This window comes from Tursiops truncatus, chromosome 18, assembly GCF_011762595.2.
Source record: "Tursiops truncatus isolate mTurTru1 chromosome 18, mTurTru1.mat.Y, whole genome shotgun sequence".
Classification (NCBI taxonomy): Eukaryota; Metazoa; Chordata; class Mammalia; order Artiodactyla; family Delphinidae; genus Tursiops; species Tursiops truncatus.
The window spans coordinates 4,146,505-4,353,814 of record NC_047051.1 but is presented as its reverse complement, the minus strand read 5'-3'; the positions used below and the strand labels follow the sequence as shown (position 1 = coordinate 4,353,814).

The 207,310-nt window shown below is 42.9% G+C and overlaps 1 protein-coding gene across 11 annotated transcripts; it reads right to left on the bottom strand.

Annotated features, from left to right (window-relative positions):
- Positions 1 to 82,094: 82,094 nt before the first annotated feature.
- CDK8 (cyclin dependent kinase 8) lies at positions 82,095 to 202,907 on the bottom strand. Of its 11 annotated transcripts, none has more exons than XM_019936865.3 (14): positions 202,765 to 202,899; positions 150,783 to 150,858; positions 139,375 to 139,485; positions 135,943 to 136,083; positions 117,682 to 117,739; positions 115,219 to 115,350; positions 108,458 to 108,586; positions 105,964 to 106,033; positions 105,084 to 105,156; positions 102,401 to 102,498; positions 101,707 to 101,785; positions 101,425 to 101,583; positions 83,651 to 83,745; positions 82,096 to 82,855 (listed from the first exon to the last, which is right to left on the bottom strand). In XM_019936865.3, exons 1-14 carry the CDS (start codon positions 202,890 to 202,892, stop codon positions 82,792 to 82,794), a joined length of 1,413 nt encoding a protein of 470 aa, XP_019792424.2. In that variant the 5' UTR covers positions 202,893 to 202,899; the 3' UTR covers positions 82,096 to 82,791. The 11 variants fall into 11 exon arrangements, with proteins under 11 accessions (XP_073651086.1, XP_019792424.2, XP_019792425.2 ...); XM_019936866.3 differs by having other exon boundaries at positions 108,458 to 108,571; XM_019936864.3 differs by lacking the exon at positions 202,765 to 202,899 and adding an exon at positions 161,976 to 163,016 and having other exon boundaries at positions 108,458 to 108,601.
- Positions 202,908 to 207,310: the final 4,403 nt, after the last annotated feature.

Sequence of the window (207,310 nt, the reverse complement as noted above, 5' to 3'; positions counted from 1 at the left end):
ATTACTAAATGAGAGAAGCCAGGCTACATACTATGTGATTCCAACTATATGACATTCTGGAAAAGGCAAAACTATGGAGACAGTAAAAAACAGATCAGTGGCTGCCAGGGGTTAGGAGGAGGGAGGAACGTACAGGCAGAACACAGAGGATTTTTAGGGCAGTGAGACTGCTGTGTATGATATTATAGTGGTGGACTCCTCATTATACGTATGTCAAAATCCATAGACTGTACAACCCAATGTATAACACAAAATGGGACCTTCATGTAAACTATGGACTTTAATTAATAAAAATGCATCAGTCTTGGTTCATTCATTGCAACCACACTAAAAGAAGATGTTAATGATAGTAGAAACTGTGTGAGGGGCTAGAGGGGTAGCGGGTGGGTATATGGAAGTCTATGTACTATCTGCCCAATTTTTCTGCTAATCTAATCTAAAACTCTACTAAAAAATAAAGTCTGTTAATCATTTTTTTAAAATGGGAATCATAGTTACCGTAATAATGTCAACACACTGAGGTTACCATTATAAAGAGAAAAAATTTGCTTTGGAGGTGTCACCTTTGTTTTATTTACGGACCTTGAATGCATTCACAGACAAGTTCTATTGCCCTTCAACTACGGCTAAATCTTAAAAAATTCTTCACATATACTTTTTTTTCAGTTTTAGTTCTGGGTAAAAGATTTACCAATTGTCTGCACATTGCCCCTTTTTTTTCCTCAATCTTTATCAGTCTCTGTCTCCCTCCCTGTCTCCCACTGCCACTTTATCTCTGTCTGTCTACCTCTCTGCACACAAGCAGTTTTTTGTTACTCAACCACTGAAGGTGAATTGCAGACACCCAGACACCGTACCCTAAATATTTCAGCATGTATCTGCAAAACAAAAATGTCTTATTCTATAATAACAGACAAGCAGAGCCTACGAAATGGGATCACAGAGACTAGGTATCTCTAACTTCTCAAGACTTCATTACTCCCTTTTTTTTCCCCTGTAAGTATTTGTCCAACCTGATATATAGGTGCCTTTATCCCCAGGAACTGATATGCTGAAGCAGGAAAATTAAATTTGGGAGCATGGGAGGTGATGATAACGCATCGCGCTAAAGAGAATTCTGGTGATGTGAAGCGATCAGTCATTTCGTGTTCCGTGAAATGATGTGTGTGAAGCACGTGGTGCAGCCGGTCCTGACCCGCCAGTGAGCTGAATGCACGCTGTCCCGTGTTATTATAACAACTGAACAAGCTCTCGAGCATGTTCCTAATGAGATCCTCACAGCTATATATTTTTAAACCTTTTGAAATGTGCCATCTTTGTTCCACTTCCCTCTTGCCTGGTCAAAATCTTGGATAAATTCCCAAAGTTAAAATGTAGGCAGCTTTAGTGTCATCTTTACTTCAAATCAGATGAATCTGGGAGTGATGACACGGTGACTTTTTCAAGACGCTTTATAAATGAGATACGTACTCAGTGAGTTACTTAAGTTCTCTTTTGTCATTACGAAGTCTTTAGTGGAAAAACAATTGTCATTCTTTTTACTTAATAGCATGTCATCTTACGTAAAAATTACAAACTGTTTTGCATTAGGAAGTGAATTCAGTATCACTTCAGGGGAAGCGAAAGAACAAGAGTGGTTACTAATTAAAAGAACATAATTAGAATACGTAAGAAATCAAATTATAAGAGCACAATAATTGTCGGCATTTTTGACATGTTCATCTGTACTTGTTCTTAGAATGAAGTGAAATAATGGCTATAAATACCTCAGTTCTCAGGAGTTAATTGAGCTCCACACATAAATCTTTATAAACACACTTCACTTATTTAGCTTTCTTTTGAAGGATAGTATCTATTTTTATCTTGACACTAGAGTGAGATAAATACACATGTCTACATACCCACATCTCACAAGAATAAAATCTACCCCAGAAAAATGAGGAGCTTTACCTTCAATCGGAATATTAGCCCAATTATCTCATGAGAGCAGGGCAGTATATTGATATTAACCTTATTTTCAAGTGAGGAAAATTATGGGCAGGTGAAAAGAATTCACACATATTCACAATTCATAATTTGCAGTATGATGCGCTTGCTCTACTTAACATTCATAACATCTATTCATGGAATTACGCTTGCTCTATTTAACATTCATAACATCTACTCAGTACATGGAATTACGCCCATTTTACAGATGGGGCACAGAGAAATTACGTTATTTAACCAGGGTCACTCGAGAGTCGGTGATATTTTTGTGGAAAAGCTATTTTTCCAAGGAACCAGGACAGCTGTGAAAATGGCCACATGTACACACTCTTCTGCAACCACAGCTGGTACGTCCCTTGTCTGTTCCCTGCCCTCCTTGCCTAGTGCCACTACCCAAGCTGAGGTCACTGCCACTGCCTTCTGTGCTGTAGAATATTTCTAACACATGTACCCTGGCTTTATTCCTCTTCAGCCTGTCTTCACATTATTTTATGGGTGATTTTTAAAATTCATATAGATCTGATTGCACCTCTCTGCTGCTCAAAAACCTTCAGAGGCTCCTACCGTCTACAAGATAAGTCAAATCATTTTCCAGCTCCAACCAGTTTCCCTAAAGCATCCTGAACTACTAGCATTCTCCCCATGTGCCTGGGCTGTCGGAATACCTGTGGTGCCCTTCCCTTCTGCACCTGGGAAGCCCACCTTTCACAAGGCAGCTCAAACGGCACCCTCTCTGGAGCCTTCTTGCATCTATCCACGTCTGCCTCTGCACTCACATTGTACCCCTCCACCTGCCTTTCCTCCCACAATTATTTCACTGTCCCCCACCAAACAGGGAGTCCCTATAGGGCAGAGGCTATTTCTTATCCATCTTGAATTCCCAGCCCCTACGGCATGCTAGGCATATAACTAATATTTGTTGAATGGATTTCATGATAGCAGAGGAATAACTAATGTCCGAGCCATCCAAACAGCACTTAAAGACAGAGGGCTCCAAGACATCAGTCTTACAAATTTCCATGGTGAGCGCATGGGAAACAGGCTTCCATCCCCCGCGAAGGCCATGAAGCTGATCACGGCAGCAACAGGAAGAGGGAAGGTGTCTGGGTGGTGGGCAGCCTGGCAGCGCAGGCCTGTGTGTCCTGCCTCCTCCACACTGCCCCAGCCCCGCGACACTGGTCAGCTTCTCCTGACCCTCATCCGATAGCCTCACAGTCTGACCTCGCTGCAGGGAAAGCATCTGGATCTGAAGTTACCTGGCTGCCAAGTGCGTTACAGCAAGATAAGCATGGGCCATAATTAGACGCCATTTATTGTCTGCTCACTCTGGGCCCCAGAACCTTGGGAGGCAGGGGGGGATGGGCTGCAGACAGCGTGAGCTCTTGAATGAACCCCTCAGGATCTGCACTCCACACCCCTGTTCACTTAGGACAGTAACTTAGTGTCTCTGAGCCCCCAGTTACCTCAGATAAAATGAGCATAAAAGTGGTTGTACCATGGCCAGTGTTCAGGGAATGTTAATTATTCCTCGTCTCTGCCCTCTCCCTGTCCAGACAGCACTTATTTACCAGCTCTATTCCCTGCTCCACCTGAAGGAAATCTGGTTTAAGTCAGTATTTGACAAACAATGCAGAGGGTTACCTGGAAATGACTGAACCAAAGATATGACGCGGACTCAAGTTCACAAGACGTATTTATTTATTTATAAAATAAATTTATTTATTTATTTTTGTCTGCGTTGGGTGTTCGTTGCTGCGCGCGGGCTTCCTCTAGTTGCGGCGAGCGGGGCCTACTCTTCGTTGCGGTGCACGGGCTTCTCATTGCGATGGCTTCTCTTGTTGCGGAGCACGGGCTCTAGGCACGCGGGCTTCAGTAGTTGTGGCGCACGGGCTGAGTTGCTCCGTGGCATGTGGGATCTTCCCGGACCAGGGCTCGAACCCGTGTCCCCTGAATTGGCAGGCGGACTCTCAACCACTGCGCCACCAGGGAAGCCCACGAGACGTATTTAAACAGATAGTAAATTGGGTATAGGATGAGCCTATGTATTGCAATAATGAATTAAAAAAAAATCAAACCCTGTAAACGGATGTCGCTGAGGGCAATGACCCTGTGCTGGTCCCGTTGGAGCCCACAGAGAATGTGTTCATTCCTATCTGGGAGTGATGTTGCTTTTAGATCCACATGTACATTATTTTCATATTATTACAAAAATTGAAGAGCACTTGCTCGGAATTCGGTTATTAAACTACAGAGTCTTCATTTTGCTGCTTGGGTTATTACTGTTCCTAATTTGCTCCTGAAACAAGTATACAGCTGTCTCTTGCACTGCAGACTGCAGAGTGCCCCGCTACAGCTGCTGGGCTGGCTTTGGTCTCGTGTGTGGTGAGGTCGAGTTAGAGAAGCCACCAGGGCTCTGACGGAAGAAAACGGCTCCCAGGTGGATGCTACCTGAGGAACGTGCCTTTGTTATCAGACGTTCCCCTTGACCACTGGGGCCTAGGAGTTTTGCTAGTTAACCATTCCAAACCCATTTATATGTGGGTTATTATGCAATGGCTTTTCCTATAAAAATTAAAGAGCTTAACAGATTTGGGTGCTTTTTACATTTTACTTTTTTCTTAGAAAAGCCCTTGAAGATAAGATATTTGATAGATAAGGCATCTAAGGCTCAAGGAAGTTAAATAACTTGCCTGGGGTCATCGAGGATTTTTATTTTAATAAATCCCAGAATATTTCCTAATTGCCTTAGCTCCCAGTCTGAGTCATTTTGGGTGGAAAGGGCTGTTGGACTCCTCTTTGCGATTCCCCATGTCAGGTCCACTAGCCCTCACTACCCATAAGTGATAGTCAAGTGTTCTTACTTACTACAAAGCGCTAATTATATTCAACAAACTTTTCTAAAAGGAGACAGGTTGCAAGGTGTTCTGGAGGGCGACAAGCCAAGTATCATGTTTCTTCCTGCCACCAAGGAGCATCCCTCCAGCTTGGAAGGGGAAACCCAGGAATGTTATCAAATGCAAACGTTGTAAGTCAAGGAAGAAAGGTAGTAGGTTCTAGGAGAGAAGTCAATTATAAATTAAATTCCATTGGAACATCATGAAGGGGGGAAATAGATCTATCCGAGTGGAAGCATGGAAGAGATAACCTTCAAGTTGAACCTTCAAGGGTAGATGTCATTTTGACAAGCCGACATGTTGGAGAAGGACGCCCCGGTGTGGGAAATGGCAGAGTTGGGGAGAAATGGGAGAAAGTGGTGGAGAAGCTGGAGGAAGAGATTAGGACTTAACTCTGTAGGGTCATGAATGTCTTGCTAAGAAATTCAGACATTATTGCATAGATGGTGAGGACCCACCAGAGGCAGTTCATCCATCCAACCACGCGTGTGAGCGAGCAAATTGGCCCAGCGCTGCAGGAAGGAGTTGAAAGGATGAGCACCTGTGCTTTGGTAGGGCTCCTGCCCTGCCCGGACGGGAGGTGGGTTGGAGAGGAAGGACCCGAGGTGAGGAGGTGAGTTATTAAGTTCTCACAGTTAGTGACAGGTAACGAGGGTCCAAACTGGGAAAGCAGCAGAGAGAGCAAAGAGAAAACGTGGGTGTGGGGCATGGGACAGGGGTCCAGCCCCAGGATTTGGTCCTGGACTGGAAGGAAGAGGAGAGGAGGTTAAAATGTCAGAGATGGGCTTCCCTGGTGGCGCAGTGGTTGAGAGTCCGCCTGCCGATGCAGGGGACACGGGTTCGTGCCCCGATCTGGGAAGATCCCACATGCCACGGAGCGGCTGGGCCCGTGAGCCATGGCTGCTGGGCCTGCGCGTCCGGAGCCTGTGCTCCGCAATGGGAGAGGCCGCAGCAGTGAGAGGCCCGCGTACCGCAAAAAAAAAAAAAGACATTTCCCACTCACTTGCCAGTGGACACCAGGAGAAGAGGTCAGGCTCAGCCAGGCTGGGGATACCAGCAGTGCCTGGTGTCTGTCTGTAATTCCAGTTTTGTTTTGTTTTGTTTGAAAGAGAGAGAAGCTTCAGGCAGGTGCCACAAAACATGGCTCCAGACACCAGGACTGAGGACCTGAAACCATCAAGTCTCTGGGACCTGGCAGCCCTGTTTAGTGCTGCCCTGGCTTCTTACCTGGAGTCCACACACTGCCTCTCTTCCTTGCCCTAGAGTCGGGTCTTTAGAGCTGAAATTTAACACAGCATGAATCTATTCCTGTCCCCATCTCAGCGCCCCCCATGCAACAGTGACAGTTCTCTTCATATGATTCACAATGAAGTCATCATCTCTTTGAATGGTCCCTATTGTATTTCTTCAATTATAACTGAAAGCTAAAGGCTTTCTGAATCAATAAATGATCCATCTTCATTCCCAGTAACTTTACCCATTTGACCTACATAGTTTCCCAGTTTCCCATGTTTGTTTTCAAACTAAGCAGACAGCCATCCACCCACCCACCCACCCATCCATCCATCCATCCATCCATCCACCCACCCACCCATCCATCTATCCACCCATCCATCCACCCACCCATCCATCCATCCATCCATCCATCCATCCACCCACCCACCCATCCATCTATCCACCCACCCACCCACCCACCCATCCATCCATCCACCCACCCACCCACCCACCCATCCATCCACCCACCCACCCATCCATCCATCCATCCATCCACCCACCCACCCATCCATCCACCCACCCATCCATCCATCCATCCATCCACCCACCCTCCCACCCACCCACCCATCCATCCACCCACCCACCCACCCATCCATCCATGCTTTAACCCCTCCCACACACGCAGAGGGGTCCCAAGAGCCCAGGGGAAAGGCAGGAATGCTTCCAGAAAAACAAAGACCCTGGGTCAAAGCCAGGACAGACACCTTCCCATCACCTCCACATCACCCCAGCGTCCTGCTGCCCAGAGGTGACCCCAAGAGGTGGGGCTCAGGCTTCAACACAGGAATCCACGGGCCGTGACATCCCAAAGCCCTGTGCTACCTTCCTTCATGTCTTCATTTTCTTCACCTGCTTTACAGGCTCACACCTTCTAGCCCAACTCAGAAATTATTTCTCCTGTTAAACCCATACGCTCCTCATGCATAGACACCGTTTCTGTTCCCTCCAGACATTGAAGAAATGTCGCAAGGCAACCAACCTATAAGCATTTGTTGAGCACCTATTCTATGCCCAGGGCAACAACAGCCCTTGCTGGTCAGTTTTCAGTGGGCTTTGGGCAGGAGGTGGTGCGGAGGGCCAGTTAACCCAGACGAAACGTGCTCGTTGTGTGGCCTCGAACCCTCATGCTCACGTCAGTGTGTGCGGTTAACACACAACCTTGGGCAAAGAGGTACCCGCCTTGCCGACCACTTCTCACTGGCAGGTTTTGCTTTTCGTTTTTTTTGAAGTTTGTTTTATTAAAGTACAGTTGATTTACAATGTTGTGTTAGTTTTCGCTGTGCAGCAAAGTGATTCAGTCATACATTCTTTTTCATATTCTTTTCCAATATGGTTTATCACAGGATATTGAATGTAGTTCCCTGTGCTATACAGTAGGACCTTGTTGTGTTTCCATTCTATATATAATAGTTTGCATCTGCTAATCCCAACCTCCCACTCCTTCCCTCCCCTCCCCACCCTCACCCACGGCAACCACAGGTCTGTTCTCTCTGTCTGTGAGCCTGTTTCTGTTTCATAGATAGGTTCATTTGTGTCATATTTTAGCTTCCACATATAAGTGATATCATATGATATTTGTCTTTCTCTTTCTGACATACTTCACTTAGTATGATAATCTCTATATCCATCCATATTGCTGCAAATGGCATGATTTCATTCCTTTTATGGCTGAGTAGTATTCCTTTGTATATATTTACCACATCTTCTTTATCCACTCATCTGTTGATGGACACTTAGGTTGCTTCCATGTCTTGGCTGTTGTGAATAGCGCTGCTATGACCATAGGGGTGCATGTATCTTTTCAAATGATAGTTTTGTCTGGGTATATGCCCAGGAGTGGGATTGCTGGGTCATATGGTAGCTCTCATTTTTTGAGGAACCTCCATACTGTTCTCCATAGTGGCTGCACCCATTTTCATTCCCACCAACTCACTGGCAGGTTTTGATGCTGTCCTACAATTAAGGTCCTGCGGCTCCCCGGCAAATGGGACACAAAAACGTTTGAGAAGGAAGTACGGTCTAGATGGAGAACAACAAACGACTTACAGTTTATTTGCCGAGAAGTGCAGGAGGGAAGCGTCAAACACAACTCTAGCAAGTCTAGCATTTTTCTTCTCCAAATATAATGCAGCTGACTGCGCAGCCCCACCTAAACAGCCCACTTCCTCGCGCTAACATGGGCCGAGAATGACAGGCCACCACTGCTCAGCACCGACATGCCATCCCAAACATTTGCAAGTTTGTGGCCAGACACTTGTTTACTCAGTCAACCTGCAATCTTATCTGCAACCGACCTTGCAGAGAGCGAAGATCTTAATGGTGGAACTCTTTGAAACGGCCAGGCTTTACACGTGACCAACGATCAGATTTTGAATGTGCAATTAATCTTCCTTACAGGTGTGAAGCAACAAGTGAAGGACAGTTGCCTCAAAGCACTAAACCTCCGCGTTTCACAGGTGCCCAGCTGGGAGATTTCAGGTAGCATTTTTGTAGGGCCAATTGGTTGTCTTCAAAACGTGCGACTCAACTCAGACAATTCATGTGTACTACAGCCTGGCAGCCGTGGCACAGTTTCCCGGCATATGGTTCCAAAAAGGAATAAAACAAGTGCCCAACTGACTGGCAGAAGGCAGGCACATTCAGAGTACCTGGTGTAGAGTGACAGACGGATGCAGGGGAAGGTTCGGCCACTCCTGGTTGGAGGCTCGGAAGAGGAAATCTTGAGTAAAAGACGTGGCGTCTGAGATGGAGTTGAAAGGCTAGATGGGGGACTTCCCTGGTGGTCCAGTGGTTAGGACTCCGTGCTTCCACTGCAGGGGGCGAGGGTTCAATCCCTGGTCAGGGAACTAAGATCCTGCCTGCGCGTAGAGCGGCCAGAAATGAAATAAAATAAATCGCTTTAAAAAAAATAAAGAAAAGAAAGGCTAGGTGGGACTTCGGAGATATCAAAAGGAGGAACCTGAAGGGTGTTAGAGGGCCAGGTGGGTCCTCAACCCAGCCCTGCCCGCCTTCTTTCCCTAGGAGCTAACTGATTGCATACTTATCGTGTACCAGACACCATTTGAAGTACTTATTACATAATATGATCCAGTTAATCCTCAAAATATTCCTCTGAGATTATCCATAAAATGATCTTACCCCATTTTTCTTATCAGAAAAACCAGGCACAGAGAGGCACGGCATTCTACCTTGTTCTCATTGCCCAGCAAGGCTTGACAACTAGTCCCTCTAGGGCTGTAGGACCACAGATCCCTGGCTGGGTGCCGGCTCTGATCTGTGGACTTCCTGTCTATTGGAACCTGAACATTTCCACACACCCCCCATCACGGGACCCCTCCAAACCTTGCCCTGGGTTTCAGTGTGTTTGCTCACATGGCTTCAGACACCGTGTTCTGCCTGCCAGATGGGCTGTCCTTCCCACACCTGTACCTTACCTGGGCCTGTCCCACCCAGGGCCTCCGTACGGCAGGAGTCAAGCAGGCTCCCCGCATCACGTCCAAGGACACTGCGGGAAAAACAGCAAGCTGGGCAGTGAGAGGAAGACAGGCAGGCCACTGGGTGGAGGTGGGCTCAGCCAGGATGTCCAGGGTCTCAAAGAAGAGGACGAGGAACCGGCCAACTCAGAAGTCAATGGAGAGCCATAGGAGGTCCTAGAGCATCACTACAAAGGTTCATCTGGAAGCAGTATGGAGGACGGATGCAGGGGCAGAGGATCAAGCAGTGCTTAATTCTGGCTTCTCTGACATCCCCTGGGAAGCTTCTGGTTTGCCCATCTCCAGAGACTCTAGTGTAACTGGTCTAAGAAAGATATTTTTTAAATACCGTGAGGGTTTTCATTGGGAATGGGGAGTCTTAAAGAAAGAACATATCCCCAAAACACAGCTGAGTGGTCTACTCATTTTTTTTTAAATGCAGTCAGCAGAACGCTATCTCCAGGATCCAGTTCCTCCTTGGGTTTCTGGTTCCTGCTCTCTCTTCTGCGTTTGTTCCTGAACCTGGCACCCACCCTCATCCTCTGCCACCTTCATCCCTACTCACCAGTTCCCGCTCACCTGACTCTCGGTTGGTCACCCCACCTCTTGGTAATTAGCCCTGGCTACGCTTCCAAACTCTGCATTTGCCGCCGGAGTTGTTTTGACATCTACCGTCGTCTTCCCTGCGAGCCCACACCCCCAGCCTGAGTGGAGCGGAGAGCGGGGGAGGGATGTGAGAGGCATCGCGAAAGGAAGCACGCAGGTCTCGCAGCTGATTAAAGTTGACAGCCTACCACTGAAGAAAGAAGAGCGAGACTTCACTGAACAGCCACGAATGCCTGCAGCGTATTAACATTTCCTGAGAACACAGAGTGCGAAGTCCGTAGGAGGAAAAACATCTCCTCGCCTGCACGTCCTGGGCTGTAGGAGGGTTTGCGTTTCTGGCAACAACACGATGGTGGTGGTGAATGATTGGAGGGGGGTGAATTGACAGGTGTGGAGAGCAGAGCAGGAGCCCATCAGGAGGAAAAGATAAGAGAAGATTAGTAAACCCACGGCGGCTGGATTAGAAACACGCAGGAGGTCCGGCTCCTGAGAAGCCAGAGCGAGGCCAAGGCTCGGCGTGAAGGAGAGTTCCGGGCTTTGACTTGAGCCGTGATTTGAGTAGAATGAGTATCTGATAAGGATTTTCCCTCCTGGTATAAAATGAAATGATTAAGAGGCGTGGAGGCTTAATGTTTAGATTTCCTCTGTGAGTCTGATGCTTCAGATGGGCTCAGTTTGGAATTGGCACATAAGACAAGGACGTTCTGGTCTGATGGGAACAGAGCTGTGCATTCATGGGTGGAGAACCCCTAGTCCGCTCTGAGATGTTCCGGGGAGTCCACAGGCCCACACAGCCCCCGTCCAGAGACCTCAGCCTGAAACCCAACAGTCTGTATTCATTTCCTTATGTGCCTTCCCCTTAGGTTCTCTTTTTAAAATTCACTCTCATTTAGAGACAACACGTTAATCACATTTGCACCAAGGTGTGAATGATTTCTCAGATCTCCTTTCCTGATGACAGAATGTTGAGTAAAGGGTGAAATCACCAGAAACTTGGGTTACAAATCAGAAGGAAGGAGAGGGAGGGAGGAAGAGGAGAGAGAGCTATTTGTATAGATGTTCAGAGCAGCATTATTCACGGTAGCCAAAAGGTGGAAGGAACCCAAGTTTCCTTTGGGGGATGAACAGATAAACAAAATGTGGTCCTTCCATACAGTAGAATATTATTCAGCCTTTAAAAGGAAGGATATCCTGACACACGTTACATCATGGATAAACCTTGAGGACATCGTGCTAAGTGAAACAAGCCATCCACAAAAAGACAAATACTGCATGATGCCACTTATGTGAGATACCGAGAGCAATCATAGAGACAGAAAGTAGGATGGTGGTTGCCAGGGGCTGGGGGAGGGGGGTGGGGGAGGTCAGTGTTCCATGGATATGGAGTTTCAGTTTTGCAAGATGGAAAAAGTTCTGGAGACTGGTTTCACAACAATGTGAATATGCTTAACACTATGGAACTATTCACTTTAAAATGGTTAAGAAGGGAAATTTGATGTTATGGGTTTTTTTTTTTTTTAAATTCAGGGTAGTGAAAGACAAAAATAAATTTTGCCTATTTTGAAATTCTGCACAGAGCAGGCCCTGAATGGAAATTTTTTTGTTTTATTTGGGTTTATTTTTGGTCTCGTTCTCTTTTTAAGCGACAGAAGGGAGAGATGCATCGTCCTTACTGCTTTTGTGCCTGGAGCTCCCACCTCGGAATCCTCGTTGGCAGGTGTTACGGTCTGTTTCACCATCGTTGTCAAGTTCAGTTCCTACAGACTGAAGACCTCCTACGGCGTCCGTGCTCCAGGCAGCTTCTCTCTTGTGAGTCCTCACAGCGGTCCTAAGGAGGCAGGGACCACTACTGTACAGCTGGAGAAACTGAGGTCCCTAATCCTCCAGGGTCCAAGAGCTGGTGTGCCGAACTCGTTTTGGAGAGGTTTTTGCCTTTGTTTTTTGGCCCTAATCAGTGTTTGTATTCCCCACACCTTCTTTACACACCTCTGAAGATGACAGAAAACCTGGAAGTGGAAAATAGGAGCCTTCATAGATCTCCTTGAGAACAAGCGGGAGACGCAGCGTGAGCGGAGGAGCGCAGCTCAGTGACGCCCGCCGTGAGCACGCCGCCCAGCCTGCATCCTAGGGCTGCACGTCCACACCATGCGTCCAGTCAAAGTCCAGAACAGGCACACGCCCCTCAGTGTGAAGACACGTACCTGCAAAGTTAGCAAATGTCCTTGAGATCTTGTGACATAGCCTGCGGGCTGGGAGCCAAGGACTCCTGAGCTGGTGGTCTTCCCTCTTCCTTTGCCTTCAACAAACAGCCGTGTTTCCCTGTGTTTACACTTCAGCACCCGAGGGTAGAGAGGGCTCCTCCCCTCTCCCCGCTCCCCTCCATCCTGCTTTCACTCCTATCCCAGCCAGACCTTCCACCGGTTCTCTCTGGACTTAGGTCAGAGGCCAAACGCTGCCCCACAAGGCTCTTTCGAGGCGGCCCCGCCCCCTTCCAGCCTCCTTGCTCTCGGCTGACCCACACGTGGCCAGATCCACACTTGTTAAGTTGCTTGTAGTTCCCTGAACACATCACTTTGTCATATCTTTTACATGGTAATAATTGTCTCTACTTACCGAGTGTGTTAAAGGCTTCACATATGTTATCTCCTTTCATTTGTAGAGCGATGCTGCAAGGTCAGTATTATTGACCCCGTTTTACAGATGCGGAAACTGAGGCTCGGAACTATTCGGCAGTTTGCCCACGATCACAGGGTTTGTAAGCGGCAGCAAGAAGTTGAAACAGGGGACTTCCCTGGTGGTCCAGTGGGTAAGACTCCACACTCCCAATGCAGGGGGCCTGGGTTCTATCCCTGGTCGGGGAACTAGCTTCTCACATGCATGCTGCAACTAAGAGTTTGCAAGCCTCTACAAGGACCCCGCAACTAGGACCCGGCGCAGCCAAAATACATAAATAAATAAATATTTTTTTTAAAAAAGAATTTGAAACAGGCCTGCCTGACTCCAAAGCCAGTGCTCTCAAACATGGCCAAGTGTGCTTCTCAAAATGCTACAAATCCTTCTTCAAACCCTCCTTGAATCCCTGCCCTCCCCGCTTGCAGGCGCGTTCTGTGGCGGATCCTTCCTGCCTTCCTGGTTAACGCCTGTGTACTGAGCGCCTGCCGTGGGCCAGGCCTGCGCGGTGTGCGGGACAGCGGTAAGTAACTGTCAGTCCCTCGAGGGCAGCGCCTGGGCTGTGTTTTGTTGCTTGCCCTCATTTTGCACAGTTCCCCGGTTGTTGAATAGATCGACCTGATTGTCAGCCTGGAGGCCATTGGTTAAGAGTATTTTACTCATGGAGTAAACCAGCTTTGTAAGTTTACTCAGGGGGGTTCTTCTTCTCTCCAAATCCTTCGGGACCCCCGCCCCCACACACACACAACAGGGCTGTCCAGAATTAGGCTCAGGGCAGCAGGTCATGGACCCATTTCCCCCGCCCCCAAGGTGTGTGGTCATCATAATCCCTAACTAATCATTTCCTTTAATAGATCCTTTCAAAATGATATCAGTCCAAAAACAATCTGGCTGCCAGATGACTTCTAAGAAATATTCTGCTCAAACTTGCCATGAACCGATTGCCTGGGCACGGGTGACAAAGAGAGAAAGCCAGGTGCTCTCTCCTCCAGAGGCCATCAGTGCCAGCAAAGCACAGGACACGTGGCGACTGGCTTGTCCTCGAGCCCTGCCAGGGCGCTCAAGGTGCTGGCTGTAAGAGCAGGTGTATCCACCATGGGCGCCCGCCCATGCTCTGTTGACTCATTCCCACGTCCGTGAAGGGATCCAGTCTCCTGTCCTGACCTCCGGAGAGCGGCCAGGTCACCCATCCAGAGTCCCGCATCTCATCCATCTGGTCAAAGGAACGAGATGCCCGGTGCCAAGGATTCTGCCCTGGATGGTAGCCAGAGGGAAGCTGCGTGAACTCTTTTCGGCCATGAAAGTACCATTTACCGGATTATAGAATGTTCAGAGCACCTGAGTCGTGGAATTACATCCCGGGAGTCCGTGGTTCCACTACAACATGTGAGAAAGGAATCAACCAGCACACAGAAGCCCTGGCTGTCTATTCTGTGCCCGGGGAATCATGTCTGCTTTGCGAAACCCTGCAAACCAGGGCATTTTATCATGTTTTATGAAAATCCAGTCTCCTGATACCCTGTTAACAGGTCACCCGTGGTAGGTGCCACCTGTCTACCTCTCGCCTAACTTGAGTCGTCAGTGTGGAACACTAAACAGCATTTGGGAAAAAGTGCTTAGACACTGGCAGAGGCCTCCTTACGTAGATACAACCTCAGGACTGAGATTCTTTCTTTCTTTCTTTCCTTCTTCTTTCTTCCTTCCTTCCTTCCTCCCTTTCTTTCTTTCTTCCTTTTTTCCCTCCTTCCATCCTTCCTTCCTTTCTCTCTCTGTCCCTCCCTCACTTTCTTTCTTTCTTTCTTCCAGGAAACACTCCGGAGGGCACATCAATTAGTCATGTAAGCCCAGAGCTTTCACGCCATTTTCCTTCCATTGAGACATGTTGAATTTATGAAGCTGGGCTTACAGAGTAAATATTTCCAACATCTCATGGGAAGCTCTTTTTTTTTTTTTTTTTTTTTTTTTTGCGGTACACAGGCCTCTTAGAGTTGTGGCCTCTCACATTGCGGAGTACAGGCTCCGGACGCGCAGGCTCAGCGGCCATGGCTCACGGGCCCAGCCGCTCCGCGGCATGTGGGATCCTCCCAGACCGGGGCACGAACCCGCGTCCCCTGCATCGGCAGGCGGACTCCCAACCACTGCGCCACCAGGGAAGCCCCTCTTTTTTTTTTTTTTTGCCATTTTGTATTGTCTAAACTCTAGATATTTCAGGTGTTTCTTTAAAAAAAGACAATATTAAAACTTGTATTCTCACTGAGTTTCAGTCAATAATTTTTCTTCTGGAAAAATGTTCCGTAATATGGCAGGAATAAATTGTGGTTATTTCTGAAGAAAGGAAAAGGGAAGCAGGTTCAGGGGTGATAACAAATGGGATTCTACTCTTTTTCTAACTGTTGAATGCTTTCTAAAGAAGTATATACTCACGCACTACCAACATAGCTACAAATTAAAATTTAAGTAAATATAAACAATAATGTGTTACATTTAGGTCTTTAATCCATTTGGAGTTTATTTTTGTGTATGGTGTTAGGGAGTGCCCTGATTTCATTCTTTTACATGTGACTGTCCAGTTTTCCCAGCACCACTTATTGAAGAGACTGTCTTTCCTCCGTTGTATGTTCTTGCCTCCTTTGTTGTAAATTAGGTGCCCATATGTGGGTGGGTTTATCTCTGGGCGTTCTATCCTGTACCATTGATCTATATTTCTGTTTTTGTGCCAGTATCATACTGTCTTGATTACTGTAGCTTTGTGGTGTAGCTTGAAGTCGGGAAGCCTGATTCCTCCAACTCCTTTTTTCTTTCTCAAGATTGCTTTGGCTATTCAGGGTCTTTCATGTTTCCATACGAATTATAAAATTTTTTGGTCTAATTCTGTGAAGAATGCCAGTGGTAGTTTGATAGGGATTGCATTGAATCTGTAGATTGCTTTGGGTAGTAGAGTCATTTTCACAGTATTGATTCTTCCAATCTAAGAACATGGTATATCTCTCCATCTGTTTATGCCATCTTTGATTTCTTTCATCAGTGTTTTATAGTTTTCTGAGTACACACCTTTCGCCTCCTTAGGCAGGTTTATTCCTAGGTATTTTATGCTTTTTGTTGCAATGGTAAATGGGAGTGTTTCCTTAATTTCTCTTTCTGATTTTTCATCGCTAGTGTATAGGAATGCCAGAGATTTCTGTGCATTAATTTTGTATCCTGCAACCTTACCAAATTCATTGATTAGTTCTAGTAGTTTTCTGGTGGCATCTTTAGGATTTTCTATGTACAGTATCATGTCATCTGCAAACAGTGACAGTTTTACTTCTTCTTTTCCAATTTGTATTCCTTTTATTTCTTTTTCTTCTCTGATTGCCATGACTAGGACTTCCAAAACTATGTTGAATAAGAGTGGTGAGAGTGGACATCCTTGTCTTGTTCCTGACCTTAGTGGAAATGCTTTCAGTTTTTCACCACTGAGAACGATGTTGGCTGTGGGTTTGCCTATATGGCCTTTATTATGTTGAGGTAGGTTCCCTCTATGCCCATTTTCTGGAGAGTTTTTATCATAAATGGGTGTTGAATTTTGTCAAAAGTTTTTCTGCATCTACTGAGATTATCATATGGTTTTTATTCCTTAATTTGTTAATGTGGTGTATCACATTGTTTGATTTGCATATACTGAAGAATCCTTGCATCCCTGGGATAAATCCCACTTGATCATGGTGTATGATCCTTTTCCTGTGTTGTTGGATTCTGTTTGCTAGTATTTTGTTCAAGATTTTCACCTCTATTTTCATCAGTGATATTGGTCTATAATTTTCTTTTTTTGTGATATCTTTTTCTGGTTTTGGTATCAGGGTGATGGTGGCTTTGCAGAATGAATTTGGGAGTGTTTCTCCCTCTGCAGTGTTTTGGAAGAGTTTGAGAAGGATGGGTGTTAGCTCTTCTCTAAATGTTCGACAGAATTCACCTGTGAAGCCATCTGGTCCTGGACTTCTGTTTGTTGGAAGATTTTTAATTACGATTTCAATTTCATTACTTGTGATACGTCTGTTTATATTTTCTATTTCTTTCTGGTTCAGTCTTGGAAAATTGTACCTCTCCAAGAATTTGTCCATTTCTTCGTGGTTGTCAATTTTATTGTCATATAGTTGTTTGTAGTAGTCTCTTAAAATCCTTTGTATTTCTGCAGTGTCAGTTGTGGTTTCTACTTTTCCATTTCTAATTTTATTGATTTGAGTCCTCTCCCTTTTTTTCTTGATGAGTCTGGCTAAGGGTTTATCAATTTTGTTTATCTTCTCATAGAACCAGCTTTTAGCTTTATTGATCTTTGCTATTGTTTTCTTTTCTTCTATTTCATTTATTTCTGCTCTGGTTTTTATGATTTCTTTCCTTCTAATGACTTGGGGTTTTCTTTGTTCTTCTTTCTCTAGCTGTATAAGTTCAGGGTTAGATTGTTTATTTGAGATTTTTCTTGTTTCTTGAGGTGAGATTGAATTGCTATAAACTTCCCTCTTACATGTAAGACCAGACACTATAAACCTCTTACAGGAAAACATAGGAAAAACACTCTTTGACATAAACCACAGCAAGATCTTTTTGGACCCACCTCTTAGAGTAATGGAAATAAAAACAAAAATAAACAAATGGGACTTAATTAAACTTAAAAGCTTTTGAACAGCAAAGGAAACCATAAACAAGACAAAAAGACAACCCTCAGAATGGGAGAAAATATTTGCAAATGAAACAACAGACAAAGGATTAATCTCCAAAATATACAAACAGCTCATGCAGCTCAATATCAAAAAAACAAACAACCCAATGCAAAAATGGGCGGAAGACCTAAATAGAAGGTCTGTATGTTTTTCACCACGGAAGACATACAGATGGCCAAGAGTCCATGGAAAGATGCTCAACATCACTAATTATTAGAGAAATGCAAGTCAAAACTACAATGAGGTATCACCTCATGCCGGTCAGAATGGCCATCATCAAAAAATCTACAAACAATAAATGCTGGAGAGGGTGTGGAGAAAAGGGAACCCTCCTGCACTGTTGGTCAGAATGTAAATTGATACAGCCGCTATGGAGGACAATATGGAGGTTCCTTAAAAAACTACAAGTAGAACTGCCATATGACCCAGCAATCCCACTACTGGGCATATACCCTGAGAAAACCATAATTCAAAAAGAGTCATGTACCACAATGGTCATTGCAGCTCTATTTACAATAGCCAGGACATGGAAGCAACCTAAGTGTCCATCGACAGATGAATGGGTAAAGAAGATGTGGTACATATATACAATGGAATATTACTCAGTCATAAAAAGAAACAAAACTGAGTTATTTGTAGTGAGGTGGATGGACCTAGAGCCTGTCATACAGAGTGAAGTAAGTCAGAAAGAGAAAAACAAATACCATATGCTAACACATATATATGGAATCTAAGAAAAAAAATGGTTCTGACAAACCTAGTTGCAGGGCAGGAATAAAGATGTAGACGTACAGAATGGACTTAAGGACACGGGGTGGGAGGGGGAAGCTGGGGCGAAGTGAGCGAATGGCACTGACATATATACGCTACCAAATGTAAAATAGCTAGCTAGTGGGAAGCAGCTGCATAGCACAGGGAGATCAGCTCGGTGACCACCTAGAGGGGTGGGACAGGGAGGAGATATGGGCACATATGTATGCATATGGCTGATTCACTTTAGTGTACAACAGAAACTAACACAGTACTATGAACCAATTATACTCTGATGAAGATCTATTAAAAAAATAATAATGTGAAAAATGTAACTGATTTGGAGGTTGACATCGTTTCCCCCAACACAGTTAAACTAACGCCGTCCCGGGTCCTTGCTGCCTTCTGAGGAACGTATTCAGTCTGTACCAGCTGCCCCGTGCTGCTACCTGGCCAGGCCTGCGGACAGCACCCTGAGTGCTGGGCACCTCTGTCTCCTGGCAGTAGTTTCTGCCACAACCTTCAGGGTGACGCTGGCTCTTCCCAGGGGGCTGCTTCCAACATTCCCAGAACTGCAAACTCTTTAGGAGTCGAAATAGCTTCCTGTTCCGTTCAGGCCTCCCAGCCCTAGGTCCTTTCTTTTTGTGCATAAATTGGGGAAATATTCCTCTCCCTAAGGCCCATCTTAGCCCTTGGGGCTGGGATGAGCACCGCGTACGAGGTTTTCTGCTTCTTTTCCTTGGCGTGACTTGAGAATTTACCTCGTTCGTTGTTTGCTCCAAGCACCTTCAGAATTCTCCCTTTGAAGACCTTCTTCCCCTTGCAAATCATTCAAGAAGATGATTTGGGGGAAAAAAATGAATTCTCCCTGTCTCCATATGCAAATAGCTTAGATTCAGTCATATGTTTACTTTATACGTGCATGTAAGAAAATATATATGTGTGTATTTGAAAGCGTGAAACCATATTTATATATATGCAGATGTGTGTGAACACACAATTCAAACAGAGATTCAGGCAACCACTAAGAGCAGTGCCCAGCTCATAATCTGACAACTTGTTGCCTTTAGAATTTTATTTTCTTGCAGTCCAGTACATCCTTATTAAGGTAGTTCTAGCTTATAATTAATTGTCAGTGGGACACACTATTTCAGTATGTTTGGAAAGATCTCCTTAGGCCTTTAAATATTACTTAAAAAAACCCCAAAACCTGGGACTTCCCTGGTGGCGCAGTGGTTAAGAACCTACCTGCCAATGCAGGGGACGCGGGTTTGAGCCCTCGCCCAGGAAGATCCCATATGCCGCGGAGCAACTAAGCCTGTGCACCACAACTACTGAGTCTGTGCTCTAGAGCCCGAAAACCACAACTACTGAGCCCGCGTGCCACAACTACTGAAGCCTGCGCACCTAGAGCCCAGTGCACCACAGCGAAGAGTAGCCCCTGCTCACCACAACTAGAGAAAGCTTGCACGCAGCAATGAAGACCCAACACAGCCAAAAATAAAGTAATTAATTAATTTTTAAAAACCCCATAACCTTGCAAATGTCATAACGGAGTAAAAAGATTTCAAAATACCAGAGGTTTATTATTCATGCTATTTTACAAGTTACATTATACATTAGGGTTATGTGTAAGGCAAATGATAAGAAATGATGGTACAAAATTAGGTAACTAGCCATGATTCACAGAGAAAAGTATGGGAGGGTGCTCATCTCATGTTTTCAACATTCCTGTATCCACTACAGCTTTTTTTTTGAAATGACATGGATATTACTGCTTATACAGTAAATATATATCCCTTTATAGAAACATATCTATGTGCATAAATGAGAGAAGCAATGAAAATATTCTAAAATAAAGGAACTTATTTGATTTCTTAGAGAACTCATTAAGTTAATCTCACTTTGTTCTGAGGGTGGCTAAGCTTGGAAAATCAGGTCCAAGAACATCTGCTTCACAGAGGAAGAATCTGTAATTCGAGGCAAAAGAATACAAAAAGGAGACAAAATGTCTACAGCTCATCTGGCTGGAACACGCAGGCGTTTCTGGTTTGTAGGGGAAAGGAGTGTGTGTGCACATCTACCTGCATCTTTGATTTGCAGAGGTTTGGTTCCCGGCATAACCCAGACACCCAGCAGTAGGAGATGGCATGCTTAATTACTTAAGAGACCCAGAGAATAACAGCAAATCTTTATTAATGGAGGCCTTTTGGGCTTCCTGCGCTCCTTCCTTCGATAAGCTGATTACTGCATTATTGGTACCGGTCTTGTCAGGACCATGGACAGCTCCATCACAGCAGGGAGCCTCATCGCAGCCTCCTTCTACTGCTAGAATTTTAGAGGAAAATAGACCTGAAAGGTTAACTGTTTTTACACCTCACTGTACAGATGCCCAAACGGATGCTCATAAAAGTTAAATGACGTGTTCAAGGCACATGTTTAAATCCAAAAGGCAGTCTCTCCCCCGACATAGCATAACTTAGGGAAGGGATCACTTAGAGTAAGTGGGTTTAAATCCACATTCTGCGGAATTCGGGCTTCAGTTTCTTCATTCTGTAAAATGGGTGTAAGGATGCCTTCCATGCAGTGTAGTGAGGATCAGAGGTGACGCCTGTAACGTGCTGAGCTCAACTTGACAAAAAGTAAGGCCTCCATAAACAGTAGCCAGGGATAAAATCAACACAACCCACGCACCACACTGAGAAAAGAGGAAGTGCAAGATACCACCCAAGGTGCGGTTGGCACCCCAAAACGAGTAAGACTGGATTCCAGAGAGCCCAGATTTCTACCTGACTTACCCTAAGCCGTATGCTTGTCCTTTAAGGCAAAGAGTTTCAAAGATGACCACACTTCCTCTTTCTTCCTCAGGTCATAGGTTTAAGGAATAACAAAAACATATGTACATAACTGAGTAGTTTGAAGCCGGATTTAGCAACCTTAGCAAACTGGGACCTGCTGTTTAAGGTCGAAACCTGTGTTATAGCCTTCTGTACTGTGTGCTCCCCATCAGTCTCTCCCGCTCGCTTAGACGGCACTAACGTCATTAATATCCGTCCTCACTTTGTCTGCACCCACCTCCTCCATCCATATCCTTTGAGTGGGGTGTTTGCTGAGCAGCTGCTCTGTGCCAAGTACCAAGTGAGAAGGCAGGCAGAGCTCCTGGCTTCATGAAGCAACCATCCGAGGCAGGAGACCAACATTCAATAGGCTGTTACCATAAAGCAGTAGTGTTATCACCTGTAAGCTTCCCCCGTTTCAAAGAAGTGAAAATATTGGGTTTGGCCAAGAAGTTCGTTCGGATTTTTCTATAACATTGTATGGAAAAACCCAAGTGAACTTTTTGGCCAACCCAATAGCTCTTTCTTATACAGGACTCTCATCCAAACTGAAGAAAAGTGACAGAAGAAGTCACCTCTACGTTATAATAGTTGTCATGTCTACAATGGACACACATGGCAAAACCCAGCATTTCAAATCTCATAAAATGAAATATATGAATTTTTTTTAGTGCTGTCAACGTTTTCCTTCACTGGAGAAAAACATCCGAATGGGGTCTTTTTAATGTATCTAACAAAAAAAGGAACATCTTCTAGAAGTACATTAAAATATACATCACAAAGCCCTACCCCGGGCCAACAATCGAACGCACACAAAGGATTAAAATTCAGATTATTGGGGCTTCCCTGGTGGCGCAGTGGTTGAGAGTCCGCCTGCCGATTTAGGGGACACGGGTTCGTGCCCCGGTCCGGGAAGATCCCACATGCCGCGGAGCGGCTGGGCCTGTGGGCCATGGCCGCTGAGCCTGCGCGTCCGGAGCCTGTGCTCCGCAACGGGAGAGGCCACAACAGTGAGAGGCCCGCGTACCGCAAAAAAAAAAAAAAAATTCAGATTATTGGCAGTCCAGTCTGGAGTGAGTGTTTTTGATTTTATATGATTAATGTGAATGATGAATATGTACTTTGTACATGGCTTTTCTATTTTTGAACCATGTTACTTGATTTGTTGTGTAAATTTCACATCTAAGGCTTATTGTACAGAGCATAGCCAATACTAATAAGGATTTGTGTGTAAATTTTCATCCTCAAAGTACTCTGTAAGCATTAATTGATACATTCAGCCCCTTGTTGAAAGAGATGTGCTTTGTAGCCCTATTTTTAGAGGCTCAGGACACCGTACACTTCACCACAAAGCGCTAAGGGAATTAGTGATGGAATGCGATTATCTCAGCGTTTAAAATCCTCAGTGTGTGTGTGTGTGTGTGTGTGTGTGTGTGTGTGTGTGTCTAACTATGTCCTCCCTCGCTCTCTTTAACTTTATTTCTTTTCTTTTTTTCCCATTTTTTTCTCGCCAATCTTAGAGCTCAGCAGTTTGAAAACAAGTTATGGTAGGAAGAAATCAGCAGAAGAAAAAGAAGGGAAATGGAAAAGAAAAATTATTTAGTTTATAAGTAACTCATACTAACTTGTATAATACCTAACATTCCTTCCCATGATTTACTACTGTTTGATTTAAAATGGTAACAGCTATCCTGCATGGCACGACTTATATACCAGGCATTGTGTCAGGCACAAAGGATAAAGTTTTTTTTTTTTTTTTTTAATGGAAGAGACAGGCCCTTGCTTTCAAGGGATGTATGGCATACTGGGAAGACAACCTCGGGAATGGGTAACTGATGTCCTGTAGTGAATGATATGATAGTTGTACTCACAGCGTGTAAAGCCAGCATATAGAAGAAGCATTTGATCTCGTCTGAATCAGTCATGGGAGAATTCCTAGAGGAGCTGAAATCTGGGCAAGGTCTTATGAGATGAATAAGAGCTATCAGGGTGAAGTGGGGAGAGGCATGCCAGGCCAGGAGTGCAGTGTGCTGTGTGTGCGTGTGATGGGCAGGGGTGCCTGGGGGCAGAGGCAGGTAGAAGCGGTAGCAAAATGTTTCTCTCTGTTACAGCACGATGATCAATGCAAAGAGTAATAGGACTTACATCTGGAATATAGACAGAAGCCATCTGTAACTAATGGGAAGCCAGTGTTTCCCTCTGCTGGCTCTGCTTCACCTGCACTGTGCACATTTTATGGAAGGAAGCTGCATTCCTGAATATAGTTTTCATAAAATTTGTGTCTCTCATTTGAGCCTCCAGTGGCACCGGCAGCTACAGTTTCTCAGGACGCCAAATGAGATAAAGACTTTTCTGTTCCGTCATTCATTCTACAAATACTGGAGTCAAGTGCTGCACTGGGTGATAGGGAGTGAACACTAACGAGGTCACACTACATCCAGGGAGCCCGTGATCCGGTGAGGGGAGGGGGGAGGTGAGAATACCAACGTTTCTCAAACTCCGAGATACAAACCGATAGACAGTAGGGGTTTCTTTTTCCTGAGGCCTCTCTCGTTGGGGTGTAGATGGCCACCTCCTCTCTGTCCTCACGTGGCCTTTTCTCTGTGCACGTGTGTGTCTGGTGTCTCTTCCTCTTCTTATAAGGACACCAGTCATATCAGATTAAGGCCCACCCAGTGGCCTCATTTTAATCACCTCTCTCTGCAAATACAGTCACATTCTGAGGTCCTGGGGGTTAGGACTTCAGCATATGAATTTGGGGGACACACTTCAGCCTCTAACACTAATAAAACTTTATTCCCGTATTTGTGCTGCATTGTCATCAACACAACTAACTCAGCCTCAAAAAAAAAAAAATTAGTAGAGCTACCAGGAAATCTTCTTTTCTAGTCACTCAGAAGCCGCTGACAAATATGTTGAGAAAACAATTGCCTTTATCCGGCTCCTGCACTTCCCCACCCGCTCGTACACACACATCCAGGAGATCAAGTCTGGCTTACCTCCTTAAACATCTTTGGAACTTCTCCCCTCTTCTGCCGCTGCCTTCATTCAGAACTTCATCATTTCTTTCCTGAATAACAGCACCCTCACCAGTCTCCCTGATGAGGGCGTGATTTCCTGAAATACCCATCCCACCTTGCCGCTCTCCTGCCCACATTCCTTCAGCCGTGCCCCCGTTGACTTCCAGGATTCAGTCCAAACCCTCCAGCATGGTTTAAAAGGAGGGCAACCAAACCAAGGATGTCAAGCGCTGGTGAGGGCGCAGAGCCACCGGAACTCTCGTACGTGGCTGGCAGGAACGCAGGATGGCAAGCCGCCTTGGGAAGACAGTTTGGGAGATCCTTACAAACTAAACACACACTTTGCCCTATGAGCCAGCAATCCCACACCTAGATAATGACCCCAGAAAAACTAAAACCTACATCCACACAAACACCTGCATAAAAATGCTTAGAGTGGGCTCAGTCATGATTACCAGAACCTGAAACAACCCAAATGTCTCTTAACTGGGGAATGGATAAACAAAGTGTAGGGCATCTATGAAACAGAACACTCTTCAGCGGGAAAAAGAAACCACTCCTAAAAAAAGAAAGAAAGAAAGAAAGAAACCGCTCCTGCTACACGCACCAACATGTATGAATCTTGTACGAACTATGCTAAGATGTCATGTTGAAGTCAGTCAGTTATGACAGTCCTACAAGACTAATAGACTTAGTTAATACATTTTTTTAGATATCTATTCCGTTAAGTGTAAAAACTTTCAAAATGTCTAGTCATTTTGGCGGAATATGTTTCTAAGCTGTATGTATAAATGCACTACAATGAGCGTATTTTATCCCCTTGTTGACTCCATCAGGCCCTGCCCATCTTAGTTTCATATCAGGTCGGAATGGGGCACGGCCAGGCTCTCACAGACTTGAGAATACAGGGCTCTCTGCCTTTCCCCCAGCTGGTCCCAGGATGCTGTGCTTGGTGAGGACTTTCATTGCTTTTAGGGTTTGGTTTGGTTTTGTCTTTTTCTCCTCCTACTCTGTCAGGCTGTGATTTCCTTCCATTATTCATGTTCTTGCCTCTAGAAGTCTTCTGCATTCTTCTCTTTTTTTTTTTGCGGTACGCAGGCCTCTCACTGTTGTGGCCCCTCCCGTTGCGGAGCACAGGCTCCAGACACGCAGGCTCAGCGGCCATGGCTCACGGGCCCAGCCGCTCCGCGGCATGTGGGATCTTCCCAGACCGGGGCACGAACCCGTGTCCCCTGCATCGGCAGGCGGACTCTCAACCACTGCGCCACCAGGGAAGCCCTGCCTTCTTCTTAAAGGTGCTTCTCACTGGCTGTGAGTTGAACACCAAATAACCAAGTCTGTTGGAATTCTATCTAAAAACTCATGGATTTTTGTCACAAATTGTGTGACATCTCTTTTAACTTTTCAGAGATGCTCTAACTTCCTTCCTAGATCTTAGTGGTGTCACAGATGCTTGAGATGGCTGCCAGATAAATGAGATGTTTTTTAGCCAAGATGATGGCTAGTCCTTCACAGGTGTCACTAGTTGTTTCCCAGGGCTCCAGAGTGTGAGGTTCATTTATACCTTTCAGCTGTGTTCTGTCCACCTTATCAGAGAGCCCTGGGGTCTTTCACATGTGCTGTCTGTTCCATGGAGCTGCTGTCAGGAACGCTACCCTTTTTGCCTTCCCAGACTGGCATTCTGCTGACTTTGTAACTCTCATAGAAGACAGATGCAATTAATCTTCCTACATCTCTATCAAGATCCAGAAAGATACCCTAATTTGTCAGAATTCATTCAGAACCATCACAAAAATCAGGGCCCACAGACAGGCAAGGCAATTTTTTAAACGTCAGAACAAAAATTGTCTTGAGGACCAAAATTGAAGTTGAGCAAATTGGCCCGTGAGACCAACACTGGTTCTGATTTCACTGTGGCTCCCATGAGGGCTGGGGCCGTGCTGGTACCTGAGGGGAAAATGTCGAACCCTCTGTGCTTTAGTTTAAATGAAGTGATGAACCCCTCTGAGCAGAGCTGCATTAGGTACCCTGAGGAGTTGCTGACCTCGCTGACTTTATAGATTGCTAAGCACAGTCACAGTGGATCGGGGAGGGCAGGAGGAAGTGGACAGATCATCCTTTCAGCCACGTCCACTGCTACCGAACCACAAATCCTTCTACTCTCCATGTCTCTCCAAGGGTATTTTCAACCTGGCATCCTTACTCTGTTAGCAGATGTAGGGAAAAGATACGTTTCTGGTTTATTTTATGCATCCATTATGGCCCAGATAAGCCAATTAACCATTCAAGGCGGGATTTGTACTCAAAAACACAGGCACCAAATGGCAGAGAAAGCCAACGATCGACGCCCGGCCACGTTCCCACCATCCGCTAGTAACCCATGTAGGCGCCAGTCGCAGTGCCCTTGTGGAACGCTGATCCACAGGCCTGCCTGCCGTTGGGATGAACAAGATGGGGCTCTGTGACCGGGGGACCATCAAAGAGCCTTCCTAGGGTTTCAGGGTCCTTAGAAACGATGTGCGGAGGTTATACTGTTGAGAAGTCTGTTTTTCATCAATATGTATTCCATAAATAGTAAGCACCTTCTATGTGCAGCGCACTGAGCTGAGCACCAAGGGAGAAGCTAATAAGGCGAGTCAGACAGGAGCCCTGTCCCCAGAGAGCTGCCGTTCAGAGTTTAGCGGGGACAGAGAATCGTACAGAAGTGCTTAGACCACAAGATAGAAAGTGGTGGGTGTCGTGGTGGATTCAAGATGGCCAACAATTCCTCTCCAGTGGAGGTGGGGTTGTGTTCTCCTGCCCTTGAACCCAATTGGCCCTGTGGCTTGCCTGGACCAATTTCACAGGTGACAATGACACCATGTGACTTCTGAGCTGGCCCTCAAGAGATCTGCACCTTCTGCCTTTGCTGCGTGAAGTGCTCCCTCTTAAAAGTCAATATGGTAGGGCTTCCCTGGTGGCGCAGTGGTTGAGAGTCCGCCTGCCGATGCAGGGGACGCAGGTTCGTGCCCCGGTCCGGGAAGATTCCACATGCCACGGAGCGGCTGGGCCCGTGAGCCACGGCCGCTGAGCCTGTGCGTCCAGAGTCTGTGCTCCGCAACGGGAGAGGCCACAGCAGTGAGAGGCCCACGTACGGCAAAAAAAAAAAAAAAGTCAATATGGTAGTTTGACATCCCTGAGACCGCCATGCTGTGAGGAAGCCCAAATTCGCCACGTGGAGGCAGGGCCCGTGGAGGAGGCTGCTCCCAGCCTCATTTATAGCAAATACACACTGATGTGTATAGATGTCAAGGGGCCAAATATATGACACTGACTCTCAAATACTTCAGAGAAAGTCATCTCTAGCTCCTATTACATATGATATGACAGAATAGAATGCAATATAATATATGTATATTAGAGAATGTGCAAATAATAAGCAAATAGAGCAACACATTAGCAACAGGTGAATCTGGGAGATATGGGGATTCTGAGAACTATTCTTTTCTTTTTCTTTTCTTTTTTTTTTGGGCCACGCTGCGCAGCTTGGGGAATCTCAGTTCCCTGATCAGTGCCCTGAATTGGTGCCCTTGGCAGTGAAAGTGCAGAGTCCTAACCCCTGGACCGCCAGGGAATTCCCTCTGAGTACTATTCTTATCCTTGCAACTTTTCTGTGTATTTGAAATTACGTGATTTCAGATTAAAAGTTACTAAAGAATAAATCCTGGCATGGACGTATTTTTCCTTGTGGATACACAGTTCTATTTACACAGTGTTGACTCATGAATGACAGTGGCCCAGAGAAGCCACTCAGCCTTGCTGGGCTGCTGGGTTTCCGCTAACGAGAAGGAAGCCCCCGCGTTCAGTCAAGCCCTCTGGGTGACCCAGCATAAAAGCTGACACCTCCCCGGCGGTCCACGTGGGTTGGGACGCAAGTGCGGGTGTTGTGTTTCGTGTATGTTTGCCTTGGCTCCAACAGGGCAGGGACTAGGCCGCTGGCATTCATTCGTGTAAGCAAGCATTCATTTACTCACATATGCATTTAATTTAATCTAACGCTTATGGGACGCCTACTCTGATCATCAACCTGGCTTTCCTCTCTCATATGAGCTAGAATAAGTTCACACCTAACGTGTTTACTCAAATGCTAAGTGCCATGCCCTAACGCGGGCTGGCGCGGTGGCCTCTGGGGGAGAGGCTGAGGGCGTTCCAGATGCCATCAGATTTTGCCTGGGCCACGGGTGTGAAAACAAAGCCCAGCTCTCCCTCTTCAGATTCAGGAACACTGGCCTCATTTCTCTTGGCACCTCCTATGGTAGAGCCACTCAGTCCTGCTGACTTAAGGGGAACCCCGCCCTTATCTTCATGGCTCTCAAGCATTCAATGCTGAGCTGACGTTGGAAGCCGCCATGTGCCCTGTGCTGTATCTTAATTCCTGGTTAGGAAGGGGTGGTATCATAGAATTTTTATTCGATGACTTCTGTAGTTCCCATTTCATGTAATTTTCACAGGAAGAAGGCTCACGTGAGCGCCCTGGTCCTGATCTGCGCTTCACTCTACGACCTCCTGAATCTCGGATTTCTCAGCCTGTTTCCTCCGCAGCAGGGGCTTGTCTGGTGCAATCAGAGGCGACCTTAATTGGAATCTAGATCTAACATCTCCCTCCGGTTAGTTTCAGAAAAACACGGCTCTGAGGAACCTGCAGGCTGCTGGGCGGTGGTGAGGAGAGGAAAGATGACACTCACGTGACGGAAGGAGGCTCAGAGTTAGGGGTCCCTATGCTTCCGAGTGGTCCCCGTGTTCAAGCACCTCTGGCAGGAGAGAATTAGCTTGGGGACCTCCCCTCCTGTGCTCGTCCCTTCCTGGCCCTCTCCTCCCGCCTCTGACCCTGTAGGTTTGGTCCAGGGGGGAACAGGACAGGCGGAGAAAAGGAAGAAAGAGCAGATTGGGGATGCGGTGGCTGCAGAGGAGGGAAACGCTCACCTCTCCCTCCCCCAGTCCAGCCTGTAGCTGAAAAACAGCTCCTGTTGCTTTAACTTAACTCTAACCTCCCCGGCTGGGGGTGGAGAAGCCTTCTGCACAGCAAACCTGCTTTTAGCATTTGCCATTCCAAGCTGAGAGGGGAATTACGTGAGGAAAGCACTCTTATTTCTTCTCTCCCATCCTGGAGGAGAGTCTCTTGCAAGTAAATAAGAAAACTGTTTAAAAAACAACAAAAAGCCCTTCAACAGACTGTACTCCTAGACGTATGCCCTAAGAAATTCTGTAAAATAAAGCTGACCTGAGGGGGTCATACAATGAATCAGAAATATTGCCAAACAGGAAAACGGATGGAACAGAATATTGAAAATATTACCTGCCTATAAACCTCTGCTCGTGGAACACAAGCCACCTGGGATATACCAGCTGGTAAGCTACAAGCCAGCTTCCAACAAGCACACCTACTGTCATCTACATTTTAATTATCACATTTTTATGAGGCTGTTACATCTTAATGAAATACAAATTTGTTCACCCAAAATTCTCTTTGCCATATGGCTCAATAATTGGGCCTGTCTCGTAAGCTTCACGGGGTCAGGGAGGAGAATAATGATGCTTCAGGATAACACAATCTTCCAGAAGAGTGCTGTCCCAGCCGTAACCCAGAGATGCTGTCCAGTCCACCTCGGGAGCCCGCCTTGAGGGCTTAAAATGCCATTTGAAAAATCTCTCTTCAGAAGAGATCTCCACTGTTGCTCTCAAAATGTGCAAGGGATATGAATTGACTTAAAAGTGGACAGAAAATACAGAAATCACCCTCACATCTGGCAGGGAAGGGCCTCGTCTGAGGTTTTCCCATTCCTGACAAAGGAACATTTTATTTTGTCAGAGTAGAAAACGGTTTAGCTTTCTGCTGAAATGGCGTGTTCTGTGGGGAGATAAAGGCTCCTTCTACCTTGCAAGGAGGAGAAAGCTTTCTAATAAATCCAGCTCTCCTTCCTTTCATTTAGAAATTCTCTCCTGGAACTATAATCAATATCCTGGGATAAACCATAATGGAAAAGAATATTAAAACAAGAATGGATGTATATGTATAACTGAGCCACTTTGCTGTACAGCAGAAATTAACACGACATTGGAAATCGACTCGACTCCAATAAAATGTTTAAAAATCTCTCCTGGTGACCCTCAGTCTGAAGGCCCGAGGGGTGAGTGGAAGCGCACAGCCTCAGGGGTTCTCCATGGCTCTCACATTTCTTCTGTCCTGATCTTGTGCTGCCCCAACGCAGACAAGGGATGAAGAGGCCTCACCGTTTGCACAGGAAGGACAGCTGTTCTTTCCCTGTGTTAACAGGAACCGAAAGGCCACATGCAGAGCTGGGGTGTATCAGGGCTCAAAACCAAGCACAGGACAAACGGCAAGGACCTCTCTCTGATTTAGCCCAGAATCGGGCTGGAACCGCTCGCCATTCTCGCTGTCACCCCAAATTGGTCCCAATGGCTGGAAAAGGGTTTAATCCAGAGGCCAAGGGCCAAAGTGGGTGGTGGGTTGCAGTGAGCGTGTTGGCCAAGGATTAAGGAGGTGGAAGGCAAGAAGGTACAGCCAAGCTGATCCTAACTCTGGCTGCGGCAAGGTGACCCCGGGATGCAGGGTTGTGCCCCAGGCAGGGGCTGCCAACGGGAGCAAGTGCGATGCTCCCGCAGGCCTGGCCAGGCAGAGACTCCAAGGGCCGCCTCTCCTTCCCTGAGCTTTGTGTAGTGCTTCCTGGGATGGTGACGATCACGATCGTCATCAAAGGCATCCTCATCATTCGGTCAACGTTGCAGTCACGTCACACACACATCACATCAGCGTGAGGTAGCCTGGGTGGCTGGTCACGACCAATTCAGAGACAGAGAAACCAAAGCTCAGTAAGGGTCAATGACTTTTCCCAACCTCGCAGCAATACACTCAGGATCTGCGTTATTCAGAGTACGTGACTCCGAATCCTATGTTCATTTCAACACCAAGTTTTCTTCCTTAAATCACTCCAAACGAAACAAAACAAGAAAACCCTAATATGAGAAAAGAGGGCTGGCATTTCAGGAACGTCTAGTCATCGTGCTGAGTCACGTGTCTGGCCAGTCAAGGGCACGATTTTCGAACTAAGGTCATATATCTCAAAGCTTTCTGTTTAGAGTTTTGCGGTACGCGGGCCTCTCACTGTTGTGGCCCCTCCCGTTGCAGAGCACAGGCTCCGGACGCACAGGCTCAGCGGCCCTGGCTCACGGGCCCAGCCGCTCCGCGGCATGTGGGATCTTCCCGGACCGGGTCACGAACCCGTGTCTCCTGCATCGGCAGGCGGACTCTCAACCACTGCGCCACCAGGGAAGCCATGTTTAGACTTTTTTATTTGACAAGTTCAATGTTGCCTGGAAACAGAGAACAGAAGAAATGAAAAACCAATATCACCTCTTTTTTTAATCCCAATATGTAATTCAATTTATTACTCAGATGGGAATTCTGATGTTAAAAGTCTATTTTTATATAGCTTTCAGAAAGGCAGCCTCCCTTCACTTTAATAAAATTTATCTGAAATGACTCTGTAAATCTACAAGCGCCTCTGAAATCTCATTGATGGCAACAAAGCTTTCTATTAATCGGACAACGCTGTGTCCTGTGGGGAAGGGAATATTACATGGAATACTTAACCCTCAAGCTGCTTATCGTCTAGTGGGGACTGGGGGGATAATCACCATTTCACACGTGGATGAGTGAAATCCAGGAAGGCCAGGGGCCGTGAGGAGGTGAACAGGGCGCACACATCAGCCCCCGGAGGCTGGTGGGTGGGAGAGGACCGAGGACTTTGCAGGCCTGGGGAAAGCATAAGCGCACAGGCACGGGCGCACTGGCGGGGAGGGGTCTGAGGACAGTGTTCTGACAGGCTGGAGGAAAGTAGAAAACTCACATGGACAGTTTGGCCAGGACACGTTCTGACACGTCAGACGACGCAACAGGGCTTTACCTTACACACAGTGCAGGGCCCTGGAAAGCTTTGGAGCAGGGATGCTAACTGGTCTCGTGGTTCCTACTGCGGTGAACCTGGATGAAGAGAGCCTTTAGGAGGTTGTTGGATCAGAAGTCAGAGAGGAAAACGATGGAGCTTCTCCAGACATGTTTCTGCCTTTTTAAACACTCCTCAGCCCTTTCCTGCCTCTCCGTCTTTAACTTCAAGGACCATCCGTCCGTCCATCCATTCGTCCACTTAGCCTGTCAACGACTCAATGTTTACTGTGTCCCACAAGAGCAGGAACCATCCTCGCCTGCTTGAGGACAACTGATGGATTGAAGTTTCCTTGAAGGCATCAGTTTCTAGCCCAGAATACCTGGGAACTCTCGAATCAAATTTTCATGACGCTGATGAACTTTCAGTTCCTCCTTGAAGACTTCCTATGAGCACCCAATGTCAGCTAATGAATCAGAAATTGGCCTAGAAACAGAAATTTTTAGAACTGGAAGGAACCTTAAAGATCATCTCTTTTTACAGAAAAGGGAGCAGAAACCTCCAAAACGAAGATGCTTTTCCAAGGGCCGCCAGCTGTTGGGTGGTGGTCCGGGGCGGGCACTGCGAGATGGCCAAGTCCTTCCCACCTCCTTAACTCCTTGGCGTTATTTATGTCTGATTTCCAAATAGTGCTAGTCGGTTGTAATAATAGAGATTTTCTGCCCCACTGCAATCTGGCTGACCTTCCGGCAGTTCTCTTTTGCCAGATGCCGGGTAAAGTCTGAAGGGAAATTAACAATGACGTTGATTTTTTTTTTTTAAAGGTTAAAACCTTGATTTTAGTTTTCAGATCACTGCCATTTTATTTCAGCTTTGAAGTTTTTCCGGAATTTCCAGATTTTTCTTATATAGGAACATACACCACTTTCAAAACTACCCAAGCAACCAGGAAGTAGTTAGAATTAACCTATATAATAACTAACAGGAATGTTATGTGATGCTCAATTCAAGATATCTTCAAAGATGAGTACAGACTATTTCCGAACAAGGATTTTTTTTCCCGTCTTCTCTGTAATTTAAGGTTGCATGGTTCAATAGTAAACAGCTCCCAGCTGCAAAAAGGAAGTTGGAGACAGACTATAATTTCACATCAAACACAATTCCAAAGAGGTCTGTAATTTGTGATAACGGTATTGTTACTCTGACTGTTTCCTTATATACCGCCTTCCCTTTAACACAAACCTTTACAAAGGATGCCATGTTTCGAAGCATTAGCATCTCCTGTGAAAGAACCCAAGAATTTTAAATGTGCCCACAAGCCCTCAGTCTCGCCATTTGGGTCAAGTGCCTAAGCCCAGCAGATAGACCCTATTTCCAGAAGCTTCTGGGACAGCCTTAAATTAAGCTGAGGTGAAAAGGACATGTCTTTGGTGGTCTTTTGTTATAAACAGATCTGGTCGTATAATCATTCCTATGTTTCCTCAGAGTACAATTCAACTGTGTACACAGAGTCGTGGTCTGAAAGCTATCAGGGCATAGAACTTGGCGTTTAAAAAATACCCAAATGAGGCAATTTTATGGCCTAGGGTTTCTAATAGAAAACACACCGAGAGCTAAGGAGGTTTCAAAATGTCCCCTTCCTCTTCAAATTCCAGGGTAATGCTCTCCAAAAGCCTCCGGAGATGGTTTGGAATAAATGCCATGAATTGCAAAGCCAGGGCAATCAGATGCTGATGATGTGGAAAAACTCGCTTTAGCAGGACTGGACTACAGGAGGTCTGCGGCCTTTCCCGGGTCAGCTCTGAGCCTTTGGAGGGAGCACCAGAGACAGGGATTTGCCTGCTGCTTGGGCAGGGGTGGGGGCGGGGTGTTGAGGAGGGGAGTGGAAGAGAACCTAGGTGCCCTCCAGCCATGGTGGAGACAGGACTTAGGGACAGTGTGGTTAAGACAGAGCAGGGCATTGTTCTCTTCCAAACTTCTGGGGATTCAGGTAGATCTTTTTTTTAATGTTTATTTTGAAATAAATTTCACACTTACACAGAAAAGTTGCAAGAATAATACAAGGATTTTTCATGTACCTTTCACCCAAATGTTAATATATTTTAAATTTTTTTATTTTATACAGGAGTGTGTTTGATTTACAATGTTGTGTTAGAGTCAGGTGTACAGCAAAGTGATCCAGTTATACATATGTCTATTCTTTTTCAGATTCTTTTCCCACATAGCTTATTACAGAATACTGAGCAGAGTTCCCTGTGCTGTATCAGAGCGATCTTGAAAGGGGGAAAATCCTAACAATGATGGAGAGAAAGAGAAGGCACTGGCAGAGAGTAAGCAGAGGGGAAGCCAGGCTGAGTCTCCAGCTGGTCCTGGAGAGCAGACGAATACGCCCGGGGGACACTCAGGAAGCAGGGGGTGCCTTTAAAACTAGAGACTGAGGGAGCTGCGTTTCAATATGAGACAATGTTCCCGGCTATCTATTTTTAAAAAGAATGTCAAATCACCCCCAACACAGGCCAGAGCCAATTAAGCTGCTTTTCTTCATCTTCAAAGCCCAGGAGAAGACAGGCCTTGATATTTAACTACTTGTCTTTTTCTTTTCCCTTTGCCCAAAGAGGGGAAAACCCCTGCTTTAGCCGAAATGGTAAGGAATTGTCCAGATTGGCTGGGGTCAGTGTTTGTATTTGAAAAGCCAATGCCATTCAAACAAAGCAAAACAAACCCCTCTTTAATCTGGTCTATTCAAACCAGAAATTAACAAACCTAGTTTTAGGAAATTCATCACCTGGAATTTCCACCTGGGCAGCTGGGAACAAGAGAAATTTACTGTCTCACAGTCCTGGAGGCCAGAAGTGTAAGATCAAGGGGTCAGCAGGGCCTCGCTCCCTCTGAAACCCGTGGGAAAGAGTCCGTTCCAGGACGCATCCCCTCCTTGGGCTGCCGGTGGCCTCAGGGCTTCTTGACTTGTAGGTGCCCGTCTTCTCCCTGTGTCTTCAGGTCATCATCCCTCTGCGTGTGTGTGTGTGTGTCCGGGTCCAAATTTCCCACTCTCAAGAGGACACAGTCACGCTGGATTGGAACACACCCTCATGGCCTCATTTTAACTTGATCGCCTCCATAAAGGCCTTGTCTCCAAACAAGGTCACATTCTGAGGTCCTGGGGGTTTAGGACTCAAACATTCCTTTTTCGGGGGACACAATTTAATATATAACAGGGTTTTGAACGTGGATGGGGGCATGATACTCTGGCCTGACCTGCTTCCGCCGGAGGCTGTGACCACCCCGAGGGTGGACCCTGCCCATGTCCAGAAGCACTGCTGAAGGCCCCAGGGCTGAAAGCTCCAGAGGCCCTGGGTCTGTCCATATCCAACCCTCTCCCGCAGGTTTTGAATTCAACCTACAGAAGACTTTTTTCTTCCTAGGGAATTCATTTTCAATTTTAAAAGAAAAATTAGTAGAAAAATGCGGTTCACTTACCTTCCATTTAAACGTGACATATATTTTTTTTACATCTTTATTGGAGTATAATTGCTTTACAATGGTGTGTTAGTTTCTGCTTTATAACAAGGTGAATCAGTTATACATATACATATGTTCCCATATCTCCTCCCTCTTGCGTCTCCCTCCCTCCCACCCTCCCTATCCCACCCCTCTAGGTGGTCACAAAGCACGGAGCTGATCTCCCTGTGCTATGCGGCTGCTTCCCACTAGCTATCTACCTTACGTTTGGTAGTGTATATATGTCCATGCCTCTCTCTCGCTTTGTCACAGCTTACCCTTCCTGCTCCCCATATCCTCAAGTCCATTCTCTAGTAAGTCAGTGTCTTTATTCCTGTCCTGCCCCTAGGTTCTTCAGAACCATTTTTATTTTTTTAGATTCCATATATATGTGTTAGCATATGGTATTTTTCTCTTTCTGACTTACTTCACTCTGTATGACAGACTCTAGGTCCATCCACCTCACTACAAATAACTCAATTTCGTTTCTTTTTATGGCTGAGTAATATTCCATTGCATATATGTGCCACATCTTCTTTACCCATTCATCCGACGATGGACACCCAGGTTGTTTCCATCTCTGGGCTATTGTAAATAGAGCTGCAATCAACATCTTGGTACATGACCCTTTTTGAATTATGGTTTTCTCAGGGTATATGCCCACTAGTGGGATTGCTGGGTCATATGGTAGTTCTATTTGTAGTTTTTTAAGGAACCTCCTTACTGTTCTCCATAGTGGCTGTACCAATTCACATTCCCACCAGCAGTGCAAGAGGGTTCCCTTTTCTCCACACCCTCTCCAGCATTTATTGTTTCTAGATTTTTTTATGATGGCCATTCTGACTGGTGTGAGATGATATCTCATTGTAGTTTCGATTTGCATTTCTCTAATGATTAATGATTAAACGTGACATATTAAATACCAACTTTTTATAAGTTTATTTATTTATTATTTTTCGCTGCGTTGGGTCTTCCTTGCTACATGCCGGCTTTCTCTAGTTGTGGCGGGCAGGGGCTACTCTTCGTTGCACTGCGCGGGCTTCTCATTGCGGTGGCTTCTCTTGTTGCGGAACATGGGCTCTAGGCACGCGGGCTCAGTAGTTGTGGCTCACAGGCTCAGTAGTTGTGGCTCGCAGGCTCTAGAGCACAGGCTCAGTAGTTGTGGCTCGTGGGCTTAGTTGCTCTGCAGCATGTGGGATCTTCCCAGACTAGGGCTCGAACCCGTGTCCCCTGCATTGGCAGGCGGACTGTTAACCACTGCACCACCAGGGAAGTCCCAACACCAACTTTTTAATCTCCTTTTTCTCCCACACCCTGCTAAGCATTAACAAAGATTCCAAGTATATGACATTCTGGAAAAGAGAAAACTATGAAGAAGTAAAAAGATCAGAAGTAAAAGGATTGGGGGAGGAGAGAGAGGAACAGACAGAGCACAGGGGATTTTTAGAGCAGTGAGAATATTCTGCATGATACCATATTGATGAATACATGTCATTACACATTTGTCCAAACCAGAGAATGTACACCACCACGAGTGATCCCTGGTGTCATCTGCGGGCTCTGGGGGATGAGGATGTGTGAATGTGGGTTCATGGATTGACTGGAACAAATGCACCCCTCCCGTGGGGATGTTTATTGGGGGGCAGGGGACGCTGCCTACGTGGGGCAGGAGGTATATGGGAAATCTCTGCATCTCCTGCCCAATCTAGCTGTGAATCTAAGACCACTCTAAAAGATAGTTTAATTATTAAAAATATTAATTAACCCCAAAGACAAGGAGGGAAACTAGACACTGTTTGGAAGGCTCACATTAGGAGGAGTGGATGAAGAAGCGTGGGTGGGCAGGGCTGCGGGAGGACCAGACTCAGCCCCCGAGCATCCCCGCCTGCCTGTGTGCAGCGGCTTGGAGGCGTGCCCAGGTGGCGGGTGGGTCCGCGCAGCGATGCAGAGCCCGCGGTCACAGTGGCCCCCTTGCACGCTGGCCGTCTTACTGAGCTGGGACTCTGTCGCTTCTACAGCCCTTTTCTCCTGGAGAGAAGCCCTCCGCTGGGCCGGCTGTGGTGGGGGGCATGAACGGCCCCCCAGGTGGGGAAGGAGGCCAGAGAGGGTCTCATGCCCGTGCGCTACCGTGGTCCACTGCGCTCAGAGTCACCTCACCCGCTCTCGGGGCCCGTCCCTGAGACCCCTGGCTCTGCGGAGAGCGAGGCGCAGGGCGGCGGGGGCCTGTCCCCCACCCACCTGGCAGGCGGCCCCACGGCAGGAATCACCTGCTGCTTCACCTGCCCCGCACCCCGTCTCCCTCGCCTTCATTTTGTGAATAGATGACCACTTAACCTGTATCAAAATCCAGACACTTGTTTGGCTGGACCTAGAGTGTATTATGTTTAGCAAATAAGTCAGATGGAGAAAAACAAATACTCTATGTTATCACTTGTATGTGGAATCTAAAAAAATGAAACAAATAAATGAATATAGCAGAACAGAAATAGACTCACAGACATAGGGAACAAACCAGTGGTTAACAGTGGGGAGAAGGAAGGGGGGAGGGCAAGATAAGGGGTAGGGGATTAAGAGACGCAAACTACTGTGAATGAAGTCAAGAAGCAACCAAATATAGTGTACAGCACAAAGAAACAGAACCATTATTTTGTAATAACTTTAAATGGAGTATAATATAAAAAAAGTTGAACCACTATGCTGCACACCTGAAACTAATATAATGTTATAAATCAACCACACTTCGATTAAAAAAAAGAAAAAATCAGTGATAAAAAAATCCAAGTACTTGTAGAAAGGTGTGTACTTTGAGACGCCTTACCTCGGCTCCTTCTTTTCCCACCCATCCCCCTTTCCTCTACAGGTAACTATTTTTATGGGTCTTTTGCATCTCCCAACCTGTCCTAGTTCCCTCCTGCCTTCATTGGGTGGGGGGGTGGGGGGGGGTTATGGTAAGGTGTCAGGCTTCCCACTCTGCTAAATTGGTTTCCACTCATTTCATCTTCCAAATATTTGTTGAAATACTCTGTCATCTGCTCTCTCATTTTTTTTTCTTTGTGAGTTTATACTTCAAACAATTTCTTTATTGTCATTTTAGTGGCCTCATGGGGGAATGGAGAAAAAATCAGCAGGAGATTTCATTCCTGCACCCTCATGCTCTCTCTGTTAACCCTGAACAAATTGCAAAATAGAACTGACCGGAAAAGACACAAAGCTGATGTGTACGGTTTGACACCTAAAGGGCAAATGCTCACGGAACCATCGCCAGGCCCAAATATAAGACATGACTGAACCACAGAAGACCCCCCCCCCATGCCCCTGACGCCCACAGCTCCCGCCCCCATGAGCACTTTAAGCTAATGACTGTCACCACGGGGAAGCTGGGTGAAGGGTACGTGGGACTCTGTCCTGTTCCTGCAACTTCATGGAGGTTTATAATCATTTCAAAATTAAAAGCTTATATATATTTATATATATAAAATAATGAATTACATGTACATCAAAATGTGAACCGATTGTTATACCTCTTGTGAGAGTTGCATTCACATACCCAACTGGATAAGTTCGCTTGGGATAATTCAGAAAAATTATTTGGAAAAGCACATGTTCATCATTTGCTGTCTGTTTAGAAAATATATAAGAAAAACTGGCAGGCAAGGAAAGTAGGAGAATTCAAAATTTGTAGACACTATTACTATCTCCATTTTCGTGATGAGAAAAGAGAGGTGCTCTGTAAGATGCCCAAGGTCACACGGCTTGCATGGAAATGGCCTTGGTGCCTGTCCAGTGTGAACCTTATGTTGTTGTCACTCAAACTTACAGGGTGTCACTTCCCCAGAGACACTGGTGACCCATCTACAACCACCTTTAATGCTTCATGCTCTCCAAAGCGTAACCACTTTTCCTCCAGAGTGGTCACTATCAACCGACACCGCATTATACACTCGCTCATATGCTTTTTACTGGCCATCTTCCCCCTCCCCGGTATATAAACCCCATGAGGGGTTTTGTCTGCCTTATTGATCTCTGATCCCTAGTGCCCGGAAAAATGCCCGACACGTAGTAGGCATGCAAGAAATATGAGGTTAATGTAAAAAAATAAATTCATTTTTAAAACAAAGGAATGTATATAAACCTTAAGAGAAAAGTAGCTCTATAGGAGTGCCCTAAATAGGAAGCCTTCTTGCTTAGTTTGAAACCAAAGGCTAGGGAAAAACTTGTCTTCCGCATTATGGATTTTTTTCCAAAATCTTAGACTGGGTGTGTATCAGAAAACCATCAAAATGTTGCAGGCAACGTAATATTAACAGGGCATCTAGCATTTCCTACTAGCTTCATGTCCTTAAAAAGTTAGTAATTGAATTAATAAGTGTAACAACGGTTATCATGACATCTACACTGTCACTGAAAAGTCAGCTTTCCTCGTTGGCATGTTCGAATCCCCTCTAGCCTCTGTAGGCAGTCGTCCACGTTCTCCTGGTTTGTATGCAGCAGGGGCCCTTTGATCACGGTGCTGATTCCTTGCGTTTAGCTGTTATCCCTGTTAGTTAAGACAATATTTCCCCAACTACGGTCCATGTAAGAAAACATTTCACTAGAAAAGAAATCCTTGGGACTTCCCTGGAGGTCCAGTGGTTAAGACTCTGAGCTTCCAGTGCGGGAGGCACGGGCTCGATCCCTGGTTGGGGAACTAAGATCCCGCGTGCTGCGTGGTGTGGCCAAAAAGATAAAAAAAAAAAATAATAAATTTTTTAAAAAGAAAAGAAATCCTATATTTTCGTGTACTCGAAAAAAGGTAACTGATATTCTCACAAGCTGGCCCAAGGAAGCCTGAGGCTATTACGCTGAGTCCCTATGATAATGCGACACAGAAAGCCATTTAGCGGTAATCAATTTCCAAGTAGTACTCAACTTTGAAGTCATTCTTTTCACACCCCAGTCTTTCTGACACCTCTTACTTCACTGCGGTCTGACAGAAGTAATTTCCAGGCAGGAGAAGGAGAAGCACGGGCCTCTCCGGAATCTCACCCCACAGAGGCAAATCTAGCCCATGGGGGAGAGGAAGGACCCTCATTCTATCTGGATGGGTTGCTCAGCATTTATGTGCCCCCATTTCCTCATCTCTAAAATGGGGATATACTAGTAGTACTTATCCAGTAGGGCTGGGATGAGGATTGAACAAGTTAACACATTCACATACCTAGTAAACGTTAACTCTCCCTGTCTCACTAGAACTTAAGCTTACTGAGGGCAAAGACGTGGTCTCTTTTGGGGAATGCAGTGCTCCAGGCCTGGCATGTGGTGAGCACTCATGAAAATATCTGCAGCATGAAGGAATGACAAATTCCAGCACAGCAAGGATCTGTGCAGTAGCACAGTAGGAAGGGCAGCAACTGTATCTATTGAAATAATGCCGAGAGCTGCATAGTTAATACCTGAATTTAAGCAATTACAAAGGAAGAGTTCTGTCTATGATTGGCAAATCCACGCTGATAGAAGGGAGTTAGGTCCCACTGCGGGCTGGCACTGGTATGAAAGAGCACACGGCACATACAGCATCAAAACCAGGGCAACAGATAAGAGCAGTGACTTTTCCTCGATCACTCCTGGATAAAGATATCAATTCCCCAGGAAGGAGGGATTCGATGTTAAGAACAAAACAAGGTTCCAGTTTCCCAGACATTTGAGGACAACCAGCTGGCCGTGGCATCTCTTTCCCCAGCTCTGCACATCCAGCTCCAACTTCAGCTGCCCCATCACATGATTCTCAGATTCCTCACTGCCCTGAAAGTACTCCTACGTACTTTCTGGTTGTCTTAACACGTGGTTCTGGATGGGAGACTCTGCATGCTACCAGCCGGCACAGAGAACAGCAGGAGTTCTAGAAACCACACTTTATTAACACCAACTAACAAGCAGCAGCTGTCACAGTGACTACTTCCCACTGGTGGACTCCTGGGAGACTCCGGCTGAATCACTAAATCACCAAGTCCTCTACACTTGGCTTCCTTTCAAGTCAGGTAGCTGCCTCCCAGGTCTGGAAGAGCTAACTGTCTTAGGCAGTCAGTGGAATATTTTTCCTTTGGAAAGTTATATTCATATTTTCTGTTATAAAAATTTAATTATGGAACTGATGGGAATTCCCCAGTGGTCCAGTGGTTAGTACTCTCCCCCTTCACGGCCGAGGGCCCGGGTTCGATCCCTGGTTGGGGAACTAAGATCCCGCAATCCAAGAGGCCCAATAAATAAATAAATACAATTTTAATTATGGAACGAAAAATTTAGAAGAGAAAGAAATCATCCATGATCCTGCCGCCCTTCTGCCATCACTGTTATATTGTAGCAAATCTGATGGCAGGTGTTTTTCTGTCTCTATCGAGTACACGAATACTATCAATTTTACAGCCTAATTTTTTCCCGTGAATTTACCATCTTCTTGTCTTTTGTAATGGCTGAATAATATTCCTTACAGGGGATTTACAGGGTTTATGTAACCATTCTTCTGTCATTAAGCATTTAAAGTGTTTACTGTTCTTTCATGCTAGTAAGCAGGGCTATAATAAGCACAGTCGTGAACGCAGAGTTTTCAGGATTTAGGATTATTCACTTAGGTGAATTCCCAGATTACTTGCACACTGGATTGGGGAAGAGATTGACCTTTTTACCAAGGACCAAATAGACTAAGCTGGTTTTTGAGAAAATCAAGTTACCCATCTCCACGGAAGCCCTAAAATAATTGTTATTATTATTTTTTTTGCGGTAGCCGGACCTCTCACTGTTGTGGCCTCTCCCGTTGCGGAGCACAGGCTCCGGACGCGCAGGCTCAGCGGCCATGGCTCACGGGCCCAGCCGCTCCGCGGCATGTGGGATCTTCCCGGACCGGGGCACGAACCCGTGTCCCCTGCATCGGCAGGCGGACTCTCAACCACTGCGCCACCAGGGAAGCCCTATTTTTTAAAAAGTTTTTAGAAAGCAAATATTCTTACGGAAGCTAACGATGAGGCAGAATTCAACGAATCTGGGAACCACGCTTCTTGGCTCCGAGTTGGAGCAGGTTCTCGTCGGCCCTCCCGTCTGACTAGTAAATGGAATGAGGGTGAACCTTGCCTTTTCTCTCTTAACACTCTGAGGTCCATCATCTATATTTCACGTCAAGTTGCAGAGGAGGCGGGATTGATACACCCTGTGGGTCCATCTCCCTGTTTAGCCCTCCCCGACTTTATTATCAAGAGCCCATTTTAATGAGTGTCAGCATAATTGATGAAGGACAGGATTGCCGTGAGGGGTGGAGTTTTGCCTCCAGACCCGGGAAGGCCTGGGGATCGCATCACCCTTCCCCTGCCCGGCACCATCCTCCCAGACCTCATGCCTCTCCCCCCGCCCCAAGCACTGGGTAGAAAAGCTGGGCTGCAGGAGAGCTCATCCCCTACAGTCCCAACACCAGGGATGGTTCTAATTACCTAGGAGTTCCTTCCCTCACCGCCCGTGGAAATAAACAGGGTCGTGGAGACTGGGGACCAGCTGTCACACCGTTTGTGCCTCTAAGAATGGAAACCCACCAGCTCTGTTCCTCTCGCCTAGTCTGGCCCTTCATCCAGGGGTGTCTGACACTCCCTCCCCACAAAAAAAAAAAAAAAAAAAAAAAAGGCCTCTTAGGCCCCTTGACACTGTTCCCTTCACAGGTATTTATTTTGGCAAGAGAAAATGGCACGGGTCACACTGTCTGAAAGAGGCAGGCAGGATGGGCTGCACACGGGACTTGAAGGCACCAGGAACTTCAGGCAGCCTGGTGACTTACAGGTCATCACAGCGCTGTCTGCGATGCTGGAAGCCTTCCTGTGCTTTGCTTTTCTGTCTTTGATTCAGGAGAAGAGAAGGGCGGGTGGGAAGCAGGGAGGATGCAGAGCCAGCCCTGGGAGGTGCCTAAGTGTCTCCTGCTGAGCATCTGTGTGGCCAAGGTCCCTCCTGCACCTGTGCTGGGGACTGGACGTTGTGCCCCGACAACATTCTTAGGCTGGATCCCAACCCCCAGGGTGATGATGTGAGGAGGCGGGGCCTTTGGGAAGTGATAAGGTCATGAGGAGGGAGCCCTCGTGAATGGGATTAGTGCCCTTATAAAAGAGGTCCCAGGGCTTCCCTGGTGGTGCAGTGGTTGAGAGTCTGCCTGTGGATGCAGGGGACACGGGTTCTGTGCCCCAGTCTGGGAAGATCCCATATGCCGCGGGGCGGCTGGGCCTGTGAGCCATGGCCGCTGAGCTTGTGCGTCTGGAGCCTGTGCTCCACAACGGGAGAGGCCACAACAGTGAGAGGCCTGCGTACAGCAAAAAAAAAAAGGTCCCAGAGAGGTGGGGTCACAGGGAGAAGGTGACCATTGGCGACCCGGGGAACAGGCTCTCACCAGACACCGGATCTGTGGGTGCCTTGATCTTGGACTTCCCAGCCTCCAGACTGTGAAAAATAAATGTCTGTTGTTTACATCACCTAGTAATTTTGTTGTAGCTGCCCAGACAGACTAAGACAGACACTTAAAACCAGGGCTGGTTGCCTAAGCCCCGAGCGTGCAGGGCTGTGTCCTGTCCTCAGGGCAGTGCTGGGGGGTGGCAGGGTGGGAGGGTAACAGACTGGACTGGTACCCTCTCTGCCTCTGACATCCCGTGTAACCCAGGGGACATCACTCAGGCCTGCGGGGTTTGGGGTGCTCATCTATGAAACACATTGTGTAGAGTGGTGGATGATGTGGCCTCCAAGTTGTTTTGGAGCTGGGACAGCCCATGAGTCTGCGACACCGATTGTTAATTGCACAATGGACTTAGTTCTAGGGACCACGCTCAACCCAGCGGCTCTCTCGTCTCCAAGGACCTGAGGTCCGACTGGCACCAGGCAGGGATGCCACCAGCCCCAGCCTGCCCTGCTGGGCTCAGGTCTATAAGTGGCATCTGCCTTCCCGCTGGAGAGCAGTTCCCCCCGTCACTTCAGGTACACTTTCAGGTCTTCTGGAAAAATAACATTCCATTGCGAGCACAGGGCGAATGAATGTAAGCAACTTTGGTTCCAAAAGTGGTTCCTTCAGGGTCATCATCCTTCCTCACCAGAAAAGAAGCAGGCTTCTGAGTTCAATGAATTCCTCTGCCTGTTAGGCTGCTCACAAATTGCTGGGCTATCAAGGGAGGATTGGGGTTTAAAGCATCTTTTACTGGCTATCAGCCACAGTTTCATCTACTATTGGAATTCGATATTAGCAATGACTTCTTGGAGACGGGAAGTGTCTGAAATTGCCCTGTCTAGAAAATGCGGGTCGATGATTTCTTCATAAATATGTAAGAGCGAGCACTTCTGTGAATCCAGGCTGACTAATGCCAAGTGGTAATTAACTTGCGTGCATTCTTGGGTTTTCAAAGCCAAGTTGGAACAACTTATAAAACGAACGTTTTCTCGTGAGAGGGGGAATTGCAGGCTCGTGCCAGACCCCGCTCCTTCTGGGAAGTGACCTAGTGAATCTTTCAAACTCATTCACTTCCTCCCAGGAGCTGCTTGTTTCCTCCTGGTGATGTTAGAGACAAAACTCAAGCCCTCTAGGACTTGAACTTGGTTTCTGTAAGATGGTTAGAGATGAGGGTGTGGCCATGTATTCATCCAACAGTGCTGAGTGGCCATCAGGTACAGGTACTGCAGACACAGTAGGTCAAATTTAGTCCAGAGGTGACAATGGAGGGTGATTATTAGTAGGCTGGAGATGCCGTAGGAGCACCCCAAAGGAACTGCTCTGATACCTAGGGTGACACCTGAGGGTTGTAGACTGTCCCTGAGCAGATGAAGGTGGTGTGTTTGTGCTCCAGGCAGAAGGAACAGCATATGCAAAGTCCCCAACATAGGAGAGAGCACGGAAGGAGTGGGCAGCAGAGCAAAGTGTGGGCCGGGGGTAGAGGGGGGCGGAGGTGAGGGAGGAGGTGTCTGATGACAAGCCGGTCAGGCACTGGAGAGCTTGAAAGTGCAATGAATGGATCTGGACTTTTTTCCAGAGCAGGGCTTCTCGGCTTTGGCACTGCTGACATCTGGGGCTGGAGGAGTGTATTGTGGGGCAGGGCAGGCGGCCGTCCTGTACCTTGAGGGATGCTCACCAGTATCTCTGGCTCACGCCCACAAGATGCCAGCAGCATCTCCCCGGTCATGACCATCAGAAGCGTCTCCAGGGCTTCCCTGGTGGCGCAGTGGTTGAGAGTCCGCCTGCCCATGCAGGGGACACGGGTTCGTGCCCCGGTCCGGGAGGATCCCACATGCCGCGGAGCGGCTGGGCCTGTGAGCCATGGCCGCTGAGCCTGCGCATCCGGAGCCTGCGCTCCGCAACGGGAGAGGCCACAATGGTGAGAGGCCCGTGTACCGCAAAAAAGAAAAAAGAACCGAAGTGTCTCCAGACATTGACAAATGGCCCCCTGGTTGTTGGGGGGTGGAAAACCTCCCCCTGCTGAGGACCCTTGCTCCAGGGGCCGTGCGGAGCGTGGAAGGGTCTCGAGCAGCCCCGAGACCCTGAGAGCAGGGAAGTCTGCAGCATGAATTGACAGTCCTTTCCTCTGCTGTCGCTCCCCATCTCCCTTCCCTCCTCTGAGGGTGAGCTTCTTGTGGGCATCAAACGCTGCAGGAGAAAAAGGAGTTGCTGTGTCTTTCAGAAACTGGAACTAGAAAGACTTTCCTCTTCTGATGAATTGGTGTACTTACCTTTATGATGCCAGAGCCCTGAACGGTTTCCCAAAAGCATAGACTCATCTTTCCACTCAGCTCCATCAGCCTCTCTGAGCAGGTGTGAGTTGCCCACTGGGGCCCAAGGCGAGTGGACACAGCAGACGGGCAGGCGGGGACCTCAGGAACCGATGTTGCATGTCTCCATCTCCCGTCCAGCTGTGGGACCACTGCGTAGGATTTTAGAATTGTTCAAGGAAAACAGGAAATCCAGACTTCTGTGTGAAATCTCCCAATGTTTAACTACTGGCAATAAATTAAAATGTGTTTAAGGTACGTGCCAGGCTCAATCCAACAGTCTTCGGGATATTTTCTGCTCAAGGCTTGTTTGTAACCTCTCAATCCGTGGTTTTTGTTTTGATCTTTAAAAAAAAAATGTATCCCTTTTTTCTTTTCTTTTTCTTTTTATATTTATTTATTTATTTGGCTGCATTCGGTCTTAGTTGCGGCACTCGGGCTCTCCAGTTGCGGCAAGCAGGCTCAGCAGTTGTGGTGTGCGGGTCCTAGAGCCCATGGGCTTAGTTGCCCCGAGGCAGGTGGGTCTTAGTTTCCCGACCAGGATCAAACCCACGTCCCCTGCATTGGTAGGCGGATTCGTAACCACTGGACCGCCAGGGAAGCCTCTATCCCTTTTCTCTTTTTGCTCTGGTTTTAAATTTTTTAATTTCCTTTTTTCTTCTTTGAAGTAGAGGATTGTGTTGTGTGTCCTTCTGTTAGCCCCACCCAATTCCATTTCCATCTTTCCCCACCTCGCCCTGGGTCCCGGGAACAATGGCAGGTCTCGCCTGGTGACACTGGCAGGGTTCAGGGGGCGGAACTGAGTTGGAATAATTGCTGACCCCCTGTGGGAGCCGCTCAGGTTGGGCGATCTTGCCCACAGCACCCTCTCTGGGCCCTGGAATCTGCTCTCTGCTCCCCGTCCTTCTAGGCCAGGTGACCCAGGAAGCCTTGACACCTTCACCATAATCTCATTGGTTTCCCTCAACCCTGCCCAAATCTCTGTGGACAGCCCCATCATCTCTCCTCAATCATCTAGCCTGAGGGTCCCATTTGCTTCCTGCCAGGGCATGTGACGGACAAAGTATAAGTCATCCAAAGTAGACCATGGGGAGGTTGGGGGACTGGGTTTGTGAACAGAACATAAATACTAGGTTGGTCTCAGAGGATGGGTACCAATAGGACGGATGGGAAACAATAACCACAAGGTAAACAGGGCAAGTGTCTAGATCTTCTTTATCCAGTCAGGTCCCCCTCACCTGACATGAGCTTGAACCCTTCGTTTAGAGCAGCTCTTGGCATTTTCATGTGGAACAGCGTTTGTCCTGTGTGAATACCATCGTTTCCAACGTGGAGAGCCTTCCCTGGAGGTGAAGCCAGTGCGTGAGGAATTTCACAGAGGCCTTGCTGGCCTGCTCCCACCCCTGCCCGCCCCCCACCCCCAGAGCTTATTTCTGCCTCTTTCTCCACTTCTTTTCACTCATCATAACCATCTGGTCTTTTCTAGGCGGTGCAGTGCGGCAATTAAGAGCAATTGCTTTTAAATTAGGGACTTTTGCGTTGCAGTGTCAGCTGTTGTCATTTTACCTGTGTGGCTGGATACAAGCTATCTGGTCTCTTCAATTTCCTCATCACACAAACCTCTTTGGGTGGCCGAAAGGATTCAATTAGAAAATGTAAGGACAGCACTTTGCACTGCTCCTGGCATGGAGGGTGCCCGGTAAATAGAAGAGATTATCAACCACTCAACCCCTGTTGCCCAGGAAGCTGTGAACTGTTGACAGTTCATGTGTTTATGGGAACATCCGTCTCTTTCCAGCACACAGTGACTTTCGTTTTGTGCAAAGACCCTGAATCAATGCACGATACTAAATGGTCCTCCGGATCATCAAAGAGAGACCGTGTTACATTCAGCCTAGTGGTCAATAGGTCCTCACTGTTTCCGCATTTTGAAAAGTCCTACGACGGTTTCAGTGTCCAGTCCTTCTGTCCTCCCATCCTCTCCCATGTGTTTCTCGAGGATCGAGATGGAGGCTGACAGGTGACACCTGCAGATCCATTAGCATCACAGGGACGGTTCCCCCACCATCTCCATCGGGAGACCCCGACTCACTGAGAGCAGGACGTTGCCTCCTTCTGCCTCTGCACTGATTGGGGACTTGCCGTTCCCTTTCTATGTGCCCATTTCCGTGAGAAGCCTGTTCTCCCGATGTCCTCTTAACTTGCCAGGATGACAGGTTTCACGTTAAAATCAGCGTGTCACTTCCTGGGGCCATAAGGCCAAACACGCTGAGTTGGGAGAAAGGAAGACGGGAAGGCAGTGGTGATTCAAACCCAATAAAGCTGACACGGATTAAAGGGAAATATTGAACCCCCTCCTAGTGTTCAATGTGAGACTTGATTCACTCTTAAAAACTGGATTATGTGCCCCTGCAATCCCCCCCCACCCCCAATAGCTCTACCCCTTAGCCTCTTACTCAGGGTGAGGCGGTACAAAGTCACGATCCTGGAGTACAGGCTGTGCTGTCGAGCCATTACACAGCTCCCGGTTCCTCATCTGCAGTTTGACTAATAAAATCAGCAATGTCTTGATTGGCATTTATTGGATATTTACCACGTGCTAGTCTTTGTGAGGAGTATCCCTTTAATCACCCCCAAACAAACCTATGAAGTGGAGACTCTTACCGGCTACCCTATTGGACGGCACGGTGCCCGACAGTGGTGAAATCTGCGGGTTGGGCAGGGTGACTTAAGATGCATTTGCAGGGCTTCCCTGGTGGTGCAGTGGTTGAGAGTCTGCCTGTGGATGCAGGGGACACGGGTTCGTGCCCCGGTCCGGGAAGATCCCACATGCCGCGGAGCGGCTGGGCCTGTGAGCCACGGCCGCTGAGCCTGCGCGTCTGGAGCCTGTGCTCCACAACGGGAGAGGCCACAACAGTGAGAGGCCCGCGTACCACAAAAAAAAAAAAAGATAAAAGTTGAGGCAAAATAAAGAGAAGAGAAAAATTATAAACAGTGGCTGGAAGGCAGTTAAAAATGGATAAAGTTATAAACCAAAGACCGGAAGAAAATGTAAAGACTTAGAACGATAAGGAAAATAAGCACTAGATCATGTGTAAACTGATAAAATATTCTCAAACAGTACCCAAAACGTAAGGCTCTTCAGGCAAAGGTGATTGAAAGTACAAAGCAGCCGGCTGGGAGCCAGGGTGAGACGAGAACCACCCTCTGACCTCGGTGCCCACGGTGAAGGGGCCCAGCCGGTGCCACTGGGTCTAGGGTCCAGGATGCCCCCCGGGGCCTCGGGCAGCCTGTCTGTTGTCTCTGCTGGGCTGGCCAGGGCCTGGGACTCTCCTTCGAAAAGAGCTGCCGCCACCAATCCGCCCGAGTCTGCCTCAAGCCCCAGCGCCCAGGAGCCCCCATACTGGGAGGGAGAGCCCATCCCCCCGACACCCTCCACCCCCTCCCACCATTGCAACAGGATGCTTGACCCACACACTCCTTCCAGGGCACAAACACGGGGGAAGGCCCTCCTGGGCTGAAGGGGAAAACCCAGCATGAGAAGGCAGATGAAAGAAGGGAAGAGAAACCACCATGGGTCCATACTGAGTGCTCGGCGTTGTTCGGTGATGCGCAGATGCTGCTTCCCTTAGGGACCCTCCCAGCGCAGCCGCCAGGTAGGTGCAGCACTGTGCCCACTGCACAGATGGGAACCCTGAGGCCCGGGACCCTTTGCTCACCCCCTCTCTAGCCTCTGCAGCTCTGGTGCTCTGTGCTGACTGTGGAACTTTCCCCACTGATTCTCAGCTCCTTTAACCCCCTTGGAGCTCTTGCAGCGTCTACTCTCTTTTCAGCCTGTTCATTCTGGCCGACAGTCAATTCCGACTGGTGCTCAGCTTCTCTCCTGATATACGTGTGTTACACGGACATTCTGCACCCAAGTATCAAGAGATGGAAGCTCTGGCATCAGATTTAATGCTACTTCCATTTTGCCCACTAAACAATAAGAAAGCCCCCCAGGGGACCCCTAACAGGTGAAGATTTCCACAACCTCCCCAGGATGCAGGCCGTCGCCCTAAATATAGCTGAATGATTCTGCCGTTAATAACGACCCTTTCTAGGAGCGGGAGCCACACAGGGTCCACAGGAGACCAATGCCCCTAATTCACTAACAGTTTTTGAAAGGTAAGTACCCAGAGAGAAACTGCTAAGTCAACCCACGGACAGTATTTGCCAGGCGTCAGCTCGTGGGCAGGTACAGCGGGCTTCCAGAGCGCCTCTCCTGCCCTCGAAGAGCCTGTCAATGGATTAGGAGAGTGACGCAAGGTGGGAGTAATTAACTGCTAGCAGTGTGGAGATGCTGAAAGCCAGGAGTTCAGAGGCAGGTCCGGACTCACCTGTGACGTCGGGCTTCTCGCTTATAAACGCATAATAAGGCCCGTAAGCGTTCCCAGAGCTCATTTCTGCAAAGCACTGCTGGCACGTGGTCATGTGATGAAGGGTAGCTGTGCTCGCGAGTAGGTTAGACGTGACATGTAGACAGCGTGGATGCCATGGGCTGGACCGAGCGAGCTGCCCCCAAGAGGAACTGGGTGGGATTGCGGCTCCGCTCGACGGCAATGTGACAGTTCTGTGCTTCCAGCTCAGGGCTCCTCCACCAGGGCAGTGTGGACATCTGGTGATGTCTGGAGACGTGTGGTTACTGTCACCACGGGTGGGGAGTGGGAATGGGGGAGGGGTGTGCAGGCATCCAGTGGTTGGAGACTAGGGATGGTCCTCACCACCCTGCAATGCACTGGGCAGCCCCACAGCTGAGAATCACCCAGCCACGTGGCAGGAGCGCTGAGGTTGGGACGTCCGGCTGAGAAAGCTTTAGCTGGTGAGCCTACCAGGGGGGCTGTGCTGGGCGTGACCCCCAGAGGGTCTCGGTCGGCAGGTTTCAGGTGAGATCCCCGCCCCAGCATACACAGCCAGAGATACAGAAGCAGGCAGCCCAACACTGCTCTACAAGGCGGAGGCTAAACTTGGCAAGCGTGGAACAACTCACAGGGGCTTTGCATCCTGAAGTTTTCCAAACTTGCCCAAGTACCTCACTGTACTGAGTCCTGAAGAAGTCTTTGAAGGTCGGTATCAGGCCCTTATACAAATGAGGAAGTGGAAATACAGAAAGTCTGACTTGCCCTAATAGCCTAATAGCCACCAAATGGCAAAATGAGGACTTGAATCCAGCACCCAGCTCGTTGCCTTGCATTCAATAGCAAATGCTTGTTGACCGAATGAATAATTGAATAATTATTCATTAATTCAAATAATTGAATTATTATTCAAATAATAATAATTGAATAAATTCAATTTATAATTGAATAAACCATGCAATAGGGACTTCCCTAGTGGCACAGTGGTTAAGAATCCACCTGCCAATGCAGGGGACACGGGTTAGATCCCTGGTCCAGGAAGATCCCACATGCCACGGAGCAACTAAGCCTCTGTGCCACAACTACTGAGCCTGCGCTCTAGAGCCCGTGAGCCACAACTACTGAGCCCGTGTGCCACAACTACTGAAGCCTACACACCTAAAGCCCGTGCTCTGCAACAAGAGAAGCTACCACAATGAGAAGCCCGTGCACCGCAACAAAGAGTAGCCCCCGCTCGCCGCAACTAGGGAAAGCCCGCGCGCAGCAACGAGGACCCAACACAGCCATAAATAAATAAATAAGTAAATAAGTAAGTAAATAAATAAATAAATAAAACAAGCAATAAATTCAGTACTGACTTAAATGCATTGTCTTTCCACTCTTGCATGATGACTCTTTAACTCTCGTAAGGTTTTAGAAGATGAAATCATGAAACTGAAATTACATGAGTTACACTAAAAGGTGATAGGAACAAAGAGCTTCTTTTTTGAACTGATTTTTAAATTGTCAAGACATCCTCACCCAGGAATGGAAAATTATCTTAGTTCATCATGCCAAACTTTCAAAGAAAGGGAAGAATGGCCTTTTGAGACTTGAATTGTTAATACGTGATGTTAATAAACAGCGCAAATCTTATCTGTCTCTGAGCATTTTTTTTTACTTAAAAGAGACTATTCACGCAATAAAGGGTTAGACGTCAAGGCTAATGGTTTAAAATAAGCACTTTAAAAGTTTGCCCTCTACTGGACAGAGGTAGAAATGCATATAACGTCTAGAAAAGGTTATGTCTTCCTGATTCCTGCGCTTTGCCTCCGTGCTCGCCTGAGCTCTCAGGAAACAGGAGAGCGGCTGCTGAATCATGTCACATTCCTATGTCGAAGCCCCACGCCAGTGCCTCAGAATGTGGCTGTGTTTGGAGATGGGGCCTTTAAAGAGGGGATTCAGTTACAATGAGCCCTTTGGGGTGGGCCCTAATCCAGTCTGCCTGGTGTTCTTCTAACACAAAGAAGCACCAGGACGACGGTGCACAGAAGAGAGAGACCAGCTAAGGACACAGGGAGAAGGCGGCCATCTGCGAGCAAGGAGAGAGGCCTCAGGAGAAACCAGCCCTGCTCTCACCTTGATCTTGGACCTCCAGCCTCCAGAACTGTGGGACATAAACATCTGCAGTGCAAGCCACCCGGTGTGTGGTATTTGTCACGGTGGCCCTCGCTGATTCCTACAGCTGCTCCTTGGGAACAAGCTTCCCCACTGATGAGAAGGTTAAACAGCTGGTACCACTGAGCATCTGCTCTCTACACGTGTGTCCTACCTCCCAAGGGGCCTCTTGCAGGGTTGATGGCCGTCTGACTCAGGTGAAGCGCCTGCCAGGTGTCCTGTGAAGAGGGCAAGCCCCACGTGGCTCTCACCCCGGCTGGTTTCTTTGCGGCTGCCCAAGCACCCCATCCATGGGTGCGTTACAAACGTGTGTTAACACTCGACTTGGCAGATCTGCTAAGGGAAGAAAATTCATCTAATGCTTTACACAGTAACACCTAAATAAGTGTGAATTTTCTGTTTCCTACCTCTGGCTGCCCATTAATAGGGGGAATCTAAAATTATCTGTAATGGGAATGTACTCAGGCCATTTCCTCACCTACCACTTTGTCGGGGAAGGAAGTGTGTTTTCAGGAACCCTGTTACCCCTTCAAAGGGTGATGCTTCCTGTGTCAGAAACAAGACATGACTCCTGTGGGTGAACCCCTCACAAGCGATCATAAATGGGTCCTAAGTACACGGAGCACATTCCAAGGGGCCTTTTCAAGCCACGTGTGCCGGTACCTGACTCGTGTGTCCCTGGTCCCGACACCTCTCTGTGGTTTTCCCTCTCAGTATCTCCTTCCCAGCCCCGGCATCCACCTGGGCACTCTCATTGGCCAACACTTCGCCCTCCCTCCAAACACACATGTGCTGGACCCACTTCCCTGTGTGGGACAGGCTCTGTCCAGGACCCACACTGCCATGGCCCGGGGGGCTGGGGACACATGTAAACGGGGAGAACTGAATTCGACCCTAATCCAACTTTAGGAGGTTGACGTCCATTCTAAAATCCAGCCATGACATTCGGGATTTCAGACATCCAGATGGGGCAGCAATGAACTAGTTGGCAGTAGACACAGAGGTGTTTCCCTGAAAGGGAGGCCCCCTTGCCCGAGAAGGAGACCCCGGGGCCATGTCTGACCCAGAAACACGCGGGCCAGTCGGTCATCTTGGGGTCGCTGCTGTGTCCCCTGGGCTCCATGGAGCAGGCCACCGCCATCATCATCCTAGGGGACGCTCACGAAAGGAAGGCCAGGACCACAGCCCAACAGGGGTCTAAGAGGAGGGGGCTCCCAGCTGGAGGGGGCGTGTTCTTGCCGGAGCTCTACGAGGCCACGTGGAAGAACCAGGGCTGAGAGGGAAGGAGGGGAGCAGGACAGGAGCACAGAAGATGTGGATGGAGCACAAATGGGAAAACCTGGGGACCACACGTGATAAGAAGTACACACACCACGGCTGACAGCTCTGGATCCAAAAGGTTGGGGATGGTCGCGCTTAAACTTACATTTCCGAGTGCATGTTGGACGCCTACTTCAAGATAGCCATATGTGGCAGCTTGGAGCAGGCAAAGATCTTTTAAGAAAAACTCAAACGTGCTACCCATAAAGAAAAAGTTGGTAAATTGGGCTATATTAAAATTACGAACTTCTGTCTTTAAAGAGACACTGAAGAGGGTGGAAAGGCCGCCCACAGCGGGGGAGAAGGCACATCATCAGGGAAAAACACACTAAAATCACCACGAGAGTTTAGTGCACACTCACCAGGATGTCTGAAAGAAAAACGATGGGCAACATCAAGTGCTGGTGAGGGCGTGGGCAACAGGAACCCTCGGAAACTACTGGTGAGCATGTAAATGAATACAACCACTTTGGGAAACTGCACTTATCTAAGACAGATCATGTGCATATTCTAAGGCTTTGCCCCCAAAGACACGCACAAGGTTGTCTAGAGAAGCACTGTTTGCAACAGTACAAGACCAGAAACCCAGCCGCCCATCAGCGTGAGAACGGACACATCAGTGGTGGGATGTTCCCACAGGGGAACGCCATTCAGCAGTGGTTCTCAAAGCGTGGTCCCTGGGCAAGCACCTGCGTCACAGGGCAACTTGTTAGAAAAGCAGACCCTGAGGTCCCAGCCCAGACCTACCGAATCTGAAATCTGGGGACAGGGCACAGGTGCTAACGGGTCAGCCACATCACCTACAGGCACACCTGGTAAAGAAAGAGTCCCCGTCCCACACCTGCCCTCCAGGAAAGCCGTGGTTTCTGTCTGACTCCATGCTTCTGTCTTAACCTTCTGCCACTCTGAGCTCTAGGAATGGCCGGACCCACCTTCATTTTTTCATACAAAGGGGAAATGTCCCCACTGGCTGTGCTTCCTGAGCTGGGCTGGGGATGGTGACAAGGCATGAAGGAGGCCAGACCCCAGGAAAATCAAAAGCATTCTGCTTAAATGCACAACAGTGTTCATTGCAGCTCTATTTACAACAGCCAAAGCGTGGAAGCAACCTAAGTGTCCGTCGACAGAGGAATGGATAAAGAAGACGTGGTACGTATAGACAATGGAATATTACTCAGCCATAGAAAGGAATGAAGTAATGCCATTTGCAGCAACATGGATGGACCCGGAGATTATCATACTAAGTGAAGTAAGTCAGACAGAGAAAGACATATATCATGTGATATCACTTATAGGTGGGATCTAAAAAAATGATACAAATGAACTTATTTACCAAACAGAAACAGACTCACAGACATAGAGAACACACTTATGGTTACCAGAGGGGAGCAAGGGGGGAGGGATAAATTAGGAATTTGGGATTAACAGATACACATATAGATGTATAAAATAGATAATCAACAATGACCTACTGTATAGCACAGGGAACTATACTCAATATCTTGTAATAACCTATAATGGAAAAGAATCTGAAAAAGAATGTATGTATATGACTATATATATGAATATATATATGACTGAATCACTTTGCTGTACACCTGAAATGTAAATCAACTATACTTTGATTAAAAAATTAAAAATCAAATATTAAAAAAAAAATTAAAAAGCATTCTCTTTAGATTATCAAGAAAACATGAACAAGTCATCCTGGTGCCTCCCGCCTGGATGCTGGATGAATCTGATGGGGGTGAGGACAGAATGAGCCCCACTGAGTCCTGAGACGCTGACCCTGGGCCCGGCAGCGGGAAGCAAGCATTGAATGACAAATGGCTCTTTTGATAACGGTCTTTCCTACCGCAAAGGCCTGGGACAGCCTGTATAAACAAGGACAAAAGGGAGCCAGAGGGGCTCTGCTCTCCCTCTTCTGGGTTCTAACCTACTCTGGGGACAGACCCTGCTTCTGACCCTCAGCTCCGACCTGGGAAACGTAATGACCCAACCAGGCCAGGCAGAGGGACCATCCCGACGTGCTGAGCGGCCAGCGGAGAGTAACTCTGTGTCTCTTTCACCACGACTTCACTGCCTAAACGCCCCCGGAATTTTCTTGAATACGTAAGTATTTCAGCAAATGTGTTATCCTCTCTTCCTCAAAAGGACACTGTAAAGTGCCTAGTTTCATTTAGTTCAGGATCCAGGTGCTTATGTGAGGAATCATTTTAGGGATCTGTTTGTCTCTGTTTAGAATGCAACCGCTTCCCCTACCCCCGGAGCCTCCAACCTTGAAGTACAAAAAAAAGTAAACTGTCTCATGAGTAATCTGAACACCTGTTGAAATAATAATATTTCAGATATATTGGGTGACATAAAATATATTAATTTCACCTGCTTCTTTTTTGCCTTTTTTTAGTATGGCAACTAGACAATGGAAAAGTACACGTGGCTGACGTATTTCTATTGGACAGCGCTGGTCTGTGGGGCCCTATGTGATCTGATACTGCTGCCTTTCTGGATTCATCTTCTTCCTTCCTCTGCCTCACTTGCTCTGTCCCCACCACACTGGCCTCCTTGACGCTTCTACGAAGCACCCAGCAGGCTCCTGCCTCAGGACCTTTGCATGTGCTGCTCTTCCTACGTACACCCCGTGTGGCCGGCTCCCTCCCTTCCCTCCCGTTTCTACCCCACGGTCACCTCCATGAGGGTGATGACTGCTCTGGCCTCCCTCTCTAAAAGGTGAGCATCACCTCCCAAATTCCTATCTCTCTCCCCTGCTTTATTTTTCATGTTTAATATGTATCTATAGCCAAAATCGTGCTCGTCCACCTTGTTTACGGTCCATGTCCCCCACAGCAGGAAAGCTAATAAAGTCAGGGTTTTTGTCTCTTTTGTTCTCGGCTGTATCCTCTGTACCCAGAGAGAAGAGTGCTTTGCACAGAGTAACGCTCAATAAATATTTGTGGAATGAGTGAATACAGAATACAGGCTTTTAGCCTCAGAGTCCTTACTCCAAATGAGAGAAGTCAAATATATATAACAGATAAAAACGGTATCAGGGTAGGGGGCAGTGAATGAAGCAGGGGAGAGTCCCATGGGGGGTTGAGAACTCAACCTGCTAAGGAGGACTGGCCGTGGCCAAGAGGCTCTCAGATCCACTCAGACCCACTCAGTCCTGCTGTCGGATGGTGGTGGGTGGAGGGTAAAACTGGCTGGAAAGTGGGGAATGGAGAATTTGTGTTTTTCAAAAGCTTTCTATAAGATCTGTGGGACTCACTCGCCGAGACCAGCCCTTGGGGCTGTGGCTTATTTTTGTAAGTGTGACGGGACACAGCGGATGAAGACTTGGCCTGGTTTGTAGGGCAAGTGGTCCAGAACTTGCTGCAGAGGCCCAAGGCCCATCCCAGAAATGCTGATTACAATTTGTGTTGAATCCTGTCCCCAGTGAACTCTGTGTGTCTTGCACCTAAAAATGTAGTCAGGGGACTTCCCTGGTGGCGCAGTGGTTAAGACTCCGTGCTCCCAATGCAGGGGGTGCAGGCTTGATCCCTGGTCAGGGAACTAGATCCCGCATGCATGCCCCAACTAAGAGTTCACATGCAACAACTAAGGAGCTGGCGAGCCGCAACTAAGGGGCTCACTGGCCGCAACTAAGGAGCACGCCTGCTGCAACCAACACTTGGTGCAACCAAATAAATAAGTAAATAAAATAAATATTTTAAAAAACATAGTTCCATCAGCGGATGAATGGAGGGACAAAATGTGGTCCATCCATACAATGGAATATTATTCAGCCTTGAAACGGCAGGAAATTCTGACACCTGCTACAACATGGATGAACCTTGAAGACATTGTGCTAGGTGAAATAAACCAGACACAAAAGGACAAATATTGTACAATTCCACTTATCTGAGGTACCAGAGTAGGCAAATTCATAGAGACAGAAAGTAGAAGGGTAGGGCTTCCCTGGTGGCGCAGGGGTTAAGAGTCCGCCTGCCAATGCAGGGGACACGAGTTCGTGCCCTTGTCCGGGAAGATCCCACATGCCGCGGAGCAGCTGGGCCCATGAGCCATGGCCGCTGAGCCTGCACGTCCGGAGCCTGTGCTCCGCAGCGGGAGAGGCCACAGCAGTAAGAGGCCCGCGTACTGCAAAAAAAAAAAAAAAAAAAAAGAAAGTAGAAGGGTGGCTGCCAGGGGCTGGGGGGGAGGGGCAGGGAGAATGGGGAGTTGGTGTTTAATGGGGACACAGCTTCAGTTTGGGAAGATGAAAAGTTCTGTGGATGGATGGTGGTGATGGGTGCCCAACAGTGTGAATGTGCTTAATGCCACAGAACTGTACCCCTAAAAACAGCTAAGACGGTAAATATTATGTCTGTATATTTTACCAAGTCTTACAAGTGTTGACAAGTCTCCTGGGCCGGGGCCTGGGAATCTGCATTGCCAAGGAGGCTTCTGAGCAATGCTGATGCTGCCTGCCCGGGGACCTCTAGCGTAGCCGACACAGGTGAGTACAGCACAATCGACCTCCCCACCTCGCAGCTTCTAGGTCCGGTGTCCAGCCAAGGACCAACATTGCGTCTGCTGCCCCCCAAGCTCGGTCCTCTCGGTTAGGACCATTTTCAACAGTAGACACAAGGAGCCTCGCAGCTCCACGCCCTGCATTCAAGGAGCAACCGCTCTCCTTACAGGTCCTGTGGAAGGAACCTGACTTCAACAGCTTCTCCACCAGAGTATCCACACAGGAATTTCTCACCGGCGTGAAGGGGGGTGTGCTCTGGGTGGCGGTGTGTGTGAAAGTTGACTGTAGAAAGCTTGCACAACAAAGAATGAGTAACAAACACCCTAATGGGAAAATGGCCAAGAGCAGTCATGAAGAGGCACTCAATGAAATAAGAAATACAGATGGCCAAGAAGTGTCAAAAGTGATAACTCTCATGAGTAATCAAACAAATGGAAGAAAACATTACAGGAATGCATTTTTCATATATTGGTTTGGAAAAAAAATTAAAAGAATAATAACCAGTGTTGGCATGGGTGTGAGGAAAATGATCACCTTCTCAGATTGGAAGGACCATAAACAGGTACACTTAAGGAACAATCCAGAGAGATGCAGCAAAAGTCTTCATAAGATACACAATCTTTATGTTACTCCCTTTCTGGGAGTTTGCTCTTAGGAAATAAGCAGACACGTGCACCAAGATACACGCACAAGACTGCTCACTGCAGTGTTGTTCAGAGCAGCAAGAGTTATCCAAACCTCCTAAATAATTGGAAGACACACTGAATCTGTCTATAGTGGCAAAAGAGTACTCTACGGCCATTTAAAAAGATACCGTGGATCACAGTTCTATCTTTACTTATTGGGAAGGATGTTCAGCATATATGTGTCGGGAAAGCAAAGAGCCATGTGTATAATGTGAATGAAATCTGTTTAAAAAGGACATACATACTTACCTTAAAAGTCAGGAATCAATCTTACTGGGGTTGTCCCTGGGTGGAAAGATTTGGATTATTTTAATCGTATCTCTGGTTGTTGCTTACCTGTATTATCTAATTTTTCTACAGTGATTATGTATTACAAGAGGTTTTGTTTGTTTGTCTGTTTTTAAATCTCTTGTTTTGGCGCATGAAAAGGAGCCCACAAAGGAAACCAGTTACAAAGACGAAAGGTGTTTGCCAGACTGAGCTCTTGTGTATATTGCGGGGTCACTGCAGGTGAACTGAACAGGCGGTAATTAGACTGAACGTCAAGAGATGAGGCATTCAGGGGAGCCGCAGAGTCGCCGGTGGTCACCGAATGCCAGAGGACCCTGGGAACCAACCGCAAACGCGGGGTGCTGCGGGGAGAAGTAATCTGCCTCTTGCGCCCCCGAAGCGGGCATCTCGGGATGGGCGGCGCCGGCCGGGCCCTGGCGATGACCCCGGGCGGGGATGTTGCCGCGCGGATGCAGAATGCTCCAGCCTCGCTCATCCCAAGGCCTCCTCTCCGCGCGCCCCCGCCCCGCGCGTGACACCCCGGGGTGCGAGCCGAGCCCGGCCGGGCAGGGAGCGAGGCCATCTTCCCCGCCCCTGGCACAGAGCCGGGTCCCTCCCATCCTGCCCGCCCTGCACAAGTGGTTCACTTTGCGGCCGCTCCGCGGGCTCCGGTTTGGTTCCCACGGCAACCTGGACACGGCCCAGCGATGCAGTGAGAGAGGGCAGCCCAGCTGGAGGCAAGGTCACGGCCACGCACGAGGCCGGGAGGGGGGGGGGCGGGGGGGCGGGGAGCGGGCAGAGCAGCCAGCCCCGCCCAATGACCCCTCCGTCCCGCCCCCCGCGGGGCGAGTCCAGACCCTGCCCCGCCCTCCGGGGCGGCGCAGGTCCTGGCGCCCGACTCCTGGGGGCGCTGTCCCCATAGACCACGCCAGGAACGGCGTTTTCTGGGGACTTGTGCCACGGGGGCCCCCACTCCCCCATAACGACCCTGCACCCTAAAAGCAGGACAGTCTGTCGGGGACCCAGACAACAGCTCGTTTCCTCAGAACTCACCTTCTCAGCAAACTCAACCATACCGAACGCAGCCAAGAACTGGATGGGAAGCAGAAAAATCCGAAGTAGGAACAGCGATTTCTAAAGCCAGCCTTGAAAAGCGCTCCTTAGCAAGTCAGTCGGGCCCCCAGTGAGAGCTACCCGCTCTGCTCTGGTACATCCCCTGTTTCTGCACCAAAGCAGCACAGACTGGGCAGCTTACGAGAGCAGGAATTTATTTCTCGCAGTTCTGGGGGCTGGACGCCCGAGATCAGGGTGCCAGCCCGGCCGGTTCTGATGAGGGCCCTCTTTTGGGTTGCAGCCTGCACACTCCTTGTCTCCTCACATGTGTGTGGGGCTCTCTAGGGTCCCTTTTATGAGACCATTGATCCCCTTCACAAGGGCTCCACCCTCATGACCTAATAACCTCTCAAAGGCCCCACCTCCTAAAACCATCTCGTCGGAGGTTAGGATTTCAACATATAGACTTGGGGGGAACACAAACATTCATGCCATGCCATCCCCCAAGTCAGTTTGGTCATCTGGTTTCCCAGCCAATGGAAGAGCAGAAGAGCCTGGGAGCGGAGTGGACGCCCCACCCAGGCCCCTCTTATTGGACCGGGGCAGCCGGCTCCCTACACCCCGCCCCCCAGCCCCCAGGAATATTGGCTGCTAGGGACTCACAGGTGTCCCCTTCTTGGGAGACTTGTCTTTGGCAGAACCAGATCCTACTCACCCCGGGGGACTAGAAGCATCCACCGTCCCTCCCCCAGGCAGCCCACAGCCAATGACCGACTGACAGAGGGGTACCCTTTGCCTCCAGGTGCAAACAATTCCGTGCGGTTCTGCCCCAGGGCTCCCAGCCGAGACCACAACCTTCCTAGCTCTCAGCATCCCGGCCCTCCTCCCTTCACTGCCTTCTCCCGAGAGCACACGCCCTCCGCGCGTCTTGGGCGTCAGAGTCCTCTGACTGTGCTTCCAGCAAACCTGGGCTACAAGTGAGAGCTTGGAAGAGATGCGCCGCTAGCAGATGGCGCCTCCGCCTCCCACCGTGTCCAAGTCAGACACCTGGGTGTCATCTTCGCCCCTCCCTCCCCCCCAATCGGGCGCCTCGTCTTGAGTCTGTCCACTTGTCTAGGCCCTGGGACACCACCGTTCAGGACACCTTCGTTTCCCACGGGTCTTGCTGCTGCCCGTTGTGCTTCTCTCCAATCTGTTCCCCTCGTGTCATCAGAGAGGGCAAATCGGGCTGTGCCTCTCCCCTGCTGTGTCCCTCCCCTTGTCACACTGCTGGGTGACATCCACTTTATTCATACTGCAGTCTTCTGTGATAGGACCAGACACGACCAGGCCACTCTCATCCCCCTGCCATCCCCCCACCTCCAGCAACCCCACACCATCACCCCCTCCGGACATCCGGCACCATTCAGACAGTGCCTTGAATAAGTGCAGGACCCCTGGTGCCCTGGGCATGATCCACTGGAAATCTCTTCCCCACCCCTTTGCCTGGCCCACTCCTTCCTGTCCCTTTTTCAAGATGGGGTTTGGGCATCTCTTCCGGCCAGAAGCCACCTAGACCTCTCTGTGCCACCTCACCCCTTATGGCCTCCATCAGAACAATTCTTCGTATTTTTGGCATTCTCAAGCACATGAGGTCAGGGCTGGGAATGTTTGTTCGTGGCTGTACAATGGGCATTCAGTAGTTAAGTGTGTAATCAATGAATGAAATGACAGTGGACGGCCTGCCATCAAGAACTCAGAAAGCCGGGACTTCCCTGGTGGTGCAGTGGTTAAGAATCTGCCTGCCAATGCAGGGGACACGGGTTCGAACCCTGGTCCGGGAAGATCCCACATGCCGCGGAGCAACTGAGCCCGTGTGCCACTGAGCCTGTGCTCTAGAGCCCGCGAGCCACAACTCCTGAGCCCGTGCTCCACAACTAATGAAGCCTGCACGCTTAGAGCCCGTGCTCTGCAACAAGAGAAGCCACTGCAATAAGAAGCCCGTGCGCCGCAACGAAGAGTAGCCCCTGCTCACTGCAACTAGAGGAAGCCCATACACAGCAACGAAGACCCAATGCAGCCAAAAAAAAAAAGAATAAAATAAATAAATTTATTAAAAGAAAAGTTAAAAAAAAAAAACTCAGAAAGCCATCTGGGGCCGCCTAGAGTGGGACAGAGCCCTAGCCACTTACTTCCATGGCCCCTGAAGCACTCCTGCACCAGAGTTCAGGGTGGTCTCTTCTGACACAGAGAAGGAGATGCCAGCAGGGTCTCTGGGGAATTCTAACTTTACTGGGACGTGTTTCAATTCTCTACTTCAGTCACTCTGGCCTCCTTGAACAAGCAAGTGTGTTGTACCCCAGGTCTGTGGTTCCCCCCAGGCACCTGCATGGCCTGCCCCCCACCTCCCTTACCTGTGAGGTGACTTAATACCTCCCCGTGAGATGTTCCCAGATGGGCTATTTCCAATCTCCACTGCCCTGCGCCTCGAGATCCAGCACCCAGTCCCACCTCTGCTGTGCTCTCCTGCACCAAGTTATCGCCCCCAACACATCAAGTATTTACTTGTTTGCCTTGTTTATCCATTAGATGAGATTAGGTTTCTGGGGTTTTTTCCCCATTTTGTTCAGGGCTGAACCACCAGCGTATACAGCAGGTGCTCGGTAAATCTTTGTTAAGTGAATGTGTGAGATCAAAGCATACAGTTGAGAATGGACCTGCAGGATGGAGTAATGCAAATTGTGAGACTGGATTCAGGAAGCCTAAGCCTGGAATCTTTGACGCTGTGCTCGGCCAGTGGCCCGATGGCAGAAGAGAGCTTGGAGAAGACAGAAATACTCAATCCTAGTTTTCTCCCTTTGTCTTCTTCTCTCTCAGTGAAAATGATCTTAAAGCCGGAAGGGGAGGAAGCCTTATGAGATGGTGTAAGTTAGCTCTGAGGCGCTCGTGAGGGGAGACAAGCCACTTTCTTCACATTTTCTCCATCACATCAAGCCTCCTCCTACCCCTTCCCAGCGTGAGCAGGAAAACCAGTCTCCATGATTTTGTGGAGGCCTCTTCCCCACACGGTCATTCAAGAGTCCCGGCAGGGCATGTTTAAAAGTGCCCTGCAGGCCCCTCTCCGTGTCTCCTGGCCCTGCCCCAGGCCACGCATGAGAGGGCGTAGGCCCCCAGGCAACATCCCCACCCCCTACTTCCAGACCCGGCCCCAGAGACCCACTTCCAGTCCTGGCGAACAGCGAAGTGGGGTCCAAGAAGAAGAGGAAATAGGCACGTGGCACTGAGGGCTTTCCACCAAGTCAGATACGCAGGTCCAAGTGAGGCCTTTCTGGGGAGCCAGGGGGAGGCTTGTTGGCGGCACAGAGACAGGAGTCTTTGAGAAATCACAGGGATGGTGAGAGGCAAAGGACTGAGGATACTGGCGGGGTTGGGGGGCAAGAACAAGGTGGACACCAAACCACAGACAGTGAGTGTGACCTTGAGCACTAACATACGTCGAGGTTAGATTAACAAACCAATGTCATGTTACTAAGCCAATGTTTCATGTACATTAAGGAGAAGAATGAATGATTCTGGGGAATTCACTTGTGTCCAGCTAACCTCATACTTCATTACATTTCTTGCTAGATCGAAAGGCTGCGGGATGAAAGAGTGTCTTCATTTGGACAAGAGGATGATTTAGGCTTCCTCTCATCTCTAGACAAGTTGGGGAAGTGTCAGCCAGATGAGTTATCCACACCACATACCCCTCACACCTACTGCGCGGAGCTAGACACTGAAATCACGAAAACGGATCAAACACGGTCCTCGCCTTGGAGAAACTCAGCCTGGTGAGTGAGACAGCTGTGTAAAGAAGTGATGATGATACAGTTTGATAAATGCTGTAACTGAGTCATTTACAAAGTGCCCTGCTCCACAGTCCAAGTGGGTAACTTTGTAGCTGGTGGAAGAACATTACATTTTCAACATCAAGGTGGAGGGAGGTCTCTATACTGCTTCACCACAAAGATTTATATCAATTCTACATTGTCCAAACTCCTTTTAAGAATTTACAGGAGGACACTGCGGTCATTCTGATCCAGTTTGCCGGTGACATCAACTTGTGGGGTACGGGAAAGATGTCGGTGGTAGACCGGGATTCAGAGAAACCGCCAAAACCTAGAAAAGCTATGTCAAAACGAAAAGATGAAATTGAGAAAGGAAAAATGTAAAGTCTCTACCTGCATTCAGATGTGATTTTAAGAGAGGTTCTGTGACAATGTTCTAGAGGGTTTAGACATCTACAAGGTCAGCATAAACCAGTCTGACTATAGGACCGCTACGTTGACTGGGAGATTGGGGGCTACAAAGCTAGCAGTGGTGTCCAGAACAAAGAAGGTACTGGTTCCGCTCTGCTCCATACTGATTAGACGGCTTCTGGAATATTGTGTTACTGACTGAAGGTGCTCAACCAGGGTGGCAAAGAGTCCTTGAAAACTGAGAGGTAGCTGGAGGCCCGAGGACGTGGCGCCGGCCCCATCCTGGAAGCACAGAAGCCCCCAGTGAGACCCAACCCTATGTGTAGTCCCTGCCTGCCCCCGCAAGAATGAAGGGGCCCGTGCGGGTGACCGTCCTTGCCCCATGAATGAACGGGATCTAGAAGTTGTTTTTACAGCTCCGCGCTGAAAGCTATTCTGATACTATTCTGACACTGTGAGCCAGGAGCTCCCTTTCTTTCCCTACGTGGAGGGATGGCTGACTTCTTTCTGCTCAGGTCTCCTGGGTATTTTGAGGTTTCCCCAGACCGGTTTCCTTAACTTCATTTGGTACCCAAGGCTGGCTGCCTGCCTCTCTCTTCCAGCCCCCATTTCTGAAGGTCAGGCTCTCCCCGCCAGGTGGAGTCGCTTGGATAAGCTGGTCTGGTGTCGGCGCTGCCCGGCTTGTGCACACCTGTCCCGTCCATCCTCCCCAGCCTCAGTGGCTGCTGGACCTGGACACACCAAGCCCCCATTTGATCTCTAAATGTCAGCTTCCCCACAACCGACCAACCCCCCTGCCCTGGGCTGTGTCCCCAAACCCTCACATTCAGAAGGCTTTCATTTATTGTGCCAGGGGTAAACCAGGGCAGATGGGTGAACAGTTCTCCGCGGCAGATTTCAGCTCAGGAAGAGAAACAATGCTGTTGGCTCAGGAATATCGTGGGAGGGATTTCTATGATTCTATGGGGGGAGTTAGACCAGGCCAGTGTCCCCAAATCCAGCTGTACAGCAGCTTCCCGAAACGCAGCTCCCAGGGCCTGCTCCAGACCTGCCATGTCAGAACCCAGCATGGGAGGTAGGAATCTGTATTCTCAGCAAGTTTGCCAGGTTATTTGATGCAGCTGGTCCTGAGGCTGGCATCTGAATTAGATGATCTTGCCTCTGAAGATCACATTTACGCTTTTTTATAACGATGCCTCTGAGAGATCAAGATACTGTTCAAAACGTTAGGGCTTCAAAGGCTGCGTTTCAGAGCCGCTTGGCCCTGAACGCTGCCGGCGGCGTCAGCACTGCTGCTCTGCCCATTCGGGAATGCGGCTGCTGGGATTACTTCCTGCTCACGTACCCCTGAAAGGTCAAGTGCACGAATGCCAGACCTTGGCGAAGGCTGCGCCGCCAGAGGCTGGGGGAATTCCCCTGGGGCACTGGCATGACCTTGCCTTGGGAGCACAGCCCTGGCCAGGGCCTGCCTCTGCCAGCGCTGGAAACAGCCCTGAACATCCGCTTCCCTCCTGAACTCGTGAGCCTGCGTGCGAATCCTCGGTGCCAGGGCCAGGAGCCAGCACGCGACAACTGTTCCTAATCGTGCAGGAGACCAGACCCCACCTCCACTGGGAGAACAGCCCACACTCCTTTGTCTCACAGCCTGGCCTGGGTTTGCCTTCTCCTTAAAGAAAAAGAAATTTTGAACTGCCATCGTTTAGTACTTGAAATTAGCATCTCTCTATAATTACATAGACAGATAGATACGATAGGCACATAAAATGTAAGTGTAATGTATATATATTTCTATCTATTTCTCTACCTCTCTTGTCTATGACGTCTAACAATGATCTGGCCAGTTCCTAACCCTTCCGTCAGGAACAGCCACTTTTTTTCAGTATGTCACCTGACACAAATAAACATTTTCTCATCTCCAAAAAGAGGCTAGAAACCACATCGCCCATAGTCACCGCAGACCAATTCTACTTCTGTTTCATTTCATCCCACGATACACTGAGATTCAGATAAATACACACAAACAAACAAGAACACACTGCCTTAACCTTGGATTAAAAAGGACAACCTTTTATTGAACGAGCCCCTAACAGATGCAACAATACCCGTGACAGCCTGCACACTGGGGACGGAAAGAGGACAGGCGAGGAGGGACATCCAAGGGCTTAGATGTCCTTGGAGCTCTCCGTGGGAACGAACGTGCGTTCAGAAGTCAGAAATCCCATGACAGCTGCTCAGGGCCTCTGATGCCCATGAAATCCACCCTCCATCAACCCGGGGCCTTGGACGGGATTTATGCAGGAATTTGGAGGCAAGACAAGGATTTTCTAATTATCAAAGCAACACACCCAGGGAGTCAGAGACTCTTTGGCGCTCTTGGAAAAGCAAAAGGACCTGCAGGAACATGCTCACCCACCCTGGGCAGGACAGGGAAGCGTGGGCCCCCCTCCCCCTCTGGCCCCGCCCACGGGCCCTGGCATCTCTGGGGGGCCCCGTCGTGGACCTCAGAGAGCACTGGGGGCGGGGGTCACAGGACGCGGCAGCATGTCACTCTGTCAGGGGCGTCGCTGGTAGAGAAGTCAGCCAAGCAGAAGCCCTGTCCCCCTGGTCTTGGAGGCTCCTAAGCACGTCCTGAGGCCGGGGGAGTTCGCAGCCCCACGGGGCCCGTGGATCACGCTTGCTCTTGGGGGAATCACCTTTCTGTTTGTCGGCGGTGTTATCAACCCGATGTGTGAGTCACTGTGCGTCAGATGCGTAAGAGGGCAGCAGTGGGACGTTGGCTCGTCGCCACTTCCTGCCGCAAATGAAGCGCAGCGTGGTGGAGGCGGAGGACGGTGTGTGGACGGGACCAGCCAGTCAGGCGGCCGGTGCCACGGGAGGGCCCGCAGGAGAGTCCTCTTGCCCTAAAACCTCTTTCTCAACAGGACACTGTGGTGCCTGAGTTCCCGCCATTATAGTTACTTCTTCAATTGAATTACGCCATAAAGCTACTGCCCAGCTGGAAGGAGTAAGGAGTTAATGCAGCAATTCCGTGAACAGTCGTCTAGTCCCAGCTAGCCTGTAGGACGAGTTAAGCAGCAGAGAGGAAGGGCAGGGGAGCTTCGGCGGAGGAAGTCAGGACCACTTGTGTGGCTGGCAGGACGCCTCCCCCTGTGCCTGCTCAGACGCGCAGAGATGGAGGGAGGGCTCTGGGCCACTGGGGGTGGGGGGAGGGGAAGGAGGGAGAACGCGGAGGGAGGCGTAAAATAGGTCGTAATAGGCTGGGGGTCTTGAGCATTAATAATGTTCATACAAAAGTGATGTCACAGTGGACTCTAGCCACAATTTCTGTGGTTAAAATGAGATGGAGGCTTTAGATCCCCTACCACATGTATGCCACAACTAAGAGTCCACATGCCGCAACTGAGAGTTCACCTGCCGCACATGCCGCAACTAAGACCCAGTGCAGCCAAAATCAATCAATCAATAATTTTAAAAATGAGGTGGAGGAAATGCAAGTAGACTTGGTCCAAAAAGCAGCACAAAATCATCATCAATAAGTTGAAAAACAACTTGTTTCCATCCCCAGGAATCATCTGTTGATTGTTATGCTTAGGATCCGAACAGAAGAGTACTGCAGATTCCATGTCTGCCTCCTTCAAAGCTTGCCAATCAAAGAGAGACACATAAGCAGGACACAGAGAACAGGGAAAAACACTTAAACTGGATGGGCTATGAGGTCATTACAGCACGTGTAACTCTGGAATGCACAGCTGCAATGCGCAGCACGGCTGGGAAAGGGCAGTGCACGGACCCGTCAGTCAGCTCAGCCTTCATCTAGTCCCACAGCCGTCAGAGTGCCGGCCGGGTGCCGAGCCCAGCGCCAGGAGTCTTGAGGTGTGTAAAGATGAAACAGACACGGTCCTTACTCTCAAGGAGGTTACCATCCAGAGGAGGTTAGACATAACACGCGATGGAGTGGAAACAGCACAGATATGAAGGCTGCCATCAGAATTCAATTTCATAGTGCCACTCTGAGCAACTGTTTCATCTTCTGTAACAAGGAGTAATAGTATACACCTCCCAGGTGTAAACCTTGTGTAAACCTTGAAGGAGCTAATAAAAAGTCTTAATGTGATGAATGATCGAATAAATGTTAAGTTTTCCTCCTTCCTTTCACAAACGTCTCTAATGCAAGGCAGAAAGTGATGTGTCACAAAAGAAAAGTGTTCTGAGAGCGCAGAGAATGGAAGTGCGATTACTTACAGCTGGGGAAGCTCAGAAACGAGTTCACGGGAGAGGTGGCCTTTGAACTTGAAGATGGGTAGATTTAGAAATGGAGAAACAGGAGACGAGGAGCTCCAGGCAGAGGGACCAACGTGGACCAAGTTCAGGGGCAGGTGAACGCTGGCACGGGAGATAACGTTGGGACGTGACCGGGGTCATCCATTGAGGGCCTTGATGTGAGGCTAAACGTCAGGTGTAATCAAAGGTATTTGAGCAGGAAGGTGAGATTGGTCAGAGCTATGCTTTACAATTATGAATCTTAGAGCTGGGTTTCTTATCAATTGGAGAGGACTCTTACCAGGTCTAGAGGCCAGAAGGTACGCCAGTAGGTACTGGTGTGGAGGTGCAAGTGAATAGAAGGTAGCTGGAAGATTCCACAAGCAGGATGTGTGGGTGAAGAGTGCAGAGGAGCCCTAAGATACTGGAGCCTGAGAGACTGGAAGGACAGAGCCCCTTGAACAGAAAGAGGAAATGCAGACAGCGGAGAAGATGACGATGTCAAGCTGGTGGATTCTATTCTGGACTATTCAGAAAGGACCTGCAGGCAGCTGAGCCACGGCACTGGAGGTCAGGAGAAGTCCCGCGTGGAAGTGTGTGCTTTTGAGTCACCAACGTCAAGGTCGATGGAGCTAATGAAGGGAAAAGACGGCAGAGGTCAGAGCTCTGGGACGAGGTCATCGTGGGAGTGGGGGAGGAAGAAGCAAGGGACAGTGCAGCCTCGGGGAGGCCACAGAAAAGAGAGCCCCTGGCAGAAGAGGAGGGCACCTCTGGTCACTAGTGACCGATGGTGCAGAGACGCTAAAGAAAATGCGGAACAAGAACGTAGGCTTGCGATTCAAAGCTCGACAGTAATTCTTTCAAACTCCATTCTTGTGGATGAAATTTTTTTTTGCTTTTGGATTTTGCATGGATAACTTTCGTAATAACAACAAAAATTACTAATGATCCTGACCAGGTTAAAACCTCTCCAATTGTAAAGGCCTTGGGATGGCACAAAGTTAGGAAGTATAAGTGATGGTTGTAGATTGCTCTTTGAGACGTTTCATCACCAAGAGGGAGAGAAAGATGGGTCAAGTAAGTCAGAGTCAAGGGAAGGCTGCAGTGATGTCCCAGAACCCCCCTACTTTGGGGACAGCTGATTATTACATTTTCAGGAATTCCATGAGCATCGTGTTACAACTGGCTTGAAACAGTCTCACTATGGGAGTGTTTACACTACAGACATTGGCAAAGACTACAAATCAGCCACGCCCCCTCACCCCCGCCCCCCTGCCCCCCACCGCCAATTGTTAAGATGGGAAGGCGAGCATGTTTCTACTGGGTAGATGAATAGGATGCAGGAAGAGACTGGAAAGTAGGTCAAGGTAGAAGGATAGGAGGTGGGCCAAGGGAGGGGAAGCACTTCCAAGGTCTCATGAGGCCCCAGGTGTCAACAGGGCAGGTGGGGATACAGAGGTTATGGGGGATGTGGGATTGTGAGGACAGGATGCTGGAACCATCACCTCATGGACTCGGATGAAGGAGTGAAGATACCCCCTAACCCACCTGACCCAGCTGGTGGGCCAGTAAGCTTCAACTCCACAGCTCAGCCAGGAAAGAAATTAGGTCAAACTGAAAAACAAATTATGCTTGAAGGAAAAATACCTTTACCTGAAGTTGGAAAGCCACGCCTTCACTATGGCGTGGCATATCCTTGGGTGATTGTGTCTAATGCCTTAGAAATGTCATCACTGTCAATGTGAAGGCTTGTGGTGGAATCTCTGAGCTTATAGGACACCTCAGTCCCATACCAGGAGTACTCCCGTACCAGGAGTACGGTCTGAGCGAACATGACCTCACATATAACACGCTCTGTGTTTTCTTACCTAGGGGAAAATGAACAGTCCAAAAATCATCAGAATGTGAGGCTAAGATGGGAAACTTGGTTCTGTGGAGACTGGACCCCTAAATCCAGATTGGAAGCACCTTTTCTCAGATACAGTGTTTGAGATTTGCTCTTTCCTGATACTCCCATGACACATTCCTTGACCTTTCCGAATTTTTATTTAATGTTAAGAGGAGTTACGATAAAAGTACATTTTATCCTAAATATATTTAACCTACATGGTAGGTTTTATTAAAGCGTAGGTTCACACACACACAAAGAGAGTACAAGGGGGGTGCAGAGAAAGACAAAAGTAGAGAGACAGAGAGAAGGACAGAACAGAACACACTTGGCAGCTCTCAGGCCAGGACCCAGCTGTGATTTAAGAGCTTTCTGTGGGACTTCCCTGGCGGTCCAGTGGTTAGGACTCTACACTTCCACTGCAGGGTGCATGGGTTCAATCCCTGGTCGGGGAACTAAGATCTCGCATGCTGCATTGCATGGCCAAAAAAAAAAAAAAAAAAAGACCTTCCTGTAAGGACATCACATCTCTCGGGTCCCCTTGTGGGCTGTTGAAAACAAAGAGATTTCACGCCATTTCAGGGCCGATTGGAGGAGAGAGCTACCAACTGCTTCCTCACTTAAGATGGCAGTCCCACTTGCAAATGTCAGACCAGACGAACATCTCCGGAAAGACATCCTCAGGGCAGCTGAGGGCACTGGCTTCTGTTCCCGTCACATCAATGATGTCTTTTGACTACACGCCTGGCCCTCTGCTGCTGAGATCTCCAGCAGGGAAGTCTTCCCAACTCTATATGATCCATCATCTGGCCCATAAATGAAAACCTGCTTTTCTCTCCTTTGAGGATAAACAGTGTCGTCAGTGGACGGGGGAGGGACTTCCGTTCTCAAAGTAAGACAGAGCCCAAGATCTTGGGCTCAAAAGGGACGGGTCATCCTCTTTGATTGAAGGTTTAGATTAAGGAGACTTTCACTACCAGCTCAATGTGAATGAACTCGGAAACGTGACACTCTGTGAAAAGAAGCCAGGACGACATTTCAAAGAAAGGAATAATAGTCATAACGGAATCTGAAAAACTGCGAAGCGGGTAATAAGAGTTTCTCAGTGTGTCCGTGCCACTGTCCCCAGCGGGGAGAAAGGGAGGGTGACTTGGTGTCTGACCTGCTTGGCACTCTTATCGTGAACTAATAATTTGCTACCCTGGTTTATAAAGGGGTGTGAGTCTGTTCACCAGGATTTGAATAGATCTAGGTTGTAAGAAAACTTCTGAATCTATTTCCCTTTAAAAGCAATAAAAGCGATGGTTAATATGTACGGAGACTTCACCCCGTGCCAGGCACTGTGCAAAGAGCTCTGAACACAAGGTCTCACACTTCAGGGCAGCGCTGCTGTTTCCTCCACTGCTTCCACCACCATCTCATCACCCCCATGTACAGATAATGTTGCGGCTTTAAGAGGTTGAGGAACTTGCCTAAGGACAGCAGCTCCTAAGTGGCACAGCTGGGATTTGAGCCCGGGCTTTATTTGGCTCAAAAATCCAAGCATTTAATCACTTACTGAGACCGTGAGGCTCAAAAGAGCTGGATGTGAAAGATGCAGAATAGACAGAGACCCTCACAGGCCAGAGTTCAGAGCCCCGTTCTGCAAATGAGATTCCGTATAACCTTGGACAACCACTTTTCTAAGCCTCGGTTCCCTTGCTTGTAAAGTGAGGACTAACTAATAAGCTAGTGGTATTGACCTCGAAGTTACTGTGAGGATTAAATGAAACAACACTCACAGAACACCTTGTTCATAGGATGCTGGGCAGGTGCTGGCCCACTGGGTCAGAATCCTGGGTCTCTCTCTCCGCTGTTCATTCTCTTATTCATGCGTTCATTCATCTATTCACTCATTCATTCATCAAGTTACTAAGAACTTATCGTTGTTCCAAGAGCTAGGGATACAGCATGAAAAGACAGTCCTTAACTTCAAAAGTTTACAGTCTAGTTAAGGTAGACTGTAATGCAAGTAATGAGGTTCTGGACCCAATTCCAATGTGTGGATGGGAGGTTTCCCCCCGACACCACCAAGCAATTCTCTGGACAACAGCTGAGTGTCCTATAATTCAACTGAATTCTGACCCTATCTGCCCGGAGATGTCTGCGTTGTTACCTGTGCTTCTGACCGACCGGCTATAGATCAGAGGTTCCCACAACCCCCTCTTTGGGTTCAACTAGTTTGCTAGAGTGGCTCACAGAACTCAGGAAACCTGTTTACTTGCTAGATTACCAGTTTATTAAGAAGGATATTAAAGGATACAAACCACCAGCCAGATGAAGGGATACAGGAGGGTCAAGTCCCCAACAAGGTGGCACATGGAAGGGTTTGGGTTCCCCAACCGAGAAGCTCTCCGAACCCCATCCTTTTGGGTTTATGTGGAATCTTCATTTTATAGGCATGATTGCTCAAACCATGATTAAATTATCAGCAACTGATTCAATCTCCAGCCCCTCTCCTCTCCCTAGAAATCAGGGGGTGGGGCTGAAAGTTCTACCCATTTCCTGGTTGGTTCCCCTGGCAACCAGCCCCCATCCTAAGTACCTTCCAAAAGTCACCTCATCAACCTAAACCCAGTTGTGGTGGCAAGGGGCTTATTATGAATAACAAGATACCCATTTCACCTTGATGGCTCTGAAGCAATTTCAGGAACTGAGGACAAGAGACCAAATATTGTAACAAAAGATGCTCGCATGGCTCTTACTGATCAGGAAATTCCAAGGTCGTCAGAGCTGTGAGCCAGGAACCATGGAAGAAAACCACAGTAGAGATGAGAAATATATTTTGGTCATCTGAATGACCAAATGTATATTTCTTATAAATCACAATATCACAGCAAGAAATTCTACTGTGACAAGATCATTGCTGTAACGGAAGTAGGAGAGAGTGTAGAAGGAACGTAGCAGAGGGAGCCCCCAGGCATGCCTGTAGAGCCAGAAAATGCTGAACAGAAGAAGGCTTGGCTTTGCCCGGAGGCAAGACCCTTCCAAGGAGAGAGAAGAGCATGTACGGGGAGACAGAAGGAGCTAGACCAGTCTGCAGGAGCACAATGGTCAGAGATCGCTGAAGGGCCATGGAGCAGTGATGGGGGGCGAGCTGGAGGGAGAAGGGTCCAGAGCATGGACCAAAAAAGTGCACCTGAGGGTGGACTCCTTCCTATGGAGTCCTGTGGTCACTCCTTCCTTGTATATATTCAACTTCTACTCCACTGGCTTTTCCTCAACAGCCAATGAAGTTTGTCAAGTCTCCCAATATTTTATAAAACGAACACTTTGATCCTACACCTCTCCCTACCTACTCACTACCTTCCTCTCTCTTTCATGTCACAGCCAAACTGCCTGCTGACTGTCCGCATTTCTTTCCATCTCACTCATAGCTTGGCCTTCTGCAATCAGGCTCTGCCACCACGTCATAGCAACCACCTTGGCACATAACAGCAACGACCTCCCGCTTGGCAGTTCCAATGGCCTCTTTCTTGTCTTCATCATGTTTGACCTCTAGGTGGCACTGGACAGTGTTTGACCATCTTTCTCTAACATCTCCCTCATTCGTCTGCTTCTCCCCACCACACTCTTCCTGCTTCAGCTGCGCCATTATTTCTGGGACCGTCATTTCTCAGCTCCTATGAAGGCTTCCCGTTCTCCACTCATCCCTTTCATAACCTGCCCCTCTGCGTTCACCCTCATTCACCCCTTAGCTTCAGCTGCCATCTATGTGTGGATGACTTTGAACCACACATCAAGTCTGGATCTCTCTTGAATTTTACTCTTGGGTATTCAATTTCCTTTCAGACACTCTACTAGAATGGACCGTTATAAAACCCAACATGCCCCAGACTGAACTCATCTTTCCCTCCCAAACTCACTCTTCCTTGTATTCACAATCTTGACAAAAGTCACCACCAGCCACCCCGTCACCCAGGCCAGAATCCAAGGAGTCCTCTTTGCCTTTCTTCCTTCTGTTATGCACACCCTCAGACACATTCTGTCCAGTTGTACCCCCTTAATGCCTCTCATCACTCTTCCCTCTGCAGCAGTCTACTCCACAGAACAAAATTCATGGTGTATCTTATCTGAATGATGGCAATAGTCTTTTTTTAAATACAATTTCTAAAGGTGACTTTCCATTTATAGCTATTACAAGATATTGCAATTACAAACTATTCCCTGTGTTGTACACTACATCCTTGAGCCTATTTGACACCCAACAGTTTGTACCTCCCCTTCCCCACCTCTATATTACCCCTCCCTCCCCTCCCCACTGGTAACCACTAGTCTGTTCTCAGTATCTGTGAGTCTGCTTCTTTTTTCGTCTTATTAGTTTTTTGATTGGTTTCTCAGGCTTCAATCTTGCTGTCCACTCCAATCTGTCCTCCTCCCTGCTTCCAGAGTAATATTTACAAAACACAAAGCTGAGTATGTTTATTACAGCTTAAAACTATTCAGCAATTTCTCTTTGTTTATAGGATATAACCTAAGTGCCTTAGTATGTGGTATGAGACCCTTCAAGGTGTACTGCCACCCACATTTTCACTTCCGGACATGCTCTTCCTGGAACCTTAGGTTTCAACCAACCACTTGCATTTCCTAGAATCTGGCTGGCTATTTCCAGCTTGTGAGATTTTGTTCTTCTGCCCACGCTGCCTAAAATTGTTTTCTCTCCTTTATTACTCGGCAAATCGTTATCTATCCATCTTTCAAGACTTGGATCAAACACCCTCCAGCCTGTTCTCCCTCTCATGGTTAGAACCAACTTCTCCATCCTGTGTACAGATCTCTATCTGCAGCACAGGCAGAAGACTTCAGTAATTTTCTTGGTCAGCTTCCTTGAAATATAATTTACATACAACAAAGCTCACCATTTTTAATTAAACAATTCAGTGAGTACTGACAATCATGAGAATATTTCCATCTCTCCAAAAGTGCTCTCATGCCCCTCTGTATTCAATCCCCCTACTTCTACTGCCTGACCCGTGGCAACCTCTGATCTGCTTTCCATCACCAGAGTTTTGCCTTTTCTAGAATTTCACATAAGTGAAATCAAATAGTCTATAGCCTTTGTGTCCAGCTTCTTTCACTTAGAAGAATATTTTAGCGATTCATCCATGCTAACACACACATCTCTAATTCATCCTTTTTCCTTTCTGAGTACTATTCCACTGTATGGATGTACCACAATCTGTTTATCCATTCACAGGTTGATGATCATTGGAGGTATGTGCAGTTTGGGGCTGTTATGAACAAAGCTGATAAGAACATTTGAGTGCAATCTGCTGTGGACATATGGTAGGAGTGAAGGTCCTGGATCCCATGGTAAGTGTATAATTAACGTTATAAGAAATGGTCAAACTGTTTTCCCAAGTGACCGTAATGTTTTTCATTCTGACCGTCGGTGCACAGGAGTTCCAGTCACCCCAGATCCTTGCCACAGACTTTTTACCTTTAGCTATTCTAGTAGGTATCTCATTGATTAGTAAGGTTACAGCATCTTTTCACGTGTTCATCTGCCACACACACATCTTCACTTATAAACATACTTTAAATCTTTTGTCCATTTTATTAAAACATTGGGTTGTTTTCATTTAGCTGTATGCATTCTTTATCCATTGTGGATGTAAGTCCTTTGTCAGATACATGTTTTGGAAATACTTTCTTCCAGCCTGTGGCTTGCTTTTTAATTTTTTAGCACTATCTTTGGAGGAGGAGAAGTTTTAAATGTTGATGAAATCTAATTTATTAATTTTTGCTTTTTGTGTCCTATTTAATAGATCACTGCCTATGTTAGGTCACTAAGATTTTTCTCCTCTGTTTTCTTCTAGTAGTTTTATAGTTTCAGCTCTTTTGCCTTTTATTTACATCTGTGTTCCATTTCAAGTTAATTCCTATCAATGGTATGAGATAAAGGTGTATATATATATATATGGCTCTCCAGTTGTTCCAGCATCATTTATTGGAAGATTATTCTTTCTCCATTAAACTGCCTTAGTAATTTTGTCAAAAATCCAATGGCCAGTTATCTATGGGTCTATTTTGGAGTTCAATATTCCGTTTCATTGAACTACTTGCCTGTCTTTACGCTGATACTATTTTTTTTTTTTTTTTTTGCGGTACACGGGCCTCTCACTGTTGCGGCCTCTCCCGTTGCGGAGCACAGGCTCCGGACGCGCAGGCTCAGCGGTCATGGCTCACGGGCCCAGCCGCTCCGCGGCCTGTGGGATCTTCCCGGACCGGGGCACGAACCCGTGTCCCCTGCATCGGCAGGCGGACTCTCAACCACTGTGCCACCAGGGAAGCCCCGCTGATACTATTTTGACTACTGTTGCTTGTAACCAGGGAATGTGAGTCCTCCAAGTTTGTACTTCTTTTTCAGAGCCGTTGGACTATTCAGGGTCTTCTGCATTTCCTTGCAAATTCTTGAAGCAGCTTGTTGATTTCTATTAAAAAAAAAGCTCGCTGGGATTTTGATTAGTATTGGTATTGCACTCAATACATACATGTCAGTCAATTTGGGAAGAACTGACATAATTTTAGTTGAGTATGTGAACTCCTTCTACATATAAGGTGCTTAAACCCACTCAATTTTTATAGCACTTGATAGTTTCTAAAGCCAGTTCGTACACATTATCCCATCTGATCCATCACATAACCAGAGGAAAATGCCGGCCTCACCTTGCAAATGTGAAAACTGAACCTCGGGAGACTTGACTCGGGTCAGCCGGTTGGGTATGTGGTGGCGGGAGTTGACTCGGGTCAGCCGGTTGGGTGTGTGGTGGCGCCAGTTGGCCTGGCTCTTTCATTTCACGTCGACAGTATATGGGATGCTTCATCCTGTAACTATTGATCTGGTGTATCTAAAATGCTGGCATGTGGACCTGGGCAGAGAGGACCTGGCAACACAGCAAATTCAACCCCTACACTTTTGCTCCCTCTTACTTGGGTAAAGTAGTGGCTGGAGACCCAGTCACCCTGCTTCCAGACCAGCCCTGGGGAGCTGGTCCAACCATCTTGTGCATCTCAAATAGTCGGGGAGCTTTAAAAACGCAGATGCCTCAGCCTCACCTCCAAAGTTTGGATTCAGTTGCTGGGGGCAGGGCCCCAGTATTAATATTTCATAAAAACTCCAGAGGTGACCCTAATATACAACCAGGTTTGAAAACGGCCATTCTGGTGTTTCCAGGGAAAGAAAGAGCAGGAAAGGCAGGAAAGATTTCTCAGACTTGGGCAAAGAGTGAAAGGCCTGAGGGTCAGGGGTCACCAGCATAACTGGCCCTCTGATCAGAAGGGAAGGAAGATGACAGAGCTGGATGGAAGGTCTTGCCAGATTCCTTAGCAGAACCCGGAAGAGATACTAAACACATGACAATTCCCCTCCGGGGACTGATCCCCATTCCTTTAAAAATATCCTCACCCTCAGCGAATAATAAGAAATTCAAGTCTCATAGAATCAGATAAATTCCTAACAGGAAAATTCGTCTAATTTTCTTCTCTCTCAGATAGGAAAACCAAAGTCCTCCGAGGCTACCGGCTGCGTCAGCGCTGTGCCCCCCGCCTCACCCCACCCCACCCCGGGGCTGGACTCCCCATGCACTCCTTCTGCTGCTCTGTGTAGCCTGGGCCATCCGCTCACATTTTCATGGGGAGGTGAGGCCTACTGGGGTGTGGGGCCAGTTTCTGGGCCATTCAAGCCACTGGCTTCCAAGCCTTGGTGTATCCAAATCACCAGGGAATTTAAAATACAGATTCCTGAGCGCAGCCTAGAAGCCAGATCTCTGGGGTGGAGACTAGGAATTTGATTCACACCCTTCCCTACTCTTCCTTCGCTCCCTGTGGGCCCGTTTTGTTTTGCTTAGTGCTTGTGAACTCTGGAGGGTCTGACACTGGAGTGTTCGGTAACCCCCGGGTTTGGTGATCACCTGTGAATTTTACTTGTGGAAACATCTCTGCCCCCATGTGCAATTAGGAGTGAACAACACTAGATTTATAGCCTGATGCAACCAGGATTTTCTTCCTCATTTCCACGAGCTGAAATACAAACTGAACATAGCAATCATTTTAAGGCCACGGAAAAGCTGATGCCACGACCAGAGCTTTGGGCAACCACGGAAAGAGCAGGACCTGCCCCAGCACCCAGGCATCTGTCCTGCAGGGTGGGCGGGCACTGTCCAGACAGTGGGCATCCGGGCGCCCCCAACCCTGCAGGTTCTGGGACCACCAACCCCTGCCCAGGCACAGTGCTGGATTCCCAGCCAGCACCTGTGGGTGACCCGTCTTCAAATCCCTGCACTGCAGCTGCTCAGTGGCACCTCTCAGGTCCTCATCTGCAAAAGGGGGCGCTGGCAGCTACTTTATACAGTGCTTGGGGCAGCCCTGCCTGCTGAGCTGAGCTGTGAGGCTCGGGCCATCACAGTGTCCCTCGGTGCCTGCCCTTGAAACCGCCTGGCTAAGGGCCCTGGGGTTTGCGTATCACAGAAGCAAGAAACGCCACCTCCCCACACCAGGCTCGACCGAAGTAGGTCTGACCCCAAGGATTGCCCACAGTCTGCGGGGAGAGAGGTGGGTTTACAATCCATTACAACGCAGTGACTTGGTGCTGAGCTAACAGGCGGGGAGGGTGGGGTGACCAGGGTCAGGAACAGAAGTGCTAGAAGTGTCTTCAAGCTCCACCAGGAGTTTTAAGGCAAAGACCAAGGGCCGAGGGGTCGGCATGCTGGGCAAGGGTGCCACGTGTGACACAGGACAGGGTGTGGGAGCTCAGGAGGTACGGCCGCTGGACTCAGGGAACAGCCAGTCTCCACCGGACCCAACAAAGGCTGCTGGAGAGTGGGCGGCACCAGGAGGGTGGCGTGCTCTCGTTTCCTCCGCAAAGCAGTCAGATAACAACTGTTCAGTGGTAACCACACGGCCCGGGGAACACTGGCTGGGAGACGGCTGGGGACGCAGAGGTGAGCGCGGGCCAAGGGCCTGTGACAGCGTAGGAGCTCTGTGACCTGTTCTTTGATTTGTGGACCTGGATCTTGCCCTGGGACCCCAAGGGTTACAGGAAAGAGTTCTCTTGACAACCGCATTAGCCCAAGGGAAGGCCATCTAGATTCCGAGCAGCTGGCAAAACCCTCTGCATCTTTGCCTGATTCTGCGCTGCCTCCTCCTCTCCCGGCCCGGATTCCAAGCGCAGAGCCTCAGCTAGGGCCACACGCTCCTTCCTCTACTCCCCTCAGAAGCCCTGTAGGGCAGCGTCTGTATCTAACCCTCCTGGAGGCCAAGGTCCAATAGCCGTCCCGGCCTCTAAGCGACGGACTCCCACCTTGGTCCTCTGGCCCACGCCTCTCCGGGGCTCTCCCTGCTCCTCAGGGGCCCTTCACTACCCCCACCCCCCCATTCCCGGCCACCCCCAGGGACCCTCCTCCCCGCCCCCTTCTCCATCCCTCCCCAGCCCCGCCCCTCAGGCCTCAGTAGCCGCTCCCCCGACCCCACGCCGCCCTGGGGAGCCCAGGGGCCCCCTTTCCTCCAGCTCCCACTTCAGGGCGGCTGTTGAAGCCCGCGAGCACAAAGGGGAGACACAGGACGCGGGGCCCTGGCCTGGAAGTGGTGGCGCCAAACCACAGCCCTCACGCCTCTGCCCGGGCCTCGGCCGCCGGGAACCCAGCCGCCCCGCCGCCGCTGCATCCTCCGTCCTCCGCGCGCGCGGCGGCAGCATCCTTCCCGCGGCGGCGGCATCCCCCATTCTCCGCGCGCGCGGCGGCGGCATCCTTCCCGCGGCGGCAGCATCCCCCATTCTCCGCGCGTGCGGCGGCGGCATCCTTCCCGCGGCGGCGGCATCCCCCATTCTCCGCGCGCGCGGCGGCGGCATCCTTCCCGCGGCGGCGGCATCCCCCATCCTCCGCGCGCGCGGCGGTAGAATCCTTCCCGCGGCGGCGGCAGAATTCTTCCCGCGGCGGCAGCCTCCCCCATTAAACGCACGCGCGGCGGTAGAATCCTTCCCGCAGCGGCGGGCTCCGCTGAGCCGCGCCCCGCACTGTCCTCTCCATCAGGTCCCGGGCCCTCGTTGGTCCCGGGTGCAGCCTCTGTAGGTGCTTTGTTGGTGACCGTGAGAGTGTTCAGCTTTGGGAAGAGAAAGTGGAGGGTGTAACCGTGAGTCAGGACAGCCGGAGGAGCCGGGCAGGACAGCTGCTTCTTCCTCTTTCCTGTCCAGGAACCAGCCACTGCGTCCCACTGACTATACCTCCTTAACGCTTCTTTTTAATGCGGTAAAATATACGTAACATCAAAGTTACCATCTTAACCATGTTTAGGTGTACAGTTCAGTGGCATTAAGGATATTTCCTTGTTGTGTAACCATCACCCGCTCCATCTCCAGAACTCTTTCCATCTTGCAAAACTGCAACTCTGTCCCCATTAAGCATGAAGGCCCCATCTCCGCTGCTCTCCAGGCCCTGGGAACCACCATTCTACTTTCTGTCTCCAGGAATTTGACTTATAAAACAAGAAAGAAAGCAAATTGCCATAGAGCTGTTATTGACAAATAAAAGTCAGTAAGTGGTAACAGTATAATTTTTTGTGAATGAGGGAGGAGTGGCTGGATCTGGGAGCCCAGGTCTCCATGACCTTCACCTTCCCTGGGGGGCTCTGTGCTGCCTTGGAGGGGGCTCACCCCTTCACCCCAAACAGCGAGGGGCCCAGTGCTGGGGGACAGAGCGCTGGACACATCTTCTGTGCTCCCTGCGGCTGTTAGGAATCACTGGGTGATCTTATGCAAAGGCGCAGTCCGTGTTCTGAACAAGTTCTAGGCGAGGCAGACCTACTGGCCCAGGGACCACACTCTGAGCAAGGCCTCTCTCCACCTGGGTGAACCTTGCCACCCAGGCCAGGCAGGACCTCTTTGAGGTTCAAAAAGGCCAGGCCCGATTCCTTTTTTACTTTTTATTAAATCACCTGATATATTTTTTAAAATGAAAAATGCCAAAGCAGTTACAAAAATATTGGCGTATTTTAACAGTTCACAGTTTAACAAATCAACAGATTTGTCACGCCTGCACAGATACAATGCATATAATTGTGCCTGTCACAAAATAATTACTGCGCTAAAAAAAACAGATTAATTCCTAGGGCCCAGTGGGTGTGAGGAGTGGGGATGGGATGCAATTTTAAGGTTGTGGGATGAGCAGCTTCCACTCTTGTCAGTTTTCTCTGGGTCTGCGTGTGTAACTTCATTGGGAAATAGTGTTGAAGGGTCTGCACTGGAGGCTCCTCAGGGACCAGGGGGCCCAGCGGTCCTGCAGGCTCCCGGGCACGCACCTGGTGAGCGAGGCTCGGAGACCAGACGCCTGGCCTTTCCAGCGGGGCTGCGGTTGTCCTGGTCCCGGTTTGGGGACCCTCTCTTTCCAAAAGATTGTCACAAGCCATGTCTACTTCCTCCAGAAAGTCCCGACGCTCTTTCATCCGCAGAGGTGTGGGCTGACTCTGGCCTCAGCTGGACATTGCAGGCCATGTCACAGCAAGTGGTAGAGATTCACTTGGAAACCTCCGGGAGGGGGCCTGGGGGCCATGCGGCAGGCACTCTCCAGGGGCTGGGCGGCGTCTGGCGCACATCTGGAGGATGATTTCAGAAGCCGAATCCAGCTGCTCTAAGGCTTCCCAGCCCCTCCGTGGGCCTGTTTCTCAAGCCCCTGGTGTTTACAAATGGAATGGCTTTGTGTTATAAAATTTCTCATTTTAGGAACGGATTAGGACAACGTTTCTGTGAATAAGAAGCTAGTTTAGCACATGCAAACTATTACTCGACTCGCAACACAGACCACCTTCCCCTCACCCACCCAACAAACACACACACTTATTCTCCTTCATCCTTGGAATCTAACACGATGTCCGGCTGGCCCCAAGGAATGAATGAAGTTTTAAGGGCAGCCCGAGGAGACTCTAACATCACAGCCGCTGTCTGTCTTCAGTCTTCACCTTGCCGACTCTGCGGGGACAGGGCCCTCCTAAACCCACAGAGGGGTGCAGGCATGTCAGGACCATGGGCCAGGGTCATCTCGCCTGGTCAAGACTCCATCAGGGTGCCTGTCCTCATCCTGTTCGCTGGCTGTCCTTGTCACTTAAGCAAACCTGAGCCACAGCACTAGGGAAATCAGTCCTCTGTGGGCGCTGGAGCCCAAGGTGCTCCCCCCACAAGAGCTGGGGTTGCTGTGAAGACCTTCATTCACCCACATCTGTAGGTCTGTCTTCTCCAGGTCACACGCACCATGGGCACTGCCGGCTCATGACTGCCTGCTCACCCCCCTCTCTCCAGCCAGGACAATTAGAGCTACCCGGAGCGTCCCCATTTGGAAGTGTCCGGAATCCTTCCCTGCCTGCCCATCCAATTTCCCAGGCAGGGCTGAGCAGACTCCTTAGTAAATGGGTTAGCATAATACCAAACTCTTTCAGCATTCAAACCCATTTTCTCCCAAGCCACAGCTCACCTGGCTGTGTGATTACCCTTTAGACTGCTGCTTTCTCCCATCCTCGGGGCTGGGAAACAAATCAAGTGCTTCCTGGTGGACTGAGAAGGTGGGTTCTGTGTAAGGATAAGAGCACCATTTAGACATAATCAAGGATCCAGAAGAGACTTCGGCTTGGACAAAGACAGACCATTTCTAAACCTGTCACTGCTGTCTGAACGTGGTGGACTCTTCCCACAAGGCTGTGACTGTGCAGCTCGCAAAGAAATCAATCAGCCTGCAAGTGCGTGTAAAAGGGCTTTCTGCCCAGACAGCACGCTTGTGGTGCGCCACCAAGAAATGAATGTTACCTCTTTCTCCATGTAGAGCCGGACAGTTTCATAAACTCTTAGGGGCATGAAATAAACACAGAAGTTAAAACAGGAAAAAAAATATATTCACGAGAACAAAAGCATGTAAACACATTTTGAATCATCTATTGGTGTCGTTTGATTTCCAATTGGTATATGATAAATATTTGCTAACATTTCATTAATGAATATGTTCCTGCGGAAAAGAAGCACCTCTGTAAATAATTAGTAAGTGGAAGACGCAGCAGTAATGAAGGACCGCAGACCCAGCTTGCCCAGTGCATATCAGTAAGAGTACTTTCTATTACAAAGAGCCAAACACCAACTTAACATGGCTTCACGAGTAAGGCTAGGGCTTCCCTGGTGCTGCAGTGGTTGAGACTCCGCCTGCCAATGCAGGGGATACAGGTTTGTGCCCTGGTCCGGGAAGATCCCACATGCCGCGGAGAGGCTGGGCCCATGAGCCATGGCCGCTGAGCCTGCACGTCCACAGCCTGTGCTCCGCAGCGGGAGAGGCCACAACAGTGAGAGGCCCGCGTACCACAAAAAAAAAAAAAAAAAAAAAAAAAAAAAAAAAAAAAAAGAGTAAGGCTATTTGTTATGGAATTTGCAAGTCCAGTGAGGGGACAGCCTTCCAGGGTGGTAGATTCACCTCCAGCCCCCCGGCTTCTTGTGGTCTCTGCTCTGCCATCCTCAGGGTCAGCTTTGTCCCAAGACTGCTGCCCCCCTCTCCACTGACTTAATGGAACAATATTACATCACTGATTCACTGTGGAGGTAAAGATGCCAGCTCCAGAGGCAGCTGGGCCTCAGTGGAACCCTGGCTCTGCCGGAGCTGTGCATCCTGGGTAAAATGTGAACCTCCTAAGCACCAGCTTCCTCATCTGGAAAATGGGCATAATAATAGGGCCTGTGGCCTAGGATGGCTGTGAGCATTAAATGAGATGGTGAGATGGTGGCTGACATGAACAAGGCACTTACAAATGTCAGCGCCCACTGTGTCTTTACGGAACGTATTCAATGCTCACAGAGCGTGGGGCATCGTGCTGGCTTACGGAGACAAGAGCCAGGGAGAACACAGGGGAGGAAGTAGGTGCCCTACCCTTGATACCCTCACCCCCAAGACAGGAGCAGGAGTGGGGACCTGACGGCACCTGGTGAACAGTGGACAGAGAAGCAGGGAAGCGGTGGGGAAGGCGACACTGGCCTCCAGGGCTGCTTTCAGGCTTTTGGGCTCCTTTATGTTCGGCATAGACAAACCAAATACAGCCAGACCTCAGAGATAGCACGGGTTCTGCTCCAAACCACCAAGAAAGGGAAGATCACAAGAGAGCAAATCACATGAATGTGGGGTTTCTCAGTGCATGTGAGTTAATGTGTACACCATACTGCGGTCTATGAAGTGTGCAGTCAAATAGCATTATGTCTAAAGAAATGGACATGCCTTAATTAAAAATAATTTACTGCTGAAAGATGCTTACCATCGTCGGAGCCTTCAGTGAGTCACAGTGTTAACATCAAAGATTCCTGATCACAGACCACCATAATCAGACGTAACAGTAACGAAAAAGTTTGAAATATTGTGAGAATTGCCAAAATGTGACCCAGAGACAGGAAGACAGGAGCAAATGCTGTTGGAAAAACGGCTCTGACAGACCTGACCAACACGAGGTCGCCACAGACCTTCAGTTTGTAAAAAACGTAGTATCTGCGAAACACGTTAAAGCAAAGTGCAATAAAACAAGGTCCGCCTGTACTGGTGTCGTGAAATTAGAAAAGCAAAGCCCTCCTACACTGTTGCTGGGAATGTAAATGGAGCCAAATGTAAATGCAGCCACTATGGAGAACAGTATGCAGTTTCCTCAAAAAACCAAAAACAGAATCACCATATGATCCAGCAATCCCACTCCTGGGCATACACCCGGAAAAGATGAACACTCTAATTTGAAAACATACACGCACCCCAATGTTCACAGCAGCACTATTTACAATAGCCAAGAGGTGGAAGCAACCTAAATGTCCATTGACAGAGGAATGGGTAAAGAAGATGTAGTATATGTGTGTGTGTGTGTACACGCGCACACACACACACACACACACACACACACAGTGGAATATTGTTCAGCCTAAAAAACATAGTTGAAATATGCCATTTGCAGCAACATGGATGGAGCTAGAGATTATCCTACTAAGCAAAGTAGGTCAGACTGAGAAAGACCAATATCATATGATATCACTTATTTGTGGACTCTAAAAAAATGATAAAACAAACGTATTTACAAAACCGAAACTGACTCACAGACATAGAACACAATCTTATGGTTACCAAAGAGGAAAGGAGTGCAGGGGAGGGATAAATTAGGAGTTTGGGATTAACACACACACACTACTATATTATAAAATAGATAAACAACAAGAGCCTACGGCAGAGCACAGGGAACTATGCTCAATATCTGTAATAACTTAAAATGGGAAAGAACTTGACAAAGAATATATATATACATATGCATAACTGAATTACTTTGCTGTATACCCGAAACTAACACAACATTGTAAATCCATTATACTTTAATTAAAAAAAATAAGATAAATTTTTGTTTTTAAAAAGCAAGAAAGAATTTTCTTGACTCAAAGGGACCAGAATACCCTTTTTTTTTTTTATCCCAACACAAAGGAACACAACATTTTCTAGGATTGGAGACAAAAGCAACCACACCCTGCTCAAGCCCAGAGAACCTGTGTGGTGCAGAGCCACGCGAGGTAACAGGAGCAGGGGAATTATGTCCCTGGTTATTTATTCTGGACGATGTTAGGCAAGTACTTAACTGTGCTTGGAAATGTTCCATGCTTTTAGTAGATAACGAAAATCAAAATTTTTGATATTTAAGCAACTTCCCCCAGGAAGAGAAAAAGCAATGAAAATCTATTTTAAATAACCATAGAAGTGAAGACATTTGACCTTGCATCTACTGCTCCCTTCTCCCTGCTGCCCGATGCCCCCCATCCTGAGTTCTGCTCAGTGGGGTGTGGGGGGGGGGAACGTCGACTAGAAACTGTAGCTGTAAACATCATCTTTGTAGATGAACTAGTTAAACTGACGTTTAACCATCAAATGCCCCCTCTCTGCCTGCCGCCGTGCCGGGTGCCACCCCTGGGTGCCAGAGTCCTCGGGGAAGCACATCAGGCTGGGTACTGCTCCTGTGAAGCTCGCAGAGGGTGGGCGGTCCACGCAGACAGCTTGGGATTCACGAGCGGCCCTGGAGTCCTCCTGTTTGGACCTGTTACTCGCCACGCTCCCTGTTTCATGCAGGAAAACCCGAGCCCCAGAGCAGCAGACTGATTTGCCCCAGTGCTTCCCCAAGAGACCAGCACAGGTCGGAACATTTCACAGTTCCACATTTCTTCCTCCAGAACTTGCCATTCCCTTGGGCAAGGAGCAGACAGCCCATTTTCAGTCTCACTCTGGACCACAGGTCATCATTCAGTATAAACTACTGTGAAAGAAATCAAGTTGTAAAGCAAAGACCGCCGGGCATCTTTTCAAGTTGGCTTGATAGTTACAGGATGAGAGAGGATGCTGTGAACGCACTGGCCCCGGGCGCACTTGCCCTTAAGAATGGAAACACCAGAGCACCGAGGAAGTGCCATTTGTTAAATTATAGTTTAAAAAATTCTTTCTTTAAGAATGTGAAATCGATCGCATAAAATGAGTCACCGGTGTGGGAGCAGGTGACAGGGCTGGTAGGGCTCTGGTTAATGTCAGTTGTCTGGCTGGTAGGGGAAGAACTGTGCTGGAAAGGAAAGCAGGGATGCTCTTTAGGGATAGGAATGTGTTGGAAGAAATGCCTTTTAAGCCAGGGCATGAAGAAGTTTCTGGCCCAAGCACTCAGCTCCCCCTACCACCTTGCATCAGAGCCTCCAAGGTGGGGAGCTCTCGAATTTTCCTCAGAACTAGCAGTGTCATCTGCCAGCAAGATCAGCAGCTGCTTTTCTAAGTAAAAAGGAGGAGGAGGAGGAGAAGAAGAAAGCAAGCAAGCCAGAGAAAATCACTGCATTAAAGAAGGCAGTGAATATTTTCACTCTGTGGAAAGGATATTTCCAGCACATCTGGGCAAGAACTTAAACCCTCCAAGTGGTTAATCTAAGATTCTCATGCTTCCCAGGGATGTTTTATTGTGTTACTTCCAAGTTTTATCACTTTACTTCCAATTTGTATCCTTGGGGATGGAACAAAAATGATTTTCTGAATCATAGGAAATGATTCAAGCTGGGTACAATTTGATATTAACCGAGGGTACTCAGGAACCACAGATGAACTTAGCAGTTTTTCATAGATTCTAAAATGGGATTCAAAGTGGCAAACATTATTTTTTCCTCCTAATTCAATAAAGTGACAGAACGAGTTAAATTATTAAAGATCTGACACCCCACCAGGATTCCGCAGTACTGGGGTAAACTCAATTACTCTTTCTAAATAATATAGCAGGGGAAAATGAAAGCATTATTGTGACCATGCCCAAGAATAAATGAAGAAAACATGTTTAGTTTTATGAAGAAACTCAGTCCTCAAGACTTATGTTTTTGTAAAACAAACAAAGAAGAAACAGTCAATTGGATTAAAGAGATTCTTTAATCCTGGATTTCCTCCTAGATCCTACCGACTTGCTATTTAAATTGCCTCGCAAGCATGTGTGGCTTTGGAAATACCTACCTACACTTTGTGCAGTCAGGATGGTGGTGAGAAAGATGACATTTGCCTTTGAAAACTGTCCGTGTGCCGAAAGGCTCAGGGAAAATAAAGCTGAAAATATGAAAAGAAAAGTGAGCACGCTCACCCAGTCCAGACATCGTGCTTGAATTAGTAATACGGGTTCTGGTGGCATATTCAGAAAATTGGTGCACTGAGTTTTCTAATATTTTATCCTCTGAATTAACTTCCACCTTCCAGCAAGGGAAAATGCCTGGAAATATATTTAAGAGTGCTATGGTATTACATACTTAGGAAGAAAATGATGGAGGACATTACTGCTCATGCCTAAATATAAAGTGAGGTCGTCTCTCAATATTATCACTCAAAATAGAAGGAATCATCTGATAAGCAATATCTTAGAAAGATTAATTGAGGTAGGCATTGGTCTAAAATAGGATCGTTGGATTTGACAAAGAAAAATCTGTAGCTGGGCATTCTGTATGCCCAGTTAAATCTGAATTTCAGATACACAACATTTTTTTTTTTTAGTATAAGTATGTTCCAAACAATATGTGGGGCATTCTTACGCCAAAATGTATTTATTGGTTACCTGAAATTCAAGTTTAAGTGGACACCCTATATTTTATCTTGCAAGCTGAGTCTAAAATGACCTTAAAACACTAGTTTTGGATGATTATAGAGGTCATTTGATGGAATGGATTTTGAAAAACAGAGACAAAAAAATTGAACAGGTTTAGTATTTAGTAATTATTCTTGGGGCTGTGACACTCGATTACAATTGTTTATATTGTTAACAATGCTTATAAAAATCACTTACAAAAGCCACAAAGTAAGTGTTTTACATGTGGTGATCACTAAGTGAAAACAAACAGAAAAAAGACAAGCACAGAAAGGCAAGCCATTTCCTTGTGGCCTGCGTAAAATTTCCAGAGAGAGCAACATATACTGAAAGTCAAAAAGGGCCGCGCTTCATACAACTTTGATGATATAAAATGATGTTTTAGGAAACTCAAAAAGAGATAATAGCAAGGACAAAATTACTAAAGCCAGAGACGCATATAAGTGATCGAATAAAATTATTTCATGTTAAGTGAGAGCAGGAAAAAGCAATATTCTAAAATCATGTTAGTTTATCTAATGTGTAATTTTACATACTTATAACTGAAAGCAGATATTTAAGCATTTCATCTCCATCTCTTAAAGGATACCTATATCAATGTCTAAATCGCTGTCATCCATCTGTATATCATCTATCCATCAAGCTTTTCCTTTTTTAATCTTCTCATTGGGAAACTAGAGGATCCCATTATATACCAGACTGCCTTATGTTTGGTCACGTATGACACAGAGTACACAGATTTTAGGAAAACGTCCGGACCGTCTTATCAAGCTCAAACTCACTTATATCATGATGCTAATAAAACTTGTGAATCTGCCTAATGTTTGACCCACCTAACAAACTGTTTCCGGATGTGACCCCTGCTTCCAGCCAAGATGGAGTAATGGGACCAGGTGTACCCTCCCCCCTTGAACAATTCAAAAATTGGACAAAATATATTTCAAAACTGGTTTTCAGACATCAGACAATGGACAGCACAAGTACTGTTTCCCCAAGAAACAAAGTGAGTCTTACTGTGGCATGAGCTTACTGCTTGAAAGCAGTTCCCAGTACAGGAAAGAAGAATCTGAATAAGTCCAGTGTGCTTGGTGTTTTGAGCAGATGGAAGTTGCACTGCACGGAAGCTAAGGTGGCTGGAATTTAAGGGCAATGTTTTGGAGAGCGAGAGCTGCACGGAGAGCGAGCTTTGGGGATCTGCAAAAGGGTCCCCTCAAGTCAAAGTGATGCATGAGAGGCCTCTACCAGAGGCTGAGAACCACTTCCTGGAGTTCACACAGGGCTGAGAATAGTCTGTGTCCTACCAGTCAGAGTGGTAGCTGGGGCTTCTGGCAGAATTCTCAGAAGGACATTTCTTTAGCAGCGGGGACTAATTAGCCCTAGACTTAAAGGCAGTTCTAGACTTGATATATAAGCTTAGAAACAAGTATCAAAAGGATCCAGTTCATTTAACAGCGTGCCAAAACAAAATTCAACACTAACCAACAAAGCAAAACTCAAAACATCCAGCGTCCAATTAAAAAAATTACTAGGTTGAGAAATTAAGGAGATGATCCCTTAACAATGCATCAATAAGAATAAAATACCTAGGGATAAAGTTAACCAAGAAGTGAAAGATCTGTACACTGAAAACTATATGATTTGATGAAGGATAGTGAGACACAAATAAACGGAAAGACACTTTGATCATGTTTGGGAAAGAGTTAATATTGTTAAAATGTCCATACTACCTAAGTAATCTACAGATTCAATGCAATCCCTATCAAAATACCAAAGGCATTTTTCACAGAAACAGAAAAAATAATCCTAAAATTTGTATGGAACTGTGGAAGACCCAATTGCCAAAGCAATCTTGAGATGGAAGAGCAAAGCTAAAGATATCACACATCCTGATTTCAAAATATATTACAAAGCTATAGCAATCACAACGATATGGTACAGGCATGAAAAAAAGACATATAGATCAATGGAACAGAATAGAGAACCCAGAAATAAACCTGTGCATATACGGTCAACTTATTTACCACATGGGAGCCAAGAATATAGAACAAATGGGGAAAGGACAGTCTCCTCAATAAATGGTGTCAGGAAAACTGGACAGCCACAAGCATAAGAATGAAACTGGACCCCAATCTTATACCATGCACAAAAATCAACTCAAAATGGATTAAAGACTTAAATTTAAGACCTGAAATCATAAAACTCCTAGAAGAAAACAGAGAGGGTAAGTTCCCTGACATTGGTCGTGGCAATGATTTTTTGGATTTGACACTAACCAAAAGAAAAAGTAACAAAAGTAAAATAAAAGTGGAAGTATCAGGTTGGCCAAAAAGTTCATTTGGGTTTCTCCATAAGATTTTGGCCAACCCAATACACCACGCTAAGAAGCTTCTGCACAGCGAAGAAAGCCATTAATAAAATGAAAAAACAAACCTACAGAATAGGAGAAAATATTTGCAAATCATATCTCTGGAAAGGGTTTTATGTTCAAAATATTTAAAGAACTCACACAACTCAATAGCAAAAAACCAAAGAATCCAACTTTAAAATGGAGAGAAGAACTGAGACATTTTTCTAAAGATGGCATACAAATGGCCAACAGGTATATTAAACGGTGCTCAACATCACTGCTCATCAGGAACATGCAAATCAGTGAGATATCACCTCACACCTGTTAGAACGGCTATTATCAAAAAGACAAGAGATAACAAGTGTTGGTGAGGGTGTGGAGAAAGGGAGTCCCTGTGCACCTGCTGGTGGGAGTGTAGTGGGTTGGCCAAAAAGTTTGTTTGGGTTTTTCTGTTACATTATCTTATGGAAAAACCTGAACTTTCTGGCCAGCCCAATAATTGGTACGGCCACTATGGAAAACAGTATGGAGGTTCCTCAAAAAATTAAAAATACAACTACTGTTGTATTCCCACTTCTGGGTATCTATTTAAAGGAAATGAAATCAGTATCTCAAAGAGACAGTTGCATCCTCGTGTTTATTGCAGCATTGTTCACAATAGCCAAGGTATGGAAACAACCGAAGTGTCCATCAATGAATGAATGGATAAAGAAGATGAGTGTGTGTATATATGTAAAAATACACATACACACACATCTTCTTTGTATACACACACACACATATTGTTCCCATACTGTTCAAGGGCCCCAACTTCTTCATAATCCAATCCAATGACCCACCTGTAGCTCATCCCAAACCACCACAGGGAAAATCTTAGTAAATTGATACTACTGCGAAGCATAGCCTAGCACGACCTACTTGACCAACAATGGCTTCCTCACCGCTGACATCTTTTGAACACACTTTTTTAGCCTGGATTCCATGCTACCCCAGTGCAGAAGCCAAGACAAAGCATTGCGCGCAGTTGATTTACATGTGAATGTGATCTCAGGGAGCAGTAGTGTCAGGTGAGGGAGAGAACAAGGAAGGAAAACCAATTCAAGGATGCATTATTCGGTTGGCTGCCACCGTGGGTGACTGGGGCTCAGTTCTGTCAAGACCTTCTAAAGTGCCTTACGAAATGCCTCTCCAAACTGTTCTGCTTTGGGAGATCAAAGGAGGAAGCATCTATATATTGATTCTTTTTTTTTTTTAATTTTTTTAACTCTTTATTTTTCAATTTAATTTTATAAATTAATTAATTTATTTTTGGCTGCGTTGGGTCTTCGTTGCTGCACGCGGGCTTTCTCTAGCTGCGGCAAGCGGGGGCTACTCTTCGTTGCGGTGCACGGGCTTCTCATTGCGGTGGCTTCTCTTGTTGGGGAGCACAGGCTCTAGGCACGTAGGCTTCAGTAGTTGTGGCACGTGGGCTCAGTAGTTGTGCCTCACGGGCTCTAGAGCACAGGCTCAGTAGTTATGGCGCACGGCCTTAGTTGCTCCGTGGCATGTGGGATCTTCCCGGACCAGGGCTCGAACCCGTGTCCACTGCATTGGCAGGCAGATTCTTAACCACTGCGCCACCAGGGAAGTCCGCCATTGATTCTTTTAATCCATTGGTCAAGGGTAACACCCTGGGCATCAGTTGCCCCTCGTATCCTGAGTTCAGAGTGGGTCCTACGAGCATTCTGCACGGATGAGGCATCAGAGAAGCTCCACTGCCGCGGGCCCCGGCAAAGCACCTGCCCGAACATGGCTGCAGCCCATGTGGACACAGTCACTGTAATAGCAGCTGGAGGAAGAAGGGGCCCGGAGCAGTCTGACGTGCACAGGAGTCCTGCGTAACTTGGCACAGTGAAAGCCTCTGACGACATCAGAGAAAAATTGTAGTTGTCTGTTTTTGCCTATGTAGAGCATATTTTCCGCCAGTGCAGAAATTCAACTGGAAAAGCAATTACCGCATATTAATCAAGCAGATTTTAGGGCCTACTGAACCCAGAGGCAGGTTTTAAAATCCCTTATATTGTTGAGTATGCTTTCAACAGACATTATCAGTAACTAGTAAAATACAAATTCTTTTTGCACTTTGTAATTTAAATGGGAAAGCACACCAAGAAATGACCTCATCTGAAAATAAAACAGCCCTCGCTGGCAGCCCACAAGCTTATTTATTTCATCTCTGGCTCCTGCTGCCCAGGACATGTTCTGTGCTCTGGACAGATGCACACTTCACCCTGTATGACATTCCTAGGCTTATTCCTTTCTCTGAGTCCTGGAAGCTGAGGTAAAGCAAATCTGACTTGGTCACATAGCTGAATAAGTTTGAGCAGGGCACGGTCTCTCGGAACTCCATTATTCTCATTTGCAGAATGGGGGAAAATACTACCTAACTCACAAAGCTTTCGTGAGGAGTAATTCTATGTGTAAAAGGCTTCACGTAGTGCCTGTCACGTGGTAGGCATTCGCTGTAACTTTAGGGTCCAGGCGACATAATAAAGCTAATTATGCAACTTTGAAGCGTGATGCATAGTTTGCTCTACGCAATGCCTTCTGGCGTTTCTGTGACAGTGAAAACATCATTGTTACGATTACAATTCTTATTATTGACAGGGGCTTGGAAAAGGTGAATGACTTGACCAAGGCTGACATTAAGTAAGCGGCAGGGCCAAGACCTAGGTCTTCTGACCCCAAGCCCCGTGTTCTTCAGATGCTCCACACCAATCCTCCCCACCCCAAACCCTTCCCACGGTGCCGCTTCCTCTCAAGACGGGAGAGTCATGGTTCCAGCCCTTTGCTTAGTGCTTGATCCCGTCATGGCGTCCACTATTGTGTTTCCTGTGTGTATCCTGACTCCTCAATTAACTGTAAATGTAGTTCCTTGAGTGTTTGAGGACGGCGATTGAGGTTTGTTTCAGTTCTGTTTGGCTACAAGTCCTAACGGACTATCAAACACTTACCAAATGCTCAGTAAATATCTAGTGAATTCAACTCTCTTGCTCGCTCAAAGAACATTCAGGTTATGAGCAAATTCATACATGAGATGAAGATTGTATTAATTGTTTAGTAACACTTTAGAAAAGCAGGAGCCCCAAACCCTTGCAGAATTAAAACAAAAAAATCTTAATGAAGACTACTGAATTCAGGGGGACCTTTGAATATTCCAGCCTTGGGATTATCAATGCGCTAGCTCTCCGTTTCGCTCATTGAAACACTCTAAGCTGATTCGGGAGAGGCTAGGAAACGTCTGGTCATGAAATGACTCCAAGTTTAACTTACCTGCTAGAACTAGGTCATACTGTAAGTCTTAAGAAAAAAGTCGGATTTCCATTCGGAGAAAACACTAATAATAGCTAACACTTATGCACGCTTAAAAGCTAGGCACGTGCTAAAGCTTTACAAATACTAAATTTTAAATCAAGTTTAATGCGCAATTTACATACAAATCACCAATTTAAAGTGTACAGTTTGATGAGTTTTGAAAAACGCATATATGCGCACGTGTAACCACCACTACAATCAAGATTCTACCAAACTTTCATTTTTATTGCTGAATAATTTATTTCACTGCATGGATATCTCACAATTTATCTATTCATCTGTTAATAGACATCCATTTGCGGGCTATAATATAAAGGTATTTTGAACATGCATGTACAGACTATTGTGTGGACATGCTTTCCTTTCCACTGGGTAAATACCCTAGAGTGTGATTGCAGGGTCATATGGTAAGTATACGTTTAACTTTATAAGGAACCATCAAATTGTTTCCCAAAATGGCTGTTTTTTATATTCCCACCAATAACGTATGAGCATTCCAGTTGCCAACACTGGATTTTGTAGGCTTTTTTTTTCCTATTTGTTTTTTATTAAGGCTGAGTTTAAAGCCACTAAGACTCACCTACACAGTTCTGAGGATTTCTGCATTCACTTGCGCAGCAAAAATCAAGATACAGAACGGCTGCATCACTCAGAGAAATTCCCACACGTCCTTTTGCAGTCAATCCCTATCTCACTCTTGCACCCCGGCAGCCACTGCTCTGTTTTCCGACCTCATGGTTTTGCCTTTTCCAGAATGTCATATAGGTGGAATCGTGAGTATCAAATCAACACACTGTACACTTTAAACTTACATAGTGTCGTATGTCAATAATATTTCCATTTTAAAAACAAAACCAAAAACCTGCCTTTGTGGAGTTTACCTTCTGGGGCGGGGCGAGGAAAAACAAGAGGCAAGTGTACGTTAGTGATGGTCAGTGCCATGTAGAAAATAAAGCCGGGGCAAGGGGGCAGGATGCTGGCTGGTGTGGGGAGACGAGGACAGACTGCAGTCTTATACACAGTGCAAGGCAGGAGCCTCTAATAAGATAAGATCTGAGCAGACCTGAAAGAGGTGAGGGAGGAAGCTGAGAAGCTGGGGAGAGACAGATGCGGATGGAATAGGAAGTGCAGAAGTCTCGAGACCACAAGCGCATGGCAGGTTCCAGGAACAGCGAGGACAGCGCTGGAGCTGGAGCAAGCAGGTGACGGGGTGGGAAAGACACGGCAGGACACGCAGAGCCTTGTTGGGCACAGTAAGGGGTCTGGCTGCCACGGATGGGGGTGAGAGGGGGAACGGCAGGAGGACCGCCCAGGCTGCTGTGACGAAGAAGACAGGTGCGGGGAAGGGGGAGGAGACAGCAGCTGGGAGCCACTGAAGGAAGAGCCGGGTGTGGGGTGGAGGGGGTCGTGGGCGTGCGCGTGTATGGAGCCAAGGTCTCCCTGTGGCTCGGACAACTGGGAAGGCGGGTAAGTCTGTAGGACGGCAGGCTGGACGGTCGAGGCAGGAGGCAAGTTTGGGTACATTCAGTCTAGAGAGAATCTGAGTCATGGGTCAGATGTGCCAGACAGGTCTGGGCTGGGAATCTGGGACTCGGCAGCCAGGGAGCAAGTGTGAAGAGGAGAGGCCTGGGATGCAACAGGGAAGGGACAGAAAGCAGTCAGGTGTGGATGAGAGGCGCTTCGTGGAGAAGCAGAGCCAGGGAGCAGGCTAGAGAACCACAGCAGGTGTGGGTGTCTGTCGTCTGTCACAGACGCAGTTAAATATATGAGTCTGCAGCTCAGGGAGGAAAGAGGCTGGACTTGTGAATTTGATGGTCACCAGCAAGACTGGGCAGGGCTGCTCAGCGAATGGGGGTTGATAAAGGAATAAAGAAATCTGAGGACCGTGCCCGAGACGTTTCCAACACTTCAAGTGGAACTTGTTATTGTGGGTTTTGCTTTTTGAAATTCACGCAGGAGAAGATGGCTGTCAACAGAGCAGCCCTCTCTCCGAGCCACTTAACTGCTACTGTTTGCTCAAGCTTTAGACCAGCCTGGGAGCGTTCCTCGTGCGTGTCCCTCAACTACTGCATCAGAACCAACTGGGGACCCTGTTGAAATCGAGGATTCCATGTTCCACCCCAACCCTACCAAAACCACCTCGGGGGCCAGACCCCGAGAAGACAGAAAACTCCAGATGATTCTCATACACACTAAGTTTAAAAGCACTTCATTAAAGGCAGGGAGAAAAAAGCAGAAGACAATCAGAGCGGAAGGGAAATACAGGTAAGACTGACGGCGGTGACACAGCGGGGGAACTCTGTAGCCAGATCTGGGCATCGTGTGCAGAACTGGGGTGGGAAGACTCAACACGGAAACACGGGTTCAGCTCCTAAAGACCACCGTTACCGTTAGGGTCAGGCCACTCACTATCGGAATTCCTCAGTTCTTAACATGTTTTAGAATAGCTTTATATGAATGAGTTGAATTTTTAAGAAAAGGAGTATGGTAGTTTCTTAATCTTCTGTATTTTGTGTCGGAGGAGGAAGTAAAAATAATTGTTTGGGATAAAAGAGTCAAAGTAGGCTCAGCATATCACAGAATTTGGCATTATTCTAGAAATGGAAGGCTCATTATGATTTCTTTCTACTAGAAAGGTGTCTATCTCACATCTTGTATTATAGCACTAAGTGTAACAAAGAAACGAATCCGTATCTAAACCATAAGTCATTAGTTCATTATGGAGGCAGAAGATCTAGATATTATTAATGAAAACAACTGAAGAGATTTATTTGGAGGCCACCTGTTAAGGCACGTTTTAAAATAAAACACCTTTGTGTATATAAAAATACAATTGACTCCATATTTTGATTTATGAAAAATAAATTTATTACATAACACCTTGTTTTTAACAATGTTCAATTTCTTTAAATTCAGAATACTTGTGTCATTCATGTAAAATAGTTTGATACAGTACATTGTATGTTATAGGTTTTCTTTTTTCCTCAAAAATTCTAAGGCTCTCCTACTCCTTCTCCTTTGCTGAAGTAAGGGCACCCTAAACAACGTGCGAACAAGTTTTTAAAAAGAAAATGAACTGAACAAAATTTTAGTAGCACTACACCAACCAGCTTTCAAATCAGGACAAAGTATCTGAATTGGATGCCGCACCTTTTTAAGGAAGTTATCATTCATGCTTTTTTCATCTTTAAAGCATGCTCACAAGTCAGCAACACCAACAGGAAAAATGAAACACCGTCTATGACAATCAGTTCAGTTTGTTTGCTGAACCAAACAGGTTTATATCAATGACAACATATTTAATTACTATCAATAGCAGCTTTAATACCAGTCAAGTCATAGATTAAAAGTAAAAACAAACTCATAAGTTGGAAATCAATCTTTGGGAGTTTTGAAACCTTCCTGGAAAAACTATGTGGCTTCTTGTACTTTCAAAAAATTCCAAGCAGTATTCTTGGTCAAAAAACACTGATTAATGTAGAAAACGAATCAACCCACTGTTAAGACACTAAAATGAACGGTGTACCGAAATAATCTCATTTTGAGTCTTGGTTACTTTGTTAACATATACTGTATGTTTCAAGTACCAGTTAAACTTTTGTGTGTGTGTGTACTATTGGTCAGATAATGTTGTTACACTGGAAGAATTCACCACATACAACGACAAATGCTCGCCCCTAGCACGTTTCACAGCTTCAACTGCTACAGACTGTCACTGAAAAAAATGCATTGGTCAGTCTGAACCATGTCAAGTAAACTATGGAAGTAGCAAACCCACAACACAAACTGTGCTAGCACTTTCTTCTCAAGTCTAACTCCAAAAAGGTACAACTTGGAAGCCACTACCCCAATCTGTGGAAAGTGGTGGAACTCGGCTACCGGACATTTGACTACGTGGCTGCACAGTACATTCTCATGGCCCATTCCAGGTTCCCGCCGAGAGCCGCAGGCAGCCCTGCAGCACAGCGACAGTGCATGGACAGTATCCGATGCAGCTCAGTACCGGTGTGTCTGATGAGAGTACTGTGGAGGCTGCTGGGAGGTAGTTGAGTATCCCATGCTGCTCTGTGGCTGTGATGTGCTTGGTCCAGGGTTGGGATAGGCAGCATGTGGATTGGAACGCTGGAAAAGGAGAGGGAGGGCAGATGTGACTCAGGTGTTCTATGCGCTGGCTGTATCCTGAGCCAGCAAGGCTTATGTGTGGTTGAAATGTCTTCTATTTTACGGCAGTAAGAATTTTAAAAGTCTTGTGCTATGTACTGGCTTTAGAATTAAAATGACAAAACCCCCAAATCTTTTAATATCAGCTTTTCTTTATGAAGGTCAGAAGTATTTCTGGTAAAATAACACTAAGCTGAGTCTTATTACTGTGCTGTGCAGTTCAGTTTTTTTCTATAACAGGAACTCCCTTTTATGCTGTTTTGTATCTACCTGATAAATGATAACTAACTTGCCTGGGATGCTTACTCTTGAACTCAATGATGTGTACATTAAGAAATTCAAAGCTAATCTACATGCTTGTTTCTTCAATAGAAAACTCTCAGCACACACGCATGACTAAAGAACAAAAATGAATATGACAAAAAAGGGTACCGCAGAATCATTTCTTCAGCATTAGATATTTTTACGCCCTTTACATTAATGAAACTTACTTTCTGCTACAAGTGATATACAAAAGTAAAGTTACAATTATTAAAATGTAAGAAGAGTGGTATTCTCAATTCTACAAACAGTGCAAGGGGCAGCGTTCAGAGTCCTCTGGTTTTGATCTCTCCTATTGCTATTCCCACGCCTGCACCTCTCTCTCATACTGTTAGTTCCCCAAGACAAACACTACGAAAGATTAACCGTGATTTAATACCTTCTTCTTTCAAAGCATGTTTAATAAATCATGTAATTTGAAATTCTGCCAGCCCTAGCGAAAATAACATTTTAAAAAGAGTGGACATGTGAAATTGTAGTCAGAAATGCTATTTTTGAAACCACCCACAAAAACCACCACAATAATAACGTCAACAAACAGAAGCACGGCAGCATGCTCCACCCTGCTCCATTTTCACGCTCAGGACGCACCACCTGGGCGTGCAAACAATCCTCGTGCCGACAGGTGCGTTCTTTCCCTCCAGGTGGGGAGGAAAAGGTAGTGGAGCAAACATCAACCCGCAAGACGCCTGTCTGCGAGCTTACAGGAGGACAATTACTACTCGGGCAGACGATGATTCCCAGGGTTTGGTGGGCCGGACCTCCCGTTAACCACAGCAAAGAGTTCATATCTAGTTCTTGAGGTGGAGCCGCAGGCTCTGGGAGCCGTATTAGTTTACTAAGACCTCTTTCTCTCTTTTAGTAGGGAAATAACTCTAACTGGTCAAGTTTTCAGTATGCTTCCACACTGAAATCCAGATCAGTTGAGAATAGGATTAGAACCAGCAGGGAGGTGGTACACGATGTTCAAAATGGGTCTGTCGGCAAAGGACCTGACCATGTCACTTGAGAGGATCCACAAGTGGCATCGGAGCCACCCCCAGCAGATCTGAGTCTGCGTCCTGAGTCTGCCTCCAGCTCGTGGGGTGAACACGGGAAAGGGGTTTAACCTCTAGAGCCTCAGTTTTCTGAAACGACAATAATGCTGACCTCACAGAGTTGTAACGCTTGGAGGAAATGATGTCTGTTTCACACTTAGTAGAAGAGCTGGCACATGGTAAGTACTCAGCAAGCTCTTCCCATGATTACAGTCACCACCAGCACCACCACCAGCACTCAGGAAGTGTGTCCTGTGCACTGTGAACGCTACTAAGAATTCTAATGATGACGACGATAATAAGAACGAATAGGTGAGTGGTGTCATCTACTAAATGCCTGTCAGTCGGGCCGGCCACTGTCCTTAGCTCACGTCCGCTCATGGAATCCTGACCACAGCCTCACGCTGACCATCATCCACATCCATCCGACAAATGAGGAAACTGAGAACATCTGAACCACCTATTCAAGGTTGCCCAGAAGTCAGTGGCGGGGCTGGGATTTGGAAGCCTGAGTCCTTAATCACTGTGGTTTCAGAAACGACAGGCATCACTTCCTGAGCGCCCACTGTACGCTGGGTGCTGAAGTTCACCACAGCTGTTCCCACGGCAACGGCAGGTTAGGCTTCGCCCGTCTCATGTTACAGATGAGAAGCTAAAGCCTTGTCCAAGGTCACAGAGTTAATGAATGGCGTAATTTACGTCTGATCATGTCAAGTCTGGCTAAGCCCCCTCTACTGTACCACCAAGTGCTTTCAATGCCAATAACTCTTCATGTCAACGTGTTTCCCAGGCATGTAAAGGTCGGTATTTTCTTAACGACGTCGCATTTTCCAGTGGTCACAAGCCCACATGCAATACTGACAAGGCAGGTCAATGCGAAACAGACGGGAAGTACCTGATAGTCTGAGGTCATGATCAGTCCACCTGAGGTAGTGGTAGGAGGGACGACTCTCACTTTCTTCAGCGGGGGCCCCTGGGTGTGACTGCTGTCTTGATTCCCTGGGTGGCCGGTCCCATTCGTGTGGTTATTGCCCTGCTGCTGCTGCTGGTTCTTCTCAAGTGGTTAAACACAAAAATAAAGCTCAGCTCAGGAGGAGAACAGAACATGTCCAAGCCAGGAAACGGCAGAGTGGCACCGAATCAAACAAGAAGCGGCCAAGCGCACTTTAATACTTACTTTGTCTCCTTTGTCATCAGGCTCCTCTTCTGTTAAAAATTCTCGCTTGGGGTAAGGGATTTGACAACCGGCAAAAACGCTGATCATAAGAAAAAAGAAAAGTGATTTCGGGTATACTAATCAATATTTCAAATGCTGCATTTAAGTGGTTTTTGTTTTCATCTTTTAAGATGGACTCTCTGCCTGCTTATTTGTGATATAAGCACCTTTCATGGCTCTGTGACACAATGAATCTCTTCTTCTAAGCAGTGACATCACAGCAGGTCAGGGGAGGGCTTTTCATGGTATAAAAGTAATCAATAATCATCTGATAGGACTCAGCTTTCTTCTTTGATCCCAGGCTCCTTTTTCATCACCACAACCAAAAGATAGATTCCAGCTGGAATGTCACTATTTTACTCTCCAAACTGCATTTAAAATGAGAGTATGGAAACACAAATATATTTGGGAATGGAGTCTGCAACTGGAACACAATACTGTAACTGCAAGCAGTGAGCCAGCTCAGGGAGTCTGAAGGAGTGACAGCTGTAAAACCCCTGACGACACTTCAGTCATCAGAGCTCATTTTTCACTTCTCATAAGGATTTCCTTGGGTCCCCATGTAAGAGCAATGGCAACTTGGAGCTGACAACTAAAATAAAGCATGCAGCAAAAAAGTCTATCATGCTAGTGAGTTAATAGATTGATCACTTACTCTGATGTAGGAAGTGGGTCTTCTAGGAAATAGGGGTCCTGCATAGCCTGCTCTGAGGTAATTCGCTTTATTGGGTCCATGGTAAGCAACTTCTGAAGCTGAAACCACAAATCATAAACACATCACTGCATTACTTCTCTTTGTTTTATACTCTTTGGCACATTTTTGGGAGGCATATGTTTTTTGATGAATAACACCAGAATTTGGAGGGTATTTATTCCCCCAAACTAACAAAAAAAAAACCTCCCAATTGTTCCACTTAATGTAATAATTCACATTTTAGTCATTCTAAGACTCATTATCTCACTTGGTTCTCCTACAAGAAGTAACTAAACTTATGTCTTCTTACTCTAAACCAATGACCTTTTCCCTAAATCGCTATATCCAATTTAAAATGGGACTAAAATTCTTGTATTTTCTGTTAAGGGGAAAACTTATTATAACACAAATAATACACCAGCCACATGTGGCTATTTAGATTTAAATCTAAATGAATTATAACCAAATTAAACCAAATTAAAAATTAATTAATTAATAACCAATTAAGAAATCAGTTTCTCAGTCATGCCAGCAAGCACACGTGGCTGGAGCTGCCCTACCAGACAGCACGGGCGTCTGAGTCCTCCTGACAGTGCCGCGCTGGTCTGAATAAATGTGGTGGCTGGCACAGAGCTCGTAAAGTGCAGAGGTGTAGCTATGAATTTATTAGTTGAGAGATTCTGAACAAGTTACTTAACTACTTTGTAACCCCATTTCTCAAATGGAGATTAAAAACAGTACCTTTTATCATAAGTTTATTTTCAGAATTAAACGAGTTAATATGTGGAAAGCAATTATAGCAGTGCTGGGCACAAAGAAAGCACTATATAAGTGTTAGCCATTATTATTACTATTATTACATAAAGCAATGTCACACTAACGTGAAAACTCAGTATCTTTTGGCTGAAATATAATTTACTGAAGGGTCTATGAACTAGAGTATTTGATGTAAATATGTGATTTAAGAGATGATCTAAACAGTAGTCTCTTAGCTTAGATCTCTGATCTAATGCAGTGTTTTCCAAGCTTTAGAGTACACCAGAGTCATCCCTGGAGCACTTCCTAACAACTCCCAGATATCTCTGGTGCTGCTAACCTATGACCATACTCTGAAAACCAAGCAACTAGCAGACATGTGGAGACAGTGGGAGATGACCCAATCAGAGAACAAACGGACAGAAAATATTTTTAAATGCAGATGAAATGCTGGGATGCTGAGACTTTAATTTTAATGAGCTGATATTTCAGTGGAAGCACAATTTATTTTGAGATTGAAAGGAAAAGCATGCATTTGCTACTTAAAATACTCAACAGTTTTAATGGAATTGTATTAGAGCTTTCAGATGGAACCACCCAAGATAGGTCACCCTAGTAAAAACAAGCAAGTAAGCTGTAAAGGAAGCCTATCTCTCTACACTTTTTGGTGGTGGTGGTAGAGAGAGTCTCCTCAGACTAGACTGAGTAGCAGTCAATTGGGGGGACGTAAGATAATTCCCCTAAATTGTGACTTTTGTTCTACCACTATTATCATTATTTTGTTAGAATAAATAAGGCCATAACTTTGAAGGATCTAACTTACCTTCCAATTTGGGTACTATTTTAAGTACATTATAAGAAGCCATGATTTGGATAATAATACACTGTGTGGTAATATGGTCAGTTAAGCACTGCTTTTTAAATTGCTGATTAGATATGAAATGTATGATACACAACATGATAAAAAATTACTGAAGAAGATGCAGAAGCAGAAGAGGAGAAGGAGAAGAAAAAGCAGAAATACAAGAAATATTTGCCAAGGGGCCTGGTACTGTAATAAAGGAAAGCTTAATCCTTTCAAAGTAAAGAAATTCCCATTTAATGAACTCATTTAAAAATACTGGGAATAAAGGATTAAAAGAATTTAAAGCCAAGCAAAATATAACCCGCTTCCCCAAATTCCCCCTTTATATTACTTTTTTTGAAAACTGAAAAACATTTTTAATTGTTATGATGTAAAAATGGAAAGTTTACTGTAAACAAGTTTAAATTGACAATAGTTGAATATAATGTCACAAATTACCTTGATAGTGCAGATTCATTTAGATTCTAGGTCAAATCATTTTTCTATTATATACTATCTATATACTACATTTCTCATATTCTTCCAGAAAAAGCACATAAAGGTCCCTGAAGGACCTTTAACAGCCAAGTCTATAAGAGGTAAACTTATAAAGAGGTAATCTGTAAAGCTATTTCTGAACAGTGGGATTGTTTTCATCTTGATTCTTCTTTGAAATTTTAAAATAACTGATGAAAACCAACAAATGGAATTTTAAAAATGACTTGACAGACTTGGTACACTGACTCTCTTTAGAAAATCTAATGTAACCAAACATTAAGTCTGTGAATTAATGTTTAGAAAAATTAGTATTAATTTTTCTAATTAATTAGAAATTCGAATTAATTTTTCTAATTAATGGGTTTAGAAAAACAAGTATTTGATATCTTTACTATATGCACCAACGAGATCTCTGCATTAGTATTACTATTAAAGAACTCTAAGAGTGCTGAGTAACCACAGAAATTGACTCAAAAAAGCCTCAGTTGGGCTTACCGGGGGAAAAAAATGCATTAGTACTGTTTAGTACTTTTCTCTAATGCTTACCAAGTGGAATGCTTTACTATCTGGTTTAACTTTATGTTTTTCCATATACTTGATAAGGCTGCAGTTGGTATACCTGAAAGAGAAATACTATGAAATAGCTATATTAGATATGAGGTTAATTTTACATTGGCTGAAGTTTTTCCAAACAGAATTATTTTAATGATAACCAACACAGAACATACATTGAAAATGGTATTCAATCAATTTTATATTCCATTCAGTATTCACACCAGTCACTTCTGAATGGATACTGTGGATTAAATGCAAGATAATTTCATGAATAATGTACACACTGTTTGGCTTTGTTCACATGAATGCTATCTCAACAATTATCTTAAATAACATATGGGTCAAGAGTTTAACTCAGCCTTATTAGTAAGTTTAAAATAAATACAAATTAAAAAAAATTTGTCACAGGTCTATAAAATCCCTCTCCCAATCCCCTTGATCTTACATAGAGAATAAACGAAATATTCCTTCTTCTCCATTAAAACGTACTTAAATTTACAACCAACCTGGGTGGGTAGGCAGGTGGCTATCAGCAAGGTTTGTTTATTTCAGTCTCTTACTGCTTCAGCTATGATACTTTCCATGGATGCACAGCTTCCAGAAAGTAATAAATATGGAAAGAAATGAACTGACTTTTTTTCTCATATCCAAATCAGCTAATATAAGATATTCACCTTCTTTCTATCACCATTCAAACATCTTAAGAAATGAAGACTATCATAATGCAAAAGTATTTATTAGACTAAATAAGTAAAATTATTTAATAGGATGATCTTGTGTTGAGTATTCTACCATGTTGAGTATTCAATCTTATACTAAGAATTCTAGAAAAGCAAAAATCAATAAAAGGTCTATTTTCTTTCCAACTTACGTATTTCTTCTGAAATCTTTCATTAATGTTGAATGTTCAGGCATCTTTTTTATATCTTCCCAATCTTTATCTGTGAAATACATTGATATAATTTTATATTGTCTAGGTTCCTATTCTCAAGAATTTTAATAAAGGTTACTTCACTTTTCATTACCTGTCCTATACTTTTAACTTCCATGAAAGCACAGACTTCAAATAAATGGTCAGCTATAGTAAACATCTTAAACATGTAAATGCAATTCCCCATACCTTGTACTGAGTTCAATCTATCTCTTTTTAACTTTACTTTTTGAATGCCTACTTTCTACATGTTTTACTATAAGTTACCTCAATTTCTGTAACGACAGAGGAACAAGTTATAAACAAATATTTCTGTTATTTAATAGTTCTATTTCTATTTGTAAAACCACTTTTGTTCCACCAAATTTCTTGGTTAAATCAGCACCCAATCTCCTCAACAAAAAGTGTACTATCTTCCCCCTCAGTAGCTTTAAGCTGGACCTCTTTTCCTATGGTCCTCCTCACTTTCCCCTCATTAAATACACTGGTTTATGTGGTCATCAAGGTAACCAGTAGCAGCTCTTTGAGATGGAACAGAATAGGATGCAACTAGCATATTAACAAGTCAGCTGGTGCCTTGGCTAGTTTCCAGCTACTGGATACATTAGGTGGGAAATGCCTAGATCAGTCTTGCTGGCATTAGAGCTACTCAGACACCACACGCTTTTTTAGAAGCCTGCTGTCACCCTCAGGGCACTTCACTGCGAGCCCACAGGTGCCCGCACTCTACCAGGTAGCTTCACAGCACTTCAGCTTTTAAATGACCTTCAGAGGTTTGCTTTTCTTTCAACTGACTTATAAAAATATTTGCTACCTAACCTCCAGATATCACATATTGTAAACTAAACACATACTTTAAATTCCTAAATGGCATTTTCTCCTTAACTACTTCCTTGTTCAATTTCTCAAGCTAGAAATCCTGAGATAATCTTTTATTCTTTCCTCAATTACATGCTTCCTGTCAAAAATTATATCTTTATTCTTTCTTCTCCAACCAAATCACTTTATACCTGGAGTACCGCTACGGGTAAGCAGCTGGTTTCCTGACTTGAGTTACCTTTCTTAAATTGATTTTTACATACCCCTGCCATACTAATCTAAGATTGAACATAAGCCATGTCACTAGTTCTCAAGGACTTATCACAGAGTCTCATTCTTTAGCACAAGTCTAAATTTTGCTGCCTGCCTTTTAGGTTCCTTATAAGCTAAGCCTACCCTAACTGTGGAACCACATACTAAGAACTATTTTAGAACCATCACCAATGGAGGCTGCCCCCCAACTCCACCCCTGTAAGCCATGCTCTTTCCCCTGGGGCCTCTGAAATGATGGGCACATTCAGAGGTGGGAAGAAAAGGCCATTCTCCCCATTACTCAAACTACTCCCATTCTCTCAACATTCTCCTTAGAGCAGTTCAATGTCAACTCCAAGAGGGCAAGAGTCATGTCTGTTATATGAACAATATTTCATATTTAACACAGTGCCTGAAACATGGCAGGTGCTCAATAAATATTTAGTGAATAAATGAAATTCCCATCACAACAAAGCAATCTTTGTAGAAATGTCAGTCAATTTTGGAGAAAGGTAGTTATTCTGCATTTACTGATAATTAACACTTACAAGGGATGTGGAATTATAACTCCCAGATATTTCTGTATTAGTTTTGAGTTACTGACCTAAGAAAAATTCATAATAAGAAATAACGTCTAATAAGTACTTGACTAGCCAGAACTATGTAGGGGTTTTAAACAAATTTTCTTTATTCTGGACCTCTGGGCAGAGTTTCTGGTGGGTGATGAACGGCTGTCTTGTGGCACAAGGGACTGGGATGCAGCTAGAGACCTAAAGCCTGTGACGGGACACCCAACAACTCCCTCCCTGCTGCAATCAGTGCAGGCATGGCCACTGTGCAATGTGAGCCCTTCACTCCCATCCTGACTGTTCTAACTTCAAAGAATGTTCTTACTGACAAGAGTTATATAGCAAAAAACGCTATTATTCAATACAATGTACTGCACAGTGCCCTAAATAGAAATACTGTTCAAAATTTGTAATCAAATACCAAGTAATGACATTATTATATATATTGCCAGACAAAAATATATACTACTGAATTTTATTTCATCTCCAATGGTGAGAACTAAAGGCACCTTTTAAATATAGATATTGCAATCATTTTAAATATGAAACAAAACAAAACCCAAAACCAAACAAAAATACACCCTGCAAATTCAAGAAACCCCTAAATATTTTATGCTAATATGTGAACTCTACAAATTTTGCTATTTCTATGGATCTTTGATTAATGCAAGTCATCAACACAGAGAATTGAGTAAGAGTAGCTTTCATCAGCTAAAAATATACACCTTTCCAATGAAGATATCTAAGTTCAAACAACAGTGATTTAAAAACAAAAACAAAAACATAATGTGTACCTGCAGGAAATCCCATTACATTGAATATTCTGTCCAGCTGGTCATGGTGATAAGGATTACTAGTTTTGATGTCCTCTTGTCGACAGTGAAATATTGGTTCTGACGTTAGTAGTTCTGCAAATATACACCCTATAGCCCAAATATCTTTAAAACAAAAAGAAAGAAAAAAAAAGGAAAAGAAAAGAAAAAAAAGGAAAGGAAAAAAGAAAGGAGGAAAATAAAGTGGTTCTTTCCAAAAGAAAATGCATTTTTATGTTGGCAGGGAGTGTTTTTTAGTTCTTTTTCTCCCCTAATAAGCCATATTAATTCCTAGCAATTATAAATATCAAGGAATATTGTCTGTACATACATATTCCCACCCCACCCACCCCAGTGTTTCATTCCCTGTTAAACCTCCATCCCACCCAGTGGTCTCAGTCCAAGTTTAATCGAATTTATTACCTAAAAATTTTGGTGAGTGTAAGTGCTTCAAACATTACCTTATCTGTGAAATACATACAAAGCTGCAGATGGAACATGGGAACCATAAACAAATAAAGCGAAACGAAAAAATAAACAAACAGAAAACCCAAACAGCCTGTGAAATTGTGCATACTTGCCAAAAACAATCAGCACCATTTTTTGAGGTAAAAAATATTTTTATTCCTATCTAGTTTATGTACTTATTAATTTGTGAAGCTTAACAATTATCCTGCCATGTTAGCACTAGTTAGCAAGGTACTGTTCCAACAAGAAAAAGACAATGCCTAGCCTCAAATATTCTAATGAAACAGTATTTATACTGGAAGAGCTTCTTGTTCAAGTGTTTCTCCATGCTATAGCAGAGTCAGACTTTGCAAGTTTAAGTGTTTTATAAAGACAAGAGAATATGGGGCAAAATACTACCTTTAAATAGGCACAGAGGTGACAAATTCATAAGAATTATTTAAAAGCCAGGCAAATGGATTCCTCTTTATACAACAAATTTCCTTCACTCACTTTAAGATACAGGCTAACTTTCATTCACATTAAATTCTTACTAAGAGAACTATTGGCAGTGGAAAGATATACATGCCAACCTGGAATCTGAAGCTGCAAGCCTCCATTTCTACTCAACAAATCCCTAAATCGACCATGGTAACTTCCCTACACTCAGCACAATGCTGTGCACACAGCAGCCACTCAGTAAGTGGTTTCTCACTGACCTAACCAACACTGTGGTAAACACAACTACAGAAGGACAAAGTAACATCACTATTTTATTAAGGCCGATTAGTCAGGTATGTTAATAATGGTCACTTAAATAGAAAGTGGGAAAAATGTTAATTTATAAATAACTGAAAATTCCTAAAATCTACAACTGGAATATAGATATTTAATTTAATGTAAAATTATCACACTTACATTTCAAAGTAACAAGTTAAACATCTATTTACTTTAAGATGACAAATGAGACTACAGCAAGTGATTTTAAAAATGACACTGTCTGCCCATCAGTTTTCTCCCCCATCAGAGAACCAGGTCTGGCCAACACTACCATATGGAAAAGTCTCATCAAGAAATAAAAGCCAAGCTATTTTCGTTTTACTACCAGAGAGTAAGCGGGAAAATTAATTATTTTGTGATTATTCTTTATACATGGTTATCCCATAGGAAGCTGACCTTTGATCATCTCAATCCAAGGGAAGATAGGCAAGCTGAGTGGGGTCACCAAGAGGGCCGGGCGGGGGTCAGTCTGCATCTGTAAAACGCTACTCATAGCACCCAAGAGACATTGTAACAACTCAGCTTCGTTACGAAAACTCGAACAAAAAAATAAAACATGTAAAGGAAGATGAGAGGTAAGTAAATAGTTTAGCTATCCTATGTTGCTTTAAAAAAAAAGTCAGGAAAGTAGGATTTCCATAATTACTTTACTGAACCTTGCTTAACTTTACCCTAAATAACCTCTCTCTTCCTATCTTTTCTATTATCTTTCACCTTCTATCAATTTCACCATCCTTCCCTTCTTCAAATCCAGACATTAATCACGAATTTGAGTTAGCTGATCAGGCTATTACTTCGGATAAATTTCTAAATCTTTGTAAACAAGTCTCTCCTATCTTGCCTATTTTTTCAGATTGTGCCAAGGGAAAGTCCCTTCCTGCTCACCTACCTGTCAAACTCCTTCTAGAAAGACTTTCCAAATTAAAAACATACAAATCCCATCTATTTCTCAAAGTATGTGATGTTCATGTGTAGCTACTGAGCTAACCAGGCAAAGTGGACCGCAACTGGGGGCTACACAGAACCAAATGGGGGGAGGAAAGATGTGTTAAATTTGTTTTCATCAACAAGTGTACTAACAGTTAGCCTCCATCTCAATGAAAGAGTAAATTCACATCCTCCCGGTTTCACTGAAGTTCAGACTTTAGTAAAACTTTTAAGACTGCCCTAGTTGACTGTTTAAAGATTGATACCCCTCTTTCAGCCTTCTCCACAAGGTCAATCAAACAAAACCCCCAACAGTCAAAACTGAATTAAACTTTGTCCCCAGGAGCACAGTGTTGACTAAGCTATCATTTTCTCTCTTGGGTTCAATGACTCGGCTTGCAGTTCCATACAATGGAGTGAATGAACGCAGCACTAAGATCTATTCGCCACGAGGGTGGGAACATGCTGGCTGATGTGCTCAGATTTCCCCTATGCTCTCTTGCTTCTTCTTAGCACCTTCAGTCTAACATAACCCACCAAACTCCACTGGCAGATTTAACCCTTCTAAATGAGACCACTAAAATGAACGTACATCCAGCAAATAATAGGTAAATTCAACCACGAAGGTTCTTCTATCTGCTGAGCCTACTACAACTACCAGACAGGGAAGTCAAAACGCTGGGCAAGTGCCTTCAGGGTGGTGGTGGGGATGTGCTGAGTGCTTTACTGCATGCTCAGGCTACCCACCTGTGGAGCTGGAGGAACGAACCGTGTGAGAGAGACTGGAAGCAAGGAAGACGTTTCATTTTCTACTCCTGGATTCTATTTTTTAAAACTTATATTAAAAATGGCTTATATATGATTTCTGTCTCTCTCTCAAACAAAAAAGCAATTTGTAAGATATCTACATTATCACTTTTTTGAGCAAACATTTTGATAGAAGAAAGCATTTTCCAGTATTGCTCTGGGCCAGGCCAGGCATATGCGGAGGGACTGGGACTGACCTTGGTCTCAAGTCATCTGCCCTCAAGTCAGTTCCCTCTGTGCTCTCGCTACCTCAGAAGGCAGTGGTTTCTATCCAACGTCACAGAACTTTCAGAGTTGAAGGGGATCTGAGAGATGATTTAGGCTAAATTCTCATCTTCAAAAAATGAGGCCATAAAGGACTAAACACCTTGCCTAAACACCGTCCCCCTCCCCGAGTGGCAGAGCTAAGGCTACAAGTCAGAGCATTAGTCTTGGTTACTTCTGTTGTTCAAAGATGACAACATAGTTTATGCACACAGTCATACTGTTGTCTCAACTGGATGGAGATCCCTTAAGGGTAAACGACATAATCTGCGTTCATTTTGGTTTTAAAAAGTCTAACAGTTATCCAATAAATTTTGATGCTGATGAGAAGGAGGAAGCCCTTCTCTTTGCTAAATTATAAAGCCATTTGAACAAAGAAATCTATCTAACAGCTGGTAGTCTAGCTTTGTGACAAACAGCCCTAACCTAAAACTGCTAGACTGCAGACTGTCCTGGTGAATAACAGCTTATACAATTCTCAATGCTCACAATAAAATATAGATTTCTTAAGAAAAAAGTAATAAATGATGAGCCAGAGTCACAAACCTATGTTATAGTTTATTTTTTACTCAATTTAAATCAATTCAGTGTTGAGTTTTCTGTTAACAGCAGCTGAAATTAGGTAATTATTTCCTTATTTGTATAGCCTCTTAATATGTCTTACCAAAAGTAACACTGCTTTTAAATATTCATTTTCTAGGTGGAAAAAATATCTATGTGTCATATTAGTTTTCATGCTTAACCATTTAGAATACCTTTGTAAAAAAGATAACCAAATAAATGTGTGCTTAGGTAGTAATATACATTCAAAAACAGGGCTAGCTTCAATAACTTTTATTTTTCCTCCTAATTGACTTTTAAAAAAATAAATATTTTATTTTGGAATAATTTTAGATTTTTAGAAAAGTTGCAATGGTATAGTACAGAAAAGTCTTATACCTGACTAACTTAATCTACCTTTATTTTTCTATACAATAAAATGTGATCTCAAAGCAGGTATAAAGATTAGTGAACATAAAAGATTTTGTGAAAAAAGACATGCTGGATTCAAGATTAATATGGGGGAATGATTACAAGTATTTTTCCTTTCCTCTTCTTGAGTATATATTGAAATGACAGCAAAGAAGTAAAGGTCCAAATCCACAGTAATAGAGAGAACCAGAGGAGACCATCAGGGACAAGACCCATTCACTCACTCAGCAGAGTACTCAGTTCTCACCATGCAGGTAATGGCCTCCAGTGGTGAACAGCTGGTCAAGGCTTACCCATTTAGGGGATTTCAGACAGGAAGACGGAAGTGTGATGGGTAAGGCTGATGGTGTGACCAAGGAAGTTCTCTCTGAAGAGGGAGTATTTTGACTAAGATATGGATGAAAAGAGACTGGACATATGCAGACTTGATCTAGCAGAGATACAAATAAAAACATTTCTGCAAACAGTTCAGAGAAGGCCCCAGCCCGCAGTATTACTGCTGAGTGGGAAGCAGACTTGCCTCGCACTGCTCTGGGGAGATTCTGTGCTCGGAGAATCAGCTACAAAGTCTGTATTTTGAACACTTGATCCCTCCCCACCCACTACTGCCCTGGGGCTACCAGGTACACAAAGCTTGGGCCAAAAGTTGGAGATTCTTCCCTTAAAGAATCTGAATGTCCTCAGTGCAAAGACATGTGCATACTGGCATTTAGGATTCCCCAGTTAATGGCAGTTCTCTGCTGGATCACCCTGAAGTAAAGCCTGCCAATCTATGAGCCCTCTGATCCATGTACACTAAGTTCCCAAGCAGCTTTTTGTAACCTGATTCTCAAATGCAAAGAGACATCAAGGGTCAACAAACAGTTCAAGAACACCAGCCACATGAAAGTGAGAGAACAAGACATATCAGTAAAAAAAAGCGACTACAAAGAAAACACAGATAATTATTCCAGAAATATAGCAAATTACAAACAATTCAAAAGCATCTTTATCACTGTCCTCACAGTGTATTTAAGAAGCTTTTTTTTTCCATAAAGCAATACAATATGTTAAAAAAATAATCAGAGAATAAGAAGGGGTTCTTAGAAATAAAAAAGACAAAGGCAGAAAAGCATGAGAAGAAAAGTGGTATAAAGGATCAAACATCTGCCTATCCTCAGTTTAGGAAAGAGAAATAAAAACACAGAGGAGCCAATCAAGACTAGCTCAAGAGGATTTCCCACAGACATGGGACATAAACTTCGAACTGAATGTGCCTACCAAGTGGCCAGCACACCACTGTGAAATACAAGGGTGAGAAGTTCTATTTGTTTTCAGAAAGGACAAAACCCCAGGTAATTCACCACTGAATGAGAACAAGATCAATGTGAGACTTTCCATTAGTAACACTGACGCTAGAAGACAATGGATGAACATCACCAAATTCTGAGGGAAAATCATTTTGTACCTATAATTTTAATCCCTACCAAACTGGAAAGTATCATGAAGGCATTTTTTTCAGAAATACAAGAACTAGAAAATTTACCTCTAAGATAGGTTACTTAAGAATATGCTGTAGCAAAGCAAGGGATGAAATAATGAAATCCAGAAAGAAATAGATCCCACCCAGAGGAATAAAAAAAGGAAAAACTGGGATGAAAACCAATCCAGAATAGAGCGAAATATAGAAGACTTGTGGGTGGAGTTATCCAAAAAAAATAAAAATGGGTTTAACACCATCCTGGAGAACACAGAACAAGTTAAGTAAGCAATAAAGGCACATAAAAAAGGAAAAAAGAAAGGCAAAACACATAAGAAAAAACTACATGATGATAACATTCTACCAAATAAAATGAAGCAGAATAAAGATGTCATTAATGGAAAAGTTGTGATAAAAGGATTGTGGTAGTTGAACATCAAATCCATTAGAATATGCAGCCTAAGTATAAACAACAGTGGGCATTATGGTTTGCAAACAGAAAATAAATGCTGTAAACATCAACAAAGTGGTAATAATAATAATGATGACAATGGTACTATAAAGTGAGAGGTTGGTGGGGGAAGAAGTAGAAGAGCACTAATTTCCTAATTCTTCAAAATAGGGAGATAATCAATACTATCAAAAATTGAAAAGTGAATTAAGATGTTCTAAACGCCTACTTATTTTCATAATCTTTTTTCCTTAATTTTAAGGGGATCTTTTAGAAGCTAGTATTTCTTTTGGTGAAAGAAAACATTTGTTTGAAGTTCAACGATTAAGAAATTTTACTGTATTTATTTCTCTCTTCAAGTAAAATTAAAATACTTTTTACTTAGAATTCATAGTATAGTCCCATATATTTAAAAACTTTTTTAGCATCTATTTATCTATCAGAAAGGGATGTCTGGAATGGTACACCCCTAATGCTAATGATGGTATTTCTAGAGAGTAGAATTTTATGTTAGCTTTTGCTCTTACTTTTATAATTTTCTATATTACTTGATTTAAAAATATACAGAAATATGTATACTTTACAACAACAAAGCCACTTTTAAAAAGTCATGGAATTTTAATTAGTTCTACTCACCAATAGCTTTGGTATAATGTCTTGCTCCAAGAAGTAATTCTGGGGCTCGGTACCAGAATGTTACGACTACTGGATCCAAATCTGCTAAAGGCTTCAAAGGTGAATTAAATAATCGGGCAAAGCCCATATCAGCTGTAAAGAAATAACAGCAATGCTAAGGACACAGATTTTTACAAATTTCATTGATTACTCTAATTTTACTATTATTATTAAGATATGAAAAATGTGAATTCCGGGGGGAGAAAACTAACAAAACCAACACAACATCTCACCCCTTTCAGAGTCTAAATATAAAACAAGTTTGAGATCTTCATTCATTGCCAACTATTGTCACTCACTCTTCCACTGGGTTACAGACACACTCTGCTGCCAGAGGTCAAGGGTGACCCTACCCCTCCGGGCAGATTTCCTTCCATCTGTCTTACCACCATTGGGACAGGGCTGTGAAGCTGCATTCCCATTCTTTTTATTGGTCACAAGCACCAAGAAACTAGATCAGTTAGGGTGAGGCTTTCCATTATTTGCACCAATAAGCATGTTCACTGGTATAATCAGAAGCTGACTGTACAGTATAATAATACCACTATTTCCCCCCATTTATTTGGGTGGAGTTTTTTCTTTAAAGAATCATGCCTGTTTTTTAAGCTGGAAAAGACTTTAAAGATCATATAATTCAATCACCTCCTTCTTCAAATGAGGAAACTGAGGTTAGAAGAAATTAAGTGATTTGACAAATGTCTTAAACTCGTATCTCAGAGCTGGAGCTGTAATGAGATACAGTTCACGGCATTTCACACGGTTTAATACATAGCGTGGTAATTCGGGCATGGACATTTTTCCTAATAAACTGCCACCTTCTTATAGGCAAAAACTGTCTCTTTTTCATCTCTCTCCCCCTTTTAGCATCAAGTACAGTGTCATTATACATTGCTTTTGCCAAACACACGCTGAATGCACAATCACTATTCATACCACCTATTCGAAAATTTCAAGATTCATCCACCATTTGTTTAATTTTGCTGTCCTAATATATATTTTTAACGAAGTAGGCCCCAATCTAATCTACTTAATTACAGAGGATAAAAAAAAACCCACAGAAATTTGGCAAAGAATTAAAACCATGAGTCGGATTACTAAATACTGGTTTACAGAAGAACTAATATTTCTTCTTAAATGTGAATACTTTAAGCCGTTAGTGGCCCCCAAACCTGCCAACATCATACATGTTACACAGAAGTATAATTCCAAACTAGATTACTTTTAACATATAAAATTCCCCTAAATCTTACAGTAAAGAACACATCTGTAAATACTGTTTGGCTGGGTCTTTTAGATTTTGCATGCTTTGAACTTACATTTGACTTTGATACCACCAAGGTGGATTGGATGAAATCCTTTAAAAGCACATGTAAGGACTTAACAGGCATTTGATACTATGGTAAGCACTGACAGGGCCTGGTTCTCAAAGCAAGTCAATGACTAGGAGCATTTCGAGGTGCGTCAAATGTTCGCACTACTAAAACACTTGCAAAATTTATATCAAGAGTACTTCGAGAGTCTAATTAGAAGTAGAAAATGAGACTTGGGGAATTTATAGGGGAGGGGAGGGAAGAAGGGTTAAGAATGCCTGGGCTTTTCTTTGTTGGTGAGGTGGTACAAATCAGCCGATAATTCTAATGCATATTAAATCTTACAATCAGAAGTCCCTATTTACTTTGTTACATACTCCCATAAGCCTGCTTGCTGCTCTTAAATTAATATAATTTAGTGACTACATTTCTTCTATCCACACACAAAACAAACTGAATAAATGTGACAAACACAACTCGGAAATGACAATGAAAAAATAACCAGTTAGGAAAAATAAATCTAGTTCTATCCTTACAGGTTATCAGACCAGGAATGGGTAAAATTTTGCATTGATATATAAGAAAACAGAGCTATTAGAAAACATGCCGGGGTAGAGAACGCTTGTTAATTTTTTCCCTTCAGGCAAAGGCTCATTAGAACCTACTCAGCCTCAGTGGCATCCTTAGTTTGTAATTCCTAATCTAGATGAGGCTAACAGAGGCATATGTTCTCATCTAATGTGGCTCAGGTAAACAGAACCGATGGTATAATTACTAGTACACTGTATGCCCTTGTGACTAAAGGTGAGGCTGGCTTCTAACATGGATAGAAGCCACTCACCTCTATAGGCTATTTTTAATGAAAGCAAAATTTCTAAGAAACTTGCATAGCTTATTTTATAATTAGAACACTTCAGTCTCTAAAGATTGTCTGACACCTTTCAAGAGTGTGAAACATTTTTCACTTTTAATGTATACTCTTTAGAAATGGCTTCGATCACATGGAACTATATGAATAAATGCATATTATTACAGCAAAAATTAGAAGTGATAAAGCTGCCTGCAAAAGTTTTAAAAGAGTGCTACACTGTGACTTATCAAAGATATAACATACCAATTTTTACTCTTCCTCGCTCAGGACCTTCACCCATAACTAAAATATTAGCAGGTTTCTGTGGAAACAAAATAGTGTTTTTTTTCAGTAGACAGTAGTGGTTTCTTTTAAATAGACAATATGCCAATATAACATAAATCCACCTTTAAAAAAACCACATTTACTCAAAAATTAAAATCAAACACAGGAAGTCACCAAAGAAACTGTATGTGTATATATGCAAAGCAATATGCAACTTCATGAAGGCCAAATATGGCAGTGCTTTTCTCCAGGCAGAGCTAAGGCTTTTCTTGGCCCTGTTATCAGTCTGCTTTCACTACTGCGGAACAGCTGGCAGAAAGTTAAAATGCTGTGCTTCCTTCTAACTCTTTCAGTTACATAAAATGTCCTGCAACTTCAAGGGAAAATGTATCTTCAAATATAATTTAACACTAAGCAGCAAGTTAATTATAGGGAAGGGACCACCTGATACCCTTTTTTGCAAACCGCATAATATGTACCTATGTTTCAAATAAATTATAGAGAAATCAATTTAATAAAGTCTCTTCTAAATGAGTTAGCAGAGTAATAGGAATTTTCCATGACCTGAACATCTTTGAGGTTTTCATTTTTAAATAAAAAAGGAAGCTAACATTTAAAGTGAGATTTTACAAAAGTAGTATTTCAAACAGTTCTTAAGTCTCTAGAAATAACAAGGTTAACTGCCATCTAAAATGTGTCACAGTGGCGTCTACTATACTAACACAGAAGGGTTGTCCCTCTTCAAGGAGGAGAGAGGGAAGGGAGGAAGAGGCAGTCCCCAAACGTCTCTCAGGCTGCCACCCTGCCATCGGCCTGCTCTGACTGCAGTTCTACCAGTCTGCTGAATAAAAGTGAAACCAGATCACGACGCCTTTCAAATACCCATCAAAGCAATCTTGGAATCAAGTTAAAGATTTTAATGAAGGCTGTTTACAGTGGTAACCAATTCACAGGCTTCCCTGACCATATTTAATGACAGCCCCTATGCTATTACTGATAAAACGTAACTTACAGTACCTTATTCTACCAACTACCAAAGACCAAAATTATTTTTTTATCCTCAGTGAAAAAACACTGCTGAAATGGTAGCACATACATTTCAAAGGCTGAAAATTCCTAGTTTTTAAGATGAGGAAACTAGGCACCAGAGCGAGTGCATGACTTGCCCCAAGTACAATCACGGAGATGGGGGTGGGGGGCAGTAGCAGGATGTGCCCCGTCTCTGAGCAGTGCAGTGCCCCTTCCTAATAGACCCTTCTGAAGGTAATTTATGTAGCAAGCTTTAAATGGACGTGTATTACCGTAACTATAATGTTTTGTTCAAGAAAATGTTTTCAGAACGTCCATCATCACACACACGCTCCCGCCCACTGAGATAGCTGGTGAAGCACCGAGAGGAAGCGCAGCACTGACAACACTCCCTGTGAGCCACGTGGAGCTGCCAACAAAGCTGCTCATCAGGGACACTGCAGAGCTCAGCCTGCTTCAGAGGAAGCCAGGTCTCAGAGACTCGTGCGAAACGCCGCCAGCGTGTTGGGGGGGGGGCGCCCTCCAAGAGAAGAGGCAGCCCGTCGGTCTGGCTGAGGGAAAGGCCTGCTCTCAGTCACAGTGTGGCTCAGGAGGGGACTGGATATTTGGGCTAGAACTCTCTTCTCATGGTTCATCAGGGCACGACTCCCTAGACATCTCTTGAACCCCATTTTGATTCTCCTCCCGTCAATTCAGTCTTCTGTACTATTGCCAGGGTTACCTTCCTAACAGACAAAGCTGATCACATCATCACTCCCTCGTTTAAAATCTTCCACAGTAACAGAGGAAATTATTAGGAAAACAGTGGAACAGAAAATTATATACAGACTGTGATTACAACTGGGTTAAAAAAAAAAGTGTTGAGTAAGGACTAGAAGAACAAAAAAGGTTAGAGTGACAGAGGCAGGGACGACCTTTTCAAAGCTGCTTTGAATGCTGTTGCTGTGCTTTATTAGTAAAGTATTTCACCTTTACGTGGCCCCTCACCGCCTGTGAATAAGGTAGAAGTCTTTATGATGGAATGCCAGGCACCTACAAGCTCTTACCCACTGAGCTCTCCGGCCCCGCCTTCCACCACTCTCCTGCCACATGTGTGTTTGCAGCGTTCTGTGACTAGACCTTACACAACTATGTCAGTGCTAGCCCGTTATTTCTACCGTAAGAACTCTCCTCTGCATTACTTGGGAAAACCTGATTCTCCACGCCTGCCCTCTAATGATGTAAGTAATACATGAATACGCTCTGATTATAAACAATTCAAACTATGAGGCCACATAGAGTTAAGCGTTAAAGGCTCTTTTACCACCCATCACTCCTCCACCACATCCCGAATCCCACTCCCTCCTCCACAGTTACAAGCCGACTAACTGGCTTGCTGTGATGGATTTTTCTAGCACTTAAGTGCTCCTAAAAGATTACTTCCATATCTGGCAAAAGCACAAGCACACATGGGCATCACTTTCCTCCTTCTATTTTAGATGGAGTGGAAAAGCTCTCTCTCTCTCGCTTTCTTACTCATTCAGCAGCCGGACCCAGATCTGAGAAGCCCTGGGATGGGTGGTACTGGTCAGCCTGCTACTAGGCAAAGGGGGAAAAACTCCCTCTCTTGGTCTTCATTTTATTATAGACTCACTGGACTGGCCAAGTCCCAAGCCTGGGTTTCAGCATTGGTGGGGAACAGCTTCTCTGTCAAAGTCTTTCCTAGTATTAGGGTTTGGGGCCAAAGCTCCAGCTAATAATTAAAACTTGCTTTGCAAGACAACTCACTGCCTATTGCAAGATCTGAAGTAGATCTTGGGGCCGAGGGTCACCACGCGCACTTAAATTAATGGATTTAAGTTCAGTTTGGGCATGCTATGTAGTCATAAACAAAAGAGAATGGTTTTAAGTGCTGTTTTAATAAAACTGTTTATAAACAACGAGTCCCTCCTCATGGTGTCTCCCACGGTGGTATCCATATGCCCCAGGGCGTGATACTCTGATTTAGTAGACACATCCCACACTAAATTTCTTTTGTGAATGTGATCTAATGGAAATCTCAAGAGAAACTGGCAAAAAAGCCATAGAGATCATGAATACTCTTGTCAGTATTTGTTTTGTTGCGTAATCAGTTTTAAGGAAGTCTTCAAAAGACCTGACGGATAATTTTTGTTTTCGTACTTAATGCCACATTGAAACAATATTATATTCTCCAAAAAGCTAATTTCTTTTCTTTCTTTTTTCAGTGGGAGAATTTGGTAGCAGTTTTAAGCTCTAGAGCCAAAGCATCCAAGTAACTGGTGATAATTGATGAAACAATCAGTACTAACCATGACTTTGGTAAATAGTCTGCGATCTTTCATGTGCCATCAGACATAATCACCTTAAAAAAAACACACTTTGCTGGTGACATTTTGATGAGGCACATACTCCATTAAACTATTTGTTGCTATAGAGAGCAGAGGTCCAACATGACTTAAAAGTACTATAACATCATGATAACATCTTCGAGAATAGTTATCTTCTGCACAGAAATGATTACAGAACACCCTTTACTGCCTGCTGAACAATGAAATAGATCAATGAGATACTTGTTTGAAGTATAATTATTTGATTGTTTGAAACTACGATAGCCTTCTCTTGCTTTATTTCTCCCAGAAAAAAACTGTTTGTAATTAAAAGAACATGCCCTTGTTTTACAGTCTCATGTTTTTTCTTCTTGTTTTATGTTGTTGTGCTCCAAAAAAAAAAACCCCACTGACATTTCCTAAAGCAAGATGTCTGTGTTACAGAGATAACCATTCCTGTAGAGGCTTTCTGTCCTCCAGGCTCTGTCACTATGGGAAACAGCACACTGATGATTCTGGCATACAGCAGGGATGGCAAACTGGTTCCATTTAAGGGGCCAACTCTGGTAGAAGACTAAGGACCGCAGGGAGCTGCATCTTGAGAAAGACAGGAATTGGGCTGGTCCGGAAACTTCCATCACCAATCAGAGGTACCTCACACAGGTATGGAAGTGCAGAACACTGGCATCTCTGTCAAGTTAACAACTTGTTATTCTGGGAGTAAAACCAGAGTCTTCATATTCACTAACGTTATCAAGGCAAAATGGAGACTCTCAGTCAACAAGAAAAGCTGGTTTTTAATGGATCTGTCTATGAAAAGAAGACAGGGATCCCTAAGAAACCACCGTTAAGTGCTGTTCTCCAAGATTTTTTCAGAACTAAACTTACACACTATAAACAACACAACCTGGTGGCACACTTTCTGGACACTCAATGACTTCGTTTCAGTTTGGCTGTTAATCATTTTGTGCTACGACACACACTGATCTGTATCTCAAATGGCACATTTTCAATTGATGTCTAATAGCTAAAAAATATAATTCTGCTTTTACTTGTTTTTTTTATTGTGTTGAGAGATTAATGTAGAATTTGTGTCTTTGTGAATACTTACCATGAATATCTTCATCTTCTAGTACACACTGAACTTTTCTAGACATACATTTTTAGCAAATGGTTTTTCTTTTTTTTTCTATTCTTTTTATTTTTTGACTGTGCCACACGGCTTGTAGGATTCTTAGTTCCCCAACCAAAGACTGAACCTGGGCCCTCGGCAGTGAAAGCTTGGAGCCCTAACCACTGGACCACCAAGGAATTCCCAGTGAATGTTTATTTTAAAATATGTTCTTTTATATAGTCCTAAATGCCAAGCAATTCTATTATATCACATTGCTTCATTCTATAATTTTTGCTCATTCTTTATTTAAAAAATTTTGTCAAAATCTGATTTAAAGAATGTCAAAGTACACAATTATATATTTCTATTTCCTTTTGTACAGCTGCCAAATTGAACAAACCGTAAGTTCTTTGGTGTATATCCATTATTTTAATCATTCTGCTGTTACAAAATATGTTTCAGTCTTTTGAAATAAAATATACTTTATCTGATACTATAATATTTTTCTATATTTGAATAGACACAGACTTTAGACCAATAGTTCTCAACTTTTTTCTTCCCCTAAACATTTGAGGAATATAATAGACTTCTTCAGAAGATGAGGAAGTATGGTCAAATGGTTAAGAACAGGCTAAAAGAAAATCAAGGATGCTATCAGCTATTAGTTCTATGACCTTCACCTCCATTTTCTCATTTATAAAATATGGATAAAAATAATGACAAGTTAGCGTTGCAAAGATAAATGTTACTAATGCACATAGAAGACTTAATACGATGCTTGATATATTAAAAGTCCAAAATATATTATAATGACAGCTAACACTATAATCTGTTAATAGTGACTCACAACTGAAGTGATTCTTAACTGAAGACTTCTGGGGGGCGAGGTAACCATGCATGATTGGATAATACCTCCAAGATGATTTCTCTACATCTCCCTATGAAATGCCCCTAATTGTTTTTGATCACCTTTCTAGCTTCTAGTTACTTATGCCTTTTATTGATTAAAAAACTGTTTATTATTAGCAATAGCTTTTTAAGAGTTAAAGTAATAAAAATACACATCTTGTAGAAAATTAAAATACAGAAAAGTACAAAGAAAGTAAAATTTATCTGAAACCTCACCTCACAGAGTTAGGTCATTACAAGTATTTTGGTGGACATAATTCCAGATTTTTCTATATTATTTACATTTATATAAATATCCTAGAAAGGCTTTTTTTTTTTTTTGCGGTACGCGGGCCTCTCACTGTTGTGGCCTCTCCTGTTGCGGCGCACAGGCTCCGGACGCGCAGGCTCAGCGGCCACGGCTCACGGGCCCAGCCGCTCTGTGGCATGTGGGATCTTCCCGGACCAGGGCACAAACCCGTGTCCCCTGTATTGGCAGGCGGACTCTCAACCACTGCACCACCAGGGAAGCCCAGAAAGGCTCTTTTGATTCCTGTATTTGTTCACTCAACAGTGAACAAATAATAAGTAAATGCATAGTACTATTGTATTGATCCTATTTTATTTAGCCTCCCCTATCATAGTTACTTAGGTTACTTTTAGACCAGAAAAGTTCCAGGACATTGTTAAATAATAGTGGTAACAGAAAGGTTAGAACAGAGAAGATAACAAAAGGTAACAGAAAAGATAACAGCTGTTGATTTGGTATGTACACTTTTTATGCTTAGAAGTTTTCTTCTTTCCTTATTTTTATAAAGAATTTCAATCAGAAATGAATATTAAACTTTGTCAAACATTGAATTTTGCAAAAGTTTTATATTTATAACTATTGAGATAACCACAGTGTTATTCTCTTAGCATTATTAATATGAATTCTGTTAATAGGTTTCCAAAGATTGAATCATCTTCACATTCTTGAAATGAACTTCATTTACTTGGAGCACAGTAGTATTCTTTTAACATTCCTCTGGATACTATTTGCTAATATTTTATATAGGATATATGCATAAATATTTATACATGACACTGACCTACTATCTTTATTAGGTCTGTGTCAGTGTTATGCTTTCTTCCTACAAAGTTATTAAGGAAACTTTCTTTCTGGAACAGTTTATATAATGCAGGATTAACTGTTGCTTCATGGTTGAAGCAACTGTGAAAAATGTGCATTTGTTACATTTTTTTAGAGGTAGCCCTGTGACAAATGTCTTTAAGTCTTCCATAGTTGCCAGTCCATTTAGTTTTTCTACTTTTTCCAGGGTCAATTACGGTAATTTGTATTTATTTTAAAATGTTTATTCTATCCAGGGTTTTGTAGAACACCAGAATAATTTAACAACTATTAAAGAAATTTAAATGATAGTCAAAAATCATCCATCCTCATTTCAATGCACCAGAAACAGTTTTACAGATGACTTTTACCAACCTTTCAAGAATAAGTAATTCCTCTATTATACAAGCTATTCCAGAGACTAAAATCATTTTCTGAGGCTAGTATAATCATGATAACAAAAAAAAGAGTACAAACAGATCACTGACCAACTTCACTTGAGAATATAGACACAATAAAGTATTGGCAAAGGGAATCCAACAGCAACTGGAGAAAAGAAAATCAAAACCAAGTAGGGCTGATCCCACTAAGACAAGGATGGTTCAACATTAAAACTGAAATAAAACCTTATAAATGTCAGCTACCATATTAACAGATTAAAGGAAATAGCCATATGACCATCTCAAAAGATGAAGAAAAGCATTTAATAAAATCAATTCTTGATTTAGAAACAAACAACTTAATTGGATATAGAAGGGAACATTTTTAACCTGATAAAAGGCATCTACCAAAACCCGAGAACAAACATCACACGTAATGATGAAACTTAACAATTCTTACTAAAGACACAAAAACAGTTACCTCAATCATTTGCCACTGCACTAGTAATTAAGTCCTAGCTACTTACCATTACCAAATGTCAAGGGAAAGATGCACTTTATGTATTTTTACTTTCCTTTTAAAAGTTTAATATTTCTGTGACTGGGTTCTGTCTTATAACCTCCATGGTATGACAGTCAAGTTGCCAGCATGTTTTTTCTATCTTACTGATACATAAAACAATGCTGCAGCTTGCAGCTCTCCAGTCTTCGCAGCAAGAAGATATAATAAATATTTAGGATAGACTTTGAGTACACCTGTCTCACAAGCAGGAGGCTACTGAGGAACTTTAGGTAGGGGAATGACATGGTGTGATTTGCTTTTTAGAGCGATCATTCTGATTGCTATGTAGATACTGGACCATAGGAACATAAGACTGCAAGTAGGGAAGATTCACTTGGACATTTTTTCAGTAATCCAGGTACCATGGATTAGAACAGTAGTGACAGAAATGATAAGAAGCAAAGTCAAGAGGCAGTAAGTGGACTGCAAAAAACTCAACTGTGTGAACTGTATGAACTGGGAGGTCAGGTTACTGTAGGGTTAATGAACAGGAATTCACGAATGAGCACACCTGGAAGTCCACCTGGAAAATCCAAATCCATATCCTGGCAGTGAGGGGTTTTGGAATCTCCCTGTTAGTCGGCACCTGTTCATTGGACTGACCCAGAGACACTGACCCAGAGACACTAGGAGGACTCCAGAATCTCTGCTAATTTGCTCTTCCCTTCATGGCTGTCTCTTCCCACAGCTGTTTCTCCCTGAAAACAAGCACTACAGGTCACTCTTATTTGAGAAAAGACACTGGTCAGATGAGTGGGACCAATGCCAACTGCACCACATTCAAATCTCAGTTATAGGACCGTCTTACTGTAGTTCAATCTGAGATATGTTTTGAAGGTAGCACTGATAAGAATCCAGTTATTCAATCAATAAATATTTATTGTGCAGCTAATATGTGCTACTCTGGGTAATAATGATACAGCAGTAAATGAAATGGATAAAGTTCCCGCCCCTAAGGTACTTATTCATAGTTCTAGGGCAATGTGATGATGGACTGAAGTAAAATGCACTTACTGAACACTTATTATGTGCCAGACAGTCCTAATACTTCAGATGACTCTCTATCAAAGAGATGAAAAGACAGGTCTGGCTCCATTGTATGTTAAAAAAAGAGAAAAGATACCAATGTATGTGACTTAAAACTCAGATAATCCTCTACTTCTAGTCAATTTTTAGGATTACTCAAAGATATTATCTTACACTCCATTTTTTTAAAGACTCAATTAAATTATTTAGAATATCTGTTCTTGATTGGTGAGAAATCTGACTTAAAAGATTCTAGCATTGTGCTGATAAAGTGTCTGAAAAGACTCAGACTCTAAAGAAAGTAGATTAGAAGCAATATGCAAACTAAGTAACATAATATTTTCATAATCAACTTGTAATCTGCCCATATAAGCAGGTACGGTATTTGCAGCTGTGCTATACAGCAAAATTAAGTAGGCCACTTTTTCATTATGTAAAACAATAGAACGCAGTTCACTGTGTATGCTCAACATCAATATCAAAATTACACAAACATGGCACATATCAAGAAATCAAACAGACTGTTTACAAACAATCAAATACTTCCAAGAAAGAAAACTGCCCAATTGGTCATTTAAGTAAATATACTATAGAATAAACACAATTCATTATGTTAACTAAAATTAATGCAAACCTCATTTAAGTTTGCCTTAACCCATTCTTATCAATAAAACCTATGCTTTATCTTCAAGCCTAAATTTTATGATCACAATTTTACATGTCTTACTAGTTATAGAATTAGACAAATAAGAAAATTAGAGTAAATCCTTGGAGATTTATTTACTTTCATTCACTCCCAGTAAATGAAGCAAATCTCAAGTAATAAGCAGTGATTAAACATGACAGTCACAAAGCATTTTTCTTCAAAAAAGCTCTGTTGTAAAGAAACATGCTTAATATATTCCCAACACTCATTTCAAGGAAGCTAAGCACAGAGAAGGGGCAACAGCAGTTAGAACAGAGGCCAAGAACGCAGGCTCCTTTCTTCCCAGCTGGTCAATTATTTTGTTGCTTTGCCTCTTTCAGCATTTGGACAGTGGCAGGGTCCTTTCTGCCTTTTTCTTTCTTTTTTTTTTCTTTTTTCTTTTTTTCACCCTGAAGAAGGTACTGTCCTCTTTTCTTAGGCAGAAAAAAAAGTGTATGCATGGCTCTTTTTTTTCTTAATAGCAATCATCCTCTACCATAAAATAAATACACTAAAGCACACTCAATATTATGTGTGAACTTTTAAAAAAGACTAAATAGAATCTTCCTCTGTTTTCTTCCATATAACAATAATATATGTTAACTGCAAACTATGCAGACAATTTAGAAAGGTATTAAAGGAGGAAGGTGAAATTTGCCTGAAATTCTCCTACTCGTAAATAAACCCTACTTAGAAAAACATATTTCCTACAGGGCTACGGCTATTCAAAATATTTTATTATCAATGTCAAGAAATTTGCATAAAACATTAAAGTACTTATAATTTGGGACAAAGTGTTTTCTAAAGATTTGACTACTTTTTTTTCCTTGATGTTCTCTTTTCCTAACCATATCAAGGACCTTTTGGGAAACAGTCTAGTGCAGCAGCTTTCAAACCTTTTTGAACACAACCCACAGGAACAAAAATCACTTAATATTGTATGACCACATTCACATATACCCATGTATAACTGAAACAAAAGTTTCATGAAACAATAATTTCCCTCAAGACATATGATGCACTCTGATATTTTCTCTATTCTACTCTACTCCATTAAAAAAATAAAAAGGCTGGTTGTGTTGTGTGATTTCCCAACTCATTTATGGCTTTTACAACCTGCAATTTAAAAATCATTGATCTAGAGGAAAAATTCCTTAAATTCAGTGACCCAGCTTTGAAAACAGTTCTCTTAAGTAACCAGAATCAGGTCACTTAATCTCTTTCCTTCTGAGTCTTCCACTTATTGTACAGAGCTCAACAGTCAATAAGAAAATGCATCTAGGGAGATCAGCTCGGTGCTTTGTGTCGACCTAGAGGGGTGGGTAAGGGAGGGTGGGAGGAAGACGCAAGAGGGAGGGGATATGGGGATATATATATATATACATATATACGTAGAGCTGATTCACTTTGTTATACAGCAGAAACTAACACAACACTGTAAAGCAATTATACTCCAATAAAGATGTGAAAAAAAAAAAGAAAGAAAATGCATCTAAAAAACCCAACAAACCAACTAACCATATCATTGTGGGCAAACTTTAGTATTAGTAAGCAAAACTAATAAAGCAGGCAATCTCACTCAAGAAGAATCAGATCCAAAATACCCCAATAATTCATCACGTTACCATCAATACATAACTAGGTGCCTTCATAAAGTAGGCCCTATGAAACTGAGTTTGAGTCAATGGCTCACTCCAAGATTTTGACTGTATTGAACAGGAAACCAACTCATCCTTCACCAAACAGCTAAAACCCCACCAAGTGATTCCAAGTTACCCAGTATAATTAAAATAAACTGCATGGCAGCGGCACTATCAGATTTGTTTTTAATAAGTCAGATTGAAGCTCTGAAATAGCTCCAGCATCTTTTAAATACGTTTATGCAATGGCCCACTGGGCTATGTCACATCACATACTACACATGATAGCACATCCCCACTGGGATACTCCAAAGGAAATCTCTACAAAGATTTATTTTCTAGGAAATTTTACTATGGCAAACAACCACACAAAAAAACAAAGAGCCTATTTTGCAGTCAAATGCTCTGCCACTGAGCTATACCCCCCCACCAAAAAAAACTACTTTGAATTGGTTTAGGGCAGGAGCGACAAACTAGCAGCTAGTTGTAATACTCCAAAACACTCCAAAGTTTGTATACAGCCTTGTAATTCAGCTTAAATGAAAAAAGAAAACAACACAGTGGAAACTTATATTACAGTATATCTCACTTAATACTATATTATAGTATATAATATAATACACTATGTTATATTATCCACTTAGTGCCACAGGACAAAAATACAACCCTATGTGTCTGGTAGTTCCAAGTTAATTAACACTATGATAAAACCATTAAGGTAATAATTCAAATGAAATTTTGGACATTAGATTTTTTTTTTAAAGTAGAACACGTTAATGACCATATGAGAACCTGATATATACTTAACGAAAATTAATGGTAAATAGGCCAGTCATCATAACTACTTCTCCACTTTCTATTAAGTTCCTTAGGAAACATGTCAAAAGCCCAAGTCTTTAATACTTACTTAAATACAAGTCTGATTTGAGTGTAAATCATTTCTATGGTATATCTGATACACTGCATGAATATTTTCAACAAAAAGCACAAAATTCAGCCAACATTGAGTTCACTAGAAAATTTAAAATGAACAACTATTAGCTAGAAATTAAAATATTTACATTGTGATTAGTAATGAACTGGTCAGTTAAATGTAGTATTAAAGTGAAACATGAGAGCTGCAAGTTCAGAACAGCTGGGATGTATAGGAGAAGGGAGGTATGGGCCCCTCACCTACAATTAAAGAATAATTCACACAGAAGGTACTTTAAGACGTTCTTGAAAAAAAGTGAGGGATGTAAACGAACTATGATGGAAATGTTCGACCCTTAAGATTAAAGGAAAATTGGAAAAAATAAATGACATGAAGAGAAGAACATCAGAACAGACAAAGGGCCAGGAAATAGGTCTCAGTGGGAGGAACAAAAATATGGGGTAGAGGAAGAGTGCAATGGAAAAGGTCAACAGATCAGTATCATTAGCTGAATGGTCTCTGAACTGACTGCTAAGAGCAAGCTGAGCTCTTTTAGGTGGAAAGAGGAAGGCTACTGAAAGGGCTTAAAATGTAGTATAAATAGAAAAGAACTTTTTCTGCACTGTTCCACTGCACTGAATCACAGCAGAGATAAGAGGGAGTAAAAGGAAGAAACACAGCAGAGTCTCTGTGTGTCTGCAGCTATGGACCAGCATCAGGTAATATCAGAGATAAGCTATGGAGAATAACCTTGGAGGCCACTTTGCTTCTGTTACAAATGGGCTAGTTCATTCATTCAACAAATATAAGCAATACTGTATACACTAATGTGTATTTTGCTAAGCGCTGGGCAGGATACAAACATATACAAAGTCACAGTCTTTGCCCTCAGGACTTACCATCAAACAGAGGACATACAATTACCAAAACTAGCAAGTGCCCCAGGGGTAGTTCAAAGTAACTGCTACAGGGTGTAGAAGTAAACATTCTCCCTCCCAGCTAGTGTGACTGGGGTGGGAGTGGGGGAGTGGAGGTGGAAGAGGGGTGCACTTTACTGATGAGGTAGCAGGAGCAGAGCTTTAAAGGATGAATAGAATTTCAGATGCTGGAGATGAAGGGAGCAGGGATTCAGGAAGGCAGGGCAACATTGGGGTTGGCTGGAAAATAACTATAAAGAAAGAGAGAAAAGAAAAAAAGGAGACTGGAGTCAGACTGTACTGGTGTGTTTTTTTTTCGGTCTTTTTTTGCCGTATGCGGGCCTCTCACCGCCGCGGCCCCTCCCGCCACGGAGCACAGGCTCTGGACGCGCAGGCCCAGCGGCCACGGCCCACGGGCCCAGCCGCTCCGCGGCACGCGGGATACTCCCAGACCGGGGCACGAACCCGTGTCCCCCGCAAAGGCAGGCGGACTCCCAACCACCGCGCCACCAGGGAAGCCCTGTACTGGTGTTTTTAATCTCTAGTTCACTAACACCAGCATGCATACGTTTGACAAGCGTTTTTCAAATTCTTAATCTATCACAGAATTTCTCCTAGGAAAAGAAAAATTAACTGAGTTTGAAATTTCACGATTTCACAAGAAAACCATCCCTAAATTTAGAAAGTTTTATAAAAAGTAATCAGTTCTCGGCTTCCCTGGTGGCGCAGTGGTTGAGAGTCCGTTTGCCGATGCAGGGGACACGGGTTCGTGCCCCGGTCCGGGAGGATCCCACGTGCCGCGGAGCGGCTGGGCCCGTGAGCCGTGGCCGCTGAGCCTGCGTGTCCGGAGCCTGTGCTCTGCAACGGGAGGGGCCGCGGCGGTGAGAGGCCCGCGTACCGCAAAAACAAAAAAAAACAAAAAAACAAAACATCAGTTCTACTGAAAGAGGCCAGATAGAGTAAACTGGCTGGATGGCCTCACACAGGTCACAATGGAGTCACTGTTAGTGAGAACTTCTCACACTCTGTCCGTGTGCTTTAACTCAACCCAGGAGGACTACCTCTCACAGGAAAGAGTTCAGTCACTACTGCCAAATCAAACTTAGCTTCTACACAAAAAGTATCGAATATGATTTCGGTGCTTCAAGTTTTTTACTAGACTGGGCTCAGAAAAAAATCACCAAACTCAATACAATCAGGCTAACAGATCTCAAACCTTTCCTTATTCTGAGTCACTTAAACATATCTTTACTTGAAGCTTTCATAATATTTCACACTTAGTTTCTCTTTATGGTATCTGGCAAAAAAATCTTAGTATTCCTTAAGCCAACAGAACACTCCTATTTTAAATAAACAGCAGATAACGGGGGTGGGGTGGGGTGGATGGACGACGTGACCCAGCAATGCCTTTTCTCACATTACCTTAACGGGCGTCTTGGCTAACCGACTTGTATGGGGTGCTTATTTTATCTGTCACCTTGGCTGGACCACAGTGCCTGCGTATTTCGTCAAACAGTATCCTGGATGTTTCTGTCAAGGTGGTTTTGGATGAGATTAACATTTAAATGGGTGGACTTTGAGTTAAGGGGATTACCCTCCATAACGTGGGTGGCTCTCATCCACCAGGTGAAGGCCTAATAAAACAAACTGACCTCCATGAACAAGAAGGAATTCTGCCAGCAGACTGAGTTTGGACTCAACTACGCCTCTTCCCTTGGGTCTGTCAAAGCTGCCAGCCTACCCAGCAGATTCTGACTAACCAGGCCTCCACAACTGCCTGAGGGAGCTGCTTAAAAGAAATCTCACTCTCTCTAATATATACACATTCTGTCTCTCTGGAGAACGCTGATTAATACAGATGGTAATGCCAGAACCAGGACTACAGACTATTAGTCAAACGATTTTAATTTCCAAGGAGAGGAGAAAAAAGAAGAAAGGAGACGGGTGTAGTCAAAGGAAACAACATAGCTAACTTACACACACCTCTGTTTTTATTTCTCTCTACTTACAGCAAACAGATTAAGTGTATAAGCAAACCAACTTATACATACATATTTTAATGCTCTAAAACTAAAAAGTTTACTTTGGATTCATAAATTATCTCACAAAATAAATACTGAATGTTTTTCCTTTCTAGCCCGTTTTTCTTAAAACATCCACACATGTGTACACATTACCACCTTCAGCCCAACAAGAGTTCCAGAATTATTAGATCTCTATTTCCTGCCAAGGATGACAGATCCCAGTTACTGAGTTACTGATCTGCTACTACATAATCATTAGTAGTGACAAAATTAATCTTTATTTATTAAATAACAACTATATATATCAAAGAACTTCATAACTCTATCATCTCAAATCAGTATTTCTATTAATAATAAAGCCAATGCTATTAAGCAAAAGCTTCAGTAACATTCTGGGCTACTTTCAAATGGTGTTTTTAGGCTGTCTATGCCAATTATCCACCTTAATATGAAGTTTCTTGTGGCAAGTCAGCAACTTAACCAATTGGTTCAATTATTAACATTAGAAATCTATGTAGGGAATTCCCTGGTGGTCCCAGTGGTTAGGACTCCACATTTCCACTGCAGGGGGCACAGGTTTGATCCCTGCTTGGGTAACTAAGATCCTGAAAGCCATGTGGCACGGCCAATAAATAAACAAACAAACAAATATCTACATAGATCTATTAAGGTTGGTATCGTCTCATTTCATCTAAACCTGACTGAAAGGAGCAAAGAATATAATTAACTCGTAATTATATTCATTCTCATAGAGTAAATATCTCATCCGCAAATCATAACAAGTATTTGAGAAGGGGTTAAAAAAAGGCATATCATACAGCTTCTAAAGAATGTTCTTCAGAGTAAATACTTGATTACTCCATATATGAATATCTTATGTAGCTATCGTTGAAAAACTATATAATATCAAACTCCAAAATTTAATTTTCAGCTGGCAGGAAGGTGAGCACATATTTTTTAAAAAACTATGATAATGAATCTTTCCTTCAAGAACTGAAGAATAATTCAAGAGGCAGGTACCTGAAACAGTAAGATCCAGCCTGGGACAGAGGTTATCGTTTTAAGGAGACGATGGTGCAGTGTGCCTGTGATGCACAGAAGGGTCAGGAGTTTGGAAGGATCACTAAGAAGTCACGCACAGACAGTACAGGAAACCACACTTCAGATGGGAAAGCCAAAGGAGGCAGCAGCAGAAAAACAACCGCTTACATTTTACAAAATATTTTGGATGAACACACTTTAAAACAGAGAGCAGTGGCATATCAAGAAGGGCACAGGAGTAGGAACAGTTTGCCTCAGTGAACAGGAATATTTTATCACTGATACTGTTCAGAATTGCCAGCATACGGTAACAATAAAAAGTAACGGGCCTCCCTGGTGGCGCAGTGGTTAAGAATCCACCTGCCAATGCAGGGGACACGGGTTCGAGCCCTGGTCTGGGAAGATCCCACATGCCGCGGAACAACTAAGCCCGTGCGCCACAGCTACTGAGCCTGCGCTCTAGAGCCCGCCAGCCACAACTACTGAGCCCGCGTGCCACAACTACTGAAGCCCGCGCACCTACAGCCCGTGCTCTGCAACAAGAGAAGCCACTGCAATGAGAAGCCCGCACAGAGCAACGAAGAGTAGCCCTCGCTCATGGCAACTAGAGGAAGCCCGTGGGCAGCAACAAAGAACCAACGCAGCCAAGAATAATTAATAAATAAATTTTTCAAAAGTAACTACTTTTCGTCTGTTTATTATTTTTAAATCAGCTACAGACAGTGCATCCCTCTGTCACCTGCACCTAAGTGCACTGCTCCACTGCATCTGTCTCCTGGTACACCACCAACAGAGACTTCTGAGATGACCTGCTCTATACTGTCTCTGTGCCAAAGACAACTTGTTCTGGCCGTATCAATAGAAAGAGCTCTCCCAAGAGAGACACAAAAGAAATCGGACTTTGAAATTATTTTCACTACTGTAGTTAATACTAATGTGAGTAGTTCAGGTATATTATACATTAACATAAAAATTAAATACTGGTTTAAAAATCAGTTTGTATTCATCTAATGAACATACATATTTTAGTGATGAGAAAATACTTACATTAGAAAGAAAATGTAGCGTTATCGTAGCATAATTAACTCTATGGGGAAAAACCAGATTCTATTCTTTTAGAATCATAAAAAAGGTCAGTAACTCAAAAGTAGTAATAGTTTTTCCCTAAGTTCACTCTACCCCTAAAAGCTGAAATTTATATTCAGTTTCATAGAGCGACAAAGGATTATTATTTTTTTTTTTTTTTTGTGGTACGCAGGCCTCTCACTGCTGTGGCCTCTCCTGTTGCGGAGCACAGGCTCCGGACGCGCAGGCCCAGCAGCCATGGCTCACGGGCCCAGCCGCTCCACGGCATGTGGGATCTTCCCGGACCGGGACACGAACCCGTGTCCCCTGCATCGGCAGGCGGACTCTCAACCACTGCGCCACCAGGGAAGCCCACGACAAAGGATTTTTCACATTCATGTTCTATAAATTCATTGTTTATAAATAAAATAACCTAATTCTATTAAAAATAAAGGAAAATTTTTTGCATAAGGGAAAAAGTTATTTCAACCAAATTTCTGATGTGTTATTGGTCCTACTCTAAATGGTTTCTAGATTTGACAACTGGAGATAAACTAACTACCACTAAACTTATTTCAAGATTTACTGAAGACAGATGAAAGAACTAGAAACTAAAACACCTGACTGAAGGCCAGAGACTGAATGCAGAGAGCATTCAGAGCAGCCTGGAAAGAATATCTGCGTGAGGGGCAGAGCAGCTCCACCTCCAAGTTGGCGACGGGTTTTTTCCTAATGTACACATGTGACTAGAGACCAAGTCATCACTTCCAGTATTGTGTTTATAATTGTTTGAAATGAAGGCACACTTTACTAGAGTTACTACATTACGCAATATGAAAGGGGAAAAGGGGAATTTGAGATTTACATAATTTAAATCTATGAAGATTTAATGAACAATGCACCATTTAATCACCAATTTAATGCTATATGGGTTTTTTTTAAAAAGGGCATAAACTATTCTGCCATGTGAAATAAAAATAAAGTCAGTTTCTGAAGTTTCTAAATTCGTAAAAATTTATTGCAGCTTAACATGACAAGGCACTCAATAATGTACTCAATCATGATTATTAAAGGCTGTTGGCAGAGAGACTGCTACTAACATAGTGGGTTTAAAAATAAGCAGATGAATGCTCCTCTTCTAATATACAACTTAGGATACAGTAGGCTCCAAAGGGTTATTTTCAAGTTACTCATAAACATACCAACTTCTAGAGTTTGCCTGGCATATAATATTCAATGTAAAGCAGGCCAATACGTTATTTACAGACTTGAAGAAAACCCCGAAAGCTTAGCAAAACAAATGTGCCCTCTTTCACCTCTTCAGCACCAGCTTAACGTATGTCAAGAAGCAGGATGCATTACACAAAAGCACAAGGCTAGGCTAGTTTTGAGACTAGCATTCCCACTTCCTCTATAAGGTTTGCAGGCCTGTATAACACTGATATCTAGAGACAACTAAAAAATCATCCAACTCCAAATGCATCTTTCTGGCTTAAACCTAACTATATTTCAACTTACCAAATCCCTGTGCAACACCCAGTTAGCATGCAGGTAGTGAATCCCATCTAGGATCTGATACAATAGTGACTTCACCATTCCCCGAGGTAACTGTACTGGCTTCTTGTTTGCTTTAGACGCTCTGTGAAACTTGATTATATGCTGAAACAAAGAAAAATATCACCAGAAGCTTAAAAAAGGAAAGACAGTTTGATATATAATATTTTCCTAACAGAAAAACACTCAGGGATTTCCAAAGATTTGAAAATATAATTTCACGTTCTGCTGGATAACATAAATAACCTTAAATTTTCCAAATAACTAGAGCTAAAATGTCATTTCCTAAGCATATGATACGGTCTCAGAAAATAAATGATGACAACAGAGAAGTAATGTGATTTTATTTTTAAAGTATAATTAAAAATTACTTTCAGAGTTACTTGACCCCTGTTTATCTGGTGAAAATTTTCAAGAAAAGAGTATTTTTTATTCTGCAGTGATTAAATGAAAAAAAAAAAGAACAGATAGAGTTCTGGCTGGTTGACATAGCATAGATGTGGTACCTATTTACAATACATGAGTTATAAAGAAAGCAAATGGGAAAATATTTCAATTAAGTACACCCAAGCACAAAGGAATAACACGTAAATGACCAATTCACACTGGACATAATTAGAAATATGAAAGCTTCTTCAGACGAGGAAAAAAAACAGCCTTGTAACATCCATCAAAGGTTTCTAGGTATCAATATAATGTTAGTGGACATCCGGTAAACACAATACCACTTTATAAACAGAAAAATCATTTTACAAATAAATGTACCTCAACAGAAACAAGATACAATGTTTCAAACTCTTGACAGGTTTCATTTTAATTAAAGTTCTCTTAAACTGCAAGAAAATCTACAAGTCAGCTGCAGCCAACTCTGCTGTGTGCACCACTGTGCACATGCCTGTGTCTAACATGCTCAAGAGCAGACTCCTGACCAGTATTTGTGAGGGAATATCAGGCGTATTCTTGAACTTAATAAAAATAATTAAAAGAGGAGTGAGATATTTAATATTATACATTAACCTTTTCATTTCTACTTTCTTATGATATAGAGGTAGAAAATGGGTAAGAAATAACTAATGACTAATGAGTGAAGGAGTTTTATCTTCCAAAGAAAAAATAAAAAGCAAAGGTTTATTTCAGAAGGTAAGGGGTATCAGTCAGTACATATGTAGTATGATTAATCTATGCTTTCGTAGCAGCATTACATTATGTTAACTTCCTTCTCAGTAATTTTTTTAAAGTATTTAAGAAAAGGCAAACAAAACAGAGCTACAATAACTCTTAATAATCTAGACTGTTTGTCACCTATCCTAAGAAATGATGTGACAATCAAGTCTGTTCACCTTAAGAAGAACCAGTGGCCCTCAGAGCTTAAAAAAAAAAAAGATTAAAATACATTAAAAAAATTAAAACCTGCCAGAGTAAGAATGAAAGGAACAAATATTTAGGGAGGTAAGATAACCAACTGATGCCATATACCACTTCTTTAGTTATATTCTCATTAGGGTATTACATATTACTTTTAACCAATATTTTATAACTACAAAAAACTACAGTAAGAGAATTTTTTACCTTCATTTTTATTCCAGGGCAATATAACAAATATGCAATATGTATACCATAAGATTTCACCAACACCTAAGTGATTTTTTTAAATGATCTTTTTACTGCAACTGTTTTCTTACCCTCTGCTGCCTTACCCCATCTAATTCATTTCAATATCCAAATTAAAATAAGAAAATAAAATGGATAAAGAATAGGTTTTAATAAAATTGAATCACCATTTGGTTTTTATTAAAATGAGCATTTAAAGTACTTATTTGGCTTAAATGAGTATTAATAAGATGATGATAAAGCCAATGGTGACTATATGCACAACATTACATGCAGTATAATTTGTGAAAGCATAATTATACCTACATATAAAATTAAATATTACATACCAGTTTGTGAGAAACCATAGTGAATACAATGCGATCTCCTATGCTCAACTATGTTTTATTACAAATCACCTTTACAAACCAGCCTGGATATTTTCTCATAAATTTGGATTATATAATTTGATTTTGTGTTAGATTTCAGTATGATGAATGTTCAATTCAATACTGGCCACCCTGATGTAATGAATTTTTATTAACAGAATCCTAATTTGATTAGATCTCTTTTAAAAGAACAGAAGCCAACAAGAAAAAAATATTTACAACCAGTATGAACCCTGGACAATAGTTTCATAAAACAGAGAGAAAATTTCATGTGTCTATTTTCTGTTTGAAAACAGTTCTTTCCAGACAACTTACAAAAATAATTTGAATCAAACCACATTTAGTCATGGAAAACAGGAATCTACAAACAGTATGAAAACATTTTTTTCTAAATCTGAAAGCATAATATGACACCAAAATAAGTTTCAGTTTCTGAAGTCTGTTAAAGTTGAAATTATGTAAATGAGGATACTTCTGGAAATTAGCAAAAGAGTTTAAAACTATTTAACTATTTTCAGAAGGTGAATTTACTTTTAAACAGTTTTACTAGGATTTGTGCTAGTTTTATTGCGAAATTTTGTATTTGCATTTACGAACTACAGCTGAATGAAAGAATAAATTATTTTGAAGATTTTGAAATTGAGCCAGGATACTATAATCCCTTGCATGTTTTCTCTTTTATTTAGCTCAATAAATGCACAGTCACGCTAATTTAGTAAATATAGATAGGATGCAAAACACAGCGAAATATTTAAAGACCTTATTACTTAGTAAATATCAGAAAAATATATCTCACAGTACTGAAGTAGTTGCTAATGAATTAACTTGATGTAATACTGGGTTTTGTTTACTTGTTTTGTTTTTTAAACTGAAATCTGTGTTAACATGTTCTTCACCCAAGACTGATCAGGATATAAGTTTTGTATGTTTCAAAATTATTTGGGCTATCCTATTATAGATTTTCATCTATATATATCATTAATCTTATCCCCAAGATGGCCTTTCAGGTTTTTTTTAAAAAATGTAGCTGTTATATTTAATAAAGGAGTAAATTTTATAGTTACTTAAGGCTTCTGTAAATCCTATTTTAAAAATAATCTGCTGAGGGCTTCCCTGGTGACACAGTGGTTGAGAGTCCACCTGCCGATGCAGGGGACACGGGTTCGTGCCCCAGTCCGGGAAAATCCCACATGTCACGGAGCGGCTGGGCCCATGAGCCATGGCCGTTGTGCCTGCGCGTGTGGAGCCTGTGCTCCGCAAAGGGAGAGGCCACAACAGTGAGAGGCCCACGTACCGCAAAAAAAAAAAAAAAAATGTAAATCTCATACGAAGATGAGCTCCCAAAATTGTTTTCAGTCAGTCCCTCTTAATCCCCAACTGAAACCATGGCTCCATGTCCACCAACAATTCACCTTACCCAGAGGTCATGTTCAGCGTAGTCAAACAGAAGCCATACTTTCCTATCAGCATGAGACAGAAACACCTTCTGAAGAGAGATGACATTTGGATGCTTAAGCTCTCGAAGTAACTGCAAAACAAAGGAGATTCATTAAAAATCTTTGCCATAAAAATAGCATTAAAAACCCCATACCATTTGTAATTCAAAGGCAATACAAACCTAATGGCAATCAATCCTAAAATTCTAATAAGTACCCATACAATTTTGAGATGCCCATAAAAATGAGTAAAAATCAGTGGAGAAAAGACACTGAAAAGATATAACTGTGTAAATCTGTCTGTATGGTTGCTATTGTTTAGTTGGTTTCTTTTTTTGTTTTGTTTTAATGTTTTTATTATGGTAAAATATATACATAACATAAAAAAATCACCATTTTAACCATTTTCAATTCAGAAGCATAAGTACACTCACAATGTTGTGCAACCGTCCCCACTATCCATTTTAGAACTGTTTCATTATCCTAAACAGAAACTCTGTACCCATTAAACAATAACTCCCCACTTTCCTCTCCCCTTCAGCCCCTGGTAACCTCTATTCTACTTTCTGTCTCTATGAATTTGCCTATTCTAGGTACCTTATATAAGTAGAATCATACAGTATTTGCCCTTTTGTGTCTGGTTTATTTCACTTAGCATAACGTCTTTAAGGTTTATCCATGTTGTTGCATGCATCAGAATTTCATAGCTTTTTAATGGCCAAATATTGGGTTGGCCAAAAAGTTCCTTCAGCTTTTAAGTATAAATTAAAGACACATTTTTCAATTTCACCAAGAACTTTACTGAACAACGTATTCACCGTTTTGCTCCACTACTTCTGCAATTTTTCAGGCAACTTCATAATTCCATCTTCCCAAAACTTTTTATCTTTTTGAGCAAAGAACTGTTCCAGGTACCTTTTACAGTCTTCCAGGGAATGGAAATTTTTTCCATTAAGAGAATTTTGTAAAGACCGAAATAAATGGAAATCCGAAGGTGTAACGTCTGGTGAATACAGCGGATGAATCAGAACTTCCCAGCTAAGCTGTAACAGTTTTTGCCTGGTCATCAAAGAAACATGTGGTTTTTGCGTTATCGTGATGGAAGATCATGCATTTTGTTGACTAATTCTGGAAGCTTTTCGTCAAGTGCTGCTTTCAGTTGGTCGAACTGGGAGCAGTACTTGTTGGAATTAATCGTTGGGTTTTCCAGAAGGAACTCATAATAGAGGACTACCTTGCAATCCCACCATATAAACAACCTTCTTTGGATGAAGACCAGCCTTTGGTGTGGTTGGTGATGGTTCATTTCGCTTGCCCCACGATCTCTTCCATTCCACATTACTGTACAGTATCCACTTTTTTTTTTTTTTTTTTTTTTCAGTACGCGGGCCTCTCACTGCTGTGGCCCCTCCCGTTGTGGAGCACAGGCTCCAGACGCGCAGGCTCAGTGGCCGTGGCTCACGGGCCCAGCCGCTCCGCGGCACATGGGATCTTCCCGGACCGGGGCACGAACCCGTGTCCCCCGCATCGGCAGGCGGACTCTCAACCACTGCGCCACCAGGGAAGCCCCAGTATCCACTTTTAATCACCCGTCACCATTCGTTTTAAAAATGGAACGTTTTCACTACATGTGAGTAGAGAATCGTATGCAGAAATACCTTCAAGAAGGTTTTATTCTCTTTAACTTATGCGGAACCCAAACATCACACAACCAAGCTGGTGCAAATGATTTTCAACGCTTGATTTGGATATTTTGAGTATGTCAGCTATCTCCCAAGTGATGTAACGTTGATTGTTCTCAATTAAGTTCTCGATTTGGCCGCTATCAACTTCAACTGGTCTACCCGACTGTGGAGCATTGTCCAGAAAGAAACCTCCAGCACAAAACTTCGCAAACCACTTTTGACACGCTCAATCAGTCACAGAACCTTCTCCATACACTGCACAAATCTTTTCTTCGTTTCAGTTGTGTTTTTACCTTTCTTGAAATGATAAAGCATAATGTGCCAAAAATGTTGCTTTTTTCTTCCATCTTCAATATTAAAAGGCTACACAAAAACTCACCAATTTTGATGTTTTTTTTTAAATGCACACTAATATGACAGCTGTCACAATACAATCTAACAAAATTGATTCTAATGAAGTTAAAGACAACTCAGTGTTACTAGAGCTGTCTTACGGGAAAACTGAACAAACTTTTAGGCCAACCCAATACATTCCATTCCATTTATATACCACATTTTGTTTATTCATTCATCAGCTAATGGACACTGGTTGTTTCCTCGTTTTGGCTACTGTGAGTAATGCTGCTATGAACATTGGTGTACAGGTACCCGAGGCCCTGCTTTCAATTCTCTGGGTAAATACCTAGGAGTGGAATTGCTAGATCATATGATAATTCTATGCTTAACTTTTCGAGGAACCACCAAACTGGTTTTCACAGCAGTTCTACCATTTACATTCCCGTCAGCAATGCATGCGAATTCCAATTTCTCCACACCCTCACCAACTTTTATTTACCTTTTTAAATTTTCTTTTTGTAATAGTCACATCCTAATAGGTATGATGTGGTATCTTGCTGTGCTTTTGATATGCAATTCCCTAATGACTAATGATAAGCATCTTTTCATGTGCTTACAGGTATATCTTCTTTGGAGAAGTGTCTATTCAAGTCTCCTGCCTAATATCTAATATGCGGGCTCTAGAGTATAGGCTCAGTAGTTGTGGCTCATGGGCTTAGTTGCACGCGGCGTGTGGGATCTTCCCGGACCAGGGCTCAGACTGTGTGGATTCTTAACCACTGTGCCACCAGAGAAACCCTCTCTGCCTATTTTTGAATTGGGTTTTTTGTTGTTGCTATTGAGTTGTAATTCTTTACATAGTCTAGATATTAATCCCTTAGCAGATATATGATTTACAAATATTTTCTCCCATTCTACTAGTTGCCTATGTTTTGACATCACAAAACAATTAAACTTAAAACAAATCTGTAGCTTGTAATTATTTTAAAAAACTATCTACAGTCGTCCCTCAATATTTGAGGGGGACTGATTCCAGGATCACCCCTCAACCCCACCCTGCCCTAGGAGGGTACCAAAATCCCCCAATGCTCAAGTCCCTTATACTTTAAATCATCTTCAGATTACTTATAATATATATTATAATGTAAATGCTATGTAATTAGTTGCTGGAGCATGGTAAATTCAAATTTTGCTTTTTGGAACGTTCTGGAAATCCCCCCCCCAATATTTCCTATCCATGGTTGGTTGAATCCATGGATGCAAAGGGACAACTGTAACAGCAACAATAGAAAATACAAAATTCATCACCACCAAATATCAGATAAGAACTAAGATCTGTAACTCTGTGAGACACAGTACCTATTTTTTCTATAAATTACAAAGGAAAGTTGAATAAAATTTTGTAAACTTTTCACGAAATAATAAAGAGCTTATACAGACAGAAACTTGCAAGTAGAACACATTTGCATGGGTTTATTAACCTTTCTCATCTCCTAGAAAGACATTCTTCTATTTAAAATCTTTCATCTCCTTATTTTATCTCCATTTAATAACCCAAGTGGCACTAATGATCCGTAAGTTAAAAAGCATTCCCACCCCACCATGCAAAAACAAATACAACAGCAACAATGACAAGAAAAAACTTCTCATGAAGCCTGATATTCTGTCTCTATCAGTTAGAACTGACTTAGTGCCTTGCAAATGTGTTCCAAATACATGACAGACATGTAAGAAAGTCAAGGTTTTAGAACTTAGGACTTCAGTACCTTTTCTAAGAACACTCTTCACCAAAACAAGTATCAAGGTAAATGTAATGTTAACAATATATTAGGGGCTCTGAAATGAATTCAGCAAAGGAAAGACTATGAATGGACTATATATTAAGTCATTTATATTAATGATTACTCTCTGGAAAGTGATGGTTATTTTATTCAGGAGCAAGATTAAATTCAAGTTATATATTTCTGCTTTTAGAATATAATTTACAACTTATGAAACTCCAGAGATATACACAAGTTCTCAGAAACTTAAGGTCAATATCTAAAACTGACCATTTGCTAATTAATAAACAAGGCAAAGAATGTGATACGGGAAAGCCTGGACTTCACGGTCGCCCAAGCTCAGCCAGCTGGCTGGAAGAGTGGACCTGGCCCTAAGTGCACGTCAGTTCTGGGTCAGGGTTTTCTCCATTACCTCACAACTGGAACACACTTCTCAGCTGGGCAGCTATTTCAAATCCTTTCTGGAAATCAGCAGGGTAGAAATTATAACAAACAAACTCCAAAGCTTTGGCAAAAGCTCTCTCCAATGATTAGAAACCTACATATAAAGCTATTCTTAGATGTCACCTCCATCTCACCTCCAAGATGAGGTTTAGCTCTTGTATTAAAAAGGAAACAGCAGCAACCATTTTATTAAGCTCTTCCTAGGCGCCAAGTATGGGGCTAAGCATACAACATGCGCCATCTCACTTAATCAGGAATTACCCTATGAAATATTTATACTCTTACTTTACAAAGAGGAAATGGTGGTGTAAGGGGATTAAATAATTTGCTCAAGGTCACATTCCTAGGTAGTGGCTAGAATCAGGATTCAAATGCTTTTAAAATTAATTAATTTCTAAAATACAGAGCCAGTAATTTGGTCTAACAACAACACGTCCCAAGACCTAACACCCAGGGGGAGTAATTCTTATCATCCAGAGACACAGATATTTTAAATATATACTAGGTTATGAACTGGACAATGGTAGGCACTGTGTCTAGCTCAGCACCGTACTGCTAGTTTCTAGCACACTGCCTGGTACGTGCTCATTAAATACCTGGTAAAGACATGAATAACTGAGTTCACGAATAAAGAAAATACACCAACTAAAGGGCATCATACAACACACCCTTTGGCTTCTAAACTGTGGGCTAAGATCAATGCTTTCATCAAAAAATCAATCCACTTTTATTTTTAAAAAATCTGATTAGTCAAATATTAAGTCTTTGAGGGCAATGATTTTAATAGTAAGTGCTATTACTATGGTAGTAAGTAATGGTAAGTGTTATGGGTTGTCCTCCCAAAATTCTTGTGTTGAAGCCCTAACCCCCGGAACTTCAGAATGATTCTATTTGGAGATAAGGCCTTTAAAGAGGCAATTAAGTTAAAAACAGGTCAGTAGGATGAGCCCTAATCCAATCTGAATGGTGAGCTTACAAGAAAAGGAGATTAGACGCACAGAGAGATGACCACATGAAGAGGCCACAAGAGGGTGGCCACTTGCAAACCAAGGAGAGAGGCCTCACAAGAAACAACTCTGCAGGCACCCTGATCTTGGATCAACAGCCTCCAACAGTAAGAAAATAAGTTCCTGTTGTTTAAGCCACCCAGTCTGCAGTATTTTGTTATGGCAGCCTTGGCAAACTAGTACAGTAAATAGCTATTACTACTGAGTAAGTACAACACGCTATGCTGGGAGATGGGTCTCTGCGGGATTGGAGATGGAGCTGAGAGTCTCAGTGGCGAAATGCCTCTAAGTAAATATTTACACTGAAGCACTTCCAAAAGACCAGGAAGCTGGGCTACATTTAGCAGAGCTAATGCCTGCCACATGCCAGGCCCTGCGGCAGATGCTGCACTAGGTGCCGGGATATAAAATGTGCTGAGACCTTCCGCTGAAGTCATCTGGCAGCAGACAAGTTCAAGTGAGCAGGCAGTTCGCGTGCTGTGGCTGCAGCAGTGCTAACTGGCATTGACTGAGGAACTAACGTGCACCCAGAGTTTACTGTGTCCCAGAAGTGACCTACGCTCCTCACACACTAAAACCCTATGAGATAACTATTATTCTCATTTTACAAAGAGGAAACTACAACACGGGGAAATTACATCACCTGCTTTGGGTCCTACAAGCCAGTTGAGTGGTAAAGCCAGAATGGGAGCTCAGGTAACCCGGAAAGGGTCTTAAGTGCTCCATGGAACCCCGTGAGGCGGGTGCTCCGACACTGGGGGTGGCGAGCAGTTTTCATACCTGATGGGCTTCAGCACCCCACACAGAGCCCATGGGCTGCAGATGCCTCTTCTTGGCACTGTATAAGATGTTTTTGCCTTTTTGAAAATTTTATGTCCAAAAATGTTTAACGGAAAAAGGTTTAAATAAATTTATACAATGGTTTCATCACAGAAACCACCTAAGTTTTCCTAATTCTACTGGGAATAAAATCTTATAATTTCCTGAGTACTAAGATCACTGGTAAAAATACAAATGTTTTAAAACATCATTCGTCATAAACTTAATTCATTCTAATTAATGCCACACAATATCACCCTTAATCTGAACTCTAAAAGTACAAATAAAAAATAAATAGCATTTAAAACTATCTTGTCAATAAATACCACTTACATGGTGAGTGAGAAATAGGTAAGAAAACCTCTAATATTCTCAAAATAACATTGATTTCTAATATTAAAATTTTACAATATAGCAAAAATAATAAATTCTAAATGTATGCCCTAAGTGTGAGAGTTGAGTTGAAATTACTATAAAAGCATCAGTAAAATTATTCCAAAATTATTTGTTTTTTTTTAAGCTGTGGAAACTTTTCTTCAATTGAATTCTTGCAAATTAATTAAAGAAAAATTTAAAAAACCTGAGGTGCCTAGGTTAAAGCAGATGTGAGCTTTAACAGCAGCTGAACTACAAGGCAGCCCCTTGGTACACCGAGAGCCCACTGAAGAGTTCTGAACACCACTAAGCTAAAGGGATCATGACTCCCAGGAAGCTCTGGAAATACAGAGCAGGCCTCTTAGAATACAGTGAGGATGAAGACATGCAAAGCTCTTCACTTCAGTAGAAAGTCTCGGAGTTCTCTCCTTCTTCCCTCCCTTTTACAATTATTTACTAAACGAAAGACTATGCGTCAGAGCTAGCACACACTGGTGAAGAAATGCATTCCAGTCAGGCAGAGGTAGGACCACAAACAGAAAGTAAGTTAACGAAAAATAAAAAGAAACTCCTTGTAATTATAATTTGTAATAAATGCTATGAAAGGAACAAACTGGGTGTAGATCGTAAGAGAATAATGGAGGTGACTGGTGGGGAAACCAGACTTCTCAGACAATGGACTTCCATAATAAATGTGAGGTCTGAGAAGACTTGTCAGACAGATGGGATCCTTTTTCCTTTTGAATTTTTATTATAGAAAAATTTTCAAAAGTAAATAGAATAGTAAAATAGAACCACCCCCATGTATCATCATCCACTCACAGCCTCTCTCATTTTATCGATATTCATATCTGCTCCTCCCACCCCACCCTGAATTATTTTGAAGTGAATCTCAGACATATGATTTCATCTATAAATATTTCAGTATATATTGCTAAAATATAGTCTCTTTTCTCTGACCGCAACAGAAAAAAATTAGTAGTTGACAATAATAAATTATCTGGAAAGCCTCACATATTTAAAAATTAAACAATATATTTCTAAATAATCCATGAATAAAAGAAAAAAAATACAAAGAAAATGGAAATTATTTTGTACTAAATGATAATAATAATACAATGTGACAAAATTTGTGGAATGCAAGTAAAACACTACTTGGAGGCAAATTTATAGTTTTAATTGCTTATATTAGAAAAGAACTGTTTTTAAAAATCAATGACCTAACGGTCCACCTTAAGAAGATAAAAAAGAGGGACTTTCCTGGTGGTCCAGCGGGTAAGAATCCACGCTCCCAATGCAGGGGGCCTGGGTTCGATCCGTGGCCAGGGAACTAGATCCCACATTCATGCCGCAACTAAGAGTCCATGCCACATCTGAGAAGTACGCATGCCACAACTAAGAAGTCCGCATGCCGCAACTAAGAGTCTGCATGCCGCAGCTAAGCATGCCACAGCGAAGATCCCACGTGCCGCCACTAAGACCTGGTGCAGTCTAAATAAATAAATAAATATTTTAAAAAAGAAGAAGAAGATAAAAAAGAAATGCAGGCTAAAAGTAAGTAGAAGAAATAATAAAGATAAGAGCAAAAATCAATGGTATAGACAGAGAACACAAGTCCACAATGAAACAGGGACACCACTATAGGAGCCACATTTGTGAAAAGATAATAAGAATATTATTAGCAACTTTGTGCCAATAAATTCAGTAACAAACAAAATGAACAAATTACATAAAAAATAGGACTTATCATACACAAGACCAAATATTAAATGTGAAGAGCTCTATATCTATTAGGGAAATAATATTGGTCGGTGAATTCTGTCCAACATTCAAGGAAGAATAACTGCAGCCATACAGAAACTCTGTCAGAATGCAGAGGATGAAGAAAGGCTGCCTAACTTGTTCCGTGAGGACAGCACAACTTCGATACCAAAGACAAAAACATTACAAGCACGATAATCACAGGCTAACGTTCTTCAAAAGACCTAAAACTCCTCAGCAACACATTAGTAAATCAAATCAAGTGATATATAACCAAGCAGGGATTATTGCAAAACTGCAAAACTGGATAAATGTTAGAAAATTAATCAATGTAGTCTACCAATATAACAGAATAAGAGAAGAACTATATAGTCATTTCAGGACATGTAGAAAAAAAGCATTTGATAAAATTCATTACCATTTACAAAAAATAGAAGGGAACTTCCTAAGCCTGACTGATGGTATCTATAAAAAACTTATAGCTAGCATTTAACTTGATGGTGAAACACTGAAAACACTTTCCCCCAAGACTGGGAACAAGTAAGATGCCTGCTCTCACCACCATTCAACATCTTCTGAGAGGCTCTAGCCAATGCAAAAGAAAAAAATCAAAAGCATAAAGAGAGAAAGAAGTAAGACTATTTCTATTCATAGATGACACAATTACTTATGTAGAAAATCCCAAAGACATCACCAAACCTACCAGTGAATTTAGAAATATAATGTATATATTTTTAAAAAATCAATTCTGAATACAGAAGCAAATACAGAAGCAAACAAGTGGAAAACAAAATTTTAAAAATAATCCCATGTATAATAATGTCAGAAAACATAAAATCCTTAGGAATGAATTTAACAAGTGTGTAAAGCCTCCACACTAAAAAACTATAAACATTGTTGGGAGAAATTTTTTAAAAACCTTAAAAAATGGAAAAGTATGTCTGTCTAAGCCATGAAAGAAACACATACTTTCATGGCTTAGAAGTTTCAATATTATTAAGATTCTATTCTCCCTGAATTGATGCAAACCATAATGTTAGCAGGCATTTTTTAGAAATAAAAATTACTAGCCAATTCAACAATGTACATGCTAATGCAAAGGACCTAAAATAGCCCAAACAATCCTGCAACAAAAAATAAAGCTGGTGGCATTATACCACTTCACTTCAAGTCTTGCTGTATGTAACGTAGAGTTATCTGGTATTGGCTGAGGATAGACAAAGCGATCAATGGAACAGAATAGAGCCCAGAAATAGTCCAACACTTACAGTCATTTAATTGTTTACAAAGATGCCAAAGGAATTCAATGGGAAAGAATCTTTTCAAAAAATGATGCTACAATTGTACATTCACATGGGGTGAGGGGAGGAGATGCTCAAACATTACATCAGACTACAAACAGAAATGAAGTGAACAGATCATAGACTTAGAAGTAAAGCTACAATTGTAAGGCTTTAGAAGAAAACAAAGGGAAACATCTTCACAATTAGTGAGTAGATAAAGATTTCTTCAGCCAGACACAGAAAACAATAGTCATAAAAGGAAAACACTAGTAAATGAGACTTCATCAAAATTAAAAATTTCTGCTCACCTTAGGTTGAAGAACCACAATCAAGTACGTTAAAAATAAGCTTTCATACTCCTTATTGTGCTTAACTGCATTTACAGTTATCAAAATAGATAAAAAGCTAAGAATGTCTGTTCCTGAAATGAATGGAGTTTTGTTTGATGTTAAAACTTTTTGCTGAAGAATAATAAAGACAGAGGAAAGCACATGAACAGCTCAGTGAGTTTTCACATGTGAAACCCACATGACCAGACCCAAAGCAAAACCAAGAAACAGAATAGCACCCTGAAAGCTCCCTCTTGTCTCCCCTCTGGTTCCTCCCTGCCCCTCTAAAGGTCATCCCTATCATGATGCCCAACATCACTGACCATAGTTCAACAGATTTTAATTCTTTAAAAGCGACTGCAGAACTGACAGTTAATGTACAGATATCTTGCCTCAAGATACAAGAGTATAAGAATTTTATCAATGAAATGAAATATAATTTCCAATACAGCATACCTTTCGTGAAGAATGCCCTCCATCTCACTCCTATTCTTCCCTCATCGAGGTAATTCTTACGTGTCCTCCAAAATCTGAAACCTTCCTTGATTCTCTAGTTTAGATACATATACCCTTTTCCCATTCTCTATTCCCTGCTACCACAGTGTTCGGCACACCATTCCTATTATTAGAAGAATTATAAGCCTTTCCTCATCAGTGTGCAAACGCTTAAGGCCAGGGATCCTGACTTGCTCTACGTGTTCTATGTTTACTTCTTCTTGGTCTAGTTCCTGTCAACATGATACACAATAAATGACTCTTAGTTGAAAACCCAGTGGTATAGAATCTGTTAAAAGAGTAATATTATTTAAATTAATACCTCCAGGTCGCAACAGCCTATATCTGTGTAGACAGAGGGCTGAAAGCAATAAAAGTAAAGATTATTACAATATATATTCTAGAATATTCTGATTAAAGACAGAAAAGACAAGTTTGGACCCATAGTTTCACAATAGTAAAAGCTGAAGTAAAGTCTCAGAGAATACTCACTTTAAATGTAAGAATAATTATTTAATAATGCATTAACATGAAGAATATTTTCCTTCAGAATCAAATTGAGATTCTAATTACCATATGGCAATGGTATGCCTCCAAAAAGGGGGGGTATATAATTTTACTTATTCAAATGAACAGACAGATACAATGAAAATCAAATAATCTCATTTTAAGTTCATAAGTAACGACATTAATCTCATCTTATTAAAATAGAAATATTAATTTTATATGAATTAACATATAACATAATAAACAATTTTATTGCACTCAATGAAATAATAATAACTGGATCCTTAACTATTTAGTGACATTTTTTGGAAAAATATATAGTTACATAAACAACTGAGATTTACTTAACCCCAAATACGTGAATTTACATAGAAATTTTTACTAGAACTACATGCCACCTTTACTTCTCTTTAAAAAACAAATATATTTTGCTATAGATAGTAGATATGAAAAATATTTCTCAACTTTCAATTAATGTGTGTATGTGACAAATACAATTCAGAGACCTATATAGATGACACCCATAAATCAGCTGACAGTAACGATGATAAAAAGAGCTTCACTTACTGCTATTTCTCTACATGCCGACATAGAGATCCCGGTTCCTTCTATTTGTTTTAAAGCATAGTCTTTATCATCTTTCCTGTAAAAACAAAGTTATTTTAATATACAGATAAATCTAAATGTATGTGCATTTTTAATAAAATAAAAAATAAATATAAATCACATACACTTCGACACCTTTCACATATAATCACATAATTTCATATGGGAGAAACTTCAGGTAATCTATTCCAATCCCATTACTTGATGAGGAAAGTTAGATTCCAAGGAATAAAAAGACTTGTCCAAGGCTCTATGGTTATTTGCAGAAGAGAAAGATTCAGAAATGAAGCTCCTGACTTCCAATAATAGGTTCTTTCTGCTCTAATATGTATACACTTCCTGTGTGTGTGTGTGTGTGTGTGTGTGTGTGTGTGCGCGCGCGCACGCGCGTGTGTGCGTGCATATATAAAACACGGTCTCTTAAAGCCCATTTGGATATTGGGGTGTCAAAAAAATTAAGAAATGAATGCATCATTCATAAAGTACAAAATGGTTATGATTTAAAACATATTATATAGTTCATATCCCCAAATACCTTCAAAGGGATTCACTCGACATATGTTTACTGAGCACTTACTGTGTCTCCAGAACTGTGCTAAGTCCTGGGGATACAAGGGAATTCCTTCCTTTATGGAGCTTTCTGTGGCTACTGGCGGTGAGAGATGACTAACCCACCACAAGACAATATGATAATGCTGTGACAGAGCAAGTACGAACCGCAGAGCTACCCAAAAGTCACTCTTTTGCCTGGAGACCCAGGCAAAGCCTTCTCAGAGGAAATCCCATCTCACTGAGGCCCAAATGGCAGTCCTCAGACTTTCTGGACTCAGGACCCTTTTACTCTCTTAGATGTCTCTGAGGACCCTGAAGAGGTTCTGTTTGTTCTATCAATATTAACCCTCTTAGAATTGAAAAATGGGAACTCTTAAAAAACACAACCTACGAAAGCACATATCCATTATCCACCAGAGCAATGGCATCATCACGTGTCACGTCACCTTTGAGAAAAACCCACTGTACACTCGTGAGAATCAGCGTGAAGAAAGGCATATAACATAGCACTGTTATGAAAACAGTGTTGACCTTGCCGACCCTCTGAAAGGATTTTGAGGACACCTAGAGCTTCTCAGATCGCACTTTGAAAACTGTGCTCTGTGTGTGTGTGTGTGTGTGTGTGTGTGTGTGTGTGTGTGTGTGTTAAGAGGGGAACAAAGTGTGAGGGCACATGAGGTGAGGGAAAAGCACTTGAAGAACATACATTAAACAACGGGAGATGAGGATGGGGATACAGTTAGGAACCAGATCATAAAAGTCTTTTTATACTCCAAGAACAAGAGGAGACGCTCCGTTAACAATTTTTAAACAGGAGAATATCAATCCTCCTCTGCTTTGGCGGCCTTTTAAATGTTGGGGGGCAGTAAATAAAGACAGGAAACCGAGAGACCAGCCAAGTCCACAGTGTCCAAACTACTCAGGTGGGAGATGATGCTGGCTGCTGCCAAGGGGACAAACTGGAGCGACGGAAGGCAGACCAGCAGCACAAAGGACAGAACCCTGGGAATGAGGAAGGAGATGGGGTCAGACATAATGACTCCTGCCCCAGGGAACAGGCCAACACAACATCATCCCCCGGAACAGGAAACACAGCAGGAGGAAAAGGTCCAAGGGAACAGGAGGATGATGGCTCCACTGTGCGCAGGCTGAGTCTGGTACCTGTGAGACACCTACGTGGGGATGGCAAGCTGAATGAGCACGTCTAAAGCTCAAGAGAAAGCTGAAGATGTCAGCATATGCACACTGTCAACCAAGCCAGAAGAGTACATGAGGCGAGACCAAAGAGCAGGACTGGTAAGAAAAGGATTTTCCAGAAAGGGCAGAACAGTAAACAGTATCCAAAGCCGCCGAGAAGTCTAGTGAGGTGAGGAGCGAGCAGTGTCCACTGAATTTAGCAACGATCAAGTCACCAGGGGACACTGGACTAGGCAAAAATAGTCGCAGTGACGTCTGGCAGATACTGCAGAAGGCTGGGGAATGAAGGGGGCATAAGTTAACTGAGACAATAAAAGTAGGTAATTCTTTGAAGGTGATAAAATAAGGCAGCAGCTGGAGGAATACACAAGGTTAAAGAATTTTTTTTAAGATGTAAGAGGCTTGATTATGTTAAGTACTGAAAGGAAGAACCCAGAGAAAAGGAGATGAGAGGGAAAAACGAGAAGAGCAAAGACTGAAATGCTGGGGAGAGATTAGATTCAGAGCGAGAAGGAGAAATGTGTCTTCCACTGTTAACAGGAAGACAAAGGAGGGAGGAAAGGATAGATACCGGTGCAAAGAAGTTGGTTCAGAGGCAAAAAGTCAGGGGAGTTCTCATTTTGATGGCTTTCATTATTTTTCTGATGTTGGAAATGAGGTCAAATACTAAAAGTAAGGGGGCTTCCCTGGTGGCGCAGTGGTTAAGAGTCCGCCTGCTGATGCAGGGGATACGGGTTCGTGCCCCGGTCCAGGAGGATCCCACGTGCCGCGGAGCGGCTGGGCCCGTGAGCCACGGCCGCTGAGCCTGCACATCCGGAGCCTGTGCTCCGCAACGGGAGAGACCACAACAGTGAGAGGCCCGCGTACTGCAAAAAAAAAAAAAAAAAAAAAAAAAAAAACTAAAAGTAAGGGCAGAGTGATAGAGCCGGAGTTAAGGTTTGACTGAACAGATGAGTAACTCCTTATAAAATCAGTAAGTTTAATACTTTATCATTTTAAGTTATCCATAAAGTTTATGTAACTTTATCTTTCCTTTTATAACATATTTACACCACATCCTTAGTTGTAAAAACAAATCACAATTACATTATTTTTCTGAAAAAAGATTTGTTTTACGACAATCAGATTTACAAGTACTTTCCTGTAAAGCACCATGGGCACACATTATGTTAAAAATACACTAAGAATATCTGTACTTAATGTTCACCAAGTCTGAACGATTTCTGAAAGAATTAAAGGAGACATTAAAGAGGGTGACACAAAAATAAAATGAAATTGGGATCAGAATAAATCTGTTAGAGATTAGACAGTTCACGTGCATGGTACTGATTTAACCAGATGGTCAACCCAGGAGTGTAACAGGTTCTGTTATATCTACTGTTGAGGATAACTTCCTAGACTTGAGCCTTCTAAGGAAAGAGAGAGAGAACGGTGGGGAAGGAAATAAATTAAACCAGAGACTAACTCACCTCCTTGACAACACCCCCTGGACTTTCTCTTTGTTAAAGACAGCCATGTGAAAATGTCTTCAAAATGAGCTAAAAAATTCTAATCTGCAATCAGTTCTCTCCCCCATCCCAAGTAGTTAATGTTTTATATTTTATAAAAGTAAGTTATCAGAAAGAAAGGTAAAATGGGAGAACAAAAAAACTTTGAAAAGATGTGATTATCAAAAATGCAACTGCCTCTTAAAAATCACCTAATAATAATTACCATCATAACATAATAGTGCTTTCTGGTTTACAGAGCACACTTATCTCTCTAGCCATGCACACAACACTTTTTTGTAAAAAGGCACCCTGGAGAGGAAAAAGATTCGTTCCCTACGTTCAGTCATGATCCAGTCGAAGTAGTCAGATTGTATCAGTGATAACTGCAGTACAGTGCTCTATATAATAGTACCATAAACAGAGGGAATGATCAACTAACTATACCTTGAAGGGTTGAAGGAAGATGAAAGAAAGCTTCAGAAAGAGTCTACTTAAGCAGAGATTCTTAAGACTTAAGAAGTTTGTCAGGAAAGGAACGAGGGGCTGGGAAAAGAAATCAGTAGTTATATGAGGCATCCCAGGGAGTGGGAAAAGCATGTATAAAAATACAGAAGCACAGACAGGATCTGGCATGCTCAGAGAACAGCAAAGACCGGCAGCAGCTTAAAATCATGGAAACACATGGACAGCCCTGAGGTTTGCCTACCTTAGAAACAGACAGAGGTAGGGTGGGAGGGGGACTTTCATGCCAGCTCTCTCCAAAGGGTGCAGAATATGTATACTTCACTTCAAGGAGTGTACAAAACAAATGAGTATGACAAGAAAACATCACATTTAAAAATAAATAAACAAAGTTGAGAGAAAGTGTGTCATGTGAGAAGACCAAAAAGAAGAGAGCGCAGCCATGATGAACACTTGCCTTTAACAGATGGGAGGGGAAGTCAAAAATATAAAATGGCTATAAAGGAGTGGTTAAAAAAAAATGAGTAGTGTTTTGGTAAAATAGAGTACTGAACACATATCAAATTTCACTCCCCTCCTAACACCCTACTAAGACTATGGCAAAGAAAAAATTTTAAAGACATAAACCCATAAGGATGAAAAATGAGAGAGAAGATAGCATAAAAATTTGGAAACTAGAATGTAAGTGGACAAACAGTAGAACAGTAGCTGATGACAAGGATCCAAGAAAACCAAATAAGAAGCTGATAGCAAAGAAAGCTGAGAACCAATTAGATTTGCAGAGCCAAATCCTCCAAAGCAGAGACTTGAGAGGACAAGATCCATCTGGAAGCAGAACTGGCTGGGTAGAAGATAAACTGAAGAGAGAGCCTAGAAAACAGAGCAATAAAACAAAGTTAGAGAAATGTGAAATAAAAATAGGGGAACTAGAGAACCAGTCCATGAAATCCAACACACAAATAATTAGGAGTTTCAGAAAAAAAGAACAGAGAAAAGAGAGGAAGAAAACTTACAAAGTAATTCAAGGAAACTCCCCAAACTGAAGGACAGGATTTGTAAACCTGCAAGGGTTCAGTGAGTTCCTATCACAAATGAATTAAAACAGATGCACATCAAGACAATATTTAGGCATTTCAGAAAAGTGGAGACAAGCAGTAGATTTTACAAGCTTCCAGTGAAGATGGGTAACGGCCACTTAAAAAGGGTCAATATTATTCAGCCACGAGAAAGAAGGAAATCCTGCCATTTGTGGTAACATGGATCATGGGTAGACCTTGAAGGCATTATGCTAGGTGAGACAAGTCAGACAGACAAGGACAAATACTGCATGCATATCACTTATATGTGCAGTCTCTCGTAAATACAGAAAGTAGAATAGTGGTTACCAGGGGCTGGGGGCTGGGGGACTGAGGAGATGTTGTTTAAGAGTAAAACTTGCAATAAGAAGATAAAAAATCCTGGAGCTCTAATCCCGGAGATCTACTGCACAGCACAGTGATTATATACAACAATACCGTATTACAAACTTCAAAGTTGCTAAGAGACTATATCTTAATTATTTCCATCACAGAAAAGAAATGATAATTATGTGACATAATTATTCTGGTTAACAAAATAATTTTCCAGAACTGTTCAACCTTATCACTGATGTAAACAACTATCTTCCCTTGCCAGACACTTAATCAGCTCTACATGCGCTTGGATTAGGTGTTTGGCTATTTTTGAAGCATCATTAGGGAAAGACTGTACTTGAACCCCCATGGAAATGACCTTGCCATATTCTGCAGTAAAACTCCTTGGATCCATAGCTCTCAATTACAACAACACAACACTTCCTCAAGTTACTGGAAGACTGTCCAGCCAGAGACCCCAAATTGAGGATTGCTAAGAATCGTCCAGAAGATGGTCTTAGAATGAGAAAGCTTATACCCAAGACCTTTGGATCAAGCAGCATGAGAGAGAGAGCTTCCACCCCCAGGGCTTACGGAACAAAATCTAAATGGCCAGAACCAAAGACAGTCAGGCTTTAATCTGCATGCTTTCCCCACCTTCCCGCACCGCCAGCTCTTCCCTTCCTCTCTGCTGCTTTAAATTTCTGAATTTTTAACAGATACTTGTTATCTCTAACAATGATACCTATAATATTGCTCTTTGCATCCCCAGTCACTCCTTGTATGAGTCTCATACCTGGCTGCAATTTGCTCAGGATTTCACTAAAATATGCAAACAAGCCAACTGTTGAGATTGTAGCCACTTTCTTTTGGGTGCAACTCAGCTCACTCTAGTTCTTGGGCAATTACACTCAACTACTAAGCAACTCTTTCTTTTGTTTTGTTTTGTTTTTTATTTCTTTTTGGCTGCACTGGGTCTTTGTTGCTGCTCGCAGGCTTTCTCTAGCTGTGGCGAGCAGGGGCTACTCTTCGGCACGCGGGATCTAGGTGCATGGGCTTCAGTAGTTGTGACGCGCAGGCTTCAGTAGTGTGGCTTGAAGGCTCTAGAGCGCAGGCTCAGTAGTTGTGGTGCACGGGCTTAGCTGTTCCGCAGCATGTGGGATCTTCCCAGACCGGGGCTTGAACCCACGTCCCCTGCATTGGCAGGCAGATTCTTAACCACTGCACCACCAGGGAAGTCCATAAAATGGTAAACTAAAATAGTAAATAAGACAGACAGCCCCTCTGATGTCAAACCTAGGAAAGTTTCTGTCTACACCAAAACCACACTTGGGACCTTGGCTCTTGGCTTAGAAGTAGACTACAAACTGTCCGTAATCTCTCAGCATTTGTCAGTGTTCTAGAGTTCAAATGTGATCTCCAGAGTCTTATATGTGCACAGCCATTTTTGCTTTGCATGATTCAATAACTGACCCCACAACAACAAAAAGTAGTCACAAAGAACTGACTGCAGTCCAACAGTAGGTGAGACTCTCTGAAGTCTCCTGATCAACAGAATTCCAGCACAGAGAAGATCTGGATTTCACAGAACAATATCCTAAATGGCTGAATCTGGCCAAAAAGAGGGACTAAGAAAGTGAAAATAAACCCCACTGAAAAGCAGATTGTGATATCCCTAACAGATTAGCAGCAAGGCCTCTGTAGAAAAGGCAAACAGGAAATAAAGTTTTGCCCAAGGCCACACCAGAATGGCAAAATGACTAAAATGGCCCTTTTTTGAGTGATTACTGCTCTCTTACCAATGAGTCCCCAGCTCTGCTTCATTCCGCCTACCTCTGAACAGAATACTCAGATACCCAATTACCAAACTGACCCCACCTCACAACAGTATCCAATGCAGAGCTGGTCTACTTCCCAATCTCTCCTTAGAATCATTCAGCCCAAACCTACCGACGAAGCCCCACTTGCTCTGGTTCCCAGGTTGTGCACTTGCCCTTGCTGCAGCAGGCAAGTAAACTTTCCTACAGGTGCATTCCGGTGGCCTGTAACATTCATGATGCCCAATTACCTTACATGAAGTCACAATGCATTAAAGCAAATTGAAACACCAGTCCCTTTAATTTACATCGGGTCAGCTCTTAGAGAACACATTCTAACTAGCCATGCTATACTTTGCTTAAAATTCCTTGTCGTAGTTAACATGTTTTGCTCTTTTGATCATTCTGACAAATGAAATCCACAAGTTAACTTGCTGGTTAATGACATAAGCTTATTTAAAAGATTATTAGACCTACTAATTCTTGATTTGGGGGCATTCCTGTGCTCGGCACAGCTATAGTACCTGAGATACACCAGTGAGCAAGATAGACCCAACAGGAGGTACTTTCAAGTCTCTTGGCAACTCCAGAGGCCAAACTCCAAGAAGTTACAAAGCTTCTTGTAAACCTAGCTATGAATCTCTCTCCTCTGCATTATCTTGTGGGATTTAAGCTCAATTTGTTAGCTCTCATACTTCAAACACATCTTTACCTTGTTTGGAAAAAAAGCTATGCAGAGCTTAAAAAGTATTTCTAACCTTGGAAACTGGAAAGAAACTCCTGGTCCTTTCTGTCTGTTTAGTTACAAGATTACAGTAACATGATCAGATATCACTAAATGTAGGGGGTTTCCATCAAAGACAACTACCAACCTATCTTTCTTAGATCACCTTGCCAGTGTCATTTTTCTGAACATAACTCTACAAAGAGTAAAGTTATATAATCAGGCATCCTGACTTCAAGAACTATATTTTGACACTGGTCATATAATCATTCTTTTTCTCCTTAATATTCGTGCTAGAAGAAATGAGCAACAATGAAAACAGAAATTAATGTGTAATATTTTCCTCCCTAATAACTGGTCTTCCCTGCTATTTCGCATATCTGCCTAATTTATTTCTACTTGGCCCCAAACATTTTCTTCTTAAAAGTAGCATTACATCGGGCATGTGAATACACCTGAACATTTCTTAAATATTAACGTGTTGTACTCCAAGTATTATTGTGAATAAGTACTCAAGATTGATGTGCTATTAAGGTACCCTATAAATGTTTTTCCCTTAATCTACCTTTTAAATTCATAAGAATGGGAGCCTATTATAATGGAAGAAGAGAATGGGACAGAGATGAGAGGATGAAAAATAAAGAAAAACGTAGGGCCTTGTACAGACTGACAATGCCAGGATGCCATGTATCGAGCAGTATTTTCAACTCAATTCCATGTACAAAAAACAGCAAAAACAATCAGTTAAATGGAACTATCACTACTCAAGTACAAAAATAAAACTTCCTAAAATTACGGGGAAAAAATTATGGTGGGAGGAGAGTTAAATTTGGCAAATGCCAAAGATATGTAAAATTTATGAAAATTTCAACAGAATTACATAGATATTTGACAATGTTAAACACAATAAAATTAAGATCTGATTAGATTAGACTTAAAAATCACACAACATCAGCACACACTAGTAGGATCAAGATTGGAGGCAAGCACATAGCACAGGGAGATCAGCTAGGTGGTTTGTGACCTCCTAGAAGGGTGGAATAGGGAGGGTGGGAGGGAGACGCAAGAGGGAGGAGATATGGGAATATATGTATATGTATAGCTGATTCACTTTGTTATAAAGCAGAAACTAACACACCATTGTAAAGCAATTATACTCCAATAAAGGTGTTAAAAAAAGAAAAAAAAGTTGAATCACTATGTTATACGCCTGAAACTAACATAATATTGTATATCAACTATATTTCAATTTTTTATAAAGTGTATTAAATCCATGCAGTTATACTTTATATTTGTTGAATACCATAATGAATAAGAATTGTCAACCTCAATCAGAATTAATCTCAAAATCTAAAAAAAAAAAGATTGGAGGCAAGAATGTTAATTAGGAAGCTATTGTCAATAATCCAAAAATCAAATAACAAGTACCCAAACTATAAATTTTGCTATTTTCAATACACAAGTGAACAGCAGTGGAATTAAAGAGTGATAAACTCAAGCCGGCTGCCTAAGAACAATCCCAGATACAGGTGCTGGGCTTCACAGGAAAGAAGAAACCTGTCTCTTTCTCCCGTTTCCTTCCAGCCCTGCCCCACCTCAATCACACATAAGGTAAAATTGGCCAGGGACTCACTGTAATTAGCTAAGGATGTAACATCTCACCAGAAACGAGATGGCTGCACAGAATAAGAAAAGATGCAGTATATCTCCAAGTGGGCAGGGCTGGGGGGGCACTAGCTGCCGGCCGGGGTCGGGTCAGATTGGAGAAGCTTAAGTCTTGCAGCAATATCAATAGTAATCTTTTGTATTTGGCACTTTCATACCATTCTGCAAAAAATCACTCTACTAGTAGATTTATAAGCCCTGTGTTCTCCTAATTCTGGGAGCAAGGTCACCTGCGGAGAGGAAGCAGAGACATTTCCCAGGAGTGGGAAGCATACCTCTGCCCCCAACTTCCCCAAATACCAGAAAGCCTATTTCTCCACAAGTGTATATTCAACAAATGTGACTTCCAGACAGGGAGACAAAGAGTGGGACTCCCAGGAGATGATGACAATGCGTAACAAGCACTTTCCACATACCAAGTACTACACTAAGCACTTAAGATAAACGCATGTTAAAGTCCATGCCTCACATGATCTGGAACAATTTACATAAAATGTGTTTTGCATGTATGTAGTTATGTATAGAGAGGATGCATACATGCTTTCTGTATAAATATTTATGCACGTACATAAATATATTTAAAATACATGTGTAAATGTGTGTACATGTATACATATATAGTGTATACATATATACATGTATACTTACCCATATATACAGAGAGATATATACAGATATACATCCCAATATACATGTGTGTATATGTATACACAGAGGAAGAGGAAGAAGAAAATAATTTTTTAGTATAGTTAAGTTACTAACTGGCCATAGTACTATTTTAACTCAAATAGACATGAGAATAATTATACAGGTGTTTCATGAAGAAAAAATGTACCATGGTTATTATACAGTTTACATAGCTATGACAGATTATCCCTTATACAGCAAGAGTTGTGTTTAATAATGACTCACAACAACTTACAATCATTATCCTATCTTACATACAAGGACAGAGAATCCAAAGTCACAAGGCTAGACAGCAGCAAACCTGGACCTCAAACACAGGCAGTCATTCCAGAAAATATCTCCCCACAAGGCTCTATCAGTTTGTTCTGAAAGTGTGGCTACCAACTCGTTTACAAATTGCTTCCAGTTAAAATACTCTCAGGCAGCTTCACCACAGTGCAAATGGGTCACGTGTGAATGAACACACCTCCTCTATCTACATGAGCTAACACACTATTTTGCTTGTCATTAAAACACACAAACACACACACACACACACACTCTCAAACTCTGCTCCTGTCAGTGTCTAACTAACAACTTATCTGGCAATGAGCAGATATAAGCTATCAAAAACTTTTCATTTAAAGCTGTTGTCATATATTCTATGAACAACAAAAAAATAGGTCTGATACCTTAAAACAAAAGACCACCTGAATGTTCAAGTTTTATTTGTAGCATTCACATATCTATAATCTTTCAATTGTATAAAACTGAAAGAGAGCAAAGAGGTGAAAAAATTTTAATTGTGTATAAAACCTATGATTTAACAAATTAACATTCTGAGTGGTTTGAAGCCAAGAGAAAAGGCACAATAAGACTACAGGAAAGGAGGGAAGTACCCATAATTATCAGAACTAGATTAATCCCAAAATGTAAAGGTAGTGGGAAAAATTAATTTCCCACTTGGGGAAAAAAACCAGCTTGGAGCTTTTCACCATTGAGTATGATGTTAGCTGTGGGCTTGTTATATATGACTCATTATTTTGAGGTACTTTCCCTCTATACCCACTTTGTTGAGAGTTTTTATCATTAAAAAAAGGCTATATTTTGTCTAATGCTTTTTCTGCATCTATTAAGATGATCATATGATTTTTATCTTTCATTCTATTAACGTGGTGTATCATACTTACTGATTTGCGTATGATGAAGCGTCTTTGCATGCCAGGGATACATTCCATTTGATCATGATGCATAAACCTTTTAATGTAATGCTGACTTGGGTTTGCAAATATTTTGTTGAAAATTTTTGCATCTATATTCATCAAATATTGAACTGTAGTTTTTCTTTCTTGTAGTGTCCTTACCTGGCTTTAGTACCAGGGTATGTTGGCCTCAAAAAATAAATTTAACAGTGATCCTCTCCTCTTCAATTTTTTGAAAGAGTTTGAGAAGAACTGGTGTTAATTCTTCTTTACATGTTTAGCAGAATTCCATAAGGAAACCATCTGGTCCTGGGCTTTTCTGTGTTGGGAGGTTTTCAATTACCGATTCAATCTCCTTACTCGTTTTGGTCTCTTCAGATTTTCTATTTCTTCATGATTCAGTCTTGGTAGGTTGTATGTTTCTAAGAATTCGTCCATTCTTCTACGTTATCCAATTTGTTGGCTTATAATTGTCCATAGTAGTCTCGTATGATCCTTTGTATTTCCGTGGTACCGTTTGTAATATCTCGTCTTTCATTTCTGACATTATTTGAATAATCCTGTCTCTTTATTTTCTTAGTCTAGCTAAAGGTTTGTCAGTTTTGTTTATCTTTCAAAAAACAGCTTAGTTTCATTGACCTTTTCTATCGTCTTTCTAGTCTCTATTTCATTTATTTCTGCATTGATCTTTGGTATTTCCTTCTTTATGCTAACTTTGTGCTTAGTTTGTTCTTTTCCTAGTTCCTTGAGGTGTAAAGTGAGGTTGTTTATTTCAGATCTTTCTTGTTTCTTATTGTAGGTGTGTATCACTATAAACTTCCTTCATAGAGCTGTTTTTAACACATCCCAAAAGTTTTGATATGTTGTATTTCCAGTTGTGTTTGTTTCAACGTATTTTCTTATCTCCTTTTCAGTTTCTTCTCTGACCCATTGGTTGGTTATTCAAGAGTGTGTTAATTTCCACATTCTGTGAATTCTGCAGGTTTCTTCCCGTTACTGATTTCTAGTTTCATACCACTGTGGTCAGAAAAGTCAGGTGATATGATTTCAATCTTCCTAAATTTGCTAAAACCTTTTTTTTTTTTTTTGTAGTGAAGCAAGTAAAGTGTTTATTAGGAGGAAAAAGTACAATACGTGCGGATAGACACACAGGCAGGTTCAGAGAGGGAGTCACACCCTTGTGGTAGTTGCTAATACCTGTTTTATAGCTTAACATATGATCTATCCTGGAGAATGTTCCATGTGTGCTTGAGAACAATGTATATTCTGCTGCTGTTTGATGGAATGTGATATACATATATATATGTCTGTTAGGTCCATTTGGTCTAAAGTATGGTTCAAGTCCAATCTTTCCTTACTGATTTCTGCCTGGATGAAAGTGGGTTACTGAAGTCCCTTACCATATTGTATCATATTTCCCCCTTTGTATCTGTTAGTTTATACTTAATATATTTGGGTGCTCCAATGTTGGGGGGTATATATTTATGATTGCTATATTATTCTCTTGGTGAAATAAACCCTTTACCATTGGCTTTTAAAGAATCTCTTGCTACAGGTTTCGAGTTAAAGTCTGTCTTATCTGACTTAAGTATAGCTACTCCTGCTCTCTTTTGGTTTCTACTTGCATGGACTATCTTTTTCCATCCTTTCACTTTTGTGTGTGTGTGTGTGGTACGTGGGCCTCTCACTGCTGTGGCCTCTCCCGTTGCGGAGCACAGGCTCCGGACGCGCAGGCTCAGCGGCCATGGCTCACGGGCCCAGCCGCTCCACAGCATGTGGGATCTTCCCGGACCAGGGCACGAACCCGTATCCCCTGCATCGGCAGGCGGACTCTCAACCACTGCGCCACCAGGGAAGCCCTCCATCCTTTCACTTTGAGCCTATGTGTGTCCCTTGACACTAAAGGGAGTTTCTTATAGGCAACATATAGTTGGGTCTTGTTTTTTAATTTATTCAGTTACGCTATGTCTTTTGATTGGAGATTTTAACCCATTCACATTTAGAGTAATTATTGATAGATAAGGACTCACTAATGTCACCTTAATAACTGTTTTCTGGCTTACTGGTAATTCCCATATTCCTTTCAACCTCTCTTGCCGACTTCCTTAACGAATCAATGATTTTCTGCACTGGCATGTGTTGATTCCCTTCTCTTTACCTTTTGTGTATCAACTGTAGGTTTTTGCTTTGTGGTTAACATGAGGATTATAACAAAGATCTTAGAGATATAACTGTCTACTTTATACTGATAACTTCAATTGCATACAAATTGAAAGTAATATGCCCACGTTTACGAAAGGTAAGAAGGATCAAAACAAGATGAGCACAGAAGCACCAGAGCATACAAAGAGGGTTAGAGGTTAGAAAGGAGAAGGGACACCTTCAAGGAAAAGTGACAAATACTTGCTGTCACAGGGTCTGGCACAGCATATATGCAGTTGACACTGTTGGTTACTTACCCAGTATCCATTCCTCCTGATTCCTTCTTACAGAATGCTGTTTTGTTCAGGTTTATTTACTGTTCCTTAATGTAACTATGTGCCTCAAAAGAAGATGAGCCCTGGGGATTCCCTGCTAGTGCAGTGGTTAAGAATCCACCTGTCAATGCAGGCGACACAGGTTTGATCCCTGGTCCAGGAAGATTCCACATGCCACGGAACAACTAAGCCCGTGCACCACAACTACTGAGCCTGCGCTCTAGAGCCCGTGCGCCACAGCTACTGAAGCCCACGCGCCTAGATCCCATGCTCCGCAACAAGAGAAGCCACCGCAGTGAGAAGCCCACGCACCGCCAAGAAGAGGGGCCCCCGCTCGCCGCAACTAAAAGCAAGCCTGTGCACAGCACCAAAGACCCAACACAGCCAAAAACAACTAAATAAAACTTTTTTTAAAAAAAGGAGCAAGACAGGTTTGGTGCACTATATTAAAAAAAAACAAAAAAAGAAGATGAGCCCTCCCTAGCCCCCAGGTGGGCCAGAATGGTCCAAAAGTAATTTTACTTCCCTTGCCTATGATTAGTTCAGAGACAGGCTATGAACCAATTCTGGCCAATGAGTCATGTGAAGACTGCTGGGTGGCTTCCCTGAGAAGGAGGGGCGGGGGCGTGACTTGATCATCAAAGAGCCTCTGGAAGAGAAAATCTCTCTCTTAGGAAGCGGAGCCCCACGTGCCTGTAACTATTTTACCTGCATGAGAGGATCTGCCTCAGGATGAAGCTAATGCTCAAGGCGACAGGACAGAGAGGGAAGGAGCCTGGCATCTCAATGACAACAGTGAGGTGCTGCGCCTGGAGAATGGCTGGAGGCTGCCTTAAATCTTGATTTAAGGGTTTTGTAAGATATCGAAACTTCCTTACTGAAAAATCATTTTGAGATAGAATTTTCTATTATTTGAAGCCAAATGCATTGTAATAGAAGAAAGGGCAAAGAGGAGAACTAGAACAGAAAGCCACAGTAAAGAACAAAGAAAATGTGAGGTAGCTCTTTAACAAGGTCTAAGGTGAAAAGAAGGCAGGATGAGAAATCTCTGCTGGGTGGCCCCCTTTTTTCCAATAAAATATAGATAGAAAGTTTGTTTTCACTTATTCAACTGTTTTAATGCATATTTATTATTTGCTAGATCTTATTCCAGATGTTAACATCAGCAGTCCACAAGGCACCAGGTTCCCTGAGGCAAGAAGGAACTTGGTGCTTAGGAGGGGCTGAAACTCGTCCAACAGGGAAGGGAACGATGAGAGGTGACAATGGAGGTGAAGCCCAATCACCCAGGACGGGGAGGGCATGTGAAAGATTGTGAGTCATCACAAAATGCAATGAGAAGCCAATGAAGAGACATGATCAAAGTGACATTTTAAGAAGATCACACCAGCTGTTATGTGGGGAAAACTGAAATGAGGGAAATATGATGGAGAGAACAGGTTAAAAACCTATGGCTCACAAATACTGTAAGTCCACTTACGTGAGGTACTAGAGACAAAAAATGAAACGGTGGTCTTCAGGGGCTGGGGGAGGGAGAATGGGGCCTTAGTGCTTAATGGGGACAGAGTTTCAGTTTTTGCAAGATGAAAAGAATTCTTTGGACAGATACAGGATAAGTACCATTCAATACCCTTTACATGAAGTTTAAACACATTCACAGCACTACTTAACACATATATGGTATGGAGGGATAAAGGCATCCATAGCAATTTTAACAGCAGCATGTTTGTTACTTCTAGGGTGAGAGATATAAATTTGATCAGGGAGGGTGTATTAGCTTCTTATTGCTGCTCTAACAAGTTACTGCAAACTTGGCTTAAAATAACACAAATGTATTATATTACAGAGCAGTAAGTTGGAAGTCCAACATGGGTCTCAGTGAGCTAAGATGAAGAGTGCCAGCAGGCTGCACTCTTTTTGGGAGGCCCTGGGTGAGAATCAGTTTCCTGCCCTTTCCAACTTACAGAGGCACCACCACATTCCTTTGCTCATGGGCTTCTTCCTCCATCTTCAAAGCAAGAAACAATGGGTGAAGCCCTTCTCATACCATGCCGCTCTGACCAGGCTTCTGCTGCCACATCTCTTCCATTTCCCTCTTCCACTTTTAAGGATCTTTGTGATTACACTGGGCCCACTCAGTTAATCCAGAATAATCTTCCTATTTTAAGGTCAACTGATAAGAAACCTTAATGCCATCTGCAAATTTAATTTCCCTCTGCCAGTTAACTGAACATATTCAAAGGCTCTGGGGCTTAGGACATGGACATCTTCTGTGGGGGTAAGCATTACTCTCCCTCCCACAAAGGGCGCACAAGGAGCTTGAACTTTCTAATGTTTTATTCCTTAAGTAGAAAAATAAAAGTGTTCATTATGTTTTTTATCATGTCTCTTTATATGCCTCAAATATGTTTAAAGGCTTCTGATGTGAGGTTTTCTTTCAAGACAAATTTTTTAAACTTTCACAGAGCCTTAAGATTTTAATGAGATCACTCAGGAGCAGTAAGGGGAAAAGGGAAGGAAGTACAGAAGAATCAAGGCCTTGGCCCTGCTTCAACCTAAACAGATCCTCTTTTTATTGCTTCTTACTTTTCTACAAAACATTTCATTTGAAAAGAAAAAAAAGGATTCCAATTATTCAAACAAACAAATAAAAAGAATATCACTGGCCTGAGACTGTAAGAAAAACTATAATAAAATAAAAACAATTTATATGGTACAAAAAGTAGATAATTGACAAGCTAACTCAGGATTTAATGATAGCCAAAGAGATACGTTTAGCTCTACAAAGAGGCTATTGAGGAGCTGAATGATGCCTCTGATAGCCCTGCACGACTAAGGAGATAAAACTTACAGTCCAAGGACCACTAAAGCCAAGGAGAAAGAAGGAAAGGGTGTCAAGGAGTGCCCATGCACTTTTGATTGACACCCTAAAGAGCAGTACTCTAAGAAACAAGAACTATACTGACTCTCACGAGGACTGAAGCTCAGCTTCAAATATCAAAGCTTGAAAACAGATTAATGTAGTCCCAGATTGCTAGCTCCTTCAGGCACCAGATAAAGGTGCTCATTGTTAGAAGATACTACCTCCTAGGCATAAAGTTATTTCGACAGAAAAGTTTCAAACACAATGTCTAAAACACAGTTAAAAATAACCAAGCACACAAGGAGACAAAACAACTAGCAGAAACTGCAAACAATACAAATAGACTCGTAAGGGCTAACTAAGCATACAATATTCAAGATGATAAAACACTGAGAATTCTGACAGAATCTCAAATGCCCAAGAAAAGAACACAACAGATTTTTGAGGAGAAAAGAAAAAGTTCTAAAACTGAAAAAATGACTGCATTTAATAATACAATGGACGAACTTAAAAACAGAAGAAGTACAGCAGAAGGGACTATTAATGAACTGGAAGCTATATCATAAGAAAATATTCAAAATAAAGAATAGAATGACAAAATGATGAAAACCATGAAGGAGAAAATCAGAGACATAAGTAATACAGATGAGAAGGGCTAGCATGCATATAATTGGATCCCATCAAGAGAGGAGAAAGAAACAAAAGAGAGACAGAGGGTACAACCAATATTTAATAGGACAATGGCTGAGAATTTTTCAAAACTAATGACAATAAATTACAGATTCACGAAGCATTATGAATCATAGCAGCCTAAGTAAAAAGGGTGATCTTCAGGTAGAGAAAATGATCCAAAACGAAGCATGATAATGCAGACACATTACCTGCAAAGGAACAGTTCATTAGACCAACAGCTGATTTCTTGACAGAATCAACACAAAACAGAAGAGTAACAATATCTTAAAATACTGAAAGCAAAAAATTGCTAATCTAGAATTCTACACCCAGTAAAATGGTGGCATTTTCAGACAAACTAAAAGAGAGAATTTGTTAAGAGTACCACAGTAAACAAAATACTATGGAGTATTCTTCAGGTAGAAAGAAAATGATCCAAAAAGGAAGCACAATAATGCAGGAAGGAATAAGAAATGGAAAAAATGGTTGTAATTCTAAAGGAATATTAACTGTATACAACAATGGTAATATCTTGTAGAGTATAAACTTACAGAATTAAAAGATACAACACTGTCATATTAAGTCAGGGATGGGGGGAGTAAATGGGGTTGAAGTACTCTAATATTCTTGTACTATTTGGGAAAAGAGTAAATGCACCAATTAATATTACACATGGTTAAGTCAAAGATGCATCTTTTAATACCTAGAATAACCATCAAAGGAATAGCAGGAGTATAGAACCTCCAAGTTAATAAATGAGTCTCTTGATAAAGACACTTGTAGATACTATAATTAGAAAGGACAATGGAAAACCAATAGTTCTGCCATTGTTAAGAAAGTGAAGGATAAAAAAAAAGTGGGTGATCAAGGAAGGGGATATGATGGAGAATGTCACATTTTATCCTTAAACTCACAAGGAGAAATTTCTCTAAATATTAAAGGACAACCTTGCAAAATCCGTATTACTGCTAGTGCTGTAACAATCTTAATTAAACCCTACCACTATTACGGAACCTCTCCCTTGGAGCTGACAAACAACTTCAGTGGTGGCACCTCTAATAACCTTCAGACATTCTCACATACTACCCTCAACTCACTGGCAGGCCTTTAACAGGAACATTTTCTTTCTCCTATATGATACCACTCCAGGGAATTTAACAGGGAGGAATCTATTGGTAAAAGGAATTACTAGATTAAATGTTCTCCTAATGGCCCATTCCTTGAAATCTTCCTAACCAATAATCAGGTCATAGCTAATTTACTGGTGTCTCCTTATTTAAACCAAGCCCCAATTCAACACTGTTAGGAGTCTGACTTTTTGTGTGTGGGGGGGGGAAGTCTACTGATATTGGCAGCTTTATTAGGGCTAAACCCATCAAGGCCTGGATTACCTCATCCAAACGTCTACCCAAATGTAGACAATACTCTCTAAAAGCAGAAGCTAAAAGGACTAAAACCAACAAGTGAAAACCTTGCAAAGAACTCATACCTCACACTAATCCTTGTAATACTCCCATCTTCATGATTTAGAACAAAAACAAAATGGAAAGGGATATAAATTTATTCAGTATCTCAGGGTCACAAATAGGATAATTCATTTCCCCTCCCATCTCACTTTCCTACAGAACCAAACCAAAATATTATCTTCACTGCCTCCTGAAGCTGTATATTTCACACTTGTAGATCTGTGTCTTTCTGTAGTGTTCCTTTAGATCAAAATAGTCAACACTTGTTTGCCTTGGGAAAGTCAACAATACATCTGGATAGTTATGCCCCAAGAGTTCACAGAGGCACCCTCCAATTTTTCAGCAAGTCCTCAACCAGTACCTCAAGGATCTTAAATTTGCATGGGCTTCTACTCTAGTCTAATATGTGACCGATCTTTTGTTGTGTTCAAAAAGTGAGGTAAGGGACTTCCCTGGTGGACTCTGCACTCCCAATGCAGGGGGCCCAGGTTCGATCCCTGGTCAGGAACTAGATCCCACATGCATGCTGCAACTAAGAGTTCACATGCTGCAACTAAAGATCCCGCATGCCACAACAAAGATCCTGTGTGCCGCAACTAAGACTCAGCGCAGCCTAAAGAAATAAATATTAAAAAAAAAAAAGGGTGAGGTAAGATCTAAGATTGATTACATTTTTCTATTTTAGCTCAGAAAGGACATAAGATTTCCAAAGAGAAGTTATGACATTATTAAAGTATACTAACTAATACATGATATATCCTACGGAGGTAGATCCCTTATTATTGACAAATTACAAATTGTTCAAAACTTTCCAAGGCATGTAACTAAGAGACAATTACAAAGACTCCTAGATCTCACTGACTACTGCAGGCAATGGGTTCCCATTTTCCTATAATTGTATGATTATTAAATGATTTAACCAAGTCCTCAATGATTACAGCTCTTCCCTGGAAACCTAAACATGAACAGATCTTTTGCAATTTAAAATGAGCACTTCAGCAACTTTCTACTCTGAGATTACCTAATCATCATAAACTTTTCTACCAATCCATCCATGAGAGATCTGAACAAGCCCTCAATGTACTGACTTAACTTCATGGGAGTCATAAGAGATCAAGAGGTTACTAAAATTTCTCTTGACCCAGTGGCAAAAGACTACCCAATCTGTCTAAGAATAGCCACAGTAGTCAAAGTCTTCTGTCCACTTCGTTTGAGGATCTTCTTTCAACTCCAAGGTCCTCCTGCTGCACAATCTTTATTGCTCACTGGAAAGACAGAGTATGTCTCAGCAAGAGGATAAGCTCATATAAAATCCTATTACTTTATCCCTCACACATTTCCATTCATTGTTGTAATACTTCAAGGGTCAGCAAACTATGGTCCATGGGCCAAATTCAGCCCAAAAGCCTGTTTTCACACTGCCCATAAGCTAAGAATGTTTTTTTTATACTGTTAAAGGATTCTTTAAAAAAAAATAAAGAATACACAACAGAGACTGTTATGTGGCCCACAAAGCCTAAAACATTTACTGTCTGGCAGAAAAAGTTTGTTGATCCTTGCTACTCCTCCATTCCATAAAAAAGGGGAAATTAGTCTCTGTTGGCAAACTGTGCCCCAAATAGACTTAACAGAAACTCTTCTAGAAAATTCAGACTTAATCTTCATTGTTGATGGGTCATATATTAAGAATGAAACAAGAAAATATGAGGCAGAATATGCTGGGACACATCTCATCTCAGCGCCTAGAATGTGACCCCTTGCTACAGGCAAAATATGCCCAGATGACAGAAGTAAGTGCATTCACCAGAATTTGCCAGTTAGCTAGCTGCTTAGCTAGAGATAAAAGGATTAATATATATAAATTGAGAGTGGTATGCTTTTGGGTAGTCCATAATTTTGTAATGCCTTGGAAACAATGAGGATTCTTGATTTAGACATTAATGCTTCCTGAAACGATAACTATTATAAAGATAGAAGCCCATTAAACAAAGAGAGATAACACAAAGGTAGAAGAAAATGTCCCGGCTGATCATTATGGCAGACAGGCAACCCTCACTAGGATCCTAGCCCTCGTGACAGGATAAGACTAAATCTTTAAAGAGGTTCAAAAAGGCTAGTACAGAATGCCAGTGGTTATCTCCAGAGTTGGAAAAGGAAGGGGTATTGGGAGAAGCCTGGGTGCAAATTACCCAAGTTAACCTCTGAGGCTCTCAGGACAGTCTGTGGCGTCAGAGGTCCTCAAATGGAACCTGTGAAAATTTTTTGCAATACATAAATACTCAATAAAGATCAGGAATTCCTACAGGTCAGTAAGGAAAAGGTAGACAAACCAGTAGAAAAACAGGTAAAAGATCTGAATGAGATTTCACAAAAGAAGATATTCAAGTGGCCATTAAGCATATGAAAAGGTGCTCACTTTCACCAGTTATCAGTTAAAAAAAAAAAAAAAATCACACTGAGGTACCACTACATGCCACCTGTGGCTTAATGGCTTAACTTATAGACAGATAACACCAGGTTCCTACGGGAACCACTTTGAACTACTCACTCTTATAGAACCATGGGACCTGTATAGTTGCTAGTGCCCCCATCTCACTGTTCCCAAAGCTTTATCAATGCAGTCTTCTGCGGCACTCAGGGCTCAGCTGCTAATGAGAACAGGATCTCCAAGGAGAAATACGTGAAATATTCATAAAGTAACATAGTCATTCAAGGTTACTTTTAGCGCTACCTTTGTTATAGGTTTCAAAGGAATATTTGAAAGTTTAAAACCACCATTTATAAAAATCATCCCTATAAAATAATTTATAAAAATACTTATAAAAATAATCTCACTGAAAGATTTATATTTAACAAATTGTCATATACAGCTATATAGAATTATGATACAGTCATTAAAAGTCATGCTTTTGTGAAAATTAATAAAGGGAAATCTCACTAAAATGGAGTCAGAAGCCAGAAGGGGAAGCTTTTAAGCAGTGCCACTTGACTTCAAATAGAGAAAAACTATCAATTACAGACCCCAAAAGAATACTCATCAGGACTTCCCTGGTGGTCCAGTGGTTAAGACTGTGCTTCCACTGCAGGGAGCACGGGTTTGATCCCTGGTCAGGGAAGTTCCACATGCCATGTGGAACAACCCAAAAGTTAAAAAAAAGAACACTCATCAACAGGAAAGAATCAAGTACAGGCCCCAACAGGAAAAGTGTACATTGCATCTCCTACATCAAATCAACTACCCCAGCAACTCAGCCAATAAGAAAATGTCATCACCCTGAACTCTCACTTTTCTCCAATGGACTTTCATTCAAAACAAACCCTCCCAACTTCCTCCTTTTTCTCTATAACGTTCCTCTCCTTTGTTTGTCGGATTTGCCTGATTTTTGCTATGGCTTGCTTGTCCCAAATTGCACTGCTCTACTATTCCCAAATAAACCCATTTTTGCTGGCAAAACAGCTGTTTTAAGGTCAACACTTCCAAAAAATTTGTTTGAAAAATTTTAAACCTAATGAAGAATTGAAGGAATTGTATAATAAATACCTATGGATTTAAGTTAAACATTTGGGTGAGAATACATCATAGGTGATTTTTTTTCTTATTGCATCACATCGGAAGATACACGATATGGGCTCTCCCACTACCTGTGATGCTGAGATTGATAATTTTGTTAAGCTGGTGACTGTCAGATCTCTCTGTAAATAAAGGGACATTTCTCCTTTACAAGTAGTAAATTATTTGTGAGGTGATATTTGAGACAAAAGGAGTATTCTATTTCCCAAGAAACTTTTACCAAATGACTTTAGTATCCATAGATGATTCTTGCCTGAATCAAGTATTACACTTCGAGTTACAAAATGCTTTTTCTGATTCTATCATTCCTTCTACATTTATCGATTGGCATTCTTGTGTAAAGAACTCTCTCTCCCTCCGTTTTTTACTACCAATGGGGATTCATGAATTCTTTATATAACACGTTATAATCTATTATTCTTTTTGATGCTCAAATCAACCCGAATTTGTCCAAAAAACCCTCTTCAAGTCAGCTCCTATTCCTTTTGAAATAATTTGACATCTTTGAAGACAAGATGTCACTAGAGGCCAATCAAAATTCAAAACATAAAGAATTAAATCAGACAAACAATATAAGACAATTTAATAAGACTGCCCCACACAGCTTCTTGTTCTTCCAAGTCTTACCTCATCTCTTCATTAATGGCACCACCATCATTGACTCAGTTGTTCAGGCCAGGCACCGTGGAATGATTCTCCACCCTCCCTTTCCCTTACTACTAGCTGGAGAAGTAAACATGATGGTTGGAGGAGTGGAGAGCTACTACTTTCCACTTCATGCCCTTCTGTGTACTACGTATATACTGTTTATACTTTTCCCATGACCATTTCATTATTTTTTTAAAAATTTAAGTATTGTTTAAAAAATGTAAAGCAAGTTTGTGGCTCATTAACTTTTAAAGGTAAAGCAACCATCTGCAGGTTTCAGCTTACCTTACCGTACTTTTTCTAGATTTAGCCCGTTTGGTCCAATGTTCTCCAACTGATTACGGTTCCTGATATTTTATTATAAAAATTCAGAGCTGACAGGACTATACTTGAGTTTCCTCTACAACTCCATCAATCTGTCATTCAGGATATACTGAAGCCATGTGTAAAGAGAAAGAATTCCCTACCTTTCATTCCATGTTTGGACAACTTTGTTACAAAACTGCTCCTCATGTTAACAGTGACAAAGTGTATCTTCTTTAGTTTTCAGTCACTGGTCACAGTTCTACATCTTGGGTCACAAAGGTTTGTTCCTCTTCCACATATTTGAAACAGCACCCATATGGGAAAGTAGGCTTATGCCCCTTGATTTAAACCTCAGAAGACTGGGGATGAAGCCCCAAATTCCATTTAGTGATTAATTATAGATCTATCATTCATGAATACATCTAAACTTTCCTAGAAATTCATTATGTTTTCAGCAGCAAAGTAAAGTACTGTAGAGCTTCTATCCCACTGTCATATTTCAAGATTGGGATAGAAGGAAACAACATGTCATAAGCCTGAGATCTAGAAACAAGCCCACATTCAACCTATCTATATAGTCACAGTTTTCTCTACAGTCAGCCCTCAGTATCCACAGGCCCTGCATCTGCGGATTCAACCAACAGTGGATAGAAAAATACTCATGAAAAAAAATTCCAGAAAGTTCCAAAAATCAAAACTTGAATTTGCTGCACACTGGCAACTATTTACATATGATTTACATTGTATTCATTACTATAAGTAATCTACAGGTAATTTAAAATATGGGAGGATATGTATAGTTTATGTGCAAATACTACACTTTATTTATTTGTTTATTTAAAATTTTTGGCCACGCTGCGTAGCATATGGAATCTTAGTTCCCCGACAGCGGATCGAACCCACACCCCCTGCAGTGGAAGTGTGAAGTCTTTTTTTTTTTTTTTTCGTTTTAACATCTTTATTGGAGTATAGTTGCTTTACAATGGTATGTTAGTATCAGCTTCACAACAAAATGAATCAGTTATATATATACATATGTTCCCATATCTCTTCCCGCTTGCGTCTCCCTCCCTCCCACCCTCCCTATCCCACCCCTCCAGGCGGTCACAAAGCACCGAGCTGATCTCCCTGTGCTATGCGGCTGCTTCCCACTAGCTATCTACCTTACGTTTGGTAGTGTATATATGTCCATGCCTCTCTCTTGCTTTGTCACAGTTTACCCTCTACCCTCCCCACAGCCTCAAGTCCATTCTCTAGTAAGTCTGTGTCTTTATTTCTGTTTCACCCCTAGGTTTTTCATGACATTTTTTTTCCTTAAATTCCATATATATGTGTTAGCATACGGTATTTGTCTCTCTCTTTCTGACTTACTTCACTCTGTATGACAGACTCTAGGTCTATCCACCTCATTACAAATAGCTCAATTTCGTTTCTTTTTATGGCTGAGTAATATTCCATTGTATATATGTGCCACATCTTCTTTATCCATTCATCCGATGATGGACACTTAGGTTGTTTCCATCTCCGGGCTATTGTAAATAGAGCTGCAATGAACATTTTGGTACATGACTCTTTTTGAATTATGGTTTTCTCAGGGTATATGCCCAGTGGTGGGATTGCTGGGTCATATGGTAGTTCTATTTGTAGTTTTTTAAGGAACCTCCATACTGTTCTCCACAGTGGCTGTATCAATTTACATTCCCACCAACAGTGTAAGAGGGTTCCCTTTTCTCCACACCCTCTCCAGCATTTCTTCTTTCTAGATTTTTTGATGATGGCCATTCTGACTGGTGTGAGATGATATCTCATTGTAGTTTTGATCTGCATTTCTCTAATGATTAGTGATGTTGAGCATTCTTTCATGTGTTTGTTGGCAGTCTGTATATCTTCTTTGGAGAAATGTCTATTTAGGTCTTCTGCCCATTTTTGGATTGGGTTGTTTGTTTTTTTGTTATTAAGCTGCATGAGCTGCTTATAAATTTTGGAGATTAATCCTTTGTCAGTTGCTTCATTTGCAAATATTTTCTCCCATTCTGAGGGTTGTCTTTTGGTCTTCTTTATGGTTCCCTTTGCTGCGCAAAAGTTTTTAAGTTTCATTACGTCCCATTTGTTTATTTTTGTTTTTATTTCCATTTCTCTAGGAGGTGGGTCAAAAAGGACCTTGCTGTGATTTATGTCATAGAGTGTCCTGCCTATGTTTTCCTCTAAGAGTTTGATAGTTTCTGGCCTTACATTTAGATCTTTAATCCATTTTGAGTTTATTTTTATGTATGGTGTGATCTAATCTCATACTTTTATATGTAGCTGTCCAGTTTTCCCAGCACCACTTATTGAAGAGGCTGTTCTTTCTCCACTGTACATTCCTGCCTCCTTTATCAAAGATAAGGTGACCATATGTGCGTGGGTTTATCTCTGGGCTTTCTATCCTGTTCCACTGATCTATCTTTCTGTTTTTGTGCCAGTACCATACTGTCTTGATTACTGTAGTTTTGTAGTATAGTCTGAAGTCAGGAAGCCTGATCCTTCCAGCTCCGTTTCTCATTCTCAAGATTGCTTTGGCTATTCGGGGTCTTTTGTGTTTCCATACAAATTGTGAAATTTTTTGCTCTAGTTCTGTGAAAAATGCCAGTGGTAGTTTGATAGGGATTGCATTGAATCTGTAGATTGCTTTGGGTAGTAGAGTCATTTTCACAATGTTGATTCTTCCAATCCAAGAACATGGTATATCTCTCCATCTACTTGTATCATCTTTAATTTCTTTCATCAGTGTCTTATAATTTTCTGCATACAGGTCTTTTGTCTCCTTAGGTAGGTTTATTCCTAGATATTTTATTCTTTTTGTTGCAATGGTAAATGGGAGTGTTTTCTTGATTTCACTTTCAGATTTTTCATCGCTAGTGTATAGGAATGCCAGAGATTTCTGTGCATTAATTTTGTATCCTGCTACTTTACCAAATTCATTGATTAGCTCTAGTAGTTTTCTGGTAGCATCTTTAGGATTCTCTAAGTATAGTATCATGTCATCTGCAAAGAGTGACAGCTTTACTTCTTCTTTTCTGATTTGGATTCCTTTTATTTCCTTTTCTTCTCTGAGTGCTGTGGCTAAAACTTCCAAAACTATGTTGAATAAGAGTGGTGAGAGTGGGCAACCTTGTCTTGTTCCTGATCTTAGTGGAAATGCTTTCAGTTTTTAACCATTGAGGACAATGTTGGCTGTGGGTTTGTCATATGTGGCCTTTATTATGTTGAGGAAAGTTCCCCCATGCCTACTTTCTGGAGGGTTTTTATCATAAATGGGTGTTGAATTTTGTCAAAAGCTTTTTCTGCATCTATTGAGATGATCATATGGTTTTTCTCCTTCAATTTGTTAATCTGGTGTATCACATTGATTGATTTGCGTATATTGAAGAATCCTTGCATTCCTGGAATAAACCCCACTTGATCATGGTGTATGATCCTTTTAATGTGCTGTTGGATTCTGTTTGCTAGTATTTTGTTGAGGATTTTTGCATCTATGTTCATCAGTGATATTAGCCTGTAGTTTTCTTTCTTTGTGACATCCTTGTCTGGTTTTGGTATCAGGGTGATGGTGGCCTCGTAGAATGAGTTGGGGAGTGTTCCTCCCTCTGCTATATTTTGGAAGAGTTTGAGAAGGATAGGTGATAGCTCTTCTCTAAATGTTTGATAGAATTCGCCTGTGAAGCCATCTGGTCCTGGGCTTTTGCTTGTTGGAAGATTTTTAATCACAGTTTCAATTTCAGTGCTTGTGATTGGTCTGTTCATATTTTCTATTTCTTCCTGATTCAGTCTTGGCAGGTTGTGCATTTCTAAGAATTTGTCCATTTCTTCCAAGTTGTCCATTTTATTGGCATAGAGTTGCTTGTAGTAATCTCTCATGATTTTTTGTATTTCTGCAGGGTCAGTTGTTACTTCTCCTTTTTCATTTCTAATTCTATTGATTTCAGTCTTCTCCCTTTTTTTCTTGATGAGTCTGGCTAATGGTTTATCAACTTTATCCTTTCGAAGAACCAGCTTTTAGTTTTATTGATCTTTGCTATCGTTTCCTTCATTTCTTTTTCATTTATTTCTGATCTGATTTTTATGATTTCTTTCCTTCTGCTAACTTTGGGGTTTTTTTGTTCTTCTTTCTCTAATTGCTTTAGGTGCAAGGTTACGTTGTTTATTCGAGATGTTTCCTGTTTCTTAAGGTAGTATTGTATTGCTATAAACTTCCCTCTTAGAACTGCTTTTGCTGCATCCCATAGATTTTGAGTTGTCGTGTCTCCATTGTCATTTGTTTCTAGGTATTTTTTGATTTCCTCTTTGATTTCTTCAGTGGTCACTTCGTTATTAAGTAGTGTATTGTTTAGCCTCCATGTGTTTGTATTTTTTACAGATCTTTTCCTGTAATTGATATCTAGTCTCATAGCGTTGTGGTCGGAAAAGATACTTGATACAATTTCAATTTTCTTAAATTTACCAAGGCTTGATTTGTGACCCAAGATATGATCTATCCTGGAGAATGTTCCATGAGCACTTGAGAAAAATGTGTATTCTGTTGTTTTTGGATGGAATGTCCTATAAATATCAATTAAGTCCATCTTGTTTAATGTGTCATTTAAAGCTTGTGTTTCCTTATTTATTTTCATTTTGCATGATCTGTCCATTGGTGAAAGTGGGTGTTAAAGTCCCCTACTATCAATGTGTTACTGTCGATTTCCCCTTTTATGGCTGTTAGTACTTGCCTTATGTATTGAGGTGCTCCTATGTTGGGTGCATAAATATTTACAATTGTTATATCTTCTTCTTGGATCGAGCCCTTGATCATTATGTAGTGTCCTTCTTTGTCTCTTCTAATAGTCTTTGTTTTAAAGTCTATTTTGTCTGATATGAGAATTGCTACTCCAGCTTTCTTTTGGTTTCCATTTGCATGAAATACCTTTTTCCATTCCCTTACTTTCAGTTTGTATGTGTCTCTAGGTCTGAAGTGGGTCTCTTGTAGACAGCGTCTTGTTTTTGTATCCATTCAGCCATTTGTCTTTTGGTGGGAGCATTTAGGCCATTTACATTTAAGGTAATTATCGATATGTATGTTCCCATTCCCATTTTCTTAATTGTTTTGGGTTCGTTATTGTAGGTCTTTTCCTTCTTTTGTGTTTCTTGCCTAGAGAAGTTCCTTTAGCAGCTCTTGTAGAGCTGGTTTGGTGGTGCTGAACTCTCTCAGCTTTTGCTTGTCTGTAAAGGTTTTAATTTCTCCAACAAATCTGAATGAGATCCTTGCTGGGTAGAGTAATCTTGGTTGCAGGTTTTTCTCCTTCATCACTTTCAATATGTCCTGCCAGTCCCTTCTGGCTTGCAGAGTTTCTGCTGAAAGATCAGCTGTTAACCTTATGGGGATTCCCTTGTGTGTTATTTGTTGTTTTTCCCTTGCTGCTTTTAATATGCTTTCTTTGTATTTAATTTTTGACAGTTTGATTAATATGTGTCTTGGCGTATTTCTCCTTGATTTATCCTGTATGGGACTCTCTGTGCTTCCTGGACTTGATTAACTATTTCCTTTCCCATATTAGGGAAGTTTTCAAATATAATCTCTTCAAATATTTTCTCAGTCCCTTTCTTTTTCTCTTCTTCTTCTGGAACCCCTATAAATCGAATGTTGGTGCGTTTAATGTTGTCTCAGAGGTCTCTGAGACTGTCCTCAGTTCTTTTCATTCTTTTTTCTTTATTCTGCTCTGCAGTAGTTATTTCCACTATTTTATCTTCCAGGTCACTTATCCGTTCTTCTGCCTCAGTTATTCTGCTATTGATCCCATCTAGAGTATTTTTCATTTCATTTATTGTGTTGTTCATCATTGTTTGTTTCATCTTTAGTCCTTCTAGGTCCTTGTTAAATGTTTCTTGCATTTTGTCCATTCTATTTCCAAGATTTTGGATCATCTTTACTATCATTATTCTGAATTCTTTTTCAGGTAGACTGCCTATTTCCTCTTCATTTGTTAGGTCTGGTGGGTTTTTATCTTGCTCCTCCATCTGCTGTGTGTTTTTCTGTCTTTTCATTTTGCTTATCTTACTGTGTTTGGGGTCTCCTTTTTGCAGGCTAAAGGTTCGTAGTTCCTGTTTTTTTTAGTGTCTGTCCCCAGTGGCTAAGGTTGGTTCAGTGGGTTGTGTAGGTTTCCTGGTGGAGGGTACTAGTGCCTGTGTTCTGGTGGATGAGGCTGAATCTTGTCTTTCTGGTGGGCAGGTCCACGTCTGGTGGTGTGTTTTGGGGTGTCTGTAGACTTATTATGATTTTGGGCAGCCTCTCTGCTAATGGGTGGGGTTGTGTTCCTGTCTTGCTAGTTGTTTGGCATAGGATGTCCAGCACTGTAGCCTGCTGGTCGTTGAGTGAAGCTGGGTGCTGGTGTTGAGATGGAGATCTCTGGGAGATTTTCGCCGTTTGATATTATGTGCAGCTGGGAGGTCTCTTGTGGACCAGTGTCCTGACGTTGGCTCTCCCACCTCAGAGGCACAGCACTAACTCCTGGCTGCAGCACCAAGAGCCTTTCATCCACATGGCTCCTTAATTTGGGATGATTAGTTGTCTATTCAGGTATTCCACAGATGCAGGTACATCAAGTTGATTGTGGAGATTTAATCCGCTGCTTCTGAGGCTGCTGGGAGAGATTTCCCTTTCTCTTCTTTGTTCTCACAGCTCCCAGGGGCTCAGCTTTGGATTTGGCCCCGCCTGTGCGTGTAGGTCGCCAGAGGGCGTCTGTTCTTTGCTCAGACAGGACAGGGTTAAAGGAGCCGCTGACTCGGGGGCTCTGGCTCACTCAGGCCGCGGGGGAGGGCGGGGCACTGCGTGAGGGGCGGGCCTGCGGCGGCAGAGGCCGGCGTGACGTTGCACCAGCCTGAGGCGCGCCGTGCATTCTCCCAGGGGAGTTGTCCCTGGATCCCGGGACCCTGGCAGTGGCGGGCTGCACAGTCTCCCCGGAAGGGGCATGTGAATAGTAACCTGTGTTCGCACACAGGCTTCTTGGTGGCGGCAGCAGCGGCCTTAGCGTCTCATGTCTGTCTCTGAGGTCCGCACTTATAGCCACGGCTCGTGCCCGTCTCTGGAGCTCCTTTAAGCAGCGTTCTTAATCCCCTCTCCTCGCGCACCGGGAAATAAAGAGGGAAGAAAAAGTCTCTTGCCTCTTCGGCAGGTCCAGACTTTTCCCCGGACTCCCTCCCGGCTAGCCGCGGTGCACTAATGCCCTGCAGGCTGTGTTCACGCCACCAACCCCTCAGCTCCCAGCCCCACCTGCCCCGGCGGGTGAGCAGACAAGCCTCTCGGCTGGTGAGTGCCGGTCGGCACCGATCCTCTGTGCGGGAATCTCCCTGCTTTGCCCTCCGCACCCCTGTTGCTGTGTTCTCCTCCGCGGCTCCGAAGCTCCCCCACTCCGCCACCCGCAGTCTCCACCCGCGAAGGGGCTTCCTAGTGTGTGGACACTTTTCTCCACAGCTCCCTCCCGCTGGTGCAGGACCCGTCCCTATCCTTTTGTCTCTGTTTATTTTTTTTCTTTTGCCCTAACCAGGTACGTGGGGGGTTTCTTGCCTTTTGGGAGGTCTGAGGTCTTCTGCCAGCATTCAGTAGGTGTTCTGTAGGAGTTGTTCCACGTGTAGATGTATTTCTGGTGTATCTCGGAAGTGCGAAGTCTTAACCACTGGACCACCAGGGAAGTCAAAAAGGAGATGAGCATCCTCGATTTTCGACATCCAAGGGGTCCTAGAAACGACCCTAACCCCCTCCCCACCGTAGCGAGGACCAACTATATGTCAAATCCAACCCTGTAACTTCCAAGCTGAAAGACCAAATCCTTTTAGATTATATACTATGGTACCCTTCTCCCAATCATTTTATTTGCCTTTCTCCAAACCTATTCTAGTTCTTGTCTTCCTACAACGTGACGACACTCGTCAAAAGTAAAAAGGTACTATGATTTTGTACAACGGTAGGATTACATTTTCTACTTGATTTTCAACACATGATCTAAATGGTACAGTGAATATAGTAGTCCCCCCTTACCAGTGGTTTTACTTTCTGCGGTTTCAGTTACTCGTGGTCAACCACAGTCCGAAAATATTAAATGGAAAATTCCAGAAATAAACAATTCATAAGTTTTAAACTGTATGCAGTCCTGAGTGTCATGATGAAATCTTGCATCTTGCCAGGGATGAGAATCATCCCTTTGCCCAGTGTATCCACTCTGTGTATGTTAGTATACGGAAAAAACATAGTAAATACAGGGTTACATTACTATCCGTGGTTTCAGACATCCACCAGGAGTACTGGAACATATCCCATGTGGATAAGCGGGGACTACTGCTTCATCTGCACAACTCCCACCTCCATACATGTGTTTTTCTAGAGACACCCTCCCCCTGGAATTTTCAAGCCATTCAAGTGCTTTAACAAGAACAAACGCATTTGTACAACTAGATCCTATCAATAAGCACAGTTTACTGAGCAGAGCATCAACACCTGCACTGAGCTAGAACAATAACAGTATCTCAATCTACAAAATGGGTCATCTGGTCACTTGCAATCAACAAATATTTACAGTACTTACTATTTAGCCTGTACTGGCAAATATAGGCAAGTCTCTTATAGCATGAGTTTTTACAACATAATATGGTTATAACATCACTGATTAATTAGGGGTAAAAAATCACCACACAAAGGCGTTATTATTAGGATGCAAACTGGAATCAGCACAGAGTAAACAGGAAAAATAACAGTTGCATGCAAAGAACAGCCACATACAGATGCACTGTTGACTGTCTGGGTGTTCTTCTGGAGTGGAATTGTTTTGTTTACCCAAGCATTCTTTTATTCTTTTACCGCTGGCAATGGTAACAGTATTACAAACAAGACTGCACAGTCAAGGACAAAGATGACAGGGGAATCTAAGAACCTTCTGAGTAGATTACATGGTAAAGGAGGAAACATTCAGTTTATTCCTATCATTTTTAGTCAACAGACGTATTCCTTTTAGATTACAACTATAAAAATACTTGTATCACAGTAAGTTCAACAGAAACCCTCTAGCCCCCTTACCCCAGTGAAACAGCTGTTTTTATAAGGGATTTTTCATAAGAGATTGCTCAGAAACACAACCATGACATTGCAGGCAGAAGCACTATAAGTTACCATCTGCAAAAAGACATATTTAGGAAAATTAACTACTAATAAACATCACAAATTCTTCTTGAAAAATATAAATTAACATAATTGGGTAATGGAGAAACAGGGAATCACAAATGACTGAACAAGTGAGATTAATTTAATAAATACATTAAAATATATGTAACTTACATGTAACTTTTCAAGCTCTTATGAGAGCTTGAAAACTTTCTCTATGTGTCTTAGACGTCTTATTATACTACGCAAAGGATCTCTGTGGGATGAATTTATTTTACAGACAAAAAATCCAAAGTGCTCAAAGAGATTAAATGAATTGTTCAAGCTGGTATACTGCATACATCCATCTCATAGCTAATAATGTTATGAGAATAAAAATAAGAGTTCTTACCTAACAGAGAAACACTAGAAACATTCTCATTTAAAATCAAAAGTAAGGCAAAAATACCCGCAACACTACCATTATTAAAAAGTTACAGTCGGGACTTCCCAGGTGGCACAGTGGTTAAGAATCCGCCTGCCAAATCAGGGGACACGGGTTCGAGCCCTGGTCCAGGAAGATCCCACATGCCACGGAGCAACTAAGCCCATGCGCCACAACTACTGAGTACATATGCCACAACTACTGAAGCCCGCGAGCCTAGAGCCCACGCTCCGCAACAAGAGAAGCCACCGTAATGAGAAGCCCATGCACCGCAACGAAGAGTAGCCCCCGCTCGCTGCAACTAGAGAAAGCCTGCGCGCAGCTACAAAGACCCAACACAGCCAAATATTAATTAATTAATTTTTTAAAAAAGTTACAGTCAATGCAATAACATCAGATTTTCTAAAGTTGAAGTACTAGAAAGGAATTAATAATATTCGTCAGTATTTGCAGTTGTTATGAATATCTACCTAGAAAAACCAAGACAGTGAACTAAAAGTGTTCAGAACTAAATATATGAGAAAATAAGTATTTTAAAAATATAAGATGAAACAGTCACAAATACAATTAAAGATTTTAACTAGGTAAGAACAGTAGAAAGGTAGATTAATGGGGAATCACTGAACTGTCTTTACTTTTGGGTAATATTTTTTAAATTGTATAATAAATAGCTAAAGAATCATTTTTTAGTATGTCAAAAATATTACATGAGACCAAATGACACATGAACTTATGCGTGACTACCAAATAAAACAAAATACACAGTAATAAACAATATGTAGGCTCTATATGAAGAAAACTGCAAAGCTTTATCAAAATTCATTAAGATAAAATTTGAACAAATGAAAAAAACATAGCCATACCGCTGAGTATGGAGAGTAATTAATCAACACATTTAACACAGTTTAAACCCAAGTAAAAAAATATATTTTTTAGAATTTAAATTGTTGATTTTAAAGTTTAAATGGAAGGGAAGTTTATGGAATAAATAAAAGGAAGAGAAAGACTATCATTTTTTTAAAGAAGAGTGATGAAAGGGTATGGTCTTACCAGGTATTATAAATCTGCAAGACTTAAAACAATAGGGGAGTAACACAGGAATAGATCAATGAACCAGTAGACAAGGTCCAGTATTCAAGAGAACTTAGGGTAATGGTGAAGGTGGCATTTCAAATCAATTGTAAAAGAATTATTCAACAGTATTAACAAGACTAGAAAAATTACAGTTAGAACCCTAATAACATCTTATACTAAATAAATTTAAGATTAAATAATTTAAAAATGTTAGAAGGAAATGTAAGAAAAAATGTCTACAGAGAAGAAAAATCAGAAGCAATGAAAGAATGACTGATGATTACATATTAAAATAACATAGAGTCAAATATCATAAATACAGTCAAGTCTGCGTCCAGAATCTGACTTTTGTGCTTTGTATAATCATAGAATTCATTGCTGCTGATTTCTATCATAATTCACATTGTCATGCAAAGTGTCTCTTAATAACTGAAGGCTGTCGATATCCTGTGATTTCACCTTTTCTATAGTCTTACTCCCATGGAGAACTTCGGTTCTGATGGAGAAACAGTGAAGAGCTTTAGTTTTTTTCTCCAGATATCTTTATATTTCTATTGTATTTTTAGTTGTGTACTGTGTGCTACAGATTTTTTTCAGTTTGTTACAAACACAATTTGGTAATTTCCTAAATTGGTTCTGCCTGCCTTCAAAGAGAAACATCTGTATAACCTTATAGGTATAAACTACTTTCTGGTAAAATGATCAGAATAAAATGAGCTCATGTCTTCCTGAAATTTGTGAGAGGATATACGGTATTACATGTTCCAGCAAATCTCGCTGTTTGAGTTTGACACTTGATTCAATATTTCTAGTATTCAGTAACATATGTGTTTGTTAGTTATTCTAATTTGGGTCAGTTTAAAAGATACGTTGCCGGCTTCCCTGGTGGCGCAGTGGTTAAGAATCCACCTGTCAATGCAGGTGACACGGGTTCGAGCCCTGGTCCAGGAAGATCCCACGTGCCGCGGAGCAACTAAGCCCGCGAGCCTATAGCCGCGCTCCACAACGAGAAGCCACTGCAATGAGAAGCCCGCACCCCACGATGAAGAGGAGCTCCCGCTCGCCGCAACTAGAGAAAGCCCGCGCACAGCAACGAAGACCCAACACAGACAAAAATAATAAATAAACAAAGTAAATAATTTTTAAAAAAAGATACGTTCGTTGCAAATTATGCATAGAAAATGTGGGCACCGTTCCTGTTTGCCTCTTGATCAGAAACTTCAGCAGGGCAGTAAAGAAGTCCATGTGATTCAAACTGATCTTTAGTTGCTGTAAGAAGTTAAATGTAAAAAACCATTTCTAGTTTTAGGCCCCTTTGAAAAACCTTGAAACATGGAGTAGAGGCAGGGAACTGTACTCACTGAAGTAGAAATGACTGCCCACTTCAGAATCTTCATTGTATTTATACACAAATGCGCTTACATAAATCAGAGGCATTTTGTAGACGCTTTGCTGACTTGTTCACCTCTACAGAAACACAGAAACCAGACCCATTTTGTAAAGCAGAAAGTCATGTCACGTGGAACATGTCCTGTATGTATTTCCTACATGGTAATGGAGTCTTAATGATAAGTGCAAGGTGATAATTTAATGATGGGATTAGTCTGATCACTTAATATACACAATCCTGGAAGTGAATTACTTGCATCAGATATAGTGGTATTTATTATTCTGTACAGAGAGGAGAGTACATATAAAATATATGCTTACGTTACATGCACGCAGATTTCATGCTCCATAAATCTTTTCTATTTTTTAATTTACCTTTCTCTAAATGATGTGCATGGAATATGCCTTATTACAGAAAATGCTGTTCATAATTTGACTACGAGGAAAAGTGCCTATATGGTGGTAACGCTAGTTAAGGCAAATGAGACAAATTATCAGTTTACTACATCACCAGTTAACATTTTATATTGTGATGTTCAAAAAAGAAAAGTTTAAATCTCAAATGTATATTTTATTTTACAATCAGTTGTGGGATTGGGGTGGGAGTATGGGAGGGTTGGGGAGGAAAGGTTAATCCACCATGGCCACTGATGGGAATCTTTTTATATGCCCACTGTGTTTCTCTGTTTGCCATTTCTGGTACTATCATGACTAAATTGGATAGCTTTATTTTACAAAGGTATGGAAAGTTTACAGAGCAGTGTCTAAACCTACATTAGTTGCATTTGCACTATATGTTAATGATATACTTTTGCAAATTATTCTGTAAATAAAATGATTACAGTAAAAATATCTGTATTAAAAAAAGAAGAAAAAAACAGATACATTTTACCTTCAGATAATTGCACTGGTACTTCACTAGGGTTAATCCTGCCCAACCAGATTTAGAAATGAGTTGGGGAATATGAAAGGAGTTTAAAAGAGATCAAAATTTGGAGAGGTACCAGCCCTTTAGACAACATTCAGGCCCTCTGGAATTATTTCCATATGGCTAATTCCTACATACTGCATATACATGATGTTTTCTCATCCACAGTTATTTCCCACTTCTCTTCCCCAAGCAAAAATAAATCATCTTACTCTCTCTTCTACTCAGTTACTCTTTTGTACTGTGATAGAAACTTGAAAAATATTGGTGATGAGGGGTTTTGTCCCTGAGTGTCCACTGTACAGTTCAAGAGAGCACAGTGTTTCACCTGGAATTCAGGGCTCCTGATTTTCTGGTGGAGGGTGATCACAGCAACTCTTGATTTGGGTTCGCCACAGGGGTAGCCAGACCAAGGAAGAGGATGACTGGGAGGGATGCAGGAATACAAAAAAAGGGAAAGGAGGAACGGGGCCCCCATTTGCTCAGTTTCATTAACTAATTTGTACTCCTATACAACATCAGTGTCAACTGCTATTAAGAAAATCTTAGTTGGGCTGAGCTGGTTCTCTTGTGAAATTGTGCTGGTTATCTTTAAGCTTATCAGTTGTTTGTCCAATTAAACACTTTCACCAGTATTTGATCCAAGTTGTACACACAATGTATTTGGATTATTGTCATTGTTCATCTACAAACTCAAAATAATCATTTTAAAGTATCTTGGGAGTGTGTAGAGTGTAACTATTCTAAATACCTTTATGATCCTGATGATATTTTTTAAAAATAATAAAGTTGGGAGGTTCCCTGGTGACGCAGTGGTTAAGAATCTGCCTGCCGGGCTTCCCTGGTGGCGCAGTGGTTGAGAGTCCGCCTGCCGATGCAGGGGACACGGGTTCGTGCCCCGGTCCGGGAAGATCCCACATGCCGCGGAGCGGCTGGGCCCATGAGCCATGGCTGCTGAGCCTGCGCGTCCGGAGCCTGTGCTCCGCAACGGGAGAGGCCACAACAGTGAGAGGCCCGCGAACTGCAAAAAAAAAAAAAAAAAAAAAGAATCTGCCTGCCAATGCAGGGGAACGTGTTCAAGCCCTGCTCCGGGAAGATCCCACATGCCGCGGAGCAACTGAGCCCTTGCGCCACAACTACTGGGCCTGCGCTCTAGAGCCTGTGAGCCACAACTATTGAGCCCACGTGCCACAACTACTGAAGTTCGCATGCCTAGAGCCCGTGCTCTGCAACAAGAAGCCACTGCAGTGAGAAGCCCTCACACCACAATGAAGAGTAGCCTCCGCTCGCCGCAACTAGAGAAAGCCCGGGTGCAGTAACGAAGACCCAACACAGCCAAAAATAAATAAATTAAATAAATTTAAAAGAAAAATAATAAAGTTGGATCTTCCATGTTACAATCACAAAATTAAAACCAGTATTTAAAAGTGGAAAAGTATTAAAATATTATGGGGGAAAAAAAGAAGCAAAGAAAGAATGACAGATGATTACATATTAAAATATCATAAATAGAGAAATAAAAATTGGAAATACTTGCAACATGAATAAAAGAATTTAATATTCCAAGAAGCAAAGTACTTCACAAAAAAAAAATTTAAGAAAACTATTATAGGAAAATGGGTAAAATATGATCAGGCAATTCACTAAAGAAATTAAATAATGAAAAAACAAGAAACTGTAAGTTTAAATATTAATGAAACAAATGTAAATAAAACCATGATTCCATAGCTTTCCTATCAAATTTACAAAGATTAAAAGAAAATTATTTTAAAGATTAAATAATAAAAACACTGATCAAGGGAGTGGCAAACATTACTCCTGTTCATTATGAATGAGAGGATGAATTAGTTCAAACTTTCTAGGAGAAAATCTGGCTAACTAACTCAAAATGGATCCATGGCCTAAAGAACTAAAACTACAAACTACAGGCTTTACAACCTTGACTTAGCAATGATTTCTTGGATTATGACAACAAAGGCACAGGAAATAAAAGAAAAAATAGACAAATTGGACTTCATGAAAATTTTTCACATTGATGTGTCAAAAGACAATATCCACAGAGTAAAAGGCAACCTACAGAATGGGAGAAAATATTCGTAAATTGTATATCTTATAAGGAATCAGTATCCAGAATATACAGAGAACTAAAAACAAAAAACCAAACCACCAGATTAAAAAATGGGTAAAGGACCTGAACAGACAGTTTTCCAAAGAAGATATACAAGTGGCCAACACTTTTTTTTTTTTAAAATAGTAGCCATCCTGGGCTTCCCTGGTGGCGCAGTGGTTAAGAGTCCACCTGCCGATACAGGGGACACAGGTTCGTGCCCTGGTCTGGGAAGATCCCACATGCCGCGGAGCAGCTAGGCCCGTGAGCCACAGCCGCTGAGCCTGCGCGTCCGGAGCCTGTGCTCCGCAATGGGAGAGGCCACAACAGTGAGAGGCCCGCGTACCACAAAAAAAAAAAAAAAAAAAAAATAGTAGCCATCCTAACAGGTATGAAGTGATATCTCATAGTTTTGATTTGCATTTCCCTGATGATGCATCTTTTCACGTGCTTATTGGCCATTTGCAAATCATCTCTCCGATAAGGGTCTAGTATCCAGAGTATAGAAAGAACTCCTATAACTCAATAATGAAAAAGATAAATAACTCAATTTTTTTTTTTTTTTTTGCGGTACGTGGGCCTCTCACTGTTGTGGCCTCTCCCGTTGTGGAGCACAGGCTCCGGACGCGCAGGTCCAGCGGCCATGGCTCACGGGCCCAGCCGCTCCGCGGCATGTGGGATCTTCCTGGACCGGGGCACGAACCCGCGTCCCCTACATCGGCAGGAGGACTCTCAACCACTGCGCCACCAGGGAAGCCCAATAACTCAATTTTTAAATGAGCAAAGGATATAAATACGTTTTTACAAGAAGATAATCAAATGATCAATAAGTACATGAGAAGTATTTACTGATACTGAATGATACAATAAGTACAATTCATCATTAGGGAAATGCAAATCAATACCACTTGATAGCCGTAAGGACAGCTATATTAAAAAAAAGGGGCGGGATCAGTGTTGGCAAAGATGTGGAGAAATTGGAACACTTGTGCATTGCTAGTGGGAATGTAAAATGGTGCAGCCACTGAGGAAGCAGTTTGGTGGTTACTCAACAGTTAAGCATTCAGTTCCCATATGATCCAGCAATTCCACTCCTAGGTATATATCCAAGGAACTGAAAGCAGGGACTCAGATACTTGTATACCAATGTTCACAGCAGCATTATTCATAATAACCAAAAAGTGGAAATGACCTAAATATCCAACAACTGATGAATGACTAAACAAAATGTGATACATGTTAAATCATGGATAAGCCTTGAAAACATTATATTAAATGAAAGAAGCCGATCACTAAAGACCACATATTAGATAATTTCATTTAAATGAAATGTTCAGAACAGGCAAATCCAGAGGCAGAAAGCAGATTAGTGGCTGCTCAAGGCTGGAGGGTTGGAGGGACAGGGGAATGACTGCTGATGGATACCGGATTTCTTTTAGGGGGGATAAAAATATTCTAAAATTAAACTGTGGTGACAGCCACACAACTCTGTAAATACACTAAAAGATGGTGAACTGTACACTTAAAACAGGTAAACTGTATGGTATGTGAATTATATCTCAATAAACCTATTAAAAAACCTTATGAAGTATAAATGTGTAACTTCTTAAAAGGTTTTACTAATATTTCCTCCATGAAGACAACTGGTATTTAATTTCCCTACTTAGTACACTGCAACTAAATCAAAACTACTTTTTAAATACTTTAAAATAAATAATGAATACCTAGTGGCAAATGTTATCTTACATTCCAAAGCATTTCCGGGGTAATCATAGCACAGAATCTCACTCAGGAAAAATGTAATTGTACTGCATTCTGATTTAAAAGCAGCAAGCATACTTAAACTCAGTGAGTCCAGTTCTCACAAAGTGCAACAGAAATAGGGCAAACGCTACATGATCCAAGTCAAATAAAGGTTAAAAAGTGGTATACTTGGTTAGTGGTTTTTGCTTGCAATGAAAACTTCAAGTACTTAAAGAAGATCAGGTTGAATCACCTTCCGAAACTGAACGGTCCCATCCCACCCCCACAAAAAAAAATCCGGAAGAGAAACAGATGAAATATGTGAAGTGTGTGCTACTTTGACAGACTTCCTTATGTTTTCCACGTCTGCATGTCCAAGCCTAGCACATGTCAAAAACCTAAAGGGGCTCTGCAGGTCAGCTAGTCTTGGCTAAAACAGGACAGTAGTAACTTCTGGCTACAGGGTACCTGGTTTAAACTCTCAAGCAGCCCTGGACTCTTGTGTACTAAAATAGATTTTCAGATAAAAAGATTAAATGTTTGCGTACTTTTTCAGCTTCTTATCTATCTATAAGGAGTAAGTACTTTCCAACTTCTGTTGAGGAGAAATTATGTCTATGAAGAAAGCGTTATGTTTAGCAGTACTTAAAACTTTCTAAAAGTCTCTTCCAAATTAATAAAATACATCAGAACTGTCTAGTAGATAATCAGCTGCCTGCTTACCTACATAAATAATTCCCTCTGCTGAATACACAAAGTCAAGAAATTCCATTGGCAGCAGAAAAGGAGGCCAGTCCAGAGGGGAATCCTACTGAGACTGGTGACAAGGAGCAAGGCCAAAGCCAAAATCAGTATCAAACAGAAAAAGCAAGCCAAAAAGGGGAGAAAAGGAAAAGACTGGGTATAGGAAGGTCAGTGCTGGTCAGGAAATGAAAGGATGACCAAGGCCAAGCAACAGGAAACAAGAGAGAAAGATCATCTGATGAAAGTGAACATAAAATAACATGTAAACTTAATAATGACTGTAATCTTAAGTATCCACAAGACTCAATTTTTTTATGCCAACCAGTAATCTAAAATACATAGGACTATGTGGGGAAAGAAAACCTAAGGCAAAATTTCCAAAAGAATAAACAATTCCAACTTTACAATGCATTTAACCCCAGGACTCAAGCATGTCATTATTATATTTATTTCCATTTCTTCCTTCCAGATTAAGTTTTGTTTTGGGAGTTTTGATGGGAGTATAAATGGTGCATAAGATTGGACCTCCAAAGAGCCTGAAGCCTACGCCTGCTAAAGAGACATTCCGGGGAAACTGACCTGCACTGCAGCAGTCTAGCAGTTATGTACTGGGTCGTTACCAGTAACTTGTGCTTGGGCGTGATGATCAGTCTCTAGAACTTTTGAGAGAAGCCAGGAGGGATAAAACTCCCTGTGGATATAGCAAGGGAGTTTCTCTTGCTTCATGAAGACTTTGCTCCTTGCCAGTGGTATCATCCACAGCAAATATCCCTGTGGGGAACTTTCTGGGTACCTGCGAAGTTCTATCTCCATCTGAGAGAATGTTGTGTGGAAAGACTGATATAAAGGACATTTATTGCAGTACTGCTTAAGGGCATAAAAAAAAAATGAAAGCAACCTAAATGTCCTTCAACTAGATATGTATATTACATTATGTTCATAAAAAAGAATGACGAGCTGATGAAATGAATTACGTTACATGTGCTGTTACCAGTCTCTAAAACATATGAACTGAGAAAAGCAAGGAACAAAATATACGTATACGCCATCATACATTTTGTGTTTAAAGATGACATAAAGTCCTTTCTAACTAATTCTTACACATAACCCAGCAGCCACTGATAAATGTGACTTTATAAAAATAAAAGAGTTATGCATGAAAAATAATACCATAAAGTCCAAAGATGTTTGTGTCCACAAACTGGAAAGCATACACAAGAAACGTATCAGTGGACAGCTCTGAAAGAAGAAATGAGTGCCTGGAGGAGACAGAGGTGAGAAGACTTAAGTTTTCACTTCCTCAGTATATTTACATTTTTTGCATACTCATGTATTATTTGCTCAAAATGAATGAAATAGTAAAGTAAATTTTAAAGTCGATCCAGATATGTATCTGCTCCCATACGCATATATACAAAGAGGGGCTGACAATGATCTTCCGGCATATTCTTACACACTGTTTGAATTTTTATCCTGAGAGTTTATTAATTGTATAATCCAATCTTATTTTATAACAGAAATACAGCTGTTGAAAGTATACAATCTTTGACCCTAAAATTCCACTGCAAGAGCTTGATACTATGTTGAAGAACTGTAGTCATATTTTCTAGGAGGTACTTCCCTAACTGCAATGGCTAAAATTTAGAGACTACTTATATTTCATCTATCACTAGAGAACTGGTTAACTGGATACATATCTACTGTGTGTGTGTGTGTGTGTGTGTGTGTGTGTGTGTGTATAATGTGATGCCAGCAATAATTAAAACTGATGATTTAGAGCTATATTTACTGACATGGAAAGATGCATAATATGCTTTTTTTAAAAAAAATCAACGTTCTCCATCCGACGGATCTATTTATTTATTTATTTATTTTTTGGCTGTGCAGCATGTGGGATCTTAGTTTCCCAACCAGGGATCGAAGCCACCCCCCTTGCATTGGAAGCGCGAGTCTTAACCACTGGACTGCCAGGGAAGTCCCGCATAATATTCTTGAATGAAAAAAAATAACGTCACAGTAGATTTCATTAATCATTTTCTCCATCACAGCTGTATACCACTGTATTGTAATTACCTGTTTACTTGCCTGTGCCCCTCAAAGTCTTTAAGTTCCCTAACGACTTACAACTATGGCCTGTTCACTGCTGAATCACCTATACCTGGCACAGAACCTGGCCCATTAGACATTCAATGAACAGAGACCAAATAAACTGTAAATACACATATTTGCCCTCCCGCAAAATTACAGCTAAAGAGAGACTATAATGGAACATCAAATATTTAAATGACTTAATTTTACATTTAAAAGAACCTTCAATGTTAAGTCAGCACTAGAAAACAAATACAAATACTCCTTACTCTGTGCTTAACATTTTCTTGGAAAATGTGTATAAACTGAATTTTTGGCAAACTGAGTCACAGGATAAGTATGCTAGGAGAGCTCCCTTACTTAAAGGGCTTCTTTCATAAAGTGAAAAAACTCCAAACAAATGTATTTATTCTACACGAGCTTAAATTTTGCACGATTTATCGGCTTTCCTTAAAACAGATGCCTCATAAAAATAATTTTTCAATACCTACCTCCTCTTTCCCCTAAAATAATGACTTGCTTAATATAAACCATAATACCACTGTTTGACAAGTTTGGGTTTTTGGTTTTTTTTTAAAATCCCTTAGTTCTCTAGAAAAGCTATAAAATTCAGGTGTACAGAAACACCCAGAGTAGGCATCATGATGTGAAGAATTCCTCTCCTTAGGATTATTTGTTAGAATTCATGGGCTATAATAAAGTTATGGATTTTAAAGAGCTTATCTAGAGAGAGGAGTAACTGAGTTACCTTGAGTAGTTGTTAAACTATATAATTTTTTATTCACATAACAAAAGGAAACTTCAAATATGAAACAACCACAGAGTTTAAACAAACTAAATGTCAACTCTGGTTCAGAGACTAATTATATTTTCCTTAAGGTTAGAAATATAGGTGTGATCCCCATGTAAACTGATTCATTTACAAGGTATACTTTAGAAAATACTTTATTCTTTGTAGTGGCTCAATTTTTCAAATACCTGGGACTTCTATTTGGTTCAGTCAATTAACAAAGCTTGCATCTGCCTTTGGCCTTTGGTTTTGTTCAATTCTGTTCCTGGTATCAATTTAACCAGCCCATCAAACTTTGCTTCTCAGGGTATTTTCACAAGGCGCTGCTTTTCTATTCCAAAATATGCTCAAGTTTTTAAGTCTAGCAAGTTTAAAAGGAAAATTTTCAAATATGAATTTTAGGTACACCAAAAATTAAAAAGTATTAAATACCTGTCGACATTTGACAATATGCCAGGAAGTAAGGGGAACACAATTACTGCCCTAGAGGAAATCCATAATATCTAACCCATAAACCTTCACCAGAAAGACCCAAAGGACATATAAACATTAACCACATATACACTAATGTAGTTACATAATATATCTATGAAGAACTAACTGTTTTGCGGGGTGGTGAGTGAAGAGAGAATTACTGGAGTTGTATGTTAAGATAAGGTAGTTAAGATTTCTGAAGCTAAATGTTACAACCAATTTCAGCTGAGGGAAAACTGCTCCCAGCACAAGGTGCTGCCTGAGAACAAGCTCGGAAGGCGGTCTGATTTGATGGAGGAGGAGCAGCTGGATTAGTCTGTATTGCAGAATCGCCACAATAGACTAGTGTGTGAACACTTCCTGGGAATAAGGTGGGCTACTGATTAATAAGGTGCCCTGGGAATTAAGGTGTCCAGGTTTTGTGGACAGAGGACAAATCATGGTTCTAAACCAAAGTCAAGGTAAAGCCACTCAAAAGTGGTTATCAGCTGCTTTCAAAAGTTTGGCAGTTTCTCAAAAAGCTAAACATAGAGTTACCATATGACTCTGGGTATCTGCCTAAGAGAACCAAAAACATATATCTACACAACAATTTGCGCATGAAGGTTCATAGCAGCATTATTCATAATAGCCAAGAAGTAGAAACAACCTAGATGTCCACCAACTGATAAATGGATAAACAAAATGTGGTCTATCCATACAAAGCAATATTTTTCAACCATAAAAAGGAATGAAACACTGACACATGCACAACATGAATGAACACTGAAAACGCTATGCTAAGTAAAAGACAAATGGCCACATACTATATATTTCTATTTACATGACATGTTCAGAATAGGCAAATCCATAGAGAAAGAAAATAGATTAGTGGTTGCCAGGGGCTGGGAAGAGAGGGAATGTGGAGTGACTACCAATTGATACGGGGTTTCTTCTGACACGATAAAAATGTTCTGGAATTAGGTAGTGGTGATGATTGCATAGCCTTGTGGATACACTAAAAGTCAGTAGACTGCACACTTTAAAAGGGTGAATTTTATGGTACATGATATATCTCAATTTTAAAAAGGGGATTCTCAGCATTTTTTCTGTGACAACACACCTGAAGGACAAGACATAACTCTATCAGTAAAAGCAGCCTACTACAGCAGGGATTGGTTTTGTGACTTTGACAATCACTATACTGAAGAATCTTGAGAAAATGATAACTTAAAGGTCTTTAAGCATTAAGATCAAACTAACGGGTGAAAGTCACTTTTTAGTGACAACTTCAAGAACTGCCTTGAGGTGACAACAGATATTTTAAGACAAAAAATATCACAGTAGTTTCTAAATAACAAAGAGATGGATGGCCAAGGCCTACTTAAGCTGCTGTGAAGGAAAGGATTTACAAATTGTTCTGAAAGAGGTAAGGACAGTAGGATTTTCATTCTCTAGCAGCAAAGAACAGAAAAAGAATAAAAACATAAAGAGACAATGAGGGTTGGATTCAACAATACAAGGCACTACAAAAAAGATGACACCAGCCACAGGGAAGAATATATATTTATCAACACTGATTTGGCATATACAGTCCCAACTTACATATGGATCATATTTCAAATGTTTGTAAATCATAATTCTGAACACAATTGCCAAGAGAACTAATTTTTGAAAAAGTAGGTAAGCTTGCAAATGACCTACAGTAACTTCTAATAATTTATCATTATTTCTATTTTCCTAGCTGAAATTCAGTTGCCGGAAGCCACCTCCCTACCATCTTCTCACACAACTGAGAGTCCCAACGAGAGGAATTCCCCTCCGACCTGTTGGCCACCACCATCTCAGCAGCACAGAAAATTCTGGATCCCTACTCCTCATGGAGGTGAGGCCAAAGGAGAGTCATCTGCTATCCAGAGCCACTGCTCTGCCATGGCAGTCTTCCATATGAGAGATATTCCTAAATCAGACAGGTGGATTTCAGAGGCTGCTTGTACCCTGATTCACCAATGTTCTTGTGATGGGAAACTGCCACAGAGACAATTAAGGTGCTCAGTACATGCTGATAAATGTATCCCCATATTGAATCACAGAGACTTCATCATGTCCAGTGGGTACAACGGAACACCTGTAGCACATGTATGTAGCACTACACAAGCAGCAGGAGCTCAAAGATGCCGGCAACAGAAAAGGTACGGCGAGGAAAGGCATGGGAAGAAATAATTCAGACCCACAAAATTTGTTGGGGTGTTTAAGAGCACACACAAAAAAAACCCTTTGTCCTATTCCTCTTGAAATGCCCTTTCTGGGACTTCCTTAGCAGTACAGTGGTTAAGACTCCACCCTTCCAATGCAGGGGACACAGGTTCAATCCCTGGTTGGAGAACTAAGATCCCACATGCGCTGTGGCGTGGCCAAAAAATTAAAATTAAAAAAAGAAGAAAGGAAACTAAGTTAAAAAAAGAAATGCCCTTTCTGATGAAATCTTCCCTGTCCTTCAAGACTCAACGAAGTGCTGCCATCTCTGAGAGGTTTATCCTGAAAACCCTAAGCAGTTGGGAGCTTCCATGTCTGTGTTCCAATAGCACCTTGTATTAATTATCATAATGCTTATTAAATTGCTATAGTTTATTTACGTTTGTTTCCTCAGTAGGTGTCTTCTGAAATAATGGAATATTTTATTCATCTTGGCATTCTCAATACCTTGTACAGTGCCTGGCAGATAGAAGGGTCCAGTAAATATTCGCTGAGTGACTGAGGGAATGGATTTCTTCCAATGTTAGAAGAAACAGTAAAATAATCAAATAAGCAAATGCAAAATGAATTAATTTGCCAGTTTGCTACTAAGAAAATGGGCTCTGGGACTTCCTTGGTGGCACAGTGGTTAAGAATCCACCTGCCAATGCAGGGGACACAGGTTTGAGCCCTGGTCCAGGAAGATCCCACATGCCGCGGAGCAACTAAGCCCGTGCGCCACAACTACTGAGCCTGCACTCTAGAGCCCGCGAGCCACAACTACTGAGCCCGTGAGCCACAACTACTGAAGCCCATATGCCTAGAGCCCGTGCTCCGCAACGAGAGAAGCCACCGCAATGAGAAGTGCGCGCACCGCAATGAAGAGTAGCCCCCGCTCGCTGCAACTAGAGAAAGTCCGCGCGCAGCAACAAAGACCCAACGCAGCCCAAAATTAATTAATTATTTTAAAAAGGAAAAAAAAAGAAAATGGGATCTAAGCATGAAACCTCAAAGTGGCCTACCCAGTGGATCTGAATGCACTGAGTATTCAGGCAGATAAATTCAACTGCAAGTAGATAAGAAATGCATAGTGAATATTCTGCTTGTCCCTTTCCATCACATTTTTTAAATGTTATAAGGAATATTCCTTATTGGGCATGCAAAATCCCCACTGATGGGGATTATTACATGTTGTATTTGGCATTTCTGACATCTAAAGAAATACTTAAATCAAACTGAGCCTAGATACAGGGTTCAGCAATATTCAGAAGAAAAACTATTCAAATCCTTCAGGGGAAATAAAGGGTTCCAACCAAGTTCTGATCACAGCTAAGGAATTAAAGCTGACTTAAAAGCTCTAGTGCAGATCAAATCAGAAGCATTCCTCGTGCTAGCCACCAAATGAATGGTTCACAGGATGGGAGCAGCCACATAAATCCCACACCTTAAGATGTAAACAGGAGGGAATGCCACAGTGGTACAAGGCATGTTAGGTAAGGGAGCTGACAAGTCTTTGGAAGCTACTTATTTTCTTTTTGGCAGTTGATGAGAACCCACATTAAAGCATGAGACTAAGAAACATGGATGTGTATTACTGTCTAAAGTAAAATTTTTGTCTTAGTGGTTGCTTACCTGATCTTGCAAAAGTATTTTATATTTTTACTTCCTCAAATTATAATACTAGGAAGGCCCTAAAAATGATCAACTCAAACCCCGTAATTTTAGAAATAAGGAAACAAAGGTCTACAAGGGCAAATGATTTGCCCAAGGTCATACTGGTGATCAGAGGCAGAGTCTGAACTCAAACTCAGTTCTCCAGTCTCCCCAACTTAGAGTTCTTTGCACTACATGAAGAATTTTCACATCCTAACATGCCCTATTAGAGTCTGGTCCTACACACACACACACACACACACACACACACACACACACACACACACACAGACATACACGTATACGTGTGTGTGTGTATACACCACATAGCTACACACTTACTTTTGCAGCACTAGAAAAACTAGGGCTGTTCAGAAACATACTAAAAAAGTATCAGTTAATTGAAAAGACTAGTCCTGTGATAAGGCATTCATGTTTTCTGAATGACCCACTAAAACACCAAATCCCCATGTCTATGTTTATATTTATCTTAATATGAAGCGTAATGGTTAAGAGCCTGGGCTGTGGAGTAAGAGACCAGCCTGTAATCCCCCAATTCCAGCTCTGACATTTAATTAGTCATGTAACCATGGACAAATTTGCTTAACCTTTTAAAACTTCAGTTTCCTCAACTATAAAACTGAAAAAACACAACTGACTTGTATGGTACTTGTGAGGATTCAACAGATGATGGCTGTAAAGGGCTCTGCCCAGATCCTAAGACTTACTCAGTAACTTAGCTATTATTATCATTACCACTGCCTACTAATCTCTGTGCTGTCTACAAAAGTGCCCCAACAAAAGTTTTCTGTATATTTCTCTCTCCCTCTCTCTCTCTCTCTCTCTCTCTCTCTCTCACATTCACACACACACAATCCCAATTATATAGTATCTGTTCTTTTGAACACAGAGTACAGCAGCCTAAGAACCCTATTCAAGAAAAGTCTTTTTGCTTTTCTTATTTGGAAATCAAACTCTTACCCCAAATTAATTTTTAAATTCTACAATGTTCAGTGCCAATAATGAGAATTTAGAATTTAAAAACACAAACTGTTTTCTGGTTCTCACACTTTTCCATTCCTTTAAACAAGATAAGTTTGGTTGCCTAAATTCTGCAAAGAGGAAATGCAATTGACTCAGAAAGAAAATGAATCCCCCTGCTTCCCACTGAGTACCCTTTTGGTGTTCAGACACAAAGGACACTCTCTATCTCATTTATGGTGACAGCGAGAGTGAATTATTCCCAAGATTTACTGTGCATTTATGTTTTAACTCTATTAGAATCTGAAAATAACACAACTATAAAAGGCCCCCTTTCCATGTATATAATCATGCCTCAAATAAAGTGTTCCACCTTCCCCACATTCCTTAAAATGCTGAGTTTACCAAAAGTGCGGTATACTAGCAGGAGAGTATTATTAATACTTAAAATCAAAGAAATGACCTTTCAAGCTGTTTTATTTCCTAAAACAATAATTTAAGCAGCTAACTCCTCTGGTCTAAATTCCATTACTAATTATTCATGTCTATGATGCTCACTGGACAACTGAAAGGATACATTTAGATACCTTCATTTTAATAGCCAAATATATCTAAATGAAATTTATTTCATCTTATTGTAAATCTCAGTATTCTCTTTGAAGGTGTTATTGTCTGGGTTCCTAGAGTTCTCTGAAATTCCAGTTGCAGAATATATAATTTCATTGGAAAGTAAATCAATACTAGAAACAAATTATTTGATCATCATCTTTTTATAAAAGATTAAACAGCCACAAATTTTATTTTACCAGGACTAAAATGCACTAAATTACATTTCACTGACATAAGATCAAAAGAGCTTCATAAATACAATGCTTCATTTTACCAGAGTGAGGTTATAAGAAGCCGAAAAACATTCCCTCTGGAGCACAAAAACTGTTTTAAGTTATTTTAAAACTCTCTTGACATTTCATCCATTTTTTAAAAAACAGTTCTTCCTATATACAAAATCATTAGAGGCTACTGGAAAACGAGCCCAAAGAATTATAAACAAAAAGTTAACTTTTTCCAAAATGCAATGCTACCTACTTTTTGGTTATCATGAATGACAAAGAAGTGTTCATATATTATACATTCAGCTAATTTTAAACTGTATAATTTAATCTTCTAAAATTATTCTTAGCCTAAATTAAAACTTGACCATGAGATATAAAATGTGGTCAAAAGTACCTCTTACTAGTAAACAATATTATAGTTTTTCATAAAATGTAAATTCAAAATTAATAAAATTTGTATGTTTTATTAGCTTAAATTGGTAATTGATGAAAATAGCACTGGTTTTTCTCAGAGAGATTAGAAAGAAATTAAGATCACCAGAATTTTATAAAAAAGATGACAGACTTGTCAAATGCACTACAATGTCTAATCTCATGGGATCAGGGATTTTATGAATATGCCCCAAATTACATAATATTGGGGGACAGGGAGATGGTGTAAGTCCTTTAAAAAATATTGTATGGGAAGTTAACAAGGATAACTTTTTAAATATGTACGTTATTACAGAGTAATACTTCAATGAGAAATATAATTAAACAACAGAGTCAACAACATCTCCAGAAGCTGATTTCTCAAGTGTCACCAGACTATCCATTCTGCTAAAGAGTACTTTTAAAGACATGCAGCACCCACAGTATCAAGTTTTCAAATCCCTACCTTCTGCATATACCAGTACTGCTTTACTGCTGCATGTAAGCACTGAAATGCACATTCCAAATTAATGAGAATTACTATCTTCTTCCTCTTAGAGGCCATTTTAAGTTATTTTAGAAAGATATCTCAGTAAATCTAAGAAAAAATGTTGAATAGGTAGATCCTTCCTTCGCCAGTATTTAGAATACTAAAGTATTTATAAATATGGCTTCCCCCCCAACCCAGGTAACTTCAGCTTTTTGAATGGTTTCATTTTTTTAGTGCTAATATAGTTCTGAACATACCCTCCTGTGTGATTTGGGGGGAAAAAAGCAATTATCTTAAACGTTAAACAGCAGCTAACCAAACTAACAGCGATGTTCAAGTAAACCTACTTTGTTTATAATAAAATCTAAAGATTATATAACAAGCTTTGACGTTCTCTTTCCAGCAGTTTCCTACAGTGTCAAAGGCGATAAAGACAACATCCGTTTTTAGAAGAGGAAAACAGGAGTTAATAAATTATATTTTCTCAACTAAGAAATGCCTTCTCTTTTGTCAATATCACAAGCTATTCACCTAGTGACAAAGGAAAAATGAACACTTCACCTGCCCGTTTCGGAAACTAAATTGGGAGCGTTACCAGTCATAGACTTAATATTTCTCGGGAAGAATATCTGAAGCAAAGAGATTATTGAAAGTTCATTGCCAGCTGCTACATCTGGGAGGAACGGCCTGAACAAGACTCCCCTATTTGTCATCAGCCTTTTTCCTCACCACCCACCCTGCACCAAACCCCCATTGTTCTAGGTAAAACTCACAGCTAATGATATCGAAAGAGTAACTACTACGTTTCTGCGGCAGGTGATCACCAAGAGGAACTCTTCAGAACCACACTGACTTGCTGATTTTTTTCCCCAAAATAAAATCCGAATTTGATCGTAAATCAATCACAAACTGGTGGGGGAAAAGGATCCCAGCTTCCCTTCCAGACTGATGGATGTCAGTCCAGAGGCGGTTCAGGAAAGCCCCAGAAGGTTCCCATAATAAATCGACCCCCCTTAAAGATCATTTAAACTGACGTTTCATAACGAAATTTTAAAGAAATCTGTACCGAAACCCCTGAAAAAAAAAAGTACACAGCTCCCTTGCCCGACGAGCGGCGCCAGGAGAGACAGAGACAGCGGCTCGCCGGGTCTCTTACGGGCCCGGCCCCCTCGGCACCAGCTCCTCCCCGAGCCCGGCCGGCCGGACCCAGGCCGGAGGGAGGCTGCCCACCTGCCCGGCGCCGCCGCCCGCCCGACGCCGACACTCACCCATCCTTCCGCTTGGCTTTGTAGACGTGACCGTAAGTGCCTCGGCCAACTTTGCAGCCCTCGTATTCAAACAGGTCCTCGACCCGCTCCCGCTCGCTGCTCAGCTTCACTTTAAAGTCATAGTCCATTGTCACGGCCTGCGAGGCCGGGGAGCGGGGTCGCGGCGCCGCGGGGCGGGGGTGGGGACCGGGGAGGCTCCGGCAGCCGCGGCCCCCGGGAACCCGCCCGCTCTACGCCCGGCGGCCGCAACGCCGGCCCGGCCGCGGCGGCAGGAGGAGGCCCCGCGAGGGCGCCGGGGACATCCAGGGGGGCGGTGGGGCGGGGGCCGGCCGGGGGGGACGGCGCGGTCCCCGGGCGCAGAAGGGTGAGGGACGAGGGCTGGGGGCGGGGAGCGCGGTCGCTGCCCTTGTCCCCGCGGGCTGCGGGGCGCCGGACCCTGCGCTCCGGCCGCGCGCTCGGCCCCCGCGGCGGGCAGCGGCAGGACGGCGCGGCGGACTGCCCCTCGGGCGCTCGCGCCTCGCCGCGCTCACACACGTTCACACTCACTCACTCGCTCGCTCGCTCTCCCATCCACTCAGACAGAAAGGCAGCGCCGCACAACAGCCGGTACCTCCTCAGAGAGCGGAGGGAGGGGACTCGCGGAACACGGCCGCGCTGTCGCAAAAACGTCGCGAAGCCTCGGGCTGCTCGGCCCTCCCTGCAGCCCGCGCCGTGCCGGCCGGCCGGCCTCCCCCACCGGGACCCGCTCCCCGAGGGCTGCGCGGACAGAGCGCGGTAGCCGCTGCCCAGAGCGGCCGCCACACGCACCACGTGGGGCGTCCCGGCGGCGGCTGGGGCCCCAGACTACAACGCCCAGAATGCACGCGCCGCTGCCGTGGCCGGCCCCCCTACGGCTCCACCCCCCGCGGTGGGGTTTTGGCAGCGTTGCATGATGGGATTCGTAGTCCAAGGGGAGGTGAGTCGTTTCAATCTCTAGGGGAAAAAAAATTTTTTTTTTTTTTACAGCGATGTCTTTAGAGTCTGATTTGGGCTAGAAACTTAACCAAAGAAATTCAAGTGTGAGGGAGGCTAGTTTGTATTAGAATCACATTTTGCGCCACTTCCGAACTCCAGAGTTTAAAGGGCATTATCGTTATCGAAAAAAGTCGAAGTATTGGTCAACAGCTCACAGACTATTATTTGGTGTATTCTTGTCGTTCACAGTCTGATAAGGGCTGCACAAAGATAGCAATGTGTTGACACACATTACAAACATCAGTAAAAGTGAGTCAGCGAGGTGTGGCTACGCTGCTCCTGAAGAGCGCCAGTCTTGTGACAGACGACCATCCCAGTGCGCCCCATCCTTTCAGAGGGGGCGTTATTTTGAGTATGACCTGTGCACCACTGCCCATACGCGCAGCAATTTTTAGCCATGATTACAGCAATTGATCTAAATCCATGGAAACCGTTGATAATTTTGAGGTAGGAAAGGTGTCAGCTGCAGGAGTCCTGATATCTTGATAATAATCCCTCATGTTGTTTTATCCCCCTTATTTAGACGTCTGTTTTTCATTTTTTGATTTTATATTAATTTTGTATTTATATTTATTTTACTTTTCCCAATCGCTATCGTTTCCACGAAAGCTCCCCAGCTCCCAAAGGACATATAATCTCTCCCATTTTTAACCTCCATCACACATTTTTTTCATTTTTCCTGTGGTACTCATCAAATTCTGTTTTGTCTTTTATTTCCTCTCCCTTGCTCGATTATAAATTCCTATAGGAAGTAATATTTGCATCTTCCATAACACCTAGTATCATGGCTTGATTTTGGTGCACAGTAAACATTTGTTGAATTAATGAGTAAGGATGTTTGTGTCCAAAATATCTATATACAAATGATGACCATGATACCATTTTATGAAAAATCCTCAGAAGGGATCTTATACAGATTTCCCTGGAGAAAAGAGTGACTTCACCACTGGTTTAAACAAAGTTGGTTTTCCTAGTACATCAAATACTGTTTAGTGTTTAAGCACACTGACCGGTTAGGTGGGCCTGGGTTTGAATCTTGATGGGCCATTTATTAGCAGTATGTCCCTGGACCCTCAATTCCTTTCTTTGCAAAATGGAGATATAAAAGACCTCAGCTTAGGGTAAGTGCACCAGAAAATTAAGCTTTCATGAATGGGGCGTTATATGTTTCCAGTCAGTGATGTCAGTTGGGTGATTCTCTAGCGGGACTGCTCCTTTGCATAATTACAGAATTCAATTCTTTTTCCTAAATATGATTTTAGAATAGACTTCCTGAAACATATATATTTTGTATTTCTTCAGTGCTGTCTTTTTGTCCAAGTTTTTACTCATAGATCTTGAGAAACCAAACCACCACGCTAGAGAAAAGGTTGTAAGAAGCATGAGACTGGGCTTGCCCCACCTCACCCCTGCACCTGTCTCCCACAGCCCCTGCACACGATATTCCTGAACCCTGAAGGTCTCTGGCTTCTTAAACTGTACTTTTGACTACTGTTTTGACTCTGTCCACCCTGTGGATGAAGATAAGACCTTCCCATGAAGAAACAGAGTGTTTTTTAAAAATAAAAATTGTATGGATTTAAGAGGTACGACGTGATGTTTTGATACACGTATACATAGTGAAATGATTACTATAGTCAAGCTAACTAACAGTGTTCTTACTATGAGTAATCCCGGGACAGGAAAGGACGCCAGCCTAGGACCAGGGAAGAGAATGGCTTGCTTTGCTCTCTGCAGCTATGGTGTGAGTTAGGGGTCTGGACTCCAGGTCGGGGGCACACGGTGGTGTGAGGTAAGCTGGCCCCTTAAAGGAGCATCACGATGGGGAGCAAAGGAAGAGAGAGCCACGAGGGCCCCTTAAAGGGGAGCTTGGCTAATGTGTTAGGAGCAGTACTATCTAATATCCAGCTTGAGGTTTTTCTTTTCTGCGTGGTAATTCCCTTCTGTTATCCCCGAGATACCAGCTGGGTCTTACCTGTGGAGCCTGTGTCCAGGCTTGGAGGAAAGGAAAGGGCAGCAGCCGGAGACTCAATTACGGGAGATAAGAAGTAGCCTGCAGAGCCAAAGCAATGAGCTGTGAAGCCCTTGGGGCACATGCTTGTATTCCAAAAACTTGAGGGAGGGAACCTGGTTTTGGGAAGGATTTCCTGTAGATCGGGGGACCCCAACCCCCAGGCCATGGACTGGAACCCCGTGGCCTGTTAGGAACCAGGGCAGGTGAGCGAAGCTTCATCTGTATTTACAGCCGCTCCCCATCGCTCGCAGTACCACCTGAGCTCCGCCTCCTGTCAGATCAGCAGTGGCTTTAGATTCTCTTAGGAGCGCGAACCCTCCTGTGAACTGCGCATGCGAGGGACCTAGGTTGCCCGCTCCTTATGAGAATTGAACGCCTGATGATCTGAGGTGGAGCTGAGGCGGTGAGGCTAGCGCTGGGGAGCGGCTGCGAATACAGATTCTCATTAGCAGAGAGGTTTGACTGCACAGACACCATAATAAATCAATTGCTTGCAGACTCATATCCGTGAGTGGCAAGTGACAAGCTGCATCTTACGGAGTAGACTGGACATAAGCAACACACTTCAGGTGTCACTGTCTCCCGTCACCCCCAGATGGGACCATCTAGTTGCAGGAAAACAAGCTCAGGGCTCCCACTGATTCTGCATTATGGTGAGTTGGATAATTATTTCATTATATATTACAATGTAATAATAACAGAAATAAAGTGCACAGCTCACCATAATGCACTTGAATCATCCCGAAACCATCCCCACCCCCGTCCGTGGAAAACTTGTCTTTCATGAAACTGGTCTCTGGTGCCAGAAAGGTTGGGGACCCTGCTATAGATCAAAGAATCAGGTTCAGACTTAACTGTTATTTGACTGAATTGAACACATCAGGGACCTAAGAGCTGCTGTTTCAGTTTGATTTTCAGCCTCCGGTCATCCTGATATCATGTCTCTTTGCTCCACGATGACCTCCAGTGACACTGCAGAGTCTGTGACCCTCGTTGGTCCATGTCCCAGACAATGCGCAAATCACGCTCATGCTTCTTTTCTTAAAATGTGGTTCTTTTCATTCTAAATTTAACATCTCCAGTCTAAACATGCCTCTCAGACACCAGCCCCACATTTCCACTGCCTCCTGTTCAGCCTCAGGGGATAATGTGCTGTCATCGCAAACGTAAAATTTCTGAAACTGAACATACCATACCGTGTCCTGAACCTCCCAATTCCCCAGCACAGCGATGCCAGTAGACAGACGTTCTGTTGTTTTCCTGCCAACCCTACGAGCTCAGGCCTTCATTAGCTGCTCAGTGTGCTTCGTGCTCATGCCAAGTATACCTTTGTCCAATCCTCAAAGGCGGGATGCTTCCTCATACCATCTCTGACCTTTGCAGGCCTACCCATCCTCCAAGATACAGCTCAAATGCCTAAGTTAGTCATGCAGCCTTTCCTGGTTCTTACAACTGAATATGAAGTTTCTCTACCGTGAACTCCTACCCCAGCCCTGGCACCATTGCACTTTATTTGTA

Bases quoted from the DNA above. Each gene is read 5' to 3' on its own strand.
- CDK8 (XM_019936861.3), bottom strand. From the start codon at position 202,892: ATGGACTATGACTTTAAAGTGAAGCTGAGCAGCGAGCGGGAGCGGGTC. The intron at 117,740-135,942 runs GTAAGTTGAAAT...TTGTTTCCACAG, and splicing joins GGGTGTTGCACAGGGATTTG to AAACCTGCTAATATTTTAGT. The intron at 102,499-105,083 runs GTAAGCATTAGA...TTGTGGTTTCAG, and splicing joins ATAGTAAAGCATTCCACTTG to CTTCAGAAGTTGCTTACCAT.